The sequence below is a fragment of the Salmo salar genome, chromosome ssa06 (assembly GCF_905237065.1).
Source record: "Salmo salar chromosome ssa06, Ssal_v3.1, whole genome shotgun sequence".
Taxonomy (NCBI): domain Eukaryota; kingdom Metazoa; phylum Chordata; class Actinopteri; order Salmoniformes; family Salmonidae; genus Salmo; species Salmo salar.
The window spans coordinates 82,236,037-82,524,394 of NC_059447.1; the positions used below are offsets into that span (position 1 = coordinate 82,236,037).

The following is a 288,358-nucleotide window of genomic DNA, read 5'->3' on the forward strand; positions in this document are numbered from 1 at the left end:
GTCAGTCATAGCGGAGATGACATCAGTCAGTCAGTCATAGTGGAGATGACATCAGTCAGTCAGTCAGTCATAGTGGAGATGACATCAGTCAGTCAGTCAGTCATAGTGGAGATGACATCAGTCAGTCGGTCAGTCATAGCGGAGATGACATCAGTCAGTCAGTCATAGTGGAGATGACATCAGTCAGTCAGTCATAGTGGAGATGACATCAGTCAGTCAGTCATAGTGGAGATGACATCAGTCAGTCATAGTGGAGATGACATCAGTCAGTCAGTCAGTCATAGTGGAGATGACATCAGTCAGTCAGTCATAGCGGAGATGACATCAGTCAGTCAGTCATAGTGGAGATGACATCAGTCAGTCAGTCAGTCATAGTGGAGATGACATCAGTCAGTCAGTCAGTCATAGTGGAGATGACATCAGTCAGTCAGTCATAGTGGAGATGACATCAGTCAGTCAGTAATAGTGGAGATGACATCAGTCAGTCATAGCGGAGATGACATCAGTCAGTCAGTCAGTCAAAGTGGAGATGACATCAGTCAGTCATAGTGGAGATGACATCAGTCAGTCAGTCATAGTGGAGATGACATCAGTCAGTCAGTAATAGTGGAGATGACATCAGTCAGTCATAGCGGAGATGACATCAGTCAGTCAGTCAGTCATAGTGGAGATGACATCAGTCAGTCATAGTGGAGATGACATCAGTCAGTCAGTCATAGTGGAGATGACATCAGTCAGTCAGTCATAGTGGAGATGACATCAGTCAGTCAGTCATAGCGGAGATGACATCAGTCAGTCAGTCAGTCATAGCGGAGATGACATCAGTCAGTCAGTCAGTAATAGTGGAGATGACATCAGTCAGTCAGTCATAGTGGAGATGACATCAGTCAGTCAGTCATAGCGGAGATGACATCAGTCAGTCAGTCATAGTGGAGATGACATCAGTCAGTCAGTCATAGTGGAGATGACATCAGTCAGTCAGTCATAGTGGAGATGACATCAGTCAGTCAGTCATAGTGGAGATGACATCAGTCAGTCAGTCATAGTGGAGATGACATCAGTCAGTCAGTCATAGTGGAGATGACATCAGTCAGTCATAGTGGAGATGACATCAGTCAGTCAGTCAGAAATAGTGGAGATGACATCAGTCAGTCAGTCAGAAATAGTGGAGATGACATCAGTCAGTCAGTCAGTAAGAGTGGAGATGACATCAGTCAGTCAGTCAGTAAGAGTGGAGATGACATCAGTCAGTCATAATGGAGATGACATCAGTCAGTCAGTCATAGTGGAGATGACATCAGTCAGTCAGTCATAGTGGAGATGACATCAGTCAGTCATAGTGGAGATGACATCAGTCAGTCAGTCAGTAATAGTGGAGATGACATCAGTCAGTCAGTCATAGTGGAGATGACATCAGTCAGTCAGTCATAGTGGAGATGACATCAGTCAGTCAGTCATAGTGGAGATGACATCAGTCAGTCATAGTGGAGATGACATCAGTCAGTCAGTCAGTAATAGTGGAGATGACATCAGTCAGTCAGTCAGTAATAGTGGAGATGACATCAGTCAGTCAGTCATAGTGGAGATGACATCAGTCAGTCAGTCATAGCGGAGATGACATCAGTCAGTCAGTCAGTAATAGTGGAGATGACATCAGTCAGTCAGTCATAGTGGAGATGACATCAGTCAGTCAGTCATAGTGGAGATGACATCAGTCAGTCATAGTGGAGATGACATCAGTCAGTCAGTCAGTAATAGTGGAGATGACATCAGTCAGTCAGTCAGTAATAGTGGAGATGACATCAGTCAGTCAGTCAGTAATAGTGGAGATGACATCAGTCAGTCAGTCATAGTGGAGATGACATCAGTCAGTCAGTCATAGTGGAGATGACATCAGTCAGTCAGTCATAGCGGAGATGACATCAGTCAGTCAGTCATAGTGGAGATGACATCAGTCAGTCAGTCATAGTGGAGATGACATCAGTCAGTCAGTCATAGTGGAGATGACATCAGTCAGTCAGTCATAGTGGAGATGACATCAGTCAGTCAGTCATAGTGGAGATGACATCAGTCAGTCAGTCATAGTGGAGATGACATCAGTCAGTCGTCATAGTGGAGATGACATCAGTCAGTCAGTCAGTCATAGTGGAGATGACATCAGTCAGTCAGTCATAGTGGAGATGACATCAGTCAGTCAGTCATAGTGGAGATGACATCAGTCAGTCAGTCAGTCATAATGGAGATGACATCAGTCAGTCATAGTGGAGATGACATCAGTCAGTCAGTCATAGTGGACATGACATCAGTCAGTCAGTCATAGTGGAGATGACATCAGTCAGTCATAGCGGAGATGACATCAGTCAGTCAGTCAGTCGTCATAGTGGAGATGACATCAGTCAGTCATAGTGGAGATGACATCAGTCAGTCAATCATAGTGGAGATGACATCAGTCAGTCAGTAATAGTGGAGATGACATCAGTCAGTCATAGCGGAGATGACATCAGTCAGTCAGTCAGTCATAGTGGAGATGACATCAGTCAGTCATAGTGGAGATGACATCAGTCAGTCAGTCAGTCATAGTGGAGATGACATCAGTCAGTCAGTCAGTCATAGTGGAGATGACATCAGTCAGTCAGTCATAGTGGAGATGACATCAGTCAGTCAGTCATAGTGGAGATGACATCAGTCAGTCAGTCAGTCATAGTGGAGATGACATCAGTCAGTCAGTCAGTCATAGCGGAGATGACATCAGTCAGTCAGTCATAGTGGAGATGACATCAGTCAGTCAGTCATAATGGAGATGACATCAGTCAGTCAGTCAGTAGTGGAGATGACATCAGTCAGTCAGTCATAGTGGAGATGACATCAGTCAGTCAGTCATAGTGGAGATGACATCAGTCAGTCAGTCATAGTGGAGATGACATCAGTCAGTCAGTCAGTCATAGTGGAGATGACATCAGTCAGTCAGTCAGTCATAGTGGAGATGACATCAGTCAGTCAGTCAGTCAGTCATAGTGGAGATGACATCAGTCAGTCAGTCATAGTGGAGATGACATCAGTCAGTCAGTCATAGTGGAGATGACATCAGTCAGTCATAATGGAGATGACATCAGTCAGTCAGTCAGTAATAGTGGAGATGACATCAGTCAGTCAGTCATAGCGGAGATGACATCAGTCAGTCATAGTGGAGATGACATCAGTCAGTCAGTCAGTAATAGTGGAGATGACATCAGTCAGTCAGTCATAGTGGAGATGACATCAGTCAGTCAGTCATAGCGGAGATGACATCAGTCAGTCAGTCAGTCATAGTGGAGATGACATCAGTCAGTCATAGTGGAGATGACATCAGTCAGTCAGTCAGTAATAGTGGAGATGACATCAGTCAGTCAGTCAGTAATAGTGGAGATGACATCAGTCAGTCAGTCAGTAATAGTGGAGATGACATCAGTCAGTCAGTCATAGTGGAGATGACATCAGTCAGTCAGTCATAGTGGAGATGACATCAGTCAGTCAGTCATAGCGGAGATGACATCAGTCAGTCAGTCATAGTGGAGATGACATCAGTCAGTCAGTCATAGTGGAGATGACATCAGTCCGTCAGTCATAGTGGAGATGACATCAGTCCGTCATAGTGGAGATGACATCAGTCAGTCAGTCAGTAATAGTGGAGATGACATCAGTCAGTCAGTCATAGTGGAGATGACATCAGTCAGTCAGTCATAGTGGAGATGACATCAGTCAGTCAGTCAGTCATAATGGAGATGACATCAGTCAGTCAGTCAGTCATAGTGGAGATGACATCAGTCAGTCAGTCATAGTGGAGATGACATCAGTCAGTCAGTAATAGTGGAGATGACATCAGTCAGTCATAGCGGAGATGACATCAGTCAGTCAGTCAGTCAGTCGGTCATAGTGGAGATGACATCAGTCAGTCATAGTGGAGATGACATCAGTCAGTCAATCATAGTGGAGATGACATCAGTCAGTCAATCATAGTGGAGATGACATCAGTCAGTCAGTAATAGTGGAGATGACATCAGTCAGTCATAGCGGAGATGACATCAGTCAGTCAGTCATAGTGGAGATGACATCAGTCAGTCAGTCATAGCGGAGATGACATCAGTCAGTCATAGCGGAGATGACATCAGTCAGTCAGTCAGTCATAGTGGAGATGACATCAGTCAGTCAGTCATAGTGGAGATGACATCAGTCAGTCAGTCAGTCATATTGGAGATGACATCAGTCAGTCAGTCAGTCATAGTGGAGATGACATCAGTCAGTCAGTCAGTCATAGCGGAGATGACATCAGTCAGTCAGTCATAGTGGAGATGACATCAGTCAGTCAGTCAGTCATAATGGAGATGACATCAGTCAGTCAGTCAGTCATAGTGGAGATGACATCAGTCAGTCAGTCATAGTGGAGATGACATCAGTCAGTCAGTCAGTCATAGTGGAGATGACATCAGTCAGTCAGCCAGTCATAGTGGAGATGACATCAGTCAGTCAGTCAGTCATAGCGGAGATGACATCAGTCAGTCAGTCATAGTGGAGATGACATCAGTCAGTCAGTCAGTCATAATGGAGATGACATCAGTCAGTCAGTCAGTCATAGTGGAGATGACATCAGTCAGTCATAATGGAGATGACATCAGTCAGTCAGTCAGTAATAGTGGAGATGACATCAGTCAGTCAGTCATAGCGGAGATGACATCAGTCAGTCAGTCAGTCAAAGTGGAGATGACATCAGTCAGTCATAGTGGAGATGACATCAGTCAGTCAGTCATAGTGGAGATGACATCAGTCAGTCAGTAATAGTGGAGATGACATCAGTCAGTCATAGCGGAGATGACATCAGTCAGTCAGTCAGTCATAGTGGAGATGACATCAGTCAGTCAGTCATAGTGGAGATGACATCAGTCAGTCAGTCATAGTGGAGATGACATCAGTCAGTCAGTCATAGCGGAGATGACATCAGTCAGTCAGTCAGTCATAGCGGAGATGACATCAGTCAGTCAGTCATAGTGGAGATGACATCAGTCAGTCAGTCAGTCATAGTGGAGATGACATCAGTCAGTCAGTCAGTCATAGGGGAGATGACATCAGTCAGTCAGTCAGTCATAGTGGAGATGACATCAGTCAGTCAGTCAGTCATAATGGAGATGACATCAGTCAGTCAGTCAGTCATAGTGGAGATGACATCAGTCAGTCAGTCATAGTGGAGATGACATCAGTCAGTCAGTCAGTCATATTGGAGATGACATCAGTCAGTCAGTAATAGTGGAGATGACATCAGTCAGTCAGTCATAGTGGAGATGACATCAGTCAGTCAGTCAGTCATAGTGGAGATGACATCAGTCAGTCAGTCAGTCACAGTGGAGATTACATCAGTCAGTCAGTCAGTCATAGTGGAGATGACATCAGTCAGTCAATCAGTCATAGTGGAGATGACATCAGTCAGTCAGTCATAGTGGAGATGACATCAGTCAGTCAGTCAGTCAGTCAGTCATAGTGGAGATGACATCAGTAAGTCAGTCAGTCAGTCATAGTGGAGATGACATCAGTCAGTCAGTCAGTCAGTCATAGTGGAGATGACATCAGTCAGTCAGTCATAGTGGAGATGACATCAGTCAGTAATAGTGGAGATGACATCAGTCAGTCAGTCATAGCGGAGATGACATCAGTCAGTCATAGTGGAGATGACATCAGTCAGTCAGTCAGTAATAGTGGAGATGACATCAGTCAGTCAGTCATAGTGGAGATGACATCAGTCAGTCAGTCATAGCGGAGATGACATCAGTCAGTCAGTCAGTCATAGTGGAGATGACATCAGTCAGTCATAGTGGAGATGACATCAGTCAGTCAGTCAGTAATAGTGGAGATGACATCAGTCAGTCAGTCAGTAATAGTGGAGATGACATCAGTCAGTCAGTCAGTAATAGTGGAGATGACATCAGTCAGTCAGTCATAGTGGAGATGACATCAGTCAGTCAGTCATAGTGGAGATGACATCAGTCAGTCAGTCATAGTGGAGATGACATCAGGCAGTCAGTCAGTCATAATGGAGATGACATCAGTCAGTCAGTCAGTCATAATGGAGATGACATCAGTCAGTCAGTCAGTCATAGTGGAGATGACATCAGTCAGTCAGTCATAGTGGAGATGACATCAGTCAGTTAGTAATAGTGGAGATGACATCAGTCAGTCATAGCGGAGATGACATCAGTCAGTCAGTCAGTCAAAGTGGAGATGACATCAGTCAGTCATAGTGGAGATGACATCAGTCAGTCAGTCATAGTGGAGATGACATCAGTCAGTCAGTCATAGCGGAGATGACATCAGTCAGTCATAGCGGAGATGACATCAGTCAGTCAGTCAGTCATAGTGGAGATGACATCAGTCAGTCAGTCATAGTGGAGATGACATCAGTCAGTCAGTCATAGTGGAGATGACATCAGTCAGTCAGTCATAGTGGAGATGACATCAGTCAGTCAGTCATAGCGGAGATGACATCAGTCAGTCAGTCAGTCATAGCGGAGATGACATCAGTCAGTCAGTCATAGTGGAGATGACATCAGTCAGTCAGTCAGTCATAGTGGAGATGACATCAGTCAGTCAGTCAGTCATAGTGGAGATGACATCAGTCAGTCAGTCAGTCATAGGGGAGATGACATCAGTCAGTCAGTCAGTCATAGTGGAGATGACATCAGTCAGTCAGTCAGTCATAGTGGAGATGACATCAGTCAGTCAGTCATAGTGGAGATGACATCAGTCAGTCAGTCAGTCATAGTGGAGATGACATCAGTCAGTCAGTAATAGTGGAGATGACATCAGTCAGTCAGTCATAGTGGAGATGACATCAGTCAGTCAGTCAGTCATAGTGGAGATGACATCAGTCAGTCAGTCAGTCACAGTGGAGATTACATCAGTCAGTCAGTCAGTCATAGTGGAGATGACATCAGTCAGTCAGTCAGTCATAGTGGAGATGACATCAGTCAGTCAGTCATAGTGGAGATGACATCAGTCAGTCAGTCATAGTGGAGATGACATCAGTCAGTCAGTCAGTCAGTCATAGTGGAGATGACATCAGTAAGTCAGTCAGTCAGTCATAGTGGAGATGACATCAGTCAGTCAGTCAGTCAGTCATAGTGGAGATGACATCAGTCAGTCAGTCATAGTGGAGATGACATCAGTCAGTCAGTCATAGTGGAGATGACATCAGTCAGTCATAATGGAGATGACATCAGTCAGTCAGTCAGTAATAGTGGAGATGACATCAGTCAGTCAGTCATAGCGGAGATGACATCAGTCAGTCATAGTGGAGATGACATCAGTCAGTCAGTCAGTAATAGTGGAGATGACATCAGTCAGTCAGTCATAGTGGAGATGACATCAGTCAGTCAGTCATAGCGGAGATGACATCAGTCAGTCAGTCAGTCATAGTGGAGATGACATCAGTCAGTCATAGTGGAGATGACATCAGTCAGTCAGTCAGTAATAGTGGAGATGACATCAGTCAGTCAGTCAGTAATAGTGGAGATGACATCAGTCAGTCAGTCAGTAATAGTGGAGATGACATCAGTCAGTCAGTCATAGTGGAGATGACATCAGTCAGTCAGTCATAGTGGAGATGACATCAGTCAGTCAGTCATAGCGGAGATGACATCAGTCAGTCAGTCATAGTGGAGATGACATCAGTCAGTCAGTCATAGTGGAGATGACATCAGTCAGTCAGTCATAGTGGAGATGACATCAGTCAGTCAGTCATAGTGGAGATGACATCAGTCAGTCAGTCATAGTGGAGATGACATCAGTCAGTCAGTCATAGCGGAGATGACATCAGTCAGTCAGTCATAGCGGAGATGACATCAGTCAGTCAGTCATAGTGGAGATGACATCAGTCAGTCAGTCATAGTGGAGATGACATCAGTCAGTCAGTCATAGTGGAGATGACATCAGTCAGTCAGTCATAGTGGAGATGACATCAGTCAGTCAGTCATAGTGGAGATGACATCAGTCCGTCAGTCATAGTGGAGATGACATCAGTCCGTCATAGTGGAGATGACATCAGTCAGTCAGTCAGTAATAGTGGAGATGACATCAGTCAGTCAGTCATAGTGGAGATGACATCAGTCAGTCAGTCATAGTGGAGATGACATCAGTCAGTCAGTCAGTCATAATGGAGATGACATCAGTCAGTCAGTCAGTCATAGTGGAGATGACATCAGTCAGTCAGTCATAGTGGAGATGACATCAGTCAGTCAGTAATAGTGGAGATGACATCAGTCAGTCATAGCGGAGATGACATCAGTCAGTCAGTCAGTCGGTCATAGTGGAGATGACATCAGTCAGTCATAGTGGAGATGACATCAGTCAGTCAATCATAGTGGAGATGACATCAGTCAGTCAATCATAGTGGAGATGACATCAGTCAGTCAGTAATAGTGGAGATGACATCAGTCAGTCATAGCGGAGATGACATCAGTCAGTCAGTCAGTCATAGTGGAGATGACATCAGTCAGTCATAGTGGAGATGACATCAGTCAGTCAGTCATAGTGGAGATGACATCAGTCAGTCAGTCATAGCGGAGATGACATCAGTCAGTCATAGCGGAGATGACATCAGTCAGTCAGTCAGTCATAGTGGAGATGACATCAGTCAGTCAGTCATAGTGGAGATGACATCAGTCAGTCAGTCAGTCATAGTGGAGATGACATCAGTCAGTCAGCCAGTCATAGTGGAGATGACATCAGTCAGTCAGTCAGTCATAGCGGAGATGACATCAGTCAGTCAGTCATAGTGGAGATGACATCAGTCAGTCAGTCAGTCATAATGGAGATGACATCAGTCAGTCAGTCAGTCATAGTGGAGATGACATCAGTCAGTCATAATGGAGATGACATCAGTCAGGCAGTCAGTAATAGTGGAGATGACATCAGTCAGTCAGTCATAGCGGAGATGACATCAGTCAGTCAGTCATAGTGGAGATGACATCAGTCAGTCAGTCAGTCATAATGGAGATGACATCAGTCAGTCAGTCAGTCATAGTGGAGATGACATCAGTCAGTCAGTCATAGTGGAGATGACATCAGTCAGTTAGTAATAGTGGAGATGACATCAGTCAGTCATAGCGGAGATGACATCAGTCAGTCAGTCAGTCAAAGTGGAGATGACATCAGTCAGTCATAGTGGAGATGACATCAGTCAGTCAGTCATAGTGGAGATGACATCAGTCAGTTAGTAATAGTGGAGATGACATCAGTCAGTCATAGCGGAGATGACATCAGTCAGTCAGTCAGTCAAAGTGGAGATGACATCAGTCAGTCATAGCGGAGATGACATCAGTCAGTCAGTCAGTCATAGTGGAGATGACATCAGTCAGTCAGTCATAGTGGAGATGACATCAGTCAGTCAGTCATAGTGGAGATGACATCAGTCAGTCAGTCATAGTGGAGATGACATCAGTCAGTCAGTCATAGCGGAGATGACATCAGTCAGTCAGTCAGTCATAGCGGAGATGACATCAGTCAGTCAGTCATAGTGGAGATGACATCAGTCAGTCAGTCAGTCATAGTGGAGATGACATCAGTCAGTCAGTCAGTCATAGCGGAGATGACATCAGTCAGTCAGTCAGTCATAGTGGAGATGACATCAGTCAGTCAGTCAGTCATAATGGAGATGACATCAGTCAGTCAGTCAGTCATAGTGGAGATGACATCAGTCAGTCAGTAATAGTGGAGATGACATCAGTCAGTCATAGCGGAGATGACATCAGTCAGTCAGTCAGTCATAGTGGAGATGACATCAGTCAGTCAGTCATAGAGGAGATGACATCAGTCAGTCAGTCATAGCGGAGATGACATCAGTCAGTCAGTCATAGCGGAGATGACATCAGTCAGTCAGTCATAGTGGAGATGACATCAGTCAGTCAGTCAGTCATAGCGGAGATGACATCAGTCAGTCAGTCAGTCATAGTGGAGATGACATCAGTCAGTCATAGTGGAGATGACATCAGTCAGTAATAGTGGAGATGACATCAGTCAGTCAGTCATAGTGGAGATGACATCAGTCAGTCAGTCAGTCATAGTGGAGATGACATCAGTCAGTCAGTCATAGTGGAGATGACATCAGTCAGTCAGTCATAGTGGAGATGACATCAGTCAGTCAGTCAGTCATAGTGGAGATGACATCAGTCAGTCAGTCAGTCATAGCGGAGATGACATCAGTCAGTCAGTCATAGTGTAGATGACATCAATCAGTCAGTCAGTCATAGTGGAGATGACATCAGTCAGTCATAGTGGAGATGACATCAGTCAGTCAGTCAGTCATAATGGAGATGACATCAGTCAGTCAGTCAGTCAGTCATAGTGGAGATGACATCAGTCAGTCATAGTGGAGATGACATCAGTCAGTCAGTCAGTCATAGTGGAGATGACGTCAGTCAGTAATAGTGGAGATGACATCAGTCAGTCAGTCAGTCATAGTGGAGATGACATCAGTCAGTCATAGTGGAGATGACATCAGTCAGTCAGTCATAGTGGAGATGACATCAGTCAGTCAGTCAGTCATAGCGGAGATGACATCAGTCAGTCAGTCAGTCATAGTGGAGATGACATCAGTCAGTCAGTCAGTCATAGTGGAGATGACATCAGTCAGTCAGTCAGTCATAGAGGAGATGACATCAGTCAGTCAGTCATAGCGGAGATGACATCAGTCAGTCAGTCATAGCGGAGATGACATCAGTCAGTCAGTCATAGTGGAGATGACATCAGTCAGTCAGTCAGTCATAGCGGAGATGACATCAGTCAGTCAGTCAGTCATAGTGGAGATGACATCAGTCAGTCATAGTGGAGATGACATCAGTCAGTAATAGTGGAGATGACATCAGTCAGTCAGTCATAGTGGAGATGACATCAGTCAGTCAGTCATAGTGGAGATGGCTGTTGGCTCCAGAATGCATATATTATTAGGCTCTCTGCAGCTTCTCTCTCCCTGATGTTTACTCTTCCCACCCGACCAGGCATACAAACAAACCTGCAGTGCTGCCACAGAACCAACGCTCCACCTCGAGGATGAATATTTTATTTTTCCTGCAGCTAACTGAGGTTTTTGCGAGGAGCAAATTTTGCACTTCCCCAGGGACTCTCCTTGTACACAACGATGCTGTACTGTGCTATTTGTGGCATCCGTTCACGTGGGGAAAGTTGGGGGAACATTAGCACATGGGAAACCGTCAGTAAAAAAGGTCAGTCCTGGCCTCTGCGTTGCATTGTGCTATTAATACAGAACCGGACACTAGCGGATTAGCGTCCCTCGGACTCCCCTCCCTCTCCTCCACCAGCTCCTGAACAATTAGCTAAACATTGGTTACAATGCCAGCAGGGCATTAATGCAATGTGTCAGACTTCCTCCTGCAGCTCCCACTGTCACCCAGGCCCAGGCCTCCTCTCCTCCCTCATCCTCTCCTCTTCCCACCTCTCCTGTCCTTTAGAGATGGACACGTATGCTCGCTCAGCTTTCTGCGTGTTACTGGTGAATCTGCCACTCTCATGTATAGTATTGGATATCCCAGCTCAGCCTAGCAACTGATTGGATATCCCAGCTCAGCCTAGCAACTGATTGGATATCCCAGCTCAGCCTAGCAACTGATTGGATATCCCAGCTCAGCCTAGCAACTGATTGGATATCCCAGCTCAGCCTAGCAACTGATTGGATATCCCAGCTCAGCCTAGCAACTGATTGGATATCCCAGCTCAGCCTAGTAACTGATTGGATATCCCAGCTCAGCCTAGTAACTGATTGGATATCCCAGCTCAGCCTAGCAACTGATTGGATATCCCAGCTCAGCCTAGCAACTGATTGGATATCCCAGCTCAGCCTAGCAACCGATTGGATATCCCAGCTCAGCCTAACAACCGATTGGATATCCCAGCTCAGCCTAGCAACCGATTGGATATCCCAGCTCAGCCTAGCAACCGATTGGATATCCCAGCTCAGCCTAGCAACCGATTGGATATCCCAGCTCAGCCTAGCAACCGATTGGATATTCCAGCTCAGCCTAGCAACCGATTGGATATTCCAGCTCAGCCTAGCAACCGATTGGATATCCCAGCTCAGCCTAGCAACCGATTGGATATCCCAGCTCAGCCTAGCAACCGATTGGATATCCCAGCTCAGCCTAGCAACCGATTGGATATCCCAGCTCAGCCTAGCAACCGATTGGATATCCCAGCTCAGCCTAGCAACCGATTGGATATCCCAGCTCAGCCTAGTAACTGATTGGATATCCCAGCTCAGCCTAGCAACTGATTGGATATCCCAGCTCAGCCTAACAACTGATTGGATATCCCAGCTCAGCCTAGCAACTGATTGGATATCCCAGCTCAGCCTAGCAACTGATTGGATATCCCAGCTCAGCCTAGCAACTGATTGGATATCCCAGCTCAGCCTAGCAACTGATTGGATATCCCAGCTCAGCCTAGCAACTGATTGGATATCCCAGCTCAGCCTAACAACTGATTGGATATCCCAGCTCAGCCTAGCAACTGATTGGATATCCCAGCTCAGCCTAGCAACTGATTGGATATCCCAGCTCAGCCTAGCAACTGATTGGATATTCCAGCTCAGCCTAGCAACTGATTGGATATCCCAGCTCAGCCTAGTAACTGCACATCTGAACCCATTCAAATGCCCCCCCCCCCCCCAGCAACAGGCAACCACACTAGACTGATTGTTTACTCTGACAGCCTGCTCGTCCCTATTAAAAACCTTTCCTCCAATGAGATTAGTGCTTTTTTGCTTTTGCATCGTAAGTTGTTTGGCCACAGCAGTCCACGTACACACGCACACTGCTCTCCCTCTCTTTCTCTCTGTGTTTCTCTACTGCAGGTCTGTGGCACTGCGATGGCTCCCACAGAAGGAGCAGGAGGGAGCAGGCAGGCAATGTGTGTATAGCTTTGAAATGACCAGGGAGAGGCCAGGGAGTGTAGAACAGTGGATAAAACCCTGTAAGCAGGCCCTGGCACGGCTCCCCGATTGCCTGCCTTCCGTGTGGGCTGCGGCCTGGGGGACTAATCCTTTGGCATGGGCGCGGGGTGTGTCACACATGTTGTGTGTGTGTGTGTGTGTGTGGGTGTGTGGGTGTGTGGGGCTGGGGACCCAAGCTGCAGCCTACAGGATGAAGACAAGACCTGGGGCCAGATTAAAAAGCCCTCCCTAATGACAAAGATGCCTTCTATCCACAAGACCAGCCGACACACAGACACAGGCCCCTCAGAAAGCATCAATGGTACTGCAGTACATCCTTAACTGCACAGTGAGTGAGTTATGGAGGTCGTTTTTAACAAACTGGTGACCTGTCCTGACATAATGCAGGTCCACTGGAGGTTATGAGGCAAGATTCCTGACCTCTATATCCTCCTTGGTGTTTTGCTGTTTTTTGCTAAGTGGGCGGACCTGGCGGAAGATGACTGGCTGATTTTCTGACAGGCTGGTTTTCTGACAGGCTGATTTCTAACAGACTGCTTTCGCACAGGCTGATTTCTGACAGGCAGGTTTCTGACAGGCAGGTTTCTGACAGGCAAGCTATTAAAAGTTCAACAATGGGAATGGAGTTAATTATTGCAGGAGAAGTCTATAAATATAACTGGCTAATAGACTGGTTAATAGGGGTGGCCTCTGCACACGACTGCTGCAGTGGAGATCTGGAGATGTGGCCCCACGGAGCGAAACAAGCGGCAGAGGTGAGGGCCCATGCAGCAGTCACAGTGACACCACTGTATACCCGGTGACACACACATAGGTGCAAGGAAGTAGAGCCACAGACACACACACACGCATATACAGAACCTTTACATTGACTTTCTTCAAATAATTAAATGTCACACATATTGACACCTCCATATATTTACATGCGAAGTATGGCACTAGGGCCACCTCTCGCACAAGGTGACAGCATAAGGTGATAACACGTCCACTGAAAGATACCCGATAATGACTTGTCCTTACCTCAACCATCGCAAAGGCACATAGCTAACCATACTTTATATTCGTCATACTTCACTGGTATAGGACTATATACACAACACTGTATGAAATAGTCTACTTGACACTATTATTAAGCCTATTGAAATGTCAGTGTTAACGTTTTCCTCCAGGCACTCAATTGTGCATTCTGATTTGCATGCATTCTTGCTCAGCAGGATAGGGCCATGTATAAGCCCCAAAGTCTAGACCAAATTTGGGGATTGTGAGAATATACTTCAAGGTGAGGACACAAACAGGTATATTGGTACCTCGGAGCTATGGGATCTTTCACCTCAATTTCATACAGGTATATCAAACTGTGAATATCCCAGTGACCAGGGTCAGTCCGTTATTAAAGGGTGTATGCTCAGGAAGGATGCAGACAGATATTAGATTGCGTTTCTCCAATACTGCAGCACTCTAAGGGTCTGGGTACCTCTTCGGTAGCATGATATGGCTTGCCTCACCTCATCCGCACTGATCCAAACCTATTTTGCCTCAGCGGCAACCTGCGAATAATGTGTGGTCAAAGAAGAGGCGTTATAGTTCAGAGTGATCGATACCCGGCTGTCATGATGGTCCAGTTGTTTTCAGTTCAGTTGTAACCGAGCTCTCTACGAGAGAATGATCTATTGTTGCAAACTATCACGTGTCTGCGCATGACACCCTCGGAAAAGTTGCAGTTGGCGGAATCCTGCGAAGTGTATCATATCCACCAAAGACTGTACATGAAGACTACACCTGGAACGACGGAGTTAATGACCGTTTCATCTTCTGCGAGTCTATTCTTCTGCACTAGGAAGTCAAGGGGAGGTGCCATACCGAGGTGACATGACTTTGCTACCCGAATGTAACAATTAGGCGAACCTTGATGAAATCACATTGGTTTCAATTAATATGCGGCGGCAGAACGCAGCCGGGTGCGTGTAGCCTAGTTCTGCGACCACATCCAGTTGAATCATTTCACTGAAGAGGATGATTTAAATTGATATTCACTAGTAGATTTTGTGCTACTTTGAAGGCAACCAGTGATATAATTCGTTTCAAATGCAATGGAAGTTTATTTGCTAAAATTTAAAGGGCAGAATCTGGGATTTGCGAGGGAACGCTGAATTGATTGGAGACCATCGGAATTGCCCGCCCTGTGTCATTCATTACCTGTTGTGCGGGCACGGAATTTTCACGCGCTGTTCTAGCAATCCAACAGCTGAACAGCCTTGTCTCGGCGGCACATGCAAACTGTCCGCTCCACCACTTCCCATCTGCGCTCCGGGCATTTGAAATGAGGACCGCGTCCCGAGCCTATTCTGTGTGAAGCTGCGAAAACGGGCAATTCCTCCCGTTTCTCCCGTCTGCAGTGAGGCAAGGACGAAAAGTCACGGTTTGGCCGAGCTACAGCCATGGACCAGGACGAGAACAAGAGCGTCTCGAAAAAGACCATAATTGCAAAGATTTTCAAAGTTCGCAAGAGGAGAGAGATGCTTTTCGTACAAGTGTGTTTTCTCTGCAGTGTCCTCTTCATGGCGTGGAGCATGTCAGCACTTCTGACAAAGACAGGTGAGTGTGAGCCGTGGAAACTGCTGATAAACGCGGGACAGGGAGGACGAAGCTGAACAGCTGAGAATTCTGCAGTGTAATGGTGCACCCTATAACCAGCTAGCCATTAACTATATAGTCTACAGAGAATTGTATTTCGCCACGGTCATAAAAATACATTTTCAAGGACATGCAAGCGGAGCATTCAGTCCAAATCATTTATGGTGCGCCCCCCCAGCATTTCCATATATATTTATCTGCATCAAACCGATGGAGAGATAAGATGGAACCACCGATAGTGCAGGGTTATTAATCTTAATTATTCAGTGCAAAATGCGTAACGATTGCTTTATACCAGTGTCGAGAGAAACTGCATTTAGTTTCATTGTCGACGCAGTGGCTGTAGCCTAGCGTATGTTTGTCTCGGCATTCTGCACGCTGTCATTACAGAATTCGCATGTACCTGTTAATTGAGGGAACCACACTGATATATTTTTCTTCCTCGTTTTCGAGTATGCGTCGGTCTGTCCATATGCCGCAGTGTGCGCAGGGGCAACGACACGTTTCTAAGAGAAGCGGCCGCGGTGGCTAACACACATTGACAAGCATGTAGCAGCCTACATCACCTCGGATGAATCATGGAACCCCACAAATATTTGAAAGTTGCTTATGTGTTGGTCGACATTTTGGTTTGAGCGTTGACATCCTATGGCAAAATGTGCCTGTGCCAGGCGCATCATCAGTCACCCAGCGGCTGAGAGAAAGGGAGCGAGTGAGCGTAGGCTTGTGGTAATGCTGGCATCATCGCGTCTCGCCCGGGGCTTCACACACCATTGCACACTGGATCACCTTAATCACTCTCCAGCATCTTGCTCCCTGGTTCCGCAAAGAGTCGGAGAGATACGATTACGCAGAGGCCGTAGAAGATTACACTCTCGGTTGGGACATTGCTTAAACATGAGGAGTTCTCCCTGTGTGTCTCTGTCTCTCTCTCGATGGCTAATACATCATTCACAGCTGTTCAGAGGTGTGCTCTGTGTAAACTTGTAGGTTTCAGATGGCTTACCATGCATGATTTGTGTGTGTGTGTGTGTGAACATTTACAGGCTCACAGAATCAGATTCCCCCACGCATTAGGATGATGTAGGTATATCTGAGCTGTCAAGGTGAAACCTCTGTAGATGTGCATTTGAACAAGGCACCTGACCCTGATTTGCTCCAGGGGCCCTGTACTACTACTGACCCTGTGAAACAACACATTTCACTGCATCTATCCAGTGTGTGACAATAAAAAATGACTAAAATAAAAGGTGTGTGTTTTATCACACAGACAAGTAGCCCTGTAAGTTGGCTTTTGAACAGACCATAATATGTATGACTAATAAGTGCTCTGTCACTCAGACTGTCTTCATCTTGCTCTGACACGAATGGAGATTTCACCCGAGTTCAATTACCGATGGCTGTCAAACTCAGCCTGAAGTGTTTAGGCAGCCATGTTTAGGATGGACACAATAAGCTTGGCGACCACACACCACGTAATCCTCCAATTTCAAAATGAATCTATTCACCTGACATATTTTCACTCGGAGTAATATTAACATAGACAGGGACTATAGAAGGCCTTCCTCTCTGCCTGCAGTAGGCATGTAGGTAAGGGATGAGCACAATCTGATTTGTTCTCAAAATGCTTTTAACCCTCCACCTCTCCTACCCAGTAGTAGAACATGTCCATCTGATGTCAATCACTCTGACCCTTGAACTCAGAAACGAATAAATCAGCACACTATGTGGTGTAGGCTTATGTCAGCGCTCACGGATATATTGGAATTTTTATTAATTACATTACAAACAACAAGAGGCTTAAAAGATTATTCTGGAATGATATCACGCGGACGAGCTCATCTCCAAAAGGCTCTCTGGGGACCAAAGTAAAGGCTTTGGTCGGTAATGGCTTGCCTTTATTTAGCATTTAATCAAGGTTGCTGACGTGTGTCGTGATGGTTGGCCATAAGAGGTTATTTGATAAGGGGGCAGGCTGTGTGAACGCCAACCATGTTGGGACATGTCACATGCTTGATCCTCACCTTTAGTGAGGTGAGGCAGGTGTTTGATCAGAGAGAAATATAACCCCTCACTTCCCCTGTACTCATCCCTCACTTCCCCTGTACTCATCCCTCACTTCCCCTGTACTCATCCCTCACTTCCCCTGTACTCATCCCTCACTTCCCCTGTACTCATCCCTCACTTCCCCTGTACTCATCCCTCACTTCGCCTGTACTCATCCCTCACCCCCCCTGTACTCATCCCTCACCCCCCCGTACTCACCTCCCCTGTACTCATCCCTCACCTCCCCTGTACTCATCCCTCACTTGCCCTGTACTCATCCCTCACCTCCCCTGTACTCATCCCTCATCTCCCCCCAAACTCATCTGAATGCTCTCCATATTGCTCTCATTCTTGAACCACCATCAGAATAATAACCAGGCATTCATCATGGCATACTATGTCTCTGTCCCCTCTCTGACTCGGATGGGAGTACTCCAGGGTTGGTTATGTCTGGGACTAATGTAGTGCCAAGCTGAATGGACCAGATGGATGGGAATTGAGTGATGGAGTACTTAAGGGTTATGCTTCTCTGTTCTGTCAAGGAGGGAGTCTCCATCATCTCTCACCTCCAGTCTGATTGGAGGAGGTGTATGTCTCCATGATGGACAAGGTAGAGTATGGCTGACTGTGGTTACAGAGCTAGGGCCAGGCCCCGGCCCCGATCTGACAGGTGTGTGTGTGTGATGTTGATGGGATGGCGATGGAGAGGTGGCTGGGACATCAGGGCAGGGAGGCGGAGGGGAGCGGCTCGTGGCAGAGATTGATAGGCATCCTTGGTCCGTCTCCCTTGCCAGCTGATTGGACCAAGTTGCAGGATGATATCGCCCTCTATTTCTCTCGCTCGCAGCACAGTGCAGTCAAAGGTAGCTAGATGCTCCTCTACTTGGCTAACGTCTTTGTATTCTGCCTCAAGGCAGCAAATTAGTTTGGGTTTTTTAAGCCCCTTTCTCTGTAATCTAGCTTGTTTTGCCTTGCAATTTCCATGGTTTCATCCTGAGGCTTTTATCTCCTATGGAATTCAGACGTTGTAACGCATCTTAATTGTCTTACCTCAAAGCTTAAGTCAGGTTGGTCTGTTCTTTCAAAGACTTGACCAAAAGTCATTACCCAAAGGGAAAGGTTACTTAGTCATTTGGTTAGGACTGTAATCATTTTGTGTTGGTGGTTGAAATCAGTGAGCCTATAATCTAACTGGGGTCAAACACTGAAAGCCTGCAAATCTGGGTTATTTGCTCATTAAAATGTCATTCAAAAGCTCCTGAAAACCTTTGAGAAATGACTGAACAAAATCCACAAGAGTCGGAAGTTGGCCGTGTGTATGGGTGATTTGCATCCAGTAATCAGGAATTAAACAGTTCTCATTTTGTATTCATCCCATTTAAAACCCTTGACACATTCAAACCTGAATGGAAGGGGGAAATGAAGTAAATCCATTCCATCCAACAATGTGATTAATTATCAAGTGTGGTAGAAATGCATATACATTTTGTTTCAAATCTATCAGTTAAGCATCTTAATGATATACATTTAAGATGGTTGACATGATTTGTGAATGCTTCAGTGAATTTTGAGCACCTTTTTCACAGATACACTGGTTATGTTCGGTTCAGCGTTTACTCAGCTTCTTTGTAACATGGTTTTTGATGAGCAAGGATATCCTCCTTTTTTTAATAAATGTTTTCTTTCAGGCCATGGAATGATCCTTGAGAATGGACACGAGAAGCACGAACATTGGGGAAGGAGGCTCATGGGACATGAACTCGACAACGACAATGAGACAGAGTCGAAGAACTGCACAGAGCCAGGTATGCTCCATCACTGGAGAAAACTACTGTCATTGTTCTTAATGAGTTGGTCTTCTATTGGGCGACTTTGGCCTTAGTTTTGTATTTATTATTTGAAAATCAATCAAATGTATTCATAAAGCCCTTTTTACATCAGCCGATGTCACAAAATGCTGTACAGAAACCCAGCCTAAAACCCCAAACAGCAAGCAATGCAAATGTAGAAGCACAGTGGCTAGGAAAAACTCCCTAGAAAGGCCAGAACCTAGGTAGAAACCTAGAGAAGAACCATGCTCTGAGGGGTGGCCAGTCCTCTGGCTGTGCCGGGTGGAGATTATAACAGAACATGGCCAAGATGTTCAAATGTTCATAGATGACCAGCAGGGTCAAATAATAATAGTCACAGTAGTTGTCGAGGGTCCAACAGGTCAGCACCTCAGGTGTAAATGTCAGTTGGCTTTTCATAGCTGATCATTCAGAGGTAGAGACAGCAGGTGCGGTAGAGAGTGAGTCCAAAACAACAAGTCCGGGACAGGTAGCACGTCCAGTGAACAGGTCAGGGTTCCATAGCCGTAGGCGGAACAGTTGAAACTGGAGCAGCAGCACGACCAGGTGGACTGGGGACAGCAAGGAGTCATCATGCCAGGTAGTCCTGAGGCATGGTCCTAGGGCTCAGGTCCTCCGAGAGAAAGAAAGAGAGAAAGGAGAGAATTAGAGGGAGCATACTTAAAGTCACACAGGACACTGGGTAAGACAGGAGAAATACTCCAGATGTAACAGACTGACCCTAGCCCCCTGACACACAAACTATTGCAGCATAAATACTGGAGGCTGAGACAGGAGGCGGTCGGGAGACACTGTGGCCCTGTCCGACGATACCCCCGGACAGGGCAGGCTATAACCCCACCCACTTTGCCAAAGAACAGCCCCCACACCACTAGAGGGATATCTTCAACCATCAACTTACTACCCTGAGACAAGGCCGAGTATAGCCCACGAAGATCTCCCCCACGGCACGAACCCGAGGGGGAGACCTGGACAGGAAGATCACGTCAGTGACTCAACCCACTCAAGTGACGTACCCCTCCTAGGGACGGCATGGAAGAGCACCAGTAAGCCAGTGACTCAGCCCCCGTAATGGGGTTAGAGGCAGAGAATCCCAGTGGAGAGAGGGGAAACGGCCAGGCAGAGACAGCAAGGGCGGTTCGTCGCTCCAGTACTTTTCCGTTCACCTTCACACTCCTGGGCCAGACTACACTCAATCATAGGACCTACTGAAGAGATGAGTCTTCAATAAAGACTTAAAGGTCGAGACCGATTCTGCGTCTCTCACATTGGTAGGCAGACCATTCCATAAAAATGGAGCTCTATAGGAGAAAGCCCTGCCTCCAGCTGTTTGCTTAGAAATTCTAGGGACAATTAGGAGGCCTGCGTCTTGTGACCGTAGCGTATGTGTAGGTATGTACAGCAGGACCAAATCGGAGAGATAGGTAGGAGCAAGCCCATGTAATGCTTTGTAGGTTAGCAGTAAAACCTTAATCAGCCCTTGCCTTAACAGGAAGCCAGTGTAGAGAGGCTAGCACTGGAGTAATATGATCACATTTTTTGGTTCTAGTTAAGATTCTAGCAGCCGTGTTTAGCACTAACTGAAGTTTATTTAGTGCTTTATCCGGGTAGCCGGAAAGTAGAGCATTGCAGTAGTCTAATCTAAAGTGACAAAAGCATGGATACATTTTTCTGCATAATTTTTGGACAGAAAGTTTCTTAATTTTGCAATGTTACGAAGATGGAAAAATGCTGTCTTTAAAATATTCTTGAAATGTTCGTTAAAAGAGAGATCAGGGTCCAGAGTAACGCCACGGTCCTTCAGTTTTATTTGAGATAAACTGATCAGTGTTTTATATTTTCACACTAATCACTGAAATGTATTTTATATCAGCAGTACTTTACATACCCAGCCTAAATCCCCAAAGAGTAACTGATCAGTGTTCTATTTAAAACACTGATCAGGGTTACAGGGTTTCTTGGTCAGTGTTCTATTTAAAACACTGATCAGGGTTACAGGGTTTCTTGGTCAGTGTTCTATTTAAAACACTGATCAGGGTTACAGGGTTTCTTGGTCAGTGTTCTATTTAAAACACTGATCAGGGTTACAGGGTTTCTTGGTCAGTGTTCTATTTAAAACACTGATCAGGGTTACAGGGTTTCTTGGTCAGTGTTCTATTTAAAACACTGATCAGGGTTACAGGGTTTCTTGGTCAATGCAGAGGTTTTCTTCTAGTCCATTGACCTGCATTCTGCAGTGTTTAGTTTTGCTCCAAGGCCATTTAAATCATTTGCATTGCAGTGCACACTAAAATACCAATTCTATGTTCAGGTGTTGATTACGTTAGAGCAGCCTTGGTCCTCCTAGGTATAGCGACCCAATCTGGAATGAGATATTTTTGTGTAGTACACAGAAGAAACCACTGACATTGCTGAAAGGGCATTCCACATTTGGCTTGATAAATTGTGACGAATGCTCGGGTGTGCATGAATTCTCATTGATTTAACAGTACACTGGTAATGACAACTATGTATATAATTTAAATGGATAGCGTTTATGTATGAGCAGACTCGAGCTTCCGTTCCACTGTGAGATATTGTTGTGATTCCGATCATTAAAACTTCTAAGCATGTTATATGACTTTATAGGAAGTTGTCCCTTAAACACTCGGAGGGTGACACAAGGTAACAGACACTTTGGAAGGTAATGGCTGGCTATATATAGCTCCTTTGTGACATGTTTGACCCAATGGAGATTGACAGTTTCTTATTACTGTCCACAAAGAGCACAACCGTTTGAGGGCCTCACTGGAAGTGTTGAGGGTTGAAGCATCCTGTTATTATAAGAGGAAGTTTGGTTGGTGTTGAAGTGTTCAAGCAAAGCCTCCATCAACCGAATGAGTTAACACTTTTACTCTACACATGTATTTTTTTTATATTACTCTCAAAGTATATTGGATTTATATTGTCAAGTGCATAGAATTAAAAAAAAAGTGTTAACTTTATTTAAACGCTGTAGGGTCTTTTTGAGACGAGTGCCAGTTGACAAGATTATGAGCTGGAAATCGTACTACTTCTAATCCCGAGGGGGATTACTTTTATTCTCGTCCAAGGCCTTCTTGCCCACTGCAGACAGACAGCCCCATTCATTCCTCCTCTCCTCTTTTGTTCTACATTCTCCTGGCTGACCATATGTCTTTCTAATATAAAAACATGCTCATTTGACAGTCTGGTTGTGTTTCCAGAAATGGGCTCTCAAAGTGTGACCGGGACGACCACGTAGCATCCTGGCAAACCCCCCCCTGGGACAGAGCAGGGAGAGTTGCGTTGGGATGGCATCAGGGTAAACTGGATGGTTGAGAATGATTATCCAAGGCCTTTTCCTTTTTTTAAAGCTGTGTGTAATTCGGTCAATGTTATTGTCTTCCACTTGCTTCGGTCTTCTCTCTCTTCATCATCATCATCATCTCTCTGCTTAGTGGGAGAAAGTCCTTTCCTGGGTTCACCAGAGGTGCTAATGTTGATCAGAGGTGGAGGACGCTTGATGAAGACCATTATCGTAAATTAGGGTTATTGGGTGTTTAGCAGTTTTACGTTCTTAGAAATAGACGTTATTAAAAAAGCTAAGAATTATGTTGCTGGTACACTAGACTATGAAACACAGGCATCGAATTAAAACAATGTATGATGATATTTGACTTCATTCACAGTATCATATGTACTGGAATGCTTCTGTATTCTTTTATTTTCTTCAGTCATTGCCCCCTTATCTAATTAAAATGTGTGTTTAGAGGACTCAATTCCCCTTTGACTGGCTCAATGATGAATGGGAACTGTAGTTCTGCTCTGACTGTAGTTCTGCTGTAGTTATAACTAGTTCAGCTGAAACTGTAGCTCTGCCTAATTTGACAGCATATAATAATTCTGAGTGAAAGCAGTTCTGTTTTATTAGCCCCTACAGGGGGAAGTGAACCAAATTGGCGAGTGAACAACTTGCTTTTGACTTGTACTTTTGTTACAGGCACTTACTCGATTGCAAGGTTAAATTATAGGAGGAATACATTGACTTATTCCAGTAGCATAATTAATATGCTTATGGTGTATTAGAACAGAACGCTAAAAAGCTAAGTGGAACTGAACCATAAAGCAAAGGTTTTAGTATAGTCTTGTTTGTAGTATGTAATAATCCCTGGGGGGATTTTGATTACAGTGGTTTTAGATACTCCATCACACTAATCTGCAAGAGAGAGGTGTGTGTGTGTGTACATGTTGCGTGATTTGGCAGGGGTGATGTGGGAAGGTGAGTCGCACTGCCCACAAAACTGAAACATCATGGCACTGGCAGCCTTGAAACTGCAGTGTGTGTGTGTGTCTGTGAGGGAGAGAGGGCTGGAGAAAGTGCGGTACATTAGAGGCTGTAGTGTTAGGAAAATTGATTTAAGGGGCGAGGGTTGGGCAGATGTGGAGCGAGCGGGTGACCCGTTAAAAACGGTAGCCCGCCCTGCTCACCAGCCCGCCCTGCTCTCCAGCCCACCATCCCTGCTTGCCGTCCTTCGGTGGCAAGTCAAGCAGGTTAGTCAACTCTGGGGAAACACCACAAGGAAGCATTTTAAAAGGGGAATTACACAAGCAGGGGATTATGCTGCTGCAGCTACCGCATAATGGAACATGACCTTCCTTCCGCTTTCTCGCTCGCTCGCATGCCAACAGGAAGAGCTATACAGGGCCCTGTTCATTTGGCACCAAACGGATGAAAGCGGACTGAAATGGGTCCAACAGGAAACGGGCATTTCCGTTTTCCATTGCAAAATGTTTTTAAAACATTGCAGGCACTAAATGAACAGAACCCAGTAGAATGGGTGAGTGACTGTCCTGTACTGCCCAGAACCCAGTAGAATGGGCGAGTGACTGTCCTGTACTGCCCAGAACCCAGTAGAATGGGCGAGTGACTGCCCTGTACTGCCCAGAACCCAGTAGAATGGGCGAGTGACTGTCCTGTACTGCCCAGAACCCAGTAGAATGGGCGAGTGACTGCCCTGTACTGCCCAGAACCCAGTAGAATGGGCGAGTGACTGCCCTGTACTGCCCAGAACCCAGTAGAATGGGCGAGTGACTGCCCTGTACTGCCCAGAACCCAGTAGAATGGGCGAGTGACTGCCCTGTACTGCCCAGAACCCAGTAGAATGGGCGAGTGACTGCCCTGTACTGCATGCAGCACCTTCTCTCGTTCATGTCTATATGTTCATATCTATCTTGTCCAACACGCCCACATCAGACTCCCATTTATTCATGTATTTGTATTCAAGTCCCTTTCTCTCTCACCATTGAGAGGTTTGACTCAACACTTTTGTATATTATTCATGTGTGTAGTTTTTACATCAATTAGCTGTTTAGAGTAATGTAGCAATTTTATAATAATTCAGCCATGCATTAATTTGGCCACTAAGTACATTCTGAATAGGCCCCACCGCTATAAGCGTTTGTTGCATGGCCATGGCGTGATCCTTTAGGGGGAGTTTTACCTACTGCCCCATTACACAGCTGAATGCATACATTCCACAGCGGTTACCCCCTTTAGGTTATTGAATCAGCAATCTACTGGTCCAACAAGTCTGCTCCCCCTCCCATCTCTACAACTAGCCTGCCCCGTCCACTCTGCTGCCCCGTCCACTCTGCTGCCCCGTCCACTCTGCTGCCCCGTCCACTCTGCTGCCCCGTCCACTCTGCTGCCCCGTCCACTCTGCTGCCCCGCCCACTCTGCTGCCCCGCCCACTCTGCTGCCCTGTGCACTACACTGACATATGATGTCTGAAGGGACTCGTGTGTCATCAATCTACTGGAGCAGAAGGGGTGTGTGTGTGTGTGTGTGTGTGTGTGTGTCAATGACATTTCTGTGTGTCTCTGTATGTGCGCATCAAGGGTGTGTGTGTGCGCGTGGCTGTTGTTTAGTGGGTTTACCCAGTCATGTGACGGGGAGGCACAGCTTGGACTGGTACGTCAACTGCCACATGCCAACAGTGGGATTTGCAGTGTTGACATGGTTTCTAGGTGCCACGGCAACATGCTCAGATGTTCAGCCTGACCCTGACCAGCTCCCCAGAGTCAACATGCTCAGATGTTCAGCCTGACCCTGACCAGCTCCCCAGAGTCAACATGCTCAGATGTTCAGCCTGACCCTGACCAGCTCCCCAGAGTCAACATGCTCAGATGTTCAGCCTGACCCTGACCAGCTCCCCAAAGTCAACTATATGATGTGGGCCTCTATTGATGATGTCACATCATTCTTGTGTACCTATGTCATTCGTTATGCCTGCCAATGATGTCTGGTCACGCAAATGAGTCATTTTCTACAAATAATGAATTGCGATCTGTTACTTCCAACTTTCATCATTTACATTTTCCAGTTGAATATTGTGTTTTGCAGTACGTATTTCAGAAAATAATCAGCACCCTCTTGACCAATCAGAATGTAATATTCTGTCATGCTGTGGTATGAATTTCAATAATGGCATTTCTTGTGGGGAACCTTATTGATCTGGTTTAGTCCTTGGCAGAATGGTATCAGAACTGGCTAGTGTGATGAGTGGTCGGTCTGTCCTGATATGGGTCCGGGACAACAGATAGACGGACCCCTATACTGAGCCCTTTTATGTAAGGCCTCGGCATTCATCTATCAGTCAGATTACAGACTAGTTGCATTAAATTACAGCATAGTTAATGTGTTCTGTTTGATATGGCTGATAAGTGAATGGACATTTTGAAAGGTGCAGCTAGGGCTTTAGCTGTGACCGTATTACCGCCACACCGGTGGTCATGAAGACAGTCAAATTCCACCTGACCGTTTAGTCACGGTAATTAGGCTTCTCCAAGCTCTGATGCTGCTGATGGTCATTAGTAACCTACCACACTTGCTAACTGCCTGGTACTCAGCCCTCTGTTGTCCCTCTAATCACTCTGACATCAATGCAAATGTAATGGAAAATCTAATCACACTTCATGAGCTCATGTTGCGCAACATTTCTGTAGGCTATGAAATTGTGGGAGAACAGAGTGATGGCCTCTATTTAAAAAATGAGGATCCCATCAGCTTTCTATAGGCTTACTATTTATTTCTCAACTTTCCTAATATTTAGCACATTGCTTCTCTTTACAACAGGAGTATAGCCTACCTGGCTGGCTTGAAAATAAACCACGGGGAAAAGCGTCCTCCATTCGCTCTTTAATAAGTACATAGATGACATGTATTTTTTCCCGCTGTCCCTGTTTCATTACAGGTGCATGATAATGGTCCATTCTAAATCAAAACAAATTTCACACATATTATGTAATAAACTCAGCAAAAAAAGAAATATCCCTTTTTCAGGACCCTGTCTTTCAAAGATTATTTGTAAAAATCCAAATAACTTCACAGATCTTCATTGTAAAGAAGTTAAACACTGTTTCCCATGCTTGATCAATGAACCATAAACAATTAATGAACATGCACCTGTGGAACGTTCTTTAAGACACTAACATCTTACAGACGGTAGGCAATTAATGTCACAGATATGAAAACGTAGGACACTAAAGAGGCCTCTCTACTGACTCTGAAAAACACCAAAAGAAAGATGCTCAGGGTACCTGCTCATCTACGTGAACGTGCTTTAGGCATGCTGCAAGGAGGCATGAGGACTGCAGATGTGGCCAGGGCAACAAATTGCAATGTCCATACTGTGAGATGCCGAAGACAGCGCTACAGGGAGACAGGATGGACAGCTGATTGTCCTCGCAGTGGCAGACCACGTGTAACAACACCTGCACAGGATCGGTACATCTGAACATCACACCTGCGGGACAGGTACAGGATGGTAACAACAACTGCCCGAGTTACACCAGGAACGCACAATCCCTCCATCAGTTCTCAGACTGTCCGCAATAGGCTGAGAGAGGCTGGACTGAGGGCTTGTAGGCCTGTTGTAAGGCAGGTCCTCACCAGACATCACCGGCAACAACGTCGCATGTGGGCACAAACCCACCGTCGCTGGACCAGACAGGACTGGCAAAAAGTGCTCTTCACTGACGAGTTGCAGTTTTGTCTCACCAGGGGTGATGGTCGGATTCGCGTTTATCATTGAAGGAATGAACGTTACACCGAGGCCTGTACTCTGGAGCGGGATCGATTTGGAGGTGGAGGGTCCGTCATGGTCTGAGGCGGTGTGTTACAGCATCATCGGACTGAGCTTGTTGTCATTGCAGGCAATCTCAACGCTGTGTGTTACAGGGAAGACTTCCTTCTCCCTCATGTGGTACCCTTCCTGCAGGCTCATCCTGACATGACCCTCCAGCATGACAATGCCATACTGCTCGTTCTGCGCGTGATTTCCTGCAAGACAGGAATGTCATTGTTCTGCCATTGCCAGCGAAGAGCCCGGAGCTCAATCCCATTGAGCACGTCTGGGACCTGTTGGATTGGAGGGTGAGGGCTAGGGCCATTCCCACCAGAAATGTCCAGGAACTTGCAGGTGCCTTGGTGGAAGAGTGGGGTAACATTTCACAGCAAGAACTGGTAAACCTGATGCATTCCATGAGGAGGAGATGCACTGCAGTAGTTAATGCAGCTGGTGGCCACACCAGATACTGACTGTTACTTTTGATTTTGATCTCCCCCCCCCCCCTTTGTTCAGGGACACATTATTCCATTTGTTAGTCACATGTCTGTGGAACTTGTTCAGTTTGTTTCAGTTGTTGAATCTTATGTTCATACAAATATTTACACGTTAAGTTTGCTGAAAATAAACACAGTTGACTGAGGATGTTTCTTTTTTTGCTGAATTTATATGTAAAGACAAGATTCACACACCTGCTGTGTTCTGGTTGAATTGGACCAATTTTACAAGTTTTCTCTCTAAAAAATGTAGCTCATTTAATCTGATTGTCATAAGGTTCCATGACTTTGTCCACACAGGGCATCTGAACACACAAAATACATTTTGATGATTTTCATTACATTTTGGGTGTTTTATTTACCTTTTGTACACCTGTGATGTTACCAGTCATTGACCGGTCATTAGAAATGAATGGATGACACTACAATTAGTGTATAAAACTGAGCTCAGTCACATGCCCATTCATCAGATGGATACACTTCCTCTCCCAGACCCCCACATGCATGTGTGTTTGAGCGCATACACACAGACACACAAACACACACACCCCACTCCCCTTCTTGGCTTCCATGACAACCCCCTTTCCCCAATAGGACCACACCTGTTGGCATTCTCACAAACAATCGCAACATTGTTTCCATAATATATAGAACTTTTCTAGCAGCTCTGGTATATAAAGCTTTTTTGAGGCCTTGCTCACAATTCATACTGTGGCAGCACAATGACCAAACGATATACTGTATGTGAGGCTCTTGATCATATCTTTGATCATGACACTGGTGAGGAGGAGAGAGTCCTTGTTTAACTTTGACACAAAGTAGTCTGTGATAAATAGCACAATATGTTTCATCTGAGTATTTGTTATAGTCAAATTAATCCATACATTATATATTTCTTTTTTTTTTTTTTTTACTCAAATACGAGTTGTGAGGCCTACAGGCCATAAATGGCAAATAGAAGTTCAAACTAGTAATGTTCACAAGAACCTAAGTTGATAAAAAGATCTAACACAACATTAGGTGATAATATATGTATTATTATGGATTTATAATCAGCTATAATGGGGCGGTCATTTTGGACCGGGAACACAATCACCATGAAACGAACAGAACAGGATGGTGGGTGACACTATTAGCCAATCACTTGTGAATTATATATTTTCACTGACTTTCTTAATCTTAGTTGCACACCTCATGTAGTAGCCTGGCCTATATGTTTTGATAAGGTTTGTATCACAACTAAAGTGGCCAAATAACTTCTTAAAATGAAGCACATTCATCTACTTTTACAAAGAGTGTAGAGCCTAACTGGCATACATAAGCAGCGCCTGAGTTTCAAGTTTGGGGAAGATCATTTTCACCATTAAAATGCACCTTTTTATAGTAAAAGCATTACATGCATAATTGCATTTAAGGTCACTTTTGATAGTGGTGTTTTCCCGGTAATGGAATATTTGCTTATAGCCTACTGCCATGTGCTCATTGCTGTGCTTATGTGAATAAATAGCCTATTAATTAATGTGGGATCTATCACATCCCACAACTGTCCCAGACTGTGTTTGAAATATTTATTTCTCACACAGACTAGAATAGGTCAACTTTTGTGCTATGGGGGATCTTCAATATGCACCGCGGAATTGGATAAGGATGTACGCAGTTGTGTCCCGGATGTATTGGTCTTCGCTTGTAGCCTGTGAGAAACACCCAATCACGTGATGGAGAGCCGTGTGAGGTTCTTCGGAGCGCAGTACTCTGGGAGAAGGGCACAACGCAGCACTCCGGGCCAAGGGCACAATGGCCACTGGTCGCAAAAGGCATGTTTTTTTTAGGGTGCATTATGGCCACACAAAGGGGATGCCGCCGGGAAATTCAAGGCATTGCTTGTCAATTTGTGAATGAAGTACTTAAAAAATAAAATAAAAGCATAATTAGTCGCATCATGCAGCCTTACAATGTATTAAAAATCAAAACATATAGCCCAACGTTTGTAGAACAACTAAAGTTACATTAACTCAAAATTAGGCATCTAGGAGTACCTATTTCTATGTTAACTGCTCAACACAGAATAGCTGCATGTGTGCTCTCCCTCGTCCTTTAGAGAGAATATCCTTTCTATTTCATTCAGCTTAGTTCAATTGTATTCTTCATACTATAAAATAATGCCACGGAATTCTAAACATATCTTGTCTGCTAAATGAACTAGTGTAGCCCACAGCCATATGGCATATTCAGATCTGGACCTAACATTAAGACAACTCAGAGTATCCTATTCTGTTCTTCTGAAAAATACTACATTTTCTTCATATCATGCTGCTTTAGACCTGTGTAAAATAAATAATGTATTTATTGTGAAGGTGTAGGCTATATTACATGGATTTATTGTGAAGGTGTAGGCTATATTACATGGATTTATTGTGAAGGTGTCGGCTATATTACATGGATTTATTGTGAAGCTGTAGGCTATATTACATGGATTTATTGTGAAGCTGTAGGCTATATTACATGGATTTATTGTGAAGCTGTAGGCTATATTACATGGATTTATTGTGAAGCTGTAGGCTATATTACATGGATTTATTGTGAAGCTGTAGGCTATATTACATGGATTTATTGTGAAGCTGTAGGCTATATTACATGGATTTATTGTGAAGCTGTAGGCTATATTACATGGATTTATTGTGAAGCTGTAGGCTATATTACATGGATTTATTGTGAAGCTGTAGGCTATATTACATGGATTTATTGTGAAGCTGTAGGCTATATTACATGGATTTATTGTGAAGCTGTAGGCTATATTACATGGATTTATTGTGAAGCTGTAGGCTATATTACATGGATTTATTGTGAAGGTGTAGGCTATATTACATGGATTTATTGTGAAGGTGTAGGCTATATTACATGGATTTATTGTGAAGGTGTAGGCTATATTACATGGATTTATTGTGAAGGTGTAGGCTATATTACATGGATTTATTGTGAAGGTGTAGGCTATATTACATGGATTTATTGTGAAGGTGTAGGCTATATTACATGGATTTATTGTGAAGGTGTAGGCTATATTACATGGATTTATTGTGAAGCTGTAGGCTATATTACATGGATTTATTGTGAAGCTGTAGGCTATATTACATGGATTTATTGTGAAGCTGTAGGCTATATTACATGGATTTATTGTGAAGCTGTAGGCTATATTACATGGATTTATTGTGAAGGTGTAGGCTATATTACATGGATTTATTGTGAAGGTGTAGGCTATATTACATGGATTTATTAGACATTTTAAAATGTAGATGTTCCAAAGGTCTGCATCAGTGGCTTGTAGGCTGTGTGGAAGCCAGGAGATACTAAAAGAGTTTGTTAATTAACGGTCAATTACCGTGAGACCGACAGTCATTTGCATGACAATCACCAGCTGATGCAATTTTGTGACCGCCACAGCCCTATGTGCACCTGGATAAAAACATGAAATGCATGCATTAAACTTGGCAGAGATGGCAGACCATATCCATGTACTACACACACACACACACACACACACACACACACACACACACACACACACACACACACACACAGCCTATTCAGTCATGTTGATGTACCAATACATATGAAGAGCTGTCTGTGTGTGAGAGAGACGTGGCGAGGAGAGCACTAGAGCTAATGTCCAGACAGTTGTGGCCTAAAGGATCTGGTATGCGGCGTGAGATGATTGGATAAGAATCTCATTGACCTACCAGTCTGTCAGTGGTTCGCACTAGCAGGGCAAAGGCTTTTGCTGGTAAACCCTCCAACGAGCTCTGTGGACTTAGATTACTCCTGGGGTTGTGGTGTGTGGGTGTGGAGGAGACGGATAAACAAAAGTGTTGCCAGCATTTTCTTGCATAAGCAGCCGCCACTCGTCAGGTGTCCAAACAGAAAATCCAGTGATTTATTAATAGACGTTTCTCTCTGCCTTCCCAGTTAGACTTCCCAATGAAACAATCCCAAACAAATTCAACAACAATGTGACAAAGGAGGTTATTCCGCTGTTGTCCTTTCACGAGGTCCATTGAGCACACTGTGTTTCCGTGGTAGAAAACGTAGCTTGTTAATGCCACACATTAGTGCCGGTTTACACTAACTGCCGTTGTGGAAAACACTATCAATAGAATGCACATTTTGTAGACTGACTTCAATACTAATTGGGCATTTAAAAAGGTCATAATCGGTGGAAATAAAATCCTTTTTAACATTGTATTTTGGCTGAGTCAGATGGCACAGCTCCAGTCGTAAAGCTGCTCTGACACCATTCACTGCTACTATCGTTGGCACAGAAACTAATATGATAGAAGTTAACATTATTTACAGTGGGGGGGGAAAAGTATTTGATCCCCTGCTGATTTTGTACGTTTGCCCACTTACAAAGAAATGATCAGTCTATAATTTTAATGGTAGGTTTATTTGAACAGTGAGAGAATAACAACAAAAAAATCCTGAAAAACGCATGTCAAAAATGTTATAAAATTATTTGCATTTTAATGAGGGAAATAAGTATTTGACCCCTCTGCAAAACATGACTTAGTACTTGGTGGCAAAATTATTGTTGGCAATCACAGAGGTCAGACGTTTCTTGTAGTTGGCCACCAGGTTTGCACACATCTCAGGAGGGATTTTGTCCCACTCCTCTTTGCAGATCTTCTCCAAGTCATTAAGGTTTCGAGGCTGACGTTTGGCAACTCGAACCTTCAGCTCCCTCCACAGATTTTCTATGGGATTAAGGTCTGGAGACTGGCTAGGCCACTCCAGGACCTTAATGTGCTTCTTCTTGAGCCACTCCTTTGTTGCCTTGGCCGTGTGTTTTGGGTCATTGTCATGCTGGAATACCCATCCACGACCCATTTTCAATGCCCTGGCTGAGGGAAGGAGGTTCTCACGCAAGATTTGACAGTACATGGCCCCGTCAAATGATGTGAAGTTGTCCTGTCCCCTTAGCAGAAAAACACCCCCAAAGCATAATGTTTCCACCTCCATGTTTGACGGTGGAGATGGTGTTCTTGGGGTCATAGGCAGCATTCCTCCTCCTCCAAACACGGCGAGTTAAGTTGATGCCAAAGAGCTCCATTTTGGTCTCATCTGACCACAACACTTTCACCAGTTGTCCTCTGAATCATTCAGATGTTCATTGGCAAACTTTAGACGGGCATGTATATGTATTCTTGAGCAGGGGCACCTTGCGGGCGCTGCAGGATTTCAGTCCTTCACGGCGTAGTGTGTTACCAATTGTTTTCTTGGTGACTATGGTCCCAGCTGCCTTAAGATCATTGACAAGATCCTCCCGTGTAGTTCTGGGCTGATTCCTCATCGTTCTCATGATCATTGCAACCCCACGAGGTGAGATCTTGCATGGAGCCCCAGGCCGAGGGATATTGACAGTTCTTTTGTGTTTCTTCCATTTGCAAATAATCGCACCAACTGTTGTCACCTTCTCACCAAGCTGCTTGGTGATGGTCTTGTAGCCCATTCCAGCCTTGTGTAGGTCTACAATCTTGTCCCTGACATCCTTGGAGAGCTCTTTGGTCTTGGCCATGGTGGAGCGTTTGGAATCTGATTGATTGATTGCTTCTGTGGACAGGTGTCTTTTATAGGTAACAAACTGAGATTAGGAGCACTCCCTTTAAGAGTGTGCTCCTAATCTCAGCTCGTTACCTGTATAAAAGACACCTGGGAGCCAGAAATCTTTCTGATTGAGAGGGGGTCAAATACTTAATTCCCTCATTAAAATGCAAATCATTTTATAACATTTTTGACATGCGGTTTTATGGATTTGTTTTTGTTATTCTGTATTTCACTGTTCAAATAAACCTACCATTAAAATTATAGACTGATAATTTCTTTGTCAGTGGGCAAATGTACAAAATCAGCAGGGGATCAAATACTTTTTTCCCCCCACTGTAAGGGCACCAAACTATTTGAACCTTGCATGTGTGCAATAAATATGTCACTCAGACTTTATCTTAGCCTACTACTTTATACATAGTTTTGTCATAACTAAAGGTATTCTAGTTGAAATTGATGCACATTGCTTTTAGTATGACTTTGTGGATTAGGGTCCTGTACACACTCAAGTTGTACAACTGATGTGCAACACATTTGGTACAAGAGTTTTTCTAAACAATAATGAATGCAGTATTTGTGGAAACTCTCCGTTTTATCACAAAGATATCAGTTGCATCACAACCATTGTGTCAAATGCATCGTACATCAGTTGTACAACTTGAGTGTCTATACTGGGGCCAAGGTGTGTATCACTGCATGGGATTTTGAAGTTACATTATGGCAACGCATTAATGTATGGTGTGCCACTTGACATTCATATCAAAGTGGTGGAGTGTCCATTTTACACATTTAGCTGCTACACAGATATAACTCTCTTATGCATGGGTAGGATGGGTGGTGAGAGCCTGAGTTTCAATTTGTGCTCATCATGTTCAGGAATGTTGATCTTTAAATCCAACAAGAACATTATTTCAAAGTTGACTCGGGTTGAAACTGAATGATACATAGCCTACTCCAAAAAGATATCCCCAAAAGGTTTCCACACACTGTTTCACACCGACAAACTGCAACAACGTGCAGAACGCAGCAGCGGGTTGTCAGTGCAAATACCGTCACCTCTGGATCCCACTTGTGTGCCTTTCGAACAATAAATCGGCAACCCCACCACTGATTTAGTAAACAGCTGAAGGATGGGGCTGGATAAATGTAACCCCTCAACTCATGGACAGAGCTATGGAGGCAAGGAATGACCATCCATTATATCAAAATGATAGTTTTAACCATGCTTTAATGCTATACAGTGTTTGTTTACAATTACGTTTGTAAACAAAAGTAAAACAAGTTTTATTATTCAACAATCAAAGGGTATATATTAATTTTAAAAGTCTGAAAATGGATGTAGAAACCGCAGATTGCCAATGTTTAAACATCAACACTGGCGGAGAAACTATATATCGATGCATGATGACGTTCTTCCAATTAATAGCGAGACATTTGGCAGAAAGCGAGCATATAAATAACCCTGGCCTATGTGACGGTATTAATCTAGCTAGTCTATATGATGCTATTCTTGGGCCAGGTTTGAGACGCGTCATTTAATCAAGCAGCACGCTCCCCCCTAAGGGCTGCTCCCCTTCCTGTCTGCTGTAGCCTAGCGAACTCCCCGCCTGTCCCCGTGTGGCAAAGGGCTGTTGAAGCATGTTCGTGTCCGGACTGACCTCCGCAGGAAAGGACAAAGGCAGACGGTGTCCGGTTCACTGTTTACAACGCGGTGAGCGAGAGGCGACCCCCTCCGTCCGCCCAACTGTGCGCTAGCTCCCGGTCGCGTTCTAAGTACGTTTTTGCTATGGTACCTATTTATACCACGCGCACAGCCAGACCTGATTGTATCGTGGCACCAAGGGATTGTTCCATTAACTACAAAGAGGGAGAGATGGTGATGGCTGCTAGAGCAATTCTATTATTGATTGACGCACAGAACACCCCAGTCGGTATTGGAAGACGTGGCGGGCAAACGTGGACTGTACAGAGAGCGGGTTAAAGCCACTCTAGGGGAAACGTATGTTATTTACTTGGATGGCAGCTCTATTTGATTCCTCTAAGCTTTGTGGTCGTCATTGCCAAATGAGTCAAGTTAATGCTGCCTATGGTATTTCCCGAATTGGGCTATTATTGTTATGTTACATAATGCCTCCTCGTGCGCAGCTGTCGTTTTAATGTATTGCACCTGTGATCTCCAGAACAGTAGCCCACACGAAGCTTTCGGCACATTGACTGCCTTCATAAATACAATGGGCAAAATCTAGTCAATGGTGTAATATTTTTCCGCACTGAATTTCACATATTGCCTTTGTTGACTATCTGTTGTGACATGCAGCATCCGACCTTGGGAGCACTCTCAGACATTTCTGTGTGGGGACTTTGTCACGTGGCAAAGGACCGACACTGCGCTAATATAAACAATTCATGCTGCTAGCGGAGATTAAGCACCATGGACAGCGACCAACGGGAATCCCCGATCTGACATTTAAAAACTCTTTCCTCGTCCCTACCTGCACGTCTACTGGGGGAAGGGATGTTATAGGCTACTGTAATATCACATGATATCCCTTGGAAAAGTTGGGCCAAAGCAGTGTTGCCAAGGAGGATTTAACACTTGGGTTAGTGAATCAGTCACGAGCGCCATCTAATGTGTATATAGACGGTGTATTGCACTAGGTGTGGGACAGGTGCACTGGTATAGCGTCTCAGGTGATCACTGCCATTTCATGAGTCGATATGCTGCAGAAGATCAAATGTAGGTTATTGGTGCATACTCTGTATGAAACTGTGCTTAGTACTTCTGCTGGCTATTTGAACGGTAATGCATGATTGTTTCGTTTGTGTTAAACGCTGTTAAACACACAGACTATTGTATCAAGCCATGTGCAAATGCCAGAGAGCTGATCTACACGTAGCCTATGGTGGATTTTGGACAATCTAGGATCATATAACTTCATGGTCAGGTATCCTGATTGCCTGTGCCATTATTCTACATGATGGAAGTAATGGGAAGAGAAGGTACATGCAGGTGGGTGTATGTCTGATCTCTGGTGGACACACCATTCCTACTCCAGACACTAGCTGGGTCCCATGGAGGGCCAGTCTGTTGCTCACTGCTGTGACCAGATGCTCAGCAGAGTGACCACGTTTTTGGGCAGTACATGGGTCAGTAGAGTCAGGGGTCAACCTGTGTTCTAGCCAGGTTTAAAGGGCATCTGGTGATTTATTTATTTTTTTTCATTTTTTTGGCCAGGTTTAGAGGTGGTGAATGAGCCTTGTCTGTGTCGCCACCTAGCTTCCTTGCACTCTATCAGGGCTGTGTTCAGTAGGGCACACTGTAAAGAAAGCTCTTTGAAATGTTTGCAATGGAAAACAAGGGTTTCATATTGGACAAGTTCAGGTAGTATATCTCTGTTTCTAAACTGTTTCTCCCTACTGAACACACAAACCAATTCATGCCCTATGAGAATTACCTCATTGTCATTATTTTAGGCGATGAGGATGGGTCAATTGGTGACATAATGCAAACAGAAATGAAGTGGTGTTTCAGAGTTGACATGTATTGTACACGCATTGTGTCTTTACAAACATCTTTGTCAATCACGTCACCACAGAAATGAAGTCATGTGTTTTGGAGTTGACTGGAACATTTTCAGTCTTACAAACCTCATGGTCAGTGCCACCACCATGTCACAAGGTGACCTCATCCTTGGAGTGGGGACATCTGGCACATCAGTAACATTACTGACATGTGGTGATGTTTTCTCTCCTCAGCGATCAAGGAGTTCCCTGAAGACCTTTTCACCAACAACGAGCGCAAGAGTGGGGCCGTCCTGCTGCACATAGTGGCGGTAAGGCAGCTCTTTGAATGCATCCATTACTAATTATGACGCTTTCATCACTGGTCCAGTCCAAAATCAACCTCTCGTCCTTAGCTCTAGTTGACTTCTTGATTGCCCCCAGTATGAAAGGTGTAAGTAATATGGGAATGACTCCACCTAGACCGTGGTCTTACAATGATGACTGAAGTTTTCACCACAAATATTTGCGGGGTCACTGATGGCTTAATTCAATATCTTCACATTAAGTATGTTTTCTATCTTGTATTTTGTTATCCTGAAAATTGAAAATATTTAAGGGGTCAAGTGATCTCGTCAGTTTCAGTGGGTAAGAAACGTCTGATACCCCCCTGGTATTATCAAGAGGTGTCTGGGAGTAGGGCACTAAGGGTAGTGTGTCAACTCACTGCCCAGAGTGGGTGAAAAATGCACTTTGATGATATTTCACTTATGTTCTAAAATACATTTTACCAAGACAAATATGATTGTTCATGTTGTGAATCGTTCAGGGGGTCTGTCTCTACCATATCATTAACATTATGTCTAAAAGTTTGATTTCGTAACCTAATACATCCCATAATACGCACTGAGCTCTGTTGACCGAGCGGTGCACTTTCTCGCAGCGACTTGAGGTTTTTACGTGTGGTGGTCTCAAAAAGCCAAATTAACATGACACAAACTGAATTAAATGAAAAAGGCTTTGAAAATGCAAAGCTTGTGATACGCTCAGTGCTCTGATATTTCAGAGATACTGTATCCTTGTTTTTGAGACATCTTTTGAAAAAGAACAGGAATTTTGCATTAATATGTAAAAGCGTACACTAAAATCTGAAAATACTACTTGTCATGTCTATCTTAGCTGTATTGTTTTATATGCTCTGGAAGCAATGCTTTTTTCCTGATATTTGACTGCTTTTTTTCTGTCTGGCCTCCACTGATTTAGTCACCCCAATTTTTATTTTATTTTACCCATTGGTCAAAAGATGTTTTTAATTAGACACCCTATTAAGGGTTGAATGGACTGGCATACCTCATCTCCTTTCTCCACCACACTAATTTGACCCAAAGCAGGGGCTCCTGCCCCCTTCTGTATCCTCACTAACAGCAAACCCTGTCCTGCTGGGTTCTGTCCCGCTGGGTTCAGTCCTGGTCTAGGGGTTCTGTCCCGCTGGGTTCAGCCCTGGTCTAGGGGTTCTGTCCCGCTGGGTTCAGCCCTGGTCTAGGGGTTCTGTCCCGCTGGGTTCAGCCCTGGTCTAGGGGTTCTGTCCCGCTGGGTTCAGCCCTGGTCTAGGGGTTCTGTCCCGCTGGGTTCAGTCCTGGTCTAGGGGTTCTGTCCCGCTGGGTTCAGCCCTGGTCTAGGGGTTCTGTCCTGCTGGGTTCAGCCCTGGTCTAGGGGTTCTGTCCCGCTGGGTTCAGCCCTGGTCTAGGGGTTCTGTCCCGCTGGGTTCAGCCCTGGTCTAGGGGTTCTGTCCCGCTGGGTTCAGCCCTGGTCTAGGGGTTCTGTCCCGCTGGGTTCAGCCCTGGTCTAGGAACCATTCCTCAATTTTACAGGTCTTCATTGTAAATATGAATGTGTTCTTAATCGACTTAGCTGTATAAATAAATAAAATAAATCTCACATGTAATAGGTGTGAAGTTAAGAAGAATCTTGATTCATTTAATGTAATGCTATGACGCTGAGATGAGAGGACTAATGGTAAATTTGGAGCCAATTATTCGCTGGTCCTACAGTGCCCCCTGTGGCTGGGTTGGAGCACAGCACCCTCTGGAGCCCAGTGATGTCAGTCTTGATCTATAATTTATATATCTATCACGTCAGCTGTACTGAAATAGAATTGTTTTTTTCTCACTCCCACAATGCTAAGGAACAATTGCCTGCTCACATCTCTTTGTGCTGTCTTGCCAACTGCTATGGTTATTTGGCATGAAAATGATCATAGGAGTTGGCTATACAGCATGAGTAGATCTGGGACAAGGCTAGGGGGATATTATGCAGTATGCACTGCAGTTAATGTCTAAGCAATGACCTATACAAACAATTTTCAAAGTGATTATCAATCCCAGATCAGACGATCAGATGGATATCATTCTACCTGGTGGTAGCAGTTCCATCTTTAGATATGTTAGGTAGAATTTCCTACACATTTATTACCTTATGTATGTAATCCTAGATGTTTCTAATCCTCCCAGCTCTACGTCATACCTAGCAGCTATGTGCTAGGGGTCCATTTTGGGATTGGTCGATAGTGCTCTCTAGGTTCATCCTTCCTTCCTTGATCTTCCAAGTTTCCTTCCTTGGTCTTCCAAGTTTCCTATCAGATCAGCCAATTTCTGCTGAGTTAATGTTTCACACGTATGCTCGTACACTCACCCTGACTTCTCTCCCGTCTCTCCGCAGGCCCTCTATATGTTCCTGGCCCTGGCTATAATCTGTGATGACTACTTTGTGACATCGCTGGAGAAGATCTGTGAGGTGAGGGACAGTTTTCCACCACCCTTGTTAGGAACACAATCTGGTGAAAGTGGTCAGAGATTAGGCCTATGTTCTTAACACGGGGAAGTTTTCTGCTAACTTAGTAGCTAGGTTGGCACTTCTCGAGTAATACTTTCACTCATCAATATTCTTTGAGAACTGAATGAAATATTCCTAATGAAGTACTTCTCTATTCTGTGATTGATTTGGGTGTGAAGATACATGAATTGCCACATTTAAATGCAAAGCTTTTTGGAAGCTCACCTTGAATAAGCACTCTGGTCTCCTCGTCTCTTTCTGTCCGTCAGAAACTAGACCTAAGTGAGGATGTTGCCGGAGCCACTTTTATGGCAGCTGGGAGTTCTGCTCCAGAGCTGTTTGCCTCAGTCATTGGTAAGATATGACACACCGCCACACACACACACACCGGCACACTCACGTCGACACAATCTCTGATACCCAGAAGTAAAATCTTGTGTAATTGCGTCAGATGCTGGATTATGTTCTGGGGAGAGATGTATAGGATAAAATACTAACCATACTAGAGAAGTCTACACCCCCCCCTCCTCCCCAAAACGTAAACTTTCAGACAAAGCATGAACCAAATGTCCCCCCTTCCTTCTGAAATGTGAAAGATGTCAACTCGTGGGAAACTGTGATTTGTCCAAATGATCAGTGTCTATAAAAACCTGCGTACCAGAAAAAAGTGACTTGTTAATCATCGCATCCCACAGTCTTCTGACAGACTACGTGTGTCTGTTCACCAGAGTTTAACCAACATAAACACACCAATATATCCAAATCTAAAAAAAACACACCTACACACACAGATGCTACACACACACTCTCCCAGATGGCTGTTGTCAGGGCTGATTGCTGTTGGCTCCCTCCCTCTGTGCAGGTGTCTTCATCACCCACGGTGACGTGGGGGTGGGGACAATCGTTGGCTCAGCCGTCTTCAATATCCTGTGCATCATCGGTGTGTGCGGAATCTTTGCCGGACAGGTGTGTTTCTGTGTGTGTTTCTTTGTACGTATGCAGGTGTGCGTGCAGGTCTCGTTTAGTGCAGCATTTACGTTTGGATCACTTATGGGCTGAGAAGGAGTGCCCCTAAGGGGAACCATGTCCAGATGAATGTTTGATTGTTTTGTCTTGGAAAGCATATTCCTGGGCCGTGTTCAGAAAGAGCAGGAGTGCTGATCTAGGATCAGTTTTGCCTTTTTTAGATTATAATGAGTAGGATTACAGTGTCTTCGGAAAGTATTCAGACCCATTAAAAAAAAATGAAAAGGCATCAGCAATCTGCACACAGTACTCCATAATCACAAAGTGAAAACAGATTTTGACATTTTTGCAAATGTATTCAAAATAAACAAATACCTTATTTACGTACAGTTGAAGTCGGAAGTTTACATACACCTTAGCCAAATGCATTTAAACTCAGTTTTTCACAATTCCTGACATTTAATCCTAGTATAAAATCCCTGTGATCAGTTAGGATCACCACTTTATTTTAAGAATGTGAAACGTCAGAATAATAGTGATTTATTTCCGCTTTTATTTCTTTCATCACATTCCCAGTGGGTCAGAAGGTTACATGCACTCAATTAGTATTTGGTAGCATTGCCTTTAAATTGTTTAACTTGGGTCAAACATTTCGGGTAGCCTTCCACAAGCTTCACACAATAAGTTGGGTGAATTTTGGCCCATTCCTCCTGACAGAGCTGGTGTAACTGAGTCAGGTTTGAAGGCCTCCTTGCTCGCACACACTTTTTCAGTTCTGCCCACAAATGTTCTATAAGATTGAGGTCAGGGCTTTGTGATGGCCATTCCAATACCTTGACTTTGCTGTCCTTAAGCCATTTTGCCACAACTTTGGAAGTATGCTTGGGGTCATTGTCCATTTGGAAGACCCATTTGCGACCAAGCTTTAACTTCCTGACTGATGTCTTGATGTTGCTTCAATATATCCACATAATTTTCCTTCCTCATGTTGCCATCTATTTTGTAAAGTGCATCAGTCCCTCCTGCAGCAAAGCACCCCCACAACATGATGCTGCCACCCCTGTGCTTCACGGTTTGGATGGTGTTCTTCGGCTTGCAAGCATCCCCCTTTTTCCTCCAAACAAACCAATGGTCATTATGGCCAAACAGTTCTACTTTTGTTTAATCAGACCAGAGGACATTTCTCCAAAAAGTACGATATTTGTCCCCATGTGCAGTTGCAAACCGTAGTCTGGCTTTTTATGGCGGTTTTGGAGCAGTGGCTTCTAACTTGCTGAGCGGCCTTTCAGGTTATGTCGATATAGGACTCGTTTGAACTTGTACTTTTAAAAATCCACCTCTCTAAAAACAAGTCTCTCACCATTGCCGCCTGCTATAGACCACCCTCTGGTCCCAGCTGTGCTCTGGACACCATATGTGAAATGATTGCCCCCCATCTATCTTCAGAGTTCATGCTGCTAGGTGACCTCAACTGGGACATGCTTAACACCCCGGGCCATCCTACAATCTAAGCTTGATGCCCTCAATCTCACACAAATTATCAATGAACCTACTAGGTACCACCCCAAAGCCGTAAACACGTCACCCTCATAGATATCATCCTAACCAACTTGCCCTCTAAATACACCTCTGCTGTTTTCAACCAAGATCTCAGCGATCACTGCCTCATTGCCTGCATCCGTAATGGGTCAGCGGTCAAACGACCTACACTCATCACTGTGAAACGCTCCCTGAAACACTTCAGCGAGCAGGCCTTTCTAATTGACCTGGCCCGGGTATCCTGGAAGGATAGTGACCTCATCCCGTCAGTAGAGGATGCCTGGTTATTTTTTTTAAAATGCCTTCCTCACCATCTTAAAGAATGCCCCATTCAAGAAATTTAGAACCAGGAACAGATATAGCCCTTGGTTCTCTCCAGACCTGACTGCCCTTAACCAACACAAAAACATCCTGTGGGCGTTCTGCATTAGCATCGAACAGCCCCCGTGATATGCAACTTTTCAGGGAAGTTAGAAACCAATATTCACAGGCAGTTAGAAATGCCAAGGCTAGCTTTTTCAAACAGAAATTTGCTTCCTGCAACACAAACTCCAAAAAGTTCTGGGACACTGTAAAGTCCATGGAGAATAAGAGCACCAACTCCCAGCTGCCCACTGCACTAAGGATAGGAAAGTCTGTCACCTCCGATAAATCCACTATAATTGAGAATTTCAATAAGCATTTTTCTCTCGGCTGGCCATGCTTTCCACCTGGCTACCCCTACCCCGGTAAACAGCACTGCACCCCCCACAGCAACTCACCCAAGCCTTCCCCATTTCTCCTTCTCCCAAATCCAGTCAGCTGATGTTCTGAAAGAGCTGCAAAATCTGGACCCCTACAAATCAGCCGGGCTAGACAATCTGGACCCTTTCTTTCTAAAATGATCTGCCAAAATTGTTGCAACCCCTATTACTAGCCTGTTCAACCTCTCTTTCGTGTCGTCTGGGATTCCAAAAGATTGGAAAGCTGCCGCGGTCATCCCCCTCTTCAAAGGGGGGGACACTTCAGACCCAAACTGCTACAGACCTATATCTATCCTACCCTGCCTTTCTAAGGTATTCCAAAGCCAAGTCAACAAACAGATTACCGACCATTTCGAATCTCACCGCACCTTCTCTGCTATGCAATCTGGTTTCAGAGCTGGTCATGGGTGCACCTCAGCCATGCTCAAGGTCCTGAACGATATCTTAACCGCCATCGATAAGAAACAATACTGTGCAGCCGTATTCATTGACCTGGCCAAGGCTTTCGACTCTGTCAATCACCACATCTTCATCGGCAGACTCAATAGTCTTGGTTTCTCAAATGATTGCCTCGTCTGGTTCGCCAACTACTTCTCTGATAGAGTTCAGTGTGTCAAATCGGAGGGCCTGTTGTCCGGACCTCTGGCAGTCTCTATGGGGGTGCCACAGGGTTCAATTCTTGGGCCGACTCTCTTCTCTGTATACATCAATGTTGTCGCTCTTGCTGCTGGTGAGTCTCGGATCCACCTCTACGCAGACGACATCATTCTGTATACTTCTGGCCCTTCTTTGGACACTGTGTTAACAACCCTCCAGACGAGCTTCAATGCCATACAACTCTCCTTCCGTGGCCTCCAACTGCTCTTAAATACAAGTAAAACTAAATGCATGCTCTTCAAATGATCGCTGCCTGTACCTGCCCGCCCGTCCAGCATCAGTACTCTGGACGGCTCTGACTTAGAATATGTGGACAACTACAAGTACCTGGGTGTCTGGTTAGACTGTAAACTCTCCTTCCAGACTCACATTAAGCATCTCCAATCCAAAATTAAATCTACAATCAGCTTCCTATTTCGCAACAAAACCTCCTTCACTCATGCTGCCAAACATACCCTCGTAAAACTCACCATCCTACCGATCCTCGACCTCAGCGATGTCATTTACAAAATAGCCTCCAATAGCCTACTCAATAAATTGGATGCAGTATATCAGTGCCATCCGTTTGGTCACCAAAGCCCCATACACTACCCACCACTGCGACCTGTACGCTCTCGTTGGCTGGCCCTCGCTTCACACTCGTCGCCAAACCCACTGGCTCCAGGTCTACAAGACCCTGCTAGGTAAAGTCCCCCCTTATCTCAGCTCGCTGGTCACCATAGCAGCACCCACCTGTAGCACGCGCTCCAGCAGGTATATCTCACTGGTCACCCCCAAAGCCAATTCCTCCTTCGGCCGCCTCTCCTTCCAGTTCTCTGCTGTCAATGACTGGAACGAACTACAAACATCTCTGAAACTGGAAACACTTATCTCCCTCACTAGCTTTAAGCACCAGCTCTCAGAGCAGCTCACAGATTACTGCACCTGTACATAGCTCATCTATAATTTAGCCCACTGTATTATTGACTATGTTTTACTCCATGTGTAAATCTGTGTTGTTGTATGTGTGAAACTACTTTGCTTTATCTTGGCTAGGTTGCAATTGTAAATGAGAACTTGTTCTCAACTTGCCTACCTGGTTAAATAAATAAAAATCTTCACAAGGTCCTTTACTGCTGTTCTGGGATTGATTTGCACTTTACGCACCAAAGTACGTTCATCTCTAGGAGACAGAACGCATCTCCTTCCTGAGCGGTATGATGGCTGCGTGGTCCCATAGTGTTTATACTTGCGTACTATTGTTTATACAGATGAACGTGGTACCTTCAGGCATTTGGAAATTGCTACCAAGGATGAACTAGACTTGTGGAGGTCTACAATTCTTTTCTGAGGTCTTGGCTGATTTCTTTAGATTTTCCCATTAATTTCAAGCAAACAGGCACTGAGTTTGAAGGTAGGCCTTGAAATACATCGAGGTACACCTCCAATTGACTCAAATTATGTCAATTAGCCTATCAGAAGCTTCTAAAGCCATGACATAATTTTCTGGAATTTTCCAAGCTGTTTAAAGGCACAGTCAACTTAGTGTATGTAAAACAGTGAAATAATCTGTCTGTAAACAATTGTTGGAAAAATTACTTGTCATGCACAAAGTAGATGTCCTAACCGACTTGCCAAAACTATAGTTTGCTAACAAGAAATTTGTGGAGTGGTTGAAAAACGAGCTTTAATGACTCCAACCTAAGTGTATGTAAACTTCCGGCTTCAACTGTAAGTATTCAAACCCTTTGCTTTGAGACTCGAAATTGAGCTCAGGTGCATCCTGTTTCCTTTGATCATCCTTGATGTTTCTACAAGTTATTTGGTGTCCACCTGTGGTAAATTCAGTTCATTGGACATGATTTGGAAAGGCACACACCTGTCTATATAAGGCCCCACAGTTCACAGGGCATGTCAAAGCAAAAACAAAACCATGAGGTCGAAGGAATTGTCCGTATAGTTCCGAGACAGGTTTGTTTCGAGGCACAGTTCTGACGAAGGGTACCAAAACATTTCTGCAGCAATGAATGTCCCAAAGAACACAGTGGCCTCCATAATTCTTAAATGGAAGAAGTTTCGATTCACCAAGACTCTTCCTAGAGCTGGCCGCCCGGCCCTACAGAGCAAACGGGGGAGAATGGCCTTGGTCAGGGTGGTGACCGAGAACACGATGGTCACTCTGACAGCGCTTCAGAGTTCCTCTGTGGAGATGGGTGATCCTTCCAGAAGGACAACCATCTCTGCAGCACTCCACAAATCTAGCGTTTATGGTAGAGTGGCCAGACGGTAGCCGCTCCTCAGTAAAAGGCATATGACAGCCCACTTGGAGTTTGCCAAAAGGCACCTAAAGACACTCAGACCATGAGAAACAAGATTCTCTGGTCTGATGAAACCAATATTTTATTCTGGCCTGAATGCCAAGCATCACATCTGGAGGAAACCTGGCACCATCCCTACTGTGAAGTGTGGTGGTGGCAGCATCATGCTGTGGGGATGTTTTTCAGCATCAGGGACTGGGAGACTAGTCAGGATTGAGGTGAAGATGAACGGAGCAAAGTACAGGGCAATCCTTGATGAAAACCTGCTCCAGAGCGCTCATAATCTCAAACTAGGGCGGTTCACCTTCCAACAGGACAATGACCCTAAGCACACAGCTAAGACAACACGAGTGGCTTTGGGACAAGTCTCTGATGTCCTTGAATGTCCCAGAGCCCGGACTTGAACCTGATTTGAACAGCAGCAACGCTCTCCATCCAACCTGACAGAGCTTGAGAGGATCTGCAGAGAAGAATGGGAGAAACTCCCCAAATACAGGTGTGCCAAGCTTGTTGCGTCACACCCAAGACGACTCGAGGCTGTAATCGCTGCCAATGGTGCTTCAACAAAGTACTCAGTAAAGGGTTTGAATACTTATGTAAATGTCATATTTCAGTTTTTTTTATTTTTATAAATTAGCAAAAATGTTTAAACCTGTTTTTGCTTCGTCATTATGGGGTATTGTGCATAAAAACAATTGAATCAATATTATAATAAGGCTATAACCTATCAAAATGTGGAAAAAGTCAGGGTTTCTGAATACTTTCCGAAGGCGCTCTACGTAGAAAAGGGGAGCTGATCCTAGATCAGGACTTCTTGACTGAGACACATTAGTTACTGTATACAGGAACGGGATCTCTTTCCTGACTCTTCCTCTTTCTAGGTTGTAATGTTGGGTTGGTGGTCTGTTTTTCGAGATTCATTCTACTACATCTTGTCTATCCTAGCTCTTATTGCGGTAGGTCTGACATTAAATTGCTCTTAACATATACTGTATGCCACCATAAACAATATATTTATTGAGTAATTCCTAACTGGCATCGTTTTGATTTCTGCCCGTGCTCTTTTTCCCTAGTTCATTTACGATGAGAAGGTGGTGTGGTAAGTGATCAGCCCTTTTTAAATATGACCTTGATATGATGGGATTTCATTGGTTACGTACCTGAACTCTGCTCCTTATTGGGCGATATGTGATTTTATTGGGTTACTGGGATGTGATTTCATCGGCCTATATTGGGAGATCATTGGTTGTCTCTGAGCCTGTGCTCCTCTGTCCGTCTCAGGTGGGAGAGCCTGGTGTTGGTGCTCATGTACTGTGGATACATCCTCATCATGAAGTAAGTACTGCGCTACTAAGTCTGTGACATCACGCAGCTCAGGAAGGCCAATGAAACTGAGGGTGGATATCTTGAAGAGATTCTCCTGTACTTTTTGTATACTTTTTAGCCAGTAGTTCTAAAAGTAGAGCTAGCGAGCCAAAAGTGGTCCCCGGGGGAAAAAATGGTGTATACAGTACCAGTAAAAAGTTTGGACACGCCTACTCATTCAAGGGGTTTTCTTTATTTTGACTATTTTTTACATTGTAGAGTGCAAATCTGTCATCAAGGCTACTTTGAAGAATCTCAAATATAAAAAAAAAAGTAACACTTTTTTTGGGTTACTACATGATTCATAGTTTTGATGTCTTCACTAGTATTTTACAATGTAGAAAATAGTAAAAATAAAGAAAAACCCTGAAATGAGTAGGTGTGTCCAAACGTTTGACTGATGCTCTGTATGCAGATATGTGAAAAGTATGTGGACACCTGCTTGTAGAACATCTCATTCCAAAATCATGGGCATTAATGTGGAGTTGGTCCCCACTTTGCTGCTATAACAGCCTCCACTCTTCTGGGAAGGCTTTCCACTAGATGTTGGATCATTGCTGCGGGGACTTGCTTCCATTCAGCCACAAGAACATTAGTGAGGTTGGGCACTGATGTTGGGCGATTAGTCCTGGCTCGCAGTCAGTGTTCCAATTAATCTCAAAGGTGTTCGATGGGGTTGAGATCAGGGCTCTGTGCAGGCCAGTCAAGTTCTTCCACACCGATCTCGAAAAAAACATTTCTGTATGGACCTCGCTGTGTCCATAGGGGCATTGTCATGCTGAAACAGGAAAGAGCCTTCCCCAAACTGTTGCCACAAAGTTGGAAGCACAGACTCGTCTAGAATGTCATTGTATGCTGTAGCGTTTAGAATTTCCCTTCACTTGAACTAAGGGGGCTAGCCCAAACAATCAAATCACATTTTATTTGTCACATACACATAGTTAGCATATGTTAATGTGAGTGTAGCGAAATGCTTGTGCTTCTAGTTCTGACAGTGCAGTAATATCTAACAAGTAATCTAACAATTCCCCAACAACCACCTAATACATACAAATCTAAAGTGGTGAATGAGAATATGTACATGTAAGTATATGGCCGAGCGGCATAGGCAAGGTGCAATAGATGTTATAAAATGCAGTATAGACATGTAAACCATTATTTAGAGTGGCATTGTTTAAAGTGACTAGTGATCCATTTATTAAAGTGGCCAGTGATTGTGTCTCAATGTAGGCAGCAGCCTCTCTGAGTTAGTGATGGCTGTTTAGCAGTCTGATGGCCTTGAGATGGAAGCTGTTTTTCAGTCTCTCGGTCCCAGCTTTGATGTACCTGTACTGACCTCGCCTTCTGGATGGTAGTGGTGTGAACAGGCAGTGGCTCTGGTGGTTGAGGTCCTTGATGATCTTTTTGGCCATCCTGTGACATCGGGCGCTGTAGGTGTCCTGGAGGGCAGGTAGTTGGCCCCTGGTGATGCGTTGTGCAGACCGCACCACCCTCTGGAGAGCCCTGCGGTTGTGGGCGGAGCAGTTGCCATACCAGCGGTGATACAGCCCGACAGAATGCTCTCCATTGTGCAGCTGTGAAAGTTTGAGCGTTTTGGGTGAAAAGCCACATTTCTTCAACCTCCTGAGGTTGAAGAGGCTCTGTTGCGCCTTCTTCACCACACTGTTTGTGTGGGTGGACCATTTCAGTTTGTCGGTGACGTGTACGCCATGGAACTTAGACCATTATTCCTCCACCAAGCTTTACAGTTGGCACTATGCATTCGGGTAGGTAGTGTTCTCCTGGCATCCGCCAAACCCAGATTCATCGTTCCAGAGAACGCGTTTCCACTGCTCCTGAGTCCAATGGCGACGAGCTTTACACCACTAAAGTCGACACTTGGCATTGCGCATGGTGATCTTAAACTTGTGTGCGACTGCTCGGCCATGGAAACCCATTTCATTAATCTCCCGACGAACAGGTCCTGTGCTGACGTTGCTTCCAGAGGCAGTTTGGAACTCTGTAGTGAGTGTTGCAACCGAGGACAGATGATTTTTACATGCTATGCACTTCAGCATTTGGTGGTCCTGTTCTGTGAGCTTGTGTGACCTACCACTTCATGGCTGAGCCGTTGTTCCTCTTAGACGTTTACACTTCACAACAGCACTTACAGTTAACTGGGGCAGCTCTAGCAGGGCAGCATTTTGACTTGTTGGAAAGATGGCATCCTATAACGGTGCCACGTTAAGTCAATGCGCTCTTCAGTACGGACCATTCTACTGCCAATGTTTGTCTATGGAGATTGCATGGCGGTGTGCTCGATTTTTATACACCTGTCAGCAACGGATGTGGCTGAAATAGCCAAATTCACTCCTTTGTAGGGGTGTCCACATACTTTGGGCCTTTTATTGTATGTGCACCGCGTCATTGCTCTCTCTCTCTCTGCTGTGTGTTCATCTTGCTAGCTGTCACTCAAATGGCGAGGGGGGTGAAGCTCATTGGCTAGAACTTGAATTGCTAGGGGGCTGGCCCACGTGTTGAAGCACAGCTTCCAGTAAACACCCAGTAAACACCCGGTAAACACCCTAGGGATTTGGTGGCTAATTGAGGTAAGACCGTAATTCTGGTGATAGATTGTACATGTGAAGCAACACAAACATTGGCACACACACAATAACATACGCACTATACATACACATGGCTTTAGTACTGTAGATATGTGGTGGAGTAGGGGCCTGAGGGCTTACAGTGTCTTGTGAAATCTGTGAATGTTTTAAAATTGTAAAAACTGCCTTAATTTTGCTGGACCACAGGAAGAGTAGCTGCTGCTTTGGCAGGAACTAATGGGGATCCATAATAACTACAAACTACACATTGACACATCCAGCCCAAAGCGAGAGGTTTACATTTTCCGTAACATCTCTTTTAAGATGTTGTATGTATTTCTAAGAAATGTACAAAGACTGAATGCTAAAATATTGAATTTGAGTCACCCCGATTTTCTGGGGGATGGGAGTTTTTGTCTGTCTGTTTCTGCCTTCGTTCATCCAGGTCACTTCTGCTGCCAGTAATCTGTCTCTCAGCCCCAGCCTGCTCACTCCCAGCCCAGCCATAAGACTTTAATCCTCCCTCTGCAGTGGCTAAAGAGCACCATGCTTAACTGGATATCACTTGTCTCCTGTCTAGTTAGGAGGAAAGGACTTCTCAGACTGCCCTTCTATGACCCATTATGAAAGCTACTCGCAAAATAGCCTACTCACTGACTATTTCAGACTATTCTGTCCATAGGGATTGCTGTATGTACTATCATTAGAAGTGTGCATACATAGGATGTCAAATATAGTGGATATAAAAAGTCTACACACTCCTGTTAAAATGGCAGGTTTTTGTGATGTAAAAGAATGAGACAAAGATAAATCATGTCAGAACTTTTTCTACTGTTAATGTGACCTATAATGTGAACAATTGAAAAACAAACTGAAATCTTCGAGGGGGAAAAATGAAAAATAAAAACCTTACAATAACCTGGTTGCATAAGTGTGCACAAGTCTTATAACTGGGGATGTGGCTGTGTTCAGAATTAACCAATCACATTCAAACTCATGTTAAATAGAAGTCATTACACACCTGCCATCATTTAAAGTGACTCTGATTAATCACAAATAAAGTTCAGCTGTTCTAGTAGGATTTTCCTGACATTTTCTTAGTTGCATCTCAGAGCAAAAGCCATGGTCCGCAGAGAGCTTCCAAAGCATCAGAGGGATCTCATTGTTGAAAGATATCAGTCAGGAGAAGGGTACAAAATAATTTCCAAAGCATTACATATACCATGGAACACAGTGAAAACAGTCATCATGAAGTGGAGAAAATATGGCACCACAGAGACATTACCAAGAACTGGACGTCCCTCCAAAATGTATGAAAAGACGAGAAGATAACTGGTCAGGGAGGCTTCCAAGAGGCCTACAGCAACATTAAAGGAACTGCAGGAATTTCTGGCAAGTACTGGCTGTGTGCTACATGTGACAACAATCTCCCGTATTCTTCATATGAATGGGCTATGGGGTAGGGTGGCAAGACGGAAGTCTTTTCTTACAATGAAAAACATCCAAGCCCGGCTGAAGTTTGCGAAAACAAACATCAAGTCCCCCAAAAGCACGTGGGAAAATGTGTTATGGTCTGATGAAACCAATGTTGAGCTTTTTGGCCATAATTCCAAAAGGTATGTTTGGCGCAAAAACAGCACTGCACATCACCCAAAGAACACCATACCCACAGTGAAGCATGGTGGTGGCAGCATCAAGCTTTGGGGCTGTTTTTCTTCAGCTGGAACTGGGGCCTTAGTCAGGGTGGAGGGAATTATGAACAGTTCCAAATACCAGGCAATTTTGGCACAAAACCTTCAGGCGTCCGTTAGAAAGCTGAAGATGAAGAGGAAGTTCACCTTTCAGCACGACAACGACCCAATGCACACATCCAAATCCATGAAAGCATGGCTTCACCAGAAGAAGATTAACGTTTTGGAATGGCCCAGCCAGAGCACAGACCTGAATCCAATTGAAAATCTCTGGGGTGATCTGAAGAGGGCTGTGCACAGGAGATGTCCTCGCAATCTGACAGATTTGGAGCGCTTTTGCAAAGAAGAGTGGGCAAATATTGCCACATCAAGTTGTGCCATGCTAATAGACTCCTACCCAAAAAGACTGAGTGCTGTAATAAAATCAAAGGTGCTTCAACAAAGTATTAGTTTAAGGGTGTGCACACTTATGCAACCAGGTTATTGTGAGTTTTTATTTTTCCCCTCAAAGATTTCAGTTTGTTTTTCAATTGAATTGTTCACGTTATAGGTCACATTAAAGGTGGAAAAAGTTCTGACATTGTCTCATTATTTTACATCACAAAAACCTGGCATTTTAACAGGGGTGTGTAGACTTTTTAAATCCACTGTATAACATGGTTTCACATTCCCCAGAAGTTGCAGGACTGAGTTTTCCACAGTTATTGTAAATATGACCAGTTGTAACAATGTTGCTGCAGTTTACTGTATACACATGGCAAGTTTACAGGACCCAGATTAAACCTATTAATCCTAGTCCTAAAATGTTCGTTTTTTTCAATGGAGAATTAAGTCAATTTATTAATCTGTGTCCAGGAAACTGTTCCCTGGAGTTCACACACCACTGCATACAATTCAGTTATTGGCTGTTGATGAACAAGGGTGCCATTGACCAGTGTCCCTCTTCTCCCAGGTTTAACCAGAGCTTGCAGAAGTTGTTCACAGGGAAAGGGGGTAAAGACAAGAACCAGGCCAATGGTAACGCGGCGGCCAGCAGCGAGATGGAGGACGGTAATAGAGCTTGTTATGGGGCTGATGACCCCTCATTACCTATACTCAGCACAGCAGCAGGTAAGGCTGACCAGACAGGCTGTAGTACACACCAAGGCTTCTCGAAGACATATTCTCTACTGATCTTCCCCAAAATGGACTAATGGCTGTTTTTTTTGAGGGAATGGCTGTGTGAGGGGATGGCTGTTTGGTTTAATTGCGTTGGGTTGGTCTTGGTTGGGTTGTGGAAGTGAAGTTGGAATATGGACTTCTGGGATTTGGGTAGGACTTCCTCTGTCAGTGTGGTGAAGGTGTTGCAGTTCTACAGTCTCCATTCTACTACGCTGACTAACACTGGATAAGAGGTACCCTTCTGCTCAACCACAGTGCTCTCTCTCTCAGCCTAGCCACCTTATCTTTGGTATTGTCATAAGCAACTTGTAACTTGTGTAGATGCGACCCATATCTTCTGCTTTTTTTCCACTGTCAAAGCGCCTGTCTGTTTAGCCTTACTAAAACCTTCTGTTGCTTATTGTGTGTAGTGACTGTTTCTGCATGCTAGAATGCAGTGTTTCTCTGCAGTATGTTGCTCTGCTTGTCTCTTGACGTTTCAGCCCACTGACTTATGGTACTAAATATCCAAATATAGGGAATGTTTGTCAGCTTTGTTTACTTAATGTGTGCATATCAATTTCTATCTAATTAATAAACTCTTGCTAATTGAATATCGAACACCTATTAAACCCTGCATCCAGGCATTATAATAGGAGTATGTTTAAAACACAAGTGAAAACGAAAAAGTGTTTTTACACCTTCAAGTAATTGTCCAGTGTTTACAGATTTCTATTAGATATGACCTATATTTAGTTACAGTATGAGTGAAAAAAAGTTTCCAAAAACACAAGTTAAAAGCATATTTTCTGTGTTGGAATGGTGTTTTCCATTAGCACCGGCCGTCCGCTAATAATTTTCGATCGGCTACTTTTTCCACTTCATATTAACTAGGCTATGTTTTTCATTTAAAAGTTTCAATTCGCTAGTCCGTCAAGCCCTCTCCCTCTAGAATGACCGATATGCATCTTCTAGCGATCTTTTGATAGGATAGGTGCATGGCAGTCACTAAGCAAGCGATGACAGGGAACCGCAGTCTGCTGTCTGTCTCGACTCCAGGTACAATCTGTGTGCACTGTGGTTGCAGCCAAATTTCTTTACACAGAGGAGGGAGAGGGCATGATGCTTGTGAATTTCCACATCCTATGTAATGTAAGTGGTAACGATGAGTCAATCAACTTAGCCTAATTATTGTTTTAATGCACATGAATTGATTTTATTTCACGTAGCCAGCCACGCAGTCGTGACACAGGCTATTTACTGTGCGTTGATTAACAACTGAATAGCAAGTGTTGACTAGTTTTATTTAAAATAATTATCTGACACACAACCAAAACAAATAGCCAATGGATTCAACAAATTTGTAGAGTCAAAGGCTTGACGTAAACGTTGCATGCTATGAATATGGGACAAAATACTAAACTTTTGACTACTTTAATATACATGTGTGAATTTGTCCCAATACTTTTGCTGCAATTTCTGAACGGTTCACCTGATTTTATGGATTAAAATACCCTTAAATTAAAGCTGACAGCCAGCAGTTGAACCTCTGTCCCAATACTTTTGGAGCTCAATGTATATTGTGTAGGGCCCCAACTAATGATCATTAATTAATTAATTTGGGCTATGTCAAATCTGAAAGAGATACTTCACTGATATTCATATTTTTTACATTTTAAAATTGTATTTTTTCAAGATGTGGGCTATTTACTTCATTTTTCTGTTTTAATAAAATACATAATTTGAAGAACAAACATTGTGGCAATACATTTTGCAGTAAAACTGTAAAGACTTAAATCTCATGAGAAGACAAGTTCCATGTTAAAGGGTTAAATGTTCTCTTAGAAGATAGTCCTGCTCATATAGGCCTATATTTAGATGACATACTATCAATACACTGAATACATACATGTTCAAATGACTGAACATGTAAAGTCATGTCTTTCTACAATAGTCCACCAAGATAGAGCTCCTTAGGCCAAAAATGACTAAGGGAATGATCTTATCCCCTGAGGAAATAGCAAGCAACGGTCTGTTTGAGATACAAGTTTGAGGTAGAGTTATGAAGTGTTTTGTTCTCCAATTTATGTTTTGGCCACATACGAGTATAGAATGAGTCAACAACAACATTTGCGTATGCGTTAACAGAATAATACCTTTTTTAAGTGAGAATTTCGCTGGATAGTACTTCAGTGGATTTTTGGTGGTTTTTTTTGCTAGCATGTTTGTGTGTTAGCGTCTGTGTGTGTGCATGTCAGTTTGAAGGACTAACGTGTCTGTCTATCTCCAGTTAAGCCCAGTAAGGCTTACAGTCGTGGCTCTGTGGTCATGGTCGACGAGATTATGCACGCCAGCCCTCCCAAGTTACGCTTCCCCGAGGCTGGCCTCCGTGTCATGGTCACCAGCCATTTTGGACCAAAGACCCGGCTGCGCATGGCCAGTCGCCTCATCATCACTGAGGTACGGATAGATAGGGATGCAACTACAGGAAAGAGATGAGGAGCAGATTGTTTCCATGTTAAAAAATGCAATGGCCTCTGATGTAGATTTTATAGTGTTCATTAGTCAGCAATCAGAAAGAATCTGACTGAAACAGCGGGGGTCTACTTGGTGTATTCACCAGTCGCAGACCGTAGCGAAACGTTTGGTCTGTTGCAAAAAGTTTTGCGCTTTGCAACGCAAACTGTTTACTCCAAACGGAATACGTTTTGCAACAAAAAATGGAGTTTCTATTGGACTAATTCAGGCAGGTCCCTCCTGGTTTTGTTCTGCTTCCTTCTGTTTCCATTTGGTTCCTCGAGTAAACAGTAAACTGTTTCAGTTGAAAAACGTTTTGCAACAAGCCAAAAGTTTTTCTACGGTCTGCGACTAATGAAATCACCCCTGGACGTTTTTGGATGCGTACCGTAATGAACAGCTCCCTGTTTTGCCTCTTCCTGACAGCGTCAGAAGCTGGTCCAGGGTGCCAACGGGGTGGAGACCCAGGTTCTGGAGGGGAAGGTGGACGTTGAGAATGGCAACGTGCCCGAAGACAAACCAGCAGAGGAGGAGCAGGAGAATGAAACCATCTCCCCCTTTCATATCCCTGGTGTGTGTGTGTGTGTGTGTGTGTGTGTGTGTGTGTGTGTGTTACCGGGATGTTTATGCAGACAGTGTGACATTACTGTCGATAGGAAATGTATTGTCGTCAAGACAAGATTGGTCCCATTTGCTTCCACTTCAGTAGACGTGTTGCCATTACCCAAATTATCCAGTGACTTTATCATATCATGACAAACTCTAATGATCTCTGACAGACTGTTATGTGCATGGCAAACACTGGCAAGTTTGTGTATGAAACAAACTTGTTTCAGCTGTCAAGTGCTTGATGATTAAAGGAGCTGATGAGTTAAATTAGTTTTGTGGGCTGGAACAAATAGCTTCAGACCTCTGTGGGTCTCCAGGACCAGAACACTGTTCTAGAATGTTGTATTGTAGTAGGTTCCTCTAGGGAGTTTTTCATCACCACTGTGCTTCTGCTTGCTTTTCCAGACTCGTAGCCGGCTGGTTTACTGTAAAGCACTTTGACTGGATATAAAAATGGCTTTATAAATGCATACATTTGATTGATTTTTATCTGCTGCTGCTGTTCTGCAGATGGCATCGGCAGCAAGTGCAAGTGGCTGATCTCGTGGCCCCTGCTGCTGCTCCTGTTCTTCACCATCCCCAACTGTGCCAAGCCTCGCTGGGAGAAGTTCTTCATGGTCTCCTTCTTCCTTTCTACCGTCTGGATCGCTGTCTTCTCCTACTTCATGGTCTGGATGGTGAGTCTCAGGGTAGAGGGTGTGGGGGGGTGCAAGGGGTGTTTGTCTGTCGTTCTGTTCACTTATCAGTCGTAACGTGGGGGGGTGTGTCACAGGTCACCATCATCGGCTACACCCTTGGCATCCCAGATGTCATTATGGGCATCACTTTCCTGGCAGCGGGCACCAGCGTTCCAGACTGCATCGCCAGTCTCATTGTTGCTCGGCAAGGTACAGCTCTATTTTCTGTCATTTCCCTGAACTGTTTGATAGGACTAGGGCATCTAGTCATTGGCTTTCTTTCATTGGGGGGGTGGTCTTCGGACTGTACCATCTTTAGCGATACTCTTTAAGGCTTTTCCAAGTTAATTCTGGAGGTTGTTTTTATGTAAAATGCTAATATTTGAACAACAGCTATTTTTGTTTAGGATTGGGTGACATGGCAGTGTCCAACACCATCGGCAGTAATGTGTTTGATATCCTGGTTGGGCTGGGCGTTCCCTGGGCACTGCAGACCATGGCGGTCAGCTACGGCTCCGAGGTAAGAACAGCTATAGGGAACGGAGTAGGGTGAGGTTGCCTCCGGACACTGATCTTGGATCAGTTTAGCATTTTAGTTAGGATAGGGGGAGTGGAACTGATACCTTCACCCTGGAGCATAGCATAGGAAACAGAGCTCACTGCTGAGAGCTCACTGCTGAGAGACGTACAACTTCAGCTCAATATGCACTGTAAATACTTGTAGTTTATTAGTCATCTTTCTGGAAGTGAATACACTCAAATTAATTCAAGTGTTCATCACTCATGTTTTGAAGAGGGAAAACATTTTTTTTAAGGACAAAGTAACGATGTGTTTCAGTACTGTGGGAGTCCTTGACCTTATTGTTGCTCCAGCTCTCTCCCACCTGTCTACTAGGAGTGCATCTCAATAGTATGACGTTCTCTGCTCATCATGGCCGGAGGAAGCCACTTAAGACTATAGAGATGCACCCCTTGGGTTGACTATGACCCGGGGCCGTGTGTTTACAGAGTTGCACTATGACCCGGGGCCGTGTGTTTACAGAGTTGCACTATGACCCGGGGCCGTGTGTTTACAGAGTTGCACTATGACCCGGGGCCGTGTGTTTACAGAGTTGCACTATGACCCGGGGCCGTGTGTTTACAGAGTTGCACTATGACCCGGGGCCGTGTGTTTACAGAGTTGCACTATGACCCGGGGCCGTGTGTTTACAGAGTTGCACTATGACCCGGGGCCGTGTGTTTACAGAGTTGCACTATGACCCGGGGCCGTGTGTTTACAGAGTTGCACTATGACCCGGGGCCGTGTGTTTACAGAGTTGCACTATGACCCGGGGCCGTGTGTTTACAGAGTTGCACTATGACCCGGGGCCGTGTGTTTACAGAGTTGCACTATGACCCGGGGCCGTGTGTTTACAGAGTTGCACTATGACCCGGGGCCGTGTGTTTACAGACTTGCACTATGACCCGGGGCCGTGTGTTTACAGAGTTGCACTATGACCCGGGGCCGTGTGTTTACAGAGTTGCACTATGACCCGGGGCCGTGTGTTTACAGAGTTGCACTATGACCCGGGGCCGTGTGTTTACAGAGTTGCACTATGACCCGGGGCCGTGTGTTTACAGAGTTGCACTATGACCCGGGGCCGTGTGTTTACAGAGTTGCACTATGACCCGGGGCCGTGTGTTTACAGAGTTGGGAACAACTTTTAGAATGTTGAATATTATTCTAATTCTAAACTTTCAGTTAGAAAACATGATTGAAATATTCCCCGTCTAACATTTAACGTGCACTATGCCTTCCCCCTCTAGGTCATGATCAACAGTCGAGGACTGGTCTACTCTGTGGTGTTGCTACTGGGATCTGTGGCTTTAACGGTGAGCAGATACCTTCTTTTGTAGAGCATGACGCTTGTAATGCCTGGATAGTGGTTTCCATTCCCGACTCCACCCATATGTAAAAAATGTATGCACGCATGATTAAGTCACTTGGATAAAAGTGTCTGCTATATGGCAAATATTCTACATGTATTGTAGTCTCTACACACAGTATGACTGGTCAGCAGTGTAATATCTGACTGCTGCTGACCAGTCTGCCAGTGTATTGGGCTGTGGCCAGAGATCATTTCCTAAAATTACAAATTGTGCCTGTGGTTTTTCAATGGAGTCATCTGTTGACTGATGTACAACGGAGAAGATGGTGCGACGACAAACTTGTCTTTTTACATAATGCAACTCAGACAGTTGATGAAAGCGTATACTATTTGCATGTGTTCATGTGTCTCTGATTGGCCGTAGCTTTATGCAACCAGATTTTACTGGTTCTCTTTTCTGGATACGAATAATACTGCAAGGCTTCTATGTAAACGTTTGTGTGTGTGAAAAGTGCAATAAGCTGAATTGCACTAATGGAAAGCATCATTAGATGAGTTTGCTAATAAGGTACACAACATGCATGCTGTTGCACTGGGGCAGTTTGTTTTAAAGGGACCATGTGCAATTAAAAACATGGGTATCTTAAATCACAGCTAATTGGAAAATGTAATTGCTTACATATGAAATTTGGGGGAATCATTTATAAATGTTAATACGCACAAATTTGATTGGACATTGTGCATACGTCCATAATATTGTGATTTATCGACCCCGACCTTGATGTGAACGTGTGTGATTTGGTTTGGATTTTTTATCAATAAATGAAACCACCTTATTTTACTGAACTTTATTAATTAGGGTTATTATAAAATGCATTTACAGGTAATTTCTGTAAAAATGTAAGTAGTTGTCAATGTGGTCGCAGTTGTAAATGAGAACTTGTTCTCAAAAGGCCGACCTGGTTAAATAAAAATGATGGTGTGAATTAAATGTGAACATTTATGTCCCGTTCTTAACTGTTGGCCTGTGTGTGGAAGAGACAGGTTAACAAAATGTTCAGTCATTTCTTGCATAAGACCAGTCAGGTGTCCAGAGGTCTGATGTACAGCTGTTCCCCTCTGCAGAGTGACTATATACAGTGAGGGGGGAAAAGTATTTGATCCCCTGCTGATTTTGTACGTTTGCCCACTGACAAAGAAATTATAAGTCTATAATTTTAATGGTAGGTTTATTTGAACATTGCGAGACAGAATAACAACAAAAAAATCCAGAAAACCGCATGTCAAAAATGTTATAAAATGATTTGCATTTTAATGAGGGAAATAAGTATTTGACCCCCTCTCAATCAGAAAGATTTCTGGCTCCCAGGTGTCTTTTATACAGGTAACGAGCTGAGATTAGGAGCACACTCTTAAAGGGAGTGCTCCTAATCTCAGTTTGTTACCTATAAAAGACACCTGTCCACAGAAGCAATCAATCAATCAATCAGATTCCAAACGCTCCACCATGGCCAAGACCAAAGAGCTCTCCAAGGATGTCAGGGACAAGATTGTAGACCTACACAAGGCTGGAATGGGCTACAAGACCATCACCAAGCAGCTTGGTGAGAAGGTGACAACAGTTGGTGCGATTATTTGCAAATGGAAGAAACACAAAAGAACTGTCAATATCCCTCGGCCTGGGGCTCCATGCAAGATCTCACCTCGTGGGGTTGCAATGATCATGAGAACGATGAGGAATCAGCCCAGAACTACACGGGAGGATCTTGTCAATGATCTTAAGGCAGCTGGGACCATAGTCACCAAGAAAACAATTGGTAACACACTACGCCGTGAAGGACTGAAATCCTGCAGCGCCCGCAAGGTGCCCCTGCTCAAGAATACATATACATGCCCGTCTAAAGTTTGCCAATGAACATCTGAATGATTCAGAGGACAACTGGTGAAAGTGTTGTGGTCAGATGAGACCAAAATGGAGCTCTTTGGCATCAACTTAACTCGCCGTGTTTGGAGGAGGAGGAATGCTGCCTATGACCCCAAGAACACCATCTCCACCGTCAAACATGGAGGTGGAAACATTATGCTTTGGGGGTGTTTTTCTGCTAAGGGGACAGGACAACTTCACATCATTTGACGGGGCCATGTACTGTCAAATCTTGGGTGAGAACCTCCTTCCCTCAGCCAGGGCATTGAAAATGGGTCGTGGATGGGTATTCCAGCATGACAATGACCCAAAACACACGGCCAAGGCAACAAAGGAGTGGCTCAAGAAGAAGCACATTAAGGTCCTGGAGTGGCCTAGCCAGTCTCCAGACCTTAATCCCATAGAAAATCTGTGGAGGGAGCTGAAGGTTCGAGTTGCCAAACGTCAGCCTCGAAACCTTAATGACTTGGAGAAGATCTGCAAAGAGGAGTGGGACAAAATCCCTCCTGAGATGTGTGCAAACCTGGTGGCCAACTACAAGAAACGTCTGCCCTCTGTGATTGCCAACAAGGGTTTTGTCATGTTTTGCAGAGGGGTCAAATGCTTATTTCCCTCATTAAAATGCAAATCATTTTATAACATTTTTGACATGTGTTTTTCTGGATTTTTTTTGTTATTTTGTCTCGCACTGTTCAAATAAACCTTCCATTAAAATTATAGACTGATCATTTCTTTGTCAGTGGGAAAACGTACAAAATCAGCAGGGGATCAAATACTTTTTTCCCTCACTGTATAGGATGTACTGTGTTCCTCTCTGCAGAGTGACTGTATAGGATGTACTGTGTTCCCCTCTGCAGAGTGACTGTATAGGATGTACTGTGTTCCTCTCTGCAGAGTGACTATATAGGATGTACTGTGTTCCTCTCTGCAGAGTGACTATATAGGATGTACTGTGTTCCTCTCTGCAGAGTGACTATATAGGATGTACTGTGTTCCTCTCTGCAGAGTGACTGTATAGGATGTACTGTGTTCCTCTCTGCAGAGTGACTGTATAGGATGTACTGTGTTCCTCTCTGCAGAGTGACTGTATAGGATGTACTGTGTTCCCCTCTGCAGAGTGACTGTATAGGATGTACTGTGTTCCCCTCTGCAGAGTGACTGTATAGGATGTACTGTGTTCCTCTCTGCAGAGTGACTATATAGGATGTACTGTGTTCCTCTCTGCAGAGTGACTATATAGGATGTACTGTGTTCCCCTCTGCAGAGTGACTATATAGATGATGTGTGTGTGTGTGTTCCCCTCTGCAGAGTGACTATATAGATGATGTGTGTGTGTTCCCCTCTGCAGAGTGACTATATATATGATGTGTGTGTGTTCCCCTCTGCAGAGTGACTATATAGATGATGTGTGTGTGTTCCCCTCTGCAGAGTGACTATATATAGGATGTACTGTGTTCCTCTCTGCAGAGTGACTATATAGGATGTACTGTGTTCCCCTCTGCAGTGACTATATATATGATGTGTGTGTGTTCCCCTCTGCAGGTAGGGGGGATCCATGTGAACCATTGGAAGTTAGATCTGAAGCTGGGTATCTACACGCTGGTCCTCTATGCTGTCTTCCTGTGTTTCTCAATCATGATCGAGTACAACGTTTTCACCTTCGTCAACCTGCCCATGTGCATGGAGGAGTAGCTAGACCATACCCACCTCTGAACTAGGAAGCTCCACTCCCTCAACCCCTAACGGCAACCAATCACAATCAACCTTCCCCATCCTCCACCAAGTTACATTACCTGGTTATCTCCTGTCTGACATCACCTGTCATAACTAACCTGTTGACCTCTTGATCTGATACTGGTCTTTAAATCTTTTCTTTCCCTGTGCTTGGACTCACTTTCCCATGAGGCTTTGTTCTGAGGAGTGGACAAACGCATTAAACAAACTGGACCCATTTTCAGACTAGTCCATTTTCCATTCCCCCATCCACACTATCTGTAGTCTTATTGGGCTTTCATTAGCTCTAGAATCAACCCTACAGGCTCTAGAATTCTACAGGCTCTAGAATCAACCCTACAGTAGTCTGCCTCTCACACAAATAACCCACACATACCTCCGTCCAGGTTAGGGTTAGTCCTAATCCTCAACATTGACCCTCACCCCTTCTCCTGCTCTTCCCCCATCCAAACTTCTCCCTCTTCTCATCCAACCCCACCGATCCACTCAAAGAGCCTATGGAGAACACACAACCTCGCCCTAAAACTCTACCTCTCCCCCGATTCCTGCTTGTACCCTCAACCTTTGGAGGAGGGACTCTCCTCCTTCTCTTTCAGACCTGAACCCCTCTGACATGGTCCGAACTGTGACTTTTTCCAGATTGCTACGTCCCACCCCTCTGCAGCAGACACACATCTTTCACTCCTCTAGCTACTCTTTTTCTCTTCTCTCGATCACCTCTTAAGAAAGACAATTAGTCAGGAAGCTTTCTGAGAATACCAGGAGAGTATCATGTATATTTGTCAGGAAGCTTTGTCTGAGAATACCAGGAGAGTATCATGTATATTTGTCAGGAAGCTTTGTCTGAGAATACCAGGAGAGTATCATGTATATTTGTCAGGAAGCTTTGTCTGAGACTACCAGGAGAGTATCATGTATATTTGTCAGGAAGCTTTGTCTGAGAATACCAGGAGAGTATCATGTATATTTGTCAGGAAGCTTTGTCTGAGAATACCAGGAGAGTATCATGTATATTTGTCAGGAAGCTTTGTCTGAGACTACCAGGAGAGTATCATGTATATTTGTCAGGAAGCTTTGTCTGAGAATACCAGGAGAGTATCATGTATATTTGTCAGGAAGCTTTGTCTGAGAATACCAGGAGAGTATCATGTATATTTGTCAGGAAGCTTTGTCTGAGACTACCAGGAGAGTATCATGTATATTTGTCAGGAAGCTTTGTCTGAGAATACCAGGAGAGTATCATGTATATTTGTCAGGAAGCTTTGTCTGAGAATACCAGAAGAGTATCATGTATATTTGTCAGGAAGCTTTGTCTGAGACTACCAGGAGAGTATCATGTATATTTGTCAGGAAGCTTTGTCTGAGAATACCAGAAGAGTATCATGTATATTTATCAGGAAGCTTTGTCTGAGAATACCAGAAGAGTATCATGTATATTTGTCAGGAAGCTTTGTCTGAGTACCAGGAGAGTATCATGTATATTTGCAGCACAATGGAAAACTTGTGAACATGTATTTGTTTCTTTTCTTGTTTTTGTATTGTATTTTTTATTTTATTTTTGAGTTTAAAAATGACTAGTATGAAATACTTTTGAGAGCTTGTTGCAATCATAAAGGACATTGCCTGTTTCAGAGTAATGAATTAGCACATGGAGAAAATGCTTTTATTGTAAGGACATTTGGCTCCCCCTCGAAGGGTGGCGTCTGGCGGCAACTCCAAAACCCGTGGTGCTGAAATATCAGCTGTTTTTTTTTCTTGTTCTGAGACGATATCTCACACACCCCCTCAGACTGCACAACACTAAAGAGAAAAAAACACCTGCTCCAGAGTTGGGAGATATCTTTTGGACTGTGTCCATATTCGGACGTCTTTGGACAGTAGCATGGCGAAATGTGTATAGTATTACAGATAGGAATCGGTCTGTTCTTCTGTCTCCTGTCTGCGCTACCCCCTTTGACCACCAGGGGGCAATGCCCCCTCACACTGATCTATCTGCATGGCAGGGGTCTCAAGCAACCACAGCCGTTTGGTTATCAGGGAATATCCGGAGCCTCCGCAGATCCAGTAGGGGGCGACATAGGTGTTCTCTCTGTGAATTACATGTAGATATTGCACTTTAAAACAAGCAAAGCTGTCCTCTCTCTTTCTGAATCAACTAGTGCTTCCTGTGTGTGTGTGTGGGGGGGGTTTTGTGTGTGTGTGCGTGTGGGGGGGGTATATATGTGTGTGTACTGTGTGTTTGTGTGAGAGAATGACAAGGGTGTGTGCTGACTTGCAGGCTCGCACCCAGGTCGGTCTCACCTCCCCCTTCCCTAATCCCCTAAAGACTTGAACCTCCAACATCGTGAGCACATACCCATTTCTGTCTGCAATGCAATGCATGTTGGGACAATAAATGCAGGCTCCTCCATGGCACGAACCCCCCCGGCACCCACTTTATAAATAAACGGCAGCTACAGGCTACTGCAATCTAAGACATTTGAAATCATGCAAAAACACCTGCAGGAACATAGTCTACAATAAGCTGGAGAGACTTGCATTGATAGGGGAGTGTTAAAGATGAGGATTTATCTTTCCCTTTTTTTGTGTTGGCAGCAGGTACTTGTATATGCAATCTCAACGTAATGTGTGTTGGACCCTGGAGGAACTCCATTGGCGTTGCCATAATGTTAGTGGAACATTTGAGCTCACTGGTCTGAATGACCCGCTAAAGGACTGAGCCAGAGGACATTGAGGAATGGTTCAGGAATGGGAGATTCTGTGTGTGCGGGGGAGTCCGACTTTCTGGTACAAGGGCATTACTCAATCACCAACTCTACCTGAGGAGCGGAGGGGAAGGACTCCTGCTGGGAAACACTCCCCCCCCCCCCAGGCTGGCTGCAGATGGTTTAGTCCAGAATCCTCTGAACTTTCTGGAACTTCTCCTTCTCCATGAAAGAACTGTGTGAGATGAGATCTCCACTCTGTGTGAAGAACTGAGGAACAGACATTTTGGTAGCAGGACCCCTAAACTGATACTCTGGGGGGGTAGACTCGCTGTGTTCTCTTGAAAGAAAGTGACCACACAGGTCCTCAAGACTCTACTGCCCCCCCCCTTCTCATCACACCCCTATGCTCTCTCTGACCCCCCCACCCTTCTCGACCATCAGCTTATAGCAGTTACCCCCACTGCTCTGTATATACCCCAGTGGGTCTTTCCCCATAGAAGAAACAGTATTCTCTGCTAGTGCCATTCTGATTCTCATTGTCTTCTTCGTAACGATCACTGCATTCTCAATCTTTTCACTGGTTCTTATTAACTCTACATACATAGATATTTTTTGAACATATGATGCTCGTTTTTTGGGTCAAGAGTATACCTGATTTCTTTTGTACATTTCCCTTTGTTTGTCTTGGTTTTGAGCGGTGGGTTTGGGTCTGTGTACAACACCTGTGTGGTCATGTCCTTGGTCCAATCCCCAATGGACCCCTAGACCTTACGCCCTAGGTACTTGTGGAGAGCTGAGAGGGTTTGACAGCTGTCAGTAATAGCTCCACATTGCTCGGAAGTTTCACCATATTGCGCTAATACCAATCAAATCCTCTCGGATCTCCACTAGTGTATCGGGTCTAGGGATTGCTTTAAATTGGGCCCTCGGCGCCAGGTCCTGAGAGTGACAATGGGTGTATTCATTAGTTAGACCGCTGCAAAATGTTTTGAAACTGAAACTGTTTACTTTAAAAGGAAAATGTTTTGCAACGAAAACGAGAGTTTCTATTGGACAAATTCAGGTAGGTCCCCTCCCTGTTTGGTTCCTAGAGTAAACAGTTTCCGTTTAAAGAAATGTTTTTGCAACGGTCTGCACCTAATGAATACCCCTCAGCACAGCAGGTCATACTGCTCTTACTGCTTGACTATCCTAACTCATCTAACACCCACACACACCACCGTGTAATAATTCTCTGGGCAATCTGCCACACTACTTTATCACTTTTTAAAAAGAAGTAGAATACAGATGCCGTAAATGTCATAGCTCTGCATCAAAAATACAGATTGTATGGAAACCATGTTGTACAAAATAAAAGCGCACATATCTACACACACACACCCTCCCCCGCCAAGGGCAAAAATGACCATAAACCTAATTTATAATCTAGTAGTGTGATTTAATTTGAAATTTTTCATCAGTGTGTGTTAAAAAAAGACTGTATTGCTCTGTTTACTAAACTATAGTTAAATCATCTCTTTATAGCACACCAAGTTGAAGAAAAGTTAATAGTCAAACTAACAGATTATAGAGGGTTACTGATTATTTTTTTTGCACCCAGCAACAATTTCTTTGCACTATGAAAATGTTGCCCACATACATACATACATACACACACCCACACACACGTATGTTCTATAACTATGACTTCTCAACACCGGAGTGGAGCGGTATGTAATTCTATTGAATGAATGATACGACCTGATGCACTGTGAGCTCAATGTGATGTGGGAGTCATTTGTCAACCAATAAAAATGAGACATAAAACATCATAATATATTTAATGTAAAGTTAGTTAATATGAAACATTATCGAAAACATCTGTATAACTTATATGAATGTATTGTCTCGCTATACTGGACATATCCAACCGATGCATTTTACTGTAAAGCAATAACGTGAAAAAATTAAATGGCAAAAATAATTCCTGTACATGTGTCTCAGTCCTTGAATAGCAGATTTTTTTTTTAAGTCACTTATTAAATGTAGCAATTTAGTATGGATTTTGATAACTGTGCTTTGACTTGAATTTCTCAACTGTAGTGTGTGTCTACATACAGGCATTAATATGGAGTTGGTCCCCCCCTTTCCTGCTATAACAGCCTCTACTCATCTCATTTCCACTAGATGTTGGAACATTGCTGCGGGGACTTGCTTCCATTCAGTCACAAGAGCATTAGTGAGGTCAGGCACTGATGTTGGGTGATTAGGCCTGGCTCGCAGTCTGCGTTCCAAAGGTGTTCGATGGGGTTGAAGTCAGGGCTCTGTGCAGGCCAGTCAAGTTCTTCCACACAGATCTCGACAAACCATTTCTGTATGGGCCTCGCTTTGCGCACGAGGGCATTGTCATGCTGAAACAGGAAAGGGCCTCCCCCAAACTGTTGCCACAAAGTTTGAAGCATAGAATAGTCTAGAATGCTGTAGCTTTAAGATTTCCCTTCACTGGAACTAAGGGAGCTAGCCGGAACCATGAAAAACAGCCACAGACCATTATTCCTCCTCCAAACTTTACAGTTGGCACTATGCATTTGGGCAGGTAGCGTTCTCCTGGCATACGCCAAACCCACATTTGAGATTTTAGGCTTGGCCTACCACTTCGTAGCTGAGCCGTTGTTGCTCCAAGACGTTTCCACTTCACAATAACAGAAATTACAGTTGACCAGGGCAGCTCTAGCAGGGCCGACATTTGTAGAAACTAGTATTTGATCGCAGCATACTTAGTTTTCACTGAATACATATCAGCAGCCAGAAACTGTTTCAGATTTTTCATGTGAACTGCTACAGTACTTGGGTTCACCCTGCGACGAGGTTTACAGTCCTGTCCAGAAGGAAGCACTCGAGGCATAGTAATTTCAGACCTAGTGGTCTGCTGGTGTCTAGAAGGAAGCACTCTAGGAATTTCTGTCCAGAAATGAAGCGTGAACATCATGTAAGAGCTGCCTTACCATCACTGCCTTCCATTTTCCCATAACTTAACTACTTCAATTGATTTACACTAACCTAATGGAAACTTCTTTAGTTTTGGCAGACTATTTGTTTCACTTAAAGGGATAGTTAACCTGAATTGCAAAATGACAGACTGCTTAAAGGGTAAGGAAACCAGTATATCATTTTGTAATATGGGTGGACTATGCCTTTAAGTGAAACTCTACTGCCAAAAGCATAGCTCCGTTTCCATCCCAACTGCCTTTCCATTTCAGTATTAACTTAGATTAGATTTAACAATTTCTCCAAGATGGGTGACCACCTGTTCCATCCACGCGCATCATGTCAGGGATCTGACTATCTGGATCTAGCAGCATGTATGGCCCCATGTAGCCAGTGATGTGTCTTCCTCTAATGAGACAGCCTCTTGGCTAGCATTTTACTGTTAACAAGCTTTTCTCACTCTCTCTTCTGTCCCCTCTTCTCTCTACCGTGATCTTGTGCTCTGAAGATCCTCTTCTTCTCAATGGCCCCTAACAAGCGTTCTGTTTGGACTGCTTTATCTCATGAATATCTCACTCTGCTCTCTCTCTCTCCCATCCAAATCCTGAGAGAATGGCCTAGACTGTTTAGAAGTTTGGCCTATATAGATCTAGCAATCCAACTGCTCTTCTGGAGAGAAATGTTTTTCCATGTAACGGCTGTCGTAGAGAGGGGACCAAAGCGCAGCGTGTTGATTGCTCATGATGTATATTTATTATAACTCAAAACACTAAAGGAAAAAATAACAAAGAGAAAAAACGAAACCGCACAGTTCTGTCAGGTACATAAACTAAACAGAAGACAACTACCCACCAACACAGGTGGGGAAAAAAACCCTACTTAAGTATGATCTCCAATTAGAGACAACGAGGACCAGCTGCCTCAAATTGGAGATCATCCCAAAAAACAACATAGAAATAGAAAACTAGAACCTAAACATAGAACTACAAAACATAGAAAAAACACTACACCCCCTGTCACGCCCTGACCTACTCTACCATAGAAAATAACATCTTACTATGGTCAGGACGTATTTTGGGGACTTTTTGTGTTTGTTTGCTGTTATTTTTTACATGGTCCTGCTGTTTCTGCAAATTGCTCTGCTCAAAGTGATGGATGGTGGGCATACTGGGCTGCTGTTGCCTGTTGTAGTTTCTCTGAGGCACTCAAAGTACACTACGTACAAAACATTAATGTCAACGTTACCTAATTCCTTGGTTTTACCTTGGGATGATGTCACCAAGATAAAGGGAAAGTGTCACACAACCTCCAGGTATCTGTTTAACAAAATGAAATATTCATAAATATATTTAAGGGGGAAAAAAGTGTTTTATTCTCAAAGCATATCGTTTGAATCTTTCCTCAATCCTGATGTTTCTTTTTTAAATGACACCTTATGTTAGATATATTTATGGTTTTATATAAATCTGAAGCTCAATACAGATTTGTCCAGAACAGATTGTAAATGCCAAGCCAAAAAAGGATTTTACAGAACAGAATTTTAACTATTATTTTCTGACGTTCAAATAAAGTGTTCCTCCAATATCTTACTGAGTATTCTGAAAAGTACTTTTTCTGGCTAGTGTTTTGCCAGTAACTGAAAAGTCACTGGTTCGAATCCCTGAGCTGACTAGGTGAGAAATGTTGGTGAGCCCTTGAGCAAGGCACTTAACCCTAATTGCTCCTTTAAGTCGCTCTGGATAAGAGTGTCTGCTAAATAACTCAAATGGAAATGTCCCTCGACTACCTCAAACTCCTAAGTGTCTCTGGGTCTGAATTTGCCTGATGACTCGTACTGAATTGAATTTTCCTGCTTTATCTATTGATACATACATAGTCAGACTGTCAACCTAGAAGCCCTTTCTGCCGATCCATTCAGTCAGTCTGCCATCCTAGAAGTCCTTTCTGCTGATGTCAAAGTGAGAAGCTTTGTACAAAACAAGTCATTAGCGAATGGATTGTCTCTAACCAATCGAGTGTATCAAAGCCAATGACTATTTCCGAAATGCCGCTTTACCACATGTGTTCTGGCTCTGCCCACACCCAAAGGTTTCTGTGACCAATCAGAATGGCTTGAATGTGTTCACGTTCGAGATGCAGGCGGGAGGTGATCAAATTCAGGTCGTGTTCCCCTGCTCAGAGGTTTCTGACGCATGACAGATCTCACAATGCCTGAATATGTATTTTACGTATCAGCTAACAACATACAGTATGTTATAGCAATCTTGTGCCTGACTGCACAGTTGATGACGTGGCAGCAACCATTGGTTGATGCAATGCAACATCTGAGCAACCATTGGTTGATGCAATGCAGCGTCAGGGGAACCCGACCCCAGACTCATCGTGGAGAAGAAATGTTAGCGTGGGCGTGGCGTTTGGCCGGAGTGATGTGTCTGGGTAGCCAGACAAGGTCTGAATACTGTTTCATTCAATGTGTCTTCTAAAACTGTCTGTGAACCTTGCATTTAGATTACATTAAAAAGCAATTGCAAAAAATTTGAGGTCAGTGATTGTCACCCATTCTGAAAAGCAGATTTATTAAAGATAGATTTCCAGAGACACGCACCATCATATTAATTCTTATTTGTGTTTATGACATTCCTATTTTAGCATTTAGATACGACATGCAGGGAGAAATGACCATGTCACTGAATTAATAGACTTTCAGAGACTGCAGTGTGACTCTCCAGGGTCGTTTATATTAGGGCATGGAACAGAAAACGTTTTATTAAGTTTTTCAACAAAAACATGTTCCATGGTTCATTGTGATGTGCATAGTCTCCACCCCGGTCACTCCCTAGCGGTTTTGACTAGATAAATTGTATTCTATGTCAAAATTGACTTTTTGTAGCAGGTTAGGAGAACTTAAGTAGCAGGTCAGGTTAAGGTTAGGGAAAGGGTTAGGGCTAGCTAAAATGCAAACATTTTAAACTTTTAATGTCAATTTCACAAAAACGGGCATATTTATTGTCATTGTCTCTATGGACTATTTCCTTCCTGGATTATTACACAGACTAAATGAGTTAATCACTCTGTCCTTTAAAGGACGGAGACGTTGTTGCTCAACGTTAAAGGACGGAGACGTTGTTGCTCAACGTTAAGGACGGAGACGTTATTGCTCAACGTTAAGGACGGAGACGTTATTGCTCAACGTTAAGGACGGAGACGTTGTTGCTCAACGTTAAGGGACGGAGACGTTGTTGCTCAACGTTAAGGACGGAGACGTTATTGCTCAACGTTAAGGACGGAGACGTTATTGCTCAACGTTAAGGACGGAGACGTTGTTGCTCAACGTTAAAGGACGGAGACGTTGTTGCTCAACGTTAAAGGACGGAGACGTTGTTGCTCAACGTTAAGGACGGAGACGTTATTGCTCAACGTTAAAGGACGGAGACGTTATTGCTCAACGTTAAAGGACGGAGACGTTATTGCTCAACGTTAAGGACGGAGACGTTATTGCTCAACGTTAAAGGACGGCGACGTTATTGCTCAACGTTAAGGACGGAGACGTTATTTTGCATTTCCATCTGTGTTTCAGAGAGTACGCCTTTGGAGTTGATTTGAGTTGAGTTAGGAGGATTTTGATTTGATACTGCATGACATCTGATTCATTTGTGATTATATATATATGTTTTATATGACATTTGTTCCCTCCCATGTTTTTGTAATGAGTTTAGTCCTGACTGACCATTATAAACAAATCAGCTTTTCTTGTTGGCTAGTCCTTGTAGTCCCTCCCTGTTTCAGTCCATTTTCTTCCATTTGGTGACTAATGAACACAACCCATATCTAGACAGTTATTTGGTCAGGAAAGCTTCACAATGAGCTGTAGAGGTGAGGGTTGATGAGTCTCACTGCTATAGGACCACAGCACTCCACCAAGTCAATGGGTATGGAGTTGGGAAACAAGTAGAAAGAAACTCATCTTAAACCATGAACCCCTGCGGTTAGATGGGATGTCTGGGCAGGATGCTGGTAGCACGCTTCGGGTTTAATAGGGCCAGACACCTCAGTCATGAGTAATGACCAAGCACACAGACGCATAAGTGTTGGCCAGGGTCCAAGACATACATTTGCTGCTGAAATATAGATTAATGAATTGTGTGCTCAGACCATTGTGTCTTTGACTCTCTTAAAGAGAGAGACAGAAATGGTAAGGCAAAAACTGAATTTGGGAGAGAGAGGCCTAAATGGATGGCATAGGTCTCAATGGATATTTTGGCACTGTCATGATATGATCCATAATTTAGACAAAGTGTTTTACTGCTTTAGAGAGAGACCTATTAACACTGTTTTATTCGTTTCATATTGTAATGGAGAGACCTGTTACTGGGTTGTGTCTAGTGCTGAGAATCCAATGGGCCGTCCCTAGCCAACTACTGATCACAGTGCTGCCAATGTGTAGGCCTACAACAGTCGCAACGCTCTGTCTACCCGTTAATAATCCTTGTGTGAATCTCTGCTTTCACACCATCCAAAATAGTTTTGCAAATACAAAAGATACACCTACATTTTAACACAGATTCCCACTGAGGCGTTTTGTGTTGCACATATACCTGAACTAGGCTACGACACTTCCTGAGCTAAAAACTTGTTACACCACAAAAAACCTCTGTAGAAATCTGTGGTAAAACGGTGCACATTAAGTGTATCTTTTGTATTTGTAAAGTAATTTTGGGATAATAACTAAGTCGTGTTCAAGCCCTATGGGCCCTGGTCAAATGTAGTGCACGATAACGGGAATAGGGTGCCATTTGGGATGATTCTCTCTCTCTCTCTCTCTCTCTCTCTCTCTCTCTCTCTCTCTCTCTCTCTCTCTCTCTCTCTCTCTCTCTCTCTCTCTCTCTCTCTCTCTCTCTCTCTCTCGTTGTTGACGAGGCCTCTAGTGGAGAAGTTGTGAATGACATGTACCCAACAAAGGCAGCGCTCCAGTACCTGTATGTCCATGTAGATGGGACTCTTGCTCACATTGGGAAGTGGTATTGTGCTCAGGGCAGCTAGCATGGCTAGCTAAGTGATTAAAGGGTTTGGAGCGTAGTAGAGTAGAGGATGTTGGGAAGTGGTATTGTGCTCAGGGCAGCTAGCATGGCTAGCTAAGTGATTAAAGGGTTTGGAGCGTAGTAGAGCAGAGGATGTTCACACTGGGAAGTGGTATTGTGCTCAGGGCAGCTAGCATGGCTAGCTAAGTGATTAAAGGGTTTGGAGCGTAGTAGAGTAGAGGATGTTGGGAAGTGGTATTGTGCTCAGGGTAGAGCAGAGGATGGAGCAGCCGGATGGAGATCAGAGAAGCCGTCAAGTCAGCAGGTTGGTCAACACCCACACCTGCACTTGCTCACTCTCCTGAGGCGCCTCTCTCACCTCGATGCATGCCGTCCTGAATTAATGTTGTCGAAATTGAATATTTCACAAAAGTTAGAGATGCTAAATAAATCACAGGTAGGTGGAGAGAGGAAAGCGCTTTCACGACCCTATTATGTATGGAGGGAGCACAATTAACTTCCTGATGCACAAGCTCTGGTTGATTTATGAATGTGTCTGGTGCTACGAAGGGGTCTCGCTAAGGTGAGCTCCTGCTGAGGCGGCTACAGGTAATTTATTCCTTTTCCCAAGTTTGCCATTTACTTTCTCTCTCCTTTATCCACTGGGCTGGCAAGATTTATTCAAACAAAAGTGTTCATCTAACACTGTGTGGTGTCTTATCGGGACAGCTGGGTCGTGAGATAGAGACCTACTGAGAGCAAGGCTTAGATGTAACAAACCCATATTTATGCCATCTAGTAAGGCCAGTGATCTTGACAATGGTAGTCTGGCATGTTTCCTCTCTAATCCTAAAGCTAAAGTCTACATTTGAAAGGCCACTGCTAAAAAGAGAATTGGCATTCTTCCATTTGCTGTCATCTGGTGCGCTCCCTCCTCTCTTCTCTCTCATATCTCTATCTCTCTCTCATCTTTCTCTCTCCCTCTTCTCATCTTTTTCTCTCTCTCTCTCTCTCTCTCTCTCTCTACCTCTCTCTACCTCTCTCTCTACCTCTCTAATATCTCTCTATCTCAGATCTCTCTCTCTCGCTCATCTCTATCTCTTCTCATCTCTCTCTGTCTCCCTCTTCTCTTCTCTCTCTCTTGCTCTCTCTTCTCTTCTCATCTCTCTCTTCCTTTCTCTCTCCCTTTTCTCTTCTAATTTTTCTCTCTCTCTCTCTCTCTTCTCATCTCTCACTCTCTCTCTCTTCTCATCTCTCACTCTCTCTCTCTCTCTTCTCATCTCTCTCTCTCTCTTCTCATCTCTCTCTCCCTCTTCTCAGCTTTCTCACATTCTCTCTTCTCATCTCTCTATTTCTCTGTCTGTGTGTTTTATTATGGTAGGTTAAAGGGTACTGTCACTTTCAGACCAGTCAGTTGATGTTGATGGGACCACTGATGATTCTCCAGTGTGTTTCAGAGTGCTGGTATCTGTGGTTGATCTTTGCATGGGTCATTCTGGGTACACAATGGTACATTGTTCACGTGGCTGAACTTTTCTTCTCTCTCCATAATGCCAGAGTTGGCCAATGAAACAATGTTTCCATGGCAACAGCAAATAGCCCACCAACCACCATGGAAGAGTTCAGACAAGAGAAAATAAAAAAGGTATCTTTGGAAAAAGTTAATTCAAGTGAGTTGGTCTGCAAAAAAATGGAAATCCATTTTCTTTAGAAAAAGAGAAATGAGAGTGAAGCCATTTTGTTGTAGACAGAAGTACAACCTGCTCAGAATGGATAAATATTCTGTCAACTTTTGAACTTGGGTTTTTTAAAGTTCCATTCCTCTTCCATATAATGCTGAGTCCTACAACAAGACATGTCTCTGTCATGTAGCCTCCCAATCAGAGATTGTGGAGGTAAGAGTAAGACAAAGCTTTCACATTCTTTGAATACTTTTATTAAAACATACACATTTAATGAATAATGTACATGTAGTAATAACGATGATGATGATAATAATAATAATAATAATAACTTTAATACTCACTTCATCAATTAAGTAGAAATAGTTTGCAGTTTTCAGGTTGGATTGTACATTTATATTTTAACGTTTGTCAATGAGGATGTCTGCACTCTGCATTCTTTGACTTCAAGGCTTACTTGTGGAGGAAAGTACAGTAAGCTTTCTTTTACACCCACTGTTTACTATTATTATTATTACGGATCCTGCTACCAGTCACTTTTTCCTAAACCCCACCTACATGTATATATCTACCTCAAATACTTCAGTATCCTGCACATTGTAGATTTGGTATTGGCACTGACCCTGTGTGTGTATATTTTTTTTAATATATATATATATATATATATATATATAATTATTATTATAATTTGTAAAAAATGTGTTATTAGTTATAATATTTTGATATTGATTACAGCAATGCTGGGTAAATTTGCAAGTGAAGCATTTCACTGTACTTGTGCATGTGACAAGACTTGAACTTGAAATACAGTTTCACACAAGCACCCCTCTGCCCCCTCACACACACACACACACACACACACGCGCAGACACACACACAAGCACACACACACGCAGAATCACACACACGGTTGGCTGCCTCAAGTAGAGTGTATAGTGCTGAGCTCTGGTGCTTTTAGCATACATTTGGTCGTAAAGTGTCACACTGCCCGGGGCAGCAGAACATTTGGTCGTAAAGTGTCACACTGACCGAGGCAGCAGACCATTTGGTCGTAAAGCGTCACATTGACCGAGGCAGCAGACCGGTTGGTCGTAATGCTTCACACTGACCGAGGCAGCAGACCATTTGGTCGTAAAGCTTCACACTGACCGTGGCAGCAGACCATTTGGTCGTAAAGCTTCACACTGACCGAGGCAGCAGACCATTTGGTCGTAAAGTGTCACACTGACCGAGGCAGCAGACCATTTGGTCGTAAAGCGTCACATTGACCGAGGCAGCAGACCAGTTGGTCGTAAAGCGTCACATTGACCGAGGCAGCAGACCAGTTGGTCGTAAAGCGTCACATTGACCGTGGCAGCAGCCCAGTTGTTCGTAAAGCTTCACACTGACCGAGGCAGCAGACTCCAGTTCGCTCCTTTCTCAGCTGAATTAAAGCAGAGGCTGAATTTCACTCTTCTAATGCCACCCTTCTTATTGCTCCTTTCTCCTTCCCTTCCTCTCCTCTCCATCCTCTCTTTCTCCACTTCAACTTAGTGATTCTGTAGGGCGAGTGGTATACCTCCTTTATAAAGACTACAAAGAAAAAAGCCTACGCAATGGACAGTCGAAAGGGGTTTTAGAAAATCACAGATATTCAGAGAGGAACAAATTGTAAAATGTACTGTTACACAACATACATTACTCAGCTGCAGAATAAAATTGTTCATTTAAAAACAAATAAAACCACATCAGTTCACTCCTGTCAGAATCAAGAAGGTGAATCTTTATCCTTCTCCAATAGACAGACAGGCACACAGAGGCTGAAAATATCCCTCTAGTTGTTAAATCCTCTGTTGTTCAAGTGGGCTTGATAGGCAGAAGAATACCATCCCGTCATGAAACCCACATCTCTCTTAATACCAAACTCTCAGAGACTGGATAGACAGAATGAGTTACACCAGAAGTTCTGTTGTAGTTAGTCACTGTAGTTAGTCACTGTAGTTAGTCACTGACGACAGCGGTGGAGATGCTCCGCTGGTGTCCAGACAGTCCAGTGCTGGCGGTCATGTTTCCATGTGTCGTGCTGGCGAGGGTTCGTGGGGCAGGATGGTGGAGTTGGCCAGAGGCTGCGAGTGCGACGTGTGGGGTGTATGTCCGTGGCCCACAGAGTTCTGCTGCAGCTCCAACGCCATGGCGTTCTGCGGTTGAGGGAACTCCTTCACTTGACGCCGGTACTCCAAGAAGGTGGACGCCTTCGTGGCGATCGCCACCACGTTCTTGCCGACGAAGATGGTGGAGACTCTACTGTCCTGGAACAGCACCATGTTGACCCCGCGGATCAGGATAGTGACCACGTTGATGGTGATCAGGCTGAGGACAGGGTAGAGCATCATCTTCTGGAGCGACACGTGTTCCCCTTGCGTGGAGATCTCGCTGAGGGAGACGCAGGGCAGCGTGAGAAGGAGGACGTAGCAGTAGAAGAACATCAGTCCCTCGGCCCAGATGGGCAGGCCGGTCCGCTGAGGCTCCCACAGGTTGGCCTGGATGTCTAGAAGATCCAGAAGATCTAGAGCCACCCAGAAGATCCTCCCCCGCATGTCCTCCTTCTTCCTGAAGGTCCTCACGTACTCCATGCTGTCCAGAGCCACTAGAACCAAGTAAAGCCCCGGGACACACACAGACAGTAGCAGAGTCAAGGCTTTCCGGGCCACCGTCTCCAGGGACTTCCTATCGGCCTTGCAGTTCTGGAAGATGAAGTAGAGCTTGATCTCCAGTACAAAGATGTAGAGGAACCAGAGAATCATTGCATAGCCGCGGCGGGCTGTGCGCACCTCGGCGCCCACCCACACGGCCACGTAACGCAGCACGATGAGGAAGCAGATGTCCCCAACCAGCACAATGATGCACACGCCAATCTTCCTGGGCCCTTGGTTCTGCTCCACCAGGTAAGCATCCATGAAGGCCATGCTGGTCATGATGACGATGGTGGTCAGGCACACGTGGCGTTTGTCCGGGGGCGGCAACACCATGGTGAGGAGCTGACCGCCCGCTGGCTCTCACCTCCAGTCCACGGCTTCCGAGTTTAGAAAAAGAACGGGTTCAGAAAAAGGGACATGGCCGTGTCGAAAATGTAAATGTCAAAGGGGGATAACGGTTATCCCTGGGGGATGCCAGTGAGTCATACTCAGTCCTTTGAGAGTCAGTCCAGTTAGTCAGTTCTGGGAAAGTCAGTCCAGGGAGAGTCAGTCCAGGGAGAGTCAGTCCAGGGAGAGTCAGTCCAGGGAGAGTCTGTCCACGAAGAGTCTGTCCACGAAGAGTCCATCCAGGGAAAGTCAGTCCAGTGATTTAAAAACAGTGAAGTTAGGGGGGATCAGTCTTTGCACGGCTGCTGTCAGGTGATTTTTCTCAAGCCATGCGAATTCAGGAACATCATCTCATCACTCAGTGCAGTTCCATTGATCCACCTCTGCTAGTAAAGCAGGCGCCTCTTAGGCTGACGATCCATGACTCATACTGGGATGCTAATCTACACACTCAGGGGAGTGGAGGATACACAGAGGGCTGTGTATAGGACACACTGGTGCAATGGGAGGTTGTATGGGGCAGAGTGGCTCAGTCCCTCAGTGTGTGTGGCTCAGTCCCTCAGTGAGTGTGGCTCAGTCCCTCAGTGTGTGTGGCCCAGTCCCTCAGTGTGTGTGGCTCAGTCCCTCAGTGAGTGTGGCTCAGTGTGGAGGCTGAGAGAGATTATTTTGTTCAGTGTGTGGTGGAGTCACTCTATGGGGCAGCACTGGGCACGGGTGTGCAGTGTGTGTGGTTCTGTCCAGTGGTGCAGTGTGTGTATTTGTGAATGTGAACGTGAGAGAGGAGTCTGCAGTGGCCAGATCCCCGGTAGTCATAAATCACAGAGACACAGAAGGGGGATCAGCAGCCCGTGGGGCCCTGCGTCCGACGCCGGCTTCCCCAGGGGGAGGTTCTCACACTGGGCCAGAGACGCAGCATCCTCTCTCGCCTCTGCCACGTGCTGGCTTCGTCACAGCCTGGGGGAGAAAACAAGAGAAGGGAAGGGAGGGAGGGAGAAAGAGGGAGAGAGAGGAAGAGAGGGAGAGAGAATAAGAGAGGGAGAGAGGGTGGAATAAAGAAAGAGAACTGTCAGCATAACTGGACTATATAACTCTGCGCTCATTGCCAAAGGCAGCAGGCAGTCCTCATGCCAGGAGGCAGGCAATGTGTCAGTGTGGTTAAGCTGTAGTCTTGTCTCTCACACTTTAGGGAAGGAGGAATATGTTGCACCACTCAGGACCGTTTTAAACCGTCTGTCATCCATATCTCACTGTGTAATGGGGAGTAGCAGAAGACTTGGTCCATTTTAACCTAGCATGCCAGGTATCATAGTGCGGTAAAAGATGGTGGCTCGTACTAGAATAACTTCAACTGTTTGGACGTTATCCTCATTTACTCCTACAGTACATTCACTCCTATATCAGACAGTCTATCTACTGTATGTCCAATAATGTCTCCACAGGTGGGAGAAAACATCTATTCTCAATAAAAACGGAAGTCTCAACGTCAGCCAATAAAGATGGAGCATCTACCCATCCTACAAAGAACGTTAGTTCACTTACAGTAGACACCATCGATTAGGTGTCAGGTTTCCTCTCGGACTCTGTTGAATGATGTTTCAAGGTGCGTGAGGTTTGACCTGCTGAGTATTCATGTTGACGTGAATGTTGAGCGCTATGATAGGTGAGTTCACGGGCGCACTCATCAAGCTTCTGCTCCGACATATACTGCAATTTGTTAAATATAATGGATGCTGGGTGTGAAACAGTGCCCGCAGGTGCAAGCCACACGTCACTCGCTCGCGTCATCCATAAATAACACACCGACGTATAAATATTAGCACGGAGAAGGAACAAAACAGAGGGGGAAGTGAAAGGAGTTAATTGAGAAGAAACGTTGCCTTCAATTGTAATTTGAGCATCAGTCATCACAATGTCAAGTTCTCACATTCGACAGCCATGAAGGCTAACTTTCTGTCATACATTCTGTCATAATAGGTTGGCCTATCAATCACTATAGACAGTTGTTGGGATCAGTCGTATAGAAAGAGAATGAATCACGCAATAACCCTGTCACCTTGTCTACATTCTAAAATCTATATATACATTTATATGTTTTTTTATTTAACTAGGCAAGTCAGTTAAGAACAAATTCTTATTTTCTGTGACGGCCTACAGTGGGTAAACTGGGGCAGAACGACAGATTTGTACCTTGTCAGTTCAGGGATTCGATCTTCCAACCTTTCGGTTACTAGTCCAACGCTCTAATCACTAGGCTACCTGCCGCCCCACTAGGCTACCTGCCGTTATGCAGCATGCAGAACTTAAAATATGCATTAAATACTATATAAATACATTGTTTAACATTGAAATGTCAGCACATCAATTTATGTTGTCAATCAACATATCAGGTTATGTAGCATTTGAATTTCATGTACCATGGAGCATTTCAAATGTACCTGAACTACTCTTGCACAAAGCTGTTTAACATTGAAGTCTCAGCCCACTAGTGACCATGCGAAATCATTTGGTTTTCAAACTATCAAGAAAATGAATAAAGTGAATATAGTGACTATATGTACTATGTACTGTAAATATGTTTTTAACCATCAACAACCACACATTGTCCAACTGTACCATTAATCATGAGAGGGAATACTGCATACTCTTTTTGTCTGAGATGCATATGTTGCCCACCCGCAAGGCAATCAAACAGGCAAAACGTTAGTACAGAGAAAGTGGAGTCACAATTCAACGGCTCTGACATGAGACATATGTGGCAGGGTTCACAGACAATCAGGGATTATAAAGGGAAGACCAGCCACATTACGGACACCGATTGCTCCCAGAGAAGCTAAACACCTTCTTCGCCCACTTTGAGGATAACACAATGTCACCGACGCGGCCCGCTCCCAAGGACTGTGGTCTCTCGTTCTCCGTGGCTGACATGAGTAAGACATTTAAGCATGTTTACCCTCACAAGGCTGCCGGCCCAGACAACATCCCTAGACGTGTCTTCAGAGCATCTTCAGACCAGCTGGCTGGAGTGTTTACAGGCATATTCAATCTCTCCCTATCCCAGTCTGCTGTCTTCACTTGCTTCAAGATGTCCACCATTGTTCCCATACCCAAGAAGACTCAGAGCTAAATCTATGTTGAGATGTATGCCGAGGCCACTGAGCTACAAATACTGTGCATTCGGATAGTATTCAGACCCTTTGACTTTTTCCACATTCTGTTATGTTACAGCCTTATTCTAAAATGTATTAAATAAATATAAATCCTCAGCAATCTCCACACAATACTCCGTAATTGTCACGACTTCTGCTGAAGTCGATGCCTCTCCTTGTTCGGGCGGTGTTCGGTGGTCGAAGTCACCGACCTTCTAGCCATCGCCGATCCATTTAAAATGTTCCATTTGTTTTGTCTCGTTTTTCCACACACCTGGTTCTCATTGTCCCTCATTATGTGTTGTGTATTTAACACTCTGTTTCCCCCATGTCTTTGTGTGGTATTGTTTATCTGTGTTGATGTATGCGCACGTTAGTCTGGTTGCGCTGGGTTATGTATACCCGTTTTGTATTTCGTGTTCATTGTGCCGTGTGTGCTTTTGGTTCTCCTGAATAAAAGGCTCCGTGTGCTACCAAATACCTGCTCTCCTGCGCCTGACTCCTCTGCAGCCACGTATGCATACCTGACAGTAATGACAAAGTGAAAACAACTTTTTCAAAATCTTTGCAAATGTATTAAAAATAAAAAACAGAAATCTTATATACATACAGTTGAAGTTTACATACACCTTAGCCAAATACAGTTAAACTCAGTTTTTCACAATTCCTGACATTTAATCCTAGTAAAAATTCCCTGTCTTAGGTCAGTTAGGATCACCACTTTATTTTAAGAATGTGAAATGTCAGAATAATAGTAGAGAGAATTATTTATTTCAGCTTATATTTCTTTCATCACATTCCCAGTGGGTCAGAAGTTTACATACACTCAATTAGTATTTGGTAGCATTGCCTTTAAATTGTTTAACTTGGGTCAAACATTTCGGGTAGCCTTCCACAAGCTTCCCACAATAAATTGTGTGAATTTTGGCCCATTCCTCCTGACAGAGCTGGTGTAACTGAGTCAGGTTTGTAGGCCTCCTTGCTCGCACATGCTTTTTCAGTTCTGCCCACAAATGTTCTATGGGATTGAGGTCAGGGCTTTGTGATGGCCACTCCAATACCTTGACTTTGTTGTCCTTAAGCCATTTTGCAACAACCTTTGAAGTATGCTTGGGGTCATTGTCCATTTGGAAGACCCGTTTGCGACCAAGCTTTAACTTCCTGACTGATGTAATGAGATGTTGCTTCAATATACATAGGGTAGTGCGTACGGCCCAGTACATCACTGGAGCCAATTTCCTGCCATCCAAGACCTCTATACCAGGCAGTGTCAGAGGAAGGCTCTAAAAATGTTCAAAGACTCCAGCCACCCTAGTCATAGACTGTTCTCTCTGCTACCGCACAGCAAGCGGAACCGAGAGTGCCAAGTCTAGGTCCAAAAGGCTTCTTAACAGCTTCTACCACCAAGCCATAAGACTCCTGAACAGCTAATGAAATGGCTACCCAGACCCCTCTTTTACGCTGCTGCTACTCTCTGTTTATTATCTATGCATAGTCACTTTAACTCTACCTACATGTACATATTACCTCAATTACCTCAACTAACCGGTGCCCCCGCACATTGACTCTGTACCGGTACCCCCTGTATATAGCCTCATTATTATTATTTTACTGATGCTGTTGAATTATTTGTTACTTTTATTTTCTATTTTTTACTTATCTACGTTTCACTTAACACTTATTTTTTATTAAAACTTTTTAAAGCATTGTTGGTTAAGGGCTTGTAACTAAGCATTTCACTGTAAGGTTGTATTCGGTGCATGTGACATTTTGATTTGATTTGATTCAACAAAGTACTGAGTAAAGAGTCTGAATACTGATGTAAATGTGATATTTCATTTTTTTTGCAATAAAAATCTAAAAACCTGTTTTTGCTTTGTCATTATGTGGTATTGGGTGTATGTAGATTGATTAGGGGAAGAAAACTGTTTAATCCCATTTTAGAATAAGGTTGCAACATAACAAGATGTGGAAAAAGTGAAGGGGTCTGAAAACTTTCTGAATGCACTGTATGTTGAGATGTATGCCAAGGCCACTGAGACTCAGAGGTGCACTGGACAGACACATAGTTTACCATCTGACAAAGGCTACCTGGTGATACAGACTGTTTCACTTCTGTTTAAAACCTGTTGGGGCTACAGGTTAGCAATGAACCCCGAGCCGGGATTGCTAACAAGGCTGGAAATTCAAAACATCAAAAATCTAATAATTTCAATTTCTCAAACAATCAACTATTTTACACAATTTAAATGATAAACATCTCCTTAATCTAACCACATTGTTCGATTTTCAAAGAGGCTTTACGGCAAAAGCATAAAGTTAGATTATGTTAGGACAGTACATAGCCACAAAAGTACAAACATCCATTTTCAATTCAAGGTCAGGCGTCACCAAAAGCAGAAACCAGCTAGAATTATGCACTAACTTTTGTCAATCTCCATCAGATGACACTCCTAGGACATTATGTTATACAATACATGCATTTTTTGTTCCATCAAGTTCATATTTATATCCAAAAACAGCATTTTACAGTAGCGTGAAATTCAGATTTTTTTCTTCTCTGAAATGCTTCCGGTGAACATAACAAAATTACTATTCGAAAACATTGGTAAATTATAATATTGTCATTCAAAGAATAATATATTATCATCTCGTAATTGCTACCGAATGGCCAGATCTCAAAATAACTTTACTGGGAAATCACATTTTGCAATAAACGGGGTGCTATGCTAAGAACAACAGGCTATGCTATACAGTTAGCATCATCTAAAATCGATAATAACATTGTAAATATCCCCTTACCTTTGATTATCTCCATCAGAAGGCAGGCATCCCAGGTCCGGAAGGCATCCCAGGTCCGGAACAAATGTGGTTTCTTTTGACAAAGTTCATAATTTATGTCCAAATAACACCAAGTACTTAGCGTTCATTATGCTCCCACAAAACGTGGTGGGGGGAGTGTAATTCACGCCGAAAAGCTAAAAAAAAACTAGTAAATAATCTAGTTATGTTCGTTCAAACATGTCAAATGTTGTTTAGCATTAATCTTTTGGTCCATTTTTAACGTTAAACATCAGTAATATTTTCACACAACCTATCCTATGTCTAGATAAACAATGAAGACAAAACTCACGTTTCTCAGATTTATGCGCAGGCGCAAAAAAATGAAGTGATGACATGTCAACTTCCTTGGATTCTAATTTGCTCTCTGTTTATCATAGACGCTTCAAACAACTTTATAAAGATCGTTGACATCTAGTGGAAGCCGTAGGTGTTGCGAAATGAATCCTTTCTCACTATGGTATCTATAAAACAATGACACTAAATAGTACAGTCACACAATTCAAATTTTTTTTGGATCTATTTTTCACAGGTTTTTGCCTGCAATATGAGTTTTGTTATACTTACAGACACCATTCAAACTGTTTTAGAAAATTCAGAGTGTTTTCTATCCGAATGTGTTAATAATATGCATATCCTAGCTTCTGAGTTGGTGTAGGAGGCAGTTAAAAATGGGCACATATTTTTTTCAAAATGTCTCAATACTGCCCCCGAGCCCCAACAGGTTTTAAGAGGGAACACAAGACCACACTGACATGTGCCTTTTCAATAGCCTAATGTATTAATGCTGAAGGGATTTGGTACAAATGAGCAGCATTAATCAACATTGATGTAAATCACGAGGGACACATTGAGTCAGACAGATTTGTCCTTTATGGAACTGACTCTGTATCATGTTGCCATGAAAGCATAAAGGGAAAAAGTAAACGAGACATGTCAATTAATCTTTTTTTCATTTTCATTGGACCCAAAGACTCTGACTTTGGTAGGACCATTTACCTTGTGGATTTGCTCTTTGGAAAGCTGGCTCTGACAGTGCTATTCACAAGGGCCTGATTCCGACCCGAGTTAAGAGCTCGTAAATGGAACGTAACTAAACATTTCTGCACTTTTCTCTCTATACGTATTCCGACCTTGAATTATGCATGATAATATCATGTTATTCACCTGCTATTTGTTCAGGGTGGAGATCAAAGAAACGAAGGAGGTGTGTCTACAGATACTCCATATTCTGACCTTGACTTAATTCACTCATAATTCCACCTCCTTTACGCGGGAGGAAACCGTGAACAAGGTCTAGTGAACCTTCTGGTTCCAAGTGGAAACAGGCATTGACTTTATTTTTTCTCATAAAAATAACAGTCATTTATACACTGTAATTTATACATTGATAAGAGTTATTGATAAGAGCTAGTTAGATGAGTAATCCATTTGGATAATTGAATTGTAACTATAAATTACATTTGTTTTAGATACATTTGACCTTATAATCGCTGGAAACAAATGTGAAACCAGTCGTATGGCAGCAAACTTGAAGCATATCAACATATCTTCCCCACAGTAAAGTTTATGAAATGCTGTGCCATTATGCAGATTTTAAAATGTACAGCCTTTTAAATTGCAGGGATGTATTAATTATTGGCTACCTCGACTTTCTCTGTTTCCTATTTCTATCATGTTAAGTATTAGCCACTATCAGTATATGCCGACAGTTGGCCCAATAACAACACATATGCCAATTTACTGTTAGTTCCCTTCAGTTGGTATAGCCTACGTGATCAGTCCATTCAATTCCATTGTTTTGTTGACTTTCATTTGTTTCCTCTGTAAATGTCGTCACGACCATGTGGTTGTTGCTGAGGATCATTAGTAACAGTTGATAATATAAAAAGGCATGTAGGCTAATTAAATCGTTATGGAGTGGAGAGCAGACCAAGCTGTAACAGAACCCGACGCATGGCGCATTACTTGTCTGTGTCATCACACAGTTCCATGGTTAGTGCAGGCAATAGACGAGGGTATAGACTACTATGGTACACTGTCCTATTAGAATTCTATGTACACTAATCTTCCAACGTTACCGTTGGAATGACGGCAATATTCAGAATGAATCAAACCACAGTTTTCTTTCTTTTGTGTGTGAAGGCTCTCCAAATCAGTTTTTTTATGACTCAAATACTTTCCTAACCCTAAATAATCTACAAGATCATAGTATTTTTATCTACCAATTGGTGCTGAAACGGAGATGAATATGCATATATTTAGATGGCTTTCTTTCATTGATCCCTACTATTCTGAACCCGTTCTCCATTCTATTGAGTCTGTCGACAAAACTCAAACTAGAAGATACAACGTATTTAAAGGGATGGCTTAAGATAAATGTACTGAAAACCATATTGAATGAAAACTACATGAGAAAATCAGCAAGTGGGAGGGTTTTCAGTGGTTTAATCAAATGTACTCAGGTGTGCGCAAAGGAACCACGCCCCCAAAGCCCGCTCATAAGTTAAGTCTGAATACCAACTACTGAGAATTGCATAGGAAAGAGTCAGAATCAGGCCCGTGTTCAACCCCTATGATTTTCCTATCAATACACAAATCTTTTATTTCTGACAAGTTTGTGCTTTATGAAAGCTTGTTACAGCTGTTTCAGTGGCACGTAATGTTTTGTTCGGACAGTAGCTTTGTTTTTACTTTGCGTTTACTTTGTCTATCTCTGTTTCCTGTTTATTTCTTGTTGTTGGGAAGAAAATAAATCGAGACTAAACTAAATACTCAACTTTTGACTACTTTAATACACATATAAGTGAATTTAACCTCAGTCATTTCTGCATTTCTGCATTTCAAATCCAAAGCGATGGAGTACAGAGCCAAAACAACAACAACAAATGTCACTGTCCCAACACTTTTGGAGCTCACTGTGTACACAGGGAAAGAGATGTAGTAAGAGAAGGAATGGAACGTGGTAAGAGAAGGAATGGAACGTGGTAAGAGAAGGAATGGAACGTGGTAAGAGAAGGAATGGAACGTGGTAAGAGAAGGAATGGAACAGGTAAGAGAAGGAAATAAAGGTGGTAAGAGAAGGAATGGAACGTGGTAAGAGAAGGAAATAAATGTGGTAAGAGAAGGAAATAAATGTGGTAAGAGAAGGAATGGAACGTGGTAAAAGAAGGAATGGAACACGATAGATTTTGGACACCACAATGGATAGCAAAAACCATCTATGAGTTTTAAGAGGTGGCACCATTAGCCTCTTTTATAATCCCGTTGAATATTTGAATTTTTAAAACCTATTATGTAGAACAGGGCCTAAGTGAGAGATTAAATTCATGAGATGGTGATTAATTGACTGATTAGCTGAAGGCTGTGGATCATTAGCATGGTATAAAGAACAATGCACCCACATATACATCACGTCATAATTTAACTGACATGAATTATAAATGTCGTCAGAGATGGTTTCCCTAATCAATGGATTAGTGTCTTTACACCCGTGATAACATGAGCCCAGTAAATTGGACAACTTGGACCTCTTTGGGAATTAAAACTTTAGCCGTAAAACGGCGAATCGTGAGATGTCATCAATGTTTCGATGCTACGTAGCATGTGGTGAAGTGAAGACTGAAAGATGTGATTCATTTTGCCAGTAATGGATGATTGTTAATCCGTTCTGTCACGTTTCCTGTGAAATCGCCTTAGTAAGCGTAAACCTGGAGTGAAGTGCGTTGCAGCGCTTTGCATATCAATTCTATTAGCACATCGGTAATGTGTTGCTCATCCTCTGTAGATCCACATTGGGATTTAGCATAGAGTTAGACTAAGTATAATGGACATTCCAGGACAATGATCCATTAAGTGGATTGGCAGCCATATTGGATGTACTGTTTACAGTGTTTGATGCATTATCACTTGTCACCTTGGGAATTTATATGCAATCAATTATCTCTCTGCTAATCACTTCACATCTCAGAATGACATGTTCTACATGCAACAACAACACTATGGACCACAATATCTACTCTACCTATTATATTTCTATGGCAGTCTTGCTGTCTTGTTGTTGTAGACGTCCAGGGTTCTATCCAGACTCTCCGTCTGGCCCAGCCATGAATCACAACAAGGACAGAGGTCGGGGAAGGCAGTGGCAGTAATGCACCAATTTGTTGCTTTGCCAACTGCTATAAAACCCCACAGCCTGGAGAAGGGAAGAGAGGACAGGTGTAACACCACGGCCTGGAGAAGGGAAGAGAGGACAGGTGTAACACCACGGCCTGGAGAAGGGAAGAGAGGACAGGTGTAACACCACGGCCTGGAGAAGGGAAGAGAGGACAGGTGTAACACCACGGCCTGGAGAAGGGAAGAGAGGACAGGTGTGACACCACGGCCTGGAGAAGGGAAGAGAGGACAGGTGTGACACCACGGCCTGGAGAAGGGAAGAGAGGACAGGTGTAACACCACGGCCTGGAGAAGGGAAGAGAGGACAGGTGTAACACCACGGCCTGGAGAAGGGAAGAGAGGACAGGTGTACCAGGGGATAAGGGAAAAGATGGCACGAAAAGGTCACTCAGAGCTCTAATAAGTAGCTATCTACGTTTAAGAAAACACAGAACTTCAGGGGACTTAAAAAAGGATTTACAGCTAGCCTATTTGAGGTGCTCTAACATTTTTCTTTCAGGTTTCTGCTTTTATGTTGGATTAGTGTGCTCTCTCAGTTCCTACTTTTCAAATGACTGTTGGTTGTTTGACAGATATGTTAGCTTTGTGCCCAAGGGCATGGAAGTAATTAAAAACTAACTAGGTGTAGTTTCCACAGAAGTCAATGTTCTTTTGGAAAGTTTGTTTGGGGAGCTGTTGCCTTGAGATAGACGTATGTTTGTGGCAACAACACCCTGGAAACTCCATCCCTCATATAAAGAATTGGCCATCTGCCTCTTTACCTCCATGTCTTCCAAAACGGTTCACTCATTTCTCGGAGTTGAGATGTTTACGCCTTTGGGAAGACACATTATATATTAAATATAACTTTACCACAGTACACGGCTTGGCTACACCCCTAAACCAACTTCCTCCTCCCACTCAAAACACTTGAGGTGGATTAAATACAGCGTGTTCTCTTCTGTGTTTGATTTAATTCCGTGGTTTACTACTTTACTTCAATGTCAAATCCACTGCAGTGGGGGACAGCTTGGATCTGCTGTGACTACGGAGTCCGTTTTGTCAGATATTTACATCTGGCTGTCTTCATTAGTCTCCAGAATGAGATCCATATGTCGGTCTGGCTCTCCGCCATTGCTCTCCTTCCCAGCAGGTGCTTTCTGATTCTGACGTCCTTTTGTGTTGGGGCTGAGCAGGACGCAACGCTCTGCCAGTTTTGCTGATAGGTGGCAGATTGCCTCAGACCCTCCCTGTTGAAGACAGAGGAACTCTACACACAGCGCTCTCTCTCTCTCTCTACCCTGTTAACGTCCCATTGAAGGGGAGGAGGAGGCTGACAGGATGGTTATCGTTGGGTCATGTCTTTTTCACATCCACGTCCATAACTTCCCAATCACATGCCGGAACCCAACCGAACCACATGCTGCTTGCACTGATCACATGCAGCGCATGGTGTTTTAATAGCACAGTAAAGCATCCCAGCCCAACAATCTGAGTAGCTAGGTCTGTTATGCCACCCGCTGGGGCCAATCATAGCAAGCTTGCGTATCAGACCTGGGTCCAAATCATGTTTGAGCATTTGATTGAGCATGTCTATAGTGCCAGATGGGGCAGGGTTGGGACCTTTCCCACTGGGCACACACTCGTTGAATCAACATTGTTTCCTCGTCATTTCAATGAAAATCACGTTGAACCAACGTGGAATAGACATGAATTGATGTCTGTGCCCTGTGGGTTATGACTCTTCCATTGGTTCCATTGCATCGGGCAAGCTCAGTGTAGCGCGGCTATATTAGATCAGAGAGAACAATCTGCTGACTGTGATTAGCACGTTAGCGTTTTTCCTTATGAGTCTTATTCTGGAGGCAGCTCTGCAGAGTGGTCAGGAGCTGGCATAGCCACAAAGTCATCACATCTGATTTTAAACTTAACCTTAACCACACTGCTAACGCTAATGCCTAATGCTAACCTTAAATGAAGCACTTTTTTTTTCTCATGAATTTTATCGCTCAGTTCTGCCTCTAGGACTAGGCTCATGACTAAACGTCAACCTGCATGTCATTAGCCCTAATAGATTACTGTGTGTGGCACACTGTATGTTTTTAATTGATTTAATCAATCTATTGATTTAACGTATGCAATGGGGCTTGCTCCCAATGCATAATAATTCCAAATGTATAGTTATTTACCAGCTGGAGGTAAGTGTGGAAGTTGCCTGCTCTTTCGTTTCCTGGCATTTTGTTATCATTATTTCAGCTTTATTTTTGTTCAGTCATTTTGTGAAAAAAATATTCAGAAGTCACTTTACGCAATTTAATGAGAGGCTTGGGTGTTCCGCATGAAAACAACACCCTGTTCAGATATTACAGCACATCTTAAAAGCCCATTCTTCTCTCGGTTGCCTTACATTATTAGTGTGGTATCGCGGTATAATTTGGCTATAATTGCTTGTGAGGTTGCGGTGGGGCGGAATACTGAGTAGGACAACCTTTGAGTAAAGGGGCTTGTATTGTCTGTAGCTGTGGCTAGGCTTATTTTACCGTTCATTACAATCGATCAAGGTTGATGCTCATTCTCTGCAGCAGTCTGTCATATTGTATATTCAAAGAATTTGAACGTTTCAATGCACTCTCCTGTGATCAGGATTAGTGAAGCGTATTCAAGCGCTTACGGGTTTTTAACGATTAAGATGATCCAAATCAAATATATTGAACATGACACTGGTTGGATGCGCCAAAAAGACTTCCCTTACACTCCCCTAGGTTAGTTACATCATGTATAAAGGCCCTCAGCAATCTCTCACTCAAACTCAGTCTCAAATGTAAAAGACAGGGTGCTTTTCACCTTGACAGACGTGTCTTTTTCTCCCTTTCCAACCTTCAAAGGGCTATAAATGAGAGAAACATCAATCGTGATGCATCTTTTATTCACAAAGCTAGGAACTCAAAGAGAACCATGCCAATATGAGTCATCATCAGCCCTCTGACATCACAATCGTCCTGACAGTATAATGCAGGGGAGGAACGAATACTACGCATTGGGGCCAGGCTCCTCACACAAGGAAAGACACTGTCTTAAAGTCATTCAAGGGAGAGCAGAACGCCAGCATTGATATTCCACCTGTAAAGACAAGAGGGAACTTGCACCCCTCAAGAGACGAAGGAGAGGTGCTTCATACTGTCACGGTTGTTGTCGGTGAATGAGGACCAAAACGCAGCAGGTACGTGAATGCTCATCTTGATTTTTAATTACTCTCAAAAATGAACATACCAAATAACGAAAAAACGAACACTCGACAAATAAACAGTCTGGTAAGGCACAAGGCTATACACAGAATAATCACCCACAAATCACACACACAAACACACCCTAACCACATAAAACAAATACCCTCTGCCACGTCCTGACCAAACTACAAAAACAATTAACCTTATACTGGCCAGGACGTGACAGTACCCCCCCCTTAAAGGTGCTACCCCAGAAGCACCTTAAAAAATAACCCCAAGCAACACCAAAAAAAAATCCCCTTTTCTAAAGGGAGGGAAGGGAGGGTGGCTGCCGTCAACGACGGCACTGTGCTACACCCCCCCTCCCCAACCCACCTATTTCTGGAGGTGGCTCTGGTTCCGGCCGTTCCAGGCTGTCGGGCCACTCTGGCATCGCCGAGGGGCAGTCGGGCCAGTCTGGCATCGCCGGGGGGCAGTCGGGGCAGTCTGGCAGTTCGGGACAGTCTGGGCAGTCTGGCAATTCGGGACAGTCTGGGCAGTCTGGCAATTCGGGACAGTCTGGGCACTCTGGCAATTCGGGACAGTCTGGCCACTCGGGCCACTCCGGCAGTTCAGGGCAGTCTGGCCACTCCGGCAGTTCAGGGCAGTCTGGCCACTCCGGCAGTTCAGGGCAGTCTGGCCACTCCGGCAGTTCAGGGCAGTCTGGCCACTCCGGCAGTTCAGGGCAGTCTGGCCACTCCGGCAGTTCAGGGCAGTCTGGCCACTCCGGCAGTTCAGCGCAGTATGACCACTCCGGCAGTTCAGCGCAGTCTGACCACTCCGGCAGTTCAGCGCAGTCTGACCACTCCGGCAGTTCAGCGCAGTCTGGCCACTCCGGCAGTTCAGCGCAGTCTGGCCACTCCGGCAGTTCAGCGCAGTCTGGCCACTCCGGCAGTTCAGCGCAGTCTGACCACTCCGGCAGTTCAGCGCAGTCTGACCTCTCTGGCGACTGTTGACTGGCGGGCAGCTCTGACGACTGTTGACTGGCGGACAGCTCTGATGACTGTTGACTGGCGGGCAGCTCTGACGATGACTGTTGACTGGCGGGCAGCTCTGACGATGACTGTTGACTGGCGGGCAGCTCTGACGATGACTGTTGACTGGCGGGCAGCTCTGACGATGACTGTTGACTGGCGGGCAGCTCTGACGATGACTGTTGACTGGCGGGCAGCTCTGATGATGACTGTTGACTGGCGGGCAGCTCTGATGATGACTGTTGACTGGCGGGCAGCTCTGATGACGACTGTTGACTGGCGGGCAGCTCTGATGACTGTTGACTGGCGAGGCTGGGTTGACACACTAGACTCCTGATGCGCGGGGCTGGTATAGGACGTGCCAGCCCGGAGACACGCACCTCCATGCTAGTGCGTCTGGCGGGAAACACCGGACCGAAAGGGCGCACTGGCGGTCTTGAGTGCAGGGTTGGCATCACCCCTTCCGGCTCGATGCTCCCCTTGCCCTGGCACCTGCGGGGCGCTGGTACTGGGCGAACTGGGCTGTGCGTCCGTATAGGTGAGATGGTGCGCACCTCAGCGTAACATGGCGCCCTCCACCTCGTACGCACCTCCCTGTAGTCACGGGTAGCTGGCTTACGGCTCTTCCCTGGCCTGGCCAAGCTACCCGTGTGCCCCCCCCAAAAAAATCTTGGGGTTGCCTCTCGGGTTTCCTAGCCAACCGTGTTCCAGCGTAACTTTCCCGATGGTTCCTCTGTCCAGCTGCCTCCACTCGCCTGAGTGCCTCCACCTGTTCCCATGGGAGGCGATCCCTTCCGGCCAGGATCTCTTCCCAGGTGTAGACTCCCTTGCCGTCCAGGACGTCCTCCCATGTCCATTCCTCCCTTTTTCTCTCCTGTCGCTGCTCCTTCCTCTTCCGCTGCTTGGTCCTTGTTTGGTGGGTGATTCTGTCACGGTTGTTGTCGGTGAATGAGGACCAAAACGCAGCAGGTACGTGAATGCTCATCTTGATTTTTAATTACTCTCAAAAATGAACATACCAAATAACGAAAAAACGAACACTCGACAAATAAACAGTCTGGTAAGGCACAAGGCTATACACAGAATAATCACCCACAAATCACAAACACAAACACACCCTAACCACATAAAACAAATACCCTCTGCCACGTCCTGACCAAACTACAAAAACAATTAACCTTATACTGGCCAGGACGTGACACATACATACATTTTTTATTTGACCTTTATTTAACTAGGCAAGTCAGTTAAGAACAAATTCTTATTTACAGTGACGGCCAACCCCGACAAAACCCAGATGACGCTGGGCCAATTGTGTGCCGCGCTACGGGACTCCCGATGACAGCCAGTTGTGATACAGCCTGGAATTGAACCAGGGTTTGTAGTGACACCTCTAGCACTGAGATGCAGTGCCTTAGATCGCTGCTCCACCCGGGAATTAGTAAGACCTGTATTGTAGATATTCCTGTAACAGTTCCTATCTATCCTTCATGCCGTAAACTGGTAACAAGCCATGTAATAAAACAGCCTACCTTTTAAGTGGAATTCTCCCTCAGTGAGAGTTAGAATCATATTGATTTTTCCTGTGCAAAACATGGCATATTTCTCTAATGATGATTTGGTGCTCTGATTACCTCGGGCCAATAGGGATTTTTATCGACTGGTTATGCAGGGGAGATCCACTTACTCTTTGTGTCAATATGTCTCCCTAACTTCCTATTTTGCTGTGCCTCTCTCTCTCTCTCTTACACTTCTCTCTCTTACCCTTCTCTCTCTCTCTTTCTCTCTCTCTTACCCTTCTCTCTCTCTCACCCCCCCCCCTCTCTCTCTCTCTCTCTCTCTCTCTCTCTCTCTCTCTCTTTCAGACTGTTGCCATTTTTGCTCTCACCCCCCTGGGGAGTGGCATCTAACTTAATTCTAGTCACGTTACATGGAATTCTGGGTATCATCGCTGCCTTGCGGTATTGACGAAAACGACTCTCAAAAGACAGACACAACCCTGAGACCTAGCACACTATCAAATAAAGCAGTAATGAGGATTAGGAATTTAAATGCTGTAATCATTATCTTTTAAAAAATGTCCTTTGAAACTTGTGAGTTTTGTTAGGGGGCTGGCCAACATGGGGGAAATTGTAGGGAGAATGGCTGCTGCACAGCTTCCAGTAAGCAGTCTCTTTCAAACTAGTGATTTCGTGGCTAGGATAATGAGGTAAAACAGTATTTCTGCTCATAGATGGGGGAAAAAAATCTATAGTTACATATCGCAATGTTATTTTTGGACAATATTATATCTATATTTGACTCCAAGTATCAATTTTATGAGCCACAACTCCTGTATTTTTCAACCTACACCAAAAGGTGCTATCTAGAACCTAAAAGAGTTCTTCGGAGAACCCTTTGTAGAACCCCTTTTGGTTCCAAGTATAGAACCCTTTCTATACCTTTCTACATGGAACCTAAATAGTTCTACCTGGAACCAAAAAGGGTTCTCCTATGGGGACATCCAACCCCTTTTTCTAAGAGTGCTTAGCTTGTTTTCCATCTTCTTTTTTCCCCCTGACTGATCAAAACTCATGTTCTCACGCTATCTCTTGTCTCTCTGCAGTACTGTATAGTGAGCAATATATTTGGAACATGAAATCGCAATAAAGTCACTGTATCGAATTGCTATACATATAGAATCGGGAGAATCGGAAGAATTGCAATACATATCGTATCGGCACCTAAGTTCCATGATAATATCGTATCGTGAGGTATTTTGCAATTCCCAGCGCTACTAGTCGCCAAAGTTTCAGAGCATGTCTAGTGACCGATGACTAGTGGAGGGGGAAAGGGAGAGGCGTCACTTTCATGTACAGTGGAAGGAAAGTGGAGGAGGAGTGGAGAGGAAAATACTGAGGGAGAGATAAGGGAGAGAGAATTTGAGAGGTGAAGAGAGAGAGAGAAAGGGAGAAAGAGAGGAGAGATAATGAAAAGGAGCGATACAGAAAAAGAGAAAAAACGAGAGGGAATCTCTCAAACTGATTGAGTGAATGAAAGATGATAAGGAGACCCCCTGAAGATAGCCAGACACTCAGGAAGAATCTAAAGCACCGGCATAATGAACCAGCCTCAGTGACAGTCCCAGGGAAGCTTCTTAAAAGGAAACAGAATTAATAGAAATATTCACAGAGATTTCCGCCGAGACCGACAAAGGAGGCAGATGCGTGTGGATGTGTGGATCTGTCAGACATGTCTTCCAACCCCTTTGTGTGATTCTTAATAATATTTTGGATGGCGTCTTGTGAAAAAAACTCCATAACAGGAGTTTTGACAAAATGAGGCGCACCCTTTGAATGACACTCAAACGACGCTCTGTCGCTCCCCACGGCGACACCTACTCTGTATGATAATGACAAGGAAAACAATATTTCACTCAACATTAGAGACTCCTGTTTGAACGACGACGAGACATCACCGCCCGCTGTTGACTTCCACAGCAACCGGTTTGAGGCGAGGAACGAGAGTAAGAAAGAAGTAAAGTTCGGGGGCTGTCTCTAGTCAGTGAGTCAGGTTGTGTGTCATCCAATTCAAGACTACCCATCGGAACTGCATCTCCAAACATGCTATTTAAAGACCAAGGCAAATCTAGCTAGTCACAACTTCCAACTTGATGTTCTCTGGCTGCGTTTACATAGGCAGCCCGATATGGATCTTTTTTTCACTAATTGGTCTGAAGAAGATCTGATGTGAAAAGATCTGATGTGATTGGTAAAAAGACCAATTAGTGGAAAAAAGATCAGAATTGGGCTACTTGTGTAAACACAGCCTACGTGCACTATTTAACAAAATACATCCATATCAGTCTATCTTATTCCCATAAGAAGCAATTATCCACCCTTCATGCCAAACGAGACAACAGAAGCCGTGTTTGGCATTGGCAAGCACAAAATGGCAGCCCAGTGACAGCGTTCTCCATTGAAAAGAACAGACCTCCCCTGCCACTCTACTACACACACAGATGGTTATCAAAGGGACCTCCAAAAGTAAAGCAATCCCCACACAGACAGACGCCATTCACCATCCACAGCCAGGGAGATGCGAGGGCACCTACCAGAGAAGGCTGGTGGGAGGAGCTATAGGAGGATGGGCTCATTGTAATGGCTTGAATGGAATAAATGGAACAGAGCCAAATGTGTGGTTTCCATATGTTTGATGTGTTTGATACCATTTCATTTATTCCATTCCAGTCATTACAATGAGCCCATCCTCCTATAGCTCATCCCACCAGCCTCCACTGGCACCTACCTGGGGGAAGGATCCTCCCACCTCACCAGATGGGAGTGCTTGCCAGCTGGTCGATTGATGTCTGTACTCCGTGCCTGATAGGCTAGTCAGTGTATAGTCAGTTAAAAGCCAAAGTGATCAATCAGCCACCTGCTAACAGCCTCTCCAGAATGAGGACGGCTCCCCCGGCAAGCAAGAGAGGGGGAGAGAGAGAGGCTCTCCTCTTTTCCTCCTCGTGTCTTCCTCTCCTCCTCCTCCTCTCCAGTACATTATACTGATCTATACCTGAACACAAGACACAGGCTAATCAAAGGCTTAGTGTGATCGACCTGTGTTCGAACCCATGTCTCCTGTGCACCTCACGATTCGGTTAGCCCCCTGAGCTAAAGGCCAATATGATAGGGGTTAGGTAGTCGGCCAGTCTAATGAACTGATTAAAAGCCAAAGATGAATTGAGAATTAGGGCGTTCATCAAAAGAGAGTTGGCTTGTTGAGTCCTGCCGAAACGGCACTAAATCACTGTTGAAGTTTTAGCCAACGTATTATGAAGACAGCTAATAACTTCTAGAAGGAAAGGCAGTAGAAAGACACTACAGCATGTTAGTTCATTTTCAGGGCTGTGTAATGGCCTATGACAGAAACAGGCCTCTATTTAATTGTCTTCCACATTGACACGCAATTTAGTTTTTTCTAATTATAGGGTGCAGCACTCATAAATTATTCCCTGCTCCTTAGCAATTTCCCCCTCTCTGTCTGTCTGTCTGTCTGTCTGTCTGTCTGTCTGTCTGTCTGTCTGTCTGTCTGTCTGTCTGTCTGTCTGTCTGTCTGTCTGTCTGTCTGTCTGTCTGTCTGTCTGTCTGTCTGTCTGTCTGTCTGTCTGTCTGTCTGTCTGTCTGTCTGTCTGTCTGTCTGTCTGTCTGTCTGTCTGTCTGTCTGTCTGTCTGTCTGTCTGTCTGTCTGTCTGTCTGGCTGGCTGGCTGGCTGGCTGGCTGGCTGGCTCTCTCTCTCTTTCTTTCTCGCTCTTTCTCTCTCTGAGACATATACACACACACTAATTCACAGTCTCCCTCAATGTCACACACACACAATGAGTTGTCCCAGACAGACTGTTGTGGGCGGCTGAGGAGGAGTGTGGATAGCAGTTCATCTCTGCTGATGTAAAAGGCCATTCATAAATAAATTGTCTTCACAACTCTCTCTCCTCTATATCTCTCTCTCTCTTTCTCTTGCTCTCTCTTGCTCTCTCTCCTCTCTCTCTCTCCTCTCTCTCTCTCTCTCTCTCTCTCTCTCTCTCTCTCTGTCTCTCTGCATTCACTCTTACTCTATTATCAGCCCATGCCTTTGCATATAAATACTAAGGCCTGCTGTTTCATGTTATTCCTCACTGACATGATTGAAACTGCTCTCTCAAGTCAGTAGACAACCAACAGAGAAGTTCTCTCAAATCAGTAGACAACCAACAGAGAAGTTCTCTCAAATCAGCAGACAACAAACAGAGAAGTTCTCTCAAATCAGCAGACAGGCAACTCAGAGAAGTTCTCTCAAATCAGTAGACAACAAACAGAGAAGTTCTCTCAAATCAGCAGACAGGCAACTCAGAGAAGTTCTCTCAAATCCATAGACAACCAACTCAGAGAAGTTCTCTCAAATCAGTAGGCAACCAACTCACTACTCTGGACGGCTCTGACTTAGAATACGTGGACAACTACAAATACCTAGGTGTCTGGTTAGACTGTAAACTCTCCTTCCAGACTCACATTAAGCATCTCCAATCCAAAATTAAATCTAGAATCGGCTTCCTTTATCGCAACAAAGCATCCTTCACTCATGCTGCCAAACATACCCTCGTAAAACTGACCATCCTACCGATCCTCGACTTCGGTGATGTCATCTATAAAATAGCCTCCAACACTCTACTCAACAAACTGGATGCAGTCTATCACAGTGCCATCCGTTTTGTCACCTAAGCCCCATACACTACCCACCACAGGTTATCTACAAGTCTCTGCTAGGTAAAGCCCCGCCTTATCTCAGCTCACCATAGCAGCACCCACTCGTAGCACGTGCTCCAGCAGGTATATCTCACTGCTCACCCCCAAAGCCAATTCCTCCTTTGGTCGTCTTTCCTTCCAGTTCTCTGCTGCCAATGACTGGAACGAACTGCAAAAATCACTGAAGCTGGAGACTCATATCTCCCTCACTAGCTTTAAGCACCAGCTGTCAGAGCAGCTCACAGATCACTGCACCTGTACATTGCCTATTTGTAAACAGCCCATCTATCTACCTACCTCATCCCCATACTGTATTTATTTATTTATCTTGCTCCTTTGCACCCCAGTATCTCTACTTGCACGTTAATCTTCTGCACATCTACCATTCCAGTGTTTAATTGCTATATTGTAATTACTTTGCCACCATGGCCTATTTAATGCCTTAACTTACCTCATTTGCATTCACTGTATATAGACTTTTTGTTTTCTTTTGTTCTACTGTATTATTGACTGTATGTTTTGTTTATTCCATGTGTAACTCTATGTTGTTGTATGTGTCGAATTGCTATGCTTTATCTTGGCCAGGTCGCAGTTGTAAATTAGAACTTGTTCTCAACTAACCGACCTGGTTAAATCAACCACCCTACCTGGTTAAACAACCACCCTACCTGGTTAAATAACCACCCTACCTGGTTAAATAACCACCCTACCTGGTTAAATAACCACCCTACCTGGTTAAATCAACCACCCTACCTGGTTAAATCACCACACTACCTGGTTAAATAACCACCCTACCTGGTTAAATAACCACCCTACCTGGTTAAATCAACCACCCTATCTGGTTAAATAACCACCCTACCTGGTTAAATCACCACCCTACCTGGTTAAATAACCACCCTATCTGGTTAAATCACCACCCTACCTGGTTAAATCACCACCCTACCTGGTTAAATCAACCACCCTACCTGGTTAAATCAACCACCCTACCTGGTTAAATCAACCACCCTATCTGGTTAAATAACCACCCTATCTGGTTAAATAACCACCCTACCTGGTTAAATAACCACCCTATCTGGTTAAATAACCACCCTACCTGGTTAAATCACCACCCTACCTGGTTAAATAACCACCCTATCTGGTTAAATCAACCACCCTATCTGGTTAAATCAACCACCCTACCTGGTTAAATAACCACCCTACCTGGTTAAATAACCACCCTACCTGGTTAAATCACCACCCTACCTGGTTAAATCACCACCCTACCTGGTTAAATAACCACCCTATCTGGTTAAATCAACCACCCTATCTGGTTAAATAACCACCCTATCTGGTTAAATAACCACCCTACCTGGTTAAATAACCACCCTACCTGGTTAAATAACCACCCTACCTGGTTAAATAACCACCCTATCTGGTTAAATAACCACCCTACCTGGTTAAATAACCACCCTACCTGGTTAAATAACCACCCTACCTGGTTAAATCACCACCCTACCTGGTTAAATAACCACCCTACCTGGTTAAATCACCACCCTACCTGGTTAAATAACCACCCTACTTGGTTAAATAACCACCCTACCTGGTTAAATCACCACCCTACCTGGTTAAATAACCACCCTACCTGGTTAAATCAACCACCCTACCTGGTTAAATAACCACCCTACCTGGTTAAATCACCACCCTACCTGGTTAAATAACCACCCTACCTGGTTAAATCAACCACCCTACCTGGTTAAAACAACCACCCTACCAGGTTAAATAACCACCCTACCTGGTTAAACAACCACCCTACCTGGTTAAATCACCACCCTACCTGGTTAAATAACCACCCTACCTGGTTAAATCAACCACCCTACCTGGTTAAAACAACCACCCTACCTGGTTAAATAACCACCCTACCTGGTTAAATCAACCACCCTACCTGGTTAAATAACCACCCTACCTGGTTAAATAACCACCCTACCTGGTTAAATCACCACCCTACCTGGTTAAATAACCACCCTACCTGGTTAAATCAACCACCCTACCTGGTTAAATAACCACCCTACCTGGTTAAATAACCACCCTACCTGGTTAAATAACCACCCTACCTGGTTAAATCACCACCCTACCTGGTTAAATAACCACCCTATCTGGTTAAATAACCACCCTACCTGGTTAAATAACCACCCTACCTGGTTAAATAACCACCCTACCTGGTTAAATAACCACCCTATCTGGTTAAATCACCACCCTACCTGGTTAAATAACCACCCTATCTGGTTAAATCACCACCCTACCTGGTTAAATAACCACCCTACCTGGTTAAATAACCACCCTACCAGGTTAAATAACCACCCTACCTGGTTAAATAACCACCCTACCTGGTTAAATAACCACCCTACCTGGTTAAATAACCACCCTACCTGGTTAAATAACCACCCTACCAGGTTAAATAACCACCCTACCTGGTTAAATAACCACCCTACCTGGTTAAATAACCACCCTACCTGGTTAAATAACCACCCTACCTGGTTAAATAACCACCCTACCTGGTTAAATAAAGGTGAAAAAAAAGAGAAGTTGAAGGTAAAACAAAAGCCACACAAAAACAGCTAGAGAAGAAGAACACGACTAGAGGAAATAGGAACAGCTGGAGATGTCCAATTACTGTGACACCTAGACGCTCGACACGACTCCGCCATGCACGTTGTGTTGCATCATCACGACATACGGCTTGCACTTTTTTGAAGTAAAGGGAATTCCGTACTCCTGACATATTTAAAAAACGATTTATGACAGGAGCAGAAGCAGGTAGACAGAGGAGAGAGTGTTACCCACTTGACCAAACTCCGGTCTGAGTCTACCATTTCTAATGGGATAACATGGAGCTGTCAATCTAATGGGATAACAAGGAGCTGTCAATCTAATGGGATAACTTGGAGCTGTCAATCTAATGGGATAACATGGAGCTGTCAATCTAATGGGATAACAAGGAGCTGTCAATCTAATGGGATAACTTGGAGCTGTCAATCTAATGGGATAACTTGGAGCTGTCAATCTAATGGGATAACTTGGAGCTGTCAATCTAATGGGATAACTTGGAGCTGTCAATCTATACCAGATATACTTGGATTACTATTTATTACAGAACTTTCAGATGGTTGTCCTTCTGGAAGGTTCTCCCATCTCCACAGAGAAACTTTGGAGTTCTGTCAGAGTTCTGTCTGTCGGGTTCTTGGTCACCGCCCTGACCAGGCCCTTATTACAGAACTTTGTGAATTTTGTGTTATTGTGTGTGTGTGTGTGTGTGTGTGTGTGTGTGTGTGTGTGTGTGTGTGTGTGTGTGTGTGTGTGTGTGTGTGTGTACAGTGTGTATGCACTGAGTATTCAAAACATTAAGAACACCTGCTATTTCCATGTCATAGACTGACCAGGTGAATCCAGGTGAAGCTATGATCCCTTATCGATGTCACTTGTTAAATCCACTTCAATCAGTGTAGATGAAGGCGAGGAGAAAGGTTAAAGAAGGATTTTTAAGCCTTGAGACAATTGAGACATGGTTTATGTACAGTATGTATACCTTTCAGAGGGTGAATGGGCATGACAAAATATTTAAGTGCCTTTGAACAGGGTATGGTAGTAGGAGCCAGGCACACCGGTTTGTGTCAAGAACTGCAACGCTGCTGGGTTTTTCACACTCAACAGTTTTCCTGACTGTTTTACACTTCCCCTATAAAGCTGACTGTTTTACACTTCCCCTATAAAGCTGACAGTTTTACACTTCCCCTATAAAGCTGACTGTTTTACACTTCCCCTATAAAGCTGACTGTTTTACACTTCCCCTATAAAGCTGACTGTTTTACACTTCCCCTTTAAAGCTGATTGTTTTACACTTCCCCTATAAAGCTGACTGTGTTACACTTCCCCTATAAAGCTGACTGTGTTACACTTCCCCTATAAAGCTGACTGTTTTACACTTCCCCTATAAAGCTGACTGTGTTACACTTCCCCTATAAAGCTGCCTGTTTTACACTTCCCCTTTAAAGCTGATTGTTTTACACTTCCCCTATAAAGCTGACTGTGTTACACTTCCCCTATAAAGCTGACTGTGTTACACTTCCCCTATAAAGCTAACTGTTTTACACTTCCCCTATAAAGCTGATTGTTTTACACTTCCCCTATAAAGCTGACTGTGTTACACTTCCCCTATAAAGCTGATTGTTTTACACTTCCCCTATAAAGCTGACTGTGTTACACTTCCCCTATAAAGCTGATTGTTTTACACTTCCCCTATAAAACTGACTGTGTTACACTTCCCCTATAAAGCTGACTGTGTTACACTTCCCCTATAAAGCTGACAGTTTTACACTTCCCCTATAAAGCTGACAGTTTTACACTTCCCCTATAAAGCTGACTGTTTTACACTTCCCCTATAAAGCTGACTGTGTTACACTTCCCCTATAAAGCTGACTGTTTTACACTTCCCCTATAAAGCTGACTGTGTTACACTTCCCCTATAAAGCTGATTGTTTTACACTTCCCCTATAAAGCTGATTGTTTTACTCTTCCCCTATAAAGCTGACTGTGTTACACTTCCCCTATAAAGCTGATTGTTTTACACTTCCCCTATAAAGCTGACTGTGTTACACTTCCCCATAAAGCTGACTGTTTTACACTTCCCCTATAAAGCTGACTGTGTTACACTTCCCCTATAAAGCTGACAGTTTTACACTTCCCCCATAAAGCTGGAGGTCTTGGACTACCTCATATGAAGATGTATTACTGGGCTGCACGGCTGCTTTCACTTAAACAATGGACAGCAGACTATCCTTGTGCATGGAGGAGTATCGAAGCCATAAATGTAATATCATATTATCAAAAATATATTCTCTATTTCGGGTCCAAGGTGTTGAAGAAAAAAAGCAGACAATGCAATTCCATTTGTGTTTGGGAAAATATACATCAATTCATGAGGTGGAAAAAAACTATATCCCCAGGCACCCCTATTTGTAACCTCCAGCGTTTAATGACAACACCTTAAGTCCTGGTCCCAAAGTGGCATCATACATTTTGAGCATGTGTACTATGATGGCTCAGTCAACTATTTACAACAAAGATTTGGATTATCCAAGGCTGGTTTATTAAAATGTGTACGACTCAAAAATCGTATTCAATCGCTTACATTTTACATTTACATCTCAGTCATTTACTGGACGCTCTTATCCAGAGCGACTTCCAGATTCATCTTACAGTTTTTTTCTGAATGCTTAAACACTAACAGTGATTATTGAAGCACTATCTCTGAAACCATTAATACTTGTAGCCAATGCATTTACCAAGTGTGCCAAACTGAATGCACGTTCTCTGCTTTACACTCAGGTTGTAATTTTATAACACACTTTTTGCAAAACTGTAAACACAACTCACTGCTTTACATTCAGTTTGCAATTTAATAACACACTTCTAGCAAAACTGTAAACATTGGTCTCTACATTGCTGCACTATTTCGCCAATTGCCTTTCCACATTGACACGTGAAAACACTTAGATAATGAGTTCACTTACAAATCAGAGCTTGAGCAATAAATAGGCCACAGGTAAACATTTGGTTTGGACGACAATGGAGGCCAATTTTGGACAGAGAGTAAGAGGGATGAGAACTAGAGGAGGACGGGGAGGAGGAAGAGGAGGAGGAGGTGAAAGAGGAGGAGAAGGAAGAGGTGAAGTAGGACGGGCAGAAGGAGAGGACGGGGAGGAGGAAGAGGAGGAGGAGGTGAAGGAGGAGGAGAAGGAAGAGGTGAAGTAGGATGGGGAGAAGGAGAGGACGGGGAAGAGGAAGAGGAGGAGGAGGAGGAGGAGGTGAAGGAGGAGGAGAAGGAAGAGGTGAAGTAGGACGGGGAGAAGGAGAGGACGGGGAAGAGGAAGAGGAGGAGGAGGTGAAGGAGGAGGAGAAGGAAGAGGTGAAGTAGGACGGGTAGAAGGAGAGGACGGGGAAGAGGAAGAGGAGGAGGAGGTGAAGGAGGAGGAGAAGGAATAGGTGAAGTAGGACGGGGAGAAGGAGAGGACGGGGAAGAGGAGGAGGGGGAGGGGGTGAAGGAGGAGGAGGAGGTGAAGGAGGAGGAGAAGGAAGAGGTGAAGTAGGACGGGGAGAAGGAGAGGACGGGGAAGAGGAAGAGGAGGAGGGGGAGGGGGTGAAGGAGGAGGAGGAGGTGAAGGAGGAGGAGAAGGAAGAGGTGAAGTAGGACGGGCAGAAGGAGAGGACGGGGAAGAGGAAGGGGAGTCAGGAACACAATAACTGATGACATCAGAGCGACTGTGGTTGATCATGTTGCCATCCATGGGATGCTGGGCAACGGGTTCAACCAAATCTGAGCCGTAATACTGTTGCAGGTATCATCCAAATATTTCAAAATGAGAACCGGTAAGTAACTGTAAGTGCTGTAGTCTTACTGGTACAGTAATATGTACTGTACTTTCATAATGAGAGGAATTTCTCACTAAAACCATTCAAATGTTTTTACAGAACTGCAAGAAAACCAGCATCTGGTGGAAGAGGTTGACTGTTTACCCCAGAGCAGGAGACCCACATTGTAAATATGGTCATCGCAAATAACTGCATCAGACTCAGAGAACTGCAGGACCACATAATGGATGTTCATACCTGCTCCTATACTGACCAAAAATATAAACGCAACATGCAACAATTCTAACCATTTTACTGAGTTACAGTTCATATAAAGAAGTCAGTCAATGTAAATAAATTAATTAGGCCCATATGGATTTCACATGACTGGGCAGGGGTGCAGCCATGAGGGGCCATAGGCTCAACCACTTGGGAGCAAGGCCCAACCACTGGCGAGCCAGGCCCAGCCAATCAGAATGAGTTTCATCAGCTGTCCATGTGACTGGTCTCAGACGATCCAGCAGGTGAAGAAGCCAGATCTAGAGGTCCTGGGCTGGAATGGTTACACGTGGCCTGCGGGTGTGAGGTCGGTTGGACGTACTGCCAAATTCTCGAAAAATACGTTGGAGGCGGCTTATGATAGAGAAATGAACATTCAATTCCCTGGCAACAGTTCTGGTGGACAGTCCTGCAGTCAGCATGCCAATTACATGCTCCCTCAAAACTTGAGATGTCTGTGGCATTGTTTGTGTTACAAAACTGCACATTTTAGAGTGGCCTTTTATTGTCCACAGCACAAGGTGCACCTGTGTAACGATCATGCTGTTTAATCAGCTTCTTGATATGCCACACCTGTCAGGTGCATGGATTATCTTGGCAAAATAGACATGTTCACTAACAGTGATGTAAACAAATTTGTGCACAAAATTTGAGAGAAATACGTTTTTTGTGCGTATGGAACATTTCTGGGATCTTTAATTTCAGCTCATGAAACACTTTACATGTTGCGTTAATATTTTTGTTCAGTATAGAACCTAAGGCATAAACTACTGCAGTTGAAGATAATTCGTAGTACTTACTACACTCCAGCCAGAATGAATATAATGACCCAGAAATGTCACAGGACCCTATTACATATGCTGTGTTCCTGTGATAAACTGACACCATTTTGGGATAATGTATGTGCTATCATTTCATTGTGTCGAGGAATTTATATCCATCCATCTCCACGATTATGTCTGTAGGGAAATGTAAATATTGGTAATCAATATCAGAGAAAGTTTTGTAATCTAGGTCTATTTGCTGCAAAAAAAACTTTGAGCCATCAATTGGAAAGGCTCATATTCACCCTCAATAACAAACTTGAGGACTTAACTATGGAGTTACATCTCACTAGACTCTGTGTACTATGAGGTCAGGCAGGAGTTTGGAGGATGTATGTGTGGTGCGGAGATGCTGGTTGGGAACAGCAGCTACTTGTGCTGCGTTTGTCTGTTAAATAAAAATAAAAATAAATCATCTCTCTGCCATCCACTCTCTGTTATAGATTATTCAAATTACTGATCCCTCATCTCAGGAATTAGGTGCTAGAGTGGTTGATGTCTGGGCCTTTAAATTGGCTAACACATTCTAGCCCAGTGCATCGATTGCAGTCGAGTAGAGCCCCCTAGCAGAAAGAGATTACAATCAAGTAGAAACCCATAGAAGTAAGAGGTTACAGTCCACTACAGCCCCTAGCAGTAAGAGATTACAGTCGAGTAGAGACCCCTAGCAGAAAGAGATTACAATCAAGAAGAAACCCATAGAAGTAAGAGGTTACAGTCCACTACAGCCCCTAGCAGTAAGAGATTACAGTCTAGTAGAGCCCCCTAGCAGTAAGAGATTACAGTCAAGTAGAGCCCCCTATCAGAAAGAGATTACAGTCAAGTAGAGCCCCCTAGCAGTAAGAGATTACAGTCAAGTAGAGCCCCCTATCGGAAAGAGATTACAGTCAAGTAGAGTCCCATATCAGTAAGAGATTACAGTCCAGTAGAGCCCCCTATCAGAAAGAGGTTACAGTCCAGTAGAGCCCCCTATCAGTAAGAGATTACAGTCAAGTAGAGTCCCCTATCAGAAAGAGCTTACAGTCCAGTAGAGCCCCCTATCAGGAAGAGGTTTCAGTCGAGTAGAGCCCCCTATCAGTAAGAGGTTACACTCAAGTAGAGCCCCCTATCAGAAAGAGATTACAGTCAAGTAGAGCCCCCTATCAGAAAGAGATTACAGTCGAGTAGAGCCCCCTATCAGTAAGAGGTTACACTCAAGTAGAGCCCCCTATCAGAAAGAGATTACAGTCGAGTAGAGCCCCCTATCAGTAAGAGGTTACACTCAAGTAGAGTCCCCTATCAGAAAGAGATTACAGTCCAGTAGAGCCCCCTATCAGAAAGAGATTACAGTCCAGTAGAGCCCCCTATCAGAAAGAGGTTACAGTCGAGTAGAGCCCCCTAACAGTAAGAGGTTACAGTCCAGTAGAGCCCCCTAGCAGAAAGAGATTACAATCAAGTAGAAACCCATTGAAGTAAGAGGTTACAGTCCACTACAGCCCCTAGTAGTAAGAGGTTACAGTCCAGTAGAGCCCCCAAACAGAAAGAGATTACAGTCCAGTAGAGTCCCCTAGCAGTAAGAGATTACAGTCAAGTAGAGTCCCCTAGCAGTAAGAGATTACAGTCCACTACAGCCCCTAGCAGTAAGAGGTTACAGTCCACTACAGGCCCTAGCAGTAAGAGGTTACAGTCCAGTAGAGCCCCCAAACAGTAAGAGATTACAGTCCAGTAGAGTCCCCTAGCAGTAAGAGATTACAGTCCAGTAGAGTCCCCTAGCAGTAAGAGATTACAGTCCAGTAGAGCCCCCAAGCAGTAAGTGGTTACAGTCCAGTAGAGTCCCCTAGCAGTAAGAGATTACAGTCCAGTAGAGCCCCCAATAAGTAAAAGGTTAATGTCCAGTAGAGTCCCCTAGCAGTAAGAGATTACAGTCCAGTAGAGCCCCCAAGCAGTAAGAGGTTACAGTCCAGTAGAGTCCCCTAGCAGTAAGAGATTACAGTCCAGTAGAGCCCCCAAGCAGTAAGAGATTACAGTCCAGTAGAGTCCCCTAGCAGTAGGAGATTACAGTCCAGTCCAGCCCCAAGCAGTAAGAGATTACAGTCCTGTAGGGTCCCCTAGCAGTAAGAGATTACAATCAAGTAGAGACCCCCAGCAGTAAGAGATTACAGTCCAGTAGAGCCCCCTAGCAGTAAGAGATTACAGTCAAGTAGAGCCCCCTAGCAGTAAGAGATTACAGTCAAGTTGAGTCCCCCAGCATTAAGAGATTACAGTCCAGTAGAGTCCCCTAGCAGTAAGAGATTACAGTCCAGTAGAGCCCCCTAGCAGTAAGAGATTACAGTCAAGTAGAGTCCCCTAGCAGTAAGAGATTACAGTCCAGTAGAGCCCCCTAGCAGTAAGAGATTACAGTCCAGTAGAGTCCCCTATCAGAAAGAGATTACAGTCCAGTAGAGTCCCCTAGCAGTAAGAGGTTACAGTCCAGTAGAGTCCCCTAGCAGTAAGAGAGTACAGTCCAGTAGAGTCCCCTAGCAGTAAGAGATTACAGTCCAGTAGAGTCCCCTAGCAGTAAGAGATTACAGTCCAGTAGAGTCCCCTAGCAGTAAGAGGTTACAGTCCAGTAGAGTCCCCTTGCAGTAAGAGGTTACAGTCCAGTAGAGTCCCCTAGAAGTAAGAGATTACAGTCAAGTAGAGTCCCCTAGCAGTAAGAGATTACAGTCCAGTAGAGTCCCCTAGCAGTAAGAGATTACAGTCCAGTAGAGTCCCCTAGCAGTAAGAGGTTACAGTCCAGTAGAGTCCCCTAGCAGTAAGAGGTTACAGTCCAGTAGAGTCCCCTAGCAGTAAGAGATTACAGTCCAGTAGAGTCCCCTAGCAGTAAGAGATTACAGTCCAGTAGAGTCCCCTAGCAGTAAGAGATTACATTCCAGTAGATTCCCCTAGCAGTAAGAGATTACAGTCCAGTAGAGTCCCCTAGCAGTAAGAGGTTACAGTCCAGTAGAGTCCCCTAGCAGTAAGAGGTTACAGTCCAGTAGAGTCCCCTAGCAGTAAGAGATTACAGTCCAGTAGAGTCCCCTAGCAGTAAGAGATTACAGTCCAGTAGAGTCCCCTAGCAGTAAGAGATTACAGTCAAATTGAGTCCCCCAGCATTAAGAGATTACAGTCCAGTAGAGCCCCCTAGCAGTAAGAGATTACAGTCCAGTAGAGCCCCCTAGCAGTAAGAGATTACAGTCAAGTAGAGTCCCCTAGCAGTAAGAGATTACAGTCCAGTAGAGCCCCCTAGCAGTAAGAGATTACAGTCCAGTAGAGTCCCCTAGCAGTAAGAGATTACAGTCCAGTAGAGTCCCCTAGCAGTAAGAGGTTACAGTCCAGTAGAGTCCCCTAGCAGTAAGAGGTTACAGTCCAGTAGAGTCCCCTAGCAGTAAGAGATTACAGTCCAGTAGAGTCCCCTAGCAGTAAGAGATTACAGTCCAGTAGAGTCCCCTAGCAGTAAGAGATTACAGTCCAGTAGAGTCCCCTAGCAGTAAGAGGTTACAGTCCAGTAGAGTCCCCTAGCAGTAAGAGGTTACAGTCCAGTAGAGTCCCCTAGCAGTAAGAGATTACAGTCCAGTAGAGTCCCCTAGCAGTAAGAGATTACAGTCCAGTAGAGTCCCCTAGCAGTAAGAGATTACAGTCCAGTAGAGTCCCCTAGCAGTAAGAGATTACAGTCCAGTAGAGTCCCCTAGCAGTAAGAGATTACAGTCCAGTAGAGTCCCCTAGCAGTATTACAGTGAAGTAGATTTTTGCATGGATTTGATACGTGTGCGTGTGCCGTGTGCGTGTCTGTGTGTGTGTGTTTGGCTGTGTGTGTTTGCATGTGTGTGTGCGTGTGTGTGCACGTGTGTGTGTGTGTGTGTGTGTGTGTGTGTGTGTGTGTGTGTGTGTGTGTGTGTGTGTGTGTGTGTGTGTGTGTGTGCGCACGTGTGTGTGTGTGTGTGTGTGTGTGTGTGTGTGTGTGTGTGTGTGTGTGTGTGTGTGTGTGTGTGTGTGTGTGTGTGTGTGTGTGTGTGTGTGTGTGTGTGTGTGTGTGTGTGTGTGTGCGTGTGTGTGTGTGTGTGTGTGCGTGTGTGCCATCCATCAAGGGAAAACAGAACGGACAATGAATGACATTGACAAGCGGCATTCTGTAGTACATCACTCTCTCTCTTTCTCTCTCTCTATTTCCCTCTCTCTCTCTCTCCTCTATCTTGCTCTGTCTCTCTCTTTCTCTCTTTCTCTCTTTCCCTCCCTCCCTCCCTCCGTCCCTCCCTCCCTCCCTGTCTCCCTGTCTCCCTGTCTCCCTGTCTCTTTGTCTCTTTGTCTCTCTCTGTCTCCCTCCCTCCCTCCCTCTCTGTCCCTCCCTCCCTCTCCCTGCCTGGGACACAGAGGCTGATAACAGATATGTCTCTATGTCTCTGTTATAATATCCACCCGGCACAGCCAGAAGAGGACTGGCCACCCCTCATAGCCTGGTTCCTCTCTAGGTTTCTTCCTAGGTTTTTGGCCTTTCTAGGGAGTTTTTCCTAGGGAGTTTTTCCTAGCCACCGTGCTTCTTTCACATGCATTGCTTGCTGTTTGGGGTTTTAGGCTGGGTTTCTGTACAGCACTTTGAGATATCAGCTGATGTACGAAGGGCTATATAAATAAATTTGATTTGATAATTTCTGAGAGGGATGCTCCGGCAGTGTCTCTGTCTCCTCTCCCCTGCTCCCTCTCCTTCTGGCCCTACCACTAGCTAATGACCCCAGAGCCCCAATCACAGCACCTAATTAATGGCCTTATCACCCACAATCAGCATTCAGCAGGGAGAGGAAGAGAGGGGATATGGAGGGACAGGGAGAGGAAGAGAGGGGAGATGAAGCGGTGCAGACTGGGAGGAAGAAGGGAGAGGAAGAGGAGGAGATGGAGGGACAGGGAGAGAAAGAGAAGGGCTGTGATAGGAAAGAGGAACATTTGAGGAAGGGATTGGGGGAGAGATGGGAGGGACAGGAGAGGAAGACTGAGAGACTGATGAAACTGGAGAGTGGTGTGGAAAGCGTGTGGAAGGGTGGGTTGTGAGGAAGGAGAGTGAGGAATAGTGCCTAGGAGAAAGAGAGGTGGTTGAGGGGGAGAGAGTGGGCTGGAGGGTAAGAGAGAGAGGTGGTTGAGGGGGAGAGAGTGGGCTGGAGGGTAAGAGAGAGAGGTGGTTGAGGGGGAGAGAGTGGGCTGGAGGGTAAGAGAGAGGGGGATGTGGGGGAGAGAGTGGGCTGGAGGGTAAGAGAGAGAGGTGGTTGAGGGGAGAGAGTGGGCTGGAGGGAAAGAGAGAGAGGGGGATGTGGGGGAGAGAATGGGCTGGAGGGTAAGAGAGAGAGGGGGATGTGGGGGAGAGAGTGGGCTGGAGGGTAAGAGAGAGAGGGGGATGTGGGGGAGAGAGTGGGCTAGAGGGAGAGAGAGAGGAGGTTGAGGGGGAGAGAGTGGGCTGGAGGGAAAGAGAGAGAGGTGGTTGAGGGGGAGAGAGTGGGCTGGAGGGTAAGAGAGAGAGGGGGATGTGGGGGAGAGAATGGGCTGGAGGGTAAGAGAGAGAGGGGGATGTGGGGGAGAGAGTGGGCTAGAGGGAGAGAGAGAGGAGGTTGAGGGAGAGAATGGGCTGGAGGGAGAGAGTGGGCTTGAGGGAGAGAGTGGGCTGGAGAGAGAGACTGGGCTGGAGAGAGAGAGATAGTGGGCTGGAGGAATAATACATGAGAGAAGTAATAGAGATGTGAAGGATCAGATAGACAGAAGGTGAGAGGAAGGACGGTGAAGAAGAAGGTGGGAGGAAGGACGGTGAAGCAGAAGATGGGAGGAAGGACGGTGAAGCAGAAGGTGGGAGGAAGGACGGTGAAGCAGAAGGTGGGAGGAAGGACGGTGAAGCAGAAGGTGGGAGGAAGGACAGTGAAGCAGAAGGTGGGAGGAAGGACGGTGAAGCAGAAGGTGGGAGGAAGGACGGTGAAGCAGAAGGTGGGAGGAAGGACGGTGAAGCAGAAGGTGGGAGGAAGGACAGTGAAGACAGAAGGTGGGAGGAAGGACGGTGAAGCAGAAGGTGGGAGGAAGGACGGTGAAGCAGAAGGTGGGAGGAAGGACGGTGAAGCAGAAGGTGGGAGGAAGGACGGTGAAGCAGAAGGTGGGAGGAAGGACGGTGAAGCAGAAGGTGGGAGGAAGGACAGTGAAGCAGAAGGTGGGAGGAAGGACGGTGAAGCAGAAGGTGGGAGGAAGGACGGTGAAGCAGAAGGTGGGAGGAAGGACAGTGAAGCAGAAGGTGGGAGGAAGGACGGTGAAGCAGAAGGTGGGAGGAAGGACGGTGAAGCAGAAGGGGGAGGAAACAAGGTGAAGAATGTGATAGAGGTGAAGGTGAGTGGGATGAGGGTGGAGAGAGAGAGCGAGGGAGAAAGATAAAGTGAGGTAGAGAGGAGAGATGGAAAGATAGAGTGAAAGAGAGAGAGACAGAGAGACATACAGAGAGAGAGAGAGAAACATTGTCACAGAGAGACAGACAGCCAGCAAGGTAGAGAGAGAGAGAGAGAGAGAGAGAGAGAGAGAGAGAGAGAGAGAGAGAGAGAGATGGAGAGATACTGAGATGGCTAGAGAGAGAGACAGTGGCATAGAGAGAGAGAGAGAGGGAGAGAGAGACAGCCAATGAGGTAACGAGAGAGAAATATAGAGATAGAAAGATGGGGCTAGGGAACTTCAGTCTATCTCCTGTGTACTGCCCACACTTTCTGTGCACCTCTTCAGAATCAACTGAAGATATTACCATGCAGCCAGCATTCCATCATTAGGATTTAATAATTTCATCTTCCTCCAGTGCCTTTATCCCTTGGCCTCTCAGTTCTTCTCTGCAGCACAGCCGCGGTGAATAATTAATAATTAACCACAGCCGTGAGCGGTGAGATGATGAGCAACACACACACACACACACACACACACACACACACACACACACACACACACACACACACACACACACACACACACACACACACACACACACTATCAGTCACACACACACGGACAATGTGTAACATACATTCACACACACGGACACAGAAGCAGGCATTTAAACATGCCCTAGCATTCACACACATATTCAGGAATACACATATAATATCTTTATTAATCAACACACAGACACAGACACAGACACAGACACAGACACAGACAGTCTCAATCTAATTCCCTCCTGGCCTTTTAGTAAAGATCACAGAGGATGTAAAGGCAGGGAAGGGAGAGGAGGAGAGAGGAGAGAGAAGAAAGAAAATAGGAGAGAGGAGGAGAGAGAGAGGAGGAGAGCGAGGAGGAAAGCGAGGAGGAGAGAGAGGAGGAGAGAGAGATGAGGGAGAGAGGTAGAGAGAGTGGACGTGAGAGAGGATGAGAGAGGAGAGAAAGGAGGGGAGAGGAAGAGAGAGGAGGAGAGAGAGGAGGGGAGAGAGGAAGGGGAGAAGAGAGAGTAGATTGGCAGAGAGAGAGGAGAGAGAGGATGAGTGAGGAGGGGAGAGGAAAAGAGAGAGGAGGGGAGAAAGGAGGTAAGAAGAGGAGGTGAGAGAGGAGAGGAGAGGAGGAGATAGAAGAGGGGAGAGGAGGTGAGAGGAGGGGAGAGGAGGGAAGAGGAGGTGAGAGGAGGGGAGAGGTGAGAGGAGAGGAGGGGAGAGGAGGAGATAGAGGAGGTGAGAGGAGGTGAGAGGAGGGCAGGGAAGGGAGAGGAGGGAGAGGAGGGGAGAGGAGGAGTGAGGAGGAGAGGAAGAGAGAGAGGAGGGGAGAGAGGGGGTGAGAAGAGCAGGAGAAAGAGGAGGGGAGAGGAGAGGAGGAGAGAGAAGGGAGAGGGGAGAGGATGAGATAGAGAGAAGGGGAGAGGAGGTTAGAGAGGAGGATAAATGAGTAGAGAAAAGAGGAGAGAGAAGAGGAGAGAGAGGAGGGGAGAAAGGAGGTGGGGAGAGGAGGAGATAGAGGAGGTTAGAGAGGAGGGGAGAGAAGGAGAGAGGAGGGGAGAGGAGGCCAGGGAGGGGAGAGGAAGGGAGAGGAGGGGAGAGAGGTGGGACCAGAGGGGAGTGGAGGGGAGAGAGGAGGGGAGGCCAGGGAGGGGAGAGGAAGGGAGAGGAGGTGAGGTGAGGAAGGGAGAGGAGAGGAGGAGAGAGGAGGGGAGGAGATGGGCCTGACTGGGTCTGGACAGGAAGACGTGCTGGGTGAAAAGGTGGGATTCACCTTAATCTCAGTCATTTGTATCTTTTTGTCTCTGTCTCCTCTCCCTTCTGCCCCACCCCTCTCTCTCTCTCTCTCTCTCTTGATCTCTCTTCCTCTTTCTCCCCCTTTTTGTCTCTCTCTCTCTTTTTGACTTGAGCATCCAGCCCAGCATTATGAGGCTGGGTCTGACTGAGAGGGCTGACCTCAGTACTTCTCCGTGTGCTTTAAGTTCAACTGTGGGAGGAAGCTTATCTCAAGGCAATACATGCTGCCGCCTTCAGTGTCTATCTGTGGATTGCTCCTGCAATTCAAACTATTTTCAGATTTAACACTACCACTCCCGTGGTGGTCCAGCTCTGGCAATCCACTCTCAGAGCCTTTCTGGAATATTCTTATATGGCTGTTACACGCTACATCCTACTGATGGCTGTTACACGCTACATCCTACTGATGGCTGTTACACGCTACATCCTACCGATGGCTGTTACACGCTACATCCTACTGATGGCTGTTACACGCTACATCCTACCGATGGCTGTTACACGCTACATCCTACCGATGGCTGTTATACGCTACATCCTACCGATGGCTGTTACACGCTACATCCTACTGATGGCTGTTACACGCTACATCCTACTGATGGCTGTTACACGCTACATTCTACCGATGGCTGTTACACGCTACATCCTACCGATGGCTGTTACACGCTACATCCTACCGATGGCTGTTACATGCTACATCCTACTGATGGCTGTTACACGCTACATCCTACCGATGGCTGTTACACGCTACATCCTACTGTTGGCTGTTACACGCTACATCCTACCGATGGCTGTTACACCCTACATCCTACTGATGGCTGTTACACGCTACATCCTACCGATGGCTGTTACACGCTGCATCCTACCGATGGCTGTTACACGCTACATCCTACTGTTGGCTGTTACACGCTACATCCTACTGTTGGCTGTTACACGCTACATCCTACCGATGGCTGTTACACGCTACATCCTACTGATGGCTGTTACACGCTACATCCTACCGATGGCTGTTACACGCTACATCCTACTGATGGCTGTTACACGCTACATCCTACTGTTGGCTGTTACACGCTACATCCTACCGATGGCTGTTACACGCTACATCCTACCGATGGCTGTTACACGCTACATCCTACCGATGGCTGTTACACGCTACATCCTACTGTTGGCTGTTACACGCTACATCCTACCGATGGCTGTTACACGCTACATCCTACTGTTGGCTGTTACACGCTACATCCTACCGATGGCTGTTACACGCTACATCCTACCGATGGCTGTTACACGCTACATCCTACTGATGGCTGTTACACGCTACATCCTACCGATGGCTGTTACACACTACATACTACCGTCCAACGTCCCATTCACATCAAACATCTACTGTTAAATTACTAGGTCTATCCGCTGCTGTACAAAACCCCTCTTTTCCACGGTCCTTCCGGATACGAACTAGTGACCTATCAAAAAGTTGTTCAAATAAGAATTTAGATATGCCTCTCGAATTCTGCAATTTAGTCTCTCACTGACCAAGTACAGTAGTTCCACGTTAGGATCGGATGAACTTTCAAGTTCCCGAGGAGAAAATTGTCTTGTCACAACCTGCTTCATAATAATAATTTATAATAATTGATTATTAATACTCATGCCACGCCTGCTGTGGACACGTGTTTGAGGCATTTAAACGGTTGGGAGAGTACAAATTAGAACCACTGTGTAGTACAAGTTATAATAAATGATGCACAATTTCCCAAGGGTCCTCTAATTGTGACCACTGGAGTCCTGACACTGATGATGCTGCTGGTTTTCCTGTATGTATGTAGTGATAATTAGTTTTCCTGTATGTATGTAGTGATAATTAGTTTTCCTGTATGTATGTAGTGGTAATTAGTTTTCCTGTATGTATGTAGTGATAATTAGTTTTCCTGTATGTATGTAGTGGTAATTAGTTTTCCTGTATGTATGTAGTGATAATTAGTTTTCCTGTATGTATGTAGTGGTAATTAGTTTTCCTATATGTATGTAGTGGTAATTAGTTTTCCTGTATGTATGTAGTGGTAATTAGTTTTCCTATATGTATGTAGTGGTAATTAGTTTTCCTGTATGTATGTAGTGGTAATTAGTTTTCCTGTATGTATGTAGTGATAATTAGTTTTCCTATATGTATGTAGTGATAATTAGTTTTCCTGTATGTATGTAGTGGTAATTAGTTTTCCTGTATGTATGTAGTGGTAATTAGTTTTCCTGTATGTATGTAGTGGTAATTAGTTTTCCTGTATGTATGTAGTGATAATTAGTTTTCCTGTATGTATGTAGTGGTAATTAGTTTTCCTGTATGTTTGTAGTGATAATTAGTTTTCCTGTATGTATGTAGTGGTAATTAGTTTTCCTGTATGTATGTAGTGGTAATTAGTTTTCCTATATGTAGGTAGTGGTAATTAGTTTTCCTGTATGTATGTAGTGGTAATTAGTTTTCCTGTATGTATGTAGTGGTAATTAGTTTTCCTGTATGTATGTAGTGATAATTAGTTTTCCTGTATGTTTATAGTGATAATTAGTTTTCCTGTATGTTCATAGTGATAATTAGTTTTCCTGTATGTTTATAGTGATAATTAGTTTTCCTGTATGTTTATAGTGATAATTAGTTTTCCTGTATGTATGTAGTGATAATTAGTTTTCCTGTATATATGTTGTGATAATTAGTTTTCCTGTATGTTTATAGTGATAATTAGTTTTCCTGTATGTTTATATTGATAATTAGTTTTCCTGTATGTTTATAGTGATAATTAGTTTTCCTGTATGTATGTAGTGATAATTAGTTTTCCTCTATGTTTGTAGTGGTAATTAGTTTTCCTGTATGTATGTAGTGGTAATTAGTTTTCCTATATGTATGTAGTGGTAATTAGTTTTCCTGTATGTATGTAGTGGTAATTAGTTTTCCTGTATGTTTATAGTGATAATTAGTTTTCCTGTATGTATGTAGTGATAATTAGTTTTCCTCTATGTTTGTAGTGATAATTAGTTTTCCTGTATGTATATAGTGATAATTAGTTTTCCTGTATGTTTATAGTGATCATTAGTTTTCCTGTATGTATGAGGTGATAATTAGTTTTCCTGTATGTTTATAGTGATAATTAGTTTTCCTGTATGTTCATAGTGATAATTAGTTTTCCTGTATGTTCATAGTGATAATTAGTTTTCCTGTATGTATGTAGTGATAATTAGTTTTCCTGTATATATGTAGTGATAATTACTTTTCCTGTATGTTCATAGTGATAATTAGTTTCCTCTATGTATATAGTGATAATTAGTTTTCCTGTATGTATGTAGTGATAATTAGTTTTCCTGTAAGTAAATAGTGATAATTAGTTTTCCTGTATGTATGTAGTGATAATTAGTTTTCCTGTATGTATGTAGTGATAATTAGTTTTCCTGTATGTATGTAGTGATAATTAGTTTTCCTGTAAGTAAATAGTGATAATTAGTTTTCCTGTATGTATATAGTGATAATTAGTTTTCCTGTATGTATGTAGTGATAATTAGTTTTCTTGTATGTTTATAGTGATAATTAGTTTTCCTCTATGTATGTAGTGATAATTAGTTTTCCTGTACGTATGTAGTGATAATTCGTTTTCCTGTAAGTATATAGTGATAATTCGTTTTCCTGTATGTATGTAGTGATAATTAGTTTTCCTGTATGTTCATAGTGATAATTAGTTTTCCTGTACGTATGTAGTGATAATTCGTTTTCCTGTATGTATATAGTGATAATTCGTTGTCCTGTATGTATGTAGTGATAATTAGTTTTCCTGTATGTTCATAGTGATAATTAGTTTTCCTGTATGTATGTAGTGATAATTAGTTTTCCTGTATGTATGTAGTGGTAATTAGTTATCCTGTATGTATGTAGTGATAATTCGTTTTCCTGTATGTTTATAGTGATAATTCGTTTTCCTGTATGTTCATAGTGATAATTCGTTTTCCTGTATGTTTATAGTGATAATTCGTTTTCCTGTATGTTTATAGTGATAATTAGTTTTCCTGTATGTTCATAGTGATAATTCGTTTTCCTGTATGTTTATAGTGATAATTAGTTTTCCTGTATGTTTATAGTGATAATTAGTTTTCCTGTATGTATGTGGTGATAATTAGTTTTCCTGTATATATGTAGTGATAATTAGTTTTCCTGTATGTTTATAGTGATAATTAGTTTTCTTGTATGTTTATAGTGATAATTAGTTTTCCTGTATGTTTATAGTGATAATTAGTTTTCCTGTATGTATGTAGTGATAATTAGTTTTCCTCTATGTTTGTAGTGGTAATTAGTTTTCCTGTATGTATGTAGTGGTAATTAGATTTCCTGTATGTATGTAGTGATAATTAGTTTTCCTGAATGTATGTAATGATAATTAGTTTTCCTCTGTTTGTAGTGGTAATTAGTTTTCCTGTATGTTTATAGTGATAATTCGTTTTCCTGTATATATGTAGTGATAATTAGTTTTCCTGAATGTATGTAGTGATAATTAGTTTTCCTGTATGTTTATAGTGATAATTAGTTTTCCTGTATGTATGTAGTGATAATTAGTTTTCTTGTATGTTTATAGTGATAATTAGTTTTCCTGTATGTTGATAGTGGTAATTCGTTTTCCTGTATGTATGTAGTGATAATTAGTTTTCCTGTATATATGTAGTGATAATTAGTTTTCCTGTATGTTCATAGTGATAATTAGTTTCCTCTATGTATATAGTGATAATTAGTTTTCCTGTATGTATGTAGTGATAATTCGTTTTCCTGTAAGTATATAGTGATAATTAGTTTTCCTGTATGTATGTAGTGATAAATAGTTTTCTTGTATGTTTATAGTGATAATTAGTTTTCCTCTATGTATGTAGTGATAATTAGTTTTCCTGTATGTATGTAGTGATAATTCGTTTTCCTGTAAGTATATAGTGATAATTAGTTTTCCTGTATGTATGTAGTGATAATTAGTTTTCCTGTATGTTTGTAGTGGTAATTAGTTTTCCTGTATGTATGTAGTGGTAATTAGTTTCCCTGTATGTATGTAGTGATAATTAGTTTTCCTGTATGTATGTAGTGATGATTAGTTTTCCTGTATGTATGTAGTGATAATTAGTTTTCCTGTATGTATGTAGTGATAATTAGTTTTCCTGTATGTTTGTAGTGGTAATTAGTTTTCCTGTATGTATGTAGTGGTAATTAGTTTCCCTGTATGTATGTAGTGATAATTAGTTTTCCTGCATGTATGTAGTGATGATTCGTTTTCCTGTATGTATGTAGTGGTAATTAGTTTTCCTGTATGTATGTAGTGATAATTAGTTTTCCTGTATGTATGTAGTGGTAATTAGTTTTCCTGTATGTATGTAGTGATAATTAGTTTTCCTGTATGTATGTAGTGATAATTAGTTTTCCTGTATGTATGTAGTGATAATTAGTTTTCCTGTATGTTTGTAGTGATAATTAGTTTTCCTGTATGTTTATAGTGATAATTAGTTTTCCTGTATGTATGTAGTGATAATTAGTATTCCTGTATGTTCATAGTGATAATTAGTTTTCCTGTATGTTTATAGCGATATTTAGTTTTCCTGTATGTTTATAGTGATAATTAGTTTTCCTGTAAGTATATAGTGATAATTAGTTTTCCTGTATGTATGTAGTGATAATTAGTTTTCCTGTATGTTCATAGTGATAATTAGTTTTCCTGTATGTATGTAGTGATAATTAGTTTTCCTGTATGTTTATAGTGATAATTAGTTTTCCTGTATGTATGTAGTGATAATTCGTTTTCTTGTATGTATGTAGTGATAATTAGTTTTCCTGTATGTATGTAGTGATAATTAGTTTTCCTTTATGTTTGTAGTGGTAATTAGTTTTCCTATATGTATGTAGTGGTAATTAGTTTCCCTGTATTTATGTAGTGATAATTAGTTTTCCTGTATGTATGTAGTGATGATTAGTTTTCCTGTATGTATGTAGTGATGATTAGTTTTCCTGTATGTATGTAGTGGTAATTAGTTTTCCTGTATGTATGTAGTGGTAATTAGTTTTCCTGTATGTATGTAGTGATAATTAGTTTTCCTGTATGTATGTAGTGATAATTAGTTTTCCTGTATGTATGTAGTGATAATTAGTTTTCCTGTATGTATGTAGTGATAATTAGTTTTCCTGTATGTTTGTAGTGATAATTAGTTTTCCTGTATGTTCATAGTGATAATTAGTTTCCTCTATGTATATAGTGATAATTAGTTTTCCTGTATGTATGTAGTGATAATTCGTTTTCCTGTAAGTATATAGTGATAATTAGTTTTCCTGTATGTTCATAGTGATAATTAGTTTTCCTGTATGTATGTAGTGATAATTAGTTTTCCTGTATGTTTATAGTGATAATTAGTTTTCCTGTATGTATGTAGTGATAATTCGTTTTCTTGTATGTATGTAGTGATAATTAGTTTTCCTGTATGTATGTAGTGATAATTAGTTTTCCTTTATGTTTGTAGTGGTAATTAGTTTTCCTATATGTATGTAGTGGTAATTAGTTTCCCTGTATTTATGTAGTGATAATTAGTTTTCCTGTATGTATGTAGTGATGATTAGTTTTCCTGTATGTATGTAGTGGTAATTAGTTTTCCTGTATGTATGTAGTGATAATTAGTTTTCCTGTATGTTTGTAGTGATAATTAGTTTTCCTGTATGTTTATAGTGATAATTAGTTTTCCTGTATGTATGTAGTGATAATTAGTATTCCTGTATGTTCATAGTGATAATTAGTTTTCCTGTATGTTTATAGCGATATTTAGTTTTCCTGTATGTTTATAGTGATAATTAGTTTTCCTGTATGTATGTAGTGATAATTAGTTTTCCTGTATGTTTATAGTGATAATTAGTTTTCCTGTATGTATGTAGTGATAATTAGTTTTCCTGTATGTATGTAGTGATAATTAGTTTTCCTGTATGTTCATAGTGATAATTAGTTTTCCTCTATGTAGTGATAATTCGTTTTCCTCTATGTAGTGATAATTAGTTTTCCTGTATGTATGTAGTGATAATAGTTTTCCTGTATGTATGTAGTGATAATTAGTTTTCCTGTATGTATGTAGTGATAATTAGTTTTCCTGTAAGTAAATAGTGATAATTAGTTTTCCTGTATGTATATAGTGATAATTAGTTTTCCTGTATGTATGTAGTGATAATTAGTTTTCTTGTATGTTTATAGTGATAATTAGTTTTCCTCTATGTATGTAGTGATAATTAGTTTTCCTGTACGTATGTAGTGATAATTCGTTTTCCTGTAAGTATATAGTGATAATTCGTTTTCCTGTATGTATGTAGTGATAATTAGTTTTCCTGTATGTTCATAGTGATAATTAGTTTTCCTGTACGTATGTAGTGATAATTCGTTTTCCTGTATGTATATAGTGATAATTCGTTGTCCTGTATGTATGTAGTGATAATTAGTTTTCCTGTATGTTCATAGTGATAATTAGTTTTCCTGTATGTATGTAGTGATAATTAGTTTTCCTGTATGTTTATAGTGATAATTAGTTTTCCTGTATGTATGTAGTGGTAATTAGTTATCCTGTATGTATGTAGTGATAATTCGTTTTCCTGTATGTTTATAGTGATAATTTGTTTTCCTGTATGTTCATAGTGATAATTCGTTTTCCTGTATGTTTATAGTGATAATTCGTTTTCCTGTATGTTTATAGTGATAATTAGTTTTCCTGTATGTTCATAGTGATAATTCGTTTTCCTGTATGTTTATAGTGATAATTAGTTTTCCTGTATGTTTATAGTGATAATTAGTTTTCCTGTATGTATGTGGTGATAATTAGTTTTCCTGTATATATGTAGTGATAATTAGTTTTCCTGTATGTTTATAGTGATAATTAGTTTTCTTGTATGTTTATAGTGATAATTAGTTTTCCTGTATGTTTATAGTGATAATTAGTTTTCCTGTATGTATGTAGTGATAATTAGTTTTCCTCTATGTTTGTAGTGGTAATTAGTTTTCCTGTATGTATGTAGTGGTAATTAGATTTCCTGTATGTATGTAGTGATAATTAGTTTTCCTGAATGTATGTAATGATAATTAGTTTTCCTCTGTTTGTAGTGGTAATTAGTTTTCCTGTATGTTTATAGTGATAATTCGTTTTCCTGTATATATGTAGTGATAATTAGTTTTCCTGAATGTATGTAGTGATAATTAGTTTTCCTGTATGTTTATAGTGATAATTAGTTTTCCTGTATGTATGTAGTGATAATTAGTTTTCTTGTATGTTTATAGTGATAATTAGTTTTCCTGTATGTTGATAGTGGTAATTCGTTTTCCTGTATGTATGTAGTGATAATTAGTTTTCCTGTATATATGTAGTGATAATTAGTTTTCCTGTATGTTCATAGTGATAATTAGTTTCCTCTATGTATATAGTGATAATTAGTTTTCCTGTATGTATGTAGTGATAATTCGTTTTCCTGTAAGTATATAGTGATAATTAGTTTTCCTGTATGTATGTAGTGATAAATAGTTTTCTTGTATGTTTATAGTGATAATTAGTTTTCCTCTATGTATGTAGTGATAATTAGTTTTCCTGTATGTATGTAGTGATAATTCGTTTTCCTGTAAGTATATAGTGATAATTAGTTTTCCTGTATGTATGTAGTGATAATTAGTTTTCCTGTATGTTTGTAGTGGTAATTAGTTTTCCTGTATGTATGTAGTGGTAATTAGTTTCCCTGTATGTATGTAGTGATAATTAGTTTTCCTGTATGTATGTAGTGATGATTAGTTTTCCTGTATGTATGTAGTGATAATTAGTTTTCCTGTATGTATGTAGTGATAATTAGTTTTCCTGTATGTTTGTAGTGGTAATTAGTTTTCCTGTATGTATGTAGTGGTAATTAGTTTCCCTGTATGTATGTAGTGATAATTAGTTTTCCTGCATGTATGTAGTGATGATTCGTTTTCCTCTATGTATGTAGTGGTAATTAGTTTTCCTGTATGTATGTAGTGATAATTAGTTTTCCTGTATGTATGTAGTGGTAATTAGGTTTCCTGTATGTATGTAGTGATGATTCGTTTTCCTCTATGTATGTAGTGGTAATTAGTTTTCCTGTATGTATGTAGTGATAATTAGTTTTCCTGTATGTATGTAGTGATAATTAGTTTTCCTGCATGTATGTAGTGATGATTCGTTTTCCTCTATGTATGTAGTGGTAATTAGTTTTCCTGTATGTTTGTAGTGATAATTAGTTTTCCTGTATGTTTATAGTGATAATTAGTTTTCCTGTATGTATGTAGTGATAATTAGTATTCCTGTATGTTCATAGTGATAATTAGTTTTCCTGTATGTTTATAGCGATATTTAGTTTTCTTGTATGTTTATAGTGATAATTTGTTTTCCTGTAAGTATATAGTGATAATTAGTTTTCCTGTATGTATGTAGTGATAATTAGTTTTCCTGTATGTTCATAGTGATAATTAGTTTTCCTGTATGTATGTAGTGATAATTAGTTTTCCTGTATGTTTATAGTGATAATTAGTTTTCCTGTATGTATGTAGTGATAATTCGTTTTCTTGTATGTATGTAGTGATAATTAGTTTTCCTGTATGTATGTAGTGATAATTAGTTTTCCTTTATGTTTGTAGTGGTAATTAGTTTTCCTATATGTATGTAGTGGTAATTAGTTTCCCTGTATGTATGTATTGATAATTAGTTTTCCTGTATGTATGTAGTGATGATTAGTTTTCCTGTATGTATGTAGTGATAATTAGTTTTCCTGTATGTATGTAGTGATAATTAGTTTTCCTGTATGTTTGTAGTGGTAATTCGTTTTCCTGTATGTAGGTAGTGGTAATTAGTTTCCCTGTATTTATGTAGTGATAATTAGTTTTCCTGTATGTATGTAGTGATGATTAGTTTTCCTGTATGTATGTAGTGGTAATTAGTTTTCCTGTATGTATGTAGTGATAATTAGTTTTCCTTTATGTATGTAGTGATAATTAGTTTTCCTGTATGTTTGTAGTGGTAATTAGTATTCCTATACGTTTATAGTGATAATTAGTTTTCCTGTATGTATGTAGTGGTAATTAGTTTTCCTGTATGTATGTAGTGATAATTAGTTTTCCTGTATGTATGTAGTGATAATTAGTTTTCCTGTATGTATGTAGTGATAATTAGTTTTCCTGTATGTATGTAGTGATAATTAGTTTTCCTGTATGTTTGTAGTGATAATTAGTTTTCCTGTATGTTTATAGTGATAATTAGTTTTCCTGTATGTATGTAGTGATAATTAGTATTCCTGTATGTTCATAGTGATAATTAGTTTTCCTGTATGTTTATAGCGATATTTAGTTTTCCTGTATGTTTATAGTGATAATTAGTTTTCCTGTATGTATGTAGTGATAATTAGTTTTCCTGTATGTTTATAGTGATAATTAGTTTTCCTGTATGTATGTAGTGATAATTAGTTTTCCTGTATGTATGTAGTGATAATTAGTTTTCCTGTATGTTCATAGTGATAATTAGTTTTCCTGTATGTTTATAGTGATAATTAGTTTTCCTGTATGTATGTGGTGATAATTAGTTTTCCTGTATATATGTAGTGATAATTAGTTTTCCTGTATGTTTATAGTGATAATTAGTTTTCTTGTATGTTTATAGTGATAATTAGTTTTCCTGTATGTTTATAGTGATAATTAGTTTTCCTGTATGTATGTAGTGATAATTAGTTTTCCTCTATGTTTGTAGTGGTAATTAGTTTTCCTGTATGTATGTAGTGGTAATTAGATTTCCTGTATGTATGTAGTGATAATTAGTTTTCCTGAATGTATGTAATGATAATTAGTTTTCCTCTGTTTGTAGTGGTAATTAGTTTTCCTGTATGTTTATAGTGATAATTCGTTTTCCTGTATATATGTAGTGATAATTAGTTTTCCTGAATGTATGTAGTGATAATTAGTTTTCCTGTATGTTTATAGTGATAATTAGTTTTCCTGTATGTATGTAGTGATAATTAGTTTTCTTGTATGTTTATAGTGATAATTAGTTTTCCTGTATGTTGATAGTGGTAATTCGTTTTCCTGTATGTATGTAGTGATAATTAGTTTTCCTGTATATATGTAGTGATAATTAGTTTTCCTGTATGTTCATAGTGATAATTAGTTTTCCTCTATGTATATAGTGATAATTAGTTTTCCTGTATGTATGTAGTGATAATTCGTTTTCCTGTAAGTATATAGTGATAATTAGTTTTCCTGTATGTATGTAGTGATAAATAGTTTTCTTGTATGTTTATAGTGATAATTAGTTTTCCTCTATGTATGTAGTGATAATTAGTTTTCCTGTATGTATGTAGTGATAATTCGTTTTCCTGTAAGTATATAGTGATAATTAGTTTTCCTGTATGTATGTAGTGATAATTAGTTTTCCTGTATGTTTGTAGTGGTAATTAGTTTTCCTGTATGTATGTAGTGGTAATTAGTTTCCCTGTATGTATGTAGTGATAATTAGTTTTCCTGAATGTATGTAGTGATGATTAGTTTTCCTGTATGTATGTAGTGATAATTAGTTTTCCTGTATGTATGTAGTGATAATTAGTTTTCCTGTATGTTTGTAGTGATAATTAGTTTTCCTGTATGTATGTAGTGGTAATTAGTTTCCCTGTATGTATGTAGTGATAATTAGTTTTCCTGCATGTATGTAGTGATGATTCGTTTTCCTGTATGTATGTAGTGGTAATTAGTTTTCCTGTATGTTTGTAGTGATAATTAGTTTTCCTGTATGTATGTAGTGGTAATTAGGTTTCCTGTATGTATGTAGTGATAATTAGTTTTCCTGTATGTATGTAGTGATAATTAGTTTTCCTGTATGTATGTAGTGATAATTAGTTTTCCTGTATGTTTGTAGTGATAATTAGTTTTCCTGTATGTTTATAGTGATAATTAGTTTTCCTGTATGTTTGTAGTGATAATTAGTATTCCTGTATGTTCATAGTGATAATTAGTTTTCCTGTATGTTTATAGCGATATTTAGTTTTCTTGTATGTTTATAGTGATAATTTGTTTTCCTGTAAGTATATAGTGATAATTAGTTTTCCTGTATGTATGTAGTGATAATTAGTTTTCCTGTATGTTCATAGTGATAATTAGTTTTCCTGTATGTATGTAGTGATAATTAGTTTTCCTGTATGTTTATAGTGATAATTAGTTTTCCTGTATGTATGTAGTGATAATTCGTTTTCTTGTATGTATGTAGTGATAATTAGTTTTCCTGTATGTATGTAGTGATAATTAGTTTTCCTGTATGTTTGTAGTGGTAATTAGTTTTCCTATATGTATGTAGTGGTAATTAGTTTCCCTGTATTTATGTAGTGATAATTAGTTTTCCTGTATGTATGTAGTGATGATTAGTTTTCCTGTATGTATGTAGTGGTAATTAGTTTTCCTGTATGTATGTAGTGATAATTAGTTTTCCTTTATGTATGTAGTGATAATTAGTTTTCCTGTATGTTTGTAGTGGTAATTAGTATTCCTATACGTTTATAGTGATAATTAGTTTTCCTGTATGTATGTAGTGGTAATTAGTTTTCCTGTATGTATGTAGTGATAATTAGTTTTCCTGTATGTATGTAGTGATAATTAGTTTTCCTGTATGTATGTAGTGATAATTAGTTTTCCTGTATGTATGTAGTGATAATTAGTTTTCCTGTATGTATGTAGTGATAATTAGTTTTCCTGTATGTTTATAGTGATAATTAGTTTTCCTGTATGTATGTAGTGATAATTAGTTTTCCTGTATGTTCATAGTGATAATTAGTTTTCCTCTATGTAATTCCTTAGTGATAATTAGTTTTCCTGTATTTATGTAGTGATAATTAGTTTTCCTGTATGTATGTAGTGGTAATTAGTTTTCCTGTATGTTTATAGTGATAATTAGTTTTCCTGTATATATGTAGTGATAATTAGTTTTCCTGTATGTATGTAGTGATAATTAGTTTTCCTGTATGTTCATAGTGATAATTAGTTTTCCTCTATGTAGTGATAATTAGTTTTCCTGTGTATATGTAGTGATAATTAGTTTTCCTGTATGTATGTAGTGATAATTCGTTTTCCTGTATGTATGTAGTGATAATTAGTTTTCCTGTATGTATGTAGTGATAATTAGTTTTCCTGTATGTTCATTAGTGATAATTAGTTTTCCTGTATGTATGTAGTGATAATTAGTTTTCCTGTATGTATATAGTGATAATTCGTTTTCCTGTATGTATGTAGTGATAATTAGTTTTCCTGTATGTTCATAGTGATAATTAGTTTTCCTGTATGTATGTAGTGATAATTAGTTTTCCTGTATGTTTATAGTGATAATTAGTTTTCCTGTATGTATGTAGTGGTAATTAGTTATCCTGTATGTATGTAGTGATAATTCGTTTTCCTGTATGTTTATAGTGATAATTTGTTTTCCTGTATGTTCATAGTGATAATTCGTTTTCCTGTATGTTTATAGTGATAATTCGTTTTCCTGTATGTTTATAGTGATAATTAGTTTTCCTGTATGTTCATAGTGATAATTCGTTTTCCTGTATGTTTATAGTGATAATTAGTTTTCCTGTATGTTTATAGTGATAATTAGTTTTCCTGTATGTATGTGGTGATAATTAGTTTTCCTGTATATATGTAGTGATAATTAGTTTTCCTGTATGTTTATAGTGATAATTAGTTTTCTTGTATGTTTATAGTGATAATTAGTTTTCCTGTATGTTTATAGTGATAATTAGTTTTCCTGTATGTATGTAGTGATAATTAGTTTTCCTCTATGTTTGTAGTGGTAATTAGTTTTCCTGTATGTATGTAGTGGTAATTAGATTTCCTGTATGTATGTAGTGATAATTAGTTTTCCTGAATGTATGTAATGATAATTAGTTTTCCTCTGTTTGTAGTGGTAATTAGTTTTCCTGTATGTTTATAGTGATAATTCGTTTTCCTGTATATATGTAGTGATAATTAGTTTTCCTGAATGTATGTAGTGATAATTAGTTTTCCTGTATGTTTATAGTGATAATTAGTTTTCCTGTATGTATGTAGTGATAATTAGTTTTCTTGTATGTTTATAGTGATAATTAGTTTTCCTGTATGTTGATAGTGGTAATTCGTTTTCCTGTATGTATGTAGTGATAATTAGTTTTCCTGTATATATGTAGTGATAATTAGTTTTCCTGTATGTTCATAGTGATAATTAGTTTCCTCTATGTATATAGTGATAATTAGTTTTCCTGTATGTATGTAGTGATAATTCGTTTTCCTGTAAGTATATAGTGATAATTAGTTTTCCTGTATGTATGTAGTGATAAATAGTTTTCTTGTATGTTTATAGTGATAATTAGTTTTCCTCTATGTATGTAGTGATAATTAGTTTTCCTGTATGTATGTAGTGATAATTCGTTTTCCTGTAAGTATATAGTGATAATTAGTTTTCCTGTATGTATGTAGTGATAATTAGTTTTCCTGTATGTTTGTAGTGGTAATTAGTTTTCCTGTATGTATGTAGTGGTAATTAGTTTCCCTGTATGTATGTAGTGATAATTAGTTTTCCTGTATGTATGTAGTGATGATTAGTTTTCCTGTATGTATGTAGTGATAATTAGTTTTCCTGTATGTATGTAGTGATAATTAGTTTTCCTGTATGTTTGTAGTGGTAATTCGTTTTCCTGTATGTATGTAGTGGTAATTAGTTTCCCTGTATGTATGTAGTGATAATTAGTTTTCCTGCATGTATGTAGTGATGATTCGTTTTCCTCTATGTATGTAGTGGTAATTAGTTTTCCTGTATGTATGTAGTGATAATTAGTTTTCCTGTATGTATGTAGTGGTAATTAGTTTTCCTGTATGTATGTAGTGATAATTAGTTTTCCTGTATGTATGTAGTGATAATTAGTTTTCCTGTATGTATGTAGTGATAATTAGTTTTCCTGTATGTTTGTAGTGATAATTAGTTTTCCTGTATGTTTGTAGTGATAATTAGTTTTCCTGTATGTATGTAGTGATAATTAGTTTTCCTGTATGTTTATAGTGATAATTAGTTTTCCTGTATGTATGTAGTGATAATTAGTTTTCCTGTATGTATGTAGTGATAATTAGTTTTCCTGTATGTATGTAGTGATAATTAGTTTTCCTGTATGTTTGTAGTGATAATTAGTTTTCCTGTATGTTTATAGTGATAATTAGTTTTCCTGTATGTATGTAGTGATAATTAGTTTTCCTGTATGTTTATAGTGATAATTAGTTTTCCTGTATGTTTATAGTGATAATTAGTTTTCCTGTATGTTTATAGTGATAATTTGTTTTCCTGTAAGTATGTAGTGATAATTAGTTTTCCTGTATGTATGTAGTGATAATTAGTTTTCCTGTATGTTTATAGTGATAATTAGTTTTCCTGTATGTATGTAGTGATAATTAGTTTTCCTGTATGTTTATAGTGATAATTAGTTTTCCTGTATGTATGTAGTGATAATTCGTTTTCCTTGTATGTATGTAGTGATAATTAGTTTTCCTGTATGTATGTAGTGATAATTAGTTTTCCTTTATGTTTGTAGTGGTAATTAGTTTTCCTATATGTATGTAGTGGTAATTAGTTTCCCTGTATGTATGTATTGATAATTAGTTTTCCTGTATGTATGTAGTGATGATTAGTTTTCCTGTATGTATGTAGTGATAATTAGTTTTCCTGTATGTATGTAGTGATAATTAGTTTTCCTGTATGTTTGTAGTGGTAATTCGTTTTCCTGTATGTATGTAGTGGTAATTAGTTTCCCTGTATTTATGTAGTGATAATTAGTTTTCCTGTATGTATGTAGTGATGATTAGTTTTCCTGTATGTATGTAGTGGTAATTAGTTTTCCTGTATGTATGTAGTGATAATTAGTTTTCCTTTATGTATGTAGTGATAATTAGTTTTCCTGTATGTTTGTAGTGGTAATTAGTTTTCCTATATGTATGTAGTGATAATTAGTTTTCCTGTATGTATGTAGTGGTAATTAGTTTTCCTGTATGTATGTAGTGATAATTAGTTTTCCTGTATGTATGTAGTGATAATTAGTTTTCCTGTATGTATGTAGTGGTAATTAGTTTTCCTGTATGTATGTAAGTGGTAATTAGTTTTCCTGTATGTATGTAGTGATAATTAGTTTTCCTGTATGTTTGTAGTGATAATTAGTTTTCCTGTATGTATGTAGTGATAATTAGTTTTCCTGTATGTATGTAGTGATAATTAGTTTTCCTGTATGTATATAGTGATAATTAGTTTTCCTGTATGTATGTAGTGATAATTAGTTTTCCTGTATGTTTATAGTGATAATTAGTTTTCCTGTATGTATGTAGTGGTAATTAGTTTTCCTGTATGTATGTAGTGATAATTAGTTTTCCTGTATGTATGTAGTGATAATTAGTTTTCCTGTATGTATGTAGTGATAATTAGTTTTCCTGTATGTATGTAGTGATAATTAGTTTTCCTGTATGTTTGTAGTGATAATTAGTTTTCCTGTATGTATGTAGTGATAATTAGTTTTCCTGTATGTTTATAGCGATATTTAGTTTTCCTGTATGTTTATAGTGATAATTAGTTTTCCTGTATGTATGTAGTGATAATTAGTTTTCCTGTATGTTTATAGTGATAATTAGTTTTCCTGTATGTATGTAGTGATAATTAGTTTTCCTGTATGTATGTAGTGATAATTAGTTTTCCTGTATGTCATGTAGTGATAATTAGTTTTCCTGTAGAATGATATAGTTTTCCTCTATGTAGTGATAATTCGTTTTCCTCTATGTAGTGATAATTAGTTTTCCTCTATGTATGTAGTGATGATTAGTTTTCCTGTATATATGTAGTGATAATTAGTTTTCCTGTATGTTCATAGTGATAATTAGTTTCCTCTATGTATATAGTGATAATTAGTTTTCCTGTATGTATGTAGTGATAATTAGTTTTCCTGTAAGTAAATAGTGATAATTAGTTTTCCTATATGTATGTAGTGGTAATTAGTTTTCCTGTATGTATGTAGTGGTAATTAGTTTTCCTGTATGTTCATAGTGATAATTAGTTTTCCTGTATGTTTATAGCGATATTTAGTTTTCTTGTATGTTTATAGTGATAATTCGTTTTCCTGTAAGTATATAGTGATAATTAGTTTTCCTGTATGTATGTAGTGATAATTAGTTTTCCTGTATGTTCATAGTGATAATTAGTTTTCCTGTATGTATGTAGTGATAATTAGTTTTCCTGTATGTTTATAGTGATAATTAGTTTTCCTGTATGTATGTAGTGATAATTCGTTTTCTTGTATGTATGTAGTGATAATTAGTTTTCCTGTATGTATGTAGTGATAATTAGTTTTCCTGTATGTTTGTAGTGGTAATTAGTTTTCCTGTATGTATGTAGTGGTAATTAGTTTCCCTGTATGTATGTAGTGATAATTAGTTTTCCTGTATGTATGTAGTGATGATTAGTTTTCCAGTATGTATGTAGTGATAATTAGTTTTCCTGTATGTATGTAGTGATAATTAGTTTTCCTGTATGTTTGTAGTGGTAATTCGTTTTCCTGTATGTAGGTAGTGGTAATTAGTTTCCCTGTATTTATGTAGTGATAATTAGTTTTCCTGTATGTATGTAGTGATGATTAGTTTTCCTGTATGTATGTAGTGGTAATTAGTTTTCCTGTATGTATGTAGTGATAATTAGTTTTCCTTTATGTATGTAGTGGTAATTAGTTTTCCTGTATGTTTGTAGTGATAATTAGTATTCCTGTACGTATATAGTGATAATTAGTTTTCCTGTATGTATGTAGTGGTAATTAGTTTTCCTGTATGTATGTAGTGATAATTAGTTTTCCTGTATGTATGTAGTGATAATTAGTTTTCCTGTATGTATGTAGTGATAATTAGTTTTCCTGTATGTATGTAGTGATAATTAGTTTTCCTGTATGTATGTAGTGATAATTAGTTTTCCTGTATGTTTGTAGTGATAATTAGTTTTCCTGTATGTTTGTAGTGATAATTAGTTTTCCTGTATGTTCATAGTGATAATTAGTTTTCCTGTATGTTTGTAGTGATAATTAGTTTTCCTGTATGTATGTAGTGATAATTAGTTTTCCTGTATGTTTGTAGTGATAATTAGTTTTCCTGTATGTATGTAGTGATAATTAGTTTTCCTGTATGTTTGTAGTGATAATTAGTTTTCCTGTATGTATGTAGTGATAATTAGTATTCCTGTATGTTTGTAGTGATAATTAGTTTTCCTGTATGTATGTAGTGATAATTAGTTTTCCTGTATGTATGTAGTGATAATTAGTTTTCCTGTATGTATGTAGTGATAATTAGTTTTCCTGTATGTATGTAGTGATAATTAGTTTTCCTGTATGTTTGTAGTGATAATTAGTTTTCCTGTATGTTTATAGTGATAATTAGTTTTCCTGTATGTTCATAGTGATAATTAGTTTCCCTGTATGTATGTAGTGATAATTAGTTTTCCTGTATGTATGTAGTGATGATTAGTTTTCCTGTATGTATGTAGTGGTAATTAGTTTTCCTGTATGTATGTAGTGATAATTAGTTTTCCTGTATGTATGTAGTGATAATTAGTTTTCCTGTATGTATGTAGTGATAATTAGTTTTCCTGTATGTATGTAGTGATAATTAGTTTTCCTGTATGTTTGTAGTGATAATTAGTTTTCCTGTATGTTTATAGTGATAATTAGTTTTCCTGTATGTTCATAGTGATAATTAGTTTTCCTGTATGTATGTAGTGATAATTAGTTTCCCTGTATGTTTATAGTGATAATTAGTTTTCCTGTATGTATGTAGTGATAATTCGTTTTCTTGTATGTATGTAGTGATAATTAGTTTTCCTGTATGTATGTAGTGATAATTAGTTTTCCTGTATGTTTGTAGTGATAATTAGTTTTCCTGTATGTATGTAGTGGTAATTAGTTTCCCTGTATGTATGTAGTGATAATTAGTTTTCCTGTATGTATGTAGTGATGATTAGTTTTCAAGGATGTATGTAGTGATAATTAGTTTTCCTGTATGTAGGTAGTGGTAATTAGTTTCCCTGTATGTATGTAGTGATAATTAGTTTTCCTGTATGTATGTAGTGATGATTAGTTTTCCTGTATGTATGTAGTGGTAATTAGTTTTCCTGTATGTATGTAGTGATAATTAGTTTTCCTTTATGTATGTAGTGATAATTAGTTTTCCTGTATGTTTGTAGTGGTAATTAGCATTCCTATACGTTTATAGTGATAATTAGTTTTCCTGTATGTATGTAGTGATAATTAGTTTTCCTGTATGTATGTAGTGATAATTAGTTTTCCTGTATGTATGTAGTGATAATTAGTTTTCCTGTATGTATGTAGTGATAATTAGTTTTCCTGTATGTTTGTAGTGATAATTAGTTTTCCTGTATGTTTGTAGTGATAATTAGTTTTCCTGTATGTATGTAGTGATAATTAGTTTTCCTGTATGTTCATAGTGATAATTAGTTTTCCTGTATGTTTATAGCGATATTTAGTTTTCCTGTATGTTTATAGTGATAATTAGTTTTCCTGTATGTATGTAGTGATAATTAGTTTTTCTGTATGTTTATAGTGATAATTAGTTTTCCTGTATGTATGTAGTGATAATTAGTTTTCCTGTATGTATGTAGTGATAATTAGTTTTCCTGTATGTTCATAGTGATAATTAGTTTTCCTCTATGTAGTGATAATTAGTTTTCCTCTATGTAGTGATAATTAGTTTTCCTCTATGTATGTAGTGATGATTAGTTTTCCTGTATATATGTAGTGATAATTAGTTTTCCTGTAAGTATGTAGTGATAATTAGTTTTCCTGTATGTTCATAGTGATAATTAGTTTCCTCTATGTATATAGTGATAATTAGTTTTCCTGTATGTATGTAGTGGTAATTAGTTTCCCTGTATGTATGTAGTGGTAATTAGTTTTCCTGTATGTATGTAGTGGTAATTAGTTTTCCTGTATGTATGTAGTGATAATTAGTTTTCCTGTATGTTTGTAGTGGTAATTAGTTTTCCTGTATGTATGTAGTGGTAATTAGTTTCCCTGTATGTATGTAGTGATAATTAGTTTTCCTGTATGTATGTAGTGATGATTAGTTTTCAAGGATGTATGTAGTGATAATTAGTTTTCCTGTATGTATGTAGTGATAATTAGTTTTCCTGTATGTTTGTAGTGGTAATTCGTTTTCCTGTATGTAGGTAGTGGTAATTAGTTTCCCTGTATGTATGTAGTGATAATTAGTTTTCCTGTATGTATGTAGTGATGATTAGTTTTCCTGTATGTATGTAGTGGTAATTAGTTTTCCTGTATGTATGTAGTGATAATTAGTTTTCCTTTATGTATGTAGTGATAATTAGTTTTCCTGTATGTATGTAGTGGTAATTAGTATTCCTATACGTTTATAGTGATAATTAGTTTTCCTGTATGTATGTAGTGGTAATTAGTTTTCCTGTATGTATGTAGTGATAATTAGTTTTCCTGTATGTATGTAGTGATAATTAGTTTTCCTGTATGTATGTAGTGATAATTAGTTTTCCTGTATGTATGTAGTGATAATTAGTTTTCCTGTATGTTTGTAGTGATAATTAGTTTTCCTGTATGTTTATAGTGATAATTAGTTTTCCTGTATGTATGTAGTGATAATTACTATTCCTGTATGTTCATAGTGATAATTAGTTTTCCTGTATGTTTATAGTGATAATTAGTTTTCCTGTATGTTTATAGTGATAATTAGTTTTCCTGTATGTATGTAGTGATAATTAGTTTTCCTGTATGTTTATAGTGATAATTAGTTTTCCTGTATGTATGTAGTGATAATTAGTTTTCCTGTATGTATGTAGTGATAATTAGTTTTCCTGTATGTTCATAGTGATAATTAGTTTTCCTCTATGTAGTGATAATTAGTTTTCCTCTATGTAGTGATAATTAGTTTTCCTCTATGTATGTAGTGATGATTAGTTTTCCTGTATGTATGTAGTGATAATTAGTTTTCCTGTATGTATGTAGTGATAATTAGTTTTCCTGTATGTTCATAGTGATAATTAGTTTCCTCTATGTATATAGTGATAATTAGTTTTCCTGTATGTATGTAGTGATAATTAGTTTTCCTGTAAGTAAATAGTGATAATTAGTTTTCCTATATGTATGTAGTGGTAATTAGTTTTCCTGTATGTATGTAGTGGTAATTAGTTTTCCTGTATGTATGTAGTGGTAATTAGTTTTCCTGTATGTATGTAGTGATAATTAGTTTTCCTGTATGTTTATAGTGATAATTAGTTTTCCTGTATGTATGTAGTGATAATCAGTTTTCCTGTATGTATGTAGTGATAATTCGTTTTCCTGTATGTTTATAGTGATAATTCGTTTTCCTGTATGTTTATAGTGATAATTAGTTTTCCTGTATGTTCATAGTGATAATTAGTTTTCCTGTATGTTTATAGTGATAATTAGTTTTCCTGTATGTACGTAGTGATAATTAGTTTTCCTGTATGTTTATAGTGATAATTAGTTTTCCTGTATGTTCGTAGTGATAATTAGTTTTCCTGTATGTACGTAGTGATAATTAGTTTCCCTGTATGTTTCTAGTGATAATTAGTTTTCCTGTATGTATGTAGTGATAATTAGTTTTCCTGTATGTTTATAGTGATAATTAGTTTTCCTGTATGTTCATAGTGATAATTAGTTTTCCTGTATGTTCATAGTGATAATTAGTTTTCCTCTATGTATGTAGTGATAATTAGTTTTCCTGTATATATGTAGTGATAATTAGTTTTCCTGTATGTTCATAGTGATAATTAGTTTCCTGTATGTGTATAGTGATAATTAGTTTTCCTGTATGTATGTAGTGATAATTAGTTTTCCTGTAAGTATATAGTGATAATTAGTTTTCCTGTATGTATGTAGTGATAATTCGTTTTCTTGTATGTTTATAGTGATAATGTAACGCCCTGGCCATAGAGAGGGTTTTTTGTTCTTTATTTTGGTTAGGCCAGGGTGTTACATTGGGTGGGCGTTCTATGTTCCTTTTTCTATGTTTTGGTATGTCTTTGTTTTGGGCCATGTGTGTGGCTCCCAATCAGGCACAGCTGAAGCTCGTTGCTGCTGATTGGGAGTCACACATAAGGAGCATGTTTTTCCTTTGGGTTTTGTGGGTAATTGTTTCTGTTTGAGTATTTTCCTCACAGGACTGTTTGCTGTCGTTTTTTGTTCATTTTGTAGTGTTCTCTTGTTTATTTGAATTAAAACTCTAATGATGAACACATCCTCTGCTGCACCTTGGTTCCCTCTTCAAGACAGTCGTTACAGAATTACCCACCAACAACGGACCAAGCAGCAGAGGAAGGAGAGGCACCAGGAGAAGGACTCATGGACTTTGGAGAAGATGGAGAGGATCGTTCAGGATTCCTGGAGATGGGAGGAATTACTGGACGAAGGTGAACCATGGGCTCAAGCTGGGGAGTATCGCCGCCCGCAGTGGGAGATCGAGGCGGCGAGAGCTGAGAGGCGCTGGTATGAGGAGAGGGAGCGCAACGGACACGGGAGGCAGCCCCACAAATTTTTTTGGGGGGGGGCACACGGGGAGATTGGCGGAGTCAGGTGGTAGACCTAAGCCAACTCCCCGTGCTTACCGGAAGCAGCGTGGTACTGGTAAGACACCGTGTTATGCTGTGGAGCGCACGGTGTCCCCAGTGCGCGTTCAAAGCCCGGTGCGCTACATACCAGCCCCCCGCAAGTGCCATGCGAGTGCAGGCATCGAGCCAGGGCGGATGGTGCCAGCTCAGCGCGTCTGGTCTCCAGTGCGCCTCCTCGGTCCAGGTTATCCTGCGCCGGCGTTGCGCACTGTGTCTCCAGAGCGCTGGGAGGGTCCAGTTCGCCCAATGCCTGCTCTCCGCCCGTGCCGGGCCAAAGTGGGCATTCAGCCTGGAGTGTGGGTAAAGAGTGTCCGTACCAGAACTCCAGTGCTCCCCCACAGCCCGGTTTATCCTGTGCCTCCTCCTCGGACCAGGCCTCCAGTGGGTCTCCCCATCCTGGTCCGTCCTGTGCCACCTCCCAGGACTAGGCCTCCAGTGGGTCTCACCTGTCCAGAGCAGTCAGAGCTGCCCGCCAGTCAACAGTCGTCAGAGCTGCCCGCCAGTCAACAGTCGTCAGAGCTGCCCGCCAGTCAACAGTCGTCAGAGCTGCCCGCCAGTCAACAGTCGTCAGAGCTGCCCGCCAGTCAACAGTCGTCAGAGCTGCCCGCCAGTCAACAGTCGTCAGAGCTGCCCGCCAGTCAACAGTCGTCAGAGCTGCCCGCCAGTCAACAGTCGTCAGAGCTGCCGGCCAGTCAACAGTCGTCAGAGCTGCCGGCCAGTCAACAGTCACCAGAGTGGCCAGACTGCGCTGAACTGCCGGAGTGGCCAGACTGCGCTGAACTGCCGGAGTGGCCAGACTGCGCTGAACTGCCGGAGTGGCCAGACTGCGCTGAACTGCCGGAGTGGCCAGACTGCGCTGAACTGCCGGAGTGGCCAGACTGCCCTGAACTGCCAGAGTGGCCAGACTTCCCTGAACTGCCAGAGTGGCCAGGGACGCCCGCCAGCCCGGTGAGTCCTGTGCCTACGCCTAGGGCCAGGCCTCTGTCCTGTCTCCCCAGCCTGGTGAGTCCTGTGCCTGTGCCCAGGGCCAGGCATCCATCATGTCTCCCCAGCCTGGTGAATCCTGGGTCAGTGCCGTCGGAGCCGCCAGGGTCGCCCGCCAGCCGGGCGCAACCATCGCCGCCCGCCAGCCGGGCGCAACCAGGGTCGCCCGCCAGCCGGGCGCAACCATCGCCGGTCGCCAGCCGGGCGCAACCAGGGTCGCCCGCCAGCCGGGCGCAACCATCGCCGGGCGCAACCAGGGTCGCCCGCCAGCCGGGCACAGCCATCGCCGCCTGCCAGCCGGGCGCAGTCAGCGTCGCCCACCAGACCTTTGGCGCGGCCAGGTGCGCCACCTAAGAGGGCGACGCCAAGGGTGGAGCAGAGGCCACGTCCCGCACCTAAGCCGCCGCCGTAAGAAGGCCCACCCGGACCCTCCCCTTCAGAGTCAGGTTTTGCGGCCGGAGTCCGCACCTTTGGGGGGGGGGGGGTACTGTAACGCCCTGGCCATAGAGAGGGGTTTTTTGTTCTTTATTTTGGTTAGTCCAGGGTGTTACATTGGGTGGGCGTTCTATGTTCCTTTTTCTATGTTTTGGTATGTCTTTGTTTTGGGCCATGTGTGTGGCTCCCAATCAGGCACAGCTGAAGCTCGTTGCTGCTGATTGGGAGTCACACATAAGGAGCATGTTTTTACTTTGGGTTTTGTGGGTAATTGTTTCTGTTTGAGTATTTTCCTCACAGGACTGTTTGCTGTCGTTTTTTGTTCATTTTGTAGTGTTCTCTTGTTTATTTGAATTAAAACTCTAATGATGAACACATCCTCTGCTGCACCTTGGTTCCCTCTTCAAGACAGTCGTTACAGATAATTAGTTTTCCTCTATGTAGTGATAATTAGTTTTCCTGTATGTTCATAGTGATAATTAGTTTTCCTCTATGTAGTGATAATTAGTTTTCCTCTATGTAGTGATAATTAGTTTTCCTCTATGTATGTAGTGATGATTAGTTTTCCTCTATGTATGTAGTGATGATTAGTTTTCCTGTATATATGTAGTGATAATTAGTTTTCCTGTATGTTCATAGTGATAATTAGTTTTCCTGTATGTTTATGGTGGTAATTAGTTTTCCTGTATGTATGTAGTGGTAATTAGTTTTCCTGTATGTATGTAGTGATAATTAGTTTTCCTGTATGTAGTGGTAATTAGTTTTCCTGTATGTAGTGGTAATTAGTTTTCCTGTATGTATGTAGTGGTAATTAGTTTTCCTGTATGTATGTAGTGATAATTAGTTTTCCTGTATGTAGTGATAATTAGTTTTCCTATATGTTTATAGTGATAATTAGTTTTCCTGTATATATGTAGTGATAATTAGTTTTCCTGTGTATATGTAGTGATAATTAGTTTTCCTGTATGTTCATAGTGATAATTAGTTTTCCTGTATGTTTATGGTGGTAATTAGTTTTCCTATATGTTTATGGTGATAATTAGTTTTCCTGTATGTATGTAGTGGTAATTAGTTTTCCTGTATGTATGTAGTGGTAATTCGTTTTCCTGTATGTATGTAGTGGTAATTCGTTTTCCTGTATGTATGTATGTATGTATGTATGTAGTGATAATTAGTTTTCCTGTATGTTTATAGTGATAATTAGTTTTCCTGTATGTTTATAGTGATAATTAATTTTCCTGTATACAGCAGCTTTGTCACACGGAGAGAGACAGCTATCGTTACAGAAATAGAAACCCTGCATCATTAAATTAATGAACAACGAGACCTTTTCATATCGTGTTGCAAAATGAATGGGAACACTGTGACCTTTGTATTAAATCCATGATGAGAATACGCAGGACTGTCATTAATAGTGTGGGATTGGAACATTGATCAATTGGAACATTGATCAGGTAAGCCGCATACACAACCTGCGTCCCAAATGGCAGCCTTTTCCTTATATAGTGCACTACTTTTGACTGCTCTATTCGGCTCTCTCCACCTATCATATACACAGTCAGACATTGGTGCCTTGGGCTTGTTCAAAAGTAGTGCACTAGATAGGGAATAGGGTTCTATTTGGGACACTTGGTGCTGTGAAGTGAGAGGTGGACATCATGCTAACCTAATGAAGCAGGGAACCAGCTGAACAGTCACCTTATGATTCACCTCATCCCCAGGCTAATTGCCACCACATTTATCCGGCTCATCATGATACATCTCTTTAAAGGTCCATTAAGTCATTTTGTGAACGAGCAGGCGGATTTCAGATAGAAATGCCTGATATAACCATCTGTCATTGAAAACAGGTTTGATAAGCAGTAGATCACTCGATGTGCTATGTGTTATACTATTTCCATGCGTCTCATCCGTAGGTTTAGTTTTTGCTTGTTTTTAGTTTCTGTTTTGTACATCCAGATTCAAACAGCTGAAAATACTATATTTTGATTATTGAAACTATATTTCACAGGGGTTTAGATGGTATAATGATTTTCTACATTGCTTGCTATGTCACATAAATTGAAATCAGGGAAACATTTTAGAAAACAGGGAAATGGTGGAGCTATTTCTACATATTGCAACTTTAACACTGAGGCTTCTGACAGAATACCACCACCAGACAGACCTTCATTACTGTTTGTTTTCTTTCAGATAATTTAGCTGGGATTGATTAAGCTTGTCTGGTGCACTGGAACCAATGGAACCATTCCAAAAGTAATCTGGCACTCCAGACAAACAGAATCAAATGCTCAACATATTTAGAAGATATCAACCCATGTCTGACACCAGACTAACACTCTAAATATGTTTATTAGGATGAAAGCTTATCTGTCTGTTAATGGTTAGTTTTGGACTTGGTATTCCTATAGTTTGCTCTGTTCACTTGCATCGTTATATATGAAATATATATGATGAGATACATTTGGGGATGGTTTGTAGATCTACCCGGCAATATATATATATATATATATATATATATATATATATATATATATATATATATATATAATAATAATATAATATATCAATATTGCATCAACATATTTCCACTCCTGTTTTGATCAATAGATTATATATCCTGGCTCCACAGCTCCCATACCTTACACATACATACCTTATACTTTGATGTATTGATAAGAAAATATGTCTACAGTCTTCAAATCCAACAACATCAGTCAGCCAGGTACAGTGATTCTGTAACCAACAGATAGAATATCTGCTAGATCTGAATATAAACTTTACCAGGTAGGGTGGTTATTTAACCTGGTAGGGTGGTGATTTAACCTGGTAGGGTGGTTATTTAACCTGGTAGGGTGGTTGATTTAACCAGGTAGGGTGGTTATTTAACCAGGTAGGGTGGTTATTTAACCAGGTAGGGTGGTTGATTTAACCAGGTAGGGTGGTTGATTTAACCAGATAGGGTGGTTATTTAACCTGGTAGGGTGGTGATTTAACCAGGTAGGGTGGTTATTTAACCAGGTAGGGTGGTGATTTAACCTGGTAGGGTGGTTATTTAACCTGGTAGGGTGGTTGATTTAACCAGGTAGGGTGGTTGATTTAACCTGGTAGGGTGGTTATTTAACCAGGTAGGGTGGTTGATTTAACCTGGTAGGGTGGTTATTTAACCTGGTAGGGTGGTTGATTTAACCTGGTAGGGTGGTTGATTTAACCAGGTAGGGTGGTTATTTAACCAGGTAGGGTGGTTATTTAACCTGGTAGGGTGGTTATTTAACCTGGTAGGGTGGTTGATTTAACCAGGTAGGGTGGTTGATTTAACCAGGTAGGGTGGTTATTTAACCTGGTAGGGTGGTTATTTAACCAGGCAGGGTGGTTGATTTAACCAGGAATAAACAAACATACAGTCAATAACACAGTAGAAAAAAGTCTATATACAGTGTGTACAAATGAGGTAAGATAAGGGAGGTAAGGCAATAAATATGCCATAATGGCGAAATAATTACAATTTAGCAATTAAACACTGGAGTGATAGATGTGCAGAAGATGAATGTGCAAGTAAAGATACTGGGGTGCAAAGGAGCAAAAAAATAATAACAGTATGGGGATGAGATAGTTGGGTGGGCTATTTACAGATCGGCTATGTACCTTTGCAGTGATCTGTGAGCTGCTCTGACAGCTAGTGCTTAAAGTTAGTGAGGGAGATATGAGTCTCCAGCTTCAGTGATTTTTGCAATTCGTTCCAGTCATTGGCAGCAGAGAACTGGAAGGAAAGGCGGCCAAAGTAGGTATTGGCTTTGGGGGTGACCAGTGAAATATACCTGCTGGAGTGCGTGCTACGGTTGGGTGCTGCTATGGTGACCAGTGAGCTGAGATAAGGCGGGGCTTTATCTAGTAAAGACGTCTAGATGACCTGGAGCCAGTAGGTTTGGCGACGAATATGAATCGAGGGCCAGCCAATGAGAGCATACAGGTTGCAGTGGTGGGTAGTATATGGGGCTTTGGTGACAAAACGGATGGCACCGTGATAGACTGCATCCAATTTGCTGAGTAGAGTGTTGGAGGCTATTTTGTAAATGACATCGCCGAAGTCAAGGATTGGCAGGATAGTCAATTTTATGAGGGTATGTTTGGCAGCATGAGTGAAGGAGGCTTTGTTGCGAAATAGGAAGCCGTTTCTAGATTTAATTTTGGATTGGAGATGCTTAATGTGAGTCTGGAAGGAGAGTTTACAGTCTAACCAGACACCTAGGTATTTGTAGTTGTCCACATATTCTAAGTCAGAACCGTCCAGAGTAGTGATGCTGGACGGACAGGCAGGTGCGGGCAGCGATCGGTTGAAGAGCATGCATTTTAGTTTTACTTGCAATAAAGAGCAGTTGGAGGCCACGGAAGAAGAGTTGTATGGCATTGAAGCTCGTCTGGAGGTTAGTTAACACAGTGTCCAAAGAAGGACCAGAAGTATACAGAATGGTGTCGTCGGCGTAGAGGTGGATCAGGGAATCACCAGCAGCAAGAGTGACATCATTGATAAATACAGAGAAAAGAGTCAGCCAGAGAATTGAACCCTGTGGCACCCCCATAGAGACTGAGTAGAGGTCCGGACAACAGGCCCTCCGATTTGACACACTGAACTCTGTCTGAGAAGTAGTTGGTGAACCAGACGAGGCAGCCATTTGAGAAACTAAGGCTGTTGAGTCTGCCAATAAGAATGTGGTGATTTGAAAGAGTCGAAAGCCTTGGCCAGATCAATGAATACAGCTGCACAGTAATGTCTCCTATCGACGGCGGTTATGATATCGTTTAGGACCTTGAGCGTGGCTGAGGTGCACCGATGACCAGCTCGGAAACCAGATTGCATAGCAGAGAAGGTACGGTGGGATTCGAAATGGTTGGTTATCTGTTTGTTGACTTGGCTTTCGAAGACCTTAGAAAGGCAGGGTAGGATAGATATAGGTCTGTAGCAGTTTCGGTCTAGAGTGTCTCCCCCTTTGAAGAGGGGGATGACCGCGGCAGCTTTCCAATCTTTGGGGATCTCAGATGATACCAAAGAGGTTGAACAGGCTAGTAATTGGGGTTGCAACAATTTCGGATGATAATTTTAGAAAGAGAGGGTCCAGATTGTCTAGCCCGGCTGATTTGTAGGGTTCCAGATATTACAGCTCTTTCAGAACATCAACTATCTGGATTTGGGTGAAGGAGAAATGGGGGGAGGCTTGGGCAAGTTGCTGTGGGGGGTGCAGGGCTGTTGACCAGGGTAGGGGTGGCCAGGTGGAAGCATGGCCAGCCGTAGAAAAATGCTTATTGAAATTCTCAATTATTGTGGACTTACCGGTGGTGACAGTGTTTCCTAGCCTCAATGCAGTGGGCAGCTGGGAGGAGGTGCTTTTATTCTCCATGGACTTTACAGTGTCCCAGAACTTTTTGGAGTTTGTGCTGCAGGATGCAAATTTCTGTTTGAACTTTGCTTTCCTAACTGCCTGTGTATATTGGTTCCTAACTTCCCTGAAAAGTTGCATATCACGGGGGCTATTCGATGCTAATACCGTACGCCAGAAGATGTTTTTGTGCTTTTCAAGGGCAGTCAGGTCTGGAGGGAACCACTATATCTGTTCCTAGTTCAATTTTTTTTGAATGGGTCAAGCTTATTTAAGATTGTGAGGAAAGTACTTTTAAAGAACAACCAAGCATCTTCTACTGACAGAATGAGGTCAATATCCTTCCAGGATACCCGGGCCAGGTCGATTAGAAAGGCCTGCTCGCTAAAGTGTTTAAGAGAGTGTTTGACAGTGATGAGGGGTGGTTGTTTGACCGCAGACCCATTACGGACGCAAGCAATGAGGCAGTGATCACTGAGATCCTGGTTGAAGACAGCAGAGGTGTATTTGGAGGGCAGGTCGGTTAGGATGATATCAATGAGGGTGCCTGTGTTTATGGATTTGGGGTTGTACTTGGTAGGTTCATTGATAATTTGTGTAAGATTGAGGGCATCAAGCTTAGATTGTAGGATGGCCGAGGTGTTAAGCATGTCCCAGTTTAGGACACCTAACAGCACGAACTCTGAAGATAGATGGGGGGCAATCAATTCACTTATTGGGTCCAGGGCACAGCTGGGGGCAGAAGGTAGTCTATAGCAAGCGGCAACGGTGAGAGACTTGTTTCTGGAAAGGTGGATTTTTAAAAGTAGAAGCTCAAATGGTTTGGGCACAGACCTGGATAGTAAGACAGAACTCTGCAGGCCATCTCTGCAGTAGATTGCAACTCCACCCCCTTTGGCAGTTCTATCTTGTCGGAAAATGTTATACAGTGAGGGAAAAAAGTATTTGATCCCCTGCTGATTTTGTACATTTGCCCACTGATAAAGAAATGATCCGTCTATAATTTTAATGGCAGGTTTATTTGAACAGTGAGAGACAGAATAACATCAAAAAAATCAAAAATGTTATAAAATGATTTGCATTTTAATGAGGGAAATAAGTGTTTGACCCCTCTGCAAAACATGACTTAGTACTTGGTGGCAAAACCCTTGTTGGCAATCACAGAGGTCAGACGTTTCTTGTAGTTGGCCACCAGGTTTGCACACATCTCAGGAGGGATTTTGTCCCACTCCTCTTTGCAGATCTTCTCCAAGTCATTAAGGTTTCGAGGCTGACATTTGGCAACTCGAACCTTTAGCTCCCTCCACAGATTTTCTATGGGATTAAGGTCTGGAGACTGGCTAGGCCACTCCAGGACCTTAATGTGCTTCTTCTTGAGCCACTCCTTTGTTGCCTTGGCCGTGTGTTTTGGGTCATTGTCATGCTGGAATACCCATCTACGACCCATTTTCAATGCCCTGGCTGAGGGAAGGAGGTTCTCACACAAGATTTGACGGTACATGGCCCCGTCCATCGTCCCTTTGATGCAGTGAAGTTGTCCTGTCCCCTTAGCAAAAAAACAACCCCAAAGCATAATGTTTCCACCTCCATGTTTGACGGTGGGGATGGTGTTCTTGGGGTCATAGGCAGCATTCCTCCTCCTCCAAACACGGCGTGTTGAGTTGATGCCAAAGACCTCCATTTTGGTCTCATCTGACCACAACACTTTCACCCAGTGTCCTCTGAATCATTCAGATGTTCACTGGCAAACTTCAGATGGGCCGGTATATGTGCTTCCTTGAGCAGGGGGACCTTTGCGGCGCTGCAGGATTTCAGTCCTTCACGGCGTAGTGTGTTACCAATTGAGATCATTGATCATGATCTTGAGATCATTGACAAGATCCTCCTGTGTAGTTCTGGGCTGATTCCTCACAGTTCTCATGATCATTGCAACTCCACGAGGTGAGATCTTGCATGGAGCCCCAGGCCGAGGGAGATTGACAGTTCTTTTGTGTTTCTTCCATTTGCGAATAATCGCACCAACTGTTGTCACCTTCTCACCAAGCTGCTTGGTGATGGTCTTGTAGCCCATTCCAGCCTTCTGTAGGTCTACAATCTTGTCCCTGACATCCTTGGAGAGCTCTTTGGTCTTGGCCATGGTGGAGAGTTTGGAATCTGATTGATTGATTGCTTCTGTGGACAGGTGTCTTTTATACAGGTAACAAACTGAGATTAGGAGCACTCCCTTTAAGAGTGTGCTCCTAATCTCAGCTCGTTACCTGTATAAAAGACACCCGGGAGCCAGAAATCTTTCTGATTGAGAGGGGGTCAAATACTTATTTCCCTCATTAAAATGCAAATCAATTTATAACATTTTTGACATGCGTTTTACTGGATTTTTTTGTTGTTATTCTGTCTCTCACTGTTCAAATAAATCTACCATTAAAATTATAGACTGATCATTTCTTTGTCAGTGGGCAAACGTACGAAATCAGCAGGGGATCAAATACTTTTTTCCCTCACTGTAGTTAGGGACGGAAATGTCAAGGTTTTTGGTGGCCTTCCTAAGCCAGGATTTAGACACGGTTAGGACATCCGGGTTGGCAGAGTGTGCTAAAGCAGTGAATAAAACAAATTTAGGGAGTAGGCTTCTTATGTTAACATGCATGAATCCATGGCTTTTTCGGTTACAGAAGTCAACAAATGAGAGCACCTGGAGAATGGGAGTGGAGCTAGGCACTGCAGGGCCTGACCTCTACATCACCAGAGGAGCAGAGGAGGAGTAGGATAAAGGTACGGCTAAGGGCTATAAGAACTGGTTGTCTAGAATGTTCAGAACAGAGAGTAAATGGAGCAGGTTTCTGGGCATGGCAGAATAGATTCAATGCATAATTTACAGACAAAGGTATGGTAGGATGTGAATACAGTGGAGGTAAACCTAGGCATTGAGTGACGATGAGAGAGGTATTGTCTCTAGAGACATTAATTGAACCAGGTGAGGTCACAGAATGTGTGGGAGGTGGGACAAGAGGGTTAGCTGAAGCATATTGAGCAGGGCTGGAGGCTCTACAGTGAAATAAGACAAAAATCACTAACCAAAACAGCAATGGACAAGGCATATTGACATTAGGGAGAGGCATGCGTAGCCGAGTGATCATAGGGTCCAATGAGTAGCTGGACGGGCTGGAGACACGACGATTCAGACAGCTAGCGGGCCGGGGCTAGCAGGCTAGCAGAAGGGCCTTAGAGGGACGTTGCAACGGGAGAAGTCTGTTGTAGCCCCCTCGTGCGGTTACATTGGAAGACCAGTCGTGATGGATCAGCAGGGGTCCGTGTAGTAAAAGGGTCCACGCCAATTGGCAAAATAGGTATAGTAGCCCAAGAAATTGACTGATGGACCACTTCAGCTAACAGTCCAGTATGCTCTAGATAGCTAGCGGGCCACGGCTAGCAGGCTAGCAGATGGGCATTCAGGGGATGTCGTGACGGAGGAGCCTGTTGACTACAGATTACGTCGGTAGTCCAGTCGTGATGGATCGGCGGGCTGCGTTTCGGCAATAAAAGGGGTCCAGGCCAATTGTCAAAATAGGTATTGTAGCCCAAGGCGTGGCTGATGGACCTCTGATGGACCTCAGCTAGCTGGGAGATGGGCCTAGCATAGGCTAGCTCCAGGCGAATTGGTGCTTGCTTCGGGACAGGGACGTTAGCCAGGGGAAGCCAATCGAATAGCAGCTAGCTAGCTGCGATGATCCAGGTGAAGAGGTTCAGAGCTTACGGTATTAATACGGAGATATGGAGCAAAAGGAGTCCGATAAGCTCTGGATTGAATCATGCAGTGCAGAATGGTAGGAGTTGTCCAGGCTAAAGGTTAGCTGATGACCGCTAGCAGTGGCTAGCTGACTACTAGCTAGTAGCTAGTTAGCTGGCTAGCTTCTGTTGGGGGTTCCGGTTCTAAAGTAAAGAAAATAGCAGATCCATACCACATTGGGTGAGGCAGGTTGCAGGAGAGTATGTTGAAGTTGAGTTCACCATGATAATTGAGAAGTATGATTCTAGTGGTTTCATCATACAGCATACAGTGTCTCTCCAAGATGGCGTAGCAGTCAGTCGTCTTTTGTCTTCGTCTTGTCGTGTCCCGTGTACATATCTTTATATATATATTTTTATATATTTTTTTCTTCGCATATATTTTTTATATTTCTCTTAACCCCAACTTCAACATACTCTCCTGCAACCTGCCTCACCCAATGTGGTATGGATCTGCTATTTTCTTTACTTTAGAACCGGAACCCCCAACAGAAGCTAGCCAGCTATATATAAAGATATATACACGGGACGCGACAAGACGAAGACAAAAGAAGCCTGACTGCTACGCCATCTTGGAGAGACACTGTATGCTGCAGGATGAAACCACTAGAATCATACTTCTCAATTATCATGGTGAACTCATCAATTCTCATGGTGAACTCATCACTTGTTTTTTATTTATTTATATAAAAACAATGTATTTAACCAGGCAAGTCAGTTAAGAACAAATTCTTATTTAAAATGACAGGCTACACCAGCCAAACCTGGATGACGCTGGGCCAATTGTTCACTTCCCCATGGGACTCCCAATCACAACCAGTTGTGATACAGTCTGGATTCAAACCAGGGTGTCTGTTGTGATGCCTCAAGCACTGAGGTAAAGTGCCTTAGACCGCTGCGCCACTCAGGAGTCCTAATTATTATGGGGATCTCATCAATTCACATGGTGAACTCATCAATTCTCATGGTGAACTCATCAATTCTCATGGTGAACTCATCAATTATTATGGGGAACTCATCAATTATCATGTTGAACTCATCAATTATCATGTTGAACTCATCAATTCTCATGTTGAACTCATCAATTCTCATGGTGAACTCATCAATTCTCGTGGTGAACTCATCAATTCTCGTGGTGAACTCATCAATTCTCGTGAACTCATCAATTCTCATGTTGAACTCATCAATTCTCATGGTGAACTCATCAATTCTCATGGTGAACTCATCAATTCTCGTGGTGAACTCATCAATTCTCATGGTGAACTCATCAATTCTCATGGTGAACTCATCAATTATTATGGGGAACTCATCAATTCACATGGTGAACTCATCAATTCTCATGGTGAACTCATCAATTCTCATGGTGAACTCATCAATTATTATGGGGAACTCATCAATTATCATGTTGAACTCATCAATTCTCATGTTGAACTCATCAATTCTCGTGGTGAACTCATCAATTCTCGTGAACTCATCAATTCTCATGGTGAACTCATCAATTATTATGGGGAACTCATCAATTCACATGGTGAACTCATCAATTCTCATGGTGAACTCATCAATTCTCATGGTGAACTCATCAATTATTATGGGGAACTCATCAATTATCATGTTGAACTCATCAATTCACATGTTGAACTCATCAATTCTCATGGTGAACTCATCAATTCTCGTGGTGAACTCATCAATTCTCATGGTGAACTCATCAATTCTCGTGAACTCATCAATTCTCATGTTGAACTCATCAATTCTCGTGGTGAACTCATCAATTCTCGTGGTGAACTCATCAATTCTCGTGAACTCATCAATTCTCATGTTGAACTCATCAATTCTCTGGTGAACTCATCAATTCTCATGGTGAACTCATCAATTCTCATGGTGAACTCATCAATTCTCATGGTGAGCTCACAAGTAAAACATTTTAGAGCAGAAAAAAAAGAGAGCGCTACCAATTTTTCATATACAGCCATCTCTCTTTTACCCAACATGCACTGTGGTTGGAGGGCTGGAAATGGATGGGTTTGCCTGATGATCGGGGCTTTCAACCAGGGCTGCTGCAGCCATCTCTCCCCCTCTGTCTGGCTCTCACATGAAACTGTGGGCACTAACACTGGGAAGCTCCTGCAGTTGGCCAGAGAGCTGTGGATGTGGATGTGTCCAAGATCCAACTATCCACACAAAACAACTAACAGAACCTATTTGGCACCAAAACCCGTTTTATAAACAGCTTCATTGGTTTTATTCCTCATTGGAACGTGCTGTTATACGTTTGTTAGACACTTTGATGTTTTGATGTCTTTCAAGGCCAGAGTGAGTCGGCTTGTTTGTAGCTATGGAATTAGTGAATAAGCTTACACCTGTGGAAATGGGAAATGTGTAATTGTAAATGATGATAGCGCTCAATGGCCAAATGAAGGCTTTGTGGTTGGCGAGGCGTGGAGTGTTTCATCTCTGTTTATGTACCTGTTTTCTATCTTCTCCTTCAGCTGCTCTCAGAATGCCTGTTAGTAACTGGCTGTGTTGGAGAAAGACAAAGACAATGGAACAACTAGAGAGAACATGCTAATCACTGAACTGGGAAAGACACACACAGATACCGACACTTACACACACACACACACACACACTCACTCTCACAAACACACAACCTCCCTATCTCCCTGAGCGTGCACACTCAAAACCAGCACACTCACAAACACACAACCTCCCTATCTCCCTGAGCGTGCACACTCAAAACCAGTGTGTGTGTTTGTGTGTGTGTGTTTGTGTGTGCGAGCATGTGTGTATGTGTGTGTATGTGTGTGTGAGTGTGTGTGTGTGTTTGTGTGTGTGTGTGTGTTTGTGTGTGTGTGTTTGTGTGTGTGTCTGTGTGTGTGTTTGTGTGTATGTGTGTGTTTGTGTGTATGTGTGTGTATGTGGGTTTGTGTGTGTTTGTGTGTTTGTGTGTATGTGTGTATGTGTGTGTTTGTGTGTATGTGTGTGTTTGTGTGTGTGTGTATTTGTTTGTGTGTGTGTTTATGTGTATGTGTGTGTGTAGATGTGTGTTTGTGTGTATGTGTGTGTATGTGTGCTTGTGTGTATGTGTGTGTTTGTGTGTATGCGTGTGTTTGTGTGTATGTGTGTATGTGTGTTTGTGTGTAGTGTGTGTTTGTGTGTATGTGTGTGTTTGTGTGTATGTGTGTGTTTGTGTGTATGCGTGTGTATGTGTGTTTGTGTGTATGTGTGTGTTTGTGTGTATGTGTGTGTTTGTGTGCATGTGTATGTGTGTGTGTGTGTGTATGTGTGTATGTGTGTGTGTGTATGTGTGTGTATGTGTGTATGTGTATGTGTGTTTGTGTGTTTGTGTGTGTGTGTATTTGTTTGTGTGTGTGTGTTTGTGTGTATGTGTGTGTGTTGTGTGTGTGTGTGTGTGTATGTGTGTTTGTGTGTATGCATGTGTTTGTGTGTGTTTGTGTGTATGTGTGTGTGAGTGTGTGTGTGTGTGTGTGTGTGTGTGTGTGTGTGTATGTGTGTGTGTGTGTTTGTGTTTGTGTGTGTGTGTATTTGTTTGTGTGTGTGTGTTTGTGTGTGTTTGTGTGTGTGTGTTTGTTTGTGTGTATGTTTGTGTGTTTGTGTGTATGTGTGTGTGTGTGTGTGTGTGTGTGTTTGTGTGTATGTGTGTGTTTGTGTGTATGTTTGTGTGTTTGTGTGTATGTGTGTGTGTGTGTGTTTGTGTGTATGTGTGTATGTGTGTTTATGTGTATGTGTGTGTGTTTGTGTGTAGATGTGTGTATGTGTGTGTGTTTTTGTGTGTATGTGTGTGTTTGTGTGTATGCGTGTGTTTGTGTGTATGTGTATCTCCTAGAAGTCTCCCATCTCCTCATTGGCTTGTAGAAGCCTATCCCACGTCCCATCTCCTCGTTGGTTATACCCATGTGGGTGATTGAAAGATGAACTGAGGTTGGTTGTGGTAATACACCTTATTATGAAAGTTAGATGCCAATCGCCATATAAAGTCAATAGAAGAAAAAGCCTGGAAGAAGGAGAGATGACTGAAAACGATTCAGTTGACAGTTTTATCTGTGGATTAATTGTTGCAGTAGAGGGCCTTGTGTATTTCAGGTAAATACAACTCAGTGTATATATCACAGGACAAATTAGCTAGCAACAGCAAGCTAGCTATCTAAATAGGACAAATGAACTAACAACTGCAAGCTATCTAAAGTGCCATAAATGTTTCATGCTTTTTGACCTGTCCACAAATGAATATAATTGGTTCAGAGTTTGTTTTGATATTTCAACCTGCCGTGATTGCGTTTGGTGTGGGGGGTCAAAATCAATTTGTACACAATGGCGCACACGGACAAACGTGCGTCTGGTTTGGGCATGGTGTAAGTGCAGCTGTGGGAGAGGCAGTGACACAGCAACAGCCCCGAGCCCAGAGACAGTGACACAGCAACAGCCCCGAGCCCAGAGACAGTGACACAGCCCCGAGCCCAGAGACAGTGACACAGCAACAGCCCCGAGCCCAGAGACAGTGACACAGCCCCGAGCCCAGAGACAGTGACACAGCCACGAGCCCAGAGACAGTGACACAGCCACGAGCCCAGAGACAGTGACACAGCCACAGCCCAGAGACAGTGACACAGCCACAGCCACAGCCCAGAGACAGTGACACAGCCCTGAGCCCAGAGACAGTGACACAGCCACAGCCCCGAGCCCAGAGACAGTGACACAGCCCCGAGCCCAGAGACAATGACACAGCCACAGCCCAGAGACAGTGACACAGCCCCGAGCCCAGAGACAGTGACACAGCCCCGAGCCCAGAGACAGTGACACAGCAACAGCCCCGAGCCCAGAGACAGTGACACAGCCCCGAGCCCAGAGACAGTGACACAGCCCCGAGCCCTGAGCCCAGTGACACAGCCACAGCCCTGAGCCCAGAGACAGTGACACAGCCACAGCCCCGAGCCCAGAGACAGTGCCACAGCCACAGCCCAGAGACAGTGACACAGCCACAGCCCCGAGCCCAGAGACAGTGACACAGCCCCGAGCCCTGAGCCCAGTGACACAGCCACAGCCCCGAGCCCAGAGACAGTGACACAGCCACAGCCCAGAGACAGTGACACAGCCACAGCCCCGAGCCCAGAGACAGTGACACAGCCCCGAGCCCAGAGACAGTGACACAGCCACAGCCCCGAGCCCAGAGACAGTGACACAGCCACAGCCCAGAGACAGTGACACAGCCACAGCCCCGAGCCCAGAGACAGTGACACAGCCCCGAGCCCAGAGACAGTGACACAGCCACAGCCCCGAGCCCAGAGACAGTGACACAGCCACAGCCCTGAGCCCAGAGACAGTGACACAGCCACAGTCAGCTGCTGAAGCTAATAAACCACAGTCAAGTACATTAATTTCCCCTAGCCTGTAAACAAGCCAAACCAGTTCAGACCAGCCAGACAAACTGCTTAGCCCTATACACCAGTGTTGCTCAATCTGTGGTTCCTATGGTTTGCGGTCCCTAAGGTTGGCTGACACAAATTTAGACATTTCTATAGTGTTCATTTTAAAGCAGCACTCCGTCTATGAGAACCACAGCTTGGTACGAAGAAAGATTGACTCACCCAGGCCTGCTACTGCTGCTGTATAGATCCATGGGGCTAGCCGCACCACCATACAGGAAATAATGTCCGACAAGCTGCTCACAGAGTCCCAGACAGCAGGGTTAATTCACTGAGCTGTGAGGGCTTGTAGCAGGTGACAATCTGGGGGGGAGAAGTGTGTGATGTGGCGTGGCCTCTTGACTTGGCACGGCGTGTGTGTGTTTGTGTGTGTGTGTTTGTGTGTGTGTGTGTGTGTGTGTGTGTGTGTGTGTGTGTGTGTGTGTCTTTTGTTTGTATTTGTGTGTGTGTGTGTATGATTGTGCGCATTTGCTTGTGCCTTTGTGTGTCTCTCTCTTTCTGTGTTTGTGTGCTTGTGTTTGTACGTGTGTGTATGTGTGTGTATGCGTGTGTATGTGTGTGTATGTGTGTGTATGTGAGTGTACGTGTGTGTACGTGTGTGTACGTGTGCGCGCCCTTGTACATGTGTCTGTGTGCACGTATGCGCATGTGTGTGTTATAATTGAATCAACCAGGTCCTTGTGTTCAGGAGAGAGTCCAGAGGACCATAGGACACCAGCCTGGTTGCTGACCCACTGGACCTGACTAAATTACACCCAGACTAGACAATGTAATTGCATCAGCACAGCTAACACCGGCTGAATCAGGGGATGTTCGAGCCTGGATGTCTGTGTACACTATCTCCGATGCAGTGAAAACAAAAATAAAATAATTAATTAAGTAAGCTTTATGCAACATCTTTTTGAGTGAGGACCCATCACACATTTATTTCGACGTGCTAGTCTGGTCCCACATCGGAAAATGCTGTCTTGCCAGAAAAACAGACATTCCCAACAGAGAATCCGGTTTAATAGGCTGTAAAGTAATGAGAGAGCATCATTTCATTTTGTGGAGTGACAATTTTTTATTTTACTTACGTGACATAGTTACAAAGGATGTTCCAATGTCACTCCCACAACATGCTCGGAACATAGCTTGTTAGTTGGACCGGTTTCAGTAAATTATGATCAGTAGACACGTTCATGCAGAGTTAGGATAACGCTTCTCTGTATTTCAAATCAAATCAAATCCAATTTTATTTGTCACATGCGCCGAATACAACAGGTGTAGTAGACCATACAGTGAAATGCTTACTTACCAACCCTTAACCAACAACGCAGTTTTAAGAAAAATATGTGTTAAGAAATAAAAAAGAACAAATAAAAATAAAATGCAGTCAAACATTATTCAATGTCCTCTACTACACATCCAGGCTTAGAGCCTACAGTGTTTCTACATGCCAATCTCCTGCTGTTACACAACAGCAAACCACAACACAACCTGTCATGTTCAAAAAACAAGAGTAACATCCACACCAACCTTAACATATTCTCTTTTTCATTTCACAGTGCAGAGAATGGAGCTTTTCGCGATCAGCTTCGTTAGGGTCGCCTCTGTCGGTCTGCACAGCTGCACCAGAACATAACCTAGACTCCATCTGTACCCTGTACAGCTGTACAGTACACATAAATACACGTGTGTACACTGAACCCTTGATGTTCACAAAGCTGTTAAGCTGGGCCTGCCTAATGCCTGATTTACACATGGTCACGCTCTGAGATGACCTCCATTCATCTTCCGTTTTAAACGGCGTACTGCCAGAGGCACCAGACGTCCTAGCCTCCTATTCATCCCCTGAGCCCTGAGCACAGTCCCTGTTCACCCGCTCTAATCTGCCCTGCTCTCACTCACACACACACACACACACACACACACACACACACACACACACACACACACACACACACACACACACACACACACACACACACACACCTATGCATACGGTCACTTCCACTAAGAGGATAGCCATCTATGGCCTGGTGAAAATGAGTTTATATTCATCACTTTAATGGATTGTAAAATAAACAATCTCTCTGGGATTACATGCCATATTAATGTTTATGGCCACTTGCACTACAGCCACCATTGCCTCTGACTCTGACTGTCCCAGCATCGTCCCCAGGCTTGTCCAAATTAGCTTTCCATACTGCCTCTGTCCTCTTTCCTCTGTCCTCCCTTCCTCTATATTCCTTCCTCTGTCCTCCCTTCCTCTGTCCTCCCAGCACGTAGTCTGCGTATAGGCAGAGGTGGCACTGCATAGATTAGTCATCTACTGTAGCATATATAGAACAGTCATAAAGGTGTCATTGATCAGGCACAAAGCAGTGGTTGGTTGAGTGACTCCTCTCCTCTCCTCTCCTCTCCTCTCCTCTCCTCTCCTCTCCTCTCCTCTCCTCTCCTCTCCTCTCCTCTCCTCTCCTCTCCTCTCCTCTCTCCTCTCCTCTCCTCTCCTCTCCTCTCCTCTCCTCTCCTCTCCTCTCCTCTCCTCTCCTCTCCTCTCCTCTCCTCTCCTCTCCTCCTCTCCTCTCCTCTCTTCCAGGACAGGGCAGGGCACACCACTTGAACTGATTGATTTCCCATCAGCCCTGTATCTCTGATAACTGCATGCCTGGAGGGCTGCAAGGTCTCTACTATTTTTCCCGACATCTCCTCTCCTCCCCTGCCCGTGCAGCAGCCAACCTCTGTTTCCAGTGTGCGAGTGCGTGTGTGTGTTTGTGCACTCGTGTGTATGTGTGTGAAGAATGGGGGGATTTGGGAACAAAATGTTTTATTTATTTTTCAATGCCATAATAAATACAATGACACATCAATGTATAATACATGGCTCATTATTGTGATGTTGATTTATAATTAAATACTACTTTTTCTTAGAGTCCCAACGTTGAACTGGAATAGCCTTGAGCTCCCATTTCCTCCACGTTTTGTACATTACAATAGCTAGGCCTATTGATTCCTGCTGCCGTTTGGCTATTGATTGAAGTGGATCCCATTATGTCAGTTAGATTTTAGACTGGATGGTTCGAGCCCTGAAAGCTGATTGGCTGATAGCCGTGGTATATCAGACCGTATAGCACGGGTATGACAAAACATGTATTTTTACTGCTCTAATTACGTTGGTAACCAGTTTATAATAGCAATAAGGCACCTCGGGGTTTGTGGTATATGGCCAATATACTACGGCTAAGGGCTGTATCCAGGCACTCCACATTGTGTCGTGGTTAAGAACTGCCCTCAGCCGTGGTATATTGGCCATATACCACACCCCCTCTGGCCTTATTTATCAATTATAGCCCTGTTATTAACAGAACCACTGTTTCTGAAGAGACGACAACCAGCGATGAGATGACTGTTATCTGCTAAAGCAGCTGTGTGTATCAGCTAATGACAGCACAGCATAGCCCTGCCCTGCCCAGCCCAGCATAGCCCAGCCCAGCACAGCCCAGCCCAGCATAGCCCAGCAGAGCATAGCCCTACCCAGCCCAGCATAGCCCAGCCCAGCATAGCCCAGCATAGCCCAGCCCAGCATAGCCCAGCCCAGCATAGCCCAGCATAGCATAGCCCAGCATAGCCCAGCACAGCATAGCCCTGCCCAGCCCAGCATATCGCAGCCCAGCCCAGCATAGCCTGGCACAGCATAGCACAGCACAGCATAGCCCTGCCCTGCCCAGCCCAGCATATCGCAGCCCAGCCCAGCATAGCCCAGCCCAGCATTGCCCAGCATAGCCCTGCCCTGCCCAGCATAGCCTAGCCCAGCATAGCCCAGCATAGCCCAGCATAGCCCAGCCTAACATAGCACTGCACAGCCCAGCCCACCATTGCATAGCCCAGGCCAGCACAGCACAGTCCAGCACAGTCCAGCATAGCCCAGCACAGCACAGCATAGCCCAGGATTAGAAAGTAGACAACAGCCCAGCACAGTGCTCCAGAATACATCCATCCATGTCGCTCTCTTTCTGTACTGTGGAAAAGGCTGACATTCAAAGTGCACGACGGAGTGAGTTAGCACATTCTGTATTCTGAACACACATCCCTTATTGGTGAGGCTCATTGCAGGCTAACACTCTCCCAGACAGACACATCTAGCGCCACTGAAATTGGCTTGGGCTGATCATTCAAATTCACCACAATTGACTACAGGTGAGGAAAGGGGGACGTTTGAGGGGTTTGTGTGTGTGCGTGTGTGTTTATGTGTGTATAAATTCAGTGTGTGCGTGTGTGTGTGTGTGTACAAATTCTGTGTTTGTGTATGCATGCATGCCTGTGTGTGTGACTCTGTGTGTGGTTGTGTTTGTGTGATTGTGTGTGTGAATCTGTGGGTCTCTGATGTGTGTTTGTGAGTGCGTGTGTCTGTGATGTGTGTGTGTGACTGTGTGTCTGTGACGTGTGTCTGTGATGTGTGTGTGTGTGTGTGTGTGTCTGTCTACATCAGTCGGCTCTCTGCATGTTCAGAATGACCTGCTATGTATTTATAGCAGTGTTAGATTTAATGACATCAGTCTACTGTAGCTGGCCTTGAATTTAAAGAGACTCATAAATGTGATTCGGGGCACGGTACAGTTAGCATGCACGCTCATGAAAATGCACTGGCCTGCAATTTAGATCATGGAGAAACCCCAGTGAACACACTTATCAAGCTATCATCCAGTCATATTGGGTTCCTGTTTGTGAGATGAGATGTGTATAACAGGCTGTGTCACTTGAGACAGCACCGCTCCTCTCCTCTCCTCACTGCACTACTGAAAGAATGCAAGGACACACACACACACACACACACACACACACACACACACACACACACACACTAATTCACACACACACTAATACACACACATCCTTGTGGGGGACCAAAAAATGTATTCCATTCAACATTCTATTTTCTCATAGCCTAACCCTAATCTTAACTCTAACCTTAACCCCTTAACCCCTAACATTAAGATGGCAGACGTGCCCCCAGTCGATTATATATTTTTTTGTACATAATGTACAAATGACCGAAAATAACTTCTAGACATCAGGATTGTGATTACTCACCACGGACTAGCAGAATCCTCTTTTTCCTTTCACAAATCTGACGAGCCCGGTGCAAAGGACACGCTGCTTCCCCGGGAACAGGCCCCGATCCCCGTGATCTGTGTGAAGAGGAGGCGGAGAAAGAGGGGCCGAAGGTCTGGCTGCCTTCTGAGAATTTGCAGGCGATCGAATAAACCCCCACTTCTCTCCATTCTGCTAGAAAATTTGCAATCTTTGGACAATACAATCCAAAGATTAAACTTCCAACGGGACATTAAAAACTGTAACATCTTATGCTTCACGGAACTGTGGCTGAACGATGACAACATCAACATACAGCTGGCTGGTAATACGATGTACCGGCAGGATAGAACAGCGTCTGGTAAGACAAGGGGCGGCAATCTATGCATTTTTGTAAACGGCAGCTGGTGCACGATATCTAACGAAGTCTCGAGCTATTGCTCGCCTGAGGTAGAGTTTCTCATGATAAGCTGTAGACCACACTACCTACCGAGAGAGCTTTTATCTGTATTCTTTGTAGCTGTTTACATACCACCACAGTCAGAGACTGGCACTAAGACATTTGAATGAGCTGTATTCTGCCATAAGCAAACAAGAAAACGCTCACTCAGAGGTGGCGCTCCTAGTAGCCGGGGACTTTCATGCAGGGAAACTTAAATCCGTTTTACCAAATTTCTATCAGCATGTTAAATGTGCAACCAGAGGAAAAATAACTCTGGACCACCTTTACTCCACACACAGAGACGCATACAAAGCTCTCCCTTGCCTTCCATTTGGCAAATCTGACCATAATTCTATCCTCCTGATTCCTGATTACAACCAAAAATGAAAGCAGGAAGTACCAGTGACTAGATCAATAAAAAAGTGGTCAGATGAAGCAGATGCTAAGCTACAGGACTGTTTTGCTAGCACAGACTGGAATATGTTCCAGGATTCCTCCAATGGCATTGAGGAGTACACCAGATCCGTCATTGGCTTCATCAATAAGTGCATTGATGACGTCGTCCCCACAGTGACTGTACGTACATACCCCAAGCAGAAGCCATGGATTACAGGCAGCATCCGCACTGAGCTAAAGGCTAGAGCTGCCGCTTTCAAGGAGTGGGACTCTAACCCGGAAGCTTATAAGAAATCCCGCTATGCCCTCCGATGAACCATCAAACAGGCAAAGCATCAATACAGGACTAAGATCGAATCGTACTACACTGGCTCTGACGCTCGTCGGACGTGGCAGGGCTTGCAAACCATTACAGACTACAAGGGGATGCACAGCCGAGAGCTGCCCAGTGACACAAGCCTATCAGATGAGCTAAACTACTTCTTTGCTCGCTTCGAGGCAAATAACACTGAAACATGCATGAGAGAGCCAGCTGTTCCCGGAAGACTGTGTGATCACGCTCTCCGCAGCCAATGTGAGTAAGACCTTTAAACAGGTCAACATTCACAAGGCCGCAGGGCCAGATGTATTATCAGGACGTGTACTGCAAGCATGCGCTGACCAATTGGCAAGTGTTTTCACTGACATTTCAACCTCTCCCTGTCCGAGTCTGCAAAACCAACATGTTTAAAGCAGACCACCATAGTCCCTGTGCCCAAGAACACTAAGGTAACCTGCCTAAATGACTACCAACCCGTAGCACTCAGGTCTGTAGCCATGAAGTGCCTTGAAAGACTGGTCATGGCTCACATCAACACCATCATCCCAGAAACCCTAGACCCACTCCAATTATCATACTGCCCAAACAGATCCACAGATGATGCAATCTCCATTGCATCCCACACTGCCCTTTCCCACCTGGACAAAAGGAACACCTATGTGAGAATGCTATTCATTGACTACAGCTCAGCGTTCAACACCATAGTGCCCTCAAAGCCCATCAATAAGCTAAAGACCCTGGGACTAAACACCTCCCTCTGCAACTGGATCTTGAACTTCCTGATGGGCCGCCCCCTGGTGGTAAGGTTAGGTAACAACACATCAAGACAGTCGTGAAGAGGGCACGACAAAACCTATTCTCCTTCAGGAGTCTGAAAAGATTTGGCATGGGTCCTCAGATCCTCAAAAGGTTCTACAGCTGCACCATTGAGAGCATCCTGACTGGTTGTATCACTGCCTGGTATGGCAACTGCTCGGCCTCCGACCGCAAGGCACAACAAAGGGTAGTGCGAATGGCCCAGTACATCACTGGGGCCAAGCTTCCTGCCATCCAGGACCTCTATACCAGGCGGTGCCAGAGGAAGGCCCTAAAAATTGTCAAAGCCTCCAGCCACCATAGTCATAGACTGTTCTCTCTACTACCGCACGGCAAGCGGTACCGGAGTGCCAAGTCTAGGTCCAAGAGGCTTCTAAACAGCCTCTACCCCCAAGCCATAAGAGTACTGAACATCTAGTCAATTGGCTTCCCAGACTATTTGCAGTGCCCGCCCCCCCTCACCCACCCTCTACACCACTGCTACTCTCTGTTGTCATTTATGCATAGTCACTTTAATACTACCTCAACTAACTGGTGACCCCGCCCATTGACTCTGTATCGGTACCCCCATGTATATAGTCTTACTATTGTTATTTCACTGCTGCTCTTTAATTACTTGTTACTTTTATCTCTTATTCTTATCTGTATTTTTTAAAACTGCATTGTTGGTTAGTAGCTTGTAAGTAAGCATTTCACTGTAAGGTCTGCACCTGTTGTATTTGGTGCATGTGACTAATAAAATGAGATTTGATCAGATTTGATTTAATTGTAACCCTAACCTTAAACCTAATCCCTAAGCCTAAAATAGCCTTTTTCCTTGAGGGGAGCGGCAAAATGTCCCCACTGGTACCCACAAGGATAGCAAAACCAAACACACACACACACACACACACACACACACACACACACACACACACACACACACACACACACACACACACACACACCTAGCAAGTCTACTGTGCCCTCTGGGTATGCTGTACATTCACTAGTTGACAAAAAAACAGTTTAGAATAAATAAGAGGTAGCTGTGTCTGTGAGGAGGCTATTCAAATTCAAAGACCCAGGCCCCAAAAATCTCCAATCAATTCAGCATAACATATTGACAAGTTGTTGGTTCACATAGTAAAGACAGGGGCGCAACATTCAACATGTCCCCCCCACATTCTGGAATTGCATTTCTGTCCCCCACAATTTTATCATTGGAATGTGACACAAAACGAGGCAATGGTGTGCTTTAGGAACATGCGGACGCCTCCGAGCTGTCGAGTAGGCTGTTTGGAGTGTATATATATATATATATATATATATATGTCCCCTCCATTTCTAAAACCAAAGTTGCACCCCTGAGTAAAGAGAACTAAGCATTTACAGAAAATAGCACCACAGGCTTCATAACCCACAACTCCTACTTCGGTGCTGTGACTGTTTTCAGGCGTCAAGGACGCCAGAGTGTAGTCTTCTGGAATAATATTATTTCTGTTAGTTGTTCCTCCTCATGTCTGTCTGTGACTGCACCCCTACTTAACAACTAACATTATTTTTACTCACACAGTGTGAAGGAATATTTCTTTGTTGTTATTGCTTCATTAGGAAGGAGATATATTTTAATATTCACTATTATGGAAAATGTAAAACAGAAAAAGGCCTATCAGAAGCTACATCTGAAACAGTTCCTCTCATCTGAATAGGTTCATACTTAGTAGAGAGAGGGTGGGGTGGGGGAGGGGGGGTTCATCTGAATAGGTTCATACTTAGTAGAGAGAGGGTGGGGTGGGGTGGGGTGGGGGGGGTTCATCTGAATAGGTTCATACTTAGTAGAGAGAGGGTGGGGTGGGGGAGGGGGGTTCATCTGAATAGGTTCATACTTAGTAGAGAGAGGGTGGGGTGGGGTGGGGGGTTCATCTGAATAGGTTCATACTTAGTAGAGAGAGGGTGGGGTGGGGGAGGGGGGGTTCATCTGAATAGGTTCATACTTAGTAGAGAGAGGGTGGGGTGGGGGAGGGGGGATCATCTGAATAGGTTCATACTTAGTAGAGAGAGGGTGGGTGGGGGAGGGGGTTCATCTGAATAGGTTCATACTTAGTAGAGAGAGGGTGGGGTGGGGTGGGGAGGGGGGGTTCATCTGAATAGGTTCATACTTAGTAGAGAGAGGGTGGGGTGGGGGAGGGGAGGGGGGGTTCATCTGAATAGGTTCATACTTAGTAGAGAGAGGGTGGGTGGGGGGGGGTCATCTGAATAGGTTCATACTTAGTAGAGAGAGGGTGGGGTGGGGGAGGGGGTGGGGAGGTCATCTGAATAGGTTCATACTTAGTAGAGAGAGGGTGGGGTGGGGGAGGTTCATCTGAATAGGTTCATACTTAGTAGAGAGAGGGTGGGTGGGGGAGGGGTGGGGGAGGTCATCTGAATAGGTTCATACTTAGTAGAGAGAGGGTGGGGTGGGGGAGGTCATCTGAATAGGTTCATACTTAGTAGAGAGAGGGTGGGGTGGGGGAGGGTTCATCTGAATAGGTTCATACTTAGTAGAGAGAGGGTGGGGTGGGGGGAGGTCATCTGAATAGGTTCATACTTAGTAGAGAGAGGGTGGGGTGGGGAGGGAGGGGGTTCATCTGAATAGGTTCATACTTAGTAGAGAGAGGGTGGGGTGGGGTGGGGTGGGGGGGTTCATCTGAATAGGTTCATACTTAGTAGAGAGAGGGTGGGGTGGGGGGGTTCATCTGAATAGGCTCATACTTAGTAGAGAGAGGGTGGGGTGGGGTGGGGGTGGGGGGGGTTCATCTGAATAGGTTCATACTTAGTAGAGAGAGGGTGGGGTGGGGTGGGGTGGGGTGGGGGGGTTCATCTGAATAGGTTCATACTTAGTAGAGAGAGGGAGGGGTGGGGGAGAGGGAGGGGGGTTCATCTGAATAGGCTCATACTTAGTAGAGAGAGGGTGGGGTGGGGTGGGGTGGGGGGGTTCATCTGAATAGGTTCATACTTAGTAGAGAGAGGGTGGGGTGGGGTGGGGTGGGGGGGTTCATCTGAATAGGTTCATACTTAGTAGAGAGAGGGTGGGGTGGGGGGAGGGGAGGGGGGTTCATCTGAATAGGTTCATACTTAGTAGAGAGAGGGTGGTTGGGGGAGGGGAGGGGGGTTCATCTGAATAGGTTCATACTTAGTAGAGAGAGGGTGGGTGGGGGAGGGGAGGGGGGGTTCATCTGAATAGGTTCATACTTAGTAGAGAGAGGGTGGGGTGGGGTGGGGTGGGGGGGTTCATCTGAATAGGTTCATACTTAGTAGAGAGAGGGTGGGGTGGGGGAGGGGAGGGGGTTCATCTGAATAGGCTCATACTTAGTAGAGAGAGGGTGGGGTGGGGTGGGGTGGGGGGGTTCATCTGAATAGGTTCATACTTAGTAGAGAGAGGGTGGGGTGGGGTGGGGTGGGGGGGTTCATCTGAATAGGCTCATAATTACTAGAGAAAGGGTGGGTGGGAGGAGGGTTCATCTGAATAGGTTCATACTTAGTAGAGAGAGGGTGGGTGGGTGGGGGAGGGGGGGTTCATCTGAATAGGTTCATACTTAGTAGAGAGAGGGTGGGGTGGGGGGGTTCATCTGAATAGGCTCATACTTAGTAGAGAGAGGGTGGGGTGGGGTGGGGTGGGGGGTTCATCTGAATAGGTTCATACTTGGTAGAGAGAGGGTGGGGTGGGGTGGGGTGGGGTGGGGGGGTTCATCTGAATAGGTTCATACTTAGTAGAGAGAGGGAGGGGTGGGGGAGGGGGAGGGGGGTTCATCTGAATAGGCTCAAACTTAGTAGAGAGAGGGTGGGGTGGGGTGGGGTGGGGGGTTCATCTGAATAGGTTCATACTTAGTAGAGAGAGGGTGGGGTGGGGGAGGGGGAGGGGTTCATCTGAATAGGTTCATACTTAGTAGAGAGAGGGTGGGGTGGGGTGGGGTGGGGGGGTTCATCTGAATAGGTTCATACTTAGTAGAGAGAGGGTGGGTGGGGGAGGGGAGGGGGGTTCATCTGAATAGGTCACACACTAGTAGAGAGAGGTGGGGTGGGGGAGGGAGGGGGGTTCATCTGAATAGGTTCATACTTAGTAGAGAGAGGGTGGGGTGGGGTGGGGTGGGGGGTTCATCTGAATAGGTTAATACTTAGTAGAGAGAGGGTGGGTGGGGGAGGGGAGGGGTGGTTCATCTGAATAGGTTCATACTTAGTAGAGAGAGGGTGGGTGTGGGAGGGGAGGGGGGGTTCATCTGAATAGGTTCATACTTAGTAGAGAGAGGGTGGGGTGGGGGAGGGAGGGGGGTTCATCTGAATAGGTTCATACTTAGTAGAGAGAGGGTGGGTGGGGGAGGGGAGGGGGGTTCATCTGAATAGGTTCATACTTAGTAGAGAGAGGGTGGGTGGGGGAGGGGAGGGGGGTTCATCTGAATAGGTTCATACTTAGTAGAGAGAGGGTGGGGTGGGGTGGGGTGGGGGGTTCATCTGAATAGGTTCATTCTTAGTAGAGAGAGGGTTTGGTGGGGGTTTGGGGAGGGGGTTCATCTGAATAGGTTCATACTTAGTAGAGAGAGGGTGGGGTGGGGTGGGGTGGGGGGTTCATCTGAATAGGTTCATACTTAGTAGAGAGAGGGTGGGGTGGGGTGGGGTGGGGGGGTTCATCTGAATAGGTTCATACTTAGTAGAGAGAGGGTGGGTGGGGGAGGGGAGGGGGGTTCATCTGAATAGGTTCATACTTAGTAGAGAGAGGGTGGGTGGGGGGAGGGGAGGGGGGTTCATCTGAATAGGTCACACACTAGTAGAGAGAGGGTGGGGTGGGGGGAGGGGAGGGGGGTTCATCTGAATAGGTTCATACTTAGTAGAGAGATGGTGGGGTGGGGTGGGGTGGGGGGTTCATCTGAATAGGTTCATACTTAGTAGAGAGAGGGTGGGCGTGAGGGGGGTTCATCTGAATAGGCTCATACTTAGTACAGAGAGGGTGGGTGGGAGGGGGGTTCATCTGAATAGGTTCATACTTAGTAGAGAGAGGGTGGGTGGGAGGGGGGTTCATCTGAATAGGCTCATACTTAGTAGAGAGAGGGTGGGTGGGAGGGGGGTTCATCTGAATAGGTTCATACTTAGTAGAGAGAGGGTGGGTGGGTGGGGGAGGGGGGGTTCATCTGAATAGGTTCATACTTAGTAGAGAGAGGGTGGGGTGGGGTGGGGTGGGGGGGTTCATCTGAATAGGCTCATACTTAGTAGAGAGAGGGTGGGATGGGGTGGGGTGGGGGGTTCATCTGAATAGGTTCATACTTAGTAGAGAGAGGGTGGGGTGGGGTGGGGTGGGGGGTTCATCTGAATAGGTTCATACTTAGTAGAGAGAGGGTGGGGTGGGGGGAGGGAGGGGGTTCATCTGAATAGGTTCATACTTAGTAGAGAGAGGGTGGGGTGGGGTGGGGTGGGGGGTTCATCTGAATAGGTTCATACTTAGTAAAGAGAGGGAGGGGTGGGGGAGGGGGAGGGGGGTTCATCTGAATAGGCTCATACTTAGTAGAGAGAGGGTGGGGTGGGGTGGGGTGGGGGGTTCATCTGAATAGGATCATACTTAGTAGAGAGAGGGTGGGGTGGGGGAGGGGGAGGGGGTTCATCTGAATAGGTTCATACTTAGTAGAGAGAGGGTGGGGTGGGGTGGGGGGTTCATCTGAATAGGTTCATACTTAGTAGAGAGAGGGTGGGGTGGGGTGGGGTGGGGGGGTTCATCTGAATAGGTTCATACTTAGTAGAGAGAGGGTGGGTGGGGGAGGGAGGGGGTTCATCTGAATAGGTCACACACTAGTAGAGAGAGGTGGGGTGGGGGAGGGGAGGGGGGTTCATCTGAATAGGTTCATACTTAGTAGAGAGAGGGTGGGGTGGGGTGGGGTGGGGTGGTTCATCTGAATAGGTTCATACTTAGTAGAGAGAGGGTGGGTGGGGGTGGGGAGGGGGGTTCATCTGAATAGGTTCATACTTAGTAGAGAGAGGGTGGGGTGGGGAGGGGAGGGGTGGTTCATCTGAATAGGTTCATACTTAGTAGAGAGAGGGTGGGTGGGGGAGGGAGGGGGGTTCATCTGAATAGGTCACACACTAGTAGAGAGAGGGTGGGGTGGGGGAGGGGAGGGGGGTTCATCTGAATAGGTTCATACTTAGTAGAGAGAGGGTGGGTGGGGGAGGGGAGGGGGGTTCATCTGAATAGGTTCATACTTAGTAGAGAGAGGGTGGGGTGGGGGAGGGGAGGGGGGTTCATCTGAATAGGTCACACACTAGTAGAGAGAGGTTGGGGTGGGGGAGGGGAGGGGGGTTCATCTGAATAGGTTCATACTTAGTAGAGAGAGGGTGGGTGGGGGAGGGGAGGGGGGTTCATCTGAATAGGTCACACACTAGTAGAGAGAGGTGGGGTGGGGGAGGGGAGGGGGGTTCATCTGAATAGGTTCATACTTAGTAGAGAGAGGGTGGGGTGGGGTGGGGTGGGGGGTTCATCTGAATAGGTTCATACTTAGTAGAGAGAGGGTGGGTGGGGGAGGGGAGGGGGGTTCATCTGAATAGGCTCATACTTAGTAGAGAGAGGGTGGGTGGGGGAGGGGAGGGGGGTTCATCTGAATAGGTCACACACTAGTAGAGAGAGGGTGGGGTGGGGGAGGGGAGGGGGGTTCATCTGAATAGGTTCATACTTAGTAGAGAGAGGGTGGGTGGGGGAGGGGAGGGGGGTTCATCTGAATAGGTTCATACTTAGTAGAGAGAGGGTGGGGTGGGGGAGGGGAGGGGGGTTCATCTGAATAGGTTCATACTTAGTAGAGAGAGGGTGGGGTGGGGTGGGGTGGGGGGGTTCATCTGAATAGGTTCATTCTTAGTAGAGAGAGGGTGGGGTGGGGGAGGGGGAGGGGGTTCATCTGAATAGGTTCATACTTAGTAGAGAGAGGGTGGGGTGGGGTGGGGTGGGGGGGTTCATCTGAATAGGTTCATACTTAGTAGAGAGAGGGTGGGTGGGGGAGGGGAGGGGGGTTCATCTGAATAGGTTCATACTTAGTAGAGAGAGGGTGGGGTGGGGGAGGGAGGGGGGGTTCATCTGAATAGGTTCATACTTAGTAGAGAGAGGGTGGGTGGGGGAGGGGAGGGGGGTTCATCTGAATAGGCTCATACTTAGTAGAGAGAGGGTGGGTGGGGGAGGGGAGGGGCGGTTCATCTGAATAGGTTCATACTTAGTAGAGAGAGGGTGGGGTGGGGTGGGGTGGGGGGGTTCATCTGAATAGGTTCATTCTTAGTAGAGAGAGGGTGGGGTGGGGGAGGGGGAGGGGGTTCATCTGAATAGGTTCATACTTAGTAGGGAGAGGGTGGGGTGGGGTGGGGTGGGGGGTTCATCTGAATAGGTTCATACTCAGTAGAGAGAGGGTGGGGTGGGGTGGGGTGGGGGGGTTCATCTGAATAGGTTCATACTTAGTAGAGAGAGGGTGGGTGGGGGAGGGGGGGGGGGTTCATCTGAATAGGTCACACACTAGTAGAGAGAGGGTGGGGTGGGGGGGGGAGGGGGGTTCATCTGAATAGGTTCATACTTAGTAGAGAGAGGGTGGGGTGGGGGAGGGGAGGGGGGTTCATCTGAATAGGTTCATACTTAGTAGAGAGAGGGTGGGGTGGGGTGGGGTGGGGGGGTTCATCTGAATAGGATCATACTTAGTAGAGAGAGGGTGGGGTGGGGTGGGGGGGGGTTCATCTGATTAGGTTCATACTTAGTAGAGAGAGGGTGGGGTGGGGTGGGGTGGGGGGTTCATCTGAATAGGTTCATACTTAGTAGAGAGAGGGTGGGGTGGGGGAGGGGGAGGGGGGTTCATCTGAATAGGTTCATACTTAGTAGAGAGAGGGTGGGGTGGGGTGGGGTGGGGGGGTTCATCTGAATAGGTTCATACTTAGTAGAGAGAGGGTGGGGTGGGGTGGGGTTCATCTGAATAGGTTCATACTTAGTAGAGAGAGGGTGGGTGGGTGGGGGAGGGGGGGTTCATCTGAATAGGTTCATACTTAGTAGAGAGAGGGTGGGGTGCGGTGGGGTGGGGGGGGTTCATCTGAATAGGTTCATACTTAGTAGAGAGAGGGTGGGGTGGGGGTGGGGTGGGGGGGTTCATCTGAATAGGTTCATACTTAGTAGAGAGAGGGTGGGGTGGGGGAGGGGAGGGGGGGTTCATCTGAATAGGTTCATACTTAGTAGAGAGAGGGTGGGGTGGGGTGGGGTGGGGGGGTTCATCTGAATAGGTTCATACTTAGTAGAGAGAGGGTGGGGTGGGGGAGGGGAGGGGGGTTCATCTGAATAGGCTCATACTTAGTAGAGAGATGGTGGGGTGGGGTGGGGGTGGGGGGGTTCATCTGAATAGGTTCATACTTAGTAGAGAGAGGGTGGGGTGGGGTGGGGTAAGGGGGTTCATCTGAATAGGTTCATACTTAGTAGAGAGAGGGTGGGGTGGGGTGGGGTGGGGGGGTTCATCTGAATAGGTTCATACTTAGTAGAGAGAGGGTGGGTGGGGGAGGGGAGGGGGGGTTCATCTGAATAGGTTCATACTTAGTAGAGAGAGGGTGGGGTGGGGGTGGGGTGGGGGGGTTCATCTGAATAGGTTCATACTTAGTAGAGAGAGGGTGGGGTGGGGGAGGGGGAGGGGGTTCATCTGAATAGGTTCATACTTAGTAGAGAGAGGGTGGGGTGGGGTGGGGTGGGGGGGTTCATCTGAATAGGTTCATACTTAGTAGAGAGAGGGTGGGGTGGGGGAGGGAGGGGGGTCATCTGAATAGGTTCATACTTAGTAGAGAGCGGGTGGGGTGGGGGAGGGGAGGGGGTTCATCTGAATAGGTCACACACTAGTAGAGAGAGGGTGGGGTGGGGGAGGGGAGGGGGGTTCATCTGAATAGGTTCATACTTAGTAGAGAGAGGGTGGGGTGGGGGAGGGTAGGGGGTTCATCTGAATAGGTTCATACTTAGTAGAGAGAGGGTGGGGTGTTGTGGGGAGGGGGGGGTTCATCTGAATAGGATCATACTTAGTAGAGAGAGGGTGGGGTGGGGTGGGGGAGGGGGTTCATCTGAATAGGTTCATACTTAGTAGAGAGAGGGTGGGGTGGGGGAGGGGAGGGGGGTCATCTGAATAGGTTCATACTTAGTAGAGAGAGGGTGGGGTGGGGGAGGGGAGGGGGGGTCATCTGAATAGGTTCATACTTAGTAGAGAGAGGGTGGGGTGGGGGAGGGGGAGGGGGGTTCATCTAAATTGGTTCATACTTAGTAGAGAGAGGGTGGGGTGGGGGAGGGGAGGGGGTTCATCTGAATAGGTTCATACTTAGTAGAGAGGGGGTGGGGTGGGGGAGTGGGAGGGGGGGTCATCTGAATAGGTTCTCCTTTTATGCACTATGGACATGCATTGGTAGTACCCTCACTAACGACCATCAGGTCATAATGGCCTGGTACTCAAGGCTCTATTGTCCCTCAGGGCTGTATTACCACTCTGGCATCCATGCAAATGCAATAGAAAATCACATCAAACAGTTATTATCAAAACAGTATCGGGTTTTTAAAATTCACCTCACTGTGATTGATCAATATGAAGAAAGAAGTTCAACAACAAGTTGAAACTGAGTGGAAAACATGTTGGTTGTGGATGTTGTTTCTGTAAGGGAGTTTAACTGGCGGCAGAGAAGTCAGACGCAGGAGAGAAATAACTGTGTTTTCAACAGCGCAGTTTATTACAAATACCCCACCGGAAAACATAACAATAAAAATCAATGGGTAAACATAACCCGACTCACACCAGTACAGACGTACACAAACACTTACAATAAACAATCACCGACAAGGACATGAGGGGAAACAGAGGGTTAAATACACAATATGTAATTGATGGGATTGGAACCAGGTGTGAAGGAAGACAAGACAAAACCAATGGAAAATGAAAAATAGATCAGTGATGGCTAGAAGGTCGGTGACGTCGACCGCCGAACACCGCCCGAACAAGGAGAGGGACCGACTTCGGCGGAAGTCGTGACAGTTTCACAGCCTAACACGATGAAATGGACAGCGCTTTCTAAGGTGATGATTCATTCAAAACACCCATACACATAAAGCTGATGCATACACATAGGCCTATATATGAGCCCAAACCCATTTTTTTTTTTTTATGAAATGATTGTTCAATTATACAATATGTATTACAATGTGTATTACACACAGCAGAAAAACATAACAAAAAAAAACAGATTGAAGATGTCTTTGGTACATAATCGGTCTAGCCTATACTCCAAAATTAAACAAATTCTAGTAATCGCCTTTGTGTGGACTGTATTATTATCCATACTGGATGTACTCGTTATCTTATGCTGTGCTCAGAAATGTTCTATCCATGAGTCTGGGAGTGAACATATAGGCCTAGGCGATGCTGTTGGTTCATTGATTGTGCAGGGCGGCTTACGGAGTTAACCTACAATTATAGTGAATTTGTATTCGATTTTGAATAGCCTAGTAATCGTTTTTTTCCCTTCTATTTTCATAATTAATAGGTTGACACGTTACTTTTAGCTCCAGAATATCTCACCACTGTGCGTTTACATCTCCCCCTCTCTCTCCTTCGTACCTTTTTCGAGAGCACAGAGAGAGAGTTTAATGAAATATGTTTCGTTGTGAAGACATGTTACTATTGATTTTCTTGAACAGATTTCACTTGGTTTCCCAAATTAAGCACTGGGTAGCTGCAGGAACAGGGTTGGAGAGCCCATGGCATACAGAGTTTGGGAGGAATGTCACCTGTCGTGCAACGAGAGGCTGCATGCTCCTCAAACAGTGGTTGAAGTGTGTAGTAAATTACTGGAGTACCCTGCCTGGCATGATTGAAAAAACGAAAGCGGCCCCCATTCGCTACTCAAGTGCATACAGATGAAATTAATTTTTTCCCCTGACCCTGTTCCTGCCCACTTGATAATGAGCTATTCTAAATCGAAGCTAATTTGACATATTAGTAAAGACAAGATTAAATTGAGAGTAGTCTGATGGGTGAAAATATGATCACTTGATGAGAGAACAGCTGTGTAGCCTGTGGCAAGGAACAGAAAGCAAGCTTTTTTTTGCGACTTTCTCAAATCATCAACAGTCTATATTCCCATCATGCAGCCCATATACAGTTGAAGTCGGAAGTTTAAATACACCTTTGACAAATACATTTAAACTCAGTTTTTCACAATTCCTGACATTTAATCCTAGTAAAAATTCCCTGTCTTAGGTCAGTTACGATCACCACTTTCTTTTAAGAATGTGAAATGTCAGAATAATAGTAGAGAGAATTATTTACTTCAGCTTTTATTTCTTTCATCACATTCCCAGTGGGTCAGAAGGTTACATACACTCAATTAGTATTTGGTAGCATTGCCTTTAAATTGTTTAACTTGGATCAAACATTTCGGGTAGCCTTCCACAAGCTTCCCACAATAAGTTGGGTGAATTTTGGCCCATTCCTCCTGACAGAGCTGGTGTAACTGAGTCAGGTTTCTAGGTCTCCTTGCTCGCACACGCTTTTTCAGCTCTGCCCACAGATTTTCTATTGGATTGAGGTCAGGGCTTTGTGATGGCCACTCCAATACCTCGACTTTGTTGTCCTTAAGCCATTTTGCCACAACTTTGGAAGTATGCTTGGGGTCATTGTCCCTTTGGAAGACCCGTTTGCGACCAAGATTTAACTTCCCGACTGTTTTCTTGAGATGTTGCTTCAATATATCCACATCATTTTACTTCCTCATGATGACATCTATTTTGTGAAGTGCACCAGTCCCTCCTGCAGCAAAGCACCCCCACAACATGATGCTGCTTCCCCTGTCCTTCACGGTTGGGAAGGTGTTCTTCCGCTTGCAAGCCTCCCCCTTTTTCCTCCAAACATAACAATGGTCATTATGGCCAAACAGTTCTACTTTTGTTTCATCAGACCAGAGGACATTTCTCCAAAAAAGTACGATCTTTGTCCCCATGTGCAGTTGCAAACCGTAGTCTGGCTTTTTTATGGCGGTTTTGAACCAGTGGCTTCTTCCTTGCTGAGCGGCCTTTCAAGTTATGTCGATATAGGACTCGTTTAACTGTGGATATAGATACTTTTGTACCTGTTTCCTCCAGCATCTTCACAAGGTCCTTTGCTGTTGTTCTGGGATTGATTTGCACTTTTCGCTCCAAAGTACATTCATCTCTAGGAGACAGAAAGCGTCTCCTTCCAGAGCGGTATGATGGCTGCGTGGTCCCATGGTGTTTATACTTGTGTACTATTGTTTGTACAGATGAACGTGGTACCTTCAGGTGTTTGGAAAATGCTCCCAAGGATGATTTTCCCATGATGTCAAGCAAAGAGGCACTGAGGTTGAAGGTAGGCCTTGAAATACATCCATAGGTACACCTCCAATTGACTCAAATTATGTCAATTGGCCTATAAGAAGCTTCTAAAGCCATGACATCCTTTTCTGGAATTTTCCAAGCTGTTTAAAGTCACAGTCAACTTAATGTATGTAAACTTCTGACCCACTGGAATTGTGATACAGTGAATTATAAGTGAAATAATCTGTCTGCAAACAATTGTTGGAAAATTACTTGTGTCATGCACAAGTAGATGTCCTAACCGACTTGCCAAAACTATCGTTTATTAATAAGAAATCTGTGGAGTGGTTGAAAAACAAGTTTTAAATGACTCCAACCTAAGTGTATGTAAACTTCCCACTTCAACTGTATGTTTTGATTTCTAAGACATTCTAAGGTTTGTATTATTCACAACTAAAGTTGCCAAATAACTCTGAATCTAGTTTATAGGACCTGTTTCAAATGATCACTTTTACGCTCAACATAGTCACTTCATATACGCACTCGCTCCAGAATAGGAAAAATATCCTTAGAGGAAGGGAGGACAGAGGAAGGGAGGATGGAGGAAGAGAGGATAGAGGAAGAGGACAGAGGAAGGGAGGACAGAGGAAGGGACGATAGTGGAAGGGAGGATGGTGGAAGGGAGGATAGTGGAAGGGAGGTCAGAGGAAGGGAGGACAGAGGAAGGGAGGATGGAGGAAGGGAGGAATGAGGAACAGGATAAATAATAAACAGTAGCGGCAGTATATGTGATGATTCAAAAGAGTTAGTGCAGAAATGGTCAATGCAGATAGTTTGGGTAACTATTTGGCTAACTATTTATGGCAGTCTTATGGCTTCGGGGTAGAAAAGTCCTGTTAGTTCCAGACTTGATGCATCGGTACCGGTTGCTGTGTGGTAGCAGAGAGAACAGTCTATGACCTGGGTTGCTGGAGTCTTTAACAATATTCCAGGCCTTTCTTTCACACCACCTGTTACAGAGGCAGTGGCGGTTCTAGACCATTTCAACTGGGGGGGCCAAGCTGGGGCCAGTTGTACTGTTAGGGGGACAGTTACATTAGACGTTATTGTTGTCATATCGTTTCCTTCACTGCATTGCAGGCATCAGCAGGCAAAAGACCATGTTCATAATAATTCAACAATTTATTTGCATTTCCATTATAATTTTCATTTGCATTACATATTCAGTATCAGGTCACATCAACTGTATTCTCCGGTTTTTGTGTTTTTTTTTGCAAAAAGATCAACAAATTAATCTAAACTCATGGCCTTTGCCCTCCTTGACTCAATACTTATACACCTAAATTGCTTAATCTGTCATCTGACATTGTGGACCTGAGATACGTTAGTTCATACTCCACATTTAGGGGGGCCACAAGGGGGTCCAAAATTGTTGTCACAGGGGCACTGCCCCCCCCCCTCAGAACCGCTAGTGTACAGAGGTCCTGGATGTCAGGGAGCTCAGCCCCAGTGATGTACAGGGCCGTACGCAATATCCTCTGTAGCACCTTGCTGTCGGATGCCAAGCAGTTGTCATACCAAACTGTGATGCAGCCAGTCAATATACTCTCAATGGTGTAGTGGAAAAATTTGAGAAGGTGATACTCGCGACTGGCTGGCAATATAGCGTGATGACTTAATCACGATTTATGACATTGTTTGGATTGCTGAACATCTGTGGGCTATCACAAGGGTCAAACACACCTTATATATTGCTTTTCCAGGACGGGACATTCCCATAGAACCCTGGGAGCATAGACACCATTGGAGGTGTGATGAAACTTGACTTGACTAAATGAATGTTATTTTGTGAATTAAACTGTAGTTTTAGATTTTTTTCTCAAGAGTTTATAAAGAGCTGTGAATTTTGATATGTCTTATTGCATTGTATGCTTTCTGGTTGATGTATTTTAAAGTGACTGGGTTGAAATTGCATTTTGGGTTGACTGGTTATCAGGCACATTCCTGTCGTCCGGTCATAACATTCAAACTGAGTTGATTAGATTAGAATCCGGGTGTGTTGTTCCTGCCTTTTGATTTCACTAGCAAAGTGCTAAGACATTTGAATTCGGGTTGGGGGTGAGTTTTCACTTGAATTTGGTTAAAAGGGCAGTGAATTTACTCATACTAGAGAACTAGAGAACTAGAGAACTACAGAACTACAGAACTAGAGAACTAGAGAACTAGAGAACTAGAGAACTTGCCAACTTGCTACCAAGCTCCTGTGTGTGTATCAGACACATCGTTTTTAGATCTCATAGAGTTCATTCTGAACTGAAAACAGGTGTAACCACATCTCATTTAGTTCCTACTCATTCACTCTGTGTGCTCTGTACACTCTAATTGTTCGAGTGTTCATTATTTCATGACTAATAAATCCTATTGGTTGAATTAAGTAAATGCATACCTTGTTTTACAGAAAATATATCAAATGATCAAATGATTGACCATACGTTCAGAATTTAGAACGTCTATTGGTAAATATTATAACACTAATACTATAGTATAGTATTAATACACTAAAATACTATATTACACATAGTACATGCTTGGGTTCCATCTTGACATCCCCGGTCTACTTGACCCAATAAATGAATGCTAGAACACTGGTCTACTTGACCCAATAAATGAATGCTACAACATTGGTCTACTTGACCCAATAAATGAATGCTACAACATCGGTCTACTTGACCCAATAAATGAATGCTACAACATTGGTCGCCAGGATAAGCTATTTGTATCTAGCCTCTTAATAATTGCATATTGGTGCAAGCTACACACGTTCATTATAGTCATACTGAGTCGTGATGCAATGATTTGCTACCTCAACTAGATTCCTCTAGAGACGCACATGGCCTGTTGCATTTATTCACATAATAATGGAGTCAGATTGATGAATGTAGTTTATTATTGGAATGTCTATGGTAATAGTGCTCACCATTTCCCCTAGTGGCTGGTTTTGAAGTAATCTCCTGACTTCCTGCTTACCTGGATGGATGTCTAATGTCATGTAGCTTAGGGGCATTTCCATGGAAAAATCTAAGAGTCTATATTTTTGAGAAATAAAGGAATATATACATAAAAATATATATTTAATCCCAAAAATTCAAAGGTTTTGATTTCTGGTCGAACAGATGGAAAGCGGGTCTTAGAAAACTTCTACCGGACATTTTTGGAAAAGTATTAAAAATACATCAAAACACAATAATGTTGACATAAACACCCCTGCCAAATACTATCAACACAAATATTTAGTTTTGCCTTCTGTAAGTTTAAGAAATATTGTCTAGTGCCTAGTCATTCTGTTACCAAAAACTCACATATCTTTCAGTTATTTTCTAATTTCTCTCCCTCATGAGGAGCAAGGATAATTCAAGTTCACAGAAGTAACAAGTAATGGTAGACCAACCAATTAGTTTAGCGGTTTTATATTTAAAACAATTTCATTACTAAATCGGCAACAGAATGACCAAAAAATCTGTAACAGAATGACTCGAACTGAATTGGCTACAATGGGAAATCATAATAGTCACAAACCACAGTTGGGTCATCGGCTACTGTCCTCCCTTCCACTAGCATACTGTTATGTTCAGTACTACTGTCCTCCCTTCCACTGGTATACTGTTATTGTTCAGTACTACTGTCCTCCCTTCCACTGGTATACTGTTATTGTTCAGTACTACTGTCCTCCCTTCCACTAGCATACTGTTATTTTCAGTACTACTGTCCTCCCTTCCACTGGTATACTGTTATTGTTCAGTACTACTGTCCTCCCTTCCACTAGCATACTGTTATTTTCAGTACTACTGTCCTCCCTTCCACTGGTATACTGTTATTGTTCAGTACTACTGTCCTCCCTTCCACTGGCATACTGTTATGTTCAGTACTACTGTCCTCCCTTCCACTAGCATACTGTTATGTTCAGTACTACTGTCCTCCCTTCCACTAGCATACTGTTATGTTCAGTACTACTGTCCTCCCTTCCACTGGTATACTGTTATTGTTCAGTACTACTGTCCTCCCGTCCACTGGCATACTGTTATGTTCAGTACTACTGTCCTCCCTTCCACTAGCATACTGTTATGTTCAGTACTACTGTCCTCCCTTCCACTGGTATACTGTTATGTTCAGTACTACTATCCTCCCTTCCACTAGCATACTGTTATGTTCAGTACTACTGTCCTCCCTTCCACTGGCATACTGTTATGTTCAGTACTACTGTCCTCCCTTCCACTAGCATACTGTTATGTTCAGTACTACTGTCCTCCCTTCCACTGGTATACTGTGATTGTTCAGTACTACTGTCCTCCCTTCCACTAGCATACTGTTATGTTCAGTACTACTGTCCTCCCTTCCACTGGTATACTGTTATTGTTCAGTACTACTGTCCTCCCGTCCACTGGCATACTGTTATGTTCAGTACTACTGTCCTCCCTTCCACTGGCATACTGTTATGTTCAGTACTACTGTCCTCCCTTCCACTGGCATACTGTTATGTTCAGTACTACTGTCCTCCCTTCCACTGGTATACTGTTATTGTTCAGTACTACTGTCCTCCCTTCCACTAGCATACTGTTATTTTCAGTACTACTGTCCTCCCTTCCACTAGCATACTGTTATTTTCAGTACTACTGTCCTCCCTTCCACTAGCATACTGTTATGTTCAGTACTACTGTCCTCCCTTCCACTGGTATACTGTTATTGTTCAGTACTACTGTCCTCCCTTCCACTAGCATACTGTTATGTTCAGTACTACTGTCCTCCCTTCCACTGGTATACTGTTATGTTCAGTACTACTATCCTCCCTTCCACTAGCATACTGTTATGTTCAGTACTACTGTCCTCCCTTCCACTGGCATACTGTTATGTTCAGTACTACTGTCCTCCCTTCCACTAGCATACTGTTATGTTCAGTACTACTGTCCTCCCTTCCACTGGTATACTGTGATTGTTCAGTACTACTGTCCTCCCGTCCACTGGCATACTGTTATGTTCAGTACTACTGTCCTCCCTTCCACTAGCATACTGTGATGTTCAGTACTACTGTCCTCCCTTCCACTAGCATACTGTTATGTTCAGTACTACTGTCCTCCCTTCCACTGGCATACTGTTATGTTCAGTACTACTGTCCTCCCTTCCACTGGCATACTGTTATGTTCAGTACTACTGTCCTCCCTTCCACTGGTATACTGTGATTGTTCAGTACTACTGTCCTCCCTTCCACTGGTATACTGTGATTGTTCAGTACTACTGTCCTCCCTTCCACTGGCATACTGTTATGTTCAGTACTACTGTCCTCCCTTCCACTGGCATACTGTTATGTTCAGCTCATAGGGTCACCTGCTACTGTCCTCCCTTCCACTGGCATACTGTTATGTTCAGCTCATAGGGTCACCTGCTACTGTCCTCCCTTCCACTGGCATACTGTTATGTTCAGCTCATAGGGTCACCTGCTACTGTCCTCCCTTCCACTGGCACACTGTTATGTTCAGTACTACTGTCCTCCCTTCCACTGGCATACTGTTATGTTCAGTACTACTGTCCTCCCTTCCACTAGCATACTGTTATGTTCAGTACTACTGTCCTCCCTTCCACTGGTATACTGTGATTGTTCAGTACTACTGTCCTCCCGTCCACTGGCATACTGTGATGTTCAGTACTACTGTCCTCCCTTCCACTAGCATACTGTTATTGTTCAGTACTACTGTCCTCCCTTCCACTAGCATACTGTGATGTTCAGTACTACTGTCCTCCCTTCCACTGGTATACTGTTATGTTCAGTACTACTGTCCTCCCTTCCACTGGCATATTGTTATGTTCAGTACTACTGTCCTCCCTTCCACTGGCATACTGTTATGTTCAGCTCATAGGGTCACCTGCTACTGTCCTCCCTTCCACTGGCATACTGTTATGTTCAGCTCATAGGGTCACCTGCTACTGTCCTCCCTTCCACTGGCATACTGTTATGTTCAGCTCATAGGGTTACCTGCTACTGTCCTCCTTTCCACTGGCATACTGTTATGTTCAGCTCATAGGGTCACCTGCTAGTGTCCTCCCTTCCACTGGCATACTGTTATGTTCAGCTCATAGGGTCACCTGCTACTGTCCTCCCTTCCACTGGCATACTGTTATGTTCAGCTCATAGGGTCACCTGCTACTGTCCTCCCTTCCACTGGCATACTGTTATGTTCAGCTCATAGGGTCACCTGCTACTGTCCTCCTTTCCACTGGCATACTGTTATGTTCAGCTCATAGGGTCTCCTGATACTGTCCTCCCTTCCACTGGCATACTGTTATGTTCAGCTCATAGGGTCACCTGCTACTGTCCTCCCTTCCACTGGCATACTGTTATGTTCAGCTCATAGGGTCTCCTGATACTGTCCTCCCTTCCACTGGCATACTGTTATGTTCAGCTCATAGGGTCACCTGCTACTGTCCTCCTTTCCACTGGCATACTGTTATGTTCAGCTCATAGGGTCTCCTGATACTGTCCTCCCTTCCACTGGCATACTGTTATGTTCAGCTCATAGGGTCACCTGCTACTGTCCTCCCTTCCACTGGCATACTGTTATGTTCAGCTCATAGGGTCACCTGCTACTGTCCTCCCTTCCACTGGCATACTGTTATGTTCAGCTCATAGGGTCACCTGCTACTGTCCTCCTTTCCACTGACATACTGTTATGTTCAGCTCATAGGGTCTCCTGCTACTGTCCTCCCTTCCACTGGCATACTGTTATGTTCAGCTCATAGGGTCACCTGCTACTGTCCTCCTTTCCACTGGCATACTGTTATGTTCAGCTCATAGGGTCTCCTGATACTGTCCTCCCTTCCACTGGCATACTGTTATGTTCAGCTCATAGGGTCTCCTGATACTGTCCTCCCTTCCACTGACATACTGTTATGTTCAGCTCATAGGGTCTCCTGATACTGTCCTCCCTTCCACTGGCATACTGTTATGTTCAGCTCATAGGGTCACCTGCTACTGTCCTCCTTTCCACTGGCATACTGTTATGTTCAGCTCATAGGGTCACCTGCTACTGTCCTCCCTTCCACTGGCATACTGTTATGTTCAGCTCATAGGGTCACCTGCTACTGTCCTCCTTTCCACTGGCATACTGTTATGTTCAGCTCATAGGGTCTCCTGATACTGTCCTCCCTTCCACTGGCATACTGTTATGTTCAGCTCATAGGGTCACCCGCTACTGTCCTCCTTTCCACTGGCATACTGTTATGTTCAGCTCATAGGGTCACCTGCTACTGTCCTCCCTTCTACTGGCATACTGTTATGTTCAGCTAAGGACTGATTTCTTTCTCTTTCTGTTTGGTGGTCAAAGCAAGAGTGAAAACAGTCTGGACAACCCATCCCTCTCCCTGTCTCTCTTCTCTCACAGCAGTTAATGTCACCTCTTTCAGCTCTTACTGACACCTACCCATGAGCTCCCTCTCTTTCCATTCACTGTAAACAGACCTCTCATCCAACACCGGAGGTCCATGGACATTGAAAGGTAGTTGACATTTTGTCAGTCCATATCTGAACCAATCATAGATGGCTGTTTCACAGGTTTGGACACCATAGTAAAGTACAGTAGAGTATAATACAGTAGTATAATTTACTGTACTGAACTTTACTCTACTGGAATATACTCTACTGTACTGAACTCTACTCTACTGTACTATACTCTACTGTACTGAACTCTACTGTATTGAACTCTACTGTACTGAACTTTACTGTACTGTAATGCACTGAACTCTATTCTACTCTACTCTACTGTACTGTACTACACTATACTGTAATGCACTGAACTCTATTCTACTCTACTGTACTGTAATGTGCAGAACTCTATTTTACTGTAATGTACTGAACTCTATTCTACTCTACTGTACTGTAATGTACTGAACTCTATTCTACTGTAATGTACTGAACGCTATACTACTCTACTGTAATGTACTGAACTCTATTCTACTGTAATGTACTGAACTCTATTCTACTCTACTGTACTGTAATGTACTGAATGAACTCTATTCTACTCTACTGTACTGTAATGTACTGAACTCTATTCTACTGTAATGTACTGAACTCTATTCTACTCTACTGTACTGTAATGTACTGAACTCTATTCTACTGTAATGTACTGAACTCTATACTACTCTACTGTAATGTACTGAACTCTATTCTACTGTAATGTACTGAACTCTATTCTACTCTACTGTACTGTAATGTACTGAATGAACTCTATTCTACTCTACTGTACTGTAATGTACTGAACTCTATTCTACTGTAATGTACTGAACTCTATTCTACTCTACTGTACTGTAATGTACTGAACTCTATTCTACTGTAATGTACTAAACTCTATTCTACTCTACTGTACTGTATTGTACTGAACTCTATTCTACTGTAATGTACTGAACTCTATTCTACTCTACTCTGCTGTGCCATACTGGCTGTACTGTATTGTGCTCTACTGTGCTGTACTGTGATGTCCAAACTTGTGAAACATAGATGTCTATGATTGGTACAGATTTGGTACGGCCCAGACCAACACAATTTGGTCTTGTTTGAGGGCACAGCTCATTAGAATAATAACCAGTAGCCGTGTCTGAACATCCATACTAGTGTATTACATACGCTGGTGTAGGTAACGCTTAAACTGAATACTGACTTTGGTGTTTGATCAACAGCACTAGATTTTACTCGTCTTTTCCGACTCACGTGTCTGACAACAGCTGATAATCAGATAAATTGTACATTCAGAGTACTTTTTTTTCTTTGAAAATCACATACTATAACAGAATAATTTTCATTTTTCACATACTATTTAGTACGCTAGTAAGGGTATTCAAACACGACCAGTGTGTAGAATAATACCCAAACATGCAAAGGAGGATATTACATTTTTCTACCTTTGTGTACCTATTCAGGATACATCACCATGAAGAGAATGCCACGCATAATTATGCATTTCTGTATATTACAGATCAGGGTCATTCTGTTAGCATCATTCTGTTACCATCATTATGTTAGCATCATTCTGTTACCATCATTATGTTAGCATCATTCTGTTACCATCATTATGTTAGCATCATTCTGTTACCATCATTATGTTTGCATCATTCTGTTACCATCATTATGCTAGCATTATTATGTTAGCATCGTTATGTTACCATCATTATGTTTCTGGGTGTTAATCCACTTCACTTACTGTAGTTCAATAACCAATAGAGATGTTTTTCAAACTCAAGGTGTCATGTCATAGCTGACACGCTATTCTTTCTGCAGACGTCTTTGACTCTTAATTCCGAGTATATACTTAACAGTTTTTGGAAAACGTGGTCACATAAAAAAACTAAGGGAGAGTTTATTATCATTATGTCACCTAACTTTACATCTGCACTGTTCTTCTAGTAAAATGTTCATTGGAAATTGTTAAAGGTAGCCATTGTGCATAGTTGTATGGTTTGTTAAACTTTGCAATCAACGGTTTTTGTTTGGCATACTTTTAAAGTGAAAATAGAACAGAGACTACGCGTCATTCTGGTACCATGGAATTGCCCCAGCCTAATAAACGTGAGAGGAAAGCGGGCTGCTGCAGCGTCCATATTCAAACAGAGCACACAGCTTCGGAATCCTCCTGGAGATGTGACAAACCGCCCTCACTGACCTAACTCCCCCTAAAACCAATTATCTCCTTTGTGAAGGCGGTCTCACACTTCTCGAATTTATTCAAGTTGTGCTAATGTTTTCACAGGTCTCATTCACATTTCATAATGTACTTTTCCCCTTATAACTGTGCTAAACCATTACGCAAAAAAAACATTTCAATATTTACCAGTATCTGGTGAGTTTAGCCAACCGGTTTACGTCAATTGCTAGTCGTTGTCCAGGGTGCTGAAATTCCCTTATTCCTTCGCAGCAGGTTCAGGGAACGTCCGTTCAATCCGCTGAGAGCGAGACACAGCACACAGATTTAAAATGCAGTCCAACTGCTGTGGCCGTCAGTGACGTTAAGACAATTCCATTCGTGCCACTAGCATTGAAGAAGCCAACTGAAAAAATAATATCTTCGAAATTGTGACTTATGAAACCAACGACGCAGAAGTAGTCTAGTGCCTATGCTCTCCACTGCTCCGGGCCGGTTTTGCCGGTCTAATTGGCATCGCTTTGCTATTTGCTTTTTCCTTCCCGTATACTCTCTCTCTCTCTGTCTCTCTGTCTCTCTCTCTCTGTCTCTCTGTCTCTCTCTCTCTCTCTCTCTCTCTCTCTCTCTCTCTCTCTCTCTCACACACACACTCTCCACCCGCCCTCGCAACAGGGAATTAGATTTATGGTCAATTTGCTTTTGTAGGCTAGAGAGGAGAGACCGCCTGTTTCGTAGCCTATACACCCCTCTGTCGTCTTTTCCCCTTTCCCCCCTCTTTCCCTCCTCTATAGTCCCGCGGTTTGCTTTTATTAGCGCAACAGTTTCCTACATGCCGGTGCCCGGTGGTAAATGACGGCAAGCGACACCCGTGAAGGGGGTGAGGGAATATCTTGCTCCTTCCACGGTGGGGGCACCGCACGCTCTCTCTCTCATTAGCTTTCAACACCACATGAAGTGAACGGCACCGACCGACTGAGCTACATGCATTATACGAACACACCGAACCCATGGAGGATAATACCATCATTTCAAACTTATTCAGGAATCACTACAGACACACTGATGCTGCTCGCACATTCAAACACATTTTCTCTGATTAGGCCTTTCATGAGCCAATCAGGGTAAATTAGAATGATTGACACGATGTGGCGTGAATGCACACGGGTTTGATGGATGAAAATACCCTCAAATTAAAGTCTGCTTTAGTTATTATGTGATTTCAAATCCAAAGTGCTTGAGTACACAGCCAAAACAACAAAAATGTGTCACTGTCCCAATACTTTTGGAGCTAATTGTATACCTTGGCTCAATCAAAGTGAATGTGTGTCTGCAAATCATAATACTTTGGTGGGTGCTTACATTTGTCCTATTTCACACATGTGCAAGTGTGTATTTTATGCATGTTTGAACTGGAAATGTTTTTGTTGTTGTTGCATATCCCAACTTTCCCTGAGACAGCCTCAGAGAGTGGGGTCACGGCCAGGGTCTGCCATTATCAACGCCGACCCTGGAGTAATTAGGGTTAAGAGCCTTGCACAAGGGGACATCGACCGATTTTTCACCTTGTCGGCTTGGGGATTCCAACTAGAAACCTTTCGGTAACCGCTAGTCTGCCTGCTACCGTGTGTGTGTGTGTGTGTGTGTGTGTGTGTGTGTGTGTGTGTGTGTGTGTGTGTGTGTGTGTGTTTTGTGTGTGAGAAATACATGCACATGCATAAGGATTCCCTTTCTTCGGTCACTATATCACAGTCACATAAGCCATTTACCAGTATCAGAGTAACATTTCATGCTCTCTGTCTTCAGATTGTTTCCTTCTGAACACAGTCTGTACCTTCCTGTTGAGGCACAGAGGAGTTCCCCTCCTTTCTTCTGATGGGCTGAAGTTATGATTAGTATTCTAGAGTCCTCCTGCAGCAAATATGCATTTCACGCTTACATGCACACACAGTGGCAGCTGCGAAGGGCCCTCCAGTGACCAAGAGCTGTAGCCAGTCACATAGTCTCTTCAGACGTGTCCTAAATTGGCTCATGCTTTCGAAACTCTACTTCAGCTTATTAGCCTTGGGGAACATCAGGCAAAAAACTAGCTAATGGGGTTAGCATGTTCCAGACTGTGTTTGTATGATTAGCAGTTAGCTAGGGCTGGGAATTGCCAGGGACCTCACATTGCGATATTATCACAATACTTAGGTGTCAATATGATATGTATTGCGATTCGGAAATACAATATTATTGCGATTCAAACATACTTCTCACCGTATGTCTGCTGCAGAGGGACAAGAGAGAGCCAATGCGAAAGCAAGTTTGGATCAGTCATGGAAACTAAAGTGCTGAAAACAAATTGTCTTACTAATTCAAAAGAAGACGGAGAACAAGAATGACAAATAATGACGTAAAGGACAACGTGAACCAGCCTGCTCTCATAGACTAGACGTAATACTTTGCAAATACTTAGCATGTTAGCTATCCCTTCCCCTAACCCAATCCTAACCTTAATCCTTTTAGCTAACCCTTCCCCTAACCCCATCCTAACCTTAATCCTTTTAGCTAACCCTTCCCCTAACCCAATCCTAACCTTAATCGTTTTAGCTAACCCTTCCCCTAACCCAATCCTAACCTTAATCCTTTTAGCTAACCCTTCCCCTAACCATAACCCTAACCCTAATTTTAACCCTTTAACCTAACTCTGAACCTTAACCCTAAGCCCTAAACCTAGCCCCTAGCCTAGCTAACGTTAGCCACCTTTCCAAAAACAAATTGGAATTCGTAATATATCATATGTTAATCAAAATCATAAAAACATATTGCATGTTTTGCCAATTCGTAACACATTGTAAGAATTGTAATTCATAAACATATCATACTAATTGTAAATCATAACTTATAATACGAAGATGATGAAGATCCACAAATTAATGCATACCATACGAAACGTAACATATAATACTAAATGGAGCGTCTCTGATTTATGTACAGAATAATACGAAATGCTCTGAGTCCAGGTTGTGTGAACAGAAAATATCCAATCAAGCCCAGTGTGGTTCGGGTTGGCCTTAAAATTTGTATCAGCCATGGCCTTGCACAGACCTATTAGGGGGGAAAATGAAATGGTGCTCAAAATGAAATGGCACCTGCCAGCACACTTGATTTGAAAAAAAGTTCATTATTCATATCTTGAAATTCATAACACACTAACTACCTCTGTAGCGATATTTGTTTTTATTTTTTATGTTGATGACTAGATAGCTGGATAGCTAACTTGATTATTTTCTTTTGACTGATTGTGATTTATCTTCAATGTTAAAAAAAAATAACTTCATAATTTATTATTCATAATCTCCTAACCTATTATCCCAGAAACCCTGGACCCACTCCAATTTGCATACCGCCCAAACAGATCCACAGATGATGCAATCGCTATTGCACTCCACACTGCCCTTTCCCACCTGGACAAAAGGAACACTTATGTGAGAATGCTATTCATTGACTACAGCTCAGTGTTCAACACCATAGTACCCTCAAAGCTCATCACTAAGCTAAGGATCCTGGGACTAAACACCTCCTTCTGCAACTGGATCCTGGACTTTCTGACGGGCTGCCCCCAGGTGGTGAGGGTAGGTACCAACACATCTGCCACGCTGATCCTCAACACTGGAGCCCCCCAGTGGTGCGTGCTCAGTCCCCTCCTGTACTCCCTGTTCACCCACGACAGCACAGCCAGGCACGACTCCAACACCATCATTAAGTTTGCAGATGACACAACAGTGGTAGGCCTGATCACCGACAATGACGAGACAGCCTATAGGGAGGAGGTCAGAGACCTGGCCGGGTGGTGCCAGAATAACAACCTATCACTCAACGTAACCAAGACTACGGAGATGATTGTGGACTACAGGAAAAGGAGGACCGAGCACGCCCCCATTCTCATCGATGGGCTGTAGTGGAGCAGGTTGAGAGTTTCAAGTTTCTTTGGTGTCCACATCACCAACAAACTAGAATGGTCCAAACTCACCAAGACAGTCTTAAAGAGGGCACGACAAAGCCTATTCCCCCTCAGGAAACTAAAAAGATTTGGCACGGGTCCTGAGATCCTCAAAAGGTTCTACAGCTGCAACATCGAAAGCATCCTGATTGGTTGCATCACTGCCTGGTACGGCAATTGCTCAGCCTCTGACCGCAAGGTACTACAGAGGGTAGTGTGTACGGACCAGTACATCACTGGTGCTAAGCTGCCTGCCATCCAGGACCTCTACACCAGGCGGTGTCAGAGGAAGGCCCTAAAAATTGTCAAAGACCCCAGCCACCCCAGTCATGGACTGTTCTCTCTACTACCGCATGGCAATCGGTAGGACAAAAGGCTTCTCAACAGTTTTTACCCCCAAGCCATAAGACTCCTGAACAGGTAATCAAATGGCTACCTGGACAATTTGCATTGTGTGACCCCCCAACCCCTATTTTACGCTGATGCTACTCTCTGTTTATCATATTTGCATAGTCACTTCAACTATACATTCATGTACATACTACCTCAATTGGGCCGACCAACCAGTGCTCCCGCACATTGGCTAACCGGGCTATCTGCATTGTGTCCCACCACCCACCACCCGCCAGCCCCTCTTTACGCTACTGTTACTCTCTGTTCATCATATATGCATAGTCACTTTAACCATATCTACATGTACATAATACCTCAATCAGCCTGACTAACCGGTGTCTGTATGTAGCCTCGCTACTATATATAGCCTCGCTACTGTTTTTCACTGTCTTTTTACTGTTGTTTTTTTATTTCTTTACGCACCTATTGTTCACCATATTCCTTTTTTACACCATTGGTTAGAGCCTGTAAGTAAGCATTTCACTGTAAGGTTGTATTCAGCGCACGTGACAAATACACTTTGATTTGATTTTATGATACAGTATATGGCTGGCTGGCAAGTGGCTTGTGTGGATATTGTAGTGTATGGTGGTTAGCTAGAGTGTAGACTACCTGTGTTGGTGCTGTCGTGACACAAGTGCATCTCCTGACTGAAGAAGGGATTGAGTTTGGTCATAGATGCAGCTGCTCCTCTATATGTCTTTCTGCCTCTCTCTGCTGCTCATAAGCTAGCAGCCTACCAGACCAAATATTGACCATGTAAATAAAGTATTTAAAGTGGAAATAAAATGTTTTGCTGCAGCTGCTGTTGCAGTACTGTTGATATTTAAACTAGGTAGCTTGCTACCCACATTTGACCGGTGACCATATCTAAAACCATGCATGTTTGCATACCAGGCACACGAAATCTCTGCCTACCCTATCTTCCCTACCCTATACCCTATCTTACCCCATACACTACTGTCCCCCATAATCCTACCCTACCCAACTCTACCCAACCCTAATTGTCTGTATAACCTCATTAGTCTGGGTGGATAGATGTGATTAGATGTGGATAGATGTTGTTAGATGTGGATAGATGTGGATAGATGTTGATAGATGTTGCTAGATGTGGATAGATGTGGATAGATGTGGATAGATGTTGATAGATGTTGACAGATGTAAATAGATGTTGATAGATGTGGATAGATGTTGATAGATGTGGATAGATGTGGATAGATGTTGATAGATGTTGTTAGATGTGGATAGATGTTGACAGATGTGGATAGATGTTGATAGATGTGATTAGATGTTGATAGATGTTGATAGATGTGATTAGATGTTGATAGATGTTGATAGATGTTGATAGATGTGATTAGATGTTGATAGATGTTGATAGATGTGGATAGATGTTGATAGATGTTAATAGATGTGGATAGATGTGGATAGATGTACATAGATGTGATTAGATGTTGATAGATGTTGATAGATGTGATTAGATGTGGATAGATGTGGATAGATGTTGATAGATGTACATAGATGTGATTAGATGTGGATAGATGTTGATAGATGTGATTAGATGTTGATAGATGTTGATAGATGTGGATAGATGTTGATAGATGTTGATAGATGTAGATAGATGTTGATATATGTGGATAGATGTTGATAGATGTTGATAGATGTGGATAGATGTGGATAGATGTTGATAGATGTGGATAGATGTTGACAGATGTGGATAGATGTTGATAGATGTGATTAGATGTTGATAGATGTTGATAGATGTGATTAGATGTTGATAGATGTTGATAGATGTTGATAGATGTGATTAGATGTTGATAGATGTTGATAGATGTGGATAGATCTTGATAGATGTTGATAGATGTGGATAGATGTGGATAGATGTACATATATGTGATTAGATGTTGATAGATGTTGATAGATGTGATTAGATGTTGATAGATGTGGATAGATGTTGATAGATGTACATAGATGTGATTAGATGTGGATAGATGTTGATAGATGTGATTAGATGTTGATAGATGTTGATAGATGTGGATAGATGTGGATAGATGTTGATAGATGTGGATAGATGTGATTAGATGTGATTAGATGTTGATATAGGTTGATAGATGTTGATAGATGTTGATAGATGTTGATAGATGTGGATAGATGTTGATAGATGTTGATAGATGTTGATATATGTGGATAGATGTTGATAGATGTGACTAGATGTGGATAGATGTTGATAGATGTAGATAGATGTAGATAGATGTTGATATATGTGATTAGATGTTGATAGATGTTGATAGATGTGGATAGATGTTGATAGATGTTGATAGATGTGATTAGATGTTGATAGATGTGGATAGATATTGATAGATGTGATTAGATGTTGATAGATGTTGATAGATGTGATTAGATGTGAATAGATGTTGATAGATGTTGATAGATGTGGAAAGATGTTGATAGATATTGATATATGTGGACAGATAAACATAGATGTTGATAGATGTGGACAGATGCAGATAGATGTTGATAGATGTGGATAGATGTTGATAGATGTGGATAGATGTTGATAGATGTGGATAGATGTTGATAGATGTTGATAGATGTGATTAGATGTTGATAGATATTGATAGATATTGATAGATGTAGATAGATGTAGATAGATGTGATTAGATGTTGATAGATGTGGATATATGTTGATAGATGTGGATAGATGTTGATAGATGTGGATAGATGTTGATAGATGTTGATAGATGTGGATAGATGTGGATAGATGTTGATAGATGTGGATAGATGTTGACAGATGTGGATAGATGTTGATAGATGTGATTAGATGTTGATAGATGTTGATAGATGTGATTAGATGTTGATAGATGTTGATAGATGTTGATAGATGTGATTAGATGTTGATAGATGTTGATAGATGTGGATAAATGTTGATAGATGTGGATAGATGTTGATAGATGTGGATAGATGTTGATAGATGTTGATAGATGTGGATAGATGTGGATAGATGTTGATAGATGTGGATAGATGTTGACAGATGTGGATAGATGTTGATAGATGTGATTAGATGTTGATAGATGTTGATAGATGTGATTAGATGTTGATAGATGTTGATAGATGTTGATAGATGTGATTAGATGTTGATAGATGTGGATAGATGTTGATAGATGTGGATAGATGTTGATAGATGTTGATAGACGTGGATAGATGTTGATAGATGTTGATAGATGTTGATAGATGTGGATAGATGTTGATAGATGTTGATAGATGTTGATAGATGTTGATAGATGTTGATAGATGTGGATAGATGTTGATAGATGTTGATAGATGGAGGCTGCAGCACCCAGCTCCCCCTGGCAGTAGACCATTATATATAGTAGGAGAAGGCAGTACAGCTTGGGACACAAATACAGCCAATACATATTGTGTGTGTCTGTGTGTGTCTGTGTGTGTCTGTGTGAGTGTGAGTGTGTGTGTGAGTGTGAGTGTGTGTGTATGTGTGTATGTGTGTGTGTGTGTGTGTGTGTGTGTGTGTGTGTGTGTGTGTGTGTGTGTTTGTGTGTGTGTGTGTGTGTGTGTGTGTGTGTGGGGTGGGGGGGGTAGATGACTTTGTATGCACATCTCTGTGCTTCATCACCTACCACTCTATGTCCTTGCATCGGTGTACCCCTCTCAAAACGAGCATGTTTCTTATCGCCTGGCTAGAAGAGAAGGTGTCAGGTAGAAGGCAATGTGCTCCGGAGGTGTAGAGAGTTGTTGAAAACAGCTCCCCCTCCTTCTCTCCCTCCCTCCCTCCCTCCTTCCAGCCTTGTGCTTCTCCTTGTGGCTCTTTCATCAGAGCTGCCCTATAAACAGACCTCTTTTCCATTTCAAAGAATCTACCTGCCTGCTCTTCCTACTGTATACCGCATCACATCACACTGTGTCAGAGATGGCTGGATGGGGAGGGGCAAGGCAGGGTCAGAGCTGGCTGGATGGGGAGGGGCAATGCAGGGTCAGAGCTAGCTGGATGGGGAGGGGCAAGGCAGGGTCAGAGCTGGCTGGATGGGGAGGGGCAAGGCAGGGTCAGAGCTGGCTGGATGGGGAGGGGCAAGGCAGGGTCAGAGCTGGCTGGATGGGGAGGGGCAAGGCAGGGTCAGAGCTAGCTGGATGGGGAGGGGCAAGGCAGGGTCAGAGCTGGCTGGATGGGATGGGGCAAGGCAGGGTCAGAGCTGGCTGGATGGGGAGGGGCAAGGCAGGGTCAGAGCTAGCTGGATGGGGAGGGGCAAGGCAGGGTCAGAGCTGGCTGGATGGGGAGGGGCAAGGCAGAGTCAGAGCTGGCTGGATGGGGAGGGGCAAGGCAGGGTCAGAGCTGGCTGGATGGGAAGGGGCAAGGCAGGGTCAGAGCTGGCTGGATGGGGAGGGGCAAGGCAGGGTCAGAGATAGCTGGATGGGAGGGGCAAGGCAGGGTCAGAGCTGGCTGGATGGGGAGGGGCAAGGCAGGGTCAGAGCTGGCTGGATGGGGAGGGGCAAGGCAGGGTCAGAGCTGGCTGGATGGGGAGGGGCAAGACAGGGTCAGAGCTGGCTGGATGGGGAGGGGCAAGGCAGGGTCAGAGCTGGCTGGATGGGGAGGGGCAAGGCAGGGTCAGAGCTGGCTGGATGGGAGGGATAAGGCTGGGTCAGAGCTGGCTGGATGGGAGGGGCAAGGCAGGGTCAGAGCTGGCTGGATGGGGAGGGGCAAGACAGGGTCAGAGCTAGCTGGATGGGGAGGGGCAAGGCAGGGTCAGAGCTGGCTGGATGGGAGGGGCAAGGCAGGGTCAGAGCTGGCTGGATGGGGAGGGGCAAGGCAGGGTCAGAGCTGGCTGGATGGGAAGGGGCAAGGCAGGGTCAGAGCTGGCTGGATAGGGAGGGGCAAGGCAGGGTCAGAGCTGGCTGGATGGGGAGGGGCAAGGCTGGGTCAGAGCTGGCTGGATGGGAGGGACAAGGCTGGGTCAGAGCTGGCTGGATGGGAGGGACAAGGCTGGGTCAGAGCTGGCTGGGAGGGACAAGGCAGGGTCAGAGCTGGCTATGTGGTAAACCAGGTGGTGTGAATTTGCTAATTTGGAGAAGGAGGAAAGCGGAGGTCAGAGTGTGTGCGTGTGTATGTGTGTGTGTTTGGGGGGGATGATTATTGGCGGCAGCATAGCCTAGTGGTTAGAGTGTTGGACTAGTAACTGAGAGGTTGCAAGATCAAATCCCCGAGCTGTCAAGGTGCAAATCTGTTGTTCTGCCCCTGAACAAGGCAGTTTATCCACTGTTCCTAGGCCATCATTGAAAATAAGAATTTGTTCTTAAGTGACCTTCCTAGTTAAATAAAGGTAAAATACATTTGGGAAGTGAGTATTGTTGTATTTATTTTCTTGCATTCAGCGTGCGTATTGGTTTGTAAACAGTATGTGCAGCGTTTAGTAATTAGGTGAGAGCGCTGTGTGGTGTGTTGTTGAATAAACACCGTACAGGAGAGAATCTCTGTCATTGGGTCATTAAGTATATATCTGAATGTGTTTTTGTGGAGTAGAACGAGTGGTAGAAGAGGCAAGGTCAACTGGAAATGTGTGTTTGTGTGTGTGCACCTACCTTGTGTGAGTGTGTGCAGATGTGCTATGTGTGTGTGTGTGTACGTACCTTGTGTGTTTGTGCATGAGAGAGAGACACAGAGACAGAGAGAGACAGAGAGAGAGAGAGTGAGTTGTTCCGTGATAGGAGTTTTTTGGGCAGAAATAATCTCCCCCCAGAAATAATTTCCTTACTAATGCCATATCTGATCAAATGTAATCTTGCTGTCAGGACCAGCACTTGTTAAAGAGAAAGTTCGCTATTTTACAATTTGATGTTAGATGGTTCCTCTCTCTGAAAGTAGTCCATGGGCCAGGAGAAACTGTAATCCAGGGTTCACCTGGCCCACAGACTAATCTGAAGGTATTTCTATTTTACCGTAGTGACCTCATCATCAAGGTTTCTGCCTCATTACCCAGCAGTTTTCTAGCGTTGCAGAGTTTCGCATCCTATACATTTATATAATCCTGGTTTGGGGGGTCATGACCCTCCCCCCAAACCTAGAGCCGCGCCACTGGAATGGCAGTACACGGCAGAGTTGTTGACAAATATCCAACACATGGCAGAGTTGTAAATTTGGCACTTTTGATCCGCACGTATTTGGATTAAAATGTCAAGAAGACAGGATCATCCTGGAATTAATTATGGATTTAGAAACTGGCGAGTTTTTCTGATGCTAACAAGCATGCATTTACACACAGCAGTCAGTGCACAACTGAGGCACTGTATTGTTAGCGAGCCATTTGTTTTCTCAGCAGTTTGAATTGTGTCCTGTCTGACAGTGAAATGTGGCTAGCTCTTACCTTAGGTTGGTCTATGGTGTAGCTAGCTAGCTTGTGTTGCAAAAGCCCATTACATGCATTGTAAGGTAGCAGTGTGACAATTTTACCATAGTTTGTTTTATAGCTAGCTACGTTTTGTGGAGAAATTTAGGACTGGCATTTAGACATGAGCTAGCTAACGTTAGCTAGCTTCTGTGTCAAGGTCAGCTGCTTTTGTCTAGCTCTAGCTAGCTATTGGGTGAAGTAATTTGTGTAAAAACATTCCATAACCAAATATAGCTAGCTACCTTTCTTTGTATGTTTGTTAGCTAGCTAGCTTTCCGCTGAGTGGTATTATATAGCTACAGAGGCTACTTGCTGGACTTTGTTAGCTAACATTAGTTAGCTAGCTACCCAGCTAGTCAACATATCTGTTTGTATTTATTGATTAGCCTCAGCTTGAATACCACCATATAGCTAGCTATCTACGGTAACATAGGTTTGTTCGCATAGACTTCTTATGACTGATAGCCTGGTGAATCAGCAGCTGTGTTGTTGCTGAGCAACCGAGTTGCTAGACCAGCAGCAAGAAATATATTAGCATTGTCCAAAAATGTAACAAAAAGGTAGCACATTATTGGCAAGTGAGAGCGATGAATTATACGTTTAATCAAAACTGTTGCCCCTACAAACTTATTCAGTCCAAAAGGTGGCAAGTCTAATGGTCACTGTAGTCTCATTCGATGCCTAAATATTATTATATATTTAACTAGGCAAGTCAATTAAGAACAAATTCTACTTCACAACGACGGCCTGCACCAGACAACACTGGGCCAATTGTACATAGCCCTATTGGACTCCCAATCATGGCCAAATATGATACAGCCTGGATTTGAACCAGGAACTGTAGTGACACCTTCTTGCACTGACATGCAATCCCTTAGACAGCTGCGCCACTCGGGAGCCCAATACTGAGCTGGGTGAGGGCAAGAAATTTTATTTTTTCCCAATACAAACATCCATGTTAAAAATCCGGTTTGTGGTTTTCCTATAGCGGCCGGATGGCTCATGACGAGAGGCAGGGAGTGTGTTATGTAGCTCCAATGAAGGCGATTTGCAAATTTTCATCGACATTTTCATCAACATATTATCTTAAATATGATGGTATGGTGATTTTAATTTAACATTGAGCTTCAACCAAAGCCTACAATGAGCTTCGACCGACGAGACAATGATTCAAGAAAAGTCTGCCAGAGAGAAAGACAGGATGCCAAGGAGGACGATAGAAGTGAAGGAGAATGAGGGCAGGAATGAAAAGGTGTGGAAGAGAATGAGGGCAGGAATGAAAAGGTGTGGAAGAGGAAAGGAGAGCAAGAGACAAAGCGAGGAAGAGGATAGTATAGGCAGTAGACATACAGAAGAAGAGGATAGAAGAAGCAGTAGACATGGGGAGAAAGAGGATAGTATAGGCACTAGACATGGGGAGTAAGAGGATAGTATAGGCAGTAGACATGGGGAGTAAGAGGATAGTATAGGCAGTAGACATGGGGAGTAAGAGGATAGGAGAGGCAGTAGACATGGGGAGAAAGAGAATAGTATAGGCACTAGACATGGGGAGTAAGAGGATAGTATAGGCAGTAGACATGGGGAGTAAGAGGATAGTATAGGCAGTAGACATGGGGAGTAAGAGGATAGTATAGGCAGTAGACATGGGGAGGAAGAGGATAGGAGAGGCAGTAGACATGGGGAGAAAGAGGATAGTATAGGCAGTAGACATGGGGAGGAAGAGGATAGGAGAGGCAGTAGACATGGGGAGAAAGAGGATAGTATAGGCAGTAGACATGGGGAGTAAGAGGATAGTATAGGCAGTAGACATGGGGAGTAAGAGGATAGTATAGGCAGTAGACATGGGGAGTAAGAGGATAGTATAGGCAGTAGACATGGGGAGAAAGAGAATAGTATAGGCAGTAGACATGGGGAGGAAGAGGATAGGAGAGGCAGTAGACATGGGGAGAAAGAGGATAGTATAGGCAGTAGACATACAGAAGAAGAGGATAGAAGAAGCAGTAGACAAAGGGGGGAAGAGGATATGGGAGGCAGTAGACATGGGGAGGAAGAGGATAGGAGAGGCATTAGACAAAGGGAGGAAGAGGATAGGAGAGGCAGTAGACATGGGGAGGAAGAGGATAGGAGAGGCAGTAGACAAAGGGAGGAAGAGGATAGGAGAGGCAGTAGACATGGGGAGGAAGAGGATAGGAGAGGCAGTAGACAAAGGGAGGAAGAGGATAGGAGAGGCATTAGACAAAGGGAGGAAGAGGATAGGAGAGGCAGTAGACAAAGGGAGGAAGAGGATAGGAGAGGCAGTAGACAAAGGGAGGAAGAGGATAGGAGAGGCAGTAGACATGGGGAGGAAGAGGATAGGAGAGGCAGTAGACATGGGGAGGAAGGGGATAGGAGAGGCAGTAGACAAAGGGAGTAACAGGATAGGAGAGGCAGTAGACATGGGGAGGAAGAGGATAGGAGAGGCAGTAGACATGGGGAGGAAGAGGATAGGAGAGGCATTAGACAAAGGGAGGAAGAGGATAGGAGAGGCAGTAGACAAAGGGAGGAAGAGGATAGGAGAGGTAGTAGACATGGGGAGGAAGAGGATATGAGAGGCAGTAGACATGGGGAGGAAGAGGATATGAGAGGTAGTAGACATGGGGAGGAAGAGGATATGAGAGGCAGTAGACATGGGGAGGAAGAGGATATGAGAGGCAGTAGACATGGGGAGGAAGAGGATAGAATAGGCGGTAGACAAAGGGAGTAAGATGATAGGGTAGGCTGCAGACAAAGGGAGGAAGAGGATAGGGTAGGCTGCAGACAAAGGGAGGAATATGGTAGGAGAGTCAGTAGAGGGGGGTCAGTCAGCTCCATGTTTGTTATTAACCTAATAGGTGTATAACTCTCAAACGCTGACCTCTCTTTCTCTCTCTCTCTCTCTCTCGCTCTCTCTCTCTCTCTCTCTCTCTCTCTCTCTCTCAACAGCACCACCAGACGCCCACGTTCCCTCTACTGTTCCCTTTACTATCCTCCACAGCTTGTGCATCCCCTCTTGGGCTTACCGTAGCCCGGAGATCCCCTCCGCTTCCAACTTTCCACCCACCTTCCACTTCTCTTTGTGCTGATTATTGGAGAGTAGGACAGGATTTAGCCACTGAGCCAAGCTGAAAGGAGAACAGAGAAAGAGGGAGGATGTGTGGGGTTATTCATGCCAGTTCTTTGGAGATTGCAGATATAGAATGGAATGGAAGACCGAGGATCCATCCATTTCTATGGCTCATTTCTCAGAAACCTCATCAGAATCCCACTACAGCCATGTAATCGTGGTGGCGTTTAAGGGAGACAATGTATATCGTAATAGGAGCTTATGCTCATCATTCTCTGTCCTTTTTTTTCTTGCTGTCTCTTTCTCTCACCTTTTCTCTCTCTCGGTCTCTCTCTCCCTATCACTCTGCCCACCCAGTCAGACAGCTCACACACACACACACACACACACACACACACACACACACACACACACACACACACACACACACACACACACACACACACACACACACACACACACACACACACACACACACACACACACACACACACACACACACACACACACACACACAAACAAAATATCCTTCCTGATGGAATACCAGGTTGTGTGGAGACACCTCTTTGAAGAGGAATGGTTTCAGGTGCTTTCGAAAGATGGGAAGGGACTTTGCTGTCCTCACTTCAGAGGGGAGCTGGTTCCACAATTGGGGTGCCAGAACAGAGAAGAGCTTGGAGAAAGAGGGGAGAAAGAAGTCAAGGCGTAGGCTAGTTCTGTGTGAGTGGGACCAGTGGCCTCAGTAGCCTGAGTGAATTAGGAGTGGATGTCATCAACCTTCTTTTCAAAGTGGTTGACAAAGTTGTCTGCAGAGAGGAAGGAGTGAGGGGGAGGGGTGGAAAGGGAGACCATCTGGGTAGAGGCTGAGTGGTTAGGGTTGGAGGAAAGGGAGACCATCTGGGTAGAGGCTGAGTGGTTAGGGTTGGAGGAAAGGGAGCCCATCTGGGTAGAGGCTGAGTGGTTAGGGTTGGAGGAAAGGGAGACCATCTGGGTAGAGGCTGAGTGGTTAGGGTTGGAGGAAAGGGAGTCCATCTGGGTAGAGGCTGAGTGGTTAGGGTTGGAGGAAAGGGAGCCCATCTGGGTAGAGGCTGAGTGGTTAGGGTTGGAGGAAAGGGAGACAGAAACGGAAACAAAGTAATGATCAGAGACCTGGAGGGGGGTTGTAGTGAGATTAGTAGGAGAACAGAGACCTGGAGAGGGGTTACAGTGAGATTAGTAGGAGAACGGAGATCTGGAGGGGGGTTACAGTGAGATTAGTAGGAGAACAGACCTGGAGGGGGGTTACAGTAAGATTAGTAGGAGAACAGAGATCTGGAGGGGGGTTACAGTGAGATTAGTAGGAGAACAGACCTGGAGGGGGGTTACAGTGAGATTAGTAGGAGAACAGAGACCTGGAGGGGGTTACAGTGAGATTAGTAGGAGAACAGAGACCTGGAGGGGGGTTACAGTGAGATTAGTAGGAGAACAGAGATCTGGAGGGGGGTTACAGTGAGATTAGTAGGAGAACAGACCTGGAGGGGGGGTTACAGTGAGATTAGTAGGAGAACAGAGATCTGGAGGGGGGTTACAGTGAGATTAGTAGGAGAACAGAGATCTGGAGGGGGGTTGTAGTGAGATTAGTAGGAGAACAGACCTGGAGAGGGGTTACAGTGAGATTAGTAGGAGAACGGAGATCTGGAGGGGGGTTACAGTGAGATTAGTAGGAGAACAGACCTGGAGGGAGGTTACAGTGAGATTAGTAGGAGAACAGAGATCTGGAGGGGGGTTACAGTGAGATTAGTAGGAGAACAGAGACCTGGAGGGGGGTTACAGTGAGATTAGTAGGTGAACAGAGACCTGGAGAGGGGTTACAGTGAGATTAGTAGGAGAACAGAGACCTGGAGGTGGGTTACAGTGAGAATAGTAGGAGAACAGAGATCTGGAGGGGGGTTACAGTGAGATTAGTAGGAGAACAGAGACCTGGAGGGGGGTTACAGTGAGATTAGTAGGAGAACAGAGACCTGGAGGGGGGTTACAGTGAGATTAGTAGGAGAACAGAGACCTGGAGGGGGGGTTACAGTGAGAATAGTAGGTGAACAGAGACCTGGAGAGGGGTTACAGTGAGATTAGTAGGAGAACAGAGACCTGGAGGGGGGGTTACAGTGAGAATAGTAGGAGAACAGAGATCTGGAGGGGGGTTACAGTGAGATTAGTAGGAGAACAGACCTGGAGGGGGGTTACAGTGAGATTAGTAGGAGAACAGAGACCTGGAGGGGGGTTACAGTGAGATTAGTAGGAGAACAGAGATCTGGAGGGGGGTTACAGTGAGAATAGTAGGTGAACAGAGACCTGGAGAGGGGTTACAGTGAGATTAGTAGGAGAACAGAGACCTGGAGGGGGGTTACAGTGAGAATAGTAGGATAACAGAGATCTGGAGGGGGGTTACAGTGAGATTAGTAGGAGAACAGAGATCTGGAGGGGGGTTACAGTGAGATTAGTAGGAGAACAGACCTGGAGGGGGGTTACAGTGAGATTAGTAGGTGAACAGAGACCTGGAGAGGGGTTACAGTGAGATTAGTAGGAGAACAGAGACCTGGAGGGGGGTTACAGTGAGAATAGTAGGAGAACAGAGACCTGGAGGGGGGTTACAGTGAGATTAGTAGGAGAACAGAGATCTGGAGGAGGGTTACAGTGAGATTAGTAGGAGAACAGACCTGGAGTGGGGTTACAGTGAGATTAGTAGGAGAACAGACCTGGAGGGGGGTTACAGTGAGATTAGTAGGAGAACAGAGACCTGGAGGGGGGTTACAGTGAGATTAGTAGGAGAACAGAGACCTGGAGGGGGGGTTACAGTGAGATTAGTAGGAGAACAGACCTGGAGAGGGGTTACAGTGAGATTAGTAGGAGAACAGAGATCTGGAGGGGGGGTTACAGTGAGATTAGTAGGAGAACAGAGATCTGGAGAGGGGTTGTAGTGAGATTAGTAGGATAACAGAGATCTGGAGGGGGGGTTGTAGTGAGATTAGTAGGACAACAGAGACCTGGAGGGGGGTTACAGTGAGATTAGTAGGAGAACAGACCTGGAGGGGGGTTGTAGTGAGATTAATAGGTGAACAGAGACCTGGAGAGGGGTTGTAGTGAGATTAGTAGGAGAACAGAGGTCTGGAGGGGGTTACAGTGAGATTAGTAGGAGAACAGAGACCTGGAGGGGGGTTGTAGTGACATTAGTAGGAGAACAGAGACCTGGAGGGGGGTTGCAGTGAGATTAGTAGGAGAACAGAGACCTGGAGGGGGGTTACAGTGAGATTAGTAGGAGAACAGACCTGGAGAGGGGTTACAGTGAGATTAGTAGGAGAACAGAGACCTGGAGGGGGGTTACTGTGAGATTAGTAGGAGAACAGACCTGGAGGGGGGGTTACTGTGAGATTAGTAGGAGAACAGATCTGGAGGGGGGTTACAGTGAGATTAGTAGGAGAACAGAGACCTGGAGGGGGGTTACAGTGAGATTAGTAGGAGAACAGAGACCTGGAGGGGGGTTACAGTGAGATTAGTAGGAGAACAGACCTGGAGAGGGGTTACAGTGAGATTAGTAGGAGAACAGAGATCTGGAGGGGGGTTACAGTGAGATTAGTAGGAGAACATAGATCTGGAGGGGGGTTGTAGTGAGATTAGTAGGAGAACAGACCTGGAGAGGGGTTACAGTGAGATTAGTAGGAGAACAGAGACCTGGAGGGGGGTTACAGTGAGATTAGTAGGAGAACAGAGACCTGGAGGGGGGTTACTGTGAGATTAGTAGGAGAACAGAGACCTGGAGGGGGTTACAGTGAGATTAGTAGGAGAACAGAGACCTGGAGGGGGGTTACAGTGAGAATAGTAGGTGAACAGAGACCTGGAGAGGGGTTACAGTGAGAATAGTAGGAGAACAGAGACCTGGAGGGGGGTTACAGTGAGAATAGTAGGAGAACAGAGATCTGGAGGGGGGTTACAGTGAGATTAGTAGGAGAACAGACCTGGAGGGGGGTTACAGTGAGATTAGTAGGAGAATAGAGACCTGGAGGGGGGTTACAGTGAGATTAGTAGGAGAACATAGATCTGGAGGGGGGTTACAGTGAGAATAGTAGGTGAACAGAGACCTGGAGAGGGGTTACAGTGAGATTAGTAGGAGAACAGAGACCTGGAGGGGGTTAACAGTGAGAATAGTAGGAGAACAGAGATCTGGAGGGGGGTTACAGTGAGATTAGTAGGAGAACAGAGATCTGGAGGGGGGTTACAGTGAGATTAGTAGGAGAACAGACCTGGAGGGGGGTTACAGTGAGATTAGTAGGTGAACAGAGACCTGGAGAGGGGTTACAGTGAGATTAGTAGGAGAACAGAGACCTGGAGGGGGGTTACAGTGAGAATAGTAGGAGAACAGAGACCTGGAGGGTATTACAGTGAGATTAGCAGGAGAACAGAGATCTGGAGGAGGGTTACAGTGAGATTAGTATGAGAACAGACCTGGAGGGGTGTTACAGTGAGATTAGTAGGAGAACAGAGACCTGGAGGGGGGTTACAGTGAGATTAGTAGGAGAACAGAGACCTGGAGGGGGGTTACAGTGAGATTAGTAGGAGAACAGACCTGGAGAGGGGTTACAGTGAGATTAGTAGGAGAACAGAGACCTGGAGGGGGGTTACAGTGAGATTAGTAGGAGAACAGAGACCTGGAGGGGGGTTACAGTGAGATTAGTAGGAGAACAGAGACCTGGAGGGGGGTTACAGTGAGATTAGTAGGTGAACAGAGACCTGGAGAGGGGTTACAGTGAGATTAGTAGGAGAACAGAGACCTGGAGGTGGGTTACAGTGAGAATAGTAGGAGAACAGAGATCTGGAGGGGGGTTACAGTGAGATTAGTAGGAGAACAGAGACCTGGAGGGGGGTTACTGTGAGATTAGTAGGAGAACAGAGACCTGGAGGGGGGTTACAGTGAGATCAGTAGGAGAACAGAGACCTGGAGGGGGGTTACAGTGAGATTAGTAGGAGAACAGAGACCTGGAGGGGGGTTACAGTGAGATTAGTAGGAGAACAGAGACCTGGAGGGGGTTACAGTGAGAATAGTAGGTGAACAGAGACCTGGAGAGGGGTTACAGTGAGATTAGTAGGAGAACAGAGACCTGGAGGGGGGTTACAGTGAGAATAGTAGGAGAACAGAGATCTGGAGGGGGGTTACAGTGAGATTAGTAGGAGAACAGACCTGGAGGGGGGTTACAGTGAGATTAGTAGGAGAACAGAGACCTGGAGGGGGGTTACAGTGAGATTAGTAGGAGAACAGAGATCTGGAGGGGGGTTACAGTGAGAATAGTAGGTGAACAGAGACCTGGAGAGGGGTTACAGTGAGATTAGTAGGAGAACAGAGACCTGGAGGGGGGTTACAGTGAGAATAGTAGGATAACAGAGATCTGGAGGGGGGTTACAGTGAGATTAGTAGGAGAACAGACCTGGAGGGGGGTTACAGTGAGATTAGTAGGTGAACAGAGACCTGGAGAGGGGTTACAGTGAGATTAGTAGGAGAACAGAGACCTGGAGGGGGTTACAGTGAGATTAGTAGGAGAACAGACCTGGAGGGGTGTTACAGTGAGATTAGTAGGAGAACAGAGACCTGGAGGGGGGTTACAGTGAGATTAGTAGGAGAACAGAGACCTGGAGGGGGGTTACAGTGAGATTAGTAGGAGAACAGACCTGGAGAGGGGTTACAGTGAGATTAGTAGGAGAACAGAGACCTGGAGGGGGTTACAGTGAGATTAGTAGGAGAACAGAGACCTGGAGGGGGGTTACAGTGAGATTAGTAGGAGAACAGAGACCTGGAGGGGGGTTACAGTGAGATTAGTAGGTGAACAGAGACCTGGAGAGGGGTTACAGTGAGATTAGTAGGAGAACAGAGACCTGGAGGTGGGTTACAGTGAGAATAGTAGGAGAACAGAGATCTGGAGGGGGGTTACAGTGAGATTAGTAGGAGAACAGAGACCTGGAGGGGGGTTACTGTGAGATTAGTAGGAGAACAGAGACCTGGAGGGGGGTTACAGTGAGATCAGTAGGAGAACAGAGACCTGGAGGGGGGTTACAGTGAGATTAGTAGGAGAACAGAGACCTGGAGGGGGGTTACAGTGAGATTAGTAGGAGAACAGAGACCTGGAGGGGGGTTACAGTGAGAATAGTAGGTGAACAGAGACCTGGAGAGGGGTTACAGTGAGATTAGTAGGAGAACAGAGACCTGGAGGGGGGTTACAGTGAGAATAGTAGGAGAACAGAGATCTGGAGGGGGGGTTACAGTGAGATTAGTAGGAGAACAGACCTGGAGGGGGGTTACAGTGAGATTAGTAGGAGAACAGAGACCTGGAGGGGGGTTACAGTGAGATTAGTAGGAGAACAGAGATCTGGAGGGGGGTTACAGTGAGAATAGTAGGTGAACAGAGACCTGGAGAGGGGTTACAGTGAGATTAGTAGGAGAACAGAGACCTGGAGGGGGGTTACAGTGAGAATAGTAGGATAACAGAGATCTGGAGGGGGGGTTACAGTGAGATTAGTAGGAGAACAGAGACCTGGAGGGGGGTTACTGTGAGATTAGTAGGAGAACAGAGACCTGGAGGGGGGTTACAGTGAGATCAGTAGGAGAACAGAGACCTGGAGGGGGGTTACAGTGAGATTAGTAGGAGAACAGAGACCTGGAGGGGGGTTACAGTGAGATTAGTAGGAGAACAGAGACCTGGAGGGGGGTTACAGTGAGAATAGTAGGTGAACAGAGACCTGGAGAGGGGTTACAGTGAGATTAGTAGGAGAACAGAGACCTGGAGGGGGGTTACAGTGAGAATAGTAGGAGAACAGAGATCTGGAGGGGGGTTACAGTGAGATTAGTAGGAGAACAGACCTGGAGGGGGGGTTACAGTGAGATTAGTAGGAGAACAGAGACCTGGAGGGGGGTTACAGTGAGATTAGTAGGAGAACAGAGATCTGGAGGGGGGGTTACAGTGAGAATAGTAGGTGAACAGAGACCTGGAGAGGGGTTACAGTGAGATTAGTAGGAGAACAGAGACCTGGAGGGGGGTTACAGTGAGAATAGTAGGATAACAGAGATCTGGAGGGGGGTTACAGTGAGATTAGTAGGAGAACAGAGATCTGGAGGGGGGTTACAGTGAGATTAGTAGGAGAACAGACCTGGAGGGGGGTTACAGTGAGATTAGTAGGTGAACAGAGACCTGGAGAGGGGTTACAGTGAGATTAGTAGGAGAACAGAGACCTGGAGGGGGGTTACAGTGAGATTAGTAGGAGAACAGACCTGGAGGGGTGTTACAGTGAGATTAGTAGGAGAACAGAGACCTGGAGGGGGTTACAGTGAGATTAGTAGGAGAACAGAGACCTGGAGGGGGTTACAGTGAGATTAGTAGGAGAACAGACCTGGAGAGGGGTTACAGTGAGATTAGTAGGAGAACAGAGACCTGGAGGGGGGTTACAGTGAGATTAGTAGGAGAACAGAGACCTGGAGGGGGGTTACAGTGAGATTAGTAGGAGAACAGAGACCTGGAGGGGGGTTACAGTGAGATTAGTAGGTGAACAGAGACCTGGAGAGGGGTTACAGTGAGATTAGTAGGAGAACAGAGACCTGGAGGTGGGTTACAGTGAGAATAGTAGGAGAACAGAGATCTGGAGGGGGGTTACAGTGAGATTAGTAGGAGAACAGAGACCTGGAGGGGGGTTACTGTGAGATTAGTAGGAGAACAGAGACCTGGAGGGGGGGTTACAGTGAGATCAGTAGGAGAACAGAGACCTGGAGGGGGGTTACAGTGAGATTAGTAGGAGAACAGAGACCTGGAGGGGGGGTTACAGTGAGATTAGTAGGAGAACAGAGACCTGGAGGGGGGTTACAGTGAGAATAGTAGGTGAACAGAGACCTGGAGAGGGGTTACAGTGAGATTAGTAGGAGAACAGAGACCTGGAGGGGGGTTACAGTGAGAATAGTAGGAGAACAGAGATCTGGAGGGGGGTTACAGTGAGATTAGTAGGAGAACAGACCTGGAGGGGGGTTACAGTGAGATTAGTAGGAGAACAGAGACCTGGAGGGGGGGTTACAGTGAGATTAGTAGGAGAACAGAGATCTGGAGGGGGGTTACAGTGAGAATAGTAGGTGAACAGAGACCTGGAGAGGGGTTACAGTGAGATTAGTAGGAGAACAGAGACCTGGAGGGGGGTTACAGTGAGAATAGTAGGATAACAGAGATCTGGAGGGGGGTTACAGTGAGATTAGTAGGAGAACAGAGATCTGGAGGGGGGTTACAGTGAGATTAGTAGGAGAACAGACCTGGAGGGGGGTTACAGTGAGATTAGTAGGTGAACAGAGACCTGGAGAGGGGTTACAGTGAGATTAGTAGGAGAACAGAGACCTGGAGGGGGGTTACAGTGAGATTAGTAGGAGAACAGAGACCTGGAGGGGGGTTACAGTGAGATTAGTAGGAGAACAGAGATCTGGAGGATGGTTACAGTGAGATTAGTAGGAGAACAGACCTGGAGTGGGGTTACAGTGAGATTAGTAGGAGAACAGACCTGGAGGGGGGTTACAGTGAGATTAGTAGGAGAACAGAGACCTGGAGGGGGGTTACACTGAGATTAGTAGGAGAACAGAGACCTGGAGGGGGGTTACAGTGAGATTAGTAGGAGAACAGACCTGGAGAGGGGTTACAGTGAGATTAGTAGGAGAACAGAGATCTGGAGGGGGGTTACAGTGAGATTAGTAGGAGAACAGAGATCTGGAGAGGGGTTGTAGTGAGATTAGTAGGATAACAGAGATCTGGAGGGGGGGTTGTAGTGAGATTAGTAGGACAACAGAGACCTGGAGGGGGGTTACAGTGAGATTAGTAGGAGAACAGACCTGGAGGGGGGTTGTAGTGAGATTAATAGGTGAACAGAGACCTGGAGAGGGGTTGTAGTGAGATTAGTAGGAGAACAGAGGTCTGGAGGGGGTTACAGTGAGATTAGTAGGAGAACAGAGACCTGGAGGGGGGTTGTAGTGACATTAGTAGGAGAACAGAGACCTGGAGGGGGGTTGCAGTGAGATTAGTAGGAGAACAGAGACCTGGAGGGGGGTTACAGTGAGATTAGTAGGAGAACAGACCTGGAGAGGGGTTACAGTGAGATTAGTAGGAGAACAGAGACCTGGAGGGGGGTTACTGTGAGATTAGTAGGAGAACAGACCTGGAGGGGGGTTACTGTGAGATTAGTAGGAGAACAGATCTGGAGGGGGGTTACAGTGAGATTAGTAGGAGAACAGAGACCTGGAGGGGGGTTACAGTGAGATTAGTAGGAGAACAGAGACCTGGAGGGGGGTTACAGTGAGATTAGTAGGAGAACAGACCTGGAGAGGGGTTACAGTGAGATTAGTAGGAGAACAGAGATCTGGAGGGGGGTTACAGTGAGATTAGTAGGAGAACATAGATCTGGAGGGGGGTTGTAGTGAGATTAGTAGGAGAACAGACCTGGAGAGGGGTTACAGTGAGATTAGTAGGAGAACAGAGACCTGGAGGGGGGTTACAGTGAGATTAGTAGGAGAACAGAGACTTGGAGGGGGGTTACAGTGAGATTAGTAGGAGAACAGAGACCTGGAGGGGGGTTACAGTGAGAATAGTAGGTGAACAGAGACCTGGAGAGGGGTTACAGTGAGAATAGTAGGAGAACAGAGACCTGGAGGGGGGTTACAGTGAGATTAGTAGGAGAATAGAGACCTGGAGGGGGGGTTACAGTGAGATTAGTAGGAGAACAGAGATCTGGAGGGGGGTTACAGTGAGATTAGTAGGAGAACAGACCTGGAGGGGGGTTACAGTGAGATTAGTAGGAGAATAGAGACCTGGAGGGGGTTACAGTGAGATTAGTAGGAGAACAGAGATCTGGAGGGGGGTTACAGTGAGATTAGTAGGAGAACAGAGATCTGGAGGGGGTTACAGTGAGATTAGTAGGAGAACAGAGATCTGGAGGGGGGTTACAGTGAGATTAGTAGGAGAACAGAGATCTGGAGAGGGTGTTGTAGTGAGATTAGTAGGAGAACAGAGGTCTGGAGGGGGTTACAGTGAGATTAGTAGGAGAACAGAGACCTGGAGGGGGGTTGTAGTGACATTAGTAGGAGAACAGAGACCTGGAGGGGGGTTGCAGTGAGATTAGTAGGAGAACAGAGACCTGGAGGGGGGTTACAGTGAGATTAGTAGGAGAACAGACCTGGAGAGGGGTTACAGTGAGATTAGTAGGAGAACAGAGACCTGGAGGGGGGTTACTGTGAGATTAGTAGGAGAACAGACCTGGAGGGGGGTTACTGTGAGATTAGTAGGAGAACAGATCTGGAGGGGGGTTACAGTGAGAATAGTAGGAGAACAGAGACCTGGAGGGGGGTTACAGTGAGATTAGTAGGAGAACAGAGACCTGGAGGGGGGTTACAGTGAGATTAGTAGGAGAACAGACCTGGAGAGGGGTTACAGTGAGATTAGTAGGAGAACAGAGATCTGGAGGGGGGTTACAGTGAGATTAGTAGGAGAACATAGATCTGGAGGGGGGGTTGTAGTGAGATTAGTAGGAGAACAGACCTGGAGAGGGGTTACAGTGAGATTAGTAGGAGAACAGAGACCTGGAGGGGGGTTACAGTGAGATTAGTAGGAGAACAGAGACTTGGAGGGGGGTTACAGTGAGATTAGTAGGAGAACAGAGACCTGGAGGGGGGTTACAGTGAGAATAGTAGGTGAACAGAGACCTGGAGAGGGGTTACAGTGAGAATAGTAGGAGAACAGAGACCTGGAGGGGGGTTACAGTGAGATTAGTAGGAGAATAGAGACCTGGAGGGGGGTTACAGTGAGATTAGTAGGAGAACAGAGATCTGGAGGGGGGTTACAGTGAGATTAGTAGGAGAACAGACCTGGAGGGGGGTTACAGTGAGATTAGTAGGAGAATAGAGACCTGGAGGGGGGTTACAGTGAGATTAGTAGGAGAACAGAGATCTGGAGGGGGTTACAGTGAGAATAGTAGGTGAACAGAGACCTGGAGAGGGGTTACAGTGAGATTAGTAGGAGAACAGAGACCTGGAGGGGGGTTACAGTGAGAATAGTAGGAGAACAGAGATCTGGAGGGGGGTTACAGTGAGATTAGTAGGAGAACAGACCTGGAGGGGGGTTACAGTGAGATTAGTAGGAGAATAGAGACCTGGAGGGGGGTTACAGTGAGATTAGCAGGAGAACAGAGATCTGGAGGGGGGTTACAGTGAGATTAGTAGGAGAACAGAGATCTGGAGGGGGGTTACAGTGAGATTAGTAGGAGAACAGAGATCTGGAGAGGGGTTGTAGTGAGATTAGTAGGAGAACAGAGATCTGGAGGGGGGTTGTAGTGAGATTAGTAGGACAACAGAGACCTGGAGGGGGGTTACAGTGACATTAGTAGGATATCAGACCTGGAGGGGGGTTACAGTGAGATTAGTAGGAGAACAGACCTGGAGAGGGGTTACAGTGAGATTAGTAGGAGAACAGAGACCTGGAGGGTATTACAGTGAGATTAGCAGGAGAACAGAGATCTGGAGGAGGGTTACAGTGAGATTAGTATGAGAACAGACCTGGAGGGGGGTTACAGTGAGATTAGTAGGAGAACAGAGACCTGGAGGGGGGTTACAGTGAGATTAGTAGGACAACAGAGACCTGGAGGGGGGTTGTAGTGAGATTAGTAGGAGAACAGAGATCTGGAGGGGGGTTGTAGTGAGATTAGTAGGACAACAGAGACCTGGAGGGGGGTTACAGTGACATTAGTAGGATATCAGACCTGGAGGGGGGTTGTAGTGAGATTAGTAGGTGAACAGAGACCTGGAGAGGGGTTGTAGTGAGATTAGTAGGTGAACAGAGGTCTGGAGGGGGTTACAGTGAGATTAGTAGGAGAACAGAGACCTGGAGGGGGGTTGTAGTGAGATTAGTAGGAGAACAGACCTGGAGGGGGGTTACAGTGAGATTAGTAGGAGAACAGAGACCTGGAGGAGGGTTACAGTGAGATTAGTAGGAGAACAGAGACCTGGAGGGTATTACAGTGAGATTAGCAGGAGAACAGAGATCTGGAGGAGGGTTACAGTGAGATTAGTATGAGAACAGACCTGGAGGGGGGTTACAGTGAGATTAGTAGGAGAACAGAGACCTGGGGGGGGTTACAGTGAGATTAGTAGGAGAACAGAGACCTGGAGGGGGGTTACAGTGAGATTAGTAGGAGAATAGACCTGGAGAGGGGTTACAGTGAGATTAGTAGGAGAACAGAGATCTGGAGAGGGGTTGTAGTGAGATTAGTAGGAGAACAGAGATCTGGAGGGGGGTTGTAGTGAGATTAGTAGGACAACAGAGACCTGGAGGGGGGTTACAGTGACATTAGTAGGATATCAGACCTGGAGGGGGGTTGTAGTGAGATTAGTAGGTGAACAGAGACCTGGAGAGGGGTTGTAGTGAGATTAGTAGGAGAACAGAGGTCTGGAGGGGGTTACAGTGAGATTAGTAGGAGAACAGAGACCTGGAGGGGGGTTGTAGTGAGATTAGTAGGAGAACAGACCTGGAGGGGGGTTACAGTGAGATTAGTAGGAGAACATAGACCTGGAGGGGGGTTACAGTGAGATTAGTAGGAGAACAGAGACCTGGAGGGGGGTTACAGTGAGATTAGTAGGAGAACAGAGACCTGGAGAGGGGTTACAGTGAGATTAGTAGGAAAACGGAGATCTGGAGAGGGGTTACAGTGAGATTAGTAGGAGAACAGAGACCTGGAGAGGGGTTACAGTGAGATTAGTAGGAGAACAGACCTGGAGGGGGGTTACAGTGAGATTAGTAGGAGAACAGAGATCTGGAGAGGGGTTACAGTGAGATTAGTAGGAGAACATAGATCTGGAGGGGGGTTACAGTGAGATTAGTAGGTGAACAGACCTGGAGAGGGGTTACAGTGAGATTAGTAGGAGAACAGAGACCTGGAGGGGGGTTACAGTGAGATTAGTAGGTGAACAGACCTGGAGAGGGGTTGTAGTGAGATTAGTAGGTGAACAGAGACCTGGAGGGGGTTACAGTGAGATTAGTAGGAGAACATAGACCTGGAGGGGGGTTACAGTGAGATTAGTAGGTGAACAGACCTGGAGAGGGGTTACAGTGAGATTAGTAGGAGAACAGAGACCTGGAGGGGGGTTACAGTGAGATTAGTAGGTGAACAGAGACCTGGAGGGGGTCACAGTGAGATTAGTAGGAGAACAGAGACCTGGAGGGGGGTTACTGTGAGATTAGTAGGAGAACAGACCTGGAGAGGGGTTACAGTGAGATTAGTAGGAGAACGGAGATCTGGAGGGGGGTTACAGTGAGAATAGTAGGAGAACAGAGACCTGGAGGGGGGTTACTGTGAGATTAGTAGGAGAACAGACCGGGAGGGGGGGTTACTGTGAGATTAGTAGGAGAACATATCTGGAGGGGGGGTTACAGTGAGATTAGTCGGAGAACAGAGACCTGGAGGGGGGTTACAGTGAGATTAGTAGGAGAACAGAGACCTGGAGGGGGGTTACAGTGAGATTAGTAGGAGAACAGACCTGTAGAGGGGTTACAGTGAGATTAGTAGGAGAACAGAGATCTGGAGGGGGGTTGTAGTGAGATTAGTAGGACAACAGAGACCTGGAGGGGGGTTACAGTGGGATTAGTAGGAGAACAGACCTGGAGGGGGGTTGTAGTGAGATTAGTAGGTGAACAGAGACCTGGAGAGGGGTTGTAGTGAGATTAGTAGGAGAACAGAGGTCTGGAGGGGGTTACAGTGAGATTAGTAGGAGAACAGAGACCTGGAGGGGGGTTGTAGTGAGATTAGTAGGAGAACAGACCTGGAGGGGGGTTACAGTGAGATTAGTAGGAGAACAGAGACCTGGAAAAGGGTTACAGTGAGATTAGTAGGAGAAGAGAGACCTGGAGGGGGGTTACATTGAGATTAGTAGGAGAACAGATGTGGAGGGGGGTTACAGTGAGATTAGTAGGAGAACAGAGACCTGGAGGGGGGTTACAGTGTGATTAGTAGGAGAACAGAGACCTGGAGGGGGGTTACAGTGAGATTAGTAGGAGAACAGACCTGGAGAGGGGTTACAGTGAGATTAGTAGGAGAACAGAGACCTGGAGGGGGGTTACAGTGAGATTAGTAGGAGAACAGAGACCTGGAGGGGGGTTACAGTGAGATTAGTAGGAGAACAGACCTGGAGGGGGGTTACAGTGAGATTAGTAGGAGAACAGACCTGGAGAGTGGTTACAGTGAGATTAGTAGGGGAACAGAGACCTGGAGGGGGGTTACAGTGAGATTAGTAGGAGAACAGAGACCTGGAGGGGGTTACAGTGAGATTAGTAGGAGAACAGAGACCTGGAGGGGGTTACAGTGAGATTAGTAGGAGAACAGAGACCTGGAGGGGGGTTACAGTGAGATTAGTAGGTGAACAGACCTGGAGGGGGGTTACAGTGAGATTAGTAGGAGAACGGAGATCTGGAGGGGGGTTACAGTGAGATTAGTAGGAGAACAGACCTGGAGGGGGGTTACAGTGAGATTAGTAGGAGAACAGAGACCTGGAGGGGGGTTACAGTGAGATTCGTAGGTGAACAGAGACCTGGAGGGGGGTTACAGTGAGATTAGTAGGAGAACAGAGACCTGGAGGGGGGTTACTGTGAGATTAGTAGGAGAACAGACCTGGAGAGGGGTTACAGTGAGATTAGTAGGAGAACGGAGATCTGGAGGGGGTTACAGTGAGAATAGTAGGAGAACAGAGACCTGGAGGGGGGGTTACTGTGAGATTAGTAGGAGAACAGACCTGGAGGGGGGTTACTGTGAGATTAGTAGGAGAACAGATCTGGAGGGGGGGTTACAGTGAGATTAGTAGGAGAACAGAGACCTGGAGGAGGGTTACAGTGAGATTAGTAGGAGAAGAGAGACCTGGAGGGGGGGTTACAGTGAGATTAGTAGGAGAACAGATCTGGAGGGGGGTTACAGTGAGATTAGTAGGAGAACAGAGACCTGGAGGGGGGTTACAGTGAGATTAGTAGGAGAACAGAGACCTGGAGGGGGGTTACAGTGAGATTAGTAGGAGAACAGACCTGGAGAGGGGTTACAGTGAGATTAGTAGGAGAACAGAGACCTGGAGGGGGGTTACAGTGAGATTAGTAGGAGAACAGAGACCTGGAGGGGGGTTACAGTGAGATTAGTAGGAGAACAGACCTGGAGGGGGGTTACAGTGAGATTAGTAGGAGAACAGACCTGGAGAGGGGTTACAGTGAGATTAGTAGGAGAACAGAGACCTGGAGGGGGGTTACAGTGAGATTAGTAGGAGAACAGAGACCTGGAGGGGGTTACAGTGAGATTAGTAGGAGAACAGAGACCTGGAGGGGGTTACAGTGAGATTAGTAGGAGAACAGAGACCTGGAGGGGGGTTACAGTGAGATTAGTAGGTGAACAGACCTGGAGGGGGGTTACAGTGAGATTAGTAGGAGAACGGAGATCTGGAGGGGGGTTACAGTGAGATTAGTAGGAGAACAGACCTGGAGGGGGGTTACAGTGAGATTAGTAGGAGAACAGAGATCTGGAGAGGGGTTACAGTGAGATTAGTAGGTGAACAGACCTGGAGAGGGGTTACAGTGAGATTAGTAGGAGAACAGAGACCTGGAGGGGGTTTACAGTGAGATTAGTAGGTGAACAGAGACCTGGAGGGGGGTTACAGTGAGATTAGTAGGAGAACAGAGACCTGGAGGGGGGTTACTGTGAGATTAGTAGGAGAACAGACCTGGAGAGGGGTTACAGTGAGATTAGTAGGAGAACGGAGATCTGGCGGGGGGTTACAGTGAGAATAGTAGGAGAACAGAGACCTGGAGGGGGGTTACTGTGAGATTAGTAGGAGAACAGACCTGGAGGGGGGTTACTGTGAGATTAGTAGGAGAACAGAGACCTGGAGGGGGGTTACAGTGAGATTAGTAGGAGAACAGAGACCTGGAGAGGGGTTGTAGTGAGATTAGTAGGAGAACAGAGACCTGGAGGGGGGTTACAGTGAGATTAGTAGGAGAACAGACCTGGAGGGGGGTTACAGTGAGATTAGTAGGTGAACAGAGACCTGGAGGGGGGTTACAGTGAGATTAGTAGGAGAACAGACCTGGAGGGGGGTTACAGTGAGATTAGTAGGTGAACAGAGACCTGGAGGGGGGGTTACAGTGAGATCAGTAGGAGAACAGACCTGGAGGGGGGTTACAGTGAGATTAGTAGGTGAACAGAGACCTGTAGGGGGGTTACAGTGAGATCAGTAGGAGAACAGAGACCTGGAGGAGGGTTACAGTGAGATTAGTAGGAGAAGAGAGACCTGGAGGGGGGTTACAGTGAGATTAGTAGGAGAACAGATCTGGAGGGGGGTTACAGTGAGATTAGTAGGAGAACAGAGACCTGGAGGGGGGTTACAGTGAGATTAGTAGGAGAACAGAGACCTGGAGGGGGGTTACAGTGAGATTAGTAGGAGAACAGACCTGGAGAGGGGTTACAGTGAGATTAGTAGGAGAACAGAGACCTGGAGGGGGGTTACAGTGAGATTAGTAGGAGAACAGAGACCTGGAGGGGGGTTACAGTGAGATTAGTAGGAGAACAGACCTGGAGGGGGGTTACAGTGAGATTAGTAGTAGAACAGACCTGGAGAGGGGTTACAGTGAGATTAGTAGGAGAACAGAGACCTGGAGGGGGGTTACAGTGAGATTAGTAGGAGAACAGAGACCTGGAGGGGGTTACAGTGAGATTAGTAGGAGAACAGAGACCTGGAGGGGGTTACAGTGAGATTAGTAGGAGAACAGAGACCTGGAGGGGGGTTACAGTGAGATTAGTAGGTGAACAGACCTGGAGGGGGGGTTACAGTGAGATTAGTAGGAGAACGGAGATCTGGAGGGGGGTTACAGTGAGATTAGTAGGAGAACAGACCTGGAGGGGGGTTACAGTGAGATTAGTAGGAGAACAGAGATCTGGAGAGGGGTTACAGTGAGATTAGTAGGTGAACAGACCTGGAGAGGGGTTACAGTGAGATTAGTAGGAGAACAGAGACCTGGAGGGGGGTTACAGTGAGATTAGTAGGTGAACAGAGACCTGGAGGGGGGTTACAGTGAGATTAGTAGGAGAACAGAGACCTGGAGGGGGGTTACTGTGAGATTAGTAGGAGAACAGACCTGGAGAGGGGTTACAGTGAGATTAGTAGGAGAACGGAGATCTGGCAGGGGGTTACAGTGAGAATAGTAGGAGAACAGAGACCTGGAGGGGGGTTACTGTGAGATTAGTAGGAGAACAGACCTGGAGGGGGGGTTACTGTGAGATTAGTAGGAGAACAGAGACCTGGAGGGGGGTTACAGTGAGATTAGTAGGAGAACAGAGACCTGGAGGGGGGGTTACAGTGAGATTAGTAGGAGAACAGACCTGGAGGGGGGTTACTGTGAGATTAGTAGGAGAACAGAGACCTGGAGGGGGTTACAGTGAGATTAGTAGGAGAACAGAGACCTGGAGGGGGGTTATAGTGAGATTAGTAGGAGAACAGACCTGGAGAGGGGTTACAGTGAGATTAGTAGGAGAACAGAGACCTGGAGGGGGGTTACAGTGAGATTAGTAGGAGAACAGAGACCTGGAGGGGGGTTACAGTGAGATTAGTAGGAGAACAGAGACCTGGAGAGGGGTTGTAGTGAGATTAGTAGGAGAACAGAGACCTGGAGGGTGGCTACAGTGAGATTGGTAGGAGAACAGACCTGGAGGGGGGTTACAGTGAGATTAGTAGGTGAACAGAGACTGGAGGGGGGTTACAGTGAGATTAGTAGGAGAACAGACCTGTAGGGGGGTTACAGTGAGATTAGTAGGTGAACAGAGACCTGGAGGGGGGTTACAGTGAGATCAGTAGGACAACAGACCTGGAGGGGGGTTACAGTGAGATTAGTAGGTGAACAGAGACCTGGAGGGGGGTTACAGTGAGATTAGTAGGAGAACAGAGACCTGGAGGGGGGTTACAGTGAGATTAGTAGGAGAACAGAGACCTGGAGGGGGGTTACTGTGAGATCAGTAGGAGAACAGACCTGGAGGGGGGTTACTGTGAGATTAGTAGGAGAACAGATCTGGAGGGGGGTTACAGTGAGATTAGTAGGAGAACAGAGACCTGGAGGGGGGTTACAGTGAGATTAGTAGGAGAACAGAGACCTGGAGGGGGGTTACAGTGAGATTAGTAGGAGAACAGATCTGGAGAGGGGTTACAGTGAGATTAGTAGGAGAACAGAGACCTGGAGGGGGGTTACAGTGAGATTAGTAGGAGAACAGAGACCTGGAGGGGGGTTACAGTGAGATTAGTAGGAGAACAGAGACCTGGAGAGGGGTTGTAGTGAGATTAGTAGGAGAACAGAGACCTGGAGGGGGGTTACAGTGAGATTAGTAGGAGAACAGACCTGGAGGGGGGTTACAGTGAGATTAGTAGGTGAACAGAGACCTGGAGGGGGGTTACAGTGAGATTAGTAGGAGAACAGACCTGGAGGGGGGTTACAGTGAGATTAGTAGGTGAACAGAGACCTGGAGGGGGGTTACAGTGAGATCAGTAGGAGAACAGACCTGGAGGGGGGTTACAGTGAGATTAGTAGGTGAACAGAGACCTGTAGGGGGGTTACAGTGAGATCAGTAGGAGAACAGAGACCTGGAGGGGGGTTACAGTGAGATTAGTAGGAGAACAGAGACCTGGAGGGGGGTTACAGTGAGATTAGTAGGAGAACAGACCTGGAGGGGGGTTACAGTGAGATTAGTAGGAGAACAGAGACCTGGAGGGGGGTTACAGTGAGATTAGTAGGAGAACAGACCTGGAGAGGGGTTACAGTGAGATTAGTAGGAGAACAGAGACCTGGAGGGGGGTTACAGTGAGATTAGTAGGAGAACAGAGACCTGGAGGGGGGTTACAGTGAGATTAGTAGGAGAACAGACCTGGAGGGGGGTTACAGTGAGATTAGTAGGAGAACAGACCTGGAGAGTGGTTACAGTGAGATTAGTAGGAGAACAGAGACCTGGAGGGGGGTTACAGTGAGATTAGTAGGAGAACAGAGACCTGGAGGGGGGTTACAGTGAGATTAGTAGGAGAACAGACACCTGGAGGGGGTTACAGTGAGATTAGTAGGAGAACAGAGACCTGGAGGGGGGTTACAGTGAGATTAGTAGGAGAACAGAGACCTGGAGGGGGGTTACAGTGAGATTAGTAGGTGAACAGACCTGGAGGGGGGTTACAGTGAGATTAGTAGGAGAACGGAGATCTGGAGGGGGGTTACAGTGAGATTAGTAGGAGAACAGACCTGGAGGGGGGTTACAGTGAGATTAGTAGGAGAACAGAGATCTGGAGAGGGGTTACAGTGAGATTAGTAGGTGAACAGACCTGGAGAGGGGTTACAGTGAGATTAGTAGGAGAACAGAGACCTGGAGGGGGGTTACAGTGAGATTAGTAGGTGAACAGAGACCTGGAGGGGGGTTACAGTGAGGTTAGTAGGAGAACAGAGACCTGGAGGGGGGTTACTGTGAGATTAGTAGGAGAACAGACCTGGAGAGGGGTTACAGTGAGATTAGTAGGAGAATGGAGATCTGGAGGGGGGTTACAGTGAGAATAGTAGGAGAACAGAGACCTGGAGGGGGGTTACTGTGAGATTAGTAGGAGAACAGACCTGGAGGGGGGGTTACTGTGAGATTAGTAGGAGAACAGATCTGGAGGGGGGTTACAGTGAGATTAGTAGGAGAACAGAGACCTGGAGGAGGGTTACAGTGAGATTAGTAGGAGAAGAGAGACCTGGAGGGGGGTTACAGTGAGATTAGTAGGAGAACAGATCTGGAGGGGGGTTACAGTGAGATTAGTAGGAGAACAGAGACCTGGAGGGGGGTTACAGTGAGATTAGTAGGAGAACAGAGACCTGGAGGGGGGTTACAGTGAGATTAGTAGGAGAACAGACCTGGAGAGGGGTTACAGTGAGATTAGTAGGAGAACAGAGACCTGGAGGGGGGTTACAGTGAGATTAGTAGGAGAACAGAGACCTGGAGGGGGGTTACAGTGAGATTAGTAGGAGAACAGACCTGGAGGGGGGTTACAGTGAGATTAGTAGGAGAACAGACCTGGAGAGGGGTTACAGTGAGATTAGTAGGAGAACAGAGACCTGGAGGGGGGGTTACAGTGAGATTAGTAGGAGAACAGAGACCTGGAGGGGGTTACAGTGAGATTAGTAGGAGAACAGAGACCTGGAGGGGGTTACAGTGAGATTAGTAGGAGAACAGAGACCTGGAGGGGGGTTACAGTGAGATTAGTAGGTGAACAGACCTGGAGGGGGGTTACAGTGAGATTAGTAGGAGAACGGAGATCTGGAGGGGGGTTACAGTGAGATTAGTAGGAGAACAGACCTGGAGGGGGGTTACAGTGAGATTAGTAGGAGAACAGAGATCTGGAGAGGGGTTACAGTGAGATTAGTAGGTGAACAGACCTGGAGAGGGGTTACAGTGAGATTAGTAGGAGAACAGAGACCTGGAAGGGGGTTACAGTGAGATTAGTAGGTGAACAGAGACCTGGAGGGGGGTTACAGTGAGATTAGTAGGAGAACAGACACCTGGAGGGGGGTTACTGTGAGATTAGTAGGAGAACAGACCTGGAGAGGGGTTACAGTGAGATTAGTAGGAGAACGGAGATCTGGAGGGGGGTTACAGTGAGAATAGTAGGAGAACAGAGACCTGGAGGGGGGTTACTGTGAGATTAGTAGGAGAACAGACCTGGAGGGGGGTTACTGTGAGATTAGTAGGAGAACAGATCTGGAGGGGGGTTACAGTGAGATTAGTAGGAGAACAGAGACCTGGAGGAGGGTTACAGTGAGATTAGTAGGAGAACAGATCTGGAGGGGGTTACAGTGAGATTAGTAGGAGAACAGAGACCTGGAGGGGGGGTTACAGTGAGATTAGTAGGAGAACAGAGACCTGGAGGGGGGTTACAGTGAGATTAGTAGGAGAACAGACCTGGAGAGGGGTTACAGTGAGAGTAGTAGGAGAACAGAGACCTGGAGGGGGGTTACAGTGAGATTAGTAGGAGAACAGAGACCTGGAGGGGGGTTACAGTGAGATTAGTAGGAGAACAGACCTGGAGGGGGGTTACAGTGAGATTAGTAGGAGAACAGACCTGGAGAGGGGTTACAGTGAGATTAGTAGGAGAACAGAGACCTGGAGGGGGGTTACAGTGAGATTAGTAGGAGAACAGAGACCTGGAGGGGGTTACAGTGAGATTAGTAGGAGAACAGAGACCTGGAGGGGGTTACAGTGAGATTAGTAGGAGAACAGAGACCTGGAGGGGGGTTACAGTGAGATTAGTAGGTGAACAGACCTGGAGGGGGGTTACAGTGAGATTAGTAGGAGAACGGAGATCTGGAGGGGGGTTACAGTGAGATTAGTAGGAGAACAGACCTGGAGGGGGGTTACAGTGAGATTAGTAGGAGAACAGAGATCTGGAGAGGGGTTACAGTGAGATTAGTAGGTGAACAGACCTGGAGAGGGGTTACAGTGAGATTAGTAGGAGAACAGAGACCTGGAGGGGGGTTACAGTGAGATTAGTAGGTGAACAGAGACCTGGAGGGGGGTTACAGTGAGATTAGTAGGAGAACAGAGACCTGGAGGGGGGTTACTGTGAGATTAGTAGGAGAACAGACCTGGAGAGGGGTTACAGTGAGATTAGTAGGAGAACGGAGATCTGGAGGGGGGTTACAGTGAGAATAGTAGGAGAACAGAGACCTGGAGGGGGGTTACTGTGAGATTAGTAGGAGAACAGACCTGGAGGGGGGTTACTGTGAGATTAGTAGGAGAACAGATCTGGAGGGGGGTTACAGTGAGATTAGTAGGAGAACAGAGACCTGGAGGAGGGTTACAGTGAGATTAGTAGGAGAAGAGAGACCTGGAGGGGGGTTACAGTGAGATTAGTAGGAGAACAGATCTGGAGGGGGGTTACAGTGAGATTAGTAGGAGAACAGAGACCTGGAGGGGGGTTACAGTGAGATTAGTAGGAGAACAGAGACCTGGAGGGGGGTTACAGTGAGATTAGTAGGAGAACAGACCTGGAGAGGGGTTACAGTGAGAGTAGTAGGAGAACAGAGACCTGGAGGGGGGTTACAGTGAGATTAGTAGGAGAACAGAGACCTGGAGGGGGGTTACAGTGAGATTAGTAGGAGAACAGACCTGGAGGGGGGTTACAGTGAGATTAGTAGGAGAACAGACCTGGAGAGGGGTTACAGTGAGATTAGTAGGAGAACAGAGACCTGGAGGGGGGTTACAGTGAGATTAGTAGGAGAACAGAGACCTGGAGGGGGTTACAGTGAGATTAGTAGGAGAACAGAGACCTGGAGGGGGTTACAGTGAGATTAGTAGGAGAACAGAGACCTGGAGGGGGTTACAGTGAGATTAGTAGGTGAACAGACCTGGAGGGGGGTTACAGTGAGATTAGTAGGAGAACGGAGATCTGGAGGGGGGTTACAGTGAGATTAGTAGGAGAACAGACCTGGAGGGGGGTTACAGTGAGATTAGTAGGAGAACAGAGATCTGGAGAGAGGTTACAGTGAGATTAGTAGGTGAACAGACCTGGAGAGGGGTTACAGTGAGATTAGTAGGAGAACAGAGACCTGGAGGGGGGTTTCAGTGAGATTAGTAGGTGAACAGAGACCTGGAGGGGGTTACAGTGAGATTAGTAGGAGAACAGAGACCTGGAGGGGGGTTACTGTGAGATCAGTAGGAGAACAGACCTGGAGGGGGGGTTACTGTGAGATTAGTAGGAGAACAGATCTGGAGGGGGGTTACAGTGAGATTAGTAGGAGAACAGAGACCTGGAGGGGGGTTACAGTGAGATTAGTAGGAGAACAGAGACCTGGAGGGGGGTTACAGTGAGATTAGTAGGAGAACAGACCTGGAGAGGGGTTACAGTGAGATTAGTAGGAGACCAGAGACCTGGAATGGGGGTTACAGTGAGATTAGTAGGAGAACAGAGACCTGGAGGGGGGTTACAGTGAGATTAGTAGGAGAACAGAGACCTGGAGAGGGGTTGTAGTGAGATTAGTAGGAGAACAGAGACCTGGAGGGGGGGTTACAGTGAGATTAGTAGGAGAACAGACCTGGAGGGGGGTTACAGTGAGATTAGTAGGTGAACAGAGACCTGGAGGGGGGTTACAGTGAGATTAGTAGGAGAACAGACCTGGAGGGGGGTTACAGTGAGATTAGTAGGTGAATAGAGACCTGGAGGGGGGTTACAGTGAGATCAGTAGGAGAACAGACCTGGAGGGGGGTTACAGTGAGATTAGTAGGTGAACAGAGACCTGTAGGGGGGTTACAGTGAGATCAGTAGGAGAACAGAGACCTGGAGGGGGGTTACAGTGAGATTAGTAGGAGAACAGAGACCTGGAGGGGGGTTACAGTGAGATTAGTAGGAGAACAGAGACCTGGAGGGGCGTTACTGTGAGATTAGTAGGAGAACAGACCTGGAGAGGGGTTACAGTGAGATTAGTAGGAGAACGCAGATCTGGAGGGGGGTTACAGTGAGAATAGTAGGAGAACAGAGACCTGGAGGGGGGTTACTGTGAGATTAGTAGGAGAACAGACCTGGAGGGGGGTTACTGTGAGATTAGTAGGAGAACAGATCTGGAGGGGGGTTACAGTGAGATTAGTAGGAGAACAGAGACCTGGAGGAGGGTTACAGTGAGATTAGTAGGAGAAGAGAGACCTGGAGGGGGGGTTACAGTGAGATTAGTAGGAGAACAGATCTGGAGGGGGGGTTACAGTGAGATTAGTAGGAGAACAGAGACCTGGAGGGGGGTTACAGTGAGATTAGTAGGAGAACAGAGACCTGGAGGGGGGTTACAGTGAGATTAGTAGGAGAACAGACCTGGAGAGGGGTTACAGTGAGATTAGTAGGAGAACAGAGACCTGGAGGGGGGTTACAGTGAGATTAGTAGGAGAACAGAGACCTGGAGGGGGGTTACAGTGAGATTAGTAGGAGAACAGACCTGGAGGGGGGTTACAGTGAGATTAGTAGGAGAACAGACCTGGAGAGGGGTTACAGTGAGATTAGTAGGAGAACAGAGACCTGGAGGGGGGTTACAGTGAGATTAGTAGGAGAACAGAGACCTGGAGGGGGTTACAGTGAGATTAGTAGGAGAACAGAGACCTGGAGGGGGTTACAGTGAGATTAGTAGGAGAACAGAGACCTGGAGGGGGGTTACAGTGAGATTAGTAGGTGAACAGACCTGGAGGGGGGTTACAGTGAGATTAGTAGGAGAACGGAGATCTGGAGGGGGGTTACAGTGAGATTAGTAGGAGAACAGACCTGGAGAGGGGTTACAGTGAGATTAGTAGGAGAACAGAGACCTGGAGGGGGTTACAGTGAGATTAGTAGGAGAACAGAGACCTGGAGGGGGGTTACAGTGAGATTAGTAGGAGAACAGACCTGGAGAGGGGTTACAGTGAGATTAGTAGGAGAACAGAGACCTGGAGGGGGGTTACAGTGAGATTAGTAGGAGAACAGAGACCTGGAGGGGGGGTTACAGTGAGATCAGTAGGAGAACAGACCTGGAGGGGGGGTTACAGTGAGATTAGTAGGTGAACAGAGACCTGGAGGGGGGTTACAGTGAGATTAGTAGGAGAACAGAGACCTGGAGGGGGGTTACAGTGAGATTAGTAGGAGAACAGAGACCTGGAGGGGGGGTTACTGTGAGATCAGTAGGAGAACAGACCTGGAGGGGGGTTACTGTGAGATTAGTAGGAGAACAGATCTGGAGGGGGGTTACAGTGAGATTAGTAGGAGAACAGAGACCTGGAGGGGGGTTACAGTGAGATTAGTAGGAGAACAGAGACCTGGAGGGGGGTTACAGTGAGATTAGTAGGAGAACAGACCTGGAGAGGGGTTACAGTGAGATTAGTAGGAGAACAGAGACCTGGAATGGGGGTTACAGTGAGATTAGTAGGAGAACAGAGACCTGGAGGGGGGTTACAGTGAGATTAGTAGGAGAACAGAGACCTGGAGAGGGGTTGTAGTGAGATTAGTAGGAGAACAGAGACCTGGAGGGGGGGTTACAGTGAGATTAGTAGGAGAACAGACCTGGAGGGGGGTTACAGTGAGATTAGTAGGAGAACAGAGACCTGGAGGTGGGTTACAGTGAGATTAGTAGGAGAACAGAGACCTGGAGGGGGGTTACAGTGAGATTAGTAGGAGAACAGACCTGGAGAGGGGTTACAGTGAGATTAGTAGGAGAACGGAGATCTGGAGAGGGGTTACAGTGAGATTAGTAGGAGAACAGAGATCTGGAGGGGGGTTACAGTGAGATTAGTAGGTGAACAGAGACCTGGAGGGGGGTTACAGTGAGATTAGTAGGAGAACAGAGACCTGGAGGGGGTTACAGTGAGATTAGTAGGTGAACAGAGACCTGGAGGGGGGTTACAGTGAGATTAGTAGGAGAACAGAGACCTGGAGGGGGTTACAGTGAGATTAGTAGGAGAACAGAGACCTGGAGGGGGGTTACAGTGAGATTAGTAGGTGAACAGAGACCTGGAGGGGGGTTACAGTGAGATTAGTAGGAGAACAGAGACCTGGAGGGGGGTTACAGTGAGATTAGTAGGTGAACAGAGACCTGGAGGGGGGTTACAGTGAGATTAGTAGGAGAACAGAGACCTGGAGGGGGTTACAGTGAGATTAGTAGGAGAACAGAGACCTGGAGAGGGGTTACAGTGAGATTAGTAGGAGAACAGAGATCTGGAGGGGGGTTACAGTGAGATTAGTAGGTGAACAGAGACCTGGAGGGGGGGTTACAGTGAGATTAGTAGGAGAACAGAGACCTGGAGGGGGGTTACAGTGAGATTAGTAGGTGAACAGAGACCTGGAGGGGGTTACAGTGAGATTAGTAGGAGAACAGAGACCTGGAGGGGGTTACAGTGAGATTAGTAGGAGAACAGAGACCTGGAGGGGGGTTACAGTGAGATTAGTAGGTGAACAGAGACCTGGAGGGGGGGTTACAGTGAGATTAGTAGGAGAACAGAGACCTGGAGGGGGGGTTACAGTGAGATTAGTAGGTGAACAGAGACCTGGAGGGGGGTTACAGTGAGATTAGTAGGAGAACAGAGACCTGGAGGGGGTTACAGTGAGATTAGTAGGAGAACAGAGACCTGGAGGGGGTTACAGTGAGATTAGTAGGAGAACAGAGACCTGGAGGGGGGTTACAGTGAGATTAGTAGGTGAACAGACCTGGAGAGGGGTTACAGTGAGATTAGTAGGAGAACAGAGACCTGGAGGGGGGTTACAGTGAGATTAGTAGGTGAACAGAGACCTGGAGGGGGGTTACAGTGAGATTAGTAGGAGAACAGAGACCTGGAGGGGGGTTACTGTGAGATTAGTAGGAGAACAGACCTGGAGAGGGGTTACAGTGAGATTAGTAGGAGAACGGAGATCTGCGGGGGGGTTACAGTGAGAATAGTAGGAGAACAGAGACCTGGAGGGGGGTTACTGTGAGATTAGTAGGAGAACAGACCTGGAGGGGGGTTACTGTGAGATTAGTAGGAGAACAGATCTGGAGGGGGGTTACAGTGAGATTAGTAGGAGAACAGAGACCTGGAGGGGGGTTACAGTGAGATTAGTAGGAGAACAGAGACCTGGAGGGGGTTTACAGTGAGATTAGTAGGAGAACAGACCTGGAGAGGGGTTACAGTGAGATTAGTAGGAGAACAGAGACCTGGAGGGGGGTTACAGTGAGATTAGTAGGAGAACAGAGACCTGGAGGGGGTTACAGTGAGATTAGTAGGAGAACAGAGACCTGGAGAGGGGTTGTAGTGAGATTAGTAGGAGAACAGAGACCTGGAGGGTGGCTACAGTGAGATTGGTAGGAGAACAGACCTGGAGGGGGGGTTACAGTGAGATTAGTAGGTGAACAGAGACTGGAGGGGGGTTACAGTGAGATTAGTAGGAGAACAGACCTGTAGGGGGGTTACAGTGAGATTAGTAGGTGAACAGACCTGGAGGGGGGTTACAGTGAGATTAGTAGGAGAACAGACCTGGAGGGGGGTTACAGTGAGATAATTAGTCGAACAGAGACCTGGAGGGGGGTTACAGTGAGATTAGTAGGAGAACAGACCTGGAGAGGGGTTACAGTGAGATTAGTAGGAGAACAGAGACCTGGAGGGGGGTTACAGTGAGATTAGTAGGAGAACAGAGACCTGGAGGGGGGTTACAGTGAGATTAGTAGGAGAACAGAGATCTGGAGAGGGGTTACAGTGAGATTAGTAGGTGAACAGACCTGGAGAGGGGTAACAGTGAGATTAGTAGGAGAACAGAGACCTGGAGGGGGGTTACAGTGAGATTAGTAGGTGAACAGAGACCTGGAGGGGGGTTACAGTGAGAATAGTAGGAGAACAGAGATCTGGAGGGGGGTTACAGTGAGATTAGTAGGAGAACAGAGACCTGGAGGGGCGTTACTGTGAGATTAGTAGGAGAACAGACCTGGAGAGGGGTTACAGTGAGATTAGTAGGAGAACGCAGATCTGGAGGGGGGTTACAGTGAGAATAGTAGGAGAACAGAGACCTGGAGGGGGGTTACTGTGAGATTAGTAGGAGAACAGACCTGGAGGGGGGGTTACTGTGAGATTAGTAGGAGAACAGATCTGGAGGGGGGTTACAGTGAGATTAGTAGGAGAACAGAGACCTGGAGGAGGGTTACAGTGAGATTAGTAGGAGAAGAGAGACCTGGAGGGGGGTTACAGTGAGATTAGTAGGAGAACAGATCTGGAGGGGGGTTACAGTGAGATTAGTAGGAGAACAGAGACCTGGAGGGGGGTTACAGTGAGATTAGTAGGAGAACAGAGACCTGGAGGGGGGTTACAGTGAGATTAGTAGGAGAACAGACCTGGAGAGGGGTTACAGTGAGATTAGTAGGAGAACAGAGACCTGGAGGGGGGTTACAGTGAGATTAGTAGGAGAACAGAGACCTGGAGGGGGGTTACAGTGAGATTAGTAGGAGAACAGACCTGGAGGGGGGGTTACAGTGAGATTAGTAGGAGAACAGAGACCTGGAGGGGGTTACAGTGAGATTAGTAGGAGAACAGAGACCTGGAGGGGGTTACAGTGAGATTAGTAGGAGAACAGAGACCTGGAGGGGGGTTACAGTGAGATTAGTAGGTGAACAGACCTGGAGGGGGGGTTACAGTGAGATTAGTAGGAGAACGGAGATCTGGAGGGGGTTTACAGTGAGATTAGTAGGAGAACAGACCTGGAGAGGGGTTACAGTGAGATTAGTAGGAGAACAGAGACCTGGAGGGGGTTACAGTGAGATTAGTAGGAGAACAGAGACCTGGAGGGGGGTTACAGTGAGATTAGTAGGAGAACAGACCTGGAGAGGGGTTACTGTGAGATTAGTAGGAGAACAGAGACCTGGAGGGGGGTTACAGTGAGATTAGTAGGAGAACAGAGACCTGGAGGGGGGTTACAGTGAGATCAGTAGGAGAACAGACCTGGAGGGGGGTTACAGTGAGATTAGTAGGTGAACAGAGACCTGGAGGGGGGTTACAGTGAGATTAGTAGGAGAACAGAGACCTGGAGGGGGGGTTACAGTGAGATTAGTAGGAGAACAGAGACCTGGAGGGGGGTTACTGTGAGATCAGTAGGAGAACAGACCTGGAGGGGGGTTACTGTGAGATTAGTAGGAGAACAGATCTGGAGGGGGGTTACAGTGAGATTAGTAGGAGAACAGAGACCTGGAGGGGGGTTACAGTGAGATTAGTAGGAGAACAGAGACCTGGAGGGGGGTTACAGTGAGATTAGTAGGAGAACAGACCTGGAGAGGGGTTACAGTGAGATTAGTAGGAGAACAGAGACCTGGAATGGGGGTTACAGTGAGATTAGTAGGAGAACAGAGACCTGGAGGGGGGTTACAGTGAGATTAGTAGGAGAACAGAGACCTGGAGAGGGGTTGTAGTGAGATTAGTAGGAGAACAGAGACCTGGAGGGGGGTTACAGTGAGATTAGTAGGAGAACAGACCTGGAGGGGGGGTTACAGTGAGATTAGTAGGAGAACAGAGACCTGGAGGTGGGTTACAGTGAGATTAGTAGGAGAACAGAGACCTGGAGGGGGGTTACAGTGAGATTAGTAGGAGAACAGACCTGGAGAGGGGTTACAGTGAGATTAGTAGGAGAACAGAGATCTGGAGGGGGGTTACAGTGAGATTAGTAGGTGAACAGAGACCTGGAGGGGGGTTACAGTGAGATTAGTAGGAGAACAGAGACCTGGAGGGGGGTTACAGTGAGATTAGTAGGTGAACAGAGACCTGGAGGGGGGGTTACAGTGAGATTAGTAGGAGAACAGAGACCTGGAGGGGGTTACAGTGAGATTAGTAGGAGAACAGAGACCTGGAGGGGGGTTACAGTGAGATTAGTAGGTGAACAGAGACCTGGAGGGGGGTTACAGTGAGATTAGTAGGAGAACAGAGACCTGGAGGGGGGTTACAGTGAGATTAGTAGGTGAACAGAGACCTGGAGGGGGGTTACAGTGAGATTAGTAGGAGAACAGAGACCTGGAGGGGGTTACAGTGAGATTAGTAGGAGAACAGAGACCTGGAGGGGGTTACAGTGAGATTAGTAGGAGAACAGAGACCTGGAGGGGGGTTACAGTGAGATTAGTAGGTGAACAGACCTGGAGGGGGTTACAGTGAGATTAGTAGGAGAACGGAGATCTGGAGGGGGGTTACAGTGAGATTAGTAGGAGAACAGACCTGGAGGGGGGGTTACAGTGAGATTAGTAGGAGAACAGAGACCTGGAGGGGGGTTACAGTGAGATTAGTAGGAGAACAGAGACCTGGAGGGGGGTTACAGTGAGATTAGTAGGAGAACAGACCTGGAGAGGGGTTACAGTGAGATTAGTAGGAGAACATAGACCTGGAGGGGGGTTACAGTGAGATTAGTAGGAGAACAGAGACCTGGAGGGGGTTACAGTGAGATTAGTAGGAGAACAGACCTGGAGGGGGGGTTACAGTGAGATTAGTAGGAGAACAGACCTGGAGAGGGGTTACAGTGAGATTAGTAGGAGAACAGAGACCTGGAGGGGGGTTACAGTGAGATTAGTAGGAGAACAGAGACCTGGAGGGGGTTACAGTGAGATTAGTAGGAGAACAGAGACCTGGAGGGGGTTACAGTGAGATTAGTAGGAGAACAGAGACCTGGAGGGGGGTTACAGTGAGATTAGTAGGTGAACAGACCTGGAGGGGGGTTACAGTGAGATTAGTAGGAGAACGGAGATCTGGAGGGGGGTTACAGTGAGATTAGTAGGAGAACAGAGACCTGGAGGGGGGTTACTGTGAGATTAGTAGGAGAACAGACCTGGAGAGGGGTTACAGTGAGATTAGTAGGAGAACGGAGATCTGGAGGGGGGTTACAGTGAGAATAGTAGGAGAACAGAGACCTGGAGGGGGTTACTGTGAGATTAGTAGGAGAACAGACCTGGAGGGGGGGTTACTGTGAGATTAGTAGGAGAACAGATCTGGAGGGGGGGTTACAGTGAGATTAGTAGGAGAACAGAGACCTGGAGGGGGGTTACAGTGAGATTAGTAGGAGAACAGAGACCTGGAGGGGGGTTACAGTGAGATTAGTAGGAGAACAGAGACCTGGAGAGGGGTTGTAGTGAGATTAGTAGGAGAACAGAGACCTGGAGGGTGGCTACAGTGAGATTGGTAGGAGAACAGACCTGGAGGGGGGTTACAGTGAGATTAGTAGGAGAACAGACCTGTAGGGGGGTTACAGTGAGATTATTAGGTGAACAGAGACCTGGAGGGGGGTTACAGTGAGATCAGTAGGAGAACAGACCTGGAGGGGGGTTACAGTGAGATTAGTAGTTGAACAGAGACCTGGAGGGGGGTTACAGTGAGCTTAGTAGGAGAACAGAGACCTGGAGGGGGGTTACAGTGAGATTAGTAGGAGAACAGAGACCTGGAGGGGGGTTACAGTGAGATTAGTAGGTGATCAGAGACCCTAACCCTAAACCTAACCCTTACTCTCACCATAACCCTTACTTTAACCATAACCATAACCCTAAACCTAACCCTTACTCTTATCATAACCCTGACCTTAACCCTAAACCTAACCCTTACTCTTACCATAACCCTAATTTTAACCCTAACCCCTTAATCTGACCCTTACTCTTATCATAACCCTAACTTTAACCCTAACCCCTAAACCTAACCCTTACTCTTACCATAACCCTAACTTTAACCCTAACCCCTAAACCTAACCCTTACTCTTACCATAACCCTAATTTTAACCCTAACCCCTAAACCTAACCCTTACTCTTATTTTAACCCTCATTTTAACCCTAAACCTAACCCTTACTCTTACCATAACCCTAATTTTAACCCTAACCCCTAAACCTAACCCTTACTCTTATTTTAACCCTCATTTTAACCCTAACCCTAAACCTAACCCTTACTCTTACCATAACTCTAACTTTAACCCTAACCCCTAAACCTGACCCTTACTCTTATCATAACCCTAACTTTAACCTTAACCCTAAACCTAACCCTTACTCTTACCATAACCCTAACTTTATCCCTTACCCTAAACCTAACCCTTACTCTTACCATAACCCTATCCCTAACTTTAACCATAACCCTAAACCTAACCCTTACTCTTACCATAACCCTAACTTTAACCCTAACCCCTAAACCTAACACATACTCTTATCATAACCTTAACTTTAACCCTAACCCTAACCCTTACTCTTACCTTAACCCTGAACTTAACCCTAACCCTAACCCTGACCTTAACCCAAACCCAAACATAACTCCCAACCCTAACCATTAACCCCTTACCCTAACCCAAATTGTAACCCTAACCTCTACACTTAAAATAGCCTTCGTTCTCATGGGAATGTGGGAATTGTCCTCACGAGGTAGAATGTCACTTGTTTTTCTGTCCTTGTGGAGATTTATTGGGATTTCAGGTCCTCACAAGGATAGAAGAACCAACCAACAAACATACACCACCTCTCTCTCTCACACACACACACACACACACACACACACACACACACACACACACACACACACACACACACACACACACACACACACACACACACACACACACACACACTTAGAGCAGACACAAACAAACAGAGAATGAGAATAAAGGTGATGACGTTATCTCAGCCTGAACATATCTCTGCTGATCAGCGGAGGAAGCCGAGCAAAAAGTGGAGAAATGGGGGAATATGATTATCCTCCAGTGGCGAGATGAGATGACTCAATAAGTACTAATTGATAAATGGTAGACGTCAGGAAATGTAATTGTGGGCCTAATCCAGCTCCTTAGTTTAATTGGGAGAAATGCTGAAACAAGTGACGAATAGTCCATTCTATATCTGTGGGGAAAATATATTATGGGTCAGAATAAAAGTACTTTGTGAGAAGATCTTTCTCCCTGTTCTGTACTCGTATACTGGCTTTCTATCAATATACCGCTACATAAGAGCGTCCCTTCTCTCTGGATCTCTTATGGGTTCGTAACAAATGCTGGACCTCTGCCTTGAGGTACTTCCTCTTTTATTCCTGTATACAGCCTTTCTGTCCCTGCATACGGCCTATCTGTCCCTGTATACAGCCTGTCTGTCCCTGCATACAACCTGTCTGTCCCTGTATACGGCCTGTCTGTCCCTGTATACGGCCTGTCTGTCCCTGTATACGGCCTGTCTGTCCCTGTATACGGCCTATCTGTCCCTGTATACGGCCTGTCTGTCCCTGTATACGGCCTATCTGTCCCTGTATACAGCCTGTCTGTCCCTGTATACGGCCTGTCTGTCCCTGTATACGGCCTGTCTGTCCCTGTATACGGCCTATCTGTCCCTGTATACGGCCTGTCTGTCCCTGTATACGGCCTATCTGTCCCTGTATACAGCCTGTCTGTCACTGTATACGGCCTGTCTGTCCCTGTATACGGCCTGTCTGTCCCTGTATACGGCCTGTCTGTCCCTGTATACGGCCTGTCTGTCCCTGTATACGGCCTGTCTGTCCCTGTATACGGCCTGTCTGTCCCTGCATACAACCTGTCTGTCCCTGTATACGGCCTGTCTGTCCCTGTATACGGCCTGTCTGTCCCTGTATACGGCCTATCTGTCCCTGTATACGGCCTGTCTGTCCCTGTATACGGCCTGTCTGTCACTGTATACGGCCTTTCTGTCCCTGCATACGGCCTATCTGTCCCTGTATACAGCCTGTCTGTCCCTGTATACATCCTGTCTGTCCCTGTATACAGCCTGTCTGTCCCTGCATACAACCTGTCTGTCCCTGTATACGGCCTGTCTGTCACTGTATACGGCCTGTCTGTCCCTGTATACGGCCTGTCTGTCCCTGTACACAGCCTGTCTGTCCCTGTACACAGCCTGTCTGTCCCTGTATACAGCCTGTCTGTCCCTGTATACAGCCTGTCTGTCCCTGCATACAACCTGTCTGTCCCTGTATACAGCCTGTCTGCCCCTGTACTCAGCCTGTCTGTCCCTGTACACAGCCTGTCTGTCCCTGTATACATCCTGTCTGTCCCTGTATACAGCCTGTCTGTCCCTGTATACATCCTGTCTGTCCCTGTATACAGCCTGTCTGTCCCTGTATACAGCCTGTCTGTCCCTGCATACATCCTGTCTGTCCCTGTATACAGCCTGTCTGTCCCTGTATACAGCCTTTCTGTCCCTGTATACAGCCGGTCTGTCCCTGTATACAGCCGGTCTGTCCCTGTAAACAGCCTTTCTGTCCCTGTATACAGCCCCTCTACCTAGTAAGAATATATTGCTCCTATACAGTATACCACTGCTCTGTTTCTCTCCCAGTCTAAATTTTTTTCCATAACCTGGAATCTGATTAGTGAGTTTTAGTGTGCCTGCATGTGCTTGCATGTGCGCGTCTGAAAATGTGAATGTGTGTATCTAACGGCATGTGTGCAGCTTTCTTCCCCTGTATTGGAGCTGGGAGCTGCAGCGAGACAAAGCGCCCATTGAGCCATTGTGCTCTCTAGCTCTCTGCTAGGCACCCATTAGAAGAGATAGGTCCTATTCTCAGCCGTGCTCCCCTGCTCTGATTAACAGCCTACACCACAGCAGAAGCAATATGGCTGACATTTAACTATTATCTGCCACCACCCTCTACCCTACTTTCAGTCTCGCCTACGTTAATCGACTGAGTTAACAAGCGTGTTACAGACCGTGCTAAACTGCATTTATGATACAATGTGAACTTACTAAGTCAGGGTTGGTGGTTTATCCATAAATGCATGAGACCCTACAGGCCTCAGATCTAATGATGATGTGTAACCTAAGGATGTTAGCCAGAAAAAGCCTGAAGGAATATTTGGAGTTAACCGTGATCCTTCAAGTGTCCACTGAACGGTCATTATTATTTAACCCCTCGGTGATTACAGTAGGCGTTATGGCGTATAGGTGCTGACGTTTATACCTTAGAGATAGCAGTGTATTCTATAAGAAAGTGATATTTTTTTCCTCTCTCAATATTATATAATTGTTTCTGGTAAGCTTTTCAGCAGCATAGTAACCCATGTGTTGATGATGTGTAGTTGTTCGGGAAAAAGTGAATGCTTTCAAATACAAGTCCAACTTTCACTACATAGCCAACTCTTCAGTACTGTAAGTATGAAACATGCTGTGAGAGAGCATGCGGTAGGACATCATTATGGTGGCGTCTTGCGTAACATCCTCTCATTATGCTTGGTGATACAGCCTGGTATACCATGTTTAAACCCACAAGGTCAGCTGGCTAACGGAAGAGCAAATGACTAAAACACTAAATGGGTTTTTGTGTGCATGTGTGTGTGTGTATACAATATGTGTGTGTGTCTCTGTGTATGAGTGTGTGTGCATGTGTGTGTGTATACAATATGTGTGTGTGTCTATGTGTATGAGTGTGTGTGCATGTGTGCATGTGTTTGTGTGTATCCGATATGTGTGTATGTGTGCCTGTGTGTACGAGTGTGTGTGTCTGTGTGCGTGCCAGTTTGTCTGTGTGGCATGTGTGCATGTGTGTGAGAGAGAGCGAGAGATACGAATAGAAAGAGAGATGTAGAGAGAAATAAAATTACAGAGACAGCGAGAAAGATGGAACAAGAGAGAAAATGAGAGAGAGAGATGGAGAGAGATAAATACAATCCCAGGGAGACAGAGAGAGAGCAACTGAGCAAACGAGCTGATACTCAGTCACCATGGCAACCATTTGACGTGTAGCTGCCATACCTGCTGCCAATAAGGGCACTTTACTTCTCCGACGGCTTTCCATGGTCATGTGTGTACAGCAGTGGTGTAAAGTACTTCAGTAAAAATACTTTGAAGTACTGCTCAAGTAGTTTTTTTGGGTATCTGTACTTTATTATTTATATTTTGAACAACTTTTACTTCTCTACATTCCTAAAGAAAATAATGTACTTTTTACTCCATACATTTTCCCTGAGGCCAAAAAGTACTTGTTACATTTTGAAAGGTCCATTCATGCACTTATCAAGAGAACATCTCTGGTCATCCCTACTGCCTCTGATCTGGTGGACTCAATAAACACACATGCTTCATTTGCAAATTATGTCTAAGTGTTGGAGTGTGCCCCTGGCTATCCATAAATTCCCAAAACAAGAAAATGGTGCTGTCTAATTTGCTTAATATAAGACATTTAAAATTATTAATACTTTTACTTTTAGATACTGAAGTATATTTTTGTAATTGCATTTACTTTTGATACTTAAGTATGTTTAAAACTAAATACTTTTAGACTTTTACGCAAGTAGTGTTTTACTGAGTGACTATCAAGGCACAAGGCAAGACACAAATGCAGACACAGGAGGCAGATGGTTGGAGTCTTACAATGTTTATTCATCCAAAGGGGTAAGCAAGAGAATGGTCGTGGACAGGCAAAAAGGTCAAAACCAGATCAGAGTCCAGGAGGTACAGAGTGGCAGACAGGCTCGTGGTCAAGTCAGGCAGAATGGTCAGGCAGGCGGGTACAAAGTCCAGAAACAGGCAAGGGTCAAAACCAGGTGGACTAGAAAAAGGAGAATGCAAAAAGCAGGAGAATGGGAAAAACGCTGGTTGACTTGGAAACATACAAGACAAACTGGCACAGAGAGACAGGAAACACAGGGATAAATACACTGGGGAAAACAAGCAACAACTGGAGTGGGTGGAGACAATAACAAGGACAGGTGAAACTGATCAGGGTGTGACAGTGACTTTCAATTGAACTTTTATTAAGGTATATACTAAGATATCTTTACTTTGTTTTAAATAAGACCGTTGAGTATCTTTACTTTTACTCAGGAATGACGGTTGGGTTCTTTTTCCACCATTGGTGTACCGGGGCGTGTTTGTGCATGCATGTGTATACGCATGTGAAGGCTTACGTTTATTGGGAGTCATGTCTGTGTTTATGTAAAGTATGTTTCAGTTCATTTAAGTTGTGTGAAAGGGGGTTGGGGCTTTTGTTGTAGTGTATGTACCGTTCAGTTGAGTACAGGCTTAACTGAATAAACAACAGAGACAGAATGCAATATGGAATTTTATTAAATCGTTTGGGGTATGGCTTCATCTCTGAGGAGTGCTCCTCGGAGCCAGATGCTGATGACAGGTAGCGCTTTGCTGTTCAGCTGGCTTCTAAACTCCCCCACAAGGGGAAAGGAGTTCCAATGATGGGCCTTAAGGTTATTATAGCAGGTGGTGGTAGGGAGGTGGATGGTTATTATAGCTGGTGGTGGTGGTAGGGAGGTGGATGGTTATTATAGCTGGTGGTGGTGGTAGGGAGGTGGATGGTTATTATAGCTGGTGGTGGTAGGGAGGTGGATGGTTATTATAGCTGGTGGTGGTGGTAGGGAGGTGGATGGTTATTATAGCTGGTGGTGGTGGTGGAGGTGGATGGTTATTATAGCAGGTGGTGGTAGGGAGGTGGATGGTTATTATAGCTGGTGGTGGTAGGGAGGTGGATGGTTATTATAGCTGGTGGTGGTAGGGAGGTGGATGGTTATTATAGCTGGTGGTGGTGGTAGGGAGGTGGATGGTTATTATAGCTGGTGGTGGTGGTAGGGAGGTGGATGGTTATTATAGCTGGTGGTGGTAGGGAGTTGGATGGTTATTATAGCTGGTGGTGGTGGTAGGGAGGTGGATGGTTATTATAGCTGGTGGTGGTAGGGAGGTGGATGGTTATTATAGCTGGTGGTGGTAGGGAGGTGGATGGTTATTATAGCTGGTGGTGGTGGTAGGGAGGTGGATGGTTATTATAGCAGGTGGTGGTAGGTAGGTGGATGGTTATTATAGCTGGTGGTGGTAGGGAGGTGGATGGTTATTATAGCTGGTGGTGGTGGTAGGGAGGTGGATGGTTATTATAGCTGGTGGTGGTGGTGGAGGTGGATGGTTATTATAGCAGGTGGTGGTAGGGAGGTGGATGGTTATTATAGCTGGTGGTGGTGGTGGAGGTGGATGGTTATTATAGCAGGTGGTGGTAGGGAGGTGGATGGTTATTATAGCTGGTGGTGGTGGTAGGGAGGAGGATGGTTATTATAGCTGGTGGTGGTGGTAGGGAGGTGGATGGTTATTATAGCTGGTGGTGGTGGTAGGGAGGTGGATGGTTATTATAGCTGGTGGTGGTAGGGAGGTGGATGGTTATTATAGCAGGTGGTGGTAGGGAGGTGGATGGTTATTATAGCTGGTGGTGGTGGTAGGGAGGTGGATGGTTATTATAGCAGGTGGTGGTAGGGAGGTGGATGGTTATTATAGCAGGTGGCGGTAGGGAGGTGGATGGTTATTATAGCTGGTGGTGGTAGGGAGTTGGATGGTTATTATAGCAGGTGGTGGTAGGGAGGTGGATGGTTATTATAGCAGGTGGTGGTAGGGAGGTGGATGGTTATTATAGCAGGTGGTGGTAGGGAGGTGGATGGTTATTATAGCAGGTGGTGGTAGGGAGGTGGATGGTTATTATAGCAGGTGGTGGTGGTAGGGAGGTGGATGGTTATTATAGCAGGTGGTGGTGGTAGGGAGGTGGATGGTTATTATAGCAGGTGGTGGTGGTAGGGAGGTAGATGGTTATTATAGCTGGTGGTGGTAGGGAGGTGGATGGTTATTATAGCTGGTGGTGGTGGTAGGGAGGTGGATGGTTATTATAGCAGGTGGTGGTGGTGGAGGTGGATGGTTATTATAGCAGGTGGTGGTAGGGAGGTGGATGGTTATTATAGCTGGTGGTGGTGGTGGAGGTGGATGGTTATTATAGCAGGTGGTGGTAGGGAGGTGGATGGTTATTATAGCTGGTGGTGGTGGTGGAGGTGGATGGTTATTATAGCAGGTGGTGGTAGGGAGGTGGATGGTTATTATAGCTGGTGGTGGTGGTAGGGAGGAGGATGGTTATTATAGCAGGTGGTGGTAGGGAGGTGGATGGTTATTATAGCTGGTGGTGGTAGGGAGGTGGATGGTTATTATAGCAGGTGGTGGTAGGGAGGTGGATGGTTATTATAGCAGGTGGTGGTAGGGAGGTGGATGGTTATTATAGCAGGTGGTGGTAGGTAGGTGGATGGTTATTATAGCAGGTGGTGGTAGGGAGGTGGATGGTTATTATAGCTGGTGGTGGTGGTAGGGAGGTGGATGGTTATTATAGCTGGTGGTGGTAGGGAGGTGGATGGTTATTATAGCAGGTGGTGGTAGGGAGGTGGATGGTTATTATAGCAGGTGGTGGTAGGGAGGTGGATGGTTATTATAGCAGGTGGTGGTGGGGAGGTGGATGGTTATTATAGCAGGTGGTGGTAGGGAGGTGGATGGTTATTATAGCAGGTGGTGGTGGTAGGGAGGTGGATGGTTATTATAGCAGGTGGTGGTGGTACTCTCAGTCAACCCATTGGTTGACTGAGAGTAAAGTAATAATAGGTTAAACAGCAAGTGTGCGGAATGTGCATGATTGTGCCTTGCTTATAGGTTAATGGTAAATAGATGAATGACATTCCACACATGGCTAACAGGAAGAGGAGAAGAACGAGACGCTATGCTGATGATGATATGTATGTATTCGTTCCCTCTATTCCCATAGAGTGAATTATGTTATGCTGCTTGATGAAGTTAAACACTCATTCAGACCAGCCTTCCAGATTGAACTACCGTAAATTACATTACATACAGTATACAGTATTTCTTAATGTAAATATTTTTTTGGGTGCCATTTTAGTGTGTTTCAATAGCAATATCCCAGAAAACCAAAATTGGCTCTGTGAAGGTTCCCAGAACATTCATAAGTCACGGCAAATGTTCTCATACCTCAAAAACAGTCTCGTTGTCGTGATGACTATGGAATGTTTATATAAAACATTCGCCTGATGTTTCAAGAACTTTCTATTAAGAAAAATGTAATCTGTTCTTTCAATTTTCCCAGAATATTTCATTTGGTTGTGGGAAGAGTCTGGTGAGAACAATGTGGGAACATTACAAAAGATACATTCTCAAAACACAAAAACTGTCTAGTTGTGAGGATGATTCTACAATGCTATAGGACTGCTTTGCTAGCACTGATTGGAATACGTTCTGAGACTCCGCCGATAACATTGACACGCTAACCACCTCCGTCACCGGCTTCATTAGGAAATGCATCGGCGACGTTGTCCCCACAGTAAAGGTTCGCTGCTTCCCCAATCAAAAGCCCTGGATTAACACTGAGGTTGGTGCTAAATTTAAGGACAGGGCTACTTCTTACAGGGCTATCACAGACAACACTAAGGCTACAGCTGAGGACAGGAACAAGAACAACAAGTCCCGCTATGACCTCTGCAGAGTCATCAAACGAGCAAAAGGACAATATAGGACAAAGGTGGAATCATGTTACACAGACTCTGACATCCGCCACATGTGGCAGGGGCTACGTTCCATTACGGATTACAAAGGAAGACCCAGCCATGATGTGGCAGGGGAAACAGTCCATTACGGATTACAAAGGAAGACCCAGCCGTGATGTGGCAGGGGCTACGTTCCATTACGGATTACAAAGGAAGACCCAGCCATGATGTGGCAGGGGCTACGTTCCATTACGGATTACAAAGGAAGACCCAGCCATGATGTGGCAGGGGCTACGTTCCATTACGGATTACAAAGGAAGACCCAGCCGTGATGTGGCAGGGGCTACGTTCCATTACGGATTACAAAGGAAGACCCAGCCGTGATGTGGCAGGGGAAACAGTCCATTACGGATTACAAAGGAAGACCCAGCCATGATGTGGCAGGGGAAACAGTTAATTACTGGATTACAAAGGAAGACCCAGCCGTGATGTGGCAGGGGAAACAGTCCATTACGGATTACAAAGGAAGACCCAGCCATGATGTGGCAGGGGAAACAGTCCATTACGGATTACAAAGGAAGACCCAGCCATGATGTGGCAGGGGAAACAGTCCATTACGGATTACAAAGGAAGACCCAGCCATGATGTGGCAGGGGAAACAGTCCATTACGGATTACAAAGGAAGACCCAGCCGTGATGTGGCAGGGGAAACAGTCCATTACCGGATTACAAAGGAAGACCCAGCCATGATGTGGCAGGGGAAACAGTCCATTACGGATTACAAAGGAAGACCCAGCCATGATGTGGCAGGGGAAACAGTCCATTACGGATTACAAAGGAAGACCCAGCCATGATGTGGCAGGGGAAACAGTCCATTACGGATTACAAAGGAAGACCCAGCCATGATGTGGCAGGGGAAACAGTCCATTACGGATTACAAAGGAAAACCCAGCCGTGATGTGGCAGGGGAAACAGTTAATTACCGGATTACAAAGGAAGACCCAGCCGTGATGTGGCAGGGGAAACAGTTAATTACCGGATTACAAAGGAAGACCCAGCCGTGATGTGGCAGGGGAAACAGTCCATTACGGATTACAAAGGAAGACCCAGCCGTGATGTGGCAGGGGTTACAGTCCATTACGGATTACAAAGGAAGACCCAGCCGTGATGTGGCAGGGGAAACAGTCCATTACGGATTACAAAGGAAGACCCAGCCATGATGTGGCAGGGGCTACGTTCCATTACGGATTACAAAGGAAGACCCAGCCGTGATGTGGCAGGGGAAACAGTCCATTACGGATTACAAAGGAAGACCCAGCCGTGATGTGGCAGGGGAAACAGTTAATTACCGGATTACAAAGGAAGACCCAGCCGTGATGTGGCAGGGGAAACAGTCCATTACGGATTACAAAGGAAGACCCAGCCATGATGTGGCAGGGGTTACAGTCCATTACGGATTACAAAGGAAGACCCAGCCGTGATGTGGCAGGGGAAACAGTCCATTACGGATTACAAAGGAAGACCCAGCCGTGATGTGGCAGGGGAAACAGTCCATTACGGATTACAAAAGAAGACCCAGCCGTGATGTGGCAGGGGAAACAGTCCATTACGGATTACAAAGGAAGACCCAGCCGTGATGTGGCAGGGGAAACAGTCCATTACGGATTACAAAGGAAGACCCAGCCGTGATGTGGCAGGGGAAACAGTCCATTACGGATTACAAAGGAAGACCCAGCCATGATGTGGCAGGGGAAACAGTTAATTACCGGATTACAAAGGAAGACCCAGCCGTGATGTGGCAGGGGAAACAGTTAATTACCGGATTACAAAGGAAGACCCAGCCGTGATGTGGCAGGGGAAACAGTTAATTACCGGATTACAAAGGAAGACCCAGCCGTGATGTGGCAGGGGAAACAGTTAATTACCGGATTACAAAGGAAGACCCAGCCGTGATGTGGCAGGGGAAACAATTAATTACCGGATTACAAAGGAAGACCCAGCCGTGATGTGGCAGGGGAAACAGTTAATTACCGGATTACAAAGGAAGACCCAGCCGTGATGTGGCAGGGGAAACAGTCCATTACGGATTACAAAGGAAGACCCAGCCATGATGTGGCAGGGGAAACAGTCCATTACGGATTACAAAGGAAGACCCAGCCGTGATGTGGCAGGGGAAACAGTCCATTACGGATTACAAAGGAAGACCCAGCCATGATGTGGCAGGGGAAACAGTCCATTATGGATTACAAAGGAAGACCCAGCCGTGATGTGGCAGGGGAAACAGTTAATTACCGGATTACAAAGGAAGACCCAGCCGTGATGTGGCAGGGGAAACAGTCCATTACGGATTACAAAGGAAGACCCAGCCGTGATGTGGCAGGGGTTACAGTCCATTATGGATTACAAAGGAAGACCCAGCCGTGATGTGACCAATGATGCCTCTACCAGACGAACTCAATGCATTTTATGCATGCTTCGACAATAACAACATCGTGCCGGGTGTGAGGGCTGCCACCGACCCAAACGACTGGGTGATCTCAACTCTCCGAGGTCGACGTGAGTAAAGTCTTTAATCAGGTCAACAACAGCAAGTCCGCGGGGCCCAACGATATTCCAGGGCTCGTTTTCAGAGCATGCGCAGAACAGCTGGCAAGTATATTCACAGTAATTTTCAGTCTCTCCATGTCGAAGTCTGTAATCCCCACATGTTTTAAGGTGACCTCCATCATTCCTGTTCACAAGAACTCTAAGGCTTCATGCCACAATAATTACCACCCTGTAGCACTCATATCTGTAATCATGAAGCTTTGAGAGGCTGGTTATGGAACACATCAACTCCACCATCCCAGACACCCTAGACGCCCTCCAATTTGCATACCGCCCTAACAGATCCATAGACAACGCAATCTCAATTGCACTTCACACTGCCCTCATCCACCTAGATAAGAGGAATACCTATGTGAGAATGCTGTTCATTGACTACAGCTCAGCGTTCAACACCCTTGTTCCCTCCAAGCTCATCACCAAGCTTAGGACTGAACAGCGCCCTCTGCAACTGGATCCTGGACTTCCTGACGGGCCGACCCCAGGTGGTGAGGGTAGGCAACATCCCCTCCGCCATGCTAACCCTCAGCACAGGGTCTGTGCTTAGTCCCCTACAGTACTCCTTGTTCACCCACGACTGAATGGCCATGCATGACTCCAACACCATCATCAAGTTTGCTGACGACACAACGAGCACACCCCCATCCACGGGGCTGCAGTGGAGCAGGTTGAGTGTTTCAAGATCATAAAATGGTCCACACACACGTGCACAGTCGTAAAGAAGGCGTGACAGCGCCTCTACCCCTTCAGGAGGTTGAGCAAGGTTTGACATGGGCCTTCAGATCCTCAAAAAGTTCTACACCCGCAACATTTAGAGCATCTTGACTGTCTGCATCACTGCTTGGTAAGGCTACAGCCCATAGAAACGCATTGAATAACACATTCATAAATTGAAAAAAATAACATGGAATTCTAAGGAATAGGTTTTTTAAGTGTCTGTCCTATATCTAGGAGATATAAGAAAGATCATGGTGGCATAAAGGCGTTTCCACAGCCATTTCCCCGCATAATTAATTTTACCGACACAAAAAGATCCCACAATGTCGAACAAACAAATTATCTGGAAGCATGGTCTGAGCAACCAGCTCTCACAGTCTCACATCAGAATTAGACATTTAAGGTTAATTTTAGGCGTTAACTCCAAATGTTCAATGTTAGTGTTAAGTTCAAGCATTAACTCCAAATTCTTAAGCTTAGGCATTAGCTCCGAATGGATAAGTTACGGTTAAGGTTTGGGATAAGATACATTTAAAAAAATTATAATAATGTTTTACTGCTGGATTTGAACTTGCAACCTGAGGAATCAGATGCCCAGAGACTCCTCCACCCCCTCCTCTCTATCCTGACACTCCTCCACCCCCTCCTCTGTATCCCGACACTCCTCCACCCCCTCCTCTGTATCCTGACACTCCTCCACCCCCTCCTCTCTATCCTGACACTCCTCCACCCCCTCCTCTGTATCCCGACACTCCTCTACCCCCTCCTCTGTATCCCGACACTCCTCTACCCCCTCCTCTGTATCCCGACACTCCTCCACCCCCTCCTCTGTATCCTGACACTCCTCCACCCCCTCCTCTGTATCCTGACACTCCTCTACCCCCCTCCTCTGTATCCTGACACTCCTCTACCCCCTCCTCTGTATCCTGACACTCCTCCACCCCCTCCTCTGTATCCTGACACTCCTCCACCCCCTCCTCTGTATCCTGACACTCCTCTACCCCCTCCTCTGTATCCTGACACTCCTCCACCCCCTCCTCTGTATCCTGACACTCCTCCACCCCCTCCTCTGTATCCTGACACTCCTCCACCCCCCTCCTCTGTATCCTGACACTCCTCCACCCCCTCCTCTGTATCCTGACACTCCTCCACCCCCCTCCTCTGTATCCTGACACTCCTCTACCCCCCTCCTCTGTATCCTGACACTCCTCTACCCCCTCCTCTGTATCCTGACACTCCTCCACCCCCTCCTCTGTATCCTGACACTCCTCCACCCCCTCCTCTGTATCCTGACACTCCTCTACCCCCTCCTCTGTATCCTGACACTCCTCCACCCCCTCCTCTGTATCCTGACACTCCTCCACCCCCTCCTCTGTATCCTGACACTCCTCCACCCCCTCCTCTGTATCCTGACACTCCTCTACCCCCTCCTCTGTATCCTGACACTCCTGTGTCAGTGTGTGTGTGTGTGTGTGTGTGTGTGTGTGTGTGTGTGTGTGTGTGTGTGTGTGTGTGTGTGTGTGTGTGTGTGTGTGTGTGTGTGTGTGTGTGTGTGTGTGTGTGTGTGTGTGTGTTTGCATGTGTGTGCGTGTGTGTGTAAGTGTTTATGTGTTCCAGATACAGCCAGGTCGCTCAAGATCCGCTGCGAAATATGACGCCCATCCAGGTAAGCAGAACGTTGGGAAACCGGCCACTAGGGGCAACAGTGAGTGCTATTTCCATCATGTAGGCTTGGGTTTGCTAGGGTTTGCTTGGGTTTGCTAGGGTTTGCTAGGGTTTGCTAGGGCATTGTGGACGGGGACAGCAGATGGCCGTAAGCTGTGAGCTCTGGCCCTAAGGGTGACGTGTTAAATCCCAGTGCTAGGCACACTTCTTTTTTTTCTTTCAACCCTATCCCAAACCTTAACCCTTACCTTAACCATTCATAACCCTATCCCAAACCTTAACCCTTACCTTAACCATTCATAACCCTATCCCAAACCTTAACCCTTACCTTAACCATTCATAACCCTATCCCAAACCTTAACCCTTACCTTAACCATTCATAACCCTATCCCAAACCTTAACCCTTACCTTAACCATTCATAACCCTATCCCAAACCTTAACCCTTACCTTAACCATTCATAACCCTATCCCAAACCTCAATCCTTACCTTAACCATTCATAACCCTATCCCAAACCTTAACCCTTACCTTAACCATTCATAACCCTATCCCAAACCTTAACCCTTACCTTAACCATTCATAACCCTATCCCAAACCTTAACCCTTACCTTAACCATTCATAACCCTATCCCAAACCTTAACCCTTACCTTAACCATTCATAACCCTATCCCAAACCTTAACCCTGACCTTAACCATTCATAACCCTATCCCAAACCTTAACCCTGACCTTAACCATTCATAACCCTATCCCAAACCTTAACCCTGACCTTAACCATTCATAACCCTATCCCAAACCTTAACCCTGACCTTAACCATTCATAACCCTATCCCAAACCTTAACCCGTACCTTAACAATTTCAAATCAAATCAAATCAAATGTATTTATATAGCCCTTCTTACATCAGCTGATATCTCAAAGTGCTGTACAGAAACCCAGCCTAAAACCCCAAACAGCAAGCAATGCAGGTGTAGAAGCACGGTGGCTAGGAAAAACTCCTTAGAAAGGCCAAAACCTAGGAAGAAACCTAGCGAGGAACCAGGCTATGAGGGGTGGCCAGTCCTCTTCTGGCTGTGCCAGGGTGGAGATTATAACAGCACATGGCCAAGATGTTCAAATGTTCATAAATGACCAGCATGGTCAAATAATAATAATCATAGTAGTTGTCGAGGGTGCAACAAGTCAGTAACACAAGAGTAAGTGTCAGTTGGCTTTTTCATAGCCGATTTGGAGTGAATACCTAACCTTAACCGGATTCTGCAGTGAGACTGTGAGAGCTTGTAGTCCAGATAAGCACATGTCCCCTAGACTATATGACTGCTGTCATCTCTTTCACCGCCAGTTGATTCTTAAAAGTCTGATCTTACCCTCCTACCATCATCCCTCCCTCCTCCTCCCACTCCACTTCCTCTCCTCCTCCTCCTCCACCTCCTCTTCCTCCTCCCACTCCACTTCCTCTCCTCCTCCTCCACCTCCACCTCCTCTTCCTCTTCACCTCCTCCCCATCCTCTCCTCCTCCTCCTCTTCCGCTTCACCTCCTACTCCTCCCCCTCATCTTCCACTTCTCCTCCTCCTCCACCTCCTCTTCCTCTTCACCTCCTACTCTTCCCCCTCCTCTTCCTCTTCTCCTCCTCCACATCCTCTTCCTCTTCACCTCCTCCTCCTCCCACTCCACTTCCTCTCCTCCTCCTCCACCTCCTCTTCCTCTTCACCTCCTCCTCCTCCACCTCCTCTTCCTCTTCCCCTCCTCCTCCTCCCCCTCCACTTCCTCTCCTCCTCCTCCACCTCCTTTTCCTCTCCTCCCCCTCCTCTTCCTCTTCTCCTTTTCCTCCCCCTCCTCCCCCTCCTCCTACTCCCCCTCCTCCCCCCTCCTCCTCCTCCCCCTCGTCCCCCTCCTCTTCCTCTTCTCCTCCTCCTCCACCTCCTCATCCTCCCCTATGCATTCATGCACACTGTCAAAATGCAAAAAAAGACAGACGCAAGCACCAACACGTACACTCTTACAAAACCTATACCTACCATACAAGTCCTCTCAGGGGCTTAACCCCCCTCCCTGAACGAGACGTTAGCTCCCCTAAATGCAACAAATGTCAATAATGCTAATTAATTATTAATTTAAGCTACAAGAGTGTAGACCTAATGGCAATTGTGGAATGTCATTAGACTTTTTGGTGATTTGTATGAAATGTTTGCACAGTGCACTCTTCGGATGCTGGTATTATTTTGAAGCGGACAAACATGCGCTAGACTGCTTTTGTTCATGCCACATTTAAAGGTAATACATTTTTAACATTAAATTACATGTCTATTAAGCCCATTTAAAAAATAGTTTGTGTACACACCCACACCCACATACACATACTGTACACGCCCACATTCACACCCACATACACACCCACTTACACACCCACATACACACCCACATACACATACTGTACACGCCCACATACACACCCACATACACACCCACATACACATACTGTACACGCCCACATTCACACCCACATACACACCCACTTACACACCCACATACACACCCACATACACATACTGTACACGCCCACATACACACCCACATACACATACTGTACACGCCCACGTACACACCCACATATACACCCACTTACACACCCACATACACACCCACATACACATACTGTACACGCCCACATACACACCCACATACATACCCACATACACACCCACATACACACCCACATACACATACTGTACACGCCCACATACACCCCCACATACACACCCACTTACACGCCCACATACACACTCACATACACATACTGTACACACCCACATACACACACACATACACATACTGTACACACCCACATACACACACACTTACACGTACTGTACACATACACACCCACATACACACCCACAAACACACCCACATACACACTCACATACACACCCACATACACGTACTGTACACACCCACATACACATACACACCCACATACACATACACACCCACATACACACTCACATACATACCCACATACACGTACTGTACACACCCACACCCACACACACCCACATACACAAACACACCCACATACACACCCACATACACACCCACATACACATACTGTACACATACACACCCACATACACACCCACATACACGTACTGTACACATACACACCCACATACACACCCACATACTCACCCACATACACACCCACATACACACCCTACAACTTAAGCACCATTCTCAGCAGTCTATATTGTTTACCTTCATACAGCAACAGACACAGAGGGCTTGTTTTTGCAGTTCATTGCAGAATGACAATAGATTTTTAGGCATTTACAGGATTCTGCCCGAAAGCTAATTACAAGTCTGTAATTAGTGGGAGCGAAATCTTAAGTGTTCCCAATCGAAACAGCAGATAGACACTTACTGAGTGCTGTGATGTGCTTGAGCCTGACAATACAGTCTCTCAACACGAGCTGAGAGCCAGGAGAGCCACTCAAAAGAAGAGAGACTGATGAACTAGGAGACAGCTCGGAGCAAAGTTGCACACACACACAAGCACGCACACTTGAACCTAAGAGCCACTGACTGTAGAAGAGGGACTGAAGAGACAGGAGATGTTCAGTGCTATGTTATGGTAGGCTAAGGAGTGATGGGGCTAAGAGAATGAAACTCTGTTTCCCTGGGAGGGGCACTATATGGCCATTCCACGCCAGCATAGTTGGAGAATATTTTTGGTATCTCAGGTACCTCTTGGCAGGAAGGATGTTTTACATGTTTTTTACATTAGTATCACAAACCTTTTTTTTTTAAATCATGATGAAAGTGGACATTTTAGGCCCTTTTAATACCTACTGTATACATGTTTCTCATCAGACCTTATGATCTGTAAACCCTACATGATACAGACAACATCCTGCTGTCATTTTTATGTTTTTATTTTATTTAACCTTTATTTGACTGGGCATTATACTCCTTACGGTGTGCTCTTAACATATGGAGTATGTCTAGATTTTGAAATACACATTTTCACATGAATGTTTTCAACATTAAAAATATTAATATCACTATCTCAAAATATTTTTTGTGGTTAATTTTAACACATATTTTAAAAAGCATGTCAAACATCCTTCCTCCCAATAAAGTTTCTATGTGAGAATTGCCATAATAATCTGAGATACCCCCCAAACAATCGGGCTACGCTGGCATGGAAGCCCTTTAGGTGCTTGGCCAGCAGTTATGAGTGAGGGTGACACCATCATTCTTCCTACTTTTCTCCCTCTTGCTCTCTCTCGCTTTCTCTACTTCCCTCCCTTGGGCTATCTCTCCTCCCCACTCCCCCCTTACAAAAGCCCCTTGACAGTCCTCTCCCTACAGTCAGGCTCCATTCCATTTTGATTCAGTCCTGTCAGGAAATTGAATTGAAATCCCATTAGAGGGCTTGAAAATAAATCCAATCTTCTGTATTGACTTAATGGAAATTGAACTGACCCTATTCAAAACCTTTACTCTCAATCCTCTTGACTCCCTCACACCTTAGCCTCCTTGCCTTCTCCTTTCACCCTTTACCTTCGTCTCTACCTCTCTGACTCCATGGTGTCTCCTCTATCTCATTCTCTCATTCTCTCTCTCTGATGATACAATCTTCCTGCTGTGTTTCCCTCTCTCTCTCTCTCTCTCTCGCTCTCTCGCTCACTCTCAATTCTATTCAATTCAAGGGCTTTATTGGCATGGGAAACATATGTTAACATTGCCAAAGCAAGTAAAGTAGACAGTAAACAAAAGTGAAATAAACAATAAAACCTCTCTCTCAATTTCATTTTAAGGGCTTTATTGGCATGGGAAACATATTTTTGCATTGCCAAAGCAAGTGAGCTAGATAATAAACAAATGTGAAATAAACAATAAAAATACAAATTAACAGTAAACATTACACACACAAAAGTTCCAAAAGAATACTCTCTCTCTCTCTCTCTCTCTCTCTCTCTCTCTTTCTCTCGCTCGCTCTCTCTTTATCTTTATCTCTTTCAAACTCTCTTTATATCTCTCTCTCTTTCTATCTCTCTTGCTCTCTATCTCTGCAGCTCAGCTTCCACCTGATTTTGTGGGCAGTGTGCACATAGCATGTCTTCTCTTGAGAGCCAGGTCTGCCTACGGCGGCCTTTCTCAATAGCAAGGCTATGCTCACTGAGTCTGTACATAGTCAAAGCTTTCCTTACATTTGGGTCAGTCACAGTGGTCAGGTATTCTGCCACTGTGTAGCCTCTGTTTAGGCCCAAATAGCATTTTAGATTGCTCTATTTTTTGTTAATTCTTTCCAATGTGTCAAGTAATTATCTTTTTGGTTATCTAATTGTGTTGCTGTCTTGGGGCTCTGTGGGGTGTGTTTGTGTTTGTGAACAGAGCCACGGCACCAGCTTGCTTAGGGGACTCTTCTCCAGGTACATCTCTCTGTAGGTGATGGCTTTGTTATGGAAGGTTTGGGAATTGTTTCCTTTTAGGTGGTTGTAGAATTTAACGTCTCTTTTCTGGATTTTGATATTTAGCGGGTATCGGCCTAATTCTGCTCTGCATGCATTATTTGGTGTTTTACGTTGTACACAGAGGATATTTTAGCAGAATTCTGCATGCTGTCTCAATTTGGTGTTTCTCCCATTTTGTGAATTCTTGGTTGGTGAGCGGACCCCAGACCTCACAACCATAAAGGGCAATGGGTTCTATAACTGATTAAAACATTTTTAGACAGATCCTAATTGATATGTCAAATTTTATGTTCCTTTTGATGGCATAGAAGGCCCTTCTTGCCTTGTCTCTCAGATCGTTCACAGCTTTGTGGAAGTTACCTGTGGCGCTGATGTTTAGTCCAAGGTATGTATAGTTTTTTTGTGTGTTCTAGGGCAAAGGTGTCTAGATGTAATTTGTATTTTCTGGTCCTGGCGACTGGACCTTTTTGGAACACCATTTATTTTCTTACTGAAATTTACTGTCAGGGCCCAGGTCTGGCAGAATTTGTGCAGAAGATCTAGCTGCTGCTGTAGGCCCTCCTTGGTTGGGGACAGAAGCACCAGATCATCAGCAAACAGTAGACATTTGACTTCAGATTCTAGTAGGGTGAGGCCGGGTGCTGCAGACTGTTCTAGTGCGCGCGCCAATTCGTTGATATATATGTTGAAGAGGGTGGGGCTTAAGCTGCATTCCTGTCTCAACCCACGGCCATGTGGAAAGAAACATGTGTGTTTTTTTGCCAATTTTAACCACAAACTTGTTGTTTGTGTACATGGATTTTATAATGTTATATGTTTTTCCCCCAACACCACTTTTCATTAATTTGTATGGCAGACCCTCATGCCAAGTTTAGTTGAAGGCTTTTTTGAATTCAACAAAGCATGAGATTACTTTTCCTTTGTTTTGGTTTCTTTGTTTGTCATTTAGGGTGCGCTGGATGAATTTTTGGTCTGTTGTACGATAATTTGGTAAAAAGACAATTTGACATTTGCTCAGTACATTGTTCTCACTGAGGAAATGTATGAGTCTGCTGTTAATCAAAATGCAGAGGATTTTCCCAAGGTTGCTGTTGATGCATATCCCATGGTAGTTATTGGGGTCAAATTTGTCTCCACTTTTGTGGATTAGGATGATCAGTCCTTGGTTAGAAACATTGGGGAAGATGCCAGAGCTAAGGATGATGTTAAAGAGTTTTAGTATAGCCAATTGGAATTTGTTGTCTGTATATTTGATCATTTCATTGAAGATACCATCAACACCACAGTCTATTTTGGGTTGGAGGGTTTTTATTTTGTCCTGTAGTTTATTCAAGGTAATTGGAGATTCCAGTGGGTTCTTGTAGTCTTTAATAGTTGATTCTAAGATCTGTATTTGATCATGTATATGTTTTTACTGTTTGTTCTTTGTTATAGAGCTAAAAATATTTAAGAACTGGTTAACAAATACATCTCAATTTTGGAAAGATAATGCTTCGTGTTATTGTTTGTTTAGTGTTTCCTGATTTTCTCAGAAGTGGTTAGAGTCTATGGATTCTTCAATTACATTGAGCTGATTTCTGACGTGCTCTCACTCTCTCCTCCACCCCCCCATGTTTCTAATCCAACATGGTGATGGTCTGACTGTAGCTTGGATTCATTGAGTCCCTATCCAGAAACGAAACAGGTCTGTATATTTGGTCTGTATATTTGTGCTCACTGAACACAACCCAGACATGACTGTAAGGCCCTCTAGCAGTTCCTGCATTCATAAAGAGTAGGAGTGCTGATCTAGGATCGGTTTTGCCTTTCAGATGATAATGAATACGATTATATGGACAAAGGGGATCTGTTCCTAGATCAGCACTGCTACTCTAAGATGCTTTACAAACATGGGCCCAGGTGTCCCAGCTCCCCAATTAGAAGAAAGAATGGAAGAATGTTTTGGCCCACCAGGACCCCAGTTAAATAGCCCTGCTGGAGGTCAATGACTTCACAGTAAACCTGTTCTCTCTCTTTTCCTCAGCTCATCATTAGTCTCTCTCTCTTCAGGTGGTGTCAGTGAACCTATAATATCCCTCCACCACCAGACCAAATCACTCCTCTAGATCAAACTGCCCAAACAAATCACTTCTCCAGATCAAACTGCCCAAACAAATTACTCCTCTAGATCACACTGCCCAAACAAATTACTCCTCTAGATCACACTGCCCAAACAAATTACTCCTCCGGATCAAACTGCCCAAACAGATTACTCCTCTAGATCACACTGGCCAAACAAATTACTCCTCCAGATCAAACTGCCCAAACAAATTACTCCTCCAGAACACACTGCCCAAACAAATTACTCCTCTAGATCACACTGCCCAAACAAATTACTCCTCTAGATCACACTGCCCAAATGAATTACTCCTCTAGATCACACTGCCCAAACAAATTACTCCTCTAGATCACACTGCCCAAACAAATTACTCCTCTAGATCACACTGCCCAAACAGATTACTCGTCCCAGCTTCTGTGTGTGTACTATACGGGTGCACATGTGTGAGTGTTTATGTTTACAGTATGTGTATATATATCCACTACATGACCAAAAGCATTTGGACACCTGCTCGTCGAACATCTCATTCCAAAATCATGGACTTTAATAAGGAGTTGGTCCCCCTGTTGCTGCTGTAACAGCCTCCACTCTTCTGGGAAGGCTTTCCACTAGAGGATGGAACATTGCTGCTGGGACTTGCATTCAGCCACAAGAGCATTAGTGAGGTTGGGCACAGATGTAGGGCGATTAGGCCTGGCTCGCAGTCGGCGTTCATAATTCATTCAAAAGGTGTTCTATGGAGTTAAGGTCAGGGCTCTGCACAGGTCAGTCAAGTTCTTCCACATCTGATCTCGACAAACCATTTCTGTATGGACCTCACTTTGTGCACAGGGGCATTGTCATGCTGAAACAGAAAAGAGCCTTCCTAAACTGTTGACACAAAGTTGGAAGGACAGAATCATCTAAAATGTCACTGTATGCTATAGCGTTAAGTTTTCCCTTCACTGGAACTAAGGGGCCTAGACAGAACCATGAAAAACAGCACAAGACCATCATTCCTCTTTCACCAAACTTTACAGTTGGCACTATGCATTGGGGTAGGTAGCGTTCTCCTGGCATCCACGAAACCCAGATTCGTCCATTGGACTGCCAGATGGTGAAGCGTGATTCATCACTCCAGAGAACGCATTTCCACTGCTACAGAGTCAATAGACAGCTAGCTTTAGACCACTCCAGCCGACGCTTGGCATTGCGCATGGTGATCTTAGGCTTGTACAGCCATGGAAACCCATTTCATGAAGCTCCCGACGAACAGTTCTTGTGCTGACATTGCTTCCAGAGGCAGTTTGGAACTCGGTAGTGAGTGTTGCAACTGAGGACAGACGATTTTTATACGCTATTCGCTTCAGCACTCTGTGGTCCCGTTCTGTGAGTTGTGTGGCCTACCACTTCGCGGCTGAGCCGTTGTTTCTCAGAGACGTTTCCACTTCAAAATAACAGCACTTACAGTTGACCAGGGCAGCTCTATAAGGGCAGAAATTTGACGAACTGACTTGTTGGAAAGGTAGCATCCTATGACGGTGCCACGTTAAAAGTCTCTGAGCTCTTCAGTAAGGCCATTCTACTGCCAATGTTCGTCTATGGAGATTGCATGGCTGTGTGCTCAATTTTATACACCGGTCAGCAATGGGTGGGGCTGAAATAGCCGAATCCACTAATTTGAAGGGGTGTCCACATACTTTTGTACATACAGTATAGCGTAGGAACACCTTCCTAATATTGAGTTGCACCCCTTTTGCACTGAGAAAAGCCTAATTTCATTGTCGCATGGACTCTACAAGGTGTCAAAAATGTTCCACAGGGATGCTGGCCAATGTTGACTACAATGTTTCCCAAAGTTGTGTCAAGTTGCTGGATGTCCTTTGGGTGGTGGACCATTCTTGATACACACGGGGAACTGTTGAGTCTGAAAAACCCAGCAGCATTGCAGTTCTTGACACAAACCGGTGCACCTGTCACCTACTACTATACCCCATTCAAAGGCACGCAAATATTTTGTCTTGCCCATTCAGCCTCTGAATGGCACACATACACAATCCATGTTCCTAATGTTTTATACACTCGGTGTATATGTGTGTTGGCGTGCACTATCCCTGTGCGTGTGTTTGTGTGTAGTGCTGTCCGTCTGCTCTGACACTGATAAACGCCCAGGCTCTTTGAGGATTGACTCAATCCCTCCTGGCTGTCTATTCCCTCCTCTTATTTATCAGTGAGCCTAGTTGTGGCCTGGAGAGCCTGGGCGGGGCTCTGTCTGTCAGGGGACAATCTGTCTGCTGGAAGAAGCCTCAGCCTTGTCATAGAGGGAGTCACAGAGGCTGGGAGCAGACAGGTCGCCCCCTCTGCTAATTTACACACTTGGAATGATACCGCTTATCAACAGACAAATAGTGATATAGAGCTTTAGTCTACCACCACCCAATTATGTTCAGAGGCGAATATAATTGTGAATATATATTTTTTTCTGCCATAATGACTTGAGGTCCTTACAATTCACATAATGTGTCTTTCCTGAAATACAGCTCCAATACTGAGCCCTGTGCAAGTATCACCCAATTACTCCCAGAGGCAAAGTACAGCTGGAGTCACACATGTTTATTGACCCAAACAGGGGGCAGGCAAAAGACAGGTCAAAGGCAGTTAGAGGTCTGTTATCCAGGGCAGAGTCAATAAGGTACAAAACAGCAAGCAGGCTCGGGGTCAGGACAGGCAGAGGTTCGTAAACAGGTCAGAGTCAGGCAGGTACAGAACGGCAGGCAGGCTCTGGGTCAGGACAGGCAGGTACAGAATGGCAGGCAGGCTCGGGGTCAGGACAGGCAGAGGTTCGTAAATGGGTCAGAGTCAGGCAGGTACAGAACAGCAGGCAGGCTCGGGGTCAGGACAGGCAGGTACAGAACAGCAGGCAGGCTCGGGGTCAGGACAGGCAGGTACAGAACAGCAGGCAGGCTCGGGGTCAGGACAGGCAGATACAGAACAACAGGCAGGCTCGGGGTCAGGACAGGCAGGTACAGAACAGCAGGCAGGCTCGGGGTCAGGACAGGCTGGCTCGGGGTCAGGACAGGCTGGCTCGGGGTCAGGACAGGCAGATACAGAACAACAGGCAGGCTCGGGGTCAGGACAGGCAGGCTCGGGGTCAGGACAGGCAGGCTCGGGGTCAGGACAGGCAGATACAGAACAACAGGCAGGCTCGGGGTCAGGACAGGCTGGTACAGAACAACAGGCAGGCTTGGGGTCAGGACAGGCTGGCTCGGGGTCAGGACAGGCAGATACAGAACAACAGGCAGGCTCGGGGTCAGGACAGGCTGGCTCGGGGTCAGGACAGGCATAATGGTCAGGACCGGGGATACTAGGAAACAGAACCTGAGAAAGCAGGGAGCCGGGAATACACGCTGGTAAGACCTGACTAGATGAACAGGCAACAGACAAACAGAGAACACAGATATAAATACACTGGGGATAATGGGGAAGATGGGCGACACCTGGAGGGGGGTGGAGAAAAGCACAAAGACAGGTAAAACAGATTAGGGTGTGACACAAATAGAGCTATCCTGCCATATGACTTTAGGTCCTTACAATTAATTAAATGTTGTATACCTTTACTGACTTGGAATGGTACAGCTCACCAACGGATAGAGATCCAGAACTTTGTATCACCCAATTATGTCCAGACGTGAAAAGCTAGGTAGCCTATGACAATTTACTTCAGGTCCTTACCATTCACATGATATTATACTCATAGACATTACACTGAGTATACCAAACATGAATAACACCTTCCTAATATTGAGGTAAACCCCTTTTGCCCTCAGAACAGCCCCAATTCGTTGGGGCATGGACTCTACAAGGTGTCAAAAGTGTTCCACAGGGATGCTGGCCCATGTTGACTTCAATGCTTCCCACAGTTGTGTCAAGTTGGCTGGATGTCCTTTGGGTGGTGGACCATTCTTGATACAGATGGAAAACTGTTGTGCGTGAAAAACCCAATATACCACAGCTAAGGGCTGTTCTTACGCACAACGCAACACGGAATGCCTGGACACAGCCCTTAGCTGTTGTATATTGGCCATATATCACAAACCCCCGAAGTGCCTTATTGCTATTATAAACTGGTTACCAACGTAATTATAGCAATAAAAAGTCATGTTTTGTCATAACCATGGTATACAGTCTGATATACCACGACTTTCAGCCAATCAGCATTCAGGGCTCGAACCACTCAGTATACATTTCTGATTATACTGTTGATGAACTGTATACAGACGTAGAGCCAACTCATTATTTCTAGAGGTGAATAAAGCTTTCTAGGTTACCACCAGCCTTTTGACTTGAGGGTCACAACAGGCAAACCATTATTGTTAATAATATACAATATGCTCTGCACTGTAGACTTATCTAAGACTAATTAGAAGCAGAGACAAGAGTGTTAAGAAGAGGGAATGAATAGGCTGTTGTTTTGAACTTCAAAGTGATATTTCAGCTCTTCACCAGTGTTTTGATTAACTGGGTCAAGGACCACCTCTATTCTTTCTGTTTTAACCATCGAGTGTGTGTGTGTGTGTGTGTGTTTCTCAGTGTGTGTGTGTGTGTGTGTGTGTGTGTGTGTGTGTGTGTGTGTGTGTGTGTGTGTGTGTGTGTGTGTGTGTGTGTGTGTGTGTGTGTGTGTGTGTGTGTGTGTGTGTGTGTGTGTGTGTGTGTGTGTGTGTGTGTGTGTGTGTGTGTGTGTGTGTCATCTGTGTCTGTATATTTTAGTGTGTGTTGTTACCGGTTTAGTTTAACTGAGAGAGAGAGAGAGAGAGAGAGAGAGAGAGAGAGAGAGAGAGAGAGAGAGAGAGAGAGAGAGAGGGAGAGAGAGAACGAGAGAAGGATAAAGAGAGACACATACAGAACAGAGAAGGAAAGAGAAAGATATGCAATAACAACAATCATTTCTTCCTTCTGGTGTTGCCGTGTTATCTGATGCACTTTCCTGTGTTTCTGAGAATAACTCAAATACAATTTTCCGACTACAGTTCCAGATACGGCCAATCCATTTTTCACAGCCAGCTGGGTAGCAGTGAATGAGGAAGTCAAACGGTCACTTATCAGAAGGGAACCACTCTATACTGGGCCACTGGGGCTGACGGATGGCTCCTTTTAGAGCCCAGATGTTGCTTTTCTGCCGCTGTGATTCAGCTGGCACAGGTGTCGGGAAAAGAGAGAGACGTGGAAAGAGGATGGGAACACTCATTTGCTCGTTCCTTTGGCACTCTTTCTCTCCGGTCTCTCCCTCTGTTTGGCGTTAGCTTTGGAGATTTATTCCCAGAATCAGGACCAGTTTCTGCCAGCCTGCCTTTTGTTCTGAGTCCGTCTCTTCACACTCAATCATCACTAGGTGATTTACTGTGGATTAGTGTTCTCCTGTCCAACTTTTATGGTTGTTTATTGGGTACACATTTTGATTAAATAGCTGAAAAGGCTTTAATTAGACTTCTATGTGTGTGTGTGTGTGTGTGTGTGTGTGTGTGTGTGTGTGTGCATATTGCTGTGTGCGTTGCTACCCTTTTAGCTTAAATACACAGAGTCAAATCCAGATAACAGTGCTCATTTACAAGATGTATCATTGCCTTTTATTTTATTTGAATAATATGATATTTTTTATTAAACAGTTAGTTATTAGGTTGACTGTTCTAGAGTGTTCAAGAGTGTTACAGTGATATAATGTCTGATCCCTCCCTCCCTCCCTCCCTCCCTCCCTCCTCCCTCCCTCCCTCCCTCCCTCCCTCCCTCCCTCCCTCCCTCCCTCCCTCCCTCCCTCCCTCCCTCTCCAAACCTCTGTCCACGGCTCCCCCATACCTCCCTCCATCCATACCTCCAACCCTCCATCCCTCCCTCCCTCCATACCTCCCACCATCCATACCTCCCTCCATACCTCCCTCCACACCTCCATTCCCCTGTACCTCCCTCCGTCCCTCCCCATACCTTCCTCCATACCTCCCTCAATACCTCCCTCAATCCCCTCTATATCTTCCTCCATCCCCCCCATATCTCCCTCGATCCTCCATACCTCCTTCCATACTTACCCCCATCCCCCGTACATCCCTTTATACCTCCCATCATACCTCCCTCCATTTCTCCCTCCATACCTCCTGTCATACCTCGATCCATCCCCCCATTCCTCCGTCCACCCCCCATACATCCCTCCATACCTCCCTTCATACCTCCTGTTATACCTCCCTCCATCCCTCCATACCTCCTCCATCCCCCAATACCTTCCTCCATACCTCCCTCCATCCCCCATACCCCCATACCTCCCTCCATCCCCCATACCCCCATACCTCCCTCCATCCCCCGTACCTCCATACCTCCCTCCAGCCCCCATACCTCCCTCCAACCCCCATACCTCCCTCCATACCTCCCTCCATACCTCCCTCCACCCCATACCTCCTTTCATACCTCACTCAATTCATCCCCCGTACTTCCTTCCATAGGTCCCTCCATATCTCCCTCGATCACTCCCCCATACTTCCCTCCACACCTCCCTCCATACCACCCTACATCCCCCCCATACCTCCCTCCATACCTCCCTCCACCTCCCCATACCTCCCTCCATCCCTCCCCCATGACTCCCCCATACCTCCCTCCATACCTCCCCCCACCCGATCCATCCCTCCTCCATACCTCCCCACAACCCCCCATATCTCCCTCCATATCTCCCTCCATACCTCCCTCCCCATACCTCCCTCCATTCCTCCCTCCATCCCCCTTCATCCCTTCATCCCTCCCTCGTACCCCTCCATTCCCCCCTCCCTCCATCCATCCATCCATCCCGCCATCCCTCCATCCCTCCCTTCCTCCACCCCTTCCTGCCTCCCTCCCTCCCTCCCTCTAGGTTGTAATTTTACCTATAATGCTCCCCTAATGTTTGAGTGTCCAGTTATTTAGGAGAACATTCTATCTTCTGAGAACCCTTTTTAGAAGGTTTTGGTATTAAAGTTACGAGGACATTCCCTTAATGTCAAACAGAACTGATCTAGAACGTGGTTGCAATGTTCTTAGAATATACAACATTAATGTTATAGACACGTTTCATGCGACGTTGCAAGAACATTTATGCGTCCAGTTTTCAGAGGGTTAGGTGAATATTCCATCAATGTCCCGCCAAAAATACATAGCACATGTTTGCCATATTCTCAGAATATGTATGTTAATGTTCTCGACGCTTTCTATTGACATTAAGGGAGTGGTCTCTTGGAAACATCCCTTGCACATCACGGGAACATTCCTATGAAAACGTTAGCTAATGACCTAATGAGACTCATAAGGGAACGTTCTCTAAAGTTGTGGTAACATTTGTTGTTAGCTGTGTACCAGCCTCTCGCTCCCTCCTTTCCTCCTCCTCTCCCTCCCTCTCTCCAGTCTCTGTAATCTGTGTATTTTATGTTTGTGTGTGTGTCACTAACGTCTGCCTGCCTTGTTGAACACGAAGCCATTATTGGTATGAGTTCAGAACAAAGTAGTGGTGGGTTAATAAGGTTCAGGGCTGGGTCTGCTGTCAGGAGAGAGGGAGGCTCAGGGCTGGGTCGGCTGTCAGGAGAGATGGAGGGTCAGGGCTGGGTCTGCTGTCAGGAGAGATGGAGGGTCAGGGGGAGGGTCAGGGCTGGGTCTGCTGTCAGGAGAGAAGCAGGGTCAGGGCTGGGTCGGCTGTCAGGAGAGAGGCAGGGTCAGGGCTGGGTCTGCTGTCAGGAGAGAGGGAGGGTCAGGGCTGGGTCTGCTGTCAGGAGAGAGGGAGGGTCAGGGCTGGGTCTGCTGTCAGGAGAGAGGGAGGGTCAGGGGGAGGGTCAGGGCTGGGTCTGCTGTCAGGAGAGAGGGAGGGTCAGAGGGAGGGTCAGACATGGGTCTGCTGTCAGGAGAGAGGCAGGGTCAGGGCTGGGTCTGCTGTCAGGAGAGAGGGAGGGTCAGGGGGAGGGTCAGGGCTGGGTCTGCTGTCAGGAGAGAGGAAGGGTCAGGGGGAGGGTCAGGGCTGGGTCTGCTGTCAGGAGAGAGGGAGGGTCAGGGGGAGGGTCAGGGCTGGGTCTGCTGTCAGGAGAGAGGGAGGGTTAGGGCTGGGTCTGCTGTCAGGAGAGAGGGAGGGTCAGAGGGAGGGTCAGGGCTGGGTCAGCTGTCAGGAGAGAGGGAGCATCAGGTCTGGGTCGGCTGTAATAGAGAGGGAAGGTCAGAGGGAGGGTCAGAGCTGGGTCTGCTGTTAGGAGAGAGGGAGGGTCAGGGCTGGGTCTGAGGGTCAGGAGAGAGGGAGCGTCAGGGCTGGGTCTGCTGTCAGGAGAGAGGGAGGGTCAGGGGGAGGGTCAGGGCTGGGTCTGCTGTCAGAAGAGAGGGAGGGTCAGAGGGAGGGTCAGGCCTGGGTCTGCTGTCAGGAGAGATGGAGGGTAAGGGCGAGGGTTAGGTCTGGGTCTGCTGTCAGGAGAGAGGGAGGGTCAGGGCTGGGTCTGCTGTCAGGAGAGAAGCAGGGTCAGGGCTGGGTCGGCTGTCAGGAGAGAGGCAGGGTCAGGGCTGGGTCTGCTGTCAGGAGAGAAGCAGGGTCAGGGGCTGGGTCGGCTGTCAGGAGAGAGGCAGGGTCAGGGCTGGGTCTGCTGTCAGGAGAGAGGGAGGGTCAGGGCTGGGTCTGCTGTCAGGAGAGAGGGAGGGTCAGGGGGAGGGTCAGGGCTGGGTCTGCTGTCAGGAGAGAGGGAGGGTCAGAGGGAGGGTCAGGCCTGGGTCTGCTGTCAGGAGAGATGGAGGGTAAGGGCGAGGGTTAGGTCTGGGTCTGCTGTCAGGAGAGAGGGAGGGTCAGGGCTGGGTCTGCTGTCAGGAGAGAAGCAGGGTCAGGGCTGGGTCGGCTGTCAGGAGAGAGGCAGGGTCAGGGCTGGGTCTGCTGTCAGGAGAGAAGCAGGGTCAGGGCTGGGTCGGCTGTCAGGAGAGAGGCAGGGTCAGGGCTGGGTCTGCTGTCAGGAGAGAGGGAGGGTCAGGGCTGGGTCTGCTGTCAGGAGAGAGGGAGGGTCAGGGGGAGGGTCAGGGCTGGGTCTGCTGTCAGGAGAGAGGGAGGGTCAGAGGGAGGGTCAGACATGGGTCTGCTGTCAGGAGAGAGGCAGGGTCAGGGCTGGGTCTGCTGTCAGGAGAGAGGGAGCGTCAGGGCTGGGTCTGCTGTCAGGAGAGAGGGAGCGTCAGGGCTGGGTCTGCTGTCAGGAGAGAGGGAGCGTCAGGGCTGGGTCTGCTGTCAGGAGAGAGGGAGGGTCAGAGGGAGGGTTAGGTCTGGGTCTGCTGTCAGGAGAGAGGGAGGGTCAGGGCTGGGTCGGCTGTCAGAGAGAGGGAAGGTCAGAGGGAGGGTCAGGGCTGGGTCAGCTGTCAGGAGAGAGGGAGGGTGGAGGGAGGGTCAGGGCTGGGTCAGCTGTCAGGAGAGAGGGAGGGTGGAGGGTGAGAGAGAGAGAGGGAGATGAAGGGAGTGTCAGGTCTGGGTCTGCTGTCAAGAGAGAGGGAAAGCGGGAGGGTGAGAGGGAGAGAGAGAGATGAAGGGAGTGTCAGGTCTGGGTGTACTGTCAGGAGAGAGGGAAAGAGGGAGGGTGGAGGGTGAGACGGAGAGAGAGAGATGAAGGGAGTGTCAGGTCTGGGTCTGCTGTCATGAGAGAGGGAAAGAGGGAGGATGGAGGGTGAGAGGGGGAGAGAGAGGGTCAGGGCTGGGTCAGCTGTCAGGAGAGAGTGAAAGAGGGAGGGTGGAGTGTGAGAGGGTGAGAGAGAGGGTCAGAGGGAGGGTCAGGGCTGGGTTGACTGTTAGGAGACTGAGAAAGAGGGAGAAAAGAGCCATTCAATTCTACAACCACCTAAAATGAAACCATTCCCAAACCTTCCATAACAAAGCCATCACCTACAGAGAGATGTACCTGGAGAAGAGTCCCCTAAGCAAGCTGCTCCTGGGGCTCTGTTCACAAACACAAACAGACCCCACAGAGCCCCAGGACAGCAACACAATTAGACCCATCCAATTCACGAGAAAACAAAAAGATAACTACTTGATTAATTAACAAAACAAACTGAGCAAACTAGAATGCTGTTTGGCCGTAAACAGAGAGTACACAGTGGCAGAATACCTGACCACTGTGACTGACCCAAAATGATGTGGAAACTGAGCTGCACTTCCTAACCTCTTGCCAAGTGTTTGACCATATTAGCCATGGGTGTAAAGTACTTAAGTAAAAATACTTTAAAGTACTACTTAACTTAAGTAGTTTTTTGGGGTATCTGTACTTCACTTTACTATTTACATTTTTGACTACTTTTACTTTTACTTTTACTTCACTACCTTCCTTAAGAAAATATTGTACTATTTACTCCATACATTTTCCTTGACACCCAAACGTACTTGTTACATTTTGAATGCTTAGCAGGACAGGACAATAGTCAAATTCACTCACTTATCAACCAAACATCCCTGGTCATCCCTACTGCCTCTGATCTGGAGGAACACTAAACAGAGAACATCCCTGGTCATCCCTACTGCCTCTGATCTGGAGGACTCACTAAACAGAGAACATCCCTGGTCATCCCTACTGCCTCTGATCTGGAGGACTCACTAAACAGAGAACATCCCTGGTCATCCCTACTGCCTCTGATCTGGAGGACTCACTAAACAGAGAACATCCCTGGTCATCCCTACTGCCTCTGATCTGGAGGACTCACTAAACAGAGAACATCCCTGGTCATCCCTACTGCCTCTGATCTGGCGAACTCACTAAACACAAATGCTTTGTTTGTAAATTATGACTGAGTGTTGGAGTGTGCCCCTGGCTTTCCGTAAATAAAACAAGAAAATGGTGCTTAATCTGGTTTGCTTAATATAAGGAATTTGAAATGATTTATACTTTTACTTTTGATACTTAAGTATGTTTTAAACCAAACCCTTTTGACATTTACTCAAGTAGTATTTTACTGGGTGACTTGTACTTTTTCTTGAGTCATTTTTTATTAAGGAATATTTCCTTTTACTCAAGTATGACAGATGGATACTTTTTCCATCACTGCATATTGAGACACATATTTCCCTCAGATTACACAGACCTCCAAATAATTTGAAAACAAATCCAATTTTGATAACCTCACATATCTATTAGGTGAAATAACACAGTGTGTCATCACAGCAGCAAGATTTGTGACCTGTTGCCACAAGAAAAGTGCAACCAATGAAGAACAAAAACCATTGTAAAAACAACTCAAATGTATGTTTATTTATCTTCCCTTTTGTACTTTACCTGCACACAATTTACATTTTAATTGCACACAATTTGGCATTTGAAATGTCTTTATTCTTTTGGAAGTTTTGTGAGTGTAATGTTTACTGTTCATTATTTATAGTTTATATCACTTTTGTTTATTATCTATTTCACTTGTTTTGGTAATGTAAACATATGTTCCCATGCCAATAAAGCCCCTTATATTGAAATTGAAATTGAATTGCGAGGGAGGGAAGGAAGGGAGAGGGAGAGATGGAGAGAGCGAGGGAGGGTCGGCGGGAGGGAGGGTCAGGCCTGGGTTGGCTGTCAGGAGACTGGGAGCGAGGGAGGGAAGGTCGAGGGGGGGGGGAAAGATGGAGAGAGAAGGAGAGAGGGAGGGAAGGAGGAGGGGAGGGAAAGATGCAGAGAGAAGGAGAGAGGGAGGGAAGGAGGAGGGGAGGGAAATATGCAGAGAGAAGGAGAGAGGGAGGGAAGGAGGAGGGGAGGGAAAGATGCAGAGAGAAGGAGAGAGGGAGGGAAGGAGGAGGGGAGGGAAAGATGCAGAGAGAAGGAGAGAGGGAGGGAAGGAGGAGGGGAGGGAAAGATGCAGAGAGAAGGAGAGAGGGAGGGAAGGAGGAGGGGAGGGAAAGATGCAGAGAGAAGGAGAGAGGGAGGGAAGGAGGAGGGGAGGGAAAGATGCAGAGAGAAGGAGAGAGGGAGGGAAGGAGGAGGGGAGGGAAAGATGCAGAGAGAAGGAGAGAGGGAGGGAAGGAGGAGGGGAGGGAAATATGCAGAGAGAAGGAGAGAGGGAGGGAAGGAGGAGGGGAGGGAAAGATGCAGAGAGAAGGAGAGAGGGAGGGAAGGAGGAGGGGAGGGAAATATGCAGAGAGAAGGAGAGAGGGAGGGAAGGAGGAGGGGAGGGAAATATGCAGAGAGAAGGAGAGAGGGAGGGAAGGAGGAGGGGAGGGAAAGATGCAGAGAGAAGGAGAGAGGGAGGGAAGGAGGAGGGGAGGGAAAGATGCAGAGAGAAGGAGAGAGGGAGGGAAGGAGGAGGGGAGGGAAAGATGCAGATAGAAGGAGAGAGGGAGGGAAGGAGGAGGGGAGGGAAAGATGCAGAGAGAAGGAGAGAGGGAGGGAAGGAGGAGGGGAGGGAAAGATGCAGAGAGAAGGAGAGAGGGAGGTGGGGTCGGAGGGATGGAGGGTCAAGACTGCTTTGGCTATCAGAAGATTGGAACAAACCAGGATGAAGGGAGGGTAGGGGGAGAGAAGGGGGTTGGTGGGTAGGGGGTGTGGGGGATGAATCAGAATTAGTTGTCTAACATAGATAATTAAGATGTTTTATTAGTATAATATGCTTATGTGAGATACTTGTCATTAGAAAGTGTCCTTTGGACTATGGTGTCTTTCAGTTGCACATTTCCCTTAGCTGGGGCTCAGTCACTTGGGGCCCAGAGAGGGGAGAGGTCAGACTTGTTTTTTACATGTCTCTGTTGCTATGCAGAATATCAGCAAGAGAGGAGGACAGAATGAAACATTGTCTTCATATGTGAATGTGTCTTTACCTATTCTTAAACCATGTGGAGGGATGGCGTGATTAATGGGGAACCAATTATTTGTCTCTACAATGTCTGTGCGCAGGTCACTCCCCTCAGTGAGCTTGTCCAGGAGTGGGAACAAGAGGTGTCTTACTGAGGATGGGCCTCTATGAGATAGCACTGACAGAGGAGATTTATGGTGTATAAGAACGCCTAAAAAGCATTCCAGAGGACATGAGCTAATGGTTTTGTACTATACCGTACCAGGGAGGGACGGTTCTAGGGAGACCAGACACTGGTCTAAATAATGACTCTGTTGATATAACAGTTGCTGTCTGCTATATTTTATGGATATCTTTCAGACAAAACCTTAACCTTTGTGAACTGGCGCATCATTGAAAGTCAAGTGCTTTTGCAAAAGCTCTTAATTATTAAAGATGTAGTTTAAGTATAACTCTGACTGGTGTGTAAAGTTTGTAACTCTCCTCATTTGGTAATGCAGAAATTAGCCACCACAGGGGACAGGGGTCAAGGCTGGGTCAAGGCTGGGTTAGTTGTCAGGAGACTAAAGCAGATTAAGAGGAAACTGTGTAGACTTCTGTAATGCAATCGTGGTTACAGCCCCCATCCTCCCTAGCCTCCTATGCGGTACACTGTACATGTATCAAAATATAACATCTGGCTTTATGTGACTACTGCTAGAGGTAAGGACAGGCATTGATAGCATGGTATGTAGTGGGCATGAGACATGAGACACATCAAATATATAATACAAATACTGAGCTACAGTATATTGTATGCAAAAAAAAATTGAAATTATTTTATACTCATTTTATACTACAATTGCTTTTAAGTAATAAAATAATAAAATACATTTTAAAAAAGATAGGGGCAAAATGATTGGCACTGCTGTTTTCAATACTGGAGCACCCTCCCCTTATGAGGATAACGCCACTGAGCCTTTTTCTAGAATGTTTTATGAGATTGGAGAACATGTTGGGAATGATGAAAAAAAAAAGGAATGACATTTTGATTCCGCAATCACTCACTTAGCATATCAAAGGGCTTTGCTACGGTGTTCCCTCAGTGAACCCAACGTTAATAGACAAACAGCAAGTCATTCATTTAGGAAGGTAATCTACCCCCACTCTCTCTCTCTCTGCAGCTCTTGCTTTTTCGGCGCTCGTTTTTTTCTGTGTGTCGGGTCAGCCAAAGTGTTTGAGAGAAAACAAAGATTGAAGGGGTCGGTTGTTGCCATCAACCTTGAGCCAAACTCTGTCTCTCTCTCTCTCTCTCTGATACACGCACGCACACACACTCACAAACATACACCTTACACCCCCCACACCGCCCCACACACATCCGTCTTGCTCTGCTTGACTCAACTTCAAAGTAATTTACGGTTGGGATGGAGGGCCACCTCTGAAACAGCATGTGTGTTTGGAGGGGAAGAAAACATATTAGCCTTAATATTTCAGATCAATTCTAGGTTCTATCAATGTAATTGTTTGCATCAGTTTGTCAACTTCATACACAGACAATGAATGCAATATAAATTGCAATTTAATGTCTAATTTTTTATTTATTTTTATAATAAAACACTTAGGCTTCTACTTCCAGCTTATACATACTATATACCTTTTACGGACACAGTATATTTTACATGAGTTATCTTTTGTTTGTTTTTGGTCCCATGCTTCAGCTCCCCTCAACCCCTCCCATCTATCTCTGAAGACCATCCAGTCCCAGCCTTCTGCTACCCTCAACCCCTCCCATCTATCTCTGAAGACCATCCAGTCCCAGCCTTCTGCTACCCTCAACCCCTCCCATCTATCTCTGAAGACCATCCAGTCCCAGCCTTCAGCTCCCCTCAACCCCTCTCATCTATCTCTGAAGACCATCCAGTCCCATCCTTCAGCTCCCCTCAACCCCTCCCATCTATCTCTGAAGACCATCCAGTCCCATCCTTCAGCTCCCCTCAACCCCTCCCATCTATCTCTGAATACCATCCAGTCCCAGCCTTCAGCTACCCTCAACCCCTCCCATCTATCTCTGAAGACCGTCCAGTCCCATCCTTCAGCTATCCTCAACCCGTCCCATCTATCTCTGAAGACCATCCAGTCCCAGCCTTCAGCTACCCTCAACCCCTCCCATCTATCTCTGAAGACCGTCCAGTCCCATCCTTCAGCTATCCTCAACCCGTCCCATCTATCTCTGAAGACCATCCAGTCCCAGCCTTCAGCTCCCCTCAACCCCTCCCATCTATCTCTGAAGACCGTCCAGTCCCATCCTTCAGCTACCCTCAACCCGTCCCATCTATCTCTGAAGACCATCCAGTCCCAGCCTTCAGCTCCCCTCAACCCCTCCCATCTATCTCTGAAGACCATCCAGTCCCAGCCTTCTGCTACCCTCAACCCCTCCCATCCCTCCATCTCTCCATCCTTCCATCTCTCCATCACTCCATCTATCATCCCTTCGTCTATCCATCCTTCCATCTCTCCATCTCTCCATCCCTCCATCTATCCATCCTTCCAGCTGAGCAGAATCACAGACAGAAACTCCTCTAGAAGGGAGAGGAGCTTTGGCTGTGAAAAGGGTCAGCTTTGTGTGTTTAGCTGTGAAAAGGGTCAGCTTTGGCTGTGAAAAGGGTCAGCTTTGGCTGTGAAAAGGGTCAGCTTTGTGTGTGTTTCGCTGTGAAAAGGGCAGCTTTGTGTGTGTTTGGCTGTGAAAAGGGTCAACTTTGTGTGTGTTTGGCTGTGAAAAGGGTCAGCTTTGGCTGTGAAAAGGGTCAGCTTTGGCTGTGAAAAGGGTCAGCTTTGGCTGTGAAAAGGGTCAGCTTTGTGTGTGTTTGGCTGTGAAAAAGGTCAGCTTTGTGTGTTTAGCTGTGAAAAAGGTCAGCTTTGTGTGTGTTTGGCTGTGAAAAGAGTCAGCTTTGTGTGTGTTTGGCTGTGAAAAGGGTCAGCTTTGTGTGTGTTTGGCTGTGAAAAGGGTCAGCTTTGGCTGTGAAAAGGGTCAGCTTTGGCTGTGAAAAGGGTCAGCTTTGTGTGTGTTTGGCTGTGAAAAGGGTCAGCTTTGTGTGTTTAGCTGTGAAAAAGGTCAGCTTTGTGTGTGTTTGGCTGTGAAAAGGGTCAGCTTTGGCTGTGAAAAGGGTCAGCTTTGGCTGTGAAAAGGGTCAGCTTTGGCTGTGAAAAGGGTCAGCTTTGTGTGTGTTTGGCTTTGAAAAGGGCAGCTTTGTGTGTGTTTGGCTGTGAAAAGGGTCAGCTTTGTGTGTTCAGCTGTGAAAAAGGACAGCTTTGTGTGTGTTTGGCTGTGAAAAGGGTCAGCTTTGTGTGTGTTTGCCTGAACTCTCCTCATACTCCTCTACTGTAGCCAAATAGGCAACGGTGAAACAACCCCCGCTTTTCTAGCCACTGTTCTGCTCCTGACAGTTCCAAGAACTGCTCTAAAACTGGTCACATGCTAGGAACATTCCACATCTTCACAGGTACCTCGCTGCTCCTAAAATTGCCCACATGGACTCCACTCATTCTAACCCACCACAAGTCCCCTTACGTGATCCCCAAAGCCTTCTCACTGCTCCTAGTGACAGAATTAGGACAGCCACTGCATAGCGGGGAATTAAAGATGAAAAGGAGAAGTAGACAGAGGAATGAGTAAAGAAATGTATGACACACAAAAGGAATGAGTAAAACCAGATGACAGGAGAAGATGCTTCTTACTAGGCTCCTGGGGCGGAGTAGTTTTAACCTGTGTTCTTTCTGTCTCATTCTTACTCTCATTCTACCTACCTACCTACCTACCTACCTACCTACCTACCTGCCTACCTGCCTACCTACCTGCCTGCCTGCCTGCCTGCCTGTCGGTGTTTCTCTCTCTCTCCCTCATCCAACATGTCTACGCCTCCAATCCCGAAGGGAGCATCAAACAGCAGGAGCGTCAGGATGGGGAAGCATGGTTCTCCGGTAGACAGACAGCCCCTTCTAATGTCTGCTGTTGGGAAGGTGAGGAACACCAGGGGGTCGTGTTTGTGCCCACATTTACCCAGCATGCCCCTGTTAATTATTCAGCCAAACCGTCAGCCTCCGCCAGCGAGTCGTGGTTGTGCTTCGATAGCGGGATGAGCCGCTAGACCAGTGTTTAACGTCTAGCTGTTTAGTACAGAGAAGAAAAGTCAAGCTTTTGAGTCTTCTCTACATGATACTGCATGTTCAGTCGACTTAAGTCTTTCCCTTCTCTCTCTCTCTTTCTCACTCACACAATCTCTCGCTCTCTCACTCTCTCTCTCTTTCTCTCTCCCTCTCTCTCTCTCTCGCACTCTCTCAGCTCTGTCTCACATTCCTCTCCCTCCCTTCCTCTCTGTGTAGATCAGTGCTTTTCACCACTATACGGTGAGAGTATTTGTCATAACTGTCACACTATAAGATATGTGGGCTTATCTTGACATTTAAGGACATCAACACATCTACCCAAAACTCAATGCGCTCAATTCAAACTCTATCAAACGAGGAGTAGCTGTTGATTAAGGACATGTTATAAAAAATAAAATACAAAAATGTGTCTCTTTATAGTGAACTTCTTTTTAAAAGGGCCAGCCCATAGGGCTCTGGTTAAAAGTAGTGCACTATATAGGGAATAGGGGGCCATTTGGGTTTCCCATATACCTTCAGTGGTTGATGGGCTTTGGCTGTTTATCAGCAGTTATCTGGTGCTAAAATATCATCTTTATAACACGGACAAATCTGGGCATTCAGCAGCCGTCCAGCCCCTGCACTTCCTGCCAAAACACTCCTCCAACACCTTCTGCGGTTTATTACTTAGGAGCACACACACACACACACACACACACACACACACACACACACACACACACACACACACACACACACACACACACACACACATACTCATACACCATTGTTTCCCAAACTCGGTCCTGGGGTCCCCCTGGGTGCACGTTTTGTTTTTGCCGTAGCACTACCCAGCTGATTCAAATAAATACAGCTTGATGATGAGTTGGTTATTTGAATCAGCTGTGTAGTGCTAGGACAAAAAACTAAATGTGCACCCATGGAGGGCCCCGGGACCGCGTTTTGGAAACACTGGTGTAAACATACACGCACCAATGTCCGCATGCAAACTCACATACCCACACACACACTCACACACATGCACACTCACACATCCCTCACCACCAACAAACACCCCCCACCCCCTCCATCCCTCCATCCTCACTCCAAACCCAATCTATCTGCAGCAGCCCACTACTGTCATAAAGGAAAGAGGAAAACGTGTGTGTGTGTGTGTGTGTGTGTGTGTGTGTGTGTGTGTGTGTGTGTGTGTGTGTGTGTGTGTGTGTGTGTGTGTGTGTGTGTGTGTGTGTATGTAGTGCCTTTGTGTGTAGTAAAGCAGGCCCTCCACCTCCATTGCTAATCCATGCTGACATGTCCTGTCTCTAACAGTATGATTAATGTGAAGCTCAGACCGCGACCGACGGGACGCATTTAATGTCATCCGGCTACAATATCACCCTCAGCCACCATCACCCATCAACCACCATCAGCCACCATCAACCACCATCTCCCACCATCCCCCATCAGCCCCCATCACCCACCATCACCCACTATCCCCCACCATCTCCCACCCTCACCCACCATCACCCACCATCAGCCACTATCCCCCACCATCAGCCACCATCTCCCACCATCCCCCATCAGCCCCCATCACCCACCATCCCCCACCATCAGCCACCATCTCCCACCATCCCCCATCAGCCCCCATCACCCACCATCACCCACTATCCCCCACCATCTCCCACCCTCACCCACCCTCACCCACCATCTCCCACCATCCCCCATCAGCCCCCATCACCCACCATCACCCACTATCCCCCACCATCTCCCACCCTCAGCCACCATCACCCACCATCACCCACCATCAGCCACCATCTCCCACCATCCCCCATCAGCCCCCATCACCCACTATCCCCCACCATCTCCCACCCTCAGCCACCATCACCCACCATCTCCCACCATCCCCCATCAGCCCCCATCACCCACCATCACCCACTATCCCCCCACCATCTCCCACCCTCAGCCACCCTCACCCACCATCTCCCACCATCCCCCATCAGCCCCCATCACCCACCATCACCCACTATCCCCCACCATCTCCCACCCTCAGCCACCCTCACCCACCATCACCCACCATCACCCACCATCACCCACCATCAGCCACCATCTCCCACCATCAGCCACCATCAGCCACCATCACCCACCATCCCCCATCACCCACCATCACCCACCATTCCCCATCAGCCCCCATCTCCCACCCTCAGCCACCATCACCCACCATCCCCCATCAGCCCCCATCACCCACTATCCCCCACCATCTCCCACCCTCAGCCACCCTCACCCACCATCACCCACCATCACCCACCATCACCCACTATCCCCCACCATCTCCCACCCTCAGCCACCCTCACCCACCATCACCCACCATCACCCACCATCACCCACCATCAGCCACCATCTCCCACCATCAGCCACCATCACCCACCATCACCCACCATCCCCCATCACCCACCATCACCCACCATTCCCCATCAGCCCCCATCTCCCACCCTCAGCCACCATCACCCACCATCCCCCATCAGCCCCCATCACCCACCATCACCCACCATCCCCCATCAGCCCCCATCACCCACCATCACCCACCATCCCCCACCATCTCCCACCCTCAGCCACCATCCCCCATCAGCCCCCATCACCCCCATCACCCACTATCCCCCACCATCTCCCACCCTCAGCCACCATCACCCACCATCCCCCATCAGCCACCATCACCCACCCTCAGCCACCATCAACCACCATCATCCACCATCCCCCACCATCCCCCACCATCAGCCCCCATCACCCACCATCACCCACTATCCCCTACCATCTCCCACCATCAGCCACCCTCAGCCACCATCACCCACCATCAGCCACCATCAGCCACCATCCCCCCACCATCACCCACCATCCCCCCACCATCACCCACCATCACCCACCCTCAGCCACCATCCCCCCACCATCCCCCACCATCAGCCACCATCACCTACCACCCCCCCACCGTCAGCCACCGTCAGCCACCGTCAGCCACCATCCACCCACCATCAGCCACCATCAGCCACCATCCACCCACCATCAGCCACCATCAGCCACCATCCCCCCACCATCAGCCACCATCAGCTACCGTCAGCCCCGCTGCCCACAAATGAGAGTAGTGCACATGTCATAAATCCTGTGGCATGTTGTCCATTTCCATTAGTATCTATGGATTATTTATTCTCTGGTGAAAACTTTTTTTTATTTTTTTATGTGGCGCTCATAAATCTATCTATCACTCTGATGAAAGAAGAGGGAGGGAGAAAAAAGAGAGGAGAGGGAGAGATGGGGAGGGAGAGGCAGAGAGAGAGATATTTGTGACCTGTTGCCACAAGAAAAGGGCAACCAGTGAAGAACAAACACCATTGTAAATACAACCAATATTTATGTTTATTTATTTTCCCTTTTGTACTTTAACCATTTGCACATCGTTACAGCACTGTATATATACGTAATATGACATGTGAAGTGTCTTTATTCTTTTGGAACTTCTGTGAGTGTTATGTTTACTGTTCATTTTTATTGTTTATTTCACTTTTGTATATTATCTACATCACTTGCTTTGGCAATGTTAACATATGTTTCCCACGCCAATAAAGCCCCTTGAATTGAATTGAATTGAGAGAAAGAGAGAGTGATGGAGTGGATTGTGTTGGCTCAAAGTCTGAGATGCTTTTACCTTACCTTTAGTTCCTTATTGACTTTTTTGTCACTTTGATTTGGGTTGTCTCTCCCTGACAATATCCTCTTCATCTAATGGTTACTAATCTATTGTTGAAGAGTAGGAGGAAATCCCTTGACATTTGCCAGCTAATTCAAGTGTTCTCAAGTCTAGGTGAACCAAAAGTTTTTTGGGTGTGTGTGTCCCAAATGGCACCCTATAACCCTTTCTAGTGCACTACTTTTGACCAGGGCCAATATAGGAAATAGGGTACAATTTGGAACACACCGCTGGACTGATATGGAGTACTTGGCGCAAACTGCGTAGCCTTTAATTCCTTTCCCTTGACTCCCCAAGCCCCTGAGTATTTTCCCTTTGGCATTTGCTCAGCGTTCCATGCTAACACACAACTTAATCAGAATGGATGGTTCAATTTCAACCGGTGCAACATTCCCGTCCCACGCTATCGTCTCATATAATATAGGACTGTAAAGGTGTAAACCTCAGTAGATACGAGAGAAAATGATTCTATGAAAGCTGTTGCCAAGATACAGTGGAGAAAGAGAGAGGGGGGGAAAAGGAGTGGAATAGAGCAGGAGAGGAAGACGAGAGAAGAAGAGGTGTTCAGTAGCTGAGAGAAGTTGAACTAGCTAGCTTGCTTCCCTGGGCTTGCATCATTAGCGACATTACCCCATCATCACCCTTGTCATTCTCTCTCTATATACCATTCCCCTAGCCAAGAACAGCTTCTGAACATTGGTGGTGAGGAATGCAGCTTGTTAGTCAACGCCCCGGCAGTAGACAGACTGAGACACCGTAACAGATGGACTGTTTAAACTCCCCACCATGTCATCTTGTTTAATAAAAGGCAATCAGTCTGCTTCCTTGTTTTAACAGACATTAAACCAGAGATAGAGAGAGACAGAGAGAGAAGTCTTGACATTTAGGAAACAATCACAGGCATAGTCGAATGTCAAGGACACATTGTCGAAGTATCGAGCGTTTCTCTGTGTAGGATAAGAGTTCTTGTCTAGGGATTATAGAGGGTCATAGAATTGGCCACTCTCAGTACAAATTGATATCAAAGGCTTGTCCTTTAACTTGAGGTCTATTTCTAATAGAAACACAATGGCTGTGAATAAATCATGGCTATTCACCTTTTCTCCAGCTGTGTCTGTACTAGAGCACGTTGTCTGTGTGTGTGTGTCTGTCTGTGTGTATGTGTGTGTGTGTTATTGTGCCTGTGCCCCTGGAAATGTCAGCCACACACTCCACTGACCCCACTGGGGATGGGAAAAGGTAGAGAAGGACAGGTACAGGGGGACAAGTAGAGGGGGACAGTCAGAGGGGGACAGTCAGAGGGAGACAGTCAGAGGGGGACAGGTAGAGGAACAGGTAGAGGGGGACAGTCAGAGGGGGACAGTCAGAGGGGGACAGTCAGAGGGAACAGGTATAGGGGACAGGCAGAGGGGGACAGGCAGAGGGGGACAGGCGGAGGGGGACAGGTGGAGGGGGACAGGTAGAGGTGACAGGTAGAGGGGGACAGTCAGAGGGGAACAGGTAGAGGGGGACAGTCAGAGGGGGACAGGTAGAGGTGACAGGTAGAGGGGGACAGTCAGAGGGGGACAGGTAGAGGTGACAGGTAGAGGGGGCAGTCAGAGCGGGACAGTCAGAGGGGGATAGTCAGAGGGAACAGGTATAGGGGACAGGTAGAGGGGGACAGGCAGAGGGGGACAGGTAGAGGGGACAGTCAGAGGGGGACAGTCAGAGGGGGATAGTCAGAGGGAACAGGTATAGGGGACAGGTAGAGGGGGACAGGCAGAGGGGGACAGGTAGAGGGGACAGGCAGAGGGGGACAGGCAGAGGGGGACAGGCAGTGGGGAACAGGCAGAAGGGGACAGGTAGAGGGGACAGGCAGAGGGGGACAAGCTGAGGGAACAACTAGAGGGGGACAGGCAGAGGGGGACAGGTACAGGGGACAGGTAGAGGGGACAGGTAGGGGGACAGGTAGAGGGGACAGGCACCGGGAACAGATAGAGGTGACAGGCAAGGGGGACAGGTATAGGGGACAGGTAGAGGGGGACAGGTAAATGGGACAGGTGGATGGGACAGGTGTGGGGAACTGATAAAGGGGACAGACAAAGGGGACAGATAAAGGGGACAGATTGAGCGGGACAGGTAGATGGGTTGATGGGACACATGCACATGCACACGCCCACACACACACACACACACACACACACACACACACACACACACACACACACACACACACACACACACACACACACACACAGGGAACAGGTAGAGGGAACAGGTTGAGGGAACAGGTAGAGGGGGCAGGGTAAGGGGGACAGGTAGAGGGGACAGGGTAAGGGGACAGGGTAAGGGGGACAGGTAGAGGGGAACAGGTAGTGGGAACAGATAGATGGGACAGATAGAGGGGACAGGTAGAGGGAACAGGTAGAGGGAACAGGTAGAGGGGGCAGGGTAAGGGGGACAGGTAGAGGGGAACAGTTAGAGGGGGACAGGTAGAGGAAACAGGTAGAGGGAACAGATAGAGGGAACAGAGAGAGGGGACAGGTGGAGGGGACAGGTAGAGGGGACAGGGTAGGGGGGACAGGTAGAGGGGAACAGGTAGAGGGGACAGGTAGAGGGGACAGGGTAAGGGGGACAGGTAGAGGGGAACAGGTAGTGGGAACAGATAGAGGGGACAGGTAGAGGGGACAGGTAGAGGGGGACAGGTAGGGGACAGGCAGAGGGGGACAGGCAGAGGGGACAGGTAGAGGGGAACAGGCAGAGGGGGACAGGTAGAGGGGACAGGCAGAGGGGGACAGGCTGAGGGAACAACTAGAGGGGGACAGGCAGAGGGGGACAGGTAGGGGACAGGCAGAGGGGGACAGGCAGAGGGGACAGGTAGAGGGGAACAGGCAGAGGGGGACAGGTAGAGGGGACAGGCAGAGGGGGACAGGCTGAGGGAACAACTAGAGGGGGACAGGCAGAGGGGGACAGGCAGAGGGGACAGGTAGAGGGGGACAGGCAGAGGGGACAGGTAGAGGGGACAGGTAGAGGGGACATGCACAGGGAACAGATAGAGGTGACAGGTAGAGGGGACATGTAGAGGGACAGGTATAAGGGACAGGTAAAGGGGACATATATATGGGACAGGTAGATGGGGACAGGTAAATGGGACAGGTAGAGGGGACAGGTAGACGGAACTGATAAAGGGGACAGATAAAGGGGACAGATAAAGCGGGACAGGTAGATGGGTTGATGGGACACATGCACACGCACACGCCCACACACACACACACACACACACACACACACACACACACACACACACACACACACACACACACACACACACACACACACACACACAGGGGACAGGTAGAGGGAACAGGTAGAGGGAACAGGTAGAGGGGGCAGGTAGAGGAAACAGGTAGAGGGGGCAGGTAGAGGGGGCAGGTAGAGGGAACAGGTAGAGGGGGACAGGTAGAGGAAACAGGTAGAGGGGGCAGGTAGAGGGAACAGGTAGAGGGGACAAGTAGAGGGAACAGGCAGAGGGGGACAGGTAGAGGAAACAGGTAGAGGGGGCAGGTAGAGGGGGCAGGTAGAGGGAACAGGTAGAGGGGACAAGTAGAGGGAACAGGTAGAGGGGGACAGGTAGAGGCAACAGGTAGAGGGGGCAGGTAGAGGGGAACAGGTAGAGGGAACAGGTTGAGGGGACAGGTAGAGGGAACAGATAGAGGGGACAGGTAGAGGGGACAAGTAGAGGGGGCAGGGTAAGGGGGACAGGTAGAGGGGAACAGTTAGAGGGGGACAGGTAGAGGAAACAGGTATAGGGAACAGATAGAGGGAACAGAGAGAGGGGACAGGTAGAGGGGACAGGTAGAGGGGACAGGTATAGGGGTCAGGGTAAGGGGGACAGGTAGAGGGGAACAGGTAGAGGGGACAGATAGAGGGGACAGATAGAGGGGACAGGTAGAGGGAACAGATAGAGGGGACAGATAGAGGGGACAGATAGAGGGGACAGATAGAGGGGACAGGTAGAGGGGACAGGTAGAGGGGACAGGCACAGGGAACAGATAGAGGTGACAGGTAGAGGGTACAGGTGGAGGGGACAAGTAGAGGGACAGGTAGAAGGGACAGGCAAGGGGGACAGATATAAGGGACAGGTAAATGGGACAGGTGGAGGGGACAGGTAGAGGGAACTGATAAAGGGGACAGACAAAGGGGACAGATTGAGCGGGACAGGAAGATGGGTTGATGGGACACATGCACACGCACACCCCACACACACACACACACACACACACACACACACACACACACACACACACACACACACACACACAGGGGACAGGTAGAGGGAACAGGTAGAGGGGGCAGGTAGAGGGAACAGGTTGAGGGAACAGGTAGAGGGGGCAGGGTAAGGGGGACAGGTAGAGGGGAACAGTTAGAGGGGGACAGGTAGAGGAAACAGGTATAGGGAACAGATAGAGGGGACAGGTAGAGGGAACAGATAGAGGGGACAAGGTAGGGGGGACAGGTAGAGGGGAACAGGTTGAGAGAACAGGTATAGGGGGACAGGTAGAGGGGAACAGGTAGAGGGAACAGATAGAGGGGACAGATAGAGGGGACAGGTAGAGGGTACAGATAGAGGGGACAGATAGAGGGGACAGATAGAGGGGACAGGTAGAGGGGACAGGTAGAGGGGACAGGTAGAGGGAACAGGTAGAGGGAACAGGTATAAGGGACAGGTAAAGGGGACATATATATGGGACAGGTAGATGGGGACAGGTAAATGGGACAGGTAGAGGGGACAGGTAGACGGAACTGATAAAGGGGACAGATAAAGGGGACAGATAAAGCGGGACAGGTAGATGGGTTGATGGGACACATGCACACGCACACGCCCACACACACACACACACACACACACACACACACACACACACACACACACACACACACACACACACACACACACACACACAGGGGACAGGTAGAGGGAACAGGTAGAGGGAACAGGTAGAGGGGGCAGGTAGAGGGAACCGATAGAGGGGACAGGTAGAGGGAACAGGTAGAGGGAACAGGTAGAGGGAACAGGTAGTGGGAACAGATAGAGGGGACAGGTAGAGGGGACAGGTAGAGGGAACAGAGAGAGGGGACAGGTAGAGGGGACAGGTAGAGGGGACAGGTATAGGGGTCAGGGTAAGGGGGTCAGGTAGAGGGGAACAGGTAGAGGGAACAGATAGAGGGGACAGATAGAGGGGACAGGTAGAGGGAACCGATAGAGGGGACAGGTAGAGGGAACAGGTAGAGGGAACAGGTAGAGGGAACAGGTAGTGGGAACAGATAGAGGGGACAGATAGAGGGGACAGGTAGAGGGAACAGGTTGAGGGAACAGGTAGAGGGGGCAGGGTAAGGGGACAGGTAGAGGGGACAGGTAAATGGGACAGGTAGATGGGACAGGTATAGGGGTCAGGGTAAGGTTGGACAGGTAGAGGGGAACAGGTAGAGGGAACAGATAGAGGGGACAGATAGAGGGGACAGGTATAGGGGTCAGGGTAAGGTTGGACAGGTAGAGGGGACAGGTATAGGGGTCAGGGTAAGGTTGGACAGGTAGAGGGGACAGGTATAAGGGTCAGGGTAAGGTTGGACAGGTAGAGGGGAACAGGTAGAGGGAACAGATAGAGGGGACAGATAGAGGGGACAGGTAGAGGGAACAGATAGAGGGGACAGATAGAGGGGACAGGTAGAGGGGACAGGTAGAAGGGACAGGCAAAGGGGACAGATATAGGGGACAGGTATAGGAAACTGATAAAGGGGACAGACAAAGGGGACAGATAAAGGGGACAGATTGAGCGGGACAGGTAGATTGGTTGATGGGACACATGCACACGCACACGCCCACACACACGCCCACACACACACACACACACACACACACACACACACACACACACACACACACACACACACACACAGGGGACAGGTAGAGGGAACAGGTAGAGGGGGCAGGTAGAGGGAACAGGTAGAGGGGGCAGGTAGAGGGAACAGGTTGAGGGAACAGGTAGAGGGGGCAGGGTAAGGGGGACAGGTAGAGGGGAACAGTTAGAGGGGGACAGGTAGAGGGGGCAGGTAGAGGGGGCAGGGTAAGGGGGACAGGATAGGGGGGAACAGGTAGAGGGAACAGGTAGAGGGAACAGGTAGAGGGAACAGGTAGAGGGGGCAGGTAGAGGGAACAGGTTGAGGGAACAGGTAGAGGGGGCAGGGTAAGGGGGACAGGTAGAGGGGAACAGTTAGAGGGGGACAGGTAGTGGGAACAGGTAGAGGGGGCAGGTAGAGGGGGACAAGTAGAGGGAACAGGTAGAGGGGGCAGGTAGAGGGAACAGATAGAGGGAACAGGTTGAGGGGACAGGTTGAGGGGACAGGTTGAGGGGACAGGTAGAGGAAACAGGTAGAGGGGACAGGTAGAGGGGACAGGTAGAGGGAACTTGTAGAGGGAACAGGTAGAGGGGGCAGGGTAAGGGGGACAGGTAGAGGGGAACAGTTAGAGGGGGACAGGTAGAGGGAACAGGTAGAGGGAACAGATAGAGGCAACAGAGAGAGGGGACAGGTAGAGGGGACAGGTAGAGGGGACAGGGTAGGGGGGACAGGTAGAGGGGACAGGTATAGGGGTCAGGGTAAGGGGGACAGGTAGAGGGGAACAGGTAGAGGGAACAGATAGAGGGGACAGATAGAGGGGACAGGTAGAGGGAACCGATAGAGGGGACAGGTAGAGGGAACAGGTAGAGGGAACAGGTAGAGGGAACAGGTAGTGGGAACAGATAGAGGGGACAGGTAGAGGGGACAGGTAGAGGGAACAGAGAGAGGGGACAGGTAGAGGGGACAGGTAGAGGGGACAGGTATAGGGGTCAGGGTAAGGGGGTCAGGTAGAGGGGAACAGGTAGAGGGAACAGATAGAGGGGACAGATAGAGGGGACAGGTAGAGGGAGCCGATAGAGGGGACAGGTAGAGGGAACAGGTAGAGGGAACAGGTAGAGGGAACAGGTAGTGGGAACAGATAGAGGGGACAGATAGAGGGGACAGGTAGAGGGAACAGGTTGAGGGAACAGGTAGAGGGGGCAGGGTAAGGGGGACAGGTAGAGGGGACAGGTAAATGGGACAGGTAGATGGGACAGGTATAGGGGTCAGGGTAAGGTTGGACAGGTAGAGGGGAACAGGTAGAGGGAACAGATAGAGGGGACAGATAGAGGGGACAGGTATAGGGGTCAGGGTAAGGTTGGACAGGTAGAGGGGACAGGTATAGGGGTCAGGGTAAGGTTGGACAGGTAGAGGGGACAGGTATAAGGGTCAGGGTAAGGTTGGACAGGTAGAGGGGAACAGGTAGAGGGAACAGATAGAGGGGACAGATAGAGGGGACAGGTAGAGGGAACAGATAGAGGGGACAGATAGAGGGGACAGGTAGAGGGGACAGGTAGAAGGGACAGGCAAATGGGACAGATATAGGGGACAGGTAAATGGGACAGGTAGATGGGACAGGTAGATGGGACAGGTATAGGAAACTGATAAAGGGGACAGACAAAGGGGACAGATAAAGGGGACAGATTGAGCGGGACAGGTAGATTGGTTGATGGGACACATGCACACGCACACGCCCACACACACGCCCACACACACACACACACACACACACACACACACACACACACACACACACACACACACACACACACACACACACACACAGGGGACAGGTAGAGGGAACAGGTAGAGGGGGCAGGTAGAGGGAACAGGTAGAGGGGGCAGGTAGAGGGAACAGGTTGAGGGAACAGGTAGAGGGGGCAGGGTAAGGGGGACAGGTAGAGGGGAACAGTTAGAGGGGGACAGGTAGAGGGGGCAGGTAGAGGGGGCAGGGTAAGGGGACAGGTAGAGGGGAACAGGTAGAGGGAACAGGTAGAGGGAACAGGTAGAGGGAACAGGTAGAGGGGGCAGGTAGAGGGAACAGGTTGAGGGAACAGGTAGAGGGGGCAGGGTAAGGGGGACAGGTAGAGGGGAACAGTTAGAGGGGGACAGGTAGTGGGAACAGGTAGAGGGGCAGGTAGAGGGGGACAAGTAGAGGGAACAGGTAGAGGGGGCAGGTAGAGGGAACAGGTAGAGGGAACAGGTTGAGGGGACAGGTTGAGGGGACAGGTAGAGGAAACAGGTAGAGGGGACAGGTAGAGGGGACAGGTAGAGGGAACTTGTAGAGGGAACAGGTAGAGGGGGCAGGTAAGGAGGACAGGTAGAGGGGAACAGTTAGAGGGGGACAGGTAGAGGGAACAGGTAGAGGGGGACAGGTAGAGGGAACAGGTAGAGGGGGACAGGTAGAGGGAACAGGTAGAGGGGGACAGGTAGAGGGGACAGGTAGAGGGGGACAGGTAGAGAGGAAAAGGTAGAGGGAACAGGTAGAGGGGACAGATAGAGGGGGAGGTGAGGGCACAGAATAATAATGAGCGTCAGGTAGAGGGAATAAACACAGGGGACAGATAGAGGGGGACATATAGATGGGGACAGGTAGAGGGGACAGATAGATGTGGAGGGTGATGGGGCAAGGTGAGGGCACAGAATAATAATGAGGGTCAGGTAGAGGGAACAATTAGAGGGGGACAGGTAGAGGGGGACAGGTAGAGGGAACAGGTAGAGGGGGACAGGTAGAGGGGGACAGGTAGAGGGAACAGGTAGAGGGGGACAGGTAGAGAGGAAAAGGTAGAGGGAACAGGTAGAGGGGACAGATAGAGGGGGAGGTGAGGGCACAGAATAATAATGAGGGTCAGGTAGAGGGAACAAGTAGAGGGGGACAGGTAGAGGGGACAGGTAGAGGAAACAGGTAGAGGGAACAGGTAGAGGGGACAGGTAGAGGAAACAGGTAGAGGGAACAGGTAGAGGGGGACAGGTAGAGGGGACAGGTAGAGGGAACAGGTAGAGGGGGACAGGTAGAGGGGGACAGGTAGAGGGGACAGGTAGAGGAAACAGGTAGAGGGAACAGGTAGAGGGAACAGGTAGAGGGGACATGTAGAGGAAACAGGTAGAGGGAACAGGTAGAGGGAACAGGTAGAGGGGGACAGGTAGAGGGAACAGGTAGAGGGAACAGGTAGAGGGAACAGGTAGAGGGGGACAGGTAGAGGGGACAGGTAGAGGAAACAGGTAGAGGGAACAGGTAGAGGGAACAGGTAGAGGGAACAGGTAGAGGGGGCAGGTAGAGGAAACAGGTAGAGGGAACAGGTAGAGGGAACAGGTAGAGGGAACAGGTAGAGGGGGACAGGTAGAGGGGGCAGGTAGAGGGTGAAGTGGCAGGGGGCAGGGGCAGGGAACAGATAGAGGGAACAGGTAAAGGGGGCAGGGTGAGGGCACAAAAGAATAATGAGGCAACACACACACACACACACACACACACACACACACACGCGCGCGCATAAGTGAGTACAGCAGGGGAACACTGTGTTGAAAACACCTCCATTTAAATAGAATTCAATACTTTATTGTACATCTCTTATAAATCTCCATTAATCCCAAAGTAGTTTTAAATCACCACAAATGGACATAATATAACAGAGACCATGCCCAGCAGAAAGCGAGGGATGACTAAGAGGAGAGGAGAACAAGAAGAAAAGAGAGAGAAGACAAATAGTTGTTCTGATTAGCCCCCCACACAAAAGCCAGAGATTGTGCTCCTCATTGACTCAGTTGGCAAATACATTCAAGAGGATAAACTCTGGTGCCCAAACACTATGCATGCCCTGGAGCTGTTGTCAGGGGACAGACTAGGGGCCCCCAGTCACATCATAATTCACGGGTACAAAGGGTGGCCACAGCACTAAAGGGAGTGATTGAAAAAGCTTCTTCCTCTTTCCCTCAACACACAAGTGGTTATCTCCACCCTGCTACTACAAAAATACTTTCACCCTGCAGTGGGTGAATGCAAGTATTTCCCGGGACTGTGCCCCAAAAACTAATGTCTACCTGGCCCACACTCCACCCTGAACTTGAACAGCCTTTACGACTAAGTCCACCAATACAAGGCAGCAATTCCAACTTTTGTCAGGACCCTGAAGGACGTCACACAAAACCGCATACCCAGCACCTCACACAGAGCAACGGACATCCTGCCCAGACCAGCGAGACACCCTCCCATACCTGCAAGACCCCCTCTCTAAGGACCTGCACTGAGAGAACCCACACCAATAGGACCTACACCCAGACCACAGCATCACCAGTCACACCCCAACTATATATATATATATATAAACCAATTTGGCGAGGGCACAAGAACAGTCTGCAGCACCTGCCCTCACCCTACTAGAATCTGAAGTCAAATGTCTAATGTTTGCAGATGTCACGAATCCCACCGAAGGTGGCTCCCCTGCCTGCTCGGGCGGCGCTCGGCGGTCGTCGTCGCCGGCCTACTAGCCGCCGCTGATCCCTTTTTCCTTTTCGTTTGGTATGTCTTATTGTTTGCACCTGTTCCTCATTTGGTTCTTTTGATTTATGGTTATTTAAGCCTGTGTAGCCCGCCCAGGTTTGTGCGGGATTATTTGCGTCAGAGTGTGTTTTTGTTATTGGATGTGCTGGCGATCGACTAGTGTTATTTTATGTGCGTGCTGTGTATCTGTTGTTCTGGGCACTTCGCATTTCACGCCGGTTGTGTTGGCGTCGACCGTTTTTGTGTTTCACGGAATAAACACATTATTTCCTTACCTCTGCTCTCTGCGCCTGACTCCTACCAACACTCCTAGCATTTACTGACAGAATCCTGCACAAAGCTATGGAGTCAGCAGGAGCAGCATCCCCTCCTCTCCCATCGATGGAGGAAAGGGTCCTCCATCATACCACCATTCTCCACCGAATCGGCTCAGCGATGGATCAGATGATGGAGAGGATGGACCGATGGGAGAGGAGTGGCCTTCCTACCGCATCCCCAGCACCAACTGCCCCACCACCAGCTACCCCTCCGCCAGCGTCCGGACCCGGAGCCCTACGCCTGGCTCTCCCCAGGGAGTATGATGGAGCGGCGGCTGGGTGCCAGGGGTTCCTGCTGCAGTTGGAGTTGTACCTGGCTACCGTTCGTCCGACTCCCTCGGGAGAGGATAGCGTAAGCGTCCTCGTCTCCTGCTTAACGGGACGTGCCCTGGAGTGGGCCAACGCAGTGTGGTATGGCCCAGACTCGGCAAGGGATCACTACCCCGAGTTCACCCGCCGTTAAGGCTAGGGATTCCCCTGGTGTCGTTGGACCAACCTTTCCCCGTGCACTCCTTAGATAGCCGACCATTAGGGTCAGGGCTGGTCAGGGAGGCCACGGTGCCACTGGACATGGTAACGCAGAGGGATCATGGGGAACGGATTAGTCTCTTCCTCATTGATTCGCCTGCGTTTCCGGTGGTGCTGGGGATTCCCTGGCTGGCCAATCACAATCCTAATATTTCGTGGAGACAGGGGGCTCTCAGAGGGTGGTCAGAGGAGTGCTCAGGCAGGTGTAAGGGAGTTTCCATCGGTGCGACGACGGTGGAGAGTCCAGACCAGGTTTCCACTGTGCGCATTCCCTCAGAATATGCCGATTTGGCTATCGCCTTCTGTAAAAAGAGGGCGACCCGATTACCACCTCATCGACGAGGGGATTGCGTGATAAACCTCCAGGTAAACGCTACACTTCCCAGGAGTCACGTGTACCCATTGTCACAGGAGGAAACGTTGGCTATGGAGACATATGTCACGGAATCTCTGAGACAGGGGTACATTCGGCCTTCCATGTCACCCGTCTCCTCGAGTTTCTTTTTCGTGAAGAAAAAGGATGGAGGGCTGCGTCCGTGCATTGATTATCGAGGTCTAAATTCCATCACAGTAGGGTTTAGTTACCCGCTACCTCTCATCGCTACGGCGGTGGAATCTTTTCACGGAGCGCGTTTTTTCACGAAACTGGACCTCAGGAGCGCATACAATCTGGTGCGTATCCAGGGAGGAGACGAGTGGAAAACCGCATTCAGTACCACTATGAGTACCTCGTCATGCCATATGGGTTAAAGAATGCTCCAGCCGTCTTTCAATCCTTTGTTGACGAGATTCTCAGGGACCTGCACGGGCAGGGGGTGGTGGTGTATATTGATGACATCCTGATCTATTCCGCTACCCGTGCCGCGCATGTCTCCCTGGTGCGCAAGGTGATTGGGCGACTGCTGGAGAATGACCTGTACATTAAGGCTGAGAAATGTGAGTTTTTCAAACGAGCCGTTTCCTTCCTGGGGTATCGCATTTCCACCTCGGGGGTGGTGATGGAGGATGACCGTGTTAAAGCCGTGCGAAATTGGCCGACTCCGACCACGGTAAAGGAGGTGCAGCGGTTTTTAGGGTTTGCCAATTACTACCGGAGGTTAATCCGGGGCTTTGGTCAAGTTGCTGCTCCCATTACCTCACTGCTGAAGGGGGGTCCGGCGTGCTTGCGCTGGTCAGCAGAGGCGAACAGAGCGTTCAGTCGCCTGAAGGAACTGTTTACCGACGCTCCCGTGCTGGCTCATCCGGACCCCTCTTTGGCATTCATAGTGGAGGTGGACGCGTCCGAGACTGGGGTGGGGGCCGTGCTATCACAGCGCTCGGGCACGCCACTCAAACTCCGCCCGTGCGCATTATTTTCTAGGAAGCTCGGGCCGGCGAAGCAGAACTATGACGTCGGGGACCGGGAGTTGTTAGCTGTGGTCAAGGCTCTGAAGGTGTGGAGACATTGGCTTGAGGGGGCTGAGCACCCTTTCCTCATCTGTACTGACCACCGTAATCTCGAGTACATCCGGGCAGCTAGGAGACTGAATCCGCGTCAGGCCAGGTGGGCCATGTTCTTTACCCGTTTCCGTTTCACTATCTCTTATCGGCCAGGTTCACAGAACACGAAGGCCGACGCACTGTCCCGCCTATATGACACCGAGGAGAGGGCCATCGATCCAACTCCCATCCTCCCAGCGTCGTGCTTGGTAGCTCCGGTGGTATGGGAGTTGGACGCGGAGATCGAGCGGGCGTTACGGTTGGAACCTGCACCATCGCAGTGTCCGGCATGTGTTCATTACGTGCCGCTTGGTCTCCGTAATCGATTGATTCGATGGGCCCATAATCTCCCCTCTTCGGGTCACCCTGGGATCGAGAGGACAGTGCGGAACCTGAGGGTAAAGTACTGGTGGCCCACCTTGGGTAAGGACGCGCGGTTTTATGTTTCCTCCTGCTCGGTGTGCGCTCAGAGCAAGGCTCCTCGACACCTGCCTAGAGGGAAATTACACCCCCTCCCCGTTCCACAGCGGCCGTGGTCGCACTTATCAGTGGACTTCCTCACTGACCTTCCCGTATCTCAGGGGAACACCACAATCCTGGTCGTTGTGGATCGGTTTTCGAAGTCCTGCAGTCTCATCCCGTTGCCTGGTCTCCCTACGGCTCTGCAGACTGCGGAGGCCCTGTTCACCCATGTCTTCCGGCACTACGGGGTGCCTGAGGACATCGTTTCTGATCGGGGTCCCCAGTTCACGTCCAGAGTTTGGAGGGCGTTCATGGAACGGTTGGGGGTCTCGGTCAGCCTGACCTCGGGTTTCCACCCCGAAAGTAATGGGCAGGTGGAGAGAGTGAACCAAGAGGTGGGTAGGTTTCTAAGGACGTATTGCCGGGACCGGCCCAGGGAATGGGCGATATACGTCCCATGGGCAGAAATAGCCCAAAATTCCCTACGTCACTCATCGACCAACATGTCACCGTTTCAGTGCGTGTTGGGCTACCAGCCGGTCCTGGCTCCATGGCACCAGAGCCAGACCGAGGCTCCTGCGGTGGAGGATTGGGTGCAGCGCTCGAAGGACACTTGGAGAGCCGTCCAAGACGCACTCACTAAGGCGAGTGGACGGCAGAAGAAGAGCGCTGACCAGCACCGCAGTGAGACCCCTGTGTTTGCACCAGGGGATCGAGTCTGGCTCTCGGCTCGAAACCTGCCCCTTCGCTTGCCCTGCCGGAAGCTGGGCCCGCAGTGTGTAGGGCCGTTTAAAGTCCTGAGGAGGATAAACAAGGTGTGTTACCGGTTACAACTTCCATCTTACTACCGTATTAACCCCTTGTTTCATGTGTCTCTCCTCAGGCCGGTGGTGGCTGGTCCCATGCAGGAAGGTGAGGTGCCGGAGGTTCCTCCACCCCCGCTGGACGTTGGGGGGTCCCCGGCGTATAAGATACGCGCCATTCTGGACTCCAGACTTCGGGGGGGGGCCTACAGTACCTCGTCGACTGGGAGGGGTACGGCGCGGAGGAGAGGTGCTGGGACATTTTGAGAGGGACATTTTGGACCCCCCACTACTGAGGGAATTCCACCGCCTTCATGGGGATCGCCCTGCGCCTCGTCCTCCGGGTTGCCCTCGAGGCCGGTGGCGGCGCGCTGCGGGAGCCGCGCGTCAGGAGGGGGGTACTGTCACGAATCCCACCGAAGGTGGCTCCCCTGCCTGCTCGGGCGGCGCTCGGCGGTCGTCGTCGCCGGCCTACTAGCCGCCGCTGATCCCTTTTTCCTTTTCGTTTGGTATGTCTTATTGTTTGCACTTGTTCCTCATTTGGTTCTCTTGATTTATGGTTATTTAAGCCTGTGTAGCCCGCCCAGGTTTGTGCGGGAATATTTACGTCAGAGTGTGTTTTTGTTATTGGATGTGCTGGCGATCGACTAGTGTTATTTTATGTGCGTGCTGTGTACCTGTTGTTCTGGGCACTTCGCATTTCACGCCGGTTGTGTTGGCATCGACCGTTTTTGTGTTTTATGGAATAAACACATTATTTCCTTACCTCTGCTCTCTGCGACTGACTCCTACCAACACTCCTAGCATTTACTGACAGCAGATGCACTGGTGCTTCTGTCCCCAACCAAGGAGGGCCAACAGCAGCACCTAGATCTTCTGCACAGATTCTGTTAGACCTGGGCCCTGACAGTAAATCTCAGTAAGACAAAAATAATGGTGTTCCAAAATAGGTCCAATTGCCAGGAACACGAATACAAATTCAATCATAGACACCGTTGCCCTACAACACACAAAACAAACTATACATATATTGGCCTGAACATCAACGCAACAGGTAACTTCCACTGTGAAAGATCTGAGAGGCAAGAAGGGCCTTGTAAAAGGAACATAAAAAGGAACATAAAATTTGACATACTTGAATCAGTTATAGAACCCATTGCCCTTTATGGTTGTGAAGTCGGTGGGCCACTCACCAACCAAAAATTCACAAAATGGGACAACCACCTAAAAGGAAGAGATTCTCAAACCTTCCATTACAAAGCCATCACCTATGGAGAGATTAATCTGGAGAAGAGTCCCCTAAGCAAGCTGGTTCTGGGGCTCTGTTCACAAACACAAACACACCCCACAGAGCCCCAGGACAGCAACACAATTAGACCCAACCAAATCATGAGAAAACAAAAAGATAATTACTTTACACATTGGAAAGAATTGACAAAAAAACTGAGATAACTAGAATACTATTTGGCGGTTAACAGAGAGTACACAGTGGCAGAATACGTGACCTCTGTGACTGACCCAAAATGAAGGAAAGCTTTGACTGTGTACAGACTTGCCTTTCTAATGATAGAGGCCGCTGTAGGCAGACCTGGCTCTCAAGATAAGACAGGAATAAAGAGACAGGGAAAGCGAACAGACAGCAGAGAGAGAGAAAGAGAACTTTTGAGTGTAATGTTTACTGTTCATTTTTTTTATAGTTTATTTCACTTTTGTTTATTATCTATTTCACAGTTTTTGGCAATGTAAACATATGTTTCCCATGACAGTAAAGCCATTTGAATTGAAGTGAGAACAGACAGCAGAGAGAGAGAGAGAGAACAGAAGCAGAGATAGAGAGATAACAGACAGCAGAGAAAGAGGGAGACGGAGAGAAAACAGACAGCAGAGAGAGAGAGAGAGAGAGAGAGAGAGAGAGAGAGAGAGAGAGAAAGAGCAGACAGCAGAGAGAGAAAGAGAGAGGGAGAGAGAGAGAGCGCGAGAGAGACCCACAAAGAATTCGAAAAACAAATCCAATTTTGATAAACTCACATATCTATTAGGTGAAATACCACAGTGTGCCATCACAGCAGCAAGATGTGTGACCTGTTGCCACAAGAAAAGGGCAACCTGTGAAGAACAAACACCATTGTAAATACAATTTTATGTTGTTTTATTTTCCCTTTTTTACTTTAACTATTTGCACATCGTTACAACACTGTATAAAGACATAATATGACATTCTAAATGTCTTTATTATTTAAAAAATTGTGTGAGTAATGTTTACTGTTAATTTTTGATTATTTATTTCACTTTTGTTTATTGTCTATTTCAATTGCTTTGGCAATGTAAACATATGTTTCCCATGCCAATAAAGGCCCTTTGAATTGAATTGAGTTGAGAGCGAGTGTCACGCCCTGGCCATAGAGAGGTTTTGGTTCTCTATTTTGGTTAGGCCAGGGTGTGACTAGGGTGGGAATTCTATGTTCCGTTTTCTATGTTTTGTGTATTTCTTTGTTTTGGCCGGGTATGGCTCTCAATCAGAGACAGCTGTCTATTGTTGTCTCTGATTGGGAGCCATACTTAGGTAGCCTTTTCCCACAGGGTTTTTGAGGGTAGTTTATTTCTGTTTAGTGTTTTGCACCTGACAGAACTGTTGTCAGTATTGTCTTCGATATTTTTGTTTTAGTGTTCAGTCATTTCAATAAACATGAACACTTACCACGCTGCGTTTTGGTCCGATGATTCCTTCTCGTCAGACGACGAAGACTGTGACAGTGAGAGAGAACAGACAGCAGAGAGATAGAGAGAGAGAACAGACAGCAGAGAGAGATATAGAGAGAACAGATAGCAGAGAGATTGAGAGAGAGAGAACAGACAGAAGAGAGAGATAGAGAGAGAGAACAGACAGCAGTGAGAGATAGAGAGAGAACAGATAGCAGAGAGATAGAGAGAGAGAACAGACAGCAGTGAGAGATATAGAGAGAGAACAGACAGCAGAGAGAGATAGAGAGAGAACAGATAGCAGAGAGATAGAGAGAGAGAACAGACAGCAGAGAGAGATATAGAGAGAACAGATAGCAGAGAGATAGAGAGAGAGAGAACAGACAGCAGAGAGAGATAGAGAGAGAACAGATAGCAGAGAGATAGAGAGAGAGAGAGAACAGACAGCAGAGAGAGATAGAGAGAGACAACAGACAGCAGAGATATAGAGAGAGAGAACAGACAGCAGAGATATAGAGAGAGAGAACAGACAGCAGAGAGATAGAGAGAGAGAACAGACAGCAGTGAGAGATAGAGAGAGAGAACAGACAGCAGAGAGGGATATAGAGAGAGAACAGACAGCAGTGAGAGATAGAGAGAACAGACAGCAGAGAGATAGAGAGAGAGAACAGACAGCAGAGAGAGATAGAGAGAGAACAGACAGCAGTGAGAGATAGAGAGAAAGAACAGACAGCAGAGAGAGATAGAGAGAGAACAGATAGCAGAGAGATAGAGAGAGAGAGAGAGAGAACAGACAGCAGAGAGAGATAGAGAGAGAACAGACAGCAGAGAGAGATAGAGAGAGAGAACAGACAGCAGAGAGATAGAAAGAACAGACAGCAGAGAGATAGAGAGAGAGATCAGACAGCAGAGAGAGATAGAGAGAGAGAACAGACAGCAGTGAGAGATAGAGAGAGAGAACAGACAGCAGTGAGAGATAGAGAGAACAGACAGCAGAGAGATAGAGAGAGAGAACAGACAGGAGAGAGATAGAGAGAGAACAGACAGCAGTGAGAGATAGAGAGAGATAACAGACAGCAGAGAGAGATAGAGAGAGAGAACAGACAGCAGAGAGAGATAGAGAGAGAACAGACAGCATTGAGAGATAGAGAGAAAGAACAGACAGCAGAGAGAGATAGAGAGAGAACAGATAGCAGAGAGAGATAGAGAGAGAACAGATAGCAGAGAGATAGAGAGAGGGAGAGAACAGACAGCAGAGAGAGATAGAGAGAGAACAGATAGCAGAGAGATAGAGAGAGAGAGAGAACAGACAGCAGAGAGAGATAGAGAGAGAACAGACAGCAGAGAGAGATAGAGAGAGAGAACAGACAGCAGAGAGAGATAGAGAGAGAGAACAGACAGCAGAGAGATAGAGAGAACAGACAGCAGAGAGATAGAGAGAGAGAACAGACAGCAGAGAGAGATAGAGAGAGAGAACAGACAGCAGTGAGAGATAGAGAGAGAGAACAGACAGCAGTGAGAGATAGAGAGAGAGAACAGACAGCAGTGAGAGATAGAGAGAGAGAACAGACAGCAGAGAGATAGAGAGAGAACAGACAGCAGTGAGAGATAGAGAGAGAGAACAGACAGCAGAGAGATAGAGAGAGAACAGACAGCAGAGAGAGATAGAGAGAGAGAACAGACAGCAGAGACATAGAGAGAGAGAACAGACAGCAGAGAGATAGAGAGAGAACAGACAGCAGTGAGATAGAGAGAGAACAGACAGCAGAGAGATAGAGAGAGAGAACAGACAGCAGAGAGATAGAGAGAGAGAACAGACAGCAGAGAGATAGAGAGAGAGAACAGACAGCAGAGAGATAGAGAGAGAGAACAGACAGCAGTGAGAGATAGAGAGAGAGAACAGACAGCAGAGAGATAGAGAGAGAGAACAGACAGCAGAGAGAGATAGAGAGAACAGACAGCAGAGAGAGATAGAGAGAGAGAACAGACAGCAGAGAGGGATATAGAGAGAGAACAGACAACAGAGAGAGATAGAGAGAGAGAACAGAGAGCAGAGAGATAGAGAGAGAGAACAGACAGCAGAGAGAGATAGAGAGAGAACAGACAGCAGAGAGAGATAGAGAGAGAGAACAGACAGCAGAGAGATAGAGAGAGAGAACAGACAGCAGAGAGATAGAGAGAGAGAACAGAAAGCAGAGAGAGATAGAGAGAGAGAACAGACAACAGAGATATAGAGAGAGAGAACAGACAGCAGAGATATAGAGAGAGAGAACAGACAGCAGAGAGATAGAGAGAGAGAACAGACAGCAGTGAGAGATAGAGAGAGAGAACAGACAGCAGAGAGGGATATAGAGAGAGAACAGACAGCAGTGAGAGATAGAGAGAACAGACAGCAGAGAGATAGAGAGAGAGAACAGACAGCAGAGAGAGATAGAGAGAGAACAGACAGCAGTGAGAGATAGAGAGAAAGAACAGACAGCAGAGAGAGATAGAGAGAGAACAGATAGCAGAGAGATAGAGAGAGAGAGAGAACAGACAGCAGAGAGAGATAGAGAGAGAACAGACAGCAGAGAGAGATAGAGAGAGAGAACAGACAGCAGAGAGATAGAAAGAACAGACAGCAGAGAGATAGAGAGAGAGATCAGACAGCAGAGAGAGATAGAGAGAGAGAACAGACAGCAGTGAGAGATAGAGAGAGAGAACAGACAGCAGTGAGAGATAGAGAGAACAGACAGCAGAGAGATAGAGAGAGAGAACAGACAGGAGAGAGATAGAGAGAGAACAGACAGCAGTGAGAGATAGAGAGAGATAACAGACAGCAGAGAGAGATAGAGAGAGAGAACAGACAGCAGAGGGAGATAGAGAG

General features: G+C 45.3%; 3 protein-coding genes across 5 annotated transcripts; 2 read left to right on the plus strand and 1 right to left on the minus strand.

Moving 5' to 3' along the window:
* Positions 1-14,519: 14,519 nt before the first annotated feature.
* LOC106608207 (sodium/potassium/calcium exchanger 4) lies at positions 14,520-64,015 on the plus strand. 3 transcript variants are annotated; one of them, XM_014206017.2, is made up of 17 exons: positions 14,520-14,849; positions 19,354-19,470; positions 37,490-37,566; positions 39,953-40,027; positions 40,336-40,420; positions 40,929-41,032; positions 47,150-47,224; positions 47,342-47,367; positions 47,550-47,603; positions 52,862-52,959; positions 55,340-55,509; positions 55,993-56,137; positions 56,686-56,852; positions 56,948-57,062; positions 57,260-57,372; positions 58,659-58,724; positions 62,187-64,015. In XM_014206017.2, exons 2-17 carry the CDS (start codon positions 19,362-19,364, stop codon positions 62,334-62,336), a joined length of 1,629 nt encoding a protein of 542 aa, XP_014061492.2. In that variant the 5' UTR covers positions 14,520-14,849; positions 19,354-19,361; the 3' UTR covers positions 62,337-64,015. The 3 variants fall into 3 exon arrangements, with proteins under 3 accessions (XP_014061492.2, XP_045577036.1, XP_014061493.1); XM_045721080.1 differs by lacking the exon at positions 14,520-14,849 and adding an exon at positions 14,858-15,580; XM_014206018.2 differs by lacking the exons at positions 14,520-14,849; positions 47,150-47,224 and adding an exon at positions 14,858-15,580.
* An 11,445-nt stretch (positions 64,016-75,460) lies between these two features.
* LOC106608208 (transmembrane protein 121) lies at positions 75,461-182,525 on the minus strand. The gene is made up of 2 exons (XM_045721081.1): positions 182,114-182,525; positions 75,461-78,769 (listed from the first exon to the last, which is right to left on the minus strand). Exon 2 carries the CDS (start codon positions 77,759-77,761, stop codon positions 76,796-76,798), a length of 966 nt encoding a protein of 321 aa, XP_045577037.1. The 5' UTR covers positions 77,762-78,769; positions 182,114-182,525; the 3' UTR covers positions 75,461-76,795.
* An 82,349-nt stretch (positions 182,526-264,874) lies between these two features.
* Positions 264,875-268,181, plus strand: LOC106608209 (leucine-rich repeat extensin-like protein 5). The gene is made up of 3 exons (XM_014206020.2): positions 264,875-264,885; positions 265,288-265,311; positions 266,399-268,181. Exons 1-3 carry the CDS (start codon positions 264,875-264,877, stop codon positions 268,179-268,181), a joined length of 1,818 nt encoding a protein of 605 aa, XP_014061495.2.
* Positions 268,182-288,358: the final 20,177 nt, after the last annotated feature.

Bases quoted from the DNA above. Each gene is read 5' to 3' on its own strand.
- LOC106608207 (XM_045721080.1), top strand. From the start codon at position 15,424: ATGGACCAGGACGAGAACAAGAGCGTCTCGAAAAAGACCATAATTGCA. The intron at 47,368-47,549 runs GTAAGTGATCAG...TGTCCGTCTCAG, and splicing joins TACGATGAGAAGGTGGTGTG to GTGGGAGAGCCTGGTGTTGG. The intron at 57,063-57,259 runs GTACAGCTCTAT...ATTTTTGTTTAG, and splicing joins TCTCATTGTTGCTCGGCAAG to GATTGGGTGACATGGCAGTG.
- LOC106608209 (XM_014206020.2), top strand. The intron at 265,312-266,398 runs GTGAGAGTATTT...ATTAATGTGAAG, and splicing joins GTGCTTTTCACCACTATACG to CTCAGACCGCGACCGACGGG.
- LOC106608208 (XM_045721081.1), bottom strand. From the start codon at position 77,761: ATGGTGTTGCCGCCCCCGGACAAACGCCACGTGTGCCTGACCACCATC.